The following is a 284,222-nucleotide window of genomic DNA, read 5'->3' on the forward strand; positions in this document are numbered from 1 at the left end:
TCTAACATAATAGTGTGATAGTCCAGTCCGTAGTGGATCTAACATAATAGTGTGAGAGTCCAGTCCATAGTGGATCTAACATAATAGTGAGAGAGTCCAGTCCATAGTGGATCTAACAGAATAGTGTGAGAGTCCAGTCCATAGTGGATCTAACATAATAGTGAGAGTCCAGTCCATAGTGGATCTAACATAATAGTGAGAGTCCAATCCATAGTGGATCTAACATAATAGTGAGAGTCTAGTCCATAGGTGATCTAACATAATAGTGTGAGAGTCCAGTCCAGAGTGGATCTAACATAATAGTGTGAATTGAATTGTGTTGCTCCTCTCCTCTAAATGCAAGTGCTTCTACAGCAGGAATATAAATTCTGTACTCCTACAATATACAATCTCTGGCAAGACACCTTTTTTTTTTATTGTCAATCAAATCCTGTGTTCTTTGTCGTCATCCTGCAGCTCCACGTCATTCCCTGGTTTCGAGTTGTGTGTCTCGTCTCCCCGGATTCCCTCTGGACTTCCCGCTGCCTCCCTGGATCTCCACCTCTCGCCTGTCCCCGGACTACGACGCCTCGGTCCAGCCCCAGACCACTTGCCTGTCCCCGGATCTCCGAGCCTGCCTTGCCCTTTCTGGACTTCCGCATCTTCCTCAATCACTTCACATAGTCACACCACATGTACTTGGATTAATTACACGCATCATTCTATTGTATAATAAGTACGCCACAAGCTAGGCGGTCTCTGTGCCGTCTCCTTCTCCACTGTACCGTTACACGGTGCGCCTTTTGTATGAAAATAGACCTGACATATCGGCAGTGCGCCTTATAATCTGGTGCGCCATATGGTCCGGAAAGTACAGTAATTGACTTGAACCTGAATTTAAATAATTGCATATTTTGGAGTAATGCAATTGCATGGGAAACACATAATTCAATAATGTAAAGTTAAAGTTAAGTTAAAGTACCAATGATTGTCACACACACACTAATTGTGGTGAAATGTGTCCTCTGCATTTGACCCATCCCCTTGTTCACGCCCTATGAGGTGAGGGGAGCAGTGAGCAGCAGCAGTGGCTGCGCTCAGGAATAATTTTTGGGGATTTAACCCCCTATTCCAACCTTTGATGCGGAGTACCAAGCAGGGAGGTAATGGCTCCCATTTTTATAGTCTTTGGTATGACTCGGTAGGTTAAAGGCCCAAGCTGTTTGTTTACAAGCTTTTTTTTATTTCTCTTTGCTATTTGGGCTTATTGGACCCTAATTAGAATAAAAACTAAGAACCATCTTTTGATATGATGTACTTAGTCCATAAGTAACAAATGTGTACTTCATGTTTAGTAACATGCTAAATTCTTATTTTTACACTTTTTTTTTTCCAAATTCCATTGTATGTTATGCTCTTCTGACACCACCAGATGGCAGTATAAGTGTCCACATAAGCGGCCATAAGACCCCAATTCAGTAGTGTACACCATTTTGGAAATAAGAGCTAAAAGGTGCTGTCCACGCATGTGGCCACTAAGCCTTAATGCAAAATAACAAATGAAATAATGAAATAAATATATTTCCTCTATATAAATCTTTCCTGCTAAACTTTGCCGAATAAAAAAAATATATATCTTAAGCACACTTCTGTCCAACCCAGGCCTGGGGCCAAATTTAGAGAAAAAAATGTGTCTGGGGTTTGGTATATCTATTTTTAGGAACACTAATACAAAACCTCACAATAAAGTCTGATTGAATGCTAAAAACGTTATGATAGACCGCCTTAAAAAACGTAATGGAATTTTACATTTTTCTATGAACGATAAAACACTGAATATTGACAAAATATGAACGTCACCGATTCTGTTCATAACTTTTATGGACCGAATTTCTAGGCGCAGTCAAGGCGTTGAGGGGGTCCGGTTTGGTGGCTGCAGGATTAGGTCTCTGCTTTTTGCAGATGATGTGGTCCTGATGGCTTCATCTGGCCAGGATCTTCAGCTCTCGCTGGATCGGTTCGCAGCCGAGTGTGAAGCGACTGGGATGAGAATCAGCACCTCCAAGTCCGAGTCCATGGTTCTTGCCCGGAAAAGGGTGGAGTGCCATCTCCGGGTTGGGGAGGAGACCCTGCCCCAAGTGGAGGAGTTCAAGTACCTCGGAGTCTTGTTCACAAGTGAGAGAAAAGTGGATGGTGAGATCGACAGGCGGATCGGTGCGGCGTCTTCAGTAATGCGGACGCTGTATCGATCCGTTGTGGTGAAGAAGGAGCTGAGCCGGAAGGCAAAGCTCTCAATTTACCGGTCGATCTACGTTCCCATCCTCACCTATGGTCATGAGCTTTGGGTTATGACTGAAAGGACAAGATCACGGGTACAAGCGGCCCAAATGAGTTTCCTCCGCCGGGTGGCGGGTCTCTCCCTTAGAGATAGGGTGATAAGCTCTGCCATCCGGGAGGAACTCAAAGTAAAGCCGCTGCTCCTCCACACCGAGAAGAGCCAGATGAGGTGGTTCGGGCATCTGGTCAGGATGCCACCCGAACGCCTCCCTAGGGAGGTGTTTAGGGCACGTCCAACCGGTAGGAGGCCACGGGGAAGACCCAGGACACGTTGGGAAGACTATGTCTCCCGGCTGGCCTGGGAACGCCTCGGGATCCCCCGGGAGGAGCTGGACGAAGTGGCTGGGGAGAGGAAAATCTGGGCTTCCCTGCTTAGGCTGCTACCCCCGCGACCCGACCTCGGATAAGCGGAAGATGTTGTAAATGTTGTAAAAAAAAAAATAATAATACAATATTTTACAGTAAAATTTTGTAAATGTAAAGTTTTTACAGTAAAATCGACAGATGACTTAAAACAATTTATATAATTAATATTGAAATCCAGAGGCAAATTCATACATTATTCACTGTTACATGCGGCTGGACAGGACAGTTGAAAAATAAAATTGAAAAAAAAACAAACATTTTTTTTGGCGTTAAAATTCTGTTGACTGAGCTTCCATATTTTTACTGTAAAATGTTGTTTTCAACGGTGTATTACTGTAAATGGAAAAACAATGCATTTGTTTTTTTTACGGTAGAAAAACTGGCAGCTAAGTTGCCAGAATAAAAAAAGAACTTGCACTGTTTTTCCATTTAAAAATTTTTACACTAAAATTCTGGCAACTACTCAATTTTTTTCCATAAAAACCTCCCAAAAAATAGTTGTACTGTTTTTACATTTACCGTAAAATGTTGTAAAAAAAAACCCAAAAAACACTATATTTTACAGTAAAATGTTGTAAATGTAAAGTTTTTACAGTAAAATCGACAGACGACTTAAAACAATTTATATAATTAATAATGAAATCCAGAGGCAAATTCATGCATTATTCACTGTTACATGCGGCTGGACAGGACAGTTGAAAAATAAAATTAAAAAAATATATATATATTTTTTTTTGGCGTTAAATTTCTGTTGACTGAGCTTCCATATTTTTACTGTAAAATGTTGTTTTCAACGGTGTATTACTGTAAATGGAAAAACAATGCATTTGTTTTTTTTACGGTAGAAAAACTGGCAGCTAAGTTGCCACAATAAAAAAAGAACTTGCACTGTTTTTCCATTTAAAAATTTTTACACTAAAATTCTGGCAACTACTCAATTTTTTTCCATAAAAACCTCCCAAAAAATAGCTGTACTGTTTTTACATTTACCGTAAAATGTTGTAAAAAAAACCCAAAAAACACTATATTTTACAGTAAAATGTTGTAAATGTAAAGTTTTTACAGTAAAATCGACAGACGACTTAAAACAATTTATATAATTAATAATGAAATCCAGAGGCAAATTCATGCATTATTCACTGTTACATGCGGCTGGACAGGACAGTTGAAAAATAAAATTAAAAAAATATATATATATTTTTTTTTGGCGTTAAATTTCTGTTGACTGAGCTTCCATATTTTTACTGTAAAATGTTGTTTTCAACGGTGTATTACTGTAAATGGAAAAACAATGCATTTGTTTTTTAAGGTAGAAAAACTGGCAGCTAAGTTGCCAGAATAAAAAAAGAACTTGCACTGTTTTTCCATTCAAACATTTTTACACTAAAATTCTGGCAACTACTCAATTTTTTTCCATAAAACCCTCCCAAAAAACAGTTGTACTGTTTTTACATTTACTGTAAAATGTTGTAAAAAAAAACAACCAAAAAACACTATATTTTACAGTAAAATTTTGTAAATGTAAAGTTTTTACAGTAAAATTGACAGACGACTTAAAACAATTTATATAATTAATAATGAAATCCAGAGGCAAATTCATGCATTATTCACTGTTCCATGCGGCTGGACAGGACAGTTGAAAAATAAAATTGAAAAAAAAACAACAATTTTTTTTGGCGTTAAAATTCTGTTGACTGAGCTTCCATATTTTTACTGTAAAATGTTGTTTTCAACGGTGTATTACTGTAAATGGAAAAACAATGCATTTGTTTTTTTTTACGGTAGAAAAACTGGCAGCTAAGTTGCCAGAATAAAAAAAGAACTTGCACTGTTTTTCCATTCAAAAATGTTTACACTAAAATTCTGGCAACTACTCAATTTTTTTCCATAAAACCCTCCCAAAAAATAGTTGTACTGTTTTTACATTTACCGTAAAATGTTGTAAAAAAAAAACAACCCAAAAACACTATATTTTACAGTAAAATGTTGTAAATGTAAAGTTTTTACAGTAAAATCGACAGACGACTTAAAACAATTTATATTATTAATAATGAAATCCAGAGGCAAATTCATGCATTATTCACTGTTACATGCGGCTGGACAGGACAGTTGAAAAATAAAATTGAAATAAAAACAAACATTTTTTTGGCGTTAAAATTCTGTTGACTGAACTTCCATATTTTTACTGTAAAATGTTGTTTTCAACGGTGTATTACTGTAAATGGAAAAACAATGCATTTGGTTTTTTTTTAAGGTAGAAAAACTGGCAGCTAAGTTGCCAGAATAAAAAAAGAACTTGCACTGTTTTTCCATTCAAAAAATTTTACACTAAAATTCTGGCAACTACTCAATTGTTTTCCATAAAACCCTCCCAAAAAACAGTTGTACTGTTTTTACATTTACCGTAAAATTTTGTAAAAAAAACCCCAAAAAACACTATATTTTACAGTAAAATGTTGTAAATGTAAAGTTTTTACAGTAAAATCGACAGACGACTTAAAACAATTAATATAATTAATAATGAAATCCAGAGGCAAATTCATGCATTATTCACTGTTACATGCGGCTGGACAGGACAGTTGAAAAATAAAATTGAAAAAAAAACAACAATTTTTTTTGGCGTTAAAATTCTGTTGACTGAGCTTCCATATTTTTACTGTAAAATTTTGTTTTCAACGGTGTATTACTGTAAATGGAAAAACAATGCATTTGTTTTTTTTTTAAGGTAGAAAAACTGGCAGCTAAGTTGCCAGAATAAAAAAAGAACTTGCACTGTTTTTCCATTCAAAAATTTTTACACTAAAATTCTGGCAACTACTCAATTTGTTTCCATAAAACCCTCCCAAAAAACAGTTGTACTGTTTTTACATTTACCGTAAAATGTTGTAAAAAAAAACCCCCAAAAAACACTATATTTTACAGTAAAATGTTGTAAATGTAAAGTTTTTACAGTAAAATCGACAGAAGACTTAAAACAATTTGCATTATTCACTGTTACATGCGGCTGGACAGGACAGTTGAAAAATAAAATTGAAAAAAAAAAAAAAAAAAATGTTTGGCGTTAAAATTCTGTTGACTGAACTTCCATATTTTTACTGTAAAATGTTGTTTTCAACGGTGTATTACTGTAAATGGAAAAACAATGCATTTGTTTTTTACGGTAGAAAAACTGGCAGCTAAGTTGCCAGAATAAAAAAAGAACTTGCACTGTTTTTCCATTCAAAAATTTTTACACTAAAATTCTGGCAACTACTCAGTTTTTTTCCATAAAACCCTCCCAAAAAAAAGTTGTACTGTTTTTACATTTACCGTAAAATGTTGTAAAAAAACCCCCCAAAAAACACTATATTTTACAGTAAAATGTTGTAAATGTAAAGTTTTTACAGTAAAATCGACAGACGACTTAAAACAATTTATATAATTAATAATGAAATCCAGAGGCAAATTCATGCATTATTCACTGTTACATGCGGCTGGACAGGACAGTTGAAAAATAAAATTGAAAAAAAAACAACAAATTTTTTTGGCGTTAAAATTCTGTTGACTGAGCTTCCATATTTTTACTGTAAAATTTTGTTTTCAACGGTGTATTACTGTAAATGGAAAAACAATGCATTTGTTTTTTTTTAAGGTAGAAAAACTGGCAGCTAAGTTGCCAGAATAAAAAAAGAACTTGCACTGTTTTTCCATTCAAAAATTTTTACACTAAAATTCTGGCAACTACTCAATTTTTTTCCATAAAACCCTCCCAAAAAACAGTTGTACTGTTTTTACATTTACCGTAAAATGTTGTAAAAAAAACCCCCAAAAAACACTATATTTTACAGTAAAATTTTGTAAATGTAAAGTTTTTACAGTAAAATCGACAGACGACTTAAAACAATTTATATAATTAATAATGAAATCCAGAGGCAAATTCATGCATTATTCACTGTTACATGCAGCTGGACAGGACAGTTGAAAAATAAAATTGAAAAAAAAAAAAAAAAATTGTTTGGCGTTAAAATTCTGTTGACTGAACTTCCATATTTTTACTGTAAAATGTTGTTTTCAACGGTGTATTACTGTAAATGGAAAAACAATGCATTGTTTTTTACGGTAGAAAAACTGGCAGCTAAGTTGCCAGAATAAAAAAAGAACTTGCACTGTTTTTCCATTCAAAAATTTTTACACTAAAATTCTGGCAACTACTCAATTTTTTTCCATAAAACCCTCCCAAAAAAAAGTTGTACTGTTTTTACATTTACTGTAAAATGTTGTAAAAAAAAAAATACCAAAAACACTATATTTTACAGTAAAATGTTGTAAATGTAAAGTTTTTACAGTAAAATCGACAGACGACTTAAAACAATTTATATAATTAATAATGAAATCCAGAGGCAAATTCATGCATTATTCACTGTTACATGCGGCTGGACAGGACAGTTGAAAAATAAAATTGAAAAAAAAACAACAATTTTTTTTGGCGTTAAAATTCTGTTGACTGAGCTTCCATATTTTTACTGTAAAATGTTGTTTTCAACGGTGTATTACTGTAAATGGAAAAACAATGCATTTGTTTTTTTTTAAGGTAGAAAAACTGGCAGCTAAGTTGCCAGAATAAAAAAAGAACTTGCACTGTTTTTCCATTCAAAAAATTTTACACTAAAATTCTGGCAACTACTCAATTGTTTTCCATAAAACCCTCCCAAAAAACAGTTGTACTGTTTTTACATTTACCGTAAAATTTTGTAAAAAAACCCCCAAAAAACACTATATTTTACAGTAAAATGATGTAAATGTAAAGTTTTTACAGTAAAATCGACAGACGACTTAAAACAATTAATATAATTAATAATGAAATCCAGAGGCAAATTCATGCATTATTCACTGTTACATGCGGCTGGACAGGACAGTTGAAAAATTAAATTGAAAAAAAAAAAATGCATTTTTTTGGCGTTAAAATTCTGTTGACTGAACTTCCATATTTTTACTGTAAAATGTTGTTTTCAACGGTGTATTACTGTAAATGGAAAAACAATGCATTTGTTTTTTACGGTAGAAAAACTGGCAGCTAAGTTGCCAGAATAAAAAAAGAACTTGCACTGTTTTTCCATTCAAAAATTTTTACACTAAAATTCTGGCAGCTACTCAATTTGTTTCCATAAAATCCTCCCAAAAAACAGTTGTACTGTTTTTACATTTACCGTAAAATGTTGTAAAAAAAAAAACCCAAAAAACACTATATTTTACAGTAAAATGTTGTAAATGTAAAGTTTTTACAGTAAAATCGACAGACGACTTAAAACAATTTGCATTATTCACTGTTACATGCGGCTGGACAGGACAGTTGAAAAATAAAATTGAAAAAAAAAAAAAAATAAATGTTTGGCGTTAAAATTCTGTTGACTGAACTTCCATATTTTTACTGTAAAATGTTGTTTTCAACGGTGTATTACTGTAAATGGAAAAACAATGCATTTGTTTTTTACGGTAGAAAAACTGGCAGCTAAGTTGCCAGAATAAAAAAAGAACTTGCACTGTTTTTCCATTCACAAATTTTTACACTAAAATTCTGGCAACTACTCAGTTTTTTTTCCATAAAACCCTCCCAAAAAACAGTTGTACTGTTTTTACATTTACCGTAAAATGTTGTAAAAAAAAAAACCCAAAAAACACTATATTTTACAGTAAAATTTTGTAAATGTAAAGTTTTTACAGTAAAATCGACAGACGACTTAAAACAATTTATATAATTAATAATGAAATCCAGAGGCAAATTCATGCATTATTCACTGTTACATGCGGCTGGACAGGACAGTTGAAAAATAAAATTGAAAAAAAAACAACAATTTTTTTTGGCGTTAAAATTCTGTTGACTGAGCTTCCATATTTTTACTGTAAAATGTTGTTTTCAACGGTGTATTACTGTAAATGGAAAAACAATGCATTTGTTTTTTTTTAAGGTAGAAAAACTGGCAGCTAAGTTGCCAGAATAAAAAAAGAACTTGCACTGTTTTTCCATTCAAAAATTTTTACACTAAAATTCTGGCAACTACTCAATTTTTTTCCATAAAACCCTCCCAAAAAACAGTTGTACTGTTTTTACATTTACCGTAAAATGTTGTAAAAAAACCCCCCAAAAAACACTATATTTCACAGTAAAATTTTGTAAATGCAAAGTTTTTACAGTAAAATCGACAGACGACTTAAAACAATTTATATAATTAATAATGAAATCCAGAGGCAAATTCATGCATTATTCACTGTTACATGCGGCTGGACAGGACAGTTGAAAAATAAAATTGAAAAAAAAAAAAAAAAAATTTTTGGCGTTAAAATTCTGTTGACTGAGCTTCCATATTTTTACTGTAAAATGTTGTTTTCAACGGTGTATTACTGTAAATGGAAAAACAATGCATTTGTTTTTTACGGTAGAAAAACTGGCAGCTAAGTTGCCAGAATAAAAAAAGAACTTGCACTGTTTTTCCATTCAAAAATTTTTACACTAAAATTCTGGCAACTACTCAATTTTTTTCCATAAAACCCTCCCAAAAAACAGTTGTACTGTTTTTACATTTACCGTAAAATGTTGTAAAACCCCCCCCCCCCAAAAAAACACTCTATTTTACAGTAAAATTTTGTAAATGTAAAGTTTTTACAGTAAAATCGACAGACAACTTAAAACAATTTATATAATTAATAATGAAATCCAGAGGCAAATTCATGCATTATTCACTGTTACATGCGGCTGGACAGGACAGTTGAAAAATAAAATTGAAAAAAAAAAAAAAAAAAATTTTTTGGCGTTAAAATTCTGTTGACTGAACTTCCATATTTTTACTGTAAAATTTTGTTTTCAACGGTGTATTACTGTAAATGGAAAAACAATGCATTTGTTTTTTACGGTAGAAAAACTGGCAGCTAAGTTGCCAGAATAAAAAAAGAACTTGCACTGTTTTTCCATTCAAAAATTTTTACACTAAAATTCTGGCAACTACTCAATTTTTTTCCATAAAACCCTCCCAAAAAACAGTTGTACTGTTTTTACATTTACCGTAAAATGTTGTAAAAACCCCCCCCCCCAAAAAACACTCTATTTTACAGTAAAATTTTGTAAATGTAAAGTTTTTACAGTAAAATCGACAGACAACTTAAAACAATTTATATAATTAATAATGAAATCCAGAGGCAAATTCATGCATTATTCACTGTTACATGCGGCTGGACAGGACAGTTGAAAAATAAAATTTAAAAAAAAAAAAAAAAAAAATTTTGGCGTTAAAATTCTGTTGACTGAACTTCCATATTTTTACTGTAAAATTTTGTTTTCAACGGTGTATTACTGTAAATGGAAAAACAATGCATTTGTTTTTTACGGTAGGAAAACTGGCAGCTAAGTTGCCAGAATAAAAAAAGAACTTGCACTGTTTTTCCATTCAAAAATTTTTACACTAAAATTCTGGCAACTACTCAATTTTTTTCCATAAAACCCTCCCAAAAAACAGTTGTATTGTTTTTACATTTACCGTAAAATGTTGTAAAAAAAAACAACCAAAAAACACTATATTTTACAGTAAAATTTTGTAAATGTAAAGTTTTTACAGTAAAATCGACAGACGACTTAAAACAATTGATATAATTAATAATGAAATCCAGAGGCAAATCCATGCATTATTCACTGTTACATGCGGCTGAAAAATAAAATTGAAAAAAAAAAAAAAAAAATTTTTTGGCGTTAAAATTCTGTTGACTGAACTTCCATATTTTTACTGTAAAATTTTGTTTTCAACGGTGTATTACTGTAAATGGAAAAACAATGCATTTGTTTTTTACGGTAGAAAAACTGGCAGCTAAGTTGCCAGAATAAAAAAAGAACTTGCACTGTTTTTCCATTCAAAAATTTTTACACTAAAATTCTGGCAACTACTCAATTTTTTTCCATAAAACCCTCCCAAAAAACAGTTGTATTGTTTTTACATTTACCGTAAAATGTTGTAAAAAAAAACAACCAAAAAACACTATATTTTACAGTAAAATTTTGTAAATGTAAAGTTTTTACAGTAAAATCGACAGACGACTTAAAACAATTGATATAATTAATAATGAAATCCAGAGGCAAATCCATGCATTATTCACTGTTACATGCGGCTGAAAAATAAAATTGAAAAAAAAAAAAAAAAAAATTTTTTGGCGTTAAAATTCTGTTGACTGAGCTTCCATATTTTTACTGTAAAATGTTGTTTTCAACGGTGTATTACTGTAAATGGAAAAACAATGCATTTGTTTTTTACGGTAGAAAAACTGGCAGCTAAGTTGCCAGAATAAAAAAAGAACTTGCACTGTTTTTCCATTCAAAAATTTTTACACTAAAATTCTGGCAACTACTCAATTTTTTTCCATAAAACCCTCCCAAAAAACAGTTGTATTGTTTTTACATTTACCGTAAAATGTTGTAAAAAAAAAAACCCAAAAAACACTATATTTTACAGTAAAATTTTGTAAATGTAAAGTTTTTACAGTAAAATCGACAGACGACTTAAAACAATTAATATAATTAATAATGAAATCCAGAGGCAAATTCATGCATTATTCACTGTTACATGCGGCTGGACAGGACAGTTGAAAAATAAAATTGAAAAAAAAACAACAATTTTTTTTGGCGTTAAAATTCTGTTGACTGAGCTTCCATATTTTTACTGTAAAATGTTGTTTTCAACGGTGTATTACTGTAAATGGAAAAACAATGCATTTGTTTTTTTTTAAGGTAGAAAAACTGGCAGCTAAGTTGCCAGAATAAAAAAAGAACTTGCACTGTTTTTCCATTCAAAAATTTTTACACTAAAATTCTGGCAACTACTCAATTTTTTTCCATAAAACCCTCCCAAAAAACAGTTGTACTGTTTTTACATTTACCGTAAAATGTTGTAAAAAAAAACCCCAAAAAACACTATATTTCACAGTAAAATTTTGTAAATGCAAAGTTTTTACAGTAAAATCGACAGACGACTTAAAACAATTTATATAATTAATAATGAAATCCAGAGGCAAATTCATGCATTATTCACTGTTACATGCGGCTGGACAGGACAGTTGAAAAATAAAATTGAAAAAAAAAAAAAAAAATTTTTGGCGTTAAAATTCTGTTGACTGAGCTTCCATATTTTTACTGTAAAATGTTGTTTTCAACGGTGTATTACTGTAAATGGAAAAACAATGCATTTGTTTTTTACGGTAGAAAAACTGGCAGCTAAGTTGCCAGAATAAAAAAAGAACTTGCACTGTTTTTCCATTCAAAAATTTTTACACTAAAATTCTGGCAACTACTCAATTTTTTTCCATAAAACCCTCCCAAAAAACAGTTGTACTGTTTTTACATTTACCGTAAAATGTTGTAAAAACCCCCCCCCCCAAAAAAACACTCTATTTTACAGTAAAATTTTGTAAATGTAAAGTTTTTACAGTAAAATCGACAGACAACTTAAAACAATTTTTATAATTAATAATGAAATCCAGAGGCAAATTCATGCATTATTCACTGTTACATGCGGCTGGACAGGACAGTTGAAAAATAAAATTGAAAAAAAAAAAAAAAAAAATTTTTTGGCGTTAAAATTCTGTTGACTGAGCTTCCATATTTTTACTGTAAAATTTTGTTTTCAACGGTGTATTACTGTAAATTGAAAAACAATGCATTTGTTTTTTACGGTAGAAAAACTGGCAGCTAAGTTGCCAGAATAAAAAAAGAACTTGCACTGTTTTTCCATTCAAAAATTTTTACACTAAAATTCTGGCAACTACTCAATTTTTTTCCATAAAACCCTCCCAAAAAACAGTTGTACTGTTTTTACATTTACCGTAAAATGTTGTAAAAACCCCCCCCCCCAAAAAACACTCTATTTTACAGTAAAATTTTGTAAATGTAAAGTTTTTACAGTAAAATCGACAGACAACTTAAAACAATTTATATAATTAATAATGAAATCCAGAGGCAAATTCATGCATTATTCACTGTTACATGCGGCTGGACAGGACAGTTGAAAAATAAAATTTAAAAAAAAAAAATAAATAAATTTTTGGCGTTAAAATTCTGTTGACTGAACTTCCATATTTTTACTGTAAAATTTTGTTTTCAACGGTGTATTACTGTAAATGGAAAAACAATGCATTTGTTTTTTACGGTAGAAAAACTGGCAGCTAAGTTGCCAGAATAAAAAAAGAACTTGCACTGTTTTTCCATTCAAAAATTTTTACACTAAAATTCTGGCAACTACTCAATTTTTTTCCATAAAACCCTCCCAAAAAACAGTTGTATTGTTTTTACATTTACCGTAAAATGTTGTAAAAAAAAACAACCAAAAAACACTATATTTTACAGTAAAATTTTGTAAATGTAAAGTTTTTACAGTAAAATCGACAGACGACTTAAAACAATTGATATAATTAATAATGAAATCCAGAGGCAAATCCATGCATTATTCACTGTTACATGCGGCTGAAAAATAAAATTGAAAAAAAAAAAAAAAAAAATTTTTTGGCGTTAAAATTCTGTTGACTGAACTTCCATATTTTTACTGTAAAATTTTGTTTTCAACGGTGTATTACTGTAAATGGAAAAACAATGCATTTGTTTTTTACGGTAGAAAAACTGGCAGCTAAGTTGCCAGAATAAAAAAAGAACTTGCACTGTTTTTCCATTCAAAAATTTTTACACTAAAATTCTGGCAACTACTCAATTTTTTTCCATAAAACCCTCCCAAAAAACAGTTGTATTGTTTTTACATTTACCGTAAAATGTTGTAAAAAACAACAACCAAAAAACACTATATTTTACAGTAAAATTTTGTAAATGTAAAGTTTTTACAGTAAAATCGACAGACGACTTAAAACAATTGATATAATTAATAATGAAATCCAGAGGCAAATCCATGCATTATTCACTGTTACATGCGGCTGAAAAATAAAATTGAAAAAAAAAAAAAAAAAAATTTTTTGGCGTTAAAATTCTGTTGACTGAGCTTCCATATTTTTACTGTAAAATGTTGTTTTCAACGGTGTATTACTGTAAATGGAAAAACAATGCATTTGTTTTTTACGGTAGAAAAACTGGCAGCTAAGTTGCCAGAATAAAAAAAGAACTTGCACTGTTTTTCCATTCAAAAATTTTTACACTAAAATTCTGGCAACTACTCAATTTTTTTCCATAAAACCCTCCCAAAAAACAGTTGTATTGTTTTTACATTTACCGTAAAATGTTGTAAAAAAAAAAACCCAAAAAACACTATATTTTACAGTAAAATTTTGTAAATGTAAAGTTTTTACAGTAAAATCGACAGACGACTTAAAACAATTTATATAATTAATAATGAAATCCAGAGGCAAATTCATGCATTATTCACTGTTACATGCGGCTGGACAGGACAGTTGAAAAATAAAATTGAAAAAAAAACAACAATTTTTTTTGGCGTTAAAATTCTGTTGACTGAGCTTCCATATTTTTACTGTAAAATGTTGTTTTCAACGGTGTATTACTGTAAATGGAAAAACAATGCATTTGTTTTTTTTTAAGGTAGAAAAACTGGCAGCTAAGTTGCCAGAATAAAAAAAGAACTTGCACTGTTTTTCCATTCAAAAATTTTTACACTAAAATTCTGGCAACTACTCAATTTTTTTCCATAAAACCCTCCCAAAAAACAGTTGTACTGTTTTTACATTTACCGTAAAATGTTGTAAAAAAACCCCCCAAAAAACACTATATTTCACAGTAAAATTTTGTAAATGCAAAGTTTTTACAGTAAAATCGACAGACGACTTAAAACAATTTATATAATTAATAATGAAATCCAGAGGCAAATTCATGCATTATTCACTGTTACATGCGGCTGGACAGGACAGTTGAAAAATAAAATTGAAAAAAAAAAAAAAAAAATTTTGGCGTTAAAATTCTGTTGACTGAGCTTCCATATTTTTACTGTAAAATGTTGTTTTCAACGGTGTATTACTGTAAATGGAAAAACAATGCATTTGTTTTTTACGGTAGAAAAACTGGCAGCTAAGTTGCCAGAATAAAAAAAGAACTTGCACTGTTTTTCCATTCAAAAATTTTTACACTAAAATTCTGGCAACTACTCAATTTTTTTCCATAAAACCCTCCCAAAAAACAGTTGTACTGTTTTTACATTTACCGTAAAATGTTGTAAAAACCCCCCCCCCCAAAAAAACACTCTATTTTACAGTAAAATTTTGTAAATGTAAAGTTTTTACAGTAAAATCGACAGACGACTTAAAACAATTTATATAATTAATAATGAAATCCAGAGGCAAATTCATGCATTATTCACTGTTACATGCGGCTGGACAGGACAGTTGAAAAATAAAATTGAAAAAAAAACAACAATTTTTTTTGGCGTTAAAATTCTGTTGACTGAGCTTCCATATTTTTACTGTAAAATGTTGTTTTCAACGGTGTATTACTGTAAATGGAAAAACAATGCATTTGTTTTTTTTTAAGGTAGAAAAACTGGCAGCTAAGTTGCCAGAATAAAAAAAGAACTTGCACTGTTTTTCCATTCAAAAATTTTTACACTAAAATTCTGGCAACTACTCAATTTTTTTCCATAAAACCCTCCCAAAAAACAGTTGTACTGTTTTTACATTTACCGTAAAATGTTGTAAAAAAACCCCCCAAAAAACACTATATTTCACAGTAAAATTTTGTAAATGCAAAGTTTTTACAGTAAAATCGACAGACGACTTAAAACAATTTATATAATTAATAATGAAATCCAGAGGCAAATTCATGCATTATTCACTGTTACATGCGGCTGGACAGGACAGTTGAAAAATAAAATTGAAAAAAAAAAAAAAAAAATTTTGGCGTTAAAATTCTGTTGACTGAGCTTCCATATTTTTACTGTAAAATGTTGTTTTCAACGGTGTATTACTGTAAATGGAAAAACAATGCATTTGTTTTTTACGGTAGAAAAACTGGCAGCTAAGTTGCCAGAATAAAAAAAGAACTTGCACTGTTTTTCCATTCAAAAATTTTTACACTAAAATTCTGGCAACTACTCAATTTTTTTCCATAAAACCCTCCCAAAAAACAGTTGTACTGTTTTTACATTTACCGTAAAATGTTGTAAAACCCCCCCCCCCAAAAAAACACTCTATTTTACAGTAAAATTTTGTAAATGTAAAGTTTTTACAGTAAAATCGACAGACAACTTAAAACAATTTATATAATTAATAATGAAATCCAGAGGCAAATTCATGCATTATTCACTGTTACATGCGGCTGGACAGGACAGTTGAAAAATAAAATTGAAAAAAAAAAAAATAAAAATTTTTTGGCGTTAAAATTCTGTTGACTGAACTTCCATATTTTTACTGTAAAATTTTGTTTTCAACGGTGTATTACTGTAAATGGAAAAACAATGCATTTGTTTTTTACGGTAGAAAAACTGGCAGCTAAGTTGCCAGAATAAAAAAAGAACTTGCACTGTTTTTCCATTCAAAAATTTTTACACTAAAATTCTGGCAACTACTCAATTTTTTTCCATAAAACCCTCCCAAAAAACAGTTGTATTGTTTTTACATTTACCGTAAAATGTTGTAAAAAAAAACAACCAAAAAACACTATATTTTACAGTAAAATTTTGTAAATGTAAAGTTTTTACAGTAAAATCGACAGACGACTTAAAACAATTGATATAATTAATAATGAAATCCAGAGGCAAATCCATGCATTATTCACTGTTACATGCGGCTGAAAAATAAAATTGAAAAAAAAAAAAAAAAAAATTTTTTGGCGTTAAAATTCTGTTGACTGAACTTCCATATTTTTACTGTAAAATTTTGTTTTCAACGGTGTATTACTGTAAATGGAAAAACAATGCATTTGTTTTTTACGGTAGAAAAACTGGCAGCTAAGTTGCCAGAATAAAAAAAGAACTTGCACTGTTTTTCCATTCAAAAATTTTTACACTAAAATTCTGGCAACTACTCAATTTTTTTCCATAAAACCCTCCCAAAAAACAGTTGTATTGTTTTTACATTTACCGTAAAATGTTGTAAAAAAAAAAAACCAAAAAACACTATATTTTACAGTAAAATTTTGTAAATGTAAAGTTTTTACAGTAAAATCGACAGACGACTTAAAACAATTGATATAATTAATAATGAAATCCAGAGGCAAATCCATGCATTATTCACTGTTACATGCGGCTGAAAAATAAAATTGAAAAAAAAAAAAAAAAAAAATTTTTGGCGTTAAAATTCTGTTGACTGAGCTTCCATATTTTTACTGTAAAATGTTGTTTTCAACGGTGTATTACTGTAAATGGAAAAACAATGCATTTGTTTTTTACGGTAGAAAAACTGGCAGCTAAGTTGCCAGAATAAAAAAAGAACATGAACTGTTTTTCCATTCACAATATAAGGTTGTAAAAAAAAATTTTACACAAAAATTCTGGCAACTAAACGTTCAGCTTTTTTCTGTAAAACTCACCCAAATAACAGTGGTACTGTTTTTCCATTTACCGTAAAATGTTGTAAAAAAAACCCCCAAAGTGGATTTGGCTTGAAGAGGACACAAGTGGCGCGGCTTTGAAGGCAGAGCGGCCATCTCGTAAAAGGCCGACTGAGTTGAAGTGTCCTCGAGCAAGACATGTCACCCTAATTACGGCGGAGGAGCAGGTTGCCTGCAGTAGCACCGCGTGTGAGAGAGTCACACAACACTGCCCACAGCTGAGAGTCCTTAGAGCAGAAAGAGGTTGAAGAAGTGCGGTCCTCCAACCAGCACAGCTGTGGAGACTCCTAGTTGGACGGCAAAATGCTTTTCTAAATGGAAGCTGAGAGACTTTGGTCACGAAATGGTTTGTTAGCGCGGTGATTCTGTGGCACGTGCAGCACTAGTGGCATCACTTGATTCCAGTACAGTGTTTCTACAAACATGTGTGAAAGAATGGGCCGCTCTCAGTGATTTCCAGCGTGGAACTGTCATACGTACTTGCCAACCTTGAGACCTCCGATACCGGGAGGTGGGGGGTGGGGGTGGGGCGGGGGCGTGGTTAAGAGGGGAATATAATTAAGCTAGAATTCACCAACTCAAGTATTTCATATATATATGTATATATATATATATATATATATATATATATATATATATATATATATATATATATATATAAGAACAAGAATAGACTGTGGAGTTTCAGATGAAAGTTCTCTTTGAGCGTTTAATTGAGCCCACAAATGTGATGCTCCAGAAACTCAATCTGCTCAAAGGAAGGTCAGTTTTGTAGCTTCTGTAACGAGCTAAAGTGTTTTCAGATGTGTGAACATGATTGCACAAGGGTTTTCTAACCATCAATTAGCCTTCTGAGCCAATGAGCAAACACATTGTACCATTAGAACACTGGAGTGATAGTTGCTGGAAATGGGCCTCTATACACCTATGTAGATATTGCACCAAAAAGCAGACATTTGCAGCTAGAATAGTCATTTACCACATTAGCAATGTATAGAGTGTATTTCTTTCAAGTTAAGACTAGTTTAAAGTTATCTTCATTGAAAAATACAGTGCTTTTCCTTCAAAAATAAGGACATTTACATGTGACCCCAAACTTTTGAACGGTAGTGTATATATATATATATATATATATATATATATATATATATATATATATATATAATGTATGAAATACTTGACTTTCAGTGAATTCTAGCTATATATATATATATATATATATATATATATATATATATATATATATATATATATATATATATATATATATATATATATATATATATATATATAATGTATGAAATACTTGACTTTCAGTGAATTCTAGCTATATATGTATATATATATATATATATATATATATATATATATATATATATATATATATATATATATATATATATATATATATATATATATATATATATATATATATATATATATATATATTTTATTATACATATAAATAAAATAAATACTTGAATTTCAGTGTTCTGGAGGCTATCCAGTAGATGGCAGTATTGTCCTGTTTAAGAGTGTCACAACATTGTTATTTACGGCCGACATAAATAAATAAATGATAAATGGGTTATACTTGTATAGCGCTTTTCTACCTTCAAGGTACTCAAAGCTCTTTGACGGTATTTCCACATTCACCCATTCACACACACATTCACACACTGATGGCGGGAGCTGCCATGCAAGGCGCTAACCAGCAGCCATCAGGAGCAAGGGTGAAGTGTCTTGCCCAAGGACACAACGGACGTGACTAGGAAGTTAGAAGGTGGGGATTGAACCCCAGTAACCAGCAACAATCCGATTGCTGGCACAGCCACTCTACCAAGTTCGCCACGCCGTCCCAGACGAACTGCGTTACGGTAGACTAAACGTGACTGCTGTTGTTGTGTGTTGTTACCGCGCTGGGAGGACGTTAATGAAACTGCCTAACAATAAACCCACATAAGAAACCAAGAACTCGCCCTCGATCATTCTACGGTTATGACGTCATTGGGCAGGCAAGCTGTTTATATTGTGGGAAAGCGGACGTGAGAACAGGCTGTCCCCACTCAGGTCCGCATGGAGCTGGAGGGGGCGTGGCCTCCAGCTCCGGCTGAATACCGGGAGTTTGTCGGGAGAACATTTCTGCCGGGAGGTTATCGGGAGAGGCGCTGAATACCGGAAGTCTCCCGGTAAAAACGGGAGGGTTGGCAAGTATGCTGTCATAGGATGTCACCTGTGCAACAAATCCAGTCGTGAAATTTCCTCACTCCTATATATTCCAAAGTCAACTGTTGGCTTTATTATAAGAAAATGGAAGAGTTTGAGAACAACAGCAACTCAGCCACCAAGTGGTAGGCCACGTAAACTGACAGCGGACGCTGAAGCGCATAGTGCAAAGTTGCTACAGAGCTCCAAACTTCATGTGACCTTCCAATTAGCCCACGTACAGTACGCAGAGAGCTTCATGGAATGGGTTTCCATGGCCGAGCAGCTGCATCTAAGCCATACATCACCAAGTCCAATGCAAAGCGTGGGATGCAGTTGTGTAAAGGACATCGCCACTGGACTCTAGAGCAGTGGAGACGCCTTCTCTGGACTGATGAATCGCACTTTTCCATCTGGCAATCTGATGGACCAGTCTGGGTTTGGAGGTTGCCGGGAGAACGCTACGTTTCGGAGTGTGAAATTTGGTGGAGGAGGAATTATGGTGTGGGGTTGTTTTTCAAGAGTTGGCTTGGCTCCTTAGTTCCAGTGAAAGGAACTTTGAATTTGTCCAAGAGTCTTATGGCCTGGGGGAAGAAGCTGTTAGAGAACCTGCAGGTTGTGCTCCCGAGGCTGCGGAACCAGAAGTCCAGCAGTGAGAACAGTCCTTGGAGGGGGTGGGAGGAGTCTCTGCAGATTTTCTGAGCCCTGGTCAGGCAGCGGCTTTTTGCCATCTCCCAGATAGGAGGAAGAGGAGTCCTGATGGTCCTCACCACTCTCTACAGAGACTCCAGTCTGAGGCACTGCAGGTCCAGTCCAGACAGAGATGCAGGTGGTCTCTGTAGTGCAGGGGTCACCAACGCGGTGCCCACGGGCACCAGGTAGCCCGTAAGGACCAGATGAGTAGCCCGCTGGCCTGTTCTAAAAATAGCTCAAATAGCAGCACTTACCAGTGAGCTGCCTCTATTTTTTAAATTTGATTTATTTACTAGCAAGCTGGTCTCGACATTTTTAATTCTAAGAGAGACAAAACTCAAATATAATTTGAAAATCCAAGAAAATATTTTAAAGACTTGGTCTTCACTTGTTTAAATAAATTCATAATTTTTTTTACTTTGCTTCTTGTAACTTTCAGAAAGACAATTTTAGAGAAAAAATACAACCTTAAAAATGATTTTAGGATTTTTAAACACATATACCTTTTTACCTTTTAAATTCCTTCCTCTTCTTTCCTGAAAATTTAAATCAATGTTCAAGTAATTTTTTAAATTTTATTGTAAAGAATAATAAATACATTTTAATTTAATTCTTCATTTTAGCTTCTGTTTTTTCGACGAAGAATATTTGTGAAATATTTCTTCAAACTTATTATGATTAAAATTCAAAAAAATTATTCTGGAAAATCTAGAAAATCTGTTGAATCAAATTTAAATCTTATTTCAAAGTATTTTGAATTTCTTTTAAAAATTTTGTTCTGGAAAATCTAGAAGAAATAATGATTTGTCTTTGTTAGAAATATAGCTTGGTCCAATTTGTTATATATTCTAACAAAGTGTAGATTGGATTTTAACCTATTTAAAATATGTCATCAAAATTCTAAAATTAATCTTAATCAGGAAAAATTACTAATGATGTTCCATAAATTCTTTTTTTAAGTTTTTCTCTTCTTTTTTTCGGTTGAATTTTGAATTTTAAAGAGTCGAAATTGAAGATAAACTATGTTTCAAAATTGAATTGTCATTTTTTTCGTGTTTTCTCCTCTTTTAAACCGTTCAATTAAGTGTAAATATAATTAATTATTAATAATAACATAGAGTTAAAGGTAAATTGAGCAAATTGGCTATTTCTGGCAATTTATCTAAGTGTGTATCAAAGTGGTAGCCCTTCGCATTAATCACTACCCAAGAAGTAGCTCTTGCTTTCAAAAAGGTTGGTGACCCCTGGTGTAGAGTGTGGTTAAGTTGTTGTTCAAATATCAAATCAAAAGTTGTTCCCAAAACTCCTGGGGTCACTTTCATATTTATTTGACCGTCACCCAGATATAAGATATTCTGTGACGCAGAGGGACGTCTCACTCCTTCCAATGCTCGCCATCTTTGCAAGGCGGCATGAAGAAGTCACACGGCCAGTAATGGGCTCCTTGTGGTAATCATAGGATGGACCTTTAAATAAGCTTATAAATCCTCTATATTTAGAGAGAGCATGCAAGCAATCAAATCTCCTTCCCACTCTATAATACCTGTGCAAATTGGCTTTTTCATTTGGCGTTTATGCGACGCCGAGCTTTACTGGAGGAGACGTCTGATTTGTGAAACAACTCATTTGACTTTAAAGTGTTTGCATACAAAAGCGGGCTTTTTTGTTCAAGTTGACACTTAATAGCTTTGACAACAGCGTGGGAGCGTTCAAACGCATTCGCAGCCTTTTAGAAATCAGAATCTGAATAGTTTTTATTGCCATTGTTTGAGAACGGCTTCACAAACTAGGAATTTTTTCTTGGTGCAATGGTGCAACGTAAAACACATATAACACAGAATAGGTCATTAAATGAGCTGTACTTTCACAATAAGAGACCAGAGTTTGGTTGCTATCATTTGCTGCGTCTAATGATGCTGAGGTGAAAGGATGAGGAGCCAGAAGTGTGGCGGCATTCATGCTTCTATCTGCCAGGTATGGAAGGACGGAGCATCCATCCATTTTCTACTGCTTGTCCCTTGCAGAAAGTATTCACAGAGCTTCACTTATTCCACATTTTGTAATCTTACAGCCTTATTCTAAAATTAAATACATTCATATTTGTCCTCAAAATTCAACAGACAATTGACAATGTAAAATATATATTATATATATATATATATATATATATATATATATATATATATATATATATATATATATATATATATATATATATATATATATATATATATATGTGTGTGTGTGTGTGGAAAAAAATCACAAGACTATTTCATCTCTACAGGCCTGTTTCATGAGGGTTTCCTCAATCATCAGGAGATCTCCTAATGATTTGGAGTGTGAAATTTGGTGGAGGAGGAATAACCCTAACCCTAACCCTAACCCTAACCCTAACCCTAACCCTAACCCTAACCCAATCATCAGGAGATCTCCTGATGATTGAGGAAACCCTCATGAAACAGGCCTGTAGAGATGAAATAGTCTTGTGATTTTTTCCCACACATACATATTACGCTCTACCACGGTATCGAGCAATATAATATAAAAAATAAAAAATAAAAAAATAAAAAATAAATAAAATATATATATATATATATATTTTGCTAATTTATAAAAATTAAAAAGTAAAGAAATAACATGTTAAAGTGCCAATGATTGTCACGCACACACTAGGTGTGGCGAAACTATTCTCTGCATTTGTCCCATCACCCTTGTTCACCCCCTGGGAGGTGAGGGGAGCAGTGAGCAGCAGCGGTGGCCGCGCCCGGGAATCATTTTGGTGATTTAACCCCCAATTCCAATGATGCTGAGTGCCAAGCAGGGCGGTAATGGCTCCCATGTTTATAGTCTTTGGTATGACTCGGCCGGGGGTTTGAACTCACAACCTACCGATTCTCAGGGCGGACACTCTAACCCAGTGGTGTCCAAAGTGCGGCCCGGGGGCCATTTGCGGCCCGCAGGTCATTTTTTAACGGCCCCATGGCACATTTTAAAAATAGAATTGAAAAAGTTTTAAAATGTAAAAAGTGGTATAAAAGAGCAAACAGGTGAAATGTAACAAGAAAATGTTGCAATGTTTACTCTAATAACACAAAGCTGCCATGCAGGCTGTTTCTTTCTTTAAAAAATAATAATGAATCAAAATCAATGTCATTATGAATTATTGACCTATTCAAAAGGCTCCAATTACGTCACGTTAAATATTCCACTTTGAGATATTTTTTGGGGAAAATGTTGCATATTTTGTGTTTGCCATAAAAAAAACTGAGCTGTTTTTTTTTAAAAGAAAGGCCTAAAACGAACAAACAAAAAAACATAAACAACAATAAAACTTATAATTGACGGATAGATCTGAAGTTGATCTTGAGATTATTGTGTTAAAAGTAAACAGTAAAAAAAATGTATAATTTATTTTTTAACACTTTAATGAGTAAGGACCCTTTTGGATCCCCAATAATTTTAGTGTGATTTGTTTTTAAGTGTCATTGCTCAAAAAATAATAATGAATTAAAATCAATGGTGTTATGAGTTATTGACCTTTTTAAGGCTCCAATTATTATATAATCTCAAATATTCCATTTAAAAAAATTATTGGGTGAAAATATTGCATATTTTGTGTTTTTTCCATAAAAAAACAGGGTTTTCTTTGACAAAAAGAGCATAAAACTTAAATCTTTAAAACCTTATTTTGACAGATAGACCTAATGTTAAAAAATAAATATACTGAATAATGACACATTTTTAATATTTTTTGGACCAAAACCCTTTGGGGTCCTCTGGGATCAAGCCTGAGTGGAGGCCTAAATGTATATTTGTTATACATATATTGTATTGGTTTTTAAAATAAAAAATATCAAAATGGCCCCCGCTTGCTTTGATTTGTCAGTGTGTGACCCTCAGTGGAAAAAGTTTGGACACCCCAGCTCTAACCCATGGGTGTCAAACTCATTTTCATTGAGGGCCACATCACAGTAATGGCTGCTTTCAGAGGGCCGGTTTTTAAAAATGAATATACATTATGCATGCGGGTAATAACCTGGGATTAATCATGATTAATCGAAATGCATATGCATTTGATTATTAGATTTGTGTGATCCACTATGGACTGGACTCTCACACTATTATGTTAGATCCACTATGGACTGGACTCTCACACTATTATGTTAGATCCACTATGGACTGGACTCTCACACTATTATGTTAGATCCACTATGGACTGGACTCTCACACTATTATGTTAGATCCACTATGGACTGGACTCTCACACTATTATGTTAGATCCACTATGGACTGGACTCTCACACTATTATGTTAGATCCACTATGGACTGGACTCTCACACTATTATGTTAGATCCACTATGGACTGGACTCTCACACTATTATGTTAGATCCACAATGGACTGGACTTTCACACTATTATGTTAGATCCACTATGGACTGGACTCTCACACTATTATGTTAGATCCACTATGGACTGGACTCTCACACTATTATGTTAGATCCACTATGGACTGGACTCTCACACTTTTATGTTAGATCCACTATGGACTGGACTCTCACACTATTATGTTAGATCCACTATGGACTGGACTCTCACACTATTATGTTAGATCAACTATGGACTGGACTCTCACACTATTATGTTAGATCCACTATGGACTGGACTCTCACACTATTATGTTAGATCCACTATGGACTGGACTCTCACACTATTATGTTAGATCTACTATGGACTGGACTCTCACTATTATGTTAGATCAACTATGGACTGGACTCTCACACTATTATGTTAGATCCACTATGGACTGGACCCTCACACTATTATGTTAGATCCACTATGGACTGGACTTTCACACTATTATGTTAGATCCACTATGGACTGGACTCTCACACTATTATGTTAGATCCACTATGGACTGGACTCTCACACTATTATGTTAGATCCACTATGGACTGGACTCTCACACTATTATGTTAGATCCACTATGGACTGGACTCTCACACTATTATGTTAGATCCACAATGGACTGGACTTTCACACTATTATGTTAGATCCACTATGGACTGGACTCTCACACTATTATGTTAGATCCACTATGGACTGGACTCTCACACTATTATGTTAGATCCACTATGGACTGGACTCTCACACTTTTATGTTAGATCCACTATGGACTGGACTCTCACACTATTATGTTAGATCCACTATGGACTGGACTCTCACACTATTATGTTAGATCAACTATGGACTGGACTCTCACACTATTATGTTAGATCCACTATGGACTGGACTCTCACACTATTATGTTAGATCCACTATGGACTGGACTCTCACACTATTATGTTAGATCTACTATGGACTGGACTCTCACTATTATGTTAGATCAACTATGGACTGGACTCTCACACTATTATGTTAGATCCACTATGGACTGGACCCTCACACTATTATGTTAGATCCACTATGGACTGGACTTTCACACTATTATGTTAGATCCACTATGGACTGGACTCTCACACTATTATGTTAGATCCACTATGGACTGGACTCTCACACTATTATGTTAGATCCACTATGGACTGGACTCTCACACTATTATGTTAGATCCACTATGGACTGGACTCTCACACTTTTATGTTAGATCCACTATGGACTGGACTCTCACACTATTATGTTAGATCCACTATGGACTGGACTCTCACACTATTATGTTAGATCAACTATGGACTGGACTCTCACACTATTATGTTAGATCCACTATGGACTGGACTCTCACACTATTATGTTAGATCCACTATGGACTGGACTCTCACACTATTATGTTAGATCCACTATGGACTGGACTCTCACACTATTATGTTAGATCTACTATGGACTGGACTCTCACTATTATGTTAGATCAACTGTGGACTGGACTCTCACACTATTATGTTAGATCCACTATGGACTGGACCCTCACACTATTATGTTAGATCCACTATGGACTGGACTTTCACACTATTATGTTAGATCCACTATGGACTGGACTCTCACACTATTATGTTAGATCCACTATGGACTGGACTCTCACACTATTATGTTAGATCCACTATGGACTGGACTCTCACACTATTATGTTAGATCCACTATGGACTGGACTCTCACTATTATGTTAGATCCACTATGGACTGGACTCTCACACTATTATGTTAGATCCACTATGGACTGGACTCTCACACTATTATGTTAGATCCACTATGGACTGGACTCTCACACTATTATGTTAGATCCACAATGGACTGGACTTTCACACTATTATGTTAGATCCACTATGGACTGGACTCTCACACTATTATGTTAGATCCACTATGGACTGGACTCTCACACTTTTATGTTAGATCCACTATGGACTGGACTCTCACACTATTATGTTAGATCCACTATGGACTGGACTCTCACACTATTATGTTAGATCAACTATGGACTGGACTCTCACACTATTATGTTAGATCCACTATGGACTGGACTCTCACACTATTATGTTAGATCCACTATGGACTGGACTCTCACACTATTATGTTAGATCTACTATGGACTGGACTCTCACTATTATGTTAGATCAACTATGGACTGGACTCTCACACTATTATGTTAGATCCACTATGGACTGGACCCTCACACTATTATGTTAGATCCACTATGGACTGGACTTTCACACTATTATGTTAGATCCACTATGGACTGGACTCTCACACTATTATGTTAGATCCACTATGGACTGGACTCTCACACTATTATGTTAGATCCACTATGGACTGGACTCTCACACTATTATGTTAGATCCACTATGGACTGGACTCTCACACTATTATGTTAGATCCACAATGGACTGGACTTTCACACTATTATGTTAGATCCACTATGGACTGGACTCTCACACTATTATGTTAAATCCACTATGGACTGGACTCTCACACTATTATGTTAGATCCACTATGGACTGGACTCTCACACTTTTATGTTAGATCCACTATGGACTGGACTCTCACACTATTATGTTAGATCCACTATGGACTGGACTCTCACACTATTATGTTAGATCAACTATGGACTGGACTCTCACACTATTATGTTAGATCCACTATGGACTGGACTCTCACACTATTATGTTAGATCCACTATGGACTGGACTCTCACACTATTATGTTAGATCTACTATGGACTGGACTCTCACTATTATGTTAGATCAACTATGGACTGGACTCTCACACTATTATGTTAGATCCACTATGGACTGGACCCTCACACTATTATGTTAGATCCACTATGGACTGGACTTTCACACTATTATGTTAGATCCACTATGGACTGGACTCTCACACTATTATGTTAGATCCACTATGGACTGGACTCTCACACTATTATGTTAGATCCACTATGGACTGGACTCTCACACTATTATGTTAGATCCACTATGGACTGGACTCTCACACTTTTATGTTAGATCCACTATGGACTGGACTCTCACACTATTATGTTAGATCCACTATGGACTGGACTCTCACACTATTATGTTAGATCAACTATGGACTGGACTCTCACACTATTATGTTAGATCCACTATGGACTGGACTCTCACACTATTATGTTAGATCCACTATGGACTGGACTCTCACACTATTATGTTAGATCTACTATGGACTGGACTCTCACTATTATGTTAGATCAACTGTGGACTGGACTCTCACACTATTATGTTAGATCCACTATGGACTGGACCCTCACACTATTATGTTAGATCCACTATGGACTGGACTTTCACACTATTATGTTAGATCCACTATGGACTGGACTCTCACACTATTATGTTAGATCCACTATGGACTGGACTCTCACACTATTATGTTAGATCCACTATGGACTGGACTCTCACACTATTATGTTAGATCCACTATGGACTGGACTCTCACACTATTATGTTAGATCCACTATGGACTGGACTCTCACACTATTATGTTAGATCTACTATGGACTGGACTCTCACTATTATGTTAGATCAACTGTGGACTGGACTCTCACACTATTATGTTAGATCCACTATGGACTGGACCCTCACACTATTATGTTAGATCCACTATGGACTGGACTTTCACAATATTATGTTAGATCCACTATGGACTGGACTCTCACACTATTATGTTAGATCCACTATGGACTGGACTCTCACTATTATGTTAGATCCACTATGGACTGGACTCTCACACTATTATGTTAGATCCACTATGGACTGGACTCTCACACTATTATGTTAGATCCACTATGGACTGGACTCTCACACTATTATGTTAGATCCACTATGGACTGGACTCTCACACTATTATGTTAGATCCACTATGGACTGGACTCTCACACTATTATGTTAGATCCACTATGGACTGGACTCTCACACTATTATGTTAGATCCACTATGGACTGGACTCTCACTATTATGTTAGATCCACTATGGACTGGACTCTCACACTATTATGTTAGATCCACTATGGACTGGACTTTCACACTATTATGTTAGATCCACTATGGACTGGACTCTCACACTATTATGTTAGATCCACTATGGACTGGACTCTCACTATTATGTTAGATCCACTATGGACTGGACTCTCACACTATTATGTTAGATCCACTATGGACTGGACTCTCACACTATTATGTTAGATCCACTATGGACTGGACTCTCACACTATTATGTTAGATCCACTATGGACTGGACTCTCACACTATTATGTTAGATCCACTATGGACTGGACTCTCACAATACATCAACATCTGCGGTCCCCTCCAAGGTTTCTCATTGTTATCCCATTGGGTTGAGTTTTTCCTTGCCCTGATGTGGGATCTGAGCCGAGGATGTGCTTGTGGCTTGTGCAGCCCTTTGAGATACTGGTGATTTAGAGCTTTATAAGTCAACTTTGATTGATTGATTGACGTATTTCTGAGGTTGTCCTTTCTGAATAAAGTTTGAGAAGCACAGATTCCGAGGCAGGTAAGTGGAAATATAGTATGAGTGATGTATTATTGACATTCTTTCTTTTGTTCATCAACAAAGTTTTGATTTTAAGTTGGAATTGGTGTGCCTGCATGGCCCAGTGGCAATAAACTCTATTTGCTGAGCTATCCGTCAGTTGAAGTCATCGATAATGAGACGCCATTCATATTTTCATGGCTAATTAATAAAGCAATTAGCCATCTGTTGATGGCAGGCCTGGCCCTAACCAATCTGGCGCCCTAGGCAAGATTTGAGGTGGCGCCCCCCCCACATCGGCAGTGAAGTGTATATACTCACAAAAAAACGAATAGCTTTGTCTTTGACCTTTTTCTTTACTTAAAGAAAGCAAATTAACAATCAGAATAGTCAACAAGATAAAAAAAAATATGGATAAATAAATGAATACAAAAAATGAATATATGAAATACAATGTTTTTTACATACATAAACACAAAATAAAACGTGTCAACAAGTTGCATAAAATAAATAAAAAATATGATATAAATAAGGCACTGCACAAAACAAGATATCAAACCAGTATGACTTTAACAACTATATTACAAAAAAAGGGGATCCTACAGAGTTCTCTATTTGTGCTTTTTAATATTGCATTAACTAGAATGACTTACAAATGACTGTACACCAGGAAGTACTGTAATTACCTAACGTTACATTATTATTTTCCATAACAATTTAGCCCCCTCCACAATATTAACCCGGCGTTAAAACAGAACTAGCTATTTATTGATTAGCAATTGCCGAATCATGTAACATTAGCTTAATGCTAAAAAGCCAGGTTACTATCACATTCTGTAACAGACAAATAATTTCATGTAGGCAAACGTTACCTACCTGCTACCTCTGTCTTTTTCTCGTTTCTCCTCTTCTTTTCTCTTTTTTCTTCCCTGGGCACCTGACAGTTTTGGCCGTTTTGACATCTTGTGTTGATTTTTTGATGTGGTGACGTCCAAAAAGAGTCATGATACGGGAAGGGAGGGGGCGTAATGTTTTAACAAATAATATTTCTATTAAATAGGCTTTACTTTGCATTTTAATTAACGTGGGATTATTTTATGTATTTAGAAATAATACTACCAACTTTTTAATTTTTAATTTTTTTTCCTCCAACATTTGTGGCACTGGCATGGCGCCCCCTGATGGACGGCGCCCTTAGCATTTGCCTATACGGCCTATGCCACGGGCCGGCCCTGGTTGATGGAACACACCTTGGAACACACGCTGACTTGGGTAGACATCAGATGCACACGACAGAGCAGCGCTGTCACCTCTTGTATGTATTCTGTTTGCTATCATGAGTGTACGTTTACAGCTTGCAATGAGGTTGCCAAACCCCGTCGGTGGCGGTGATGTTCGTGCGTCAGGTGACTCCGTCGGGCTGGGGTTTTATCCCACGATGCTCTTGAAGTCACCTGTGACTGAGCCATCTGACGTCCATATTTAACACTGACAACAGAATATGTCCTGCCTGTCCCTTCGCCAACATGATTTTATTAAGGCGCTTTATACGACGCTCCCCCTGCTGTTTCACGCGTCTCCCGGGGAGCGTAAGTGGCAGATGAGCAGTTATGGGATGCAAAACCTCATCAAGGCTCGCTGGTCAGTGGCAGCTTTTCCTCTTTAACAACATTAAGATTATTGTCCTCCTAGTGAGCACAGAGGGAGGTCGTGTAATGAAGCTTTAATGGTCCCATTTAATAGCTGCAAGACTTACCGAGGGAAATTGCTTGGTAAATAAATCCACAAGAAACCAGCGAGGGTACTGGAACCATTTCTCAGTAATCCGTTCCAAAAGGTCAGACGGGGACCGAATTGTACAAAAAAATGAAAACATGTCTCTCATAAGAAACAACACCATTTCAATGAATCTGAAGGGCCAAATATATTCAAACAAAACAAAGAAAGACTATATAATTTGTCAGGTTCAAGCACTGATGACATCTATTAAACAAGACAAGAAGCAAGGAATCATGCAGAGACAGAGTTCAATTTGGCTCAATGAGACGTTTGGGATTGCACGCTCAGTTACAATCTCCCACCACGCTCTGAGCTAACAGCCCCCTCTATTTATTTGGGCGGTCCCTGTTTACATCACTGAGGCCGCCTCTAAAAGGAGTGGCCACACATTTCATGCAAAGCAGCTTCCAGTACGCACAATGCGTGACGGAATGTGCTGGGGCCTTGTGATTGCCTCGTCTCCGCTCCGTCTGCGTGCTGTCGTCTTATCTTCGTTGAGGTCCTTGAAGTCCTTGGCTGTTAGCGGGCTAAGACAAACAAAATATCTGCGACGAGGCCGCCCCTCATATGCCGTGACTGATAACAAGTTTTGTCCTCGCGCAGACAGAAAAAGTACAGCTTGAGCACAATAGCTAATAACTATAGCAACGGACTTTAAGCATAAGAGTTGTGTGATAACTTACACATAATTATTCTAACTGTCATTCAAATTTGAACTTTACAGTACAGATAAGAAGGGAATGTTGTTGCATTAGCTGGTTGTAGTGCAGGATAAAAGAGCAATAAGGTGCAGATATAAATAAATAGATTACTGTACAGATAAGTATATTGCACTTTTGCATATGCATCAACGTTTATGGATGTTTATAGTTTCCTACATGGGATCTATCGGCCACCGATCATCCGTATGGCACCATTTTTGTGGAAAAAGTATGCGATCGCCATTGCCTATCAATGCCTTCTAATGCACATCCTAAACGCCTGACGCTGACAAGTGGCTAGCAGCTAATTATGTGTCTCCATACGCAGTGTGGAGCCGCTCCTTTAAATTGATCATCACCTGGAATACAGCAAATAAACTGCAGTCCTTAGTATTTTAAAGTGGAACTGCACTTTATTTGGAATTGTGCCGATCATTCACAATTCTTATGAGAGACAAAAAGACAAGAGTTTGTTGGGGGTTTTTTTGCATTGTAATTTTTAATAATCGGCATGGATGAAGTGCTGGCTGTCCAGAGTCGGGACCCGTGGTGGACCGCTCGCCTGTGCATCAATTGGGGACGTCTCTGCGCTGCTGACCCGTCTCCGCTCGGGATGGTCTCCTGCTGGCCCCACTATGGACTGGACTCTCATACTATTATGTTAGATCCACTATGGACTGGACTCTCATACTATTATGTTAGATCCACTATGGACTGGACTCTCACTATTATGTTAGATCCACTATGGACTGGACTCTCACTATTATGTTAGATCCACTATGGACTGGACTCTCACTATTATGTTAGATCCACTATGGACTGGACTCTCACTATTATGTTAGATCCACTATGGACTGGACTCTCACACTATTATGTGAGATCCACTATGGACTGGACTCTAACTATTATGTTAGATCCACTATGGACTGGACTCTCACACTATTATGTTAGATCCACTATCGACTGGACTCTCACTATTATGTTAGAGCCACTATGGACTGGACTCTCACTATTATGTTAGATCCACTATGGACTGGACTCTCACACTATTATGTTAGATCCACTATGGACTGGACTCTCACACTATTATGTTAGATCCACTATGGACTGGACTCTCACACTATTATGTTAGATCCACTATGGACTGGACTCTCACTATTATGTTAGATCCACTATGGAATGGACTCTCATACTATTATGTTAGATCCACTATGGACTGGACTCTCACACTATTATGTTAGATCCACTATGGACTGGACTCTCATACTATTATGTTAGATCCACTATGGACTGGACTCTCATACTATTATGTTAGATCCACTATGGACTGGACTCTCACTATTATGTTAGATCCACTATGGACTGGACTCTCACTATTATGTTAGATCCACTATGGACTGGACTCTCACTATTATGTTAGATCCACTATGGACTGGACTCTCACTATTATGTTAGATCCACTATGGACTGGACTCTCACACTATTATGTGAGATCCACTATGGACTGGACTCTAACTATTATGTTAGATCCACTATGGACTGGACTCTCACACTATTATGTTAGATCCACTATCGACTGGACTCTCACTATTATGTTAGAGCCACTATGGACTGGACTCTCACTATTATGTTGGATCCACTATGGACTGGACTCTCACACTATTATGTTAGATCCACTATGGACTGGACTCTCACACTATTATGTTAGATCCACTATGGACTGGACTCTCACACTATTATGTTAGATCCACTATGGACTGGACTCTCACTATTATGTTAGATCCACTATGGAATGGACTCTCATACTATTATGTTAGATCCACTATGGACTGGACTCTCACACTATTATGTTAGATCCACTATGGACTGGACTCTCACACTATTATGTTAGATCCACTATGGACTGGACTCTCACTATTATGTTAGAGCCACTATGGATTGGACTCTCACACTATTATGTTAGATCCACTATGGACTGGACTCTCACTATTATGTTAGATCCACTATGGAATGGACTCTCATACTATTATGTTAGATCCACTATGGACTGGACTCTCACTATTATGTTAGATCCACTATGGAATGGACTCTCATACTATTATGTTAGATCCACTATGGACTGGACTCTCACACTATTATGTTAGATCCACTATGGACTGGACTCTCACTGTTAGATCCACTATGGACTGGACTCTCACTATTATGTTAGATCCACTATGGACTGGACTCTCACTATTATGTTTGATCTACTATGGACTGGACTTTCACACTATTATGTTAGATCCACTATGGACTGGACTCTCACACTATTATGTTAGATCCACTATGGACTGGACTCTCACACTATTATGTTAGATCCACTATGGCCTGGACTTTCACAATATTATGCTAGACCCACTCGACGTCCATTGAACCGGTCTCCCCTGGAGGGAGACCGGTTCTCTCCAAGGTCCTCTCCAAGGTTTCTCATTGTCATCCCACTGGGTTGAGTTTTTCCTTGCCCTGATGTGGGATCTGAACCGAGGATGTGGTTGTGGCTTGTGCAGCCCTTTGAGACACTTGTGATTTAGGGCTATATAAGTAAACATTGATTGATTGATTGATTGTGCTAGGTGGCTAGCAATGCAGCTAATTCTGCCGCTCAATCACTTTAAACATGCATTTAAAAACCGCCAACAGTACTTAATCTACGTTCTGTAATCTGTATAATAACAAACTGTAGCAAACTGTTTTGTATGTGTATTGTTTGCTGCCTTGACGGAACAATGATGGCAGAAAGGGAACGTGACGGTAAAAATATAAGTTCCTTGTTGTTAAAATTGGCTATTAATAGTTTGTCATTTCTACACGTGTATGATAGTTCACAAAGTGCAACTATGAACTTTTATGTGATAGCAACAGTTTGACCCTGGAAAGGAAAAGTACATTTGAATTTGAATTGTAATAATCAGTATAAATCAGTTATGTCTTACAAGTACAATTACCCAAACTGCAGCAATCATTCATCACTTATGTCTGCAATTATACATTCGGAGTGTCTCTCCCTCCGTCTACCACACTTTTACATATTCTCCATCTATTTGTATTTTTTATTTTCACTTTTTCCTCAAACTTTGTCAGCTTCCACAGCCTATATTTCATCTTTTTTTTAAGCTAATTTCTCATGAGTTCCATGTATTGACGGCACAAATGTGTTACTTCCATGTTTAACTGCTGTTGTGTGTATTTACATGCATTTCGGCATTAGCTCCTATTAGTATTTACCGTCATTTCCGGACTATAAGCCGCACCTGACTATAAGCCGCACCAGCTAAATTTAGGGGAAAATACAGATTGCTCCATATATAAGCCGCACCCTTGTATAAGCCGCAGGGTTTTGATGTGTAATTAGCGTAGTATATAGGGGTTCCTGCTACCACGGAGGGGATTGTCGGGACAGAGATGACTGTTTGGGAACGCAAAGCGTCCCATTTATTAACAATACATCTTTTAATCATTCAATCAAACTTTCACATCTTTGACATGGCGAACAGCATTCGTGCAGAGTACAAATAATACAACGGTGCAAAGTAATACAAAGTGCTCGCCTGTACGTTATCAAAATAACCAGCCTACCGGTATATGAAAAGTCAGTCTTTAATCATTGTGTCATCGTCTTTCTCCTGCGTACTAAAACCACCGAAATCCTCTTCGTCGGTGTCGGAGAAGAACAGGCCGTATATAAGCCGCACCCTTGTATAAGCCGCAGGGACCAGAACGAGGGGAAAAAGTAGCGGCTTATAGTCCGGAAATGACGGTACTTATTTCTAATGCATTTTGCTACATCAACTTGCCTATTACTGTAAGAGAATAAATAAATGATCACTGTTCAGAATAGTTGTGTATCCTGGCTTCACGTAGGTGGTGTTACCTTGCCAAGGCAGCATTTGACTGCAACATGCATTAACATGCATGAGATGAACTTGTTTATAGGAGGAAATACTTTGGCATTTGTATGCATGCAGTATTTTGTCGCCTGGCTGTGGTCCAGTGGAAGTCTGCTGATATCCCATCACTGAGCATCATTTCCCCTAACAATGTAACAGTCAACTGAATGTAATACTTTCATATTATGCTTAATGCTAGGACATTTTTGGAGAGATGATGCATAATATAAACATGTATTGTTTCTAAATATGCATTTATATCGCTCTACTGCAAACCCCCAAACCAGTGAACAGAACACAATGATTTTCAAATCTTTTTCAACCTATATTCAATTGAATAGACAAGATATTTAATGTTCAAACTGGAAAACTGTATATACTTTATATACAAATATTAGCTCATTTGGAATTTGATGCCGGCAACATGTTTCAAAAAAGCTTTGCACAAGTGGCAAAAAAGACTGATAAAGTTGAGGAATGCTCATCAAAGACTTATTTGGAACATCCCACAGGTGAACGGGCTAATTGGGAACAGGTGGGTGCTATGATTGCTCAGTCATTCACAAACAAGGACGGGGCGAGGGTCACCACCTTGTTGTGTACATACTCTTACTAACAAACTCAATTGATGTATTATCATTTTGAAATTATGGAAAAATCATTCATTTCCCAGAATCTTACACTTTATCCAAGGACTCCAAATGGTTGCCAGGCCAATTCCAGGACATTTGTTTGAAACGAAAAGCTCCCAGTTGACAAACGAGCTGGCAGTTGTCACGGCCCTGCAGCAAGTCCCTGCCTACCTGAGTAAAACATGCTTGGCACGCCACGCTCAGCCTTTGGTGTTTTGGAAGGAAAACCAGAGCAGTTTTCCAAACATACAGTAGCTGCACGTGCCTGCAAATATCTGGCTGCACTGCATCCTGTGCGCCTGTTGAGAGGACCGCGCTGAAGGAACCACATTCGTTGCAATTAAGATAAAATTGTTATGTATGCAGGTGGAGTTGACGGCACAGACACAATGGGGCGATGTTGCTCTACGATTTATTATATATATATATACACAATATAATATATATAATAATGAAACAATACTAATAAATAAACTACAGAATGGTGTGTGACAAAATCCAAGAGTGTGTATGGTGTAAGACTTAATTGCTGAGTGTTTACCAGAAGTGATGAGTGAGAGGCGGAAGATCAGGAGGCCTGTTGAGAGGACCGCGCTGAAGGAACCACATTCCCAGAAGACGATAAATGACAAGTAGACTGTTATTAAAGTGTAAATGCTGTGTCATGTGTTCATTGTCAAGTGAACATGGAGAAAATGTGTCTTTAATTTGAGTGTGTAAAGTATTTTTTGTATTTAGGCCAAAACCTTTGTTAAACCTGACAAATGTTGTCTTGGATACAAGGTTTTTTGTCAGCTATGAGAGCGCGCAATGCGTGCGCCAGACCGGCGGCAGCGAGCAGCTGTAATCAATCGCCGTTAATCTGCACACCTTTAGCTGATGATCAGACCTGCCTTCAAAAGCCTGCACAACCCGCCATCCCGTGCCGGAACGTAACCTTCTGTTGGCGTACAGTTGACGCCCCGCTTAGCCCCCGACTTCCTGCTCACCTCACGACCTCCGAGCTGTGTCTTGTCCCCCTGATCTTCCACCTCTCTCTCATCATTTCTGGTAAACAATCAGCAATTAAGTCTTACACCATACACACTTGTGGATTTTGTCACACCGTTCTCCAGTTTATTTATTGGTACTGTTTTATTATTATATATATTATAATATGTATATATATATATATATATATATATATATATCTATATATATATATATATATATATATAGATATATATATATATATATATATATATATATATATATATATATATATATAATAAATCATAGAGCAACATTGCCCCCTTGTGTCTGTGCCGTCAACTCCTCCTGAATACGTAACAATTGTGTCTTAATTACAATGAATGTATTTGCGCTTGCTGTCATTGCTAATTCAACCCCAATTCCTCAAATGAATTGAAATTCCAAATATGTAATTTTGCAGAGGCACGGATACAAGATTGTATTACAGAACAAAACCAAAAATGTAAGTCAAATATAATTGAGGCCTGATGGACATAATTAAAGTTTGCAGAGTAACGCTGTCATCTAGTGACATTGTTCGGGTATCACTGGAACTATGTGTTTCTGTCTGGCAAAAAAAAACATAGAAAAAGCAAAATATCAGTAAAACTGACAGATGCCGTGGCAAATGTAGATAATATTGATATACTTTGACGCTTTAGTATAACATTGTATTGTGTGATCATGCTACTGGTACTTTCCCACTCTGGAGATGTTGGTACTTCTGTTGCCCTATTATCTGTTGTTTGTTTCTATATTTGGTCCTGGAGGGCTCAGTGTCTGCACAAACATGACAAACCACTCCTCAAAAGGGAGTTTTCAGCCAGTTCTGTTCTGTGAGGGACACGCTCCCTCTTCTTATCAGCGGGTGCATCCCTCTCTGTAAGGGGGGCTGCCTTCTCACTATAAGAGTTAACTCCTTTTGTCTTACTTTTAGACCTCTCTTGGTTGCGTTGTAAGGGTTGGTCTCCTAAAGCTTTAGTAAAACTTGGCCAAGTACTATTCTGTCTCTGGGGTCCTTTTTATTGAACATAGATGTCATCCAAAAGAAGTTGGCATAGACCAGTGTGTTTTCTTCCCTGAGAGGAAGACTGGTCGCGCAACAATGCTGGCGGAAATGAAGTGATGATCAAGCATGAGGACTGTTTAACCTCTGAGTTTTGACACATTTTCTGTCCTGTTTGCAAGGGCGGATGTAAACTAGAAGAGCTTTGCTCCCGACACCACAGTTTTCACTAAAAAATCTGTAATTCCTGACTACTGATTGTGATCACAGCTACAGGATAGCTTGCTAACATAATTGTATCGTATGCATGTTCTAAACGAACTGAACTGAACTTCAGAGCCAAATACTTTCAAAGAGTTTTGGATTCATATTTGTTGTCCTTTTTTTGTTCAAATGTATCAAAACGTTTCAGTCGTAAACAACAATGTATCATCTTTTTTTTTCCTGTTTACCCTTTTGATCAGATAATGTCACGGGTTTAAATGATTAAAATAATTAATGTAATGCAAATGTATATTCATTGGAAATTGTGACAAAATTTCATTAAAAGGCCTTCAAAGGGTTAAGATTTTTTTTTTAAATACACATTTGGTATTTTTGTTCAGGCCTAAAGTTGATTGAGAGATTTGTGTCACGGCCAGGGCGCATTCCAATGCGCCCTCATCTTTGCGCTCTGCTTGCCGCGCCCACGGCCGCGTCATGCCCACATGTCGGCAAGGCTGTGGGCAATCAGCAATCAGCGCACCTGGACCTGATGAGAGGGAGCTGTATAAAGGACCAGTGGATCCAGGCTGGAACTTAGTTTCTCAATGGTATACCGTAAGCCTACTCTAGCTTGATGCTCTCTGTTTTCCCTCCGTGCCTGACTTTCGTGTTTGTCCTCCCTCAGTGCCCTCCCGAGTTTTGCCCTTGGTGATTCTTCCGTTTATTTCCCCTGTGGACTTTGGACTGCCTTCCTCGATCCTTGACCCTCGCCCGGACACGGACCTTGTCACTCCTCTCCTGCCCTGGACCACCTGCCTGCCCCACGGACTGCCTCCTTCCTTTGCTCTCAACACTTGGTAACACACACTTCAGCTAACTACACACATAGCCTCACACACACACACTCTTGGGTTTTGACACTCTATTTCCTTAGTTTAGTTTATTATTATATATATTGATATATATATATAATAAATTATTGAACATTACTTTATTATATATATATATCAATATAGTTTAGTTTATTAGTTAGTATTGTTTATTATTATATATATTGATATATATATATAATAAATTATTGAACATTACTTTATTATATATATATATATCAATATAGTTTAGTTTATTAGTTAGTATTGTTTATTATTATATATATTGATATATATATATATAATAAATTATTGAACATTACTCCCCGCGACCCCGAAGGGAATAAGCGGTAGAAATGGATGGATGGATGAACATTACTGCCCCCTGGTGTCTGAGCCGTCATCTCCCTCTGCAAACATAACAATTTGAGCAAAGAAAGTAAAAAAACAAACATGTTTTAATGCCCTTTGAAAAATGAAGAACTTTTATGTCCTGTTTGGTTTGACGAACTGAGGAATAACTGAGGATTTTTTTTTTTTTTACAGCCATAGGATATACACTTATCGTATGGCTGTAAAAAAAAACAACAATTGGACATTGAAATGAAATGAAAAGTTTAACATGAAAAATGTCCTCTTTGGAAAAACCTTGTATGATGGAGGAACACAACAAAAAATGGCCAAAATACAGCAAACATTTACTAAAAGGACAACAAAGTCAGCCTTTGTCCCCCGAGTGTTAAATGGTACGACTTTTATCAATCAATCAATCAATGTTTATTTACATAGCCCTAAATCACCATTGTCTCAAAGGGCTGCAAAAGCCACAACGACATCCTCGGTACAGAGCCCACATAAGGGCAAGGAAAACTCACCCCAGTGGGACGTCAATATGAATGACTATGAGAAACCTTGGAGAGGACCGCATATGTGGGTAACCCCCCCCCCCTCTAGGAGACCGAAAGCAATGGATGTTGAGTGGGTCTGACATAATATTGTGAGAGTCCAGTCCATAGTGGATCTAACATAATAGTGTGAGAGTCCAGTCCATAGTGGATCTAACATAATAGTGTGAGAGTCCAGTCCATAGTGGATCTAACATAATAGTGTGAGAGTCCAGTCCATAGTGGATCTAACATAATAGTGTGAGAGTCCAGTCCATAGTGGATCCAACACATCAGCGAAAGTCCAGTCCACAGTGGATCCAACACAACAGTGAGAGTCCAGTCCATAGTGGGGCCAGCAGGAAACCATCCCGAGCGGAGACGGGTCAGCAGCGCAGAGATGTCCCCAACCGATTCACAGGCTAGTGGTCCATCCCGGGTCCCGATTCTGGACAGCCAGCACTTCATCCATGGCCACCGGACCTGTGCAACTCCCCCTCCACAAGGGAGAGGGGGGCAGAGGAGAAAAGAAAAGAAACGGCAGATCAACTGGTCTAAAAAGGGAGTCTATTTAAAGGCTAGAGTATACAAATACTTAAATGCTTCTACTGAGGTAGCATCTCTAACTGTTACCGGGAGGGCATTCCAGAGTATTGGAGCCCCAATAGAAAACATTTTATAGCCCGCAGACTTTTTTTGGCTGTGGGAATCACTAATAAGCTGGAGTTCTCTGAACGCAGATATCTTGCTTTTTATGATGACAAGTGTCCACTGCACTAGTAGAAGTGAAGAAAGTGACTCAGCAGTTTTATCAGAACAGAACTTCATTAGTACTTCTAAACACAAGCGTAAAAATAATTTCATACGACTTACAAATAACAGTCCCACTGTTATTTCAAGGCGCACATGTTCTTTACCAAGACCGTTTCATTTTCTGATGTTCAATCCTTTTTAAAAAATTACAGCATCATCAGCGTGCCCTTTGTGTGAAAAGATTGAAGTTCAAGAGTGCACCAGAGTTAGTTTCAATTTCACATCCTTTGTAAAAAGCAGATATTCTGTGTGGCCGATGATGTCCTTTGTTTGTGCGCCATTAATTCTCTGCAGAGCAGAGGACTCCCAGCTCAGCTCACCTTTTCATTTCACAAGTGCAGCCCTGCCAAAAAAGAAGCTGGCAAGGAAGGATGTGCGAGGGAGGAATAAACGCGGGGTGTCTGCATTACTTCATTCAATGACAATAATTCAAGGTTGCTGCCTTGCTTTGCTGGTTAGAGGAGATGCAGGGAAATGGGAGCGGAGATTGTGTTCATTGAGAGCACATCTGTGTTTAATGAACAAATGGATGTTTCAAGGGGATCAGTTCTTGTATTTGCCCTTTGCCGACTAAACTCCAGGCAAGAAACACTTCACATCCTGCATGGGAAGATTGCATTGAGGATGTCAGAAAAATTGTATGTAAATTATCAAAAAACTCTCCGTTCTCTGAGTTTCCAGTGAGCAGATGAGAGCTGTCTTTGTTGCACCAAGCAGAGGCTTGGAAATTTCCGCTGTGTACGATGGGAGGAGACTGGAGGGGTTATCTATTGTCATCAAAGACCTGCCCAAGCTGAATCCAGGACCAGCCCAAGACCGAGGCATCTTTTTCTTTTGTCTTCAATGTGACCGAAAACAATGACTGTTTACATACTCCCCATTCCTTTAGAAACAGATGTTGCTATGTAAACAGGGAAAATCCAAATAAAAAGAGGTGGCGTACAATCTTTCGCCAGAGCGGGCTGGAGATTGTAGAAGGATACAATGTCCGAGCGACTCTCCTCAATATATTGAGTCCACATTGAATTATGCCTCAGTTTGATTCATTGCCTCTTGTCTTGTTTAATAGATGCTATCAGTGTTTGAACCTGACAGAGGAAATGTAGTTAGAACCTAAATTAGAGCTTGTTTGCTCATCTTTAAGGGTGGGTATTGTTTACATTTCAACAGATACTTTTAAAAAAACATAAATATCTTGTTTGTTTTTTTTAATGCAGTTTTTTACGAAATATTTTGACATGCAGGTTAAACAGAAGAGTGATTGAAATATTCAATAAGATAAATACTAAATTCAATAACGTACTAAAATGGCCATAATTGTCACATGTACATAAAACAACTTTCTTGGGATGTTGATGTTCAGAACTTCGGGGTTTGGTGAACAATGAGCAAGTGTTGTGTTGCTAAAACCAAATGTGTACGCATGTTGCACCTGAGGACGAGCGTGTTAAGGTCGTCAATAAAGTTGAAGAAAAGTCAGGATGCTACATTGCTTGGAATATCCAATTGTCACCTTCTAACACTTGTTGCTGGGTCTGAATTAATAACACATCAAAATGATGATAATAGTGATGTGAATCTTACAAATTCTCACAACTTGATTCTGATTCTTGGGGTGATGATGCCATTCAGGATAGATTCTCCATTCAACACGATTCTCGATTAAAACCGGAAAAGTATTGAAAAAGTATTTTTAAAACAAGTTACAAAAGCTCCTCCAGTCTGCGGAGGTGCGACACAGTGTGTATGCACAGTGAATGGCCTAAAAACCGTCTTTTAAAAAACTGATAAAAAAAATAAAAAATCTATTATTAGTATTTTCTTTTTTAATAGATTTGGAATCAGAATAAATAAATAGAAAATTTGACTCAGATGTGAATCGATTTTATTCTAGCACCCCGAACAGCTACTTTTTGGACACTGGTTACTACTCTTTATTTAACTGAGATTCAGTACACATCCCTACTCAGCTTATACGAACGTCATTTAAAACTGGAATGTTTGACACTGATTCCAACATCTTCATCCTTGAGCCTTATTTTGCTTTTTTCAGAAGGAGTTATTGGACTCTATTACGGTACATGAGATCTGTTTCAACCGCCACAATTCCTGAACGTCTTCCTATTCAGCACCACGGACAGCTCCATAGTGGACTACAAGCTGCCTCCACATGTTGTCCACAGACACATACACACTACCACACTTACACACATACACTACCACACCTACACACATACACTACCACACATACACTACCACACATACACACATACACTACCACACGTACACTACCACACATACACTACCACACGTACACACACACACTACCAGACATACACACATACACTACCACACGTACACTACCACACGTACACACAGACACTACCAAACATACACTACCACACGTACACACACACACTAGCACACATACACACATACACTACCACACATACACACAGACACTACCACACATACACTACCACATGTACACACACACACTACCAGACATACACACATACACTACCACACATACACTACCACACGTACACACAAACACTACCAGACATACACACATACACTACCACACATCCACACAGACACTACCATACATTGACTACCACACATACACTACCACACAAACACTACCACACATACACACATACACACAGACACTACCACATACACACAGACACTACCACACATGCACTACCACACATACACACAGACACTACCACACATACACACCACACGTACACACATACACTACCACAGGTACACATATACATTATCGCACAAACTCTCTAATAAGTAAAGTTCCTTGGGTGAATAATGTAAACTCACTACACCGGTATGTTTTAGTGCTTTCATGGTGAGTTTACTGACAGATATAAGTAAGTACTTTACACTACTTTATATTAGAAATGGCAACAGTGGAGGATGAATGTCACATAAAAAGAAGATAGAGAAAAAGAAGAAGATTATCGACTACGGTGTCAGCACAGACTACAAAGGCGGATGTGCGCAATTGTTCAGGACTTATGCAGATCCCAAATACAGATGAGCAGGTACCAGAAGGTAAGAAAAGTTGCTTTTGCATAATATTGCGAAACAAAACGCCAGATAATATGTCTTACCTTATACACACACCATAATAATACTCCTATGTTGAAGCACAGTACAATCCATCAAGAGGTGTGGCTTCATAGCTTACCAAAGTCCTACTAAAACATTTTGGTAGATTTGATTCCTGAGCGGCATGTGTAATGTTCTATATTTTCAATGGAACATATAAAGTTGGTGTTGTTTACTTGAGTCATATTGCAGTCTGCACATATCTCTTATGTGTGACTGCCATCTACTGGTCATTTCACCATGTACCAAATAAAATAGCTTCGAGGTCGGTAAACACAACCAAAATTATTCCGTACATTTGGCGCACCGGGTTATAAGGCGCACTGTCGAGTTTTGAGAGAGAAAAAACCATTTCAAGTGCGCCTTATAGTCCGTAAAATACGGTACATTATAGATGAAGACTCCAAAAATAGAATCTCAGCATTGTGTAGTTGCTGTCACAACAATCCTGTGCAGCTGTTTACAACGTGATGCATGTTCAAAGTACATTTTTAGGGTCTCATTTGCCGTAAAAACGGTTAGTGGAGGCCCATTTTGGAAAATGAACGGCCTTTATGGCGTCGCAGTCAGGAACAGCTGGAACATAAAAATAGATGGCAGCCGTATTTGTAAAGTGTTCCCTGACAAAAACTCTTTTAGAAGCCTCCCGCCTTTATGGCTGTTGACAGCTTCAATTAACTTTGGAAACTTGCTGTCAAACAGTCCATTGCGTTCATTTGAAACTAAGTAGAACAACAAAGTGCTCTAATAAAATGTTTATAGCCACACCAAGTGGCCAGAACATTAGGTACACTTAATAAAGCTTTTAAATGAAGCTGCAGACTGAAGGTCCTTTTGTGTTTGAGAGATAAAGGATAAAAGACAAAGACAAGCTTTCAATCTGTGCAGACACGATATTGAAGACAACTTTGTGTGATACACCATCACTCTGTTATTATCGATCAATCTAACAAGCTTTGAGAGCCTTTACAACCCAGCATCTGTCATTAACTGTCAGCCACGACAACGGACACACCCACACACTGTCACACTCACACAAACACACACACACACACACACACACACACACACACACACACACACACACTGTCACTCCTTTCCATGGCTCATCACACACACACACACACACACACACACACACACAATTGATGGGCTCCTCCATTTTTCCCAATCTGCATTGTTCTTGGGGCAGTTAAGCACTTCCCCACATGTCACATGACACAATAGTAATTGGCCATAGAGACTTGCAGTAATTACACACAGTCGTTAGCATTCTCTGGCAAGCTTTGTTGTTTTTGTTCTTATTGCTTCTCATTTCCTTTGTTTATTGCAGTTTGGCTTGTTTTGAAGGCACACACGGCTTGATGCTCACCTTTGGCCAGGAGTTTGTGATTTATTTGTCAAACTCTCCAAAGATGTGGCTTGAGGTTGTGTCAGGTTCAAACACTGATGACATCTATTAATCAGACAAGAAGCAAGGAATCATGCAGAGACGGAGTTCAATTTAGCTCATGAGGAGACACGTATTTCGGGTTAGGGTTAGGGAGAAAAGTGAGAAAAGTCGGCAAAAGTCAGAAAAATTGTCAAAAATCACACCCGGGTTCGAGTCCCACAAGTCCCGCTGCCGGCCGGGATGCCCAAAATGTCAAAACGCGCCCAGCCTAGTCGCACGGGAAAGGGGGAGAGAAAAGTGAGAAAAGTTGGCAAAAGTCCCAAAAATGTTCAAAAATCACACCCGGGTTCGAGTCCCACAAGTCCTGCAGCCGGCCGGGATGCCCACAATGTCCAAATCGCGGCCAGCAAAGTCCCATGGGAAGGGGGGAGAAAAGTGAGAAAAGTCGGCAAAAGTCCCAATGTTGTCCAAAATACCTACCCAGGTTCGAGTCCCACAAGTCCCACGGGAAGTGGGGGACAAAAGTGAGAAAGTCGGCAAAAGTCAGAAAAACTGTCAAAAATCACACCCGGGTTCGAGTCCCACAAGTCCCACAATGTCCAAAACGCGGCCAGCAAAGTCCCATGGGAAGGGGGGAGAAAAGTGAGAAAAGTCTGCAAAAGTCCCACTTTTGTCTGAAATACCTACCCGACTTGGAGTCTCACAAGTCCCGCCAACAGCCGTGCAAGTCCCGGGATGCTTAAAATGTCCAAAATGCGCCCAGCCAAGTCCCACGGGAAGGGGGGGGGGGGGGGGGGGGAGTGAGAAAAGTCTGTAAAAGTCCCAATTTTGTCCAAAATACCTACCCAGGTTCGAGTCCCACAAGTACCACGGGAAGTGGGGGACAAAAGTGAGAAAAGTCGGCAAAAATCAGAAAAATTGTCAAAAATCACACCCGGGTTCGAGTCCCACAAGTCCCACAATGTCCAAAACGCGGCCAGCAAAGTCTCATGGGAAGGGGCGAGAAAAGTCGGCAAAAGTCCCACTTTTGTCTGAAATACCTACCCGACTTGGAGTCCCACAAGTCCCGCCGACAGCCGTGCAAGTCCTGGGATGCCCAAAATGTCCAAAACGCGCCCAGCCAAGTCCCACGGGAAGGGGAGGGGGGGGGGAAGTGAGAAAAGTCTGCAAAAGTCCCAATTTTGTCCAAAATACCTACCCGGGTTCGAGTCCCACAAGTACCACGGGAAGTGGTGGACAGTGGACAAAAGTGAGAAAAGTCGGCAAAAGTCAGAAACATTGTCAAAAATCACACCCGGGTTCGAGTCCCACAAGTCCCACAATGTCCAAAACGCGGCCAGCAAAGTCCCATGGGAAGGGGCGAGAAAAGTGAGAAAAGTCGGCAAAAGTCCCAATTTTGTCCAAAATACCTACCCAGGTTCGAGTCCCACAAGTACCACAGGAAGTGGGGGACAAAAGTGAGAAAGTCGGCAAAAGTCAGAAAAATTGTCAAAAATCACACCCGGGTTCGAGTCCCACAAGTCCCACAATGTCCAAAACGCGGCCAGCAAAGTCCCATGGGAAGGGGGGAAAAAAGTGAGAAAAGTCTGCAAAAGTCCCAATTTTGTCCAAAATACCTACCCAGGTTCGAGTCCCACAAGTACCACGGGAAGTGGGGGACAAAAGTGAGAAAAGTCGGCAAAAGTCAGAAAAATTGTCAAAAATCACACCCGAGTTCGAGTCCCACACGTCCCACAATGTCCAAAACGCGGCCAGCAAAGTCCCATGGGAAGGGGGGAGAAAAGTGAGAAAAGTCGGCAAAAGTCCCACTTTTTTCTGAAATACCTACCCGACTTGGAGTCCCACAAGTCCCGCCGACAGCCGTGCAAGTCCGGGGATGCCCAAAATGTCCAAAACGTGGCCAGCAAAGTCCCACGGGAAGGGCGGGAAAAAAGTGAGAAAAGTCTACAAAAGTCCTAATTTTGTCCAAAATACCTACCTGGGTTCGAGTCCCACAAGTCCCACGGGAAGGGGGGAGAAAAGTGAGAAAAGTTGTCAAAAGTCCCAAAAATTCTCAAAAATCACACCCGGGTTCGAGTCCCACAAGTCCTGCAGCCGGCCGGGATGCCACCAATGTCCAAAACGCGGCCAGGAAAGTTCCATGGGAAGGGGGGAGAAAAGTGAGAAAAGTCGGCAAAAGTCCCACTTTTGTCCAAAATACCTACCCAGGTTCGAGTCCCACAAGTACCACGGGAAGTGGGGGACAAAAGTGAGAAATTCGTCAAAAGTCCCAAAAATTCTCAAAAATCACACCCGGGTTCGAGTCCCACAAGTCCCACAATGTCCAAAACGCGGCCAGCAAAGTCCCATGGGAAGGGGGGAGAAAAGTGAGAAAAGTCTGCAAAAGTCCCACTTTTGTCTGAAATACCTACCCGACTTGGAGTCTCACAAGTCCCGCCGACAGCTGTGCAAGTCCCGGGATGCCCAAAATGTCCAAAACGCGCCCAGCAAAGTCCCACGGGAAGGGGGGGGGGGGGGGGGGGGGAAGAGTGAGAAAATTCGGCAAAAGTCCCAATTTTGTCCAAAATACCGACCCAGGTTCGAGTCCCACAAGTACCACGGGAAGTGGGGGACAAAAGTGAGAAAGTCGGCAAAAGTCCGAAAAATTGTCAAAAATCACACCCGGGTTCGAGTCCCACAAGTCCCACAATGTCCAAAACGTGGCCAGCAAAGTCCCACGGGAAGGGGGGGAAAAAAGTGAGAAAAGTCTGCAAAAGTCCCACTTTTGTCCGAAATACCTACCTGGGTTCGAGTCCCACAAGTCCCACGGGAAGGGGGGAGAAAAGTGAGAAAAGTTGGAAAAAGTCCCAAAAATTCTCAAAAATCACACCCGGGTTCGAGTCCCACAAGTCCTGCAGCCGGCCGGGATGCCCGAAATGTCCAAAAAATAGCCAGCCAAGTCCCACGGGAAAGGGGGGAGAAAAGTGAGAAAATTCAGCAAAAGTCCCAAAAATTTTCAAAAATCACGCCCGGGTTCGAGTCCCACAAGTCCTGCCGCCGGCTGGGATGCCCAAAATGTCCAAAAAACGGCCAGCCAAGTCCCACGGGAAGGGGGGAGAAAAGTGTGAAAAGTCGGAAAAAGTCCCAATTTTGTCCAAAATACCTACCCGGGTTCGAGTCCCACAAGTCTTGGGATGCCCAAAATATCCGAAACGCGCCCACCAAAGTCGCACGGGAAGGGGGGGGGGGAGAAAAGTGAAAAAGTCGTCAAAAGTCCCCAAAATGTTCAAAAATGATGTCATGTACTGTACATCCAGTAGTTGTGATGACATCCACACACATGTGTGTATGAGCAAGGTAGGGCATCTAATCATTGTGGTCCGAATGTGTTGGGGTCCTTCTGTGTTGTGTAAATAAGTGTGTCGGGGCTTTTTTATTCTGGATTCAGGATGTGTTTGAGTTGGGAGCAGAAGGAGCAGCTGCTGTGGAGGTTTGCTGCTTTAAGGCTTGTCAGCTTACAGTCGAGAATGAAGTCTAGACCACAGACAGAGGATGTGATTAACGCTCTGTCACATGGAGAAATATGTGGATGTCATACATATACATGGCATCTCTTGTCATATGGTGCCAACATCCCCCCAAGAAGACACACAAGGACTAACGTACCGTGCAGCTTTCAACACAAGAGCTTTGTGGGCCAGCCCAGCAGGCACAAATACTCCGTTTAGTGCTGGCTGCTCTTCTGAGAGATGATCAATAATCATTTATACTGTAATCCCTGTGGCTTCATCAGTTGGCAAACCTCCTCCAGGCTGCCATCTGGTTACGTGGCCACCAAGACTCCACATCATTCGCTTCCAAAAAAAAAAAACCTTGCCATGATGGAGGATCAGGACCAAGCCCAAATACTTCACCCCGCTATGAATAGAACTGGAGAGGCGGAACTTCTCCTGCTCTCACGTTGCAATGTGGCGCGTGAAGCAGAACATTTAAGGTTTACTCTGAGGGGTTGAGAACATTCTAGTCAAAGTGGACACGCCCTAGTTTGAAGCATAAGAGTGTACGTCTTCTAAATGGATTTTTGCTCAGTTTCTTTCAAACAAATTCCTCAACTGGAACATTGATGAGGTGGTTGGGAATAAGTCCATGGCCAGAACCACGTAGCAATGTTGGGGAGCAAGAAAAACTTCACTTTGTGATGAAGTGAAAAGAGACAAAAGTAGGATGAAAAATATACCAGAGCAATATTTATGAAGCCATACTGTCTAATATGAGTATTACATGTGTAATAATAACTCATTGCTTAGTCTATATCTTACGTATTTATGTTTTTATTTTGTTCATCTCTAATGGAAATTATTTTCTATGTACAGTATGTATTTATTATTGGAACCATATAACTATCACCATTTACTAATCACAGATTAGTGTAAAATAGGCTTGGTTACTGTGGAGGATGCATATATGTTTAAGAGTTGTTTCAGTTTACATAGCCATGTTTAGAGTAGCTAGTACTTTTCCTTTGTATATTCTACCAGTTGCTTTAGACCAGGGGTCGGCAACCCGCGGCTCCGGAGCCGCATGCGGCTCCTTGACCACTCTGATGCGGCTCAGCTACATACATGCCGACCCCCCCGATTTTCCCAGGAGACTTATGGATGTCAGTGTCTCTCATAGACTACTCCCAGGAAAATATAATCCTATTTACACTCTAATTACTAAATAAAGGGCGTGCCCTAATTGCACTGCAGTAATTGTCCTCTATAACATTTACATACAGCATGCCAGTCCAGCCACATGTTGCATGTTGTTATTACTTGCTTACACAGGAGACAGCAAAGCATACTTACTCATCAGCCACACAGCTTACACTGACGGTAGCCGTATCAAACAACTTTAACATTGTTACGTTACAAATATGCGCCACACTGTGAACCCACACCAAAAAAGAATGAAAAACACATTTCTGCAGAACATCCCACTGTAACACAACATAAACACAACACAACCATTACCCAGAATCCCATGCAGCCCTAACTCTTCCGGTCTACATTATACACCCCCGCTACCACCAAATCCCCCCACACATCAACCCCCCCCTCTCCGTGCGTTGGTTGAGCGGAAGAGTTAGGGCTGCATGGGATTCTGGGTATTGGTACCGTCAGTGTAAGATGTGTGGCTGTTGACTTAGTAGCCTTGCTGTCTGTAACGCTATCAAGCCAAAGCTGCATTCCACTTGTGGCCGAGCAGATACACTGATTGGGCAGACTCTAGAGGGCACCAAATGCAGTGTCATCACGCTCTGATATTCGGGAGTCTCCCGGGAAAAATGAGAGGGTTGGCAAGTATGACGCAAGCGACATTCATTCAAAACTCGCGGGCTGCACTAACATCAAATTTCCACATTAAAGTACGTGCCGGTGCGTGTGTCTGAGACCCCTGGTTAACATAGCACAAAGCGTTTAAGCTTTGTATGCGGTGTTTTTCATTTTAAATTTTAAAAACATATTTTGTGGCTCCCATTACTTTCTTTAATGTGTGAAACTTGCCAAAATGGCTCTTTGAGTGGTAAAGGTTGCCGACCCCTGCTTTAGACATTTCAGATGCCTGGTTAGTGTCTTCACCGTCTCTCTCCTTATCAGTGTTGAGAGGGGGGAGATGGGGGCTTTCTTTGTGTGCAAGAAGTTGGCTTTTCCGTTTGAATGTCAGATCAACTAGAGTAGCCGATATGAAGGTATTGGTTAAACTGATCTCCTAAAGCTTTAGTAAAACTTGAAAATATTCCAATTCTGTCTTGATGGTCCTTCTTACTCAGCATATATGTCATTAAAAGAACTTGGGATTGACCAGCAACTTAGATTCCCTGGGAGGAAGAACTGGTCTGATGCAACATTACTCACACACACATCTATATAAGTTAGTTAGGTTTTTTTTTCAATTATTTTCTCCACTATTGAAGATAGATTTTTTTTGTTCTTTGATAACTGTTTGTTAAAGCAATAACAGATGCAATACCTACAAATCAAAAAACAAATGTTTAAATCAGATTGATGTAAAAAAAAAAAAAAGTAAGAGAAAAGTACACACATCATATAAAAATGTGTATTAGAGCAACGATAAAAAAACTAAGAATGAAGTCATAAAATTACACGTTTCAATCACTTTATCAAACAAACAAACACAAAGATATTGTTTTAAGTGTTCCAGAATAAATTTGTATCAAAACTAATATACTTTTTTTTAAAGTATAAAGTCATAATATGGGTTAATGGTATCCATTTTCTGTAAATACGTAATCGTAACAGTAGAGGGAACAATATATATTTCACAATAATCCATCCATCTTCTTACGCTCATTCGAGGTTGGGTCGCGGGGGCAGCAGCCTAAGCAGAAAAGAACAGACTTCCCTCTCCCCGGCCACTTCATCCAGCTCCTCATGGGGGATACACTACTTTATATTAGAAATGGCAAGTAATAAGTAAAGTTCCTTGGGTGAATAATGTCAACTCACTACACCGGTATGTTTTAGTGCTTTCATGGTGAGTTTACTGACAGATATAAGTGAGAACTTTACACTACTTTATATTTGAAATGGCAACAGTGGAGGATGAATGTCACATAACAAGAAGATAGAGAAAAAGAAGAAGCTTATCGACTACGGTGTCGGCACGGACATTTTCAGGACTTATGCAGATCCCAAATACTGTACACATCAGCAGGTACCAGAAGGTAAGAAAGTTGGTTTTGCATAATATTGCGAAACAAAACACCAGATAATATGTCTTACCTTATACACACAGCATAATAATACTCCTATGTTGAAGCACAGTACAATCCATCAAGTGGTGTGGCTTCATAGCTTACCAAAGTCGCACTAAAACATTTTGATCGATTTTTGAGCGCCGTGTGTAATGTTCTATATTCTCAATGGAACGTATAAAATGTTGGTGTTGTTTACTTGAGTCATATTGCAGTCTACACGTATCTCTTATGTGTGACTGCCATCTACTGGTCACACTTATCACTTCACCATGTACCAAATAAAATAGCTTTGAGGTCGGTAAGCACAACCAAAATGATTCCGTACATTAGGCGCGCCGGGTTATAAGGCGCACTGTCGACTTTTGAGAAAATTAAAGGATTTGAAGTGCGCCTTATAGTCTGGAAAATAGGGTAAGTCATCCTAGTTTGTCTGTGTATGTTACGGCTCAGACTCCTGCCGCCGCCTCTCATCCATCTGTGCGCTCCAGTGAGAGCCCTGCGGGCCACGCCCACAGGCGTGCCCTCTCCGCTGCGGGCGCGCCTCCGCACGGCTGCAGGAGATCTGCAATCCGCGCACCTGCCTGTGATGAGCGAGCTGCCTTCTTAAGCCTGCACAACCTGCCATCCCTCGCCGGAACATAATCTTCCGTTGATGTCCCGTAAGCGATCGTCCTGCTCTATGCAAACCTTGCTTCGCTCTCTGTGTTTTCCACCGTCGTGTTTGTACGGTCTCACGTTTTCCCCTGTCGTCCTTCCTGCAGTCTGCCTTTGTTCCACGTGTCAAGCTGACATTCCTCGTTTCTCCCCCTGCTTCCCGGACTGCCTCTTGGATCTCGACCTCCCGCTTGGACACGGACCATCTCTGCCTAGCCCTTTGGATTTGTCTGCTTCCTCACTCATCATTACGGTACCACACAGCAATTCATTTCTACACATAGTTTTACACCATACACACTCTTGGATTTTGTCACACACCATTTCCTTAGTTTAAGTATATTTAATATTGTGTTTTATTATATACATTGTGTATATATATATATGTATAATAAAAATCATAGAGCAATATTGCCCCCTAGTGGTATTGTGCTGTCACAACTCCCTCCTCCAACCATAACAGTGGAGCCAATACAGAGAAACTCCAGATAAAGGTGGTTCATATTAATATCTCACCCTGTGACATGAAGAGCCAGACTGCTGTTGTTCCGGAGGATTCTTCAGCTCACCTTCTGTTAGGTCATCCTGTGGCATTCCTGGCCCCCTGCTGCCTTCCTGTCTGGCAGACCTCTGGTTGCCAGGTTGGGTCCGGCTGGTTCTGAACCCGAGCACAGCTGCTGTCAGACCAGGTGGCCGCTAACTGGCGGTCTGTCAGATGAGTCCTCGGCTCGCTGGCTTGGTGCCTTCTTGCCGCATGGAAAGGAAAGCATAACTTCTAACCTTGAGAGAAATGAACACGACATTGATTGCTCTCTTGAGTGGGACTTCATGATTTTGGCCAAACATTAACTCAAAACACTCGTATCACATATTGGAATGTATTGAAATCAATTAAATGTGTTCTTGGCCCTCTCAAAACAGCACCATTTTAACATGTAACATGCCTTATTATTATTACAGTGCAATGCATGGTGGTGTTAATAAAGTATTATTACAGTGCAATGCATGGTGGTGTTAATAAAGTATTATTACAGTGCAATGCATGGTGGTGTTAATAAAGTATTATTACAGTGCAATGCATGGTGGTGTTAAGTATTATTACACTACAATGCATGGTGGTGTTCAGTATTATTACAGTGCAATGCATGATGGTGTTCAGTATTATTACAGTGCAATGCATGGTGGTGTTAATAAAGTATTATTACAGTGCAATGCATGATGGTGTTAATAAAGTATTATTACAGTGCAATGCATGGTGGTGTTAATAAAGTATTATTACAGTGCAATGCATGGTGGTGTTAATAAAGTATTATTACAGTGCAATGCATGGTGGTGTTAATAAAGTATTAATACAGTGCAATGCATGGTGGTGTTAATAAAGTATTATTAGAGTGCAATGCATGGTGGTGTTAATAAAGTATTATTACAGTGCAATGCATGGTGGTGTTAATAAAGTATTATTACAGTGCAATGCATGGTGGTGTTAAGTATTATTACAGTGCAATGCATGGTGGTGTTCGGTATTATTACATGGTGTTAATAAAGTATTATTACAGTGCAATGCATGGTGGTGTTAATAAAGTATTATTACAGTGCAATGCATGGTGGTGTTAATAAAGTATTATTACAGTGCAATACACGGTGGTGTTAATAAAGTATTATTACAGTGCAATGCATGGTGGTGTTCAGTATTATTACATGGTGTTAATGGTGTTAATAAAGTATTATTACAGTGCAATGCATGGTGGTGTTAATAAAGTATTATTACAGTGCAATGCATGGTGGTGTTAATAAAGTATTATTACAGTGCAATGCATGGTGGTGTTAATAAAGTATTATTACAGTGCAATGCATGGTGGTGTTCAGTATTATTACAGTGCAATGCATGGTGGTGTTAATAAAGTATTATTACAATGCAATGCATGGTGGTGTTAATAAAGTATTATTACAGTGCAATGCATGGTGGTGTTCAGTATTATTACATGGTGTTAATGGTGTTAATAAAGTATTATTACAGTGCAATGCATGGTGGTGTTATAAAAGTATCATTACGGTGCAAACACGGAGGCTAAAAGGCATTTTAAACACTGTCCATTTCAAGACCACCATGACAAATGTAACATGTTTTTATTTTTAGGGCGGTCGCCTGTCTTTCTCAGGGTGGATGGCGGATGAGTGAACAGGGCCGTAACTAGGATCTGACGAGTACCGAGGTCAAAAAGTGGTGGTCAAAGAGAAACTTTGGAAGGCTGAAATCTTCCCAGTGGACTATTACAAAATCATCCTGATTGTCAAAGACGTTAGATAATATAACGTGATAGTTCTACCTCGATGAATGATTTTATTATTCATATATAATAATATATATTACACAATTTTAAAACATAAATTCAAAGACCGTACCAACATTTTTACCGCGGCCAGGTTTCGAATCCAAGACTTTGTGCTTTGTAAAGCAAGTACCGAAGAGTATTCATATTCTAATCAGTAACTCAGCATGAGGAATAACTGTGGCTTTGTTGAACACTCTGGAAGTTTCAGAGTGATAAGCGGGAAGTGGCTTCATGTAGTCACCGCTAGCGTTAGCACTAAGTAGCAGTGTGAGCCCATCCTTCATCGGCTTGTGTCCCGGTAGTGCCTTCTCCTTCGCTGTAATAAAGATCCGCTGTGGGATATTTTTGGGTCTCATCACAATTAAAGGCTTGCTACGGCACAAGGGCCCCTTGGCTGATTAAATCCTTGGACTAGAACGCTGGCTCAAAGTGGTAGTCAAACAACCCCAAGCTATAGAGCAAGACTGGGAGAGTTTGGACACATTTAAAGCATTTCTGATCACACAAAGTGATCTCTAAGACAAGCTGACACAGCTCTGACCGGCGAAAGGTAGGACAGTTGTGGAAATAAACACGCCAGAATCTGAATGAAGTGTTCGTACACAGAGGCTTATTTAACGCCATTTAGAGGTGCGTAAACCGACAATTTTGCAAAGAGAGGCATTTGTGAATCGGGGTTCCACTGCATGTTGTTACACGTTGCTGTTCCTGCGTCGTCTACACAGAAAAAAGATAAACAGATCAATTAGGTTAGCAAAAATGACGCTAATTGGCCAAAATGAGCGGGGAAGTTGCAGGATTTGGACAAAGTGGCAAGGCGGCGCATAATTCGCAGTAATTGGTTTGTCACGTTTGGGTCGCATCTTTAAGCGGGGTCGTTCTCCCAGGAATGCAGACGGACCACTCCGGACAAAGCGTTCAGGTAAAAACATGATTTATTCACAAAAAATAACGCAAAATACACTACCGTTCAAAAGTTTGGGGTCACCCAAACAATTTAGTGGAATAGCCTTCATTTCTAAGAACAAGAATAGACTGTCGAGTTTCAGATGAAAGTTCTCTTTTTCTGGCCATTTTGAGCGTTTAATTGACCCCACAAGTGTGATGCTCCAGAAACTCAATCTGCTCAAAGGAAGGTCAGTTTCGTAGCTTCTGTAACGAGCTACAGTGTTTTCAGATGTGTGAACATGATTGCACAAGGGTTTTCTAATCATCAATTAGCCTTCTGAGCCAATGAGCAAACACATTGTACCATTAGAACACTGGAGTGATAGTTGCTGGAAATGGGCCTCTATACACCTATGTAGATATTGCACCAAAAAGCAGACATTTGCAGCTAGAATAGTCATTTACCACATTAGCAATGTATAGAGTGTGTTTCTTTAAAGTTAAGACTAGTTTGAAGTTATCTTCATTGAAAATAAGGACATTTCAATGTGACCCCAAACTTTTGAACGGTAGTGTACCAAAAAACAGAAAACAAGCAAAAGGAAAAAAGTGCCGATCGCGCTGGATGCTTAACTAACACTTTGCATAAACTATGGACGAGAAAAACTTACTAACTTTGGCATGAACAAACAAGACTTATGTAGCAAGGCATGAAGCAAACAACTAGAGACAAGGCAAAACTCACGTAACAGGTGCTTGTAGCAAATAATGACGCCAGGCTGACTGACCGGCAAAGGCAGGTTTAAAGGCCTACTGAAATGAATTTTTTTTATTCAAACGGGGATAGCAGATCCATTCTATGTGTCATACTTGATCATTTCGCGATATTGCCATATTTTTGCTGAAAGGATTTAGTAGAGAACAACAACAATAAAGTTCGCAACTTTTGGTCGCTGATAAAAAAAGCCTTGCCTGTACCGGAAGTAGCGTGACGTCACAGGAGCTAGTATTCCTCACAATTCCCCGTTGTTTACAATTCAGCGAGAGAGATTCGGACCGAGAAAGCGACGATTACCCCATTAATTTGAGCGAGGATGAAAGATTTGTGGATGAGGAAAGTGAGAGTGAAGGACTAGAGTGCAGTGCAGGACGTATCTTTTTTCGCTCTGACCGTAACTTAGGTACAAGCTGGCTCATTGGATTCCACACTTTCTCCTTTTTCTATTGTGGATCATGGATTTGTATTTCAAACCACCTGGGATACTATATCCTCTTGAAAATGAGAGTCGAGAACGCGAAATGGACATTCACAGTGACTTTTATCTCCACCACAATACATCGGTGAAGCACTTTAGCTTCGGAGCTAACGTGATAGCATCGTGCTTAACTGCGGATAGAAACAGAAGAAACATGCCCCTGACTGGAAGGATAGACAGAAGATCAACAATACTACTATTACTTCTACTATCAGGAGATACCGAACCAAACCCTGGACAGTTAATGCTGTCCAGCCTGGCGAAGCCTAGCAATGCTGTTGCTAACGACGCCATTGAAGCTAACTTAGCTACGGGACCTCACAGAGCTATGCTAAAAACATTAGCTCTCCACCTACGCCAGCCAGCCCTCATCTGCTCATCAACACCCGTGCTCACCTGCGTTCCAGCAATCGACGGCGCGACGAAGGACTTCACCCGATCATCGGTGCGGTCGGCGGCTAGCGTCGGATAGCGTGTCTGCTATCCAACTCAAAGTCCTCCTGGTTGTGTTGCTGCAGCCTGCCGCTAATACACCGATCCCAGCTACAACTTTCTTCTTTGCAGTCTTCATTGATCATTAAACAAATTGCAAAAGATTCACCAACACAGATGTCCAGAATACTGTGGAATTTTTCGATGAAAACAGAGCTTTTTGTATTGGATACAATGTGTCCGAATACTTCCGTTCAATCCGTGACGTCACGCGCATACGTCATCATACCGAGACGTTTTCAGCCGGATATTTCCCGGGAAATTTAAAATGTCACTTTATAAGTTAACTCGTCCGTATTGGCATGTGTTGCAATGTTAAGATTTCATCATTGATATATAAACTATCAGACTGCGTGGTCGCTAGTAGTGACTTTCAGTAGGTCTTTAAATAATGCCTCTGATTAGTGCTCGGGTAACAGGTGAGCGGCCGAACACTAATCAGAGGCAGGTGAACATAATGAGCAACCATGGCAACCAAAACAAACCCAGGAGGTGCACAAACAGGAACTAAAGGAGTCCAAAACTAACAGAAAACACAAAAACATGATCCGGACCAAGGATCATGTCATGGTTGAATTTGCATGAATTGGCATGTTTGCGACGTAGAAAATTCCAGCAGGGACTGGATGAAGAAGGCTAACATTAAGCTTCTGGAACGACCTTCCCAAAGCCCCGACCTGCCAAAAACTGATTTAAATCCTCCTTTGCCACAAGCTAGAAATAAACCTTTAGTTGAGGTGAAACTTGCTAAGGAACATAGAGAGGAAATGACGTGGTTTTGAATCACACTGTATGAAATATGAAATGCACACTAAGATAGAACGTGTTACCTACTCAAACTGGTGGGGTTCTATGTTCCCTGCCCCCACTGCACTGTGCCAAGTACTCGCAAGAACAAGCTCCACGCAGGCACCGCCATCGGTTTTCAATAAATCTGAGCCGTACACAAAACCGCGACATCCCTCGCTTGTGGGTAGTAAAAAGGTCAAAGCCTTTTGCTTAACACGCCCACGGAGAGCCAAACTAAATTTACATTTGGGAATTAAAAGAGTAATCAGTTTTTCCTTGTGAAATTGTGTTTCATCCGGTCCCTGGCTAGAGTAGCTATGATAAATCAGGTTCTACGAGTCAATAAAAGGCAAAAGGCAGCCGGGAGATAACATCCACTCACAGCGGGGGGGCGCAGGTTAACAAGTGTTTGCTCAACGGCTCTTCAGCAAACAGGATTAAAGAGCGTTTGTTGTTGGATGTTTTGCAACGCCCCAGAGACTCGGAGGAAGATTCTAAAAGGCATTCCATCTTTCTCTATCTTGATCTGACCATAGTCAGATTTATCTCTGCTACTTGTGTTAAAAACAAGTAAATGTCACGTGTTGTTTTGTAAAAATGTCCAACATATTTCTTACTAGAAACCATTTCTCTGTCTCAGTAAGCATTTGATGTCCTTGTATTCTGTTTATCATGTGAACATGAATAAGTATTATGATTTCAAGACCTCTGTATGTTTCTTTATAAAGATAACAAAGAACATTTGAAAATAAAACGCTTCCATACATAAAAATACAGAGCTTCTTTAGCCAGAAAGGGAACAAGAACTATTAATATAGATTGGAGGGGAAATGTACTTTTTGTTGTAGAACATAGATGAGATGGACAAGCCAAGTCTGCAAATGTAAAGAGTTGAAGTTGAAATCAATAATACTGGAACTAACAATAATTAGATGGTATATACTATGGATTCCCAATACAACTTTTTTTACTTCCGATACGATACAGATATTGCAGCTTTTAGTATTGGCCGATACCAATGTCAATCTGTTGGCTTATTTCCAATTATTAGTGCAGTCAAAACCGCCCACGTAGCATAAACTAATGCAAGTGAATTGAACACATTTTGTAACAAATGTGTGTTTTATCTTTAACAATGTGTGTTTCACCTGCTACCTGTCTTACCTGTGGAGTTATGATTCCAAGACCTCTGTTTCCATCCATCCATTTTCTACCGCTTGTCCCTTTTGTTTTTTTATAAAGATAACAAAGAACATTTGAAGAAAACGCTTCCATACATAAAAATACAGAGCTTCTTTAGCCTTTAGGACAGAAAGAGAAGAAAGGGAACAAGAACTATTATTGTAGATTGGAGGGGAAATGTACTTTTTGTTGTAGAACATAGATGAGATAGACTAAGCCAAGTCTGCAAATGTAAATAGTTCAAGATGAAATCAATAACACTGAAACTAACAAAAATTAGATGGTAAATATTAGAGTTTCCGAAGACAACTTTTTTACTTCTGATACGGTACCGATATTGCAGCTTTTAGTATTGGCTGATACCAATATTGATCCGTTGGCTTATTTCCAATTATTAGCGCAGTCAAAACCGCCCACGTAGCATAAACTAATGCAAGTGAATTGAACACATTTAGTAACAAATGTGTGTTTTATCTTTAACAATGTGTGTTTTACCTGCTACCTGTCTTACCTGTGGAGTTCCAAGACCTCTGTTTCCATCCATCCATTTTCTACCTCTTGTACCTTTTGTTTTTTATAAAGATAACAAAGAACATTTGAAGAAAACGCTTCCATACATAAAAATACAGAGCTTCTTTAGCCTTTAGGACAGAAAGAGAAGAAAGGGAACAAGAACTATTATTGTAGATTGGAGGGGAAATGTACTTTTAGCCAAGTCTGCAAATGTAAAGAGTTCAAGATTAAATCAATAACACTGAAACTAACAATAATTAGATGGTAAATATTAGTGTTTCCCAATAGAACTTGTTTTACTTCCGATACGGTACCAATATTGCAGCTTTTAGTATTGGCTGATACTAATATCAATCTGTTGGCTTATTTCCAATTACTAGTGCAGTCAAAACCGCCCACGTAGCATCAACTAATGCAAGTAAGTTGAACACATTTTGTAACAAATGTGTGTTTTATCTTTAACAATGTGTGTTTTACCTGATACCTGTCTTATCTGTGGAGTTATGATTCCAAGACCTCTGTTTCCATCCATCCATTTTCTACCGCTTGTCCCTTTTGTTTTTTATAAAGATAACAAAGAACATTTGAAGAAAACGCTTCCATACATAAAAATACAGAGCTTCTTTAGCCTTCAGGACAGAAAGAGAAGAAAGGGAACAAGAACTATTATTGTAGATTGGAGGGGAAATGTACTTTTAGCCAAGTCTGCAAATGTAAAGAGTTCAAGATGAAATCAATAACACTGAAACTAACAATAATTAGATGGTAAATATTAGGGTTTCCCATTAGAACTTGTTTTACTTCCGATACAGTACCGATATTGCAGCTTTTAGTATTGGCTGATACTAATATCAATCTGTTGGCTTATTTCCAATTATTAGCGCAGTCAAAACCGCCCACGTAGCATAAAGTAATGCAAGTAAGTTGAACACATTTTGTAACAAATGTGTGTTTTATCTTTAACAATGTGTGTTTTACCTGATACCTGTCTTACCTGTGGAGTTATGATTTCAAGACCTCTGTATGGTTTTTATAAAGATAACAAAGAACATTTGAAAAGAAAACGCTTCCATACATAAAAATACAGAGCTTCTTTAGCCTTTAGGACAGAAAGAGAAGAAAGGGAACAAGAACTATTATTGTAGATTGGAGGGGAAATGTACTTTTTGTTGTAGAACATAGATGAGATAGACTAAGCCAAGTCTGCAAATGTAAATAGTTCAAGATTAAATCAATAATACTGAAACTAACAATAATTAGATGGTAAATATTAGGGTTTCCCAATATAACTTGTTTTACTTCCGATACGGTACCAATATTGCAGCTTTTAGTATTGGCTGATACTAATATCAATCTGTTGGCTTATTTCCAATTATTAGTGCAGTCAAAACCGCCCACGTAGCATAAACTAATGCAAGTGAATTGAACACATTTTGTAACAAATGTGTGTTTTATCTTTAACAATGTGTGTTTTACCTGATACCTGTCTTATCTGTGGAGTTATGATTTCAAGACCTCTGTATGGTTTTTATAAAGATAACAAAGAACATTTGAAAAGATAACGCTTCCATACATAAAAATACAGAGCTTCTTTAGCCTTCAGGACAGAAAAAGAAGAAAGGGAACAAGAACTATTATTGTAGATTGGAGGGGAAATGTACTTTTTGTTGTAGAACATAGATGAGATAGACTAAGCCAAGTCTGCAAATGTAAAGAGTTCAACATGAAATCAATAATACTGGAACTAACAATAATTAGATGGTATATACTATGGATTCCCAATACAACTTTTTTTTACTTCCGATACGATACCGATATTGCAGCTTTTAGTATTGGCTGATACCAATATCAATTTGTTGGCTTATTTCCAATTATTAGCGCAGTCAAAACCGCCCACGTAGCATAAACTAATGCAAGTGAATTGAACATATTTTGTAACAAATGTGTGTTTTATCTTTAACAATGTGTGTTTTACCTGCTACCTGTCTTATCTGTGGAGTTTTATTATTTACTGATTGTTGTATTTGACTAAATAAAGCGTTATTATATTTCAACCTAATCCTATATGTAGGGCAGGTTAGATGTAATATATAGAATTGTAAATTGTTCTTTGAGTGCAACAATAAACTTATATTCAGTGTATTTTCTGTTCAAATGAAGCCAATAATGACATTTTTTGTGGTCCACTTTGTTTTGAGAAGTATCGCGATACAATTTGGTACCGGTACCAAAATATTGGTATCGGGACGACCCTGATGTCAGCACAAATCAAACATACTTGTATTACTTATTTGGAAGTCAGGGTCTCTGCAGGTTTCAACAAGTCAAATTAAAGACTAATTAGGACAAGAATGAATACAATGTAAGACCTACAGTAGTTTCTGGACCATAGGGTGCACCGGATTATAAGGCGCATTAAAGGAGTCATATTATTATGATTTTTTTCTAAATGTAAAAGACTTGCTTGTGGTCTACATAACATGTAATGGTGGTTCTTTGCTCAAAATGTTGCATAGATGATGTTTTACACATCATCTTCAAGTCGCTTTCTGACAGTCGCTTCAGGATGCGCCGTTTTGTGGGCGGTCTTATTTATTATTTACGTGCCTCACCTTCGACAGCGTCTTCTCCCTGTCATCTTTGTTGTAGCGGTGTAGCGTGCAAGGACGGGAGTGGAAGAAGTGTCAAAAGATGGCGCTAACTGTTTTAATGACATTCACACTTTACTTCAATCAATAACGGAGCAGCATCTCCGCATCCGTGGCTCACTAGTGCAACAACAACGCCCGAAATGTGTCCCGTGAAAAAACTCTCTAATAACTAAAGTTCCTTGGGTGAATAATGTAAACTCACTACACCGGTATGTTTTAGCGCTTTCATGGCGAGTTTACTGACAGATATAAGTAAGAACTTTACACTACTTTATATTATTATATTATGAATGTCACATAACAAGACTATAGAGAAAAAGAAGAAGCTTATCGACAACAAAATCAGCATGGACTACAAAGGCGGATATGTGCAAATTTTCCGGACTTATGCAGATCCCAAATACAGATCAGCAGGTACCAGAAGGTAAGAAAAGTTGCTTTTGCATAATATTGCGAAACAAAACGCCAGATAATATGTCTTCTAATGGGTGCCAATTTGCGGTCCTTATACACACACCATAATAATACTTGTATCTCTGACTACGGTAGCTGTAATGCGCCGACAATCCATCAAGCGGTGCGGCTTCAAAGTCCTACTAAAACATTTTGACAGATTTTTGAGCGCCGTGTGTAATGTTTTATATTTTCAATGTAACATTTAAAGTCTTGGTGTTGTTTACTGGCGTCATCTTGCAGTCTACACGTATCTCTTATGTGTGACTGCCATCTACTGGTCACACTTATCATTACACCATGTGCCAAATTAAATTGCTTCGAGGTCGGTAAGCGCAACCAGAATTATTCCGTACATTAGGCGCACCAAGTTATAAGGCACACTGTCGATTTTTGAGAAAATGAAAGGATCTTAAGTGCGCATTATAGTCTGAAAAATACCGGTATTTCACATTCATACTGGCAACATAGTACAAAAGCATGAAAAAAACGGTAAAAAATTGTACATAACTGAGAGGTGAGCTTTGATGACGTCTGTGCTGAGTGAAAAGTTCATCAATATCACAAGTATCGATATATAGTATCTCCCTTGTACGAGATAAAGTGCTGGATATTAAAATTGGTTGCTAAAATGTGATGAGTCTAATTATTCAACTTTATGACAAATCTGTGCTTCCTTTAATATCTTGTGCAATCAATTTAGGGATATTTCCCTTCATTTTCTCTTCTTCCAGCTCCACTTGTTGTTTATTATACATCCTTCTAGAAAAATAGGCACCACACACATTATTACCGGGGGAACGTGTATATGATTTAATTAAAATAATGATGCATGACCGTTCATCTGTTGCTACTTTGCATGATCCATATGTCATTTTCAAACTGTAATATGAAGTTTTGCTTGGAGTAATTTGAGTGATTTCCCCGTGGAAACGTTCAGTATTAAAACAATCAGTGTGTATTCATATTCATTATTTTGGCTTGACACAGCTCCAGGACCCCACTGTGAATGTGTTGGTTTTTTTTAAGCTTTATTGGCAGTCTGCATGTTGGCTGGAATTAAAGAGAAGCTTCCGTGGAGAGTGGCGCCATGTCTGGCATTAAAACGACACCTTCATGCAGATGGTGCACATGCATGGCAGGGATCTGCTCTCATTGATTGGCCCAGGTATTGTGTGACAGGTTTTTAGTCACATTGGTGATTAGCTTTGATGTTTTGCTCATGAGAGCCTCAATCAGCGTCAAATAAAACTGTTTACATCAGGGGTGGGCAATTAATTTTTACCGGGGGCTGCATGAGCAACCCGAGCACTGCTGGAGGGCCACATCGACAATATTTCATTGAAATTTTGCTCAATATTATTTTTGATATACCGTAGGATAAATAATAATAATAATAATAATAATTAATAATAATAATTTCATTTAACCTAACTTAACTTTATACAAAAGCAGATTGCTTTTGATGGTTTTATTTTTAACACTGTCTTACACAACACTTCCTGATGTATAATACAATGCAAAAATGTCCATTTCTGCACCGGGTTAATTTCTGTCACTTTATTCTGCATCCTCTTTAAAAGTCCAACATTTTTCCCCGTCAGATTTGGCCAACCATCTGTTGTCACACGTGCCAGCTTGTCCCATTTCAGTCCTTACATGTCCAAACACGCATTTACCTATGTGAACGAGTCATTACCTGTGGTTGTCTCTTTAATTGACTGCATGGCTGCCAGCTCCTCCGTGATTTGAAAGTCTGCAGTTATCCCACGTAAGAAGATGAGCAGCTGGGGCGGTGCCACGTACATCGCAGCTCTCATCCAAAGCCAGCGAAAAACAGTCAAAGTCGGTCGTTCTGTTCTTCAGCTGAAGCTCCAAGTTTCCAGCGATGGTCTCAACCCGCCTCGTTACAGTGCGTCGGGAGAGTGACACGTTCTCAAATGCGCCCCTCTTCTCCGGGCATGTCAGCGCAACAGAGTCTAATAAGCACTCCTTAATAAACTCTCCGTCGGAAAACGCCTTACTTTTTCTGGCGATTTTGTGAGAAACGACGAAACTTGACCTGACGGCTGCATCTCTGGGGGTGTGAAATATGGCAAAAAGTCCTTGTTGGGTTTGCAGTTTTACCATCGACGCATCAGCCTCCCTTGCATGCGCTTCATCAGACAGATTCCGATATTTTTCCTCATGCTTCGTCGTGTAGTGGCGATTCAAATGAGATTCTTTAAACACAGCAACCTGTGTACCACAAATTAAGCACACGGCTTTACCTTTAATTTCTGTAAAGAAATACTTGGCAGTCCATGTCTTGTTGGAAACACGCCATTCCTCATCCACTTTTCTTTTTTTTAGCGTGAGCTGACATCATCTGTGGTAACCGGACATCACTTGTCGCTGTGCACCTTCACTCACAGGTTACGCCCGGACATACGCCCATAAATAACACTTTTCAAAATAAAAGCAGCCCCGTTGTATTGCACGCACGACATAGATACTTTTTTAAATGTATTTTGTAATTTATGATTGGCCTCACGCGGGCCGGACAGGGCCGCACAAAGGGCCGGATGTGGCCCGCGGGCCGTAGAACGCCCAGGTCTGCTTCATACCAACAACTGTTATAACAAGCCATGTAAACCAACTGCAATTGGTTTTTTTTATAGCCTTAGTTTGCATTCATCTCCACATGGACTTCAGGATAACTGCATACATATTTTCCACAGCTAAAACATGTTCTGATCATAAACAACAGTCCAGTAAATATATTTTAATGTTGCACTCACAAAATGTGCGTGTCCTCTGAGGCGAGAGCCGAGAAGGAAGTCAAACGGAATTGGCGACAGAGCGTGATCACATGCTACTTGAATGAGTCGGCCGTAAGAAAGTAACACATTTACGCCGTACTAATCTGGCAGATTAAGGCACGTTTGGCATGGCTCGCTGTTTTGGGAGAACAATCCTCGGCTGTGTGAGGAGAGAGCCAAGGAGGCGAGGATTCAACACAGCAGACAAACTAAAGACTTTCACACTGTTATGTATCTTCTACACACAAACAAGGAGTCTCAAAGGAGTGATGGGATGGATGTGGAGAGGATCCACCACCAGCCTGAAGGGCTAAATAAATATTGACTCGAATGAATGAGGTCTGACGCAGTACATAAAAGACACCATGCAACACACACAACACACCACTACCTAAGACAGTGTTTTTCAACCACTGGGAGATGATCTCATTTCACCTATTTGGGTTAAAAATATTTCAAAAGCAGTAATTATAGTCTGCAAATGATGTGTTGTTGTTGTTGAGTGTCGGTGCTGTCTAGAGCTGGGCAGAGTAACCCTGTAATACTCTTCCATATCAGTAGGTGGCAGCAGCTAGCTAATTGCTTTGTAGATGTAAGGAACAGCGGAAGGCAGGGTGAAGGTAAAAAGGTGTCTAATGCTTAAACCAAAAATAAACAAAAGGTGAGTGCCCCTAAGAAAAGGCATTGAAGCTTAGGGAAGGCTATGCAGAACAAAAATAAAACTGAACTGGCTACCAAGTAAACAAAAACAGAATGCTGGACGACAGCAAAGACTTACTGTAGAGCAAAGACGGTGTCAATCAACAATGTCCCCACAAAGAAGGATAAAAACAACTGAAATATTCTTGATTGCTAAAACAAAGTAGATGCGGGGAATATCGCTCAAAGGAAGACATGAAACTGCTACAGGAAAATACTAAAAAAAGAGAATAAGCCACCAAAATAGGAGCGCAAGACAAGAAGTAAAACACTACACACAGGAAAACAGCAAAAAAAAGTCCAAATAAGTCAGGGGGTGATGTGACAGGTGGTGACGGTACACCTACTTTGAGACAAGAGCTATAGTGATGCATGCTTGGTTATGCTTTAAAGTCATACCCAACAATTGCGACGACGACTTTTTACTGAAATAGAATAGTGCTGCTGGGATCCTGATGAGAGTGCGGAAATACGACCACATCACACCAGTTCTCAAATCCATCCCCCGGCTTCCTGTTCCACTCAGGATTGAATACAAAGTCTCCCTACTAACCCACCAGTGCCTCCGTGGAAATGCCCCCCCCCTCTACCTCAAAGAACTACTCACCCCCAAATCCTCCGCTCCGGACAGGCTAACCTCCTCCAACCTCCGAGGACAAAGCTCCGAACTATGGGAGACCGGGCTTTCTGCTCCGCCGCTCCCAGTCTGTGGAACGCTCTCCCTGACCACCTGAGGGCACCACAGACTGTGGATGCTTTTAAAAAAGGCTTAAAAACTCATCTTTTTAAAAAAGCCTTTTTTTTTTTTAGATATATGCGTTGTAGTTCTAGTTTTTATTTTTATTTATTATTTTTTTAATACACTGTAGCACTTTGAGGTTGTTTGCTCAGTGTTAAGTGCTTTTTACAAATAAAATCTATTATTATTATTACTGTCAACTGAGTTTTGTTTTTTAATGATTTCTGCTGGTGGTGTGCCTCCGCATTTTTTCAAGGCAAAAAATGTGCCTTGGCTCAAAAAAGGTTGAAAAACACTGCCCTAAAAGACACTTCATCTATGAATTAAAATCTGCACCTTTTTACTTTTCCAACTGTCTACTCAAACCTCAACCTGGCATCACCATCAATATTTATAGGCAACGTGAGGTTGCAATAATAATGTGCAACCTGCACACGCTTACACACTGAAATAGTTCTAGAACTAAAGCTGTTGAATGATGTAAAGAACATGAAAGCTGATTTGATGGCAATCAAGGAATGATGTAAGCTGCGGTGTAACATTGAAACACAACACAAACATCAATATCTGTTGGACGTGTTTGAGAGGTTGTTGATGTCAAGGTGTGAGGGTGGAAGGTTCAGGTGAGACTCTGACGGTGAAAGCAAACAGATTACTGTTTTAATTACGTTCACGCAGAAAGCTGGGTAAGCCGGAGCGGATCCAATGCATCCTTTTAATCAGTGTTTATTTATCTTGAGGAAAGCTGGGTTAAAATGACGCAACTTTAAGAAAGAAGTCAGCTTCTCTTTGCTTCCGTACCACGTGCCAAAGAAATGAGGGCTTTTTCAAGAACTGACCCATCGTGTCAGGATTTAGGAGCTTTGCTTGTACTGCACAAAAGTTTTAGGACGCTGCTCATTTTTAAGCACTAATTAACTAATTGTGAAAACAAAACAATGCATTCAGAAAGCAGTTTTGTAAAACAAAATCTATGGAACATTTTGACCATAGAACTACTGTAATGTGACTATGAATGTTGTCATTGATCAGATCAATAAAAAGGAAGTCTAAGTCTATCTTCTAAGTCATTGTAGTCTCAGGACGTTCAATTGATCACAACTGGACTGTTTGGTTTGTTTAGAAGACATTTCACCTCTCATCCTCTGGTCACATCTAGTCTTAGACATAGACTGGTCACATCTAGTCTTAGACATAGACTGGTCACATCTAGTCTTAGACGTAGATTGGTCACATCTAGTCTTAGACATAGACTGGTCACATCTAGTCTTAGTCATAGACTGGTCACATCTAGTCTTAGACTTAGATTGGTCACATCTAGTCTTAGACATAGACTTGTCACATCTAGTCTTAGACATAGATTGGTCACATCTAGTCTTAGACTTAGATTGGTCACATCTAGTCTTAGACTTAAATTGGTCACATCTAGTCTTAGACTTAGATTGGTCACATCTAGTCTTAGACTTAGATTGGTCACATCTAGTCTAAGACTTAGATTGGTCACATCTAGTCTTAGACTTAAATTGGTCACATCTAGTCTTAGACTTAGATTGGTCACATCTAGTCTTAGACACACTCCACAAGTCCGTGCATTAAGTAATATTGAAGTCATCATTTTTGGTCAATAAAGTACACCTACAGTAAGACATTTGCACAGTACTGTATATGTGAATGTACCATTATTGGTTTGCAACATTAAGAAAAAGCAAATTCATCAAAAAATATTTGACTTTTTTATAAATTAGGAAGAAAAACAAGTGCAAAAAAATATTTAATGAGTAGGTGAAGAATACTTTTATAAAATCCGGACTGCAGATCCAGCTAACTTTTGATTTCCTTAGAATTTTAACGGTGTGGCTTATTTCATGCATGCACACAAGTGAGAATCATTCATGTAATACACATTTTATGTCCCTTCAAAGTAAATGGCCCATTCGTGCACCACATGTGGCAGAAAAATGGTCCATAATCTTGCAAACAGATGGCTAGATGGAGAAGAACCTTGGTATGGTACATAAAATCACTTGTATATGACACTGCAATAAACGCAACACTTTTATTTTTGTTCCCATTTTTCATTACCTGAACTCAAAGATATAAAACTATTTGTTTGTACACAAAAGGCTTATTTTTCTAATACTGTTGACAAATATGTCTAAATCTGTGTGAGTGAGGACCTCTTGTTTGGTCCATACAATCAAAGGTGTGACATATCAAGATGCTGATTTGTCGTCCTAATGGACTTCGGTGGGCAAATGCTAACATTTGATAGCTTCTTGCACGTTGCAGAGGGTTCTTTTCACGGATAAATCCCCATTTTCACTGTTCAGGGCAGATGGCAGAGCGTGTGTTTGGCTGTTATTGATCGTATTTTGAATGCATTGAGATACCGTGACGAGATCCTGAGGCCTATTGTTGTGCCATTTATCAACCGTCACCTAGTGTTGCGGCTTGATAATGCAAAGCCCCACGTTGCAAGGAGTTGTACACACGTCCTGGAAGCTGAAAAAGTACCAGATCTAACCGGTGATGTGTCAACCATTGTAAAGAGTGGACCAATATTCCAACATTTCTGACCCTCAGGCCCTCAAAACTGCAAAACTGCACTCTTTTAGTGTGACCTTTTAATTGAAGGAATACTAATACCGTATTTTTCGGATTATAAATCGCAGTTTTTTTCATAGTTTAGGAGCGATTTATGTGTGAAATGATTAACACATTAGCGTAAAATATCAAATAATATTATTTAGCTCATTCACGTAAGAGACTAGACCAGGGGTCACCAACGCAGTGCCCGCGGGCACCAGGTAGCCCGTAAGGACCAGATGAGTAGCCCGCTGGCCTGTTCTAAAAATAGCTCAAATAGCAGCACTTACCAGTGAGCTGCCTCGATTTTTTAAATTTTATTTATTTACTAGCAAGCTGGTCTCGCTTTGCCTGACATTTTTAATTCTAAGAGAGACAAAACTCAAATAGAATTTGAAAATCCAAGAAAATATTTTAAAGACTTGGTCTTCATTTGTTTAAATAAATTCATAATTTTTTTACTTTGCTTCTTATAACTTTCAGAAAGACAATTTTAGAGAAAAAATACAACCTTAAAAATGATTTTAGGATTTTTAAACACATATACCTTTTTACCTTTTAAATTCCTTCCTCTTCTTTCCTGACAATTTAAATCAATGTTCAAGTGCATTTATTTTTTTTATTGTAAAGAATAATAAATACATTTTAATTTAATTCTTCATTTTAGCTTCTGTTTTTTCGACGAAGAATATCTGTGAAATATTTCTTCAAACTTATTATGATTAAAAATCAAAAAAATTATTCTGGCAAATCTAGAAAATCTGTTGAATCAAATTTAAATCTTATTTCAAAGTCTTTTGAATTTCTTTTAAAAATTTTGTTCTGGAAAATCTAGAAGAAATAATGATTTGTCTTTGTTAGAAATATAGCTTGGTCCAATTTCTTATATATTCTAACAAAGTGCAGATTGGATTTTAACTTATTTAAAACATGTCATCAAAATTCTAAAATGAATCTTAATCAGGAAAAATTACTAATGATGTTTCATAAATTCTTTTTTAAAGTTTTTCTCTTCTTTTTTTCGGTTGAATTTTAAAGAGTCGAAATTGGAGATAAACTATGTTTCAAAATTTAATTGTCATTTTTTTAGTGTTTTCTCCTCTTTTAAACCATTCAATTAAGTGTAAATATCATTAATTATTAATAATAACATAGAGTTAAAGGTAAATTGAGCAAATTGGCTATTTCTAGCAATTTATTTAAGTGTGTATCAAAGTGGTAGCCCTTCGCATTAATCACTACCCAAGAAGTAGCTCTTGGTTTCAAAAAGGTTGGTGACCCCTGGACTAGACGTATAAGATTTCACGGGATTTAGCGATTAGGAGTGACAGATTGTTGCGACTTATACTCAGGAGCGACTTACGGTATTTTTCGGACTATAAGTCGCAGATTTTTCATAGTTTGGCCGGGCTCAGGAGCGATTTATGTGTGAAATGATGAACACATTAGCGTAAAATATCCAATAATATTATTGATGTCATTCACGTAAGAGACTAGACGTATAAGAGTTCACGGGATTTAGCGATTAGGAGTGACAGATTGTTTGGTAAACGTATAGCATGTTCTATATGTTATAGTTATTTGAATGACTCTTACCATAATATGTTACGTTAACATACCAGTTGGTTATTTATGCCTCATATAACGTACACTTATTCAGCCTGTTGTTTACTATTCTTTAGACATTTTAAATTGCCTTTCAAATGTCTATTCTTGCTGTTGGCTTTTATCAAATACATTTCCCCAAAAAATGCGACTTATACTCCAGTGCGACTTATATATGTTTTTTTCCTTCTTTATTGCGCATTTTCGGCCGGTGCGACTTATACTCCAGAGCGACTTATACCCCGAAAAATACGATAATCATGCTGTGTAATCAGTATTTACCTGTAAGCGGAATGGATTATCAGATTAGACAATTTGTCAACAATACTTGATAGGAATAGACTTTTTATGTAGCTTGAATAAAAAAGTTTTCAGTTCATTTAAAAAAAATTTTAAAAAAATGGAACAAATTTAAAACAAAAAGTATTTACAGTATTTTTTGCTCAGTGTAAGTTTGGTTTTATGTGAGGCATACATATATGCTAGATAATGTTCTCATAGTATAAACGACAGAAAACTATGTTAAAAATAATAAATATGATGATTAAATATTATTAAAACTTGCTTCAAGTTATGCACTTTAGTACACTATTGTTATAAAATATAAATGTGACAACTAATTGTCCATCGTGTTGCAGAAATCTGCATTTTTTTTCTTTATTTACAGTAAAAATGTGTATATTTAGAATCACTTTTCGAGATAATTGCATGCACAGGTCGAAAATAAAATAGGTAATATACTTTTACATAAATTAACCCATTCAAAGAAGATGATTTGTGCAAAAAAATGGCTGCCACAGTGTGTTAAGTCTGTATAGAATACAACAATTAAAACACTCCTTACTTATCTGACCAATTTCTATAACATATGGATATTTTTGTTCATATATTGTTTTAATATGATCCTAAATATTAATGTGTGCTTGCTTTGTCTTATCCATTGATGTATTATTTGGGCTTGTAGGATGCTCTCTTTTTCTTCCTTCTCTCTGCCACTCCTCCTTGTCTTAATGTTGTTTCTGATCAGAAAAGTTACAATTTTAAATGTCTTCACAGAAATATGCTCATTTATGAGCCTACTTTTTGAGCAACGCTGCCCTCTGCTGCTGTTAAGATGTGAGTGCATTTACTTTTTAGGCGCTGATTGACAGTTGGAGGACAATCATAGAATCAAATTATATGTAAATAAACAACATTAAATGTACATGTTTATCACCTTCAACTGAAAATAGGTTTTGCATTGTCATGTGTTGATTGTAATTCTGATCCAACAAAACCAATTATAAATGCAATAGCATATTTTGCGTCTATATCATCATCATCCAACTAATTCAATACTGAATGTTTATAAAGAGCTGGTCTGTTTTCCAACCAAACACTATTTATGTTGCTCAAAAAGGGAATTACGTCCAATAAGACAGCTTGAGTGTCCTATTAAGCCAAACAAAGGGAGGATAGAGTGAGACAATATGTGCTGTCCCCCATCATTCACAATGAAATTCAGCATCGGAGATTATTCAGCATGTATTTATATCATTTGTATATTTTAACTCCACAGGAAAAGCTGAGATTCTGTTCTAAATGCATTTCATTTCCATAACAAAAACCAAATCTAAACTTCCCTCCACATCTTAATCGAACAAACAAATAACTACTTCTTTTGGTCGTACATCGTCACATTATTTCAGGAATCTGGGGCCGTACTTATCAAGCTTCTTAGAGTGCCATTTTACACTTAAGTCCTGAGAATTTGCGAAATTTAGTCCTACTCTCAAACTTAAGAATAAAAGCTTTTTATCCACGTTCTTAAGTCTAAGAATCACTCCTACTCTCCACGATATTTAAGAGACCTTCAGAGGTGTCTTAAGTGGTTAGGAGTTGCCAGCAGGGGATGGCACTGAGGCGAGAGAGACGTGCGCGAACATTCAGGGAACGGAACAATGTTTTTTGTTTTTTTTTGATGACGAGCAGCTGATCAAACGGTATCGTTTAGACAGAGCGGATATTATTTTTGTCACAGATTTAATACTTTTTGATTCCTTGTTGATTTCTGCATGTGGCTGCAGTGGGCTAGTATATATAGAGCCACCCACACCAGTTTCAAATTAGTTGCCTAATTAATGAATTGGAAAGAAAATGTTATGACTAGCGTATGTGTGTGGCCGTGAGGTGAGTGACGTCAGTGAGTGTGTGGGCGAGAGAAGAGAGGGAGCGGTAGCGTGAGTGCCGGCGGGGACTAGTTTGTTTTGTATTATTTTGTAGTTTATTGTGAAAATATACACTCCCATTGTCCACTTAAATATTTCCAAGATATTTCTTTATTCTTAGACAACGGATTCCCTTCCGTGATTGGTCATTTCTATGGACACAGAAATGACGTCACCTAAAATTGCGTTTACGGCACATAGTAATGTCGTAATTCAGCTCTGAGTGTGACACTTAAGATTCAGTCCTACACTTCGCTGAAAGTGTGAGTAAGACGCTTGATAACTAACTTTGAAGTGCAGCTTTCAGCGAATAATTTATTTACTCTTAAGTCAACTCTTAGCAGACTTCTTAGGAGTAATTCTGAGAAGCTTGATAAGTACGGCCCCAGGGCAAAAATAAGTGTTGGATATATTAAGTTGAATATTACACTTCTTGTAATTGCTCAGAGTTTGGAAGCACTCCAATCATGTTTATTTCAATTTCAGTTAGAGAGAAGAAAAAGGAGGTCGTTTCAAAAACATCAAATTGTCACATTCAGTTTAAATTATGGCAAAATTACTGGTGCAACTTTTTGACAGAAACAAATAAAAATAGAAATAAATGTGACAGTCATGATTCAGACTGTGATAGTGCTGTGTACAAGTGTCTGTTGATTGGATTTAGATTATAGACAATTCATAAAAACAATATAAAACATATACAAACAATTACCATTATGACAACGTGCCAGTTAGTCATCTTTCGCCACATCCTGCTGAACATTTAGCAATTTCACTTCATCACATTTCCCCCCCCCCTTTTTTATTTTAAGCCAATTTGACACATTTTTGGCCTAAATTAAATGACATTCATGCCTTATATGTACTACAATCATCGTTAGAAATATTACTTTTAAAAAGTTATATATTATAGTCATTTGTAACTTTGGCAAAAGGTAATCTAATTACTAATTGAAATACTGGTCCTCTTTAATAAATATAATTCATTACTAAGAGAAGTATTATTGCGTATATATAAAAAAAAAAGAAAAAACTTCAAATATCTGGCATAAGCAGTTGAAATGTTTCATGAGACCAGAGTGTGTGTGTGTGTGTGTGTGTGTGTGTCTGTTGCGACCGTAAATGATGTGTGCCCAGACATAGCAGCATTAGCTCAGTTCTGTTTGTTTGCTCAGAGTCGCAGTTAGCGGGAAGTGATATTATTAAACACAATAATACATTGACAAGTTTAAAGTGAGTACATGTGATTGATATCACTGGTATCGGCCAATCTCACTCGGGGATGATTGGTATCGGAATCTGACCGAAACATCACTAACATTTTCGGACTAAATAAATGAAATTAAATTCTGTATGGAAAATATTTTGTGTCTAAACTAGATTTTCTCTTTCTTTTTCCCACCAGAAATGTTCCTTTATGTACCTTCCCTTTGTTCTTGTCTGTCTTGATGGTGCTCATCTGGCACATCCCGGAGCTTCTCTGCTGCCTAAAAAAGCCAAGCAAGAGAGTATGAAAGACACAAAAAAATTAAGAAAACCTTCTGTATTTTCCTGTAACGAACACTTCTTTGCTTCTATGTCAAAACACGAATATAATACCGACTTGTTCTATATTTAAAGGGGAATTACACTTTTTTTCAGAATTTTGCCTATCGTTCACAATCATATTGAACGACATTACGATGGATGGATTTTTTTTTAAGGCAAGGCAACTTTATTTATATAGCACGTTTACAACAATTTTTAAATTGGACCAAAGTGCTTTACAGGTTGAAAAGCATAGAGCAAAAAACAAAACAAAACAAAAAAATAAATAAATAAAAACTAAAAACAAAGAACATAAACAATGCATAAGCTAAACAAGATAGTGCAAAAGAAATAAGGTGAAAGGGTTCGGATAAAAAGTAAAATTGCAAGATAAAAATAATGAAATAATTAAAGTGCGACAAATTTAAAAAATATTAAAATAAAATAAATGAATTTTTAAAAAAAATAATAATAAATAAATAAATAAATACAATAAATAAAAAACATTTAAAACATTCTAACTCATAAATAAAAGTCTGCCTACAGCGTTGCCAAAAAAACTCAACCCAATTAAAAAAAACACTCAAAAAGTGCCAACAATACATATATACTTACATCATGTATATATTACATGTTATTATGAATGTTACTAGATACTACATATATACTTACATCATGTATATATTACATGTTATTATGAATGTTACTACATGACATATATACTTACATCATGTATATATTACATGTTATTATGAATGTTACTACATGACATATATACTTACATCATGTATATATTACATGTTATTATGAATGTTACTACATGACATATATACTTACATCATGTATGTATTACATGTTATTATGAATGTTACTACATGACATATATACTTACATCATGTGTATATTACATGTTATTATGAATGTTACTACATGACATATATACTTACATCATGTATATATTACATGTTATTATGAATGTTACTAGATACTACATATATACTTACATCATGTATATATTACATGTTATTATGAATGTTACTAGATACTACATATATCCTTACATCATGTATATATTACATGTTATTATGAATGTTACTACATGACATATATACTTACATCATGTATATATTACATGTTATTATGAATGTTACTACATGACATATATACTTACATCATGTATATATTACATGTTATTATGAATGTTACTACATGACATATATACTTACATCATGTATATATTACATGTTATTATGAATGTTACTACATGACATATATACTTACATCATGTATATATTACATGTTATTATGAATGTTACTACATGACATATATACTTACATCATGTGTATATTACATGTTATTATGAATGTTACTACATGACATATAGACTTACATCATGTATATATTACATGTTATTATGAATGTTACTAGATACTACATATATACTTACATCATGTATATATTACATGATATTATGAATGTTACTACATGACATATATACTTACATCATGTATATATTACATGTTATTATGAATGTTACTACATGACATAAATACTTACATCATGTATATATTACATGTTATTATGAATGTTACTACATGACATGTATACTTACATCACGTATATATGACATGTTATTATGAATGTTACTACATGACATATATACTTACATCATGTATATATTACATGTTATTATGAATGTTACTACATGACATATATACTTACATCATGTATATATTACATGTTATTATGAATGTTACTACATGACGTATATACTTACATCATGTACATATTACATGTTATTATGAATGTTACTACATGACGTATATACTTACATCATGTATATATTACATGTTATTATGAATGTTACTACATGACATATATACTTACATCATGCATATATTACATGTTATTATGAATGTTACTACATGACATATATACTTACATCATGTATATATTACATGTTATTATGAATGTTACTACATGACATATATACTTACATCATGTATATATTACATGTTATTATGAATGTTACTACATGACATATATACTTACATCATGTATATATTACATGTTATTATAAATGTTACTACATGACATATATACTTACATCATGTATATATTGCATGTTATTATTAATGTTACTACATGACATATATACTTACATCATGTATATATTACATGTTATTATGAATGTTACTACATGACATATATACTTACATCATGTATATATTACATGTTATTATGAATGTTACTACATGACATATATACTTACATCATGTATATATTACATGTTATTATGAATGTTACTACATGACATATATACTTACATCATGTATATATTACATGTTATTATGAATGTTACTACATGACATATATACTTACATCATGTATATATTACATGTTATTATGAATGTTACTACATGACATATATACTTACATCATGTATATATTACATGTTATTATGAATGTTACTACATGACATATATACTTACATCATGTATATATTGCATGTTATTATGAATGTTACTACATGACATATATACTTACATCATGTATATATTACATGTTATTATGAATGTTACTACATGACATATATACTTACATCATGTATATATTACATGTTATTATGAATGTTACTACATGACATATATACTTACATCATGTATATACTACATGTTATTATGAATGTTACTACATGACATATATACTTACATCATGTATATATTACATGTTATTATGAATGTTACTACATGACATATATACTTACATCATGTATATATTACATGTTATTATGAATGTTACTACATGACGTATATACTTACATCATGTATATATTACATGTTATTATGAATGTTACTACATGACGTATATAATTACATCATGTATATATTACATGTTATTATGAATGTTACTACATGACATATATACTTACATCATGTATATATTACATGTTATTATGAATGTTACTACATGACATATATACTTACATCATGTATATATTACATGTTATTATAAATGTTACTACATGACATATATACTTACATCATGTATATATTATATGTTATTATGAATGTTACTACATGACATATATACTTACATCATGTATATATTACATGTTATTATGAATGTTACTACATGACATATATACTTACATCATGTATATATTCCATGTTATTATGAATGTTACTACATGACATATATACTTACATCATGTATATATTACATGTTATTATGAATGTTACTACATGACATATATACTTACATCATGTATATATTACATGTTATTATGAATGTTACTACATGACATATACTTACAACATGTATATAAAATGTTTTTGAATGTTTTTTTAAGGGCTTTACAGGCAGAATAGAGCGACTCCAATAGGCTGCATTGTAAGTGGACTTTTGATCACATTTATTTAATATTTAGAATGCATTAAAACAATCGTCATGTCTTTCATAATGATTGTAAACGATAGGCAACATTTCAATAAAAAGTGCAGTTCCCCTTTAAACACAAGTATTATAGCATGTCAGTTCAATTGCCTTGTAAATGAAGTTGTGCAAGCATGTGTGTGTGTGTGTGTGTGTTATTAGAATCCACCTGTTCAGGAGTGAGGTCTCTCTGCTCCTGGGCGAGCATCTCATAGCCCACCATGAACTTCTTGACGGTGGCGGAGCGCAGCAGAGGAGGGTAGTAGTGAGCGTGCAGCTGCCAGTGGGAGTTGTCTTCTTCTAAGTGTGGGCCAGTCGGAGCTCCTGGGGAGAAAACAATAAGAAATGGATTGATGAACGTGGACGGCACCTCGCTCTAATCGCTTTTGTCCCCGAAAAAACATGTTGTGTTATTTTCTCTTCATGTCCGCTCTGCACTTCCACGGAGCAACGAGACGCTGGCTAAGTAATAAAGAGTATGTAAGTAATGAAGAGTATGTAAGTAATGAAGAGTATGTAAGTAATGAAGAGTCTGCATCACCAGGAGAAAACAAGCTTTGCTCATTCAGTCTTTAGGACTGAAGGCCAGAAATCCACCACCTCCTCATCAGATCTGAAGAAGACATTGTTGATAATTAGGCAAATGTGCTTTAAGCTTTTTACTGATTGCCAATGGTTGGTTGAAAATAGTCTGTAGTTTTTTATGTTGAAGACTGTAAATTACCTTTAAATTACCCTGTGAATTAACATGAAGGCCAAACACAACCCATTCCAGGACACTGGAGGAGCTCCAGTTTGTCCCGCAAACTACAGTGGTGGTCAAAAGTGTACATAAAAACATTCATGAAGTTTGCTTCTTTTATGAATTTATTATGGCTCTACTGAAAATGTGAGGGTCAAAAGTATACATACAGCAATGTTAATATTTGCTTACATGTCCCTTGGCAAGTTTACCTGCAATAAGGCGCTTTTGGTAGCCATCCACAAGCTTCTGCTTGAATTTTTGACCACAAAATTGCTGCAGTTCAGCTAAATGTGTTGCTTTTCTGACATGGACTTGTTTCTTCAGCATTGTCCCCACCTTTAAGTCAGGACTTTGGGAAGGCCATTCTAAAACCTTCATTCTAGCCTGATTTAGCCATTCCTTTACCACTTTTGACGTCATTGTCCTGTTGGAACACCCAACTGAACTAAACAAAGTATTTCAGTGGTTGGAATCTGCGCTTTTGAATGATATACTAGTTACTATGGTCATCTAATGAGTTACTATGGTCATCTAATGAGTTACTATGGTCATCTAATGAGTTACTATGGTCATCTAATGAGTTACTATGGTCATGTAAGTCACAGGAGCTCAGACGAGGCACCAAGCAGTGTGGGTGGGGAGCGTTTCCACAGAGTGGGTGTCAGGGACAGACGCGGAAAGAGATTTTTATAACAAAGTTCTAAAGCTTAGTGATATATCAGATATATCAGATTGTAAGTGAGGTTTTTTTACCCTTTACTTTCATATTTCGCTGTGTTTGTTACATTTTTGTTGCGTTTTGCTTAATTGTAAAATATATCGATCCAGAGGGGGTGTGACGTTCATAAGTTGTCAATATTCAGTGTTTTATCCTTCATAGTTAATATTGTAAATCCCACATTCTTTATTTTCATGTACATTCTGGGTGTCTCGTTCAGTAAAAAAACGTAAAATTCCATTCTGTTTTTTAAGACGGTCTCTCAAAACTTTTTTTAGCATTCAATCAGACATTATTGTGAGGTTTTGTATTAGTGTTCCTAAAAATCAGATATCCCGGCCCCCAGACACATTTTTTTTTCTCAAAATGTGGCCCCCCGAGTTAAAATATTTGCCCAGGCCTGCTCTAGAGCGAGGGTGTCAAACTCTTCATCGAGGGCCACACCAAAGTGAATTTTAAGTATTAAGTATAAATGTTTATTTTAACAAAAAAATATATTTGAAATATGGTAATATAACATTTGTTGCCATATCAGATAATATTAAAAGGCAGATTTAATGCAACTTCATGCAGTGCATGCATTATTTTCTGTCAAAGTAGAAGGAACATCTACATTTAGTAATACAATATATAGTACTTTATTGAAACATGGTATTTCCAGGCTTTAGTGGGCCACATTAAATGAGTCTTTTACCCAGGCCTTGAGTTGGACACCTGTGCTCGAGAGAATTCTCTACATTTCAATATTTTTTTACTTGATCTCTGATAAAGATCACATTTGAAAAAACTTTTTAAAAAAAATATCTGTACATAATTTAGTAAACTTGTGATAATGATGTGACTTTCTGTAAGACCTTTGACTTCATCACCTGCTCTACCTGACCTGAAGTGCACTCTGTACTAGGAGGAAGGTAATGGGGTGATTAGGGACGGCACATAAACAACAAGAATCAATCTCTAGAGACAATTGGGTCTGACCTGAAACAACTAAAGACGACTTGAGGGCGACGTTAAAGAAACTAATGGCCGGAAAAAGAAAGCGAAAGCAAAAAGGAAGGAGCGATAAGGACTGGAAAGAGTGTTTCTATTAGTACACGCTGGCTGTCATTTTTATGGATACGACGAGAAAGACAAAAGGTGAGCAAAAAAACATGAAAGGCAAAATAAGTATGTGGTGTAAACGTTCTTCTGTCTCTTCGTGATGTGTCACTAGCAAGACAGAGCGGCAGGCGGGACCCGCTGCTCCTTGAGGAGAGCGATATCACCTTGCAGTCTCCAAAAGTGTTTCATAACACTAGAAAAAGTTGCGAGATTTTTTTTGGTCGCTAGTCGCTTTTTTGAAAGAGACAACCTAGATGTGTCTGAATAACCAGTGAGAAAGTTGCTGAATGGGCAACACTGACCACTGCTACCTCTTCTTATTCTCTGGTAGAGCAGGTGCATACTGCATATCAGTGTTTTTCAACCTTTTTTTGAGCCGAAGAACATTTTTTTCATTGAAAAAATGCGGAGGCACACCACCAGCAGAAATCATTAAAAAATGAAACTCAGTTGACAGTAAAAAGTCGTTGTCGCAATTGTTGGATATGACTTTAAAGGCCTACTGAAAGCCACTACTAGCGACCACGCAGTCTGATAGTTTATATATCAATGATGACATCTTAACATTGCAACACATGCCAATACGGCCGGGTTAACTTATAAAGTGACATTTTAAATTTCCCGCCACACTTCCGGTTGAAAACGTCTATGTATGATGACGTATGCGCGTGACGTCGATGGTTGAAGCAGAAGTATTCGGACACATTGAATCCAATACAAATAGCTCTGTTTTCATCACAAAATTCCACAGTATTCTGGACATCTGTGTTGGTGAATCTTTTGCAATTTGTTTAATGAACAATAGAGACAGCAAAGAAGAAAGCTGTAGGTGGGATCGGTGTATTAGCGGCTGGCTGTAGCAACACAACCAGGACGACCTTGACTTGGATAGCAGACGCGCTATCCGACGCTAGCCGCCGACCGCATCGATGATCGGGTGAAGTCCTTCGTCGCGCCGTCGATCGCTGGAACGCAGGTGAGCACGGGTGTTGATGAGCAGATGAGGGCTGGCGTAGGTGGAGCGCTAATGTTTTTATCATAGCTCTGACGAGGTCCCGTAGCTAAGTTAGCTTCAATGGCGTCGTTAGCAACAGCATTGCTAGGCTTCGACAGGCGGCACAGCATTAACCGTGTAGTTACAGGTCCAGTGTTTGGTTCAGTGTCTCCTTATAGTAGTATTGTTGATCTTCTGTCTATCTTTCCAGTCAGGGGCTTATTTATTTTGTTTCTATCTGCATTTAAGCCAATGCTATCACGTTAGCTCCGTAGCTAAAGTGCTTCACCGATGTATTGTCGTGGAGATAAAAGTCACTGTGAATGTCCATTTCGCGTACTCGACTCTCATTTTCAAGAGGATATAGTATCCGAGGTGGTTTAAAATACAAATCCGTTATCCACAATAGAAAAAGGAGAAAGTGTGGAATCCAATGAGCCAGCTTGTACCTAAGTTACGGTCAGAGCAAAAAAATATACGTCCTGCACTGCACTCTAGTCCTTCACTCTCACGTTCCTCATCCACAAATCTTTCATGCTGGCTCAAATTAATGGGGTAATCGTCGCTTTCTCGGTCCGAATCGCTCTCGCTGCTGGTGTAAACAATGGGGAAATGTGAGGAGCCTTTCAACCTGCGACGTCACGCTACTTCCGGTACAGGCAAGGCTTTTTTTTATCAGCGACCAAAAGTTGCGAACTTTATCGTCGATGTTCTCTACTAAATCCTTTCAGCAAAAATATGGCAATATCGCAAAATGATCAAGTATGACACATAGAATGGATCTGCTATCCCCGTTTAAATAAAACAAAATTCATTTCAGTAGGCCTTTAAAGCATAACCAAGCATGCATCAGTATAGCTCTTGTCTCGAAGTAGGTGTACTGTCACCACCTGTCACATCACACCCTGACTTATTTGGACTTTTGTGCTGTTTTCCTGTGTGTAGTGTTTTATTTCTTCTCTTGCGCTCATATTTTGGTGGCTTTTTCTCTTTTTTTGGTATCATCCTGTAGCAGTTTCATGTCTTCCTTTGAGCGATATTTCCCGGATCTACTTTGTTTTAGCAATCAAGAATATTTCAGTTGTTTTTTATCCTTCTTTGTGGGGACATTGTTGATTGTCATGTCATGTTCGGATGTACATTGTCTTTGCTCCACAGTAAGTCTTTGCTGTCGTCCAGCATTCTGTTTTTGTTTACTTTGTAGCCAGTTCAGTTTTAGTTTAGTTCTGCATAGCCTTCCCTAAGCTTCAATGCCTTTTCTTAGAGGCACTCACCTTTTGTTTATTTTTGGTTTAAGCATTAGACACCTTTTTACCTGCACACTGCCTCCTGCTGTTCATGGCATCTACAAAGCAATTAGCTACCGGCTGCCACCTACTGATATGGAAGAGTATAACGTGGTAAGTCTGCCAATCTCCAGACAATACAGACACTCAACAACGGCACATTATTTGCGGATTATAAATACTGGTTTGCAAAAAATATTTTTAACCCAAATAGGTGAAATGAGATAATCTCCCACGGCACACCAGACTGTATCTCACGGCACACTAATGTGCCGCGGCACAGTGGTTGAAAAACACTGCTGTCTATGAGGTGTGTTAAGGCCATCGGCTTTCTGCTCCGCCGCTCCCAGTCTGTGGAACGCTCTCCCTGACCACCTGAGGGCACCACAGACTGTGGATGCTTTTAAAAAAGGCTTAAAAACCCTTCTTTTTAAAAAAGCCTTTTTTTAGATATACGAGTGCTAGTTCTAGTTTTTATTTTTATTTATTTGTATTATCTTTTTATTTATTATTTTAATACACTGTAGCACTGTGAGGTTGTTTGCTCAATGGAAAGTGCTTTTTACAAATAAAATCTACTATTATTATTATTTACCGCCCCTAAAAATAAAGCTTTTTTTTTTACCTTCTTTGTTTTCGCTTTAATAGTCAATCGTACCACTTGCAGTTGAGTGTTTGGCCTAATGGTGCCGTGTTCTTTCTCACTGCAATCATATGATTACATTATGATGCCCACTTGGAATAAATAGTCCATTTGGAGCATGTAGGAGTCATGGAGAATGACGCGGGGAGTGAGCGGTGAAGTGCTCGTCTAACTTAGCAGGGTGTAGCCATTTGGCTGGCAACATTTAACACTGGACTTACCGAGCCGTGATGGCACTTGCTCTCTTCTCTGTCACACATCAGTCAGCGCATGGCTGCACGCCGCTCACCTTTGTTCCGCTGAGGGACCTCTGAAGGTGTTCCTCTGACAAGCCCTCACACTGCCTATTTCCCTCGCTGCCAGATAAATATCAAGTACAGCCTGAGCTCAGATTCACAGGAGCAACAAGCTGCTGGGGTGGTGAACACCATCCTGGCACTGGTTCCAGGCTTTAGTGGGAGCTGTTTACTTCTCAGCAGTCCAACTCATTGCTTTGATTGGATGTGCTGCCTGACTTGGGGAGTTCCAATTAATTGTGATACATAGGAATGTGGAGCCTGAGAGCTATGCAAATGGATTATTAAAGGCTTTCTGCTCCGCCGCTCCCAGTCTGTGGAACGCTCTCCCTGACCACCTGAGGGCACCACAGACTGTGGATGCTTTTAAAAAAGGCTTAAAAACCCTTTTTTTTTTTTTTTAAAACATTTTTTTAGATATATGCATACTAGTTTTAGCTATTTGGCTGTTCTAGTTTTTATCTTTATTTATTTTTTATTATCTTTTTATTTTTGTATTTTATTTTTTATACACTGTAGCACTTTGAGGTTGTTTACTCAATGTAAAGTGCTTTTTACAAATAAAATTTATTATTATTATTATTATTAAATTTGCAAGTTTCAAATATAGTATAGTGTCGATTTGATGACAATACAATAATTCACACGCTTTAATTTGTGCTCAAGATACCCTATATTGCCAAAAATATTTGGCCAGCCATCCAAACGATGAGAATCAGGTTTCCTAATCACTAATCACAAGTGTATAAAATCAAGCACTTAGGCATGGAGACTGTTTCTACAAACATTTGTGAACGAATGGGCCGCTCTCAGTGATTTCCAGCGTGGAACTGTCACAGGATGCCACCTGTGCATCAAATACAGTCGTGAAATGTCCTCGCTCCTAAATATTCCAAAGTCGACTTTATTATAAGAAAAGTGAAAAGTTTGGGAACAACAGCAACTCAGCCACCAAGTGGTAGGCCAGGTAAACTGACAGAGAGGTCAGCATAGTGCAAAGACTTTCTGCACAGTCCCTTGCTACAGAGCTCCAAACTTCATGTCACCTTCCAATTAGCCCACGTACAGTACGCAGAGAGCTTCATGGAATGGGTTTCCATGGCCGAGCAGCTGCATCTAAGCCCTACATCAGCAAGTCCAATGCAAAGCGTGGGATGCAGTGGTGTAAAGGACATCACCACTGGACTCTAGAGCAGTGGAGACGCCTTTTCTGGACTGATGAATCACACTTTTCCATTTGATGGACCAGTCTGGGTTTGGAGGTTGCCAGGAGAACGCTACATTGCGTACTGCATTTAGCGGCTGTGTGTTCTTCAGATAGGCACGTGTTCGTATGGAATTGGTGTCAGTGGCATATTAGCAGCGACATTTTAAAAAAGCTAAGAAAAAAAGGGTACCTGGTGTGGCCCAGTAACTGTAGGGCTGCAACAACTAATCGATTAAATCGATTAAAATCGATTACCAAAATAGTTGGCGATTAATTTAGTCATCGATTCGTTGGAACTATGCTATGCACATGCGCGGAGGTTTTATTTTTTTATTTTTTTTGGGGTTATTTTTTTGTTGTTTTTTTTGTTTTATAAACTTTTATTTATAAACTGCAACATTTACAAACAGCTGAGAAACAATAATCAAAATAAGTACAAAAACAGTACAAAACAGCGCCAGGGCGGCGGTGAGGCTACGTCTCATGAGGTGGTGTAAGCTAGCCAATGATGTGTCATGTGCAGCTCACGTGACGACGGCGTCTCCTTTTCCTGGAAAAATTCGAAATATGGCGCAGGAAAACACGACCGATAGTTTAGCGGAGAAACATCTTGAGGTTATTGCTTCAATGGAGAAAAGTGTACGACCTAAGTCGTCAAAAGTGTGGGAACACTTCACTTTAAAGACTTCAAAGAAGAGCGTTTCCTGCAAAATGGCACGGAAGTACAACATTGCTTCAGGAGCACCTGAAGAAGAAACATGTTGCAGCCATGGATGAAGGGAAGAACTCACAGTACGTAACTTTTGAAGTCCATAGTGGCAACAGGCATTCATGAGTTCAGCTTTTTTGTGAGTAACGTTAAAGTTATGCCTTTGTTGCAACGCGGGGCTGATAATGTGTCTCCGGCACATTTGACTCCGTTTTGAGAGAGAAAACGCACGCTTACCAATTTCAAAATATTCAAAATAAACGTAACGGACAGAAATATCTCAGGTTGGTTTCATAATGGATCAATGTAGCCAGGCCGATAAAGCTATATAAATCTATTTAGATTTGAGTGACGCTTTAGTATAACTAAACGTTATGAAGGTGCTGGAATATTTCATGCTATTATTCAGAGGCAGCCTAAAATGAATCCTTTATTATTCACAACAGAAACGTGTACAATATCTGATTCAGTTCTGATGAGTTACATTTCTGTGTTATTGTTGGTGTATGCTGCACCCCCAATGTCCACAACATGGTGCCAGTATGCTGTTTTTTTTTCAATAAAATACTGGAAAGGATAGAAATGTAGTTTGTCTCTTTTATCCGATTATTAATCGAAGTAATAATCGACAGATTAATCGATTATCAAATTAATCGTTAGTTGCAGCCCTAAGTAACTGCTGAGTATAATTCGATCATGTTCAACTGTGCTTGATTGACACTTGTATTAGTAGATTGCACAGTACAGTACATATTCCATACAATTGACCACTAAATGGTAACACCCCAATAAGTTTGTCAACTTGTTTAAGTCGGGGTCCACGTTAATCAATTCATGGTGTGGAACCAAGTTATGTTGACAAATGAGCAAACTCATGTTAAAGTGTCAGTGAAGCTAATGCCATCATCCTGGTGTCATCCTGCTCACAGGAATAGAACAGCGTTTGAATTGTCTCCAGCTTCCTATTTCTTAATGAAGCTTTGTAGCCTTGATCCTTTGTTCCTCCTCTGAATGGTCTACTCATACGCTCGTGGAGCTGCTCTAAAACCCAGTGTTGTGCTTACGATGGTGATCGGCCAGCTTTAACGCGCTGAGCTGATCTCCACTATTAACAATGGGAATTTTCTGTGTCGGCATTTGGCAATAAAAATAGCTGCGGAAAGGCTGGGCAGAGCATGCAGAAAATATAATCGAAGATCGTTCATGCGCCAACAAAACTGAATCTCTATTGTATTTTTTTCTCTGTCAGCACTATAAATCCTTATGTGTGGCGATGTTATACCAAAAATACACCAATCATACACACGGCTGAGGATTTGTGGTGGGTACACTACCGTTCAAAAGTTTGGGGTCACCCAAACAATTTAGTGGAATAGCCTTCATTTCTAAGAACAAGAATAGACTGTGGAGTTTCAGATGAAAGTTCTCTTTTTCTGGCCATTTGGAGCGTTTAATTGACCCCACAAATGTGATGCTCCAGAAACTCAATCTGCTCAAAGGAAGGTCAGTTTTGTAGCTTCTGTAATGAGCTAAAGTGTTTTCAGATGTGTGAACATGATTGCACAAGGGTTTTCTAATCATCAATTAGCCTTCTGAGCCAATGAGCAAACACATTGTACCATTAGAACACTGGAGTGATAGTTGCTGGAAATGGGCCTCTATACACCTATGTAGATATTGCACCAAAAAGCAGACATTTGCAGCTAGAATAGTCATTTACCACATTAGCAATGTATAGAGTGTATTTCTTTAAAGTTAAAGTTATCTTCATTGAAAAGTACAGTGCTTTTCCTTCAAAAATAAGGACATTTCAATGTGACCCCAAACTTTTGAACGGTAGTGTATGTTTATGTGTTTTTACCATTTGGGTAAAATATGTTGAGCACAATTGAAGGTAAAACAAATTAGCCCTTTACATTACGTTGTTACCAATATCCTGAACTCTACACACCTAACCTTTCAATATGCTAATGTTTGTGACATTGATGTATGGTGCACTTTAAAGGACTTCAAATCAATGTTTGACATTAGACAACCTGTTTAGTATTCACACGCAAATCAAGCAGTAATTAATAGAGCAAATGGTCAGTTGATACTAATTGTTTGGTATTATTAACGTACCGGTATAGCATCTACAGTCCTGGTCAAAAGTGTACATACACTTGTAAAGAACATCATGTCATGGCTGTCTTGAGTTTCCAATCATTTCTACAACTCTTATTTTTTTGTGATGTAGTGATTGGAGCACATACTTGTTGGTCACAAAAAACATTCATGAAGTTTGCTTCTTTTATGAATTTATTATGGATCAACTGAAAACTGCTGGGTCAAAAGTATACATACAGCAATGTTAATATTTGCTTACATGTCCCTTGGCAAGTTTACCTGCAATAAGGCGCTTTTGGTAGCCATCCACAAGCTTCTGCTTGACCACTTGACCACAAAATTGCTGCAGTTCAGCTAAATTTGTTGGTTTTCTGACATGGACTTGTTTCTTCAGCATTGTCCACACCTTTAAGTCAGGACTTTGGGAAGGCCATTCTAAAACCTTCATTCTAGCCTGATTTAGCCATTCCTTTACCACTTGTGACGTGTGTTTGGGGGTCATTGTCCTGTTGGAACACCCAACTGAACCCGAGACCCAACCTCCGGGCTGATGAGTTGGGTGTTCCAACAGGACAATGACCCCAAACACATGTTAAAAGTAGTAAAGGAATGGCTAAATCAGGCTACAATGAAGGTTTTAGAATGGCCTTCCCAAAGTCCTGACTTAAAGGTGTGGACAATGCTGAAGAAACAAGTCCATGTCAGAAAACCAACACATTTAGCTGAACTGCACCAATTTTGTCAAGAGGAGTGGTCAAGTGGTCAAGCAGAAGCTTGTGGATGGCTACCAAAAGCGCCTTATTGCAGGTAAACTTGCCAAGGGACATGTAGCAAATATTAACATTGCTGTATGTATACTTTTGACTAGTAGACCAATAATAAATTTGTAAAAGAAGCAAACTTCATGAATGTTTTTGTGACCAACAAGTATGTGCTCCAATCACTACATCACAAAAAAATAAGAGTTGTAGAAATGATTGTAAACTCAAGACAGCCATGACATGATGTTCTTTACAAGTGTATGCAAACTTCTTATCGCGACTGTAAGAGTAGTCTCAACCATTTCCGATTCAGCCAGCTTCATACTTGTTACGTTCCAACAAGTGCATATACCATGTTTTACAACAATCTATTTTTTTTTAAGTTGAAACTTTACTGACTACACTTTAAAGCTAACAAATTGTTTTGTATGTGTAAACTATTATTCTTACCATGCCAGCCCATGGAGTAGGGAAAGGTCACTTCAAAGAGATTGTCGTACTTGGTCAGCAGCTGCTTCATGATGTCAGCCAGACCTGACGAACACACCGCACGATGAAAAAAGCCAGCAAAAGAAGAACTGTTTGTACTGAGCGAAGGAAGCAAATCGTAGCAGCCTAAAAATGGACAATGAACAACAGTTTTAGAAATAATGTACTGCACGACTTACTACCCCTCTCCTCTGTGGTGAGTTCATTTATTCTGAGGACATGTCGTCGAGGTAAGAGCAGCAACTGGTAGGGCCACGTCGCCCAATAAGGCACCACAGCCAGCCAGTCAGCATTCATCACCACCAACCGCTCCTGACAGGAGACAATCAGAATGTCGTATAGAAAAGCAAGTGAATGGAATGTTCCACCAATCTTACTTACTACCAATGTATGCTCCTCACAACAATCATATGGTTTTTTAACTAAACATATTAACTATCCATGCCGCCATCTCCCCGTTTCACTGATGTTTGTATTCTTCAGCTCCCTCTCGAAAAATGACGGGTGTGTCAGGCTTGTCGCTGACAGTTTGGTTATGTTGTAGTTTTTCCAACTGTTTGTGTTTTATTTCCTGTCAGAGCTCTTATTTTGGTTCAGTTTCCTGCTTGTCTCCATGAGCGCTGTTTTCCCGCACCTGTACCTGATTGGCAGTCTGGCACACCTGGTGGCAATTGCCAATCCGGCCACTATTTATACCTGCCTCGCCCTCCAGTCAGGGCTGGAGTATTACTAGCTGTAGGCTGTGGACTGTTTGCTTTATCCTGTATGTACGTAGTGTCTTCTAGTTCCTCGTTTCCTGCTTCCAGTTTGCCTGTTCCTGGTTCCTGGTTTGTGCTTTTCCTGCATTTTGGACATTAAAAGTAATGTTCCTGAGCCCATGTGGTGATATCCTTTACACACTGATGTCGCTTTTTGATGCAGTACCGCCTGAGGGATCCAAGGTCACGGGCATTCAATTTTACGTGCAGTGATTTCTCCAGATTCTCTGAACCTTTTGATGATTTTACGGAGCGTAGATGGTGAAAATCCCTAAATTCCTTGCAATAGCTCATTGAGGATTGTTGTTCTTAAACTGTTGGACAATTTGCTCACGCGTTTGTTGACAAAGTGGTGACCCTCGCCCCGTCCTTGTTTGTGAATGACTGAGCATTTCATGGAAGCTGCTTTTATACCCAATCATGGCACCCACCTGTTCCCAATTAGCCTGTTCACCTGTGGGATGTTCCAAATAAGTCTTTGATGAGCGTCTTATTTGCCGCTTATGCCAGCTTTTTTGAAACATGTTGCTGGCATCAAATTCCAAATGAGCTAATATTTGCAAAAAAATAACAAAGTTTTCCAGTTGGAACGTTAAATATCTTGTCTTTGTAGTCTATAAGTTGAAAAGGATTTGCAAATCATTGTATTCTGTTTTTATTTACCATTTACACAATGGGCCAACTTCACTGGTTTTGGGGTTTGTATATGTATATTGTATATGCATATCTTATATTTAATATCCATAATTTGTGCTGAGCTTGCATAGGGTCAGGATATTTGTGTTAGATGGGAGCTGTCTGCAGAACAGATTGGACAACCTCGAATCTAGTCTCAAACATAAAGAGAGCAAGTGTCTCAAAACCATTTTGTGGCGAGCTTGGGTCACACAGAAAATAGTTATAGAAGCTAACTTCTAGTTAATTTTAGAAAATGTTAATAGCATCTTAACAAAAACCAGCACAGCACAAAATAAAAGGGTAATGGACTTTAAATCTAGAACCTCTGTGAAGTAGTTGTGGTTTAGTCATTTGTACAAGTATTTTTCCCTAACTTTGAATCTCAAGTTTAAGTTTTTGTCTTTAACCTTCTGCCTTCCTAACACTTCTTTCCAATATCTGTTCTCCTGTGACTTTAAGTGGACTATAAAGCAGCAAAAGGATAGAATACAAATGAAGGACAGAGAAGAAAGGCTATTCAAGGCATGCGAGTGGACCGTGTCCTGCGACAGACATATCGGACGTTACAAATACCCCCAAAACTTGCATTCAATTAGTTCAGAAAGTTTTGCTTTCAAAGTCAAGGCTATCACGGGGGAGCCAAACCGAAATTCCAACTCCTTCAAGTACTGCAGCGTGCCAATTTGCGGTCCTAACCTGGGGTCAGACAGACAGAAGCAAATAGGGCGAGGGACACTGCAGACACAAACACACATTCACACAGACAAGTCGTATAGGGCAGGCTGGCAAATACTCCTAGACCCAGCTTCCACTCTAATTTTATAAAGGTCAGCCCCCATGAGTGGCTGTCTAAGAGATTCAAGTGTCTGCTCTACTACGACTCCAACCGTTATAGCTACACACACACACACACATGCACACAGTTTGAATACATCACAGCATTATTCCTTAATCTCAGATGAATTAGCTATCCGTGACTGTCTTGTAGTGTCAGGTTTCCTTATTTTGACTCTTTGCATGCTAATGAAAAGCACAGTGTGGACTCCTGCGTCACCACCTTGAGTAAAATCTACAGTTGGACTGATCTATTGAAATGAGGGCGGTACAAAGTGCCTTGACGCTGCTCCTAACAAGCTTAATTGTGACCTTTTTAACTTAACCTAGGTCATAAATTAAAGGCCTACTGAAAGCCACTACTAGCGACCACGCAGTCTGATAGTTTATATATCAATGATGAAATCTTAACATTGCAACACATGCCAATACTTATAAAGTGCAATTTTAAATTTCCAGCAAAATATTCTGCTGAAAACGTCTCGGTATGATGACGTCTGCGCGTGACGTCACGGATTGTAGCGGACATATTGGGACACCATTGTGGCCAGCTATTAAGTCGTCTGTTTTCATCGCAAAATTCCACAGTATTCTGGACATAAGTGTTGGTGAATCTTTTGCAATTTGTTTAATGGACAATGAAGACAACAAAGAAGAAAGTTGTAGGTGGGATCGGTACAGCAACACAACCAGGAGGACTTTCAATCAACCAATCAATGTTTATTTATATAGCCCTAAAATTTGAGTTGGATAGCAGATGCGCTACCGTGAGTACACAGCTTTGACCTCCAAACATTTGATCGCTTGCCCGTCCGTGCGTGCCGCTATGTGCATGTCACGTACGTAACTTTGGGGAAATATATGTGCTGTATGAACTTTACGGAGGTGAACGGTACTTTGGGCTGTGGGATTGAGTGTGTTGTGCGGGTGTTTGAGTTGTTTTGGTGGGTTATATGGACGGGAGGAGGGAGGTGTTTGTTATGCGGATTAATTTGTGGCATATTAAATATAAGCCTGGTTGTGTTGTGGCTAATAGAGTATATATATATGTCTTGTGTTTATTTACTGTTTTAGTCATTCGCAGCTGAATATCAGGTCCCACCCGCCTCTCACAGCATCTTCCCTATCTGAATCGCTTCCACTGCCCTCTTATCCTTCACTCTCACTTTCCTCATCCACGAATCTTTCATCCTCGCTCAAATTAATGGGGAAATCGTCGCTTTCTCGGTCCGAATCGCTCTCGCTGCTGGTGGCCATGATTGTGAACAATGTGCAGATGTGAGGAGCTCTTCAACCGGTGACGTCACGCTACTTCCGGTACAGGCAAGGCTTTTTTATCAGCGACCAAAAGTTGCCAACTTTATCGTCGATGTTCTCTACTAAATCCTTTCAGCAAAAATATGGCAATATCGCGAAATGATCAAGTATGACACATAGAATGGACCTGCTATCCCCGTTTAAATAAGAACATTTCATTTCAGTAGGCCTTTAAGTGACAAAAAAACGTAGTGTGATTTCTGAATGTTGTTGCAACTCTCGCACATAATGTGACTTCAGGAAACAACCGAAAACTATAACCATTACATAAATGCACTTTCATAAAATGTTACTGATTACACCAATTAAAACAGCTTACAGGTGTCTTTAACATCCATCCATCCATCCATCTTCTTCCGCTTATCCGAGATCGGGTCGCAGGGGCAGCAGCCTAAGCAGGGAAGCCCAGACTTCCCTCTCCCCAGCCACTTGGTCCAGCTCCTCCCGGGGGATCCAGAAGTGTTCCCAGGCCAGCCGGGAGACATAGTCTTCCCAACGTGACCTGGGTCTTCCCCGTGGCCTCCTACCAGTCGGACGTGCCCTAAACACCTCCCTAGGGAGGCGTTCGGGTGGCATCCTGAGCAGATGCCCGAACCACCTCATCTGGCTCCTCTCCATGTGGAGGAGCAGCAGCTTTACTTTGAGTTCCTCCCGGATGACAGAGCTTCTCACCCTATCTCTAAGGGAGAGACCCGCCACCCGGCGGAGGAAACTCATTTGGGCCGCTTGTACCCGTGATCTTGTCCTTTCGGTCATAACCCAAAGCTCATGACCATAGGTGAGGATGGGAACGTAGATCAACCGGTAAATTGAGAGTTTTGCCTTCCGGCTCAGCTCCTTCTTCACCACAACGGATCGATACAGCGTCCGCATTACTGAAGACGACGCCTGTCGATCTCACCAGCCACTCTTCCCTCACTCGTGAACAAGACTCCGAAGTACTTGAACTCCTCCACTCCATCCTTTTTGGGGCGAGAACCATGGACTCGGACTTGGAGGTGCTGATTCTCATCCCAGTCGCTTCACACTCGGCTGCGAAGCGATCCAGTGAGAGCTGAAAATCCTGGCCAGATGAAGCCATCAGGACCACATCATCTGCAGAAAGCAGAGACCTAATCCTGCAGCCACCAAACCAGATCCCCTCCAACGCCTTGACTGCACCTAGAAATTCTGTCCATGAAAGTTATGAACAGAATGGGTGACAAAGGGCAGCCTTGGCGGAGTCCAACCCTCACTGGAAACGTGTCCGACTTACTGCCGGCAATGCGGACCAAGGTCTAACGTGTCCGACTAACGTGTCCGACTTACTGCCGGCAATGCGGACCAAGGTCTAACGTGTCCGACTAACGTGTCCGACTTACTGCCGGCAATGCGGACCAAGGTCTAACACTGATCATACAGGGAGCGGACCGCCACAATCAGATGTCTTTAACATATGGACTAAATTTGGAAAAAAGATCCCTGATTCTGGACTGGAATGAAATCATTGATTTAGGAACAAATGCAATCTTATAACATCAACTTGATTGTACTGAAATGTATATACAAATTGGAGGTCTCCAAACCCTTGCACTCAAAAATCGCCAACCATAAAAGTGTCTTTTTGCTAAAGGGCAAAAAGTTGAACATCCACACAAACTTCAATATCCAAACCAATCATTGAACGCAACACCTTCGCATCTTCAAGCAGGGAAACTTGATTCATACATGTAGATTTTTATTAGAATGGTCCTGATCCCATATTTATATCAGTCTGATAACAACAAAAAACAAACACGTATCGTATTATATCATTTAACATCTCTGATATACTGTAGCACTACTCAGTGGCCTAGTGGTTAGAGTGTCCGCCCTGAGATGGGTAGGTCGTGAGTTCAAAACCCGGCCGAGTCATACCAAAGACTATAAAAATGGGAGCCATTACCTCCCTGCTTGGCACTCAGCATCAAGACTTGGAATTGGGGGTTAAATCTGCTGCTCACTGCTCCCCTCACCTCCCAGGGGGTGATCAAGGGTGCTGGGTCAAATGCCACACCTAGTGTGTGTGTGACAATCATTGCTACTTTAACTTGAACTCCTGCAGGGGGTTTACTTGGGCAGAGCCAGTTAACGTAGAAATGTCCTCCAATTAGCGCACACATTTGGTCTTTTCTTGTATTTAAGTCAAGTCAAAAGGTAAACATGGTTTATAGCTAGCAGCTACGCAACAGCTAAGCACACGATAGCACACAAGCTAGACATACGTAACAAGTGTCTTTAACGGAACAATATAAGGGTCTAAAATATGTAAACAAGCATGAAATAATTATAGTTGCATATTACTTACACATACAAAGTCTCCAAGGCAGAAGCGTTTTAGAAGGTATCCAGAAATAAACGTGTCCGCATCATCCAATTTACTGTCATGAGCTTAATTTAATCAACTATTGTGACCACTAGGTGTCGCTAAAACATTTACAAGTACCCTTAAATTTAAAGACAGTTTAGGTCCATTCCAGACTAGGTTAGTGTTTTTCATTCCTACCATTTTTCTCTGTTCTTTGTGTGTTCACTTAATCCAGTCTCACACATCAAAATAGCAAAAGTATGCATAACTTATGATGATATCTTATCACATCAATTTTGCTTATCAAATGTATTCATGTGCGCATACAGTGTACATTTTTAAATATATAACATATACAGTAAAAATATGCAACTTTAAATAGTGAGAAAATAGTAGGAGATTTAATTTGTATTGTGTGACTTTTATAATATTTTACATTTTCAGCTCTCAGGCAAAGACTTTAGTCTTGATGTGGACTATTTAAAATGAAATACTAGAAGCACAAGTGTACAGTATTATACCTACACATCTTCATCTTCCATTCATGGCACATTTCTCTTTATTTCACTACCTCCATTGTGCATTGTGATGTATTATCTTTTTTTAAATGTTATTTTTCAATTCCATCTGCCCAACAATCTTCAAAAGAGATGAGTCACTTTGGGAAAAACGCTAATAAAGACAATTCTGGAGACAGAACTCAAGTAGATTTCTGCTCCCTAGGTAAAGTGGCCAATCACCCTAATGGTGCCTTTGCTTTCTTTCTGAAATGTGAACCAATCATACAAATGTCATCATTTAAAAAGTGATGTAGTGGAAAGAAAGTTCTTGTTTGTTGAAACTTCTTCACCTTTCATACAAATTATAAAAAGCACAGAGGGAACGAATGTTATGATGTAAAAATTACAAAAAATTGTACTTCAAACTGAGAAAATATGCTTATTCCATCTGCATTAAGGGGAAATGCACAAACTATTGTGTTGCAGCGCCCCAAACTTCCTCAAGGTTGCTTGTGCTCTTCACACATGAGCGGTGAATTGGCAAAAGGTACACGACCTTACACACAAAGTATGACTTCCTAATCTTTGCACATGTCGAAGATGGATGCCACAGCGTGATGCCAATGAGCATTTCTGCTGCCCCATCATATGCTTCACTGGCTGAAAAACAGGCAGAGTGCAGCAGAGGAAAACGGGAAGCACAGGTGTGACAGAATAACACCGCGAGCAGATGGATGAGGGGCAAATAGAATAACGTGTACTACAGCAAGGTTGTATTCGGAAAGCAAAAGGTCGCGAGAAAGTGGAATTAGTGTTATTTTTTATTGCAAACCAATTTAGCATGGATCATCACATAAACATGTGCATTTATATACAATAGATTCAAACTAAGCTGGGTGTTAGAATGATTGTTTCTAAACTATCACAAAAACGTTGTATTACATTGTGTTCCTGACAAGAAGACAAAAGGCTGTCTTTTGAAACCTACCAAGAGTACGGCTCGTAAAACTCCACTGTGTAGGGGGGAAGCAAGATGGTGTTCCTGTGTTCTTTCATGTATGGTAATCAACAGAAGGATGTTGTTCTGGCCCAAGGACTTCAAAGCGGAGAGAACCAAGGATCTGCCCAATTTCCAGACGAACTCTTTTTTAAGTATTTTATGGAACTCTTTTTGAACTATTTTACGACCTCTTCTTTTGAACTGTTCGGTCACCAAAGGCAACGCTGTTTACGACCCACTTCCCTCTGGAAGCAGCTGTGGTCAGGTGGGGGGAGAAAGTCAAATAAAGAAGTGCTGAGACATTGTAAGAGGTTACAGGTCGACGGTGACTCTCCTCAATATATTGAGTCCAAATTGAATTCTGTCTCTGTTTAATTCTTTGCCTCTTGTCTTGTTTAATAGATGTCATCAGTGTTTGAACCTGACACTGGGTCACTATTGTGGCAAAAAATGTAGGACAGTAACAATTATCACCATTACATAAATCCTAGTAATATGAAATAATCTGAATAAAGTGCTTTGGTAAAATGAGTTAGTATTCAACATAATCTAAATGTAAGAATGATACATTTACAAGCCTCGCTCCTTGCTACTTTGGCCGCAACTTTCTGAAAAAGCTGCCACAAATTCCAGCGTTATAGGCCGCTACAATCAAGGAGTGTCTTTTAAAGGGGCCCCGTTATGCAAATCCAACTTTTCTTACCTGTTTTTAAGTGTATTGGGGATCCCCAAAAGTTACACAAATTGTAAATCAAACCGTGGAGGCTTGGCGGAGATATTTATAAAACAATCTTGCCTTCTTCCAAACTTGCTCCAAACGAGCTGTTTGGAATTTGAGACTTTAGTGACGTATTTTGCCTTACTTATGTCAGCGAATATCTCCATAAATGGTGGATGTTTATCCGAAAGGTTTTGCGCAAATCCGACATGTTTATCTAATTGTAGTCTAGAGTGGTACAGTAGTCAATAAGTTACTTATTTTTCTTCATCCACTTGTTGTGGGGCAGACTGGCTCGTACATGCACATGCATCCTAAAATCCTACGCTGTAGCTTATATTTCTATCTTATATCAATCAGTAGACTCAATATGGAGGTAGGGTTGTCCCCATACCAATATTTTGGTGCCGATATGTCATTTATTGGCTTTATTTTAACAGAAAATCGCATGATACATTAAACATAAGTCTCTAATTGCAATCAAAGAACAAATTTGGCATTAAATAACATTGTGAACATAGTAGATAACTTAGGCTTCTAATTTGGCTGCTGAAGTATGCAGTAACATATTGTGTCAATTCGGATTGTATTAATTTGTCAAAATTGTGAGGGACAAGCTGTAGAAAATGGATGGATGGATTATTAATCTACTTGTTCATTTACTGTTAATGTCTGGTCACTTTCTGTTTTAACATGTTCCAGCTACACTTCTGTTAAAATGTAGTGAGCGCTTACTATTCTGTTGTTTGGACACTTTACATTAGTTTTGGATGATACCACACATTTGAGTATCGATCTAATATCAAGTAGTTACAGGATCATACATTGGTCATATTTAAGGTTGTGTCCACGGACACATTTCCTGAGTATTTAAACAATAATAAAAACTATAAAAAATATATTTTGTTATAATAAAAAATGCCAATGTAATTATTGTAGTATCGACTATATACTGCTCTTGTACTTGGTATCACTACTGTCAATGTCTTTGTATATCCACCCATTTGTTTACATTTAGGAGCGCTTGCTGGCTTTAAGCGGTTATCTATTGTATCCTCCTACCGTGTGTAGTGAAGCATGTTTAGCTATTCTTCGTCCTCCAGTGATAATGTTACTTGTAAGAAACTTACTTTATTTGTCACAATGGAGGTGGGGATTAGTGATTCATAAGTAGGTAAAACACTGTGGATAAACCTTAGCTGCTTGCTAGCTATGTTTTAAAGCACCTCATTCAGCACCTCTTAGACTTAGACAAACTTTAATGATCCACAAGGGAAATTGTTCCACACAGTAGCTTAGTTACAAAGGATGGAAAGGATAAGGATGGGAAGGATAATGCACACAAGGGCACAAAAAGATATACCGTACTACTCTATGTGGAAGCACTAAAAACTACAACATGGCTCGAATTTCTATGGATTCATTCTTTAAAAACCTGACAACCAGACATGTGGCACGGCGTCTAAATATACCATCACTTTTAAAATGAGGACTTTGTGGATTTTGTTTTGCGTCAAATAGACGTTTTTGTGCTCTTTAACAAGACTCCCGGGATGTCGGCTTCTGTACTCTGGGAGGCGTTGAAGGCATACATTGGGGGGAGATGATATCCTATACAAGTTATGTGGAAAAACTCAGGAAGAATAAATTGACGCATATCTCTGTCAGATAACTTGTACTCCACCTCTCAAAACCCAGACACTAATAAGGAAAGGCTCTCTCTCCAGACAGAACTCCATGTCCTGGCTGTTGCTCCTGAACAAACACTTTGTTCAACATCTCATTTGTATGAACACTGTGATAAAGCTGGTAAGCTATCAGCTCATCAACAACGCTAGATATCAGCATCCCAAGTAACTGTAGTTACTTACTCTTCAAAGGTCATTTTCCGAACACTGATGATACCACGGATGATGAGAAAGAAGCAAAGTGGAGAACAATGGCTAAAGCCGTCGCTCTGTTCATCCACTTGACTTACTTAAACTATTGTCTTCTCAATGTTTTACTTGATTATTTATTTGCATACAATTTAAAATACTACAATTTATTTCTCGAAGTATGTTATTCAAGACAGAAGTTTAAAGTTTTCACTTCATTAACGTCAATTTTGGAGATGATTATTTATTTGCACGCAATGCGCAATGTTACATTTTTGTTAACAGACCGCACACTTTCTTACCCCTGCCAAAGAGATTTTGTTTTCAACAGGATTGATTGTTTGAAACTTTTATTAGTAGATTGTACAGTACAGTACATATTCCCTCCAACTGACCACTAAATGGTAACACCCCAATAAGTTTTTCAACTTGTTTAAATCGGGGTCCACGTTAATCAATTCATGGTATTCAGGGTTTGTTTGTATGTTTGTTAGCATCATAACTCAAACAAAGTTTGATTACATTTTGGAAATGTCCAAGAAAACAATCCCCCTTAACTACTACGAACATTCACTTCCTGCTTACTGCGGACGACCCCCCACAACCCCCCTTTGCTACTCCCTCTCTGCTGCACAAAGGATTCTGGGAGATGTAGTTTACTTTCAGACTCAGCCAATGCTAAAAGCACCAGGAAAAACTACACCCACCAAGTTTTCGTTTGACACCATCACGGCATTATAGTGAAGACTTTGAAGCCAAAATACCCATTACAGCCCTACTATATTGTGACTACACGGAACAGAGTGGAAAACGCAATTTCAATGCTCTGTGTGTCTTGGACACATGGCGAATTGGAAAGACTCAATCAATCAATCAATGTTTACTTATATAGCTAATTTATTATTTGTGTAAGACCACAGCTATCAATTATAGTCTGGAGCGCCACGCATGGAGGGTCTGATGGGGTATTCATATGGATATTAAAGTCCTTCATTATAATTGTATTGTCGGCGTGCGTCACTAGATCAGCGACGAACTCTGAGAATTCACTGATAAAGTCCAAATAGGGCCCAGGGGGGCAGTGGATAACAGCCAGGTAGAGAGGCAGCAGTGCGACAGACCTCATAGTAAGCACCTCAAATGATTTATATTTATCACTTAGGTTAGGGGTAAGGTTAAGGTTTTCATTGAATATTAGTGTGACCCTGTCACCCCTTTTAAGGGGACGAGCAATATGCGCATTCGTATAGTTAGGAGGAGATGCCGGAATCTTTAATCTAATGCAAGCGCAAACATAAGTTAAACATTGTCAGTATCAAGAAGTTCAAACAAGACTTTGGTTGAATTCTAAATGTATATTATGAGGTTCCACTGTTCTGTGTTTAGTGTACACTACCTTTTTCTCAGCTTCTTGCTTGGCGTATTGCAGCAGCAGCGGCTCTTTGTGTTTTTCATAAAACGCTCTCTGACAGCGATCTGACAAAGCTGGCTCATTTGGTAGGAAGTTGCTGGCCCACACCTATGATATCACAAGGAGTAAAAAAAAAAGATGGTGTAAGACATTGATAACATACGAGAGAATCCTGGTATATCATGAACATTATTTTGAATAACGTTGAGAGCCGTTATTGCCAATATTTATGGTTTCTACCCAGTGGACCTGCAGGCTGCCTTGGGTCAGCGGCAAATGCCCCATGACAGCAAGCTCAGCTTCCCCTAAAATGCCAAATAAAGTGATCAAATATGTATTTTTGTGTTTACATATCATTGACTAAATATGTGCTGGAATGCGTTCAACTTTAATAAGTTCAGAATAATCTACTTTGTTGACAGCTGACGCGATTTTCTCCTCATTTATTGTGGTATCGTCACAGTGCATTAAACCATTATACGTTTCCTCCAACATTATGTTTGCATCTTTTGAAATTGTGCACCCAGCTGAGGCGGACATTCGCCTCGGTTGGATCTGCAAGTTATCACATTTTGACAGTTAGTTTTTTAGTATAGATTCTGAATCCAAGTTTTTGTTTGATTGTTTTTACAGTATTTTTTTATTAACAAACTGCACTATGTAACGATGTGGATTCCCAGATTATTGAGATCTGGGATGAAATGTTTCTTTTATTTTCGCAGTGTATACAATAATTCAAATATGACAATGTAAGGTTGTTCTGAATATGGTTGGACCCGAGGGTTTGCACCATCTAAACCATGACCCTAAAGAGGAGAAGTGGTACAGAAAATGGGTGGATGGATGAATTGTTTGGTATGCACAAGCCACCTCTACCACTGTGACTTACGATATTTTAATAAGGTTATTCATCAATACTACTTCATTAATGAGCTTTGAGCAGATTCATTTTCATCCCTCCAAACTTGCTAATTGGATTGACTTTGCTTGAGAGATGAGCATCTGTTTACTTCAGAGTAGTGAACATCAAGCTAACGACATAACTGATCAAGAGTCTTGACCACAGGTATCGTTATTAACTGACTTTTATTACTTTGTAGTTAAAAAGAAAAGCTGCTTAAAGTCCAAAACGTTACAATCCTTGTGAACAACACATACCTTGTGAAGCATATACAGATGGGATGTTCACAAACGAATCAAGACTTTTAAACGATTCTTTAAAGTGAACGATGAGAACCGATTCGCAGTGGCTTTATGTATTTTTATATCACTTTTCAGGTTCATTGTTCTGATGAGGATATGCACAGTAGTTTAAGCGTAAACACACACCAGGATGGTAAGTCACACTTTTATGAAGTCCTAATTTGTATTTTTGTTTTATTTACACTTTTTATATACATACAGTCGTGGTAAAAAGTTTACATACACTTGTAAAGGACATCATGTCATGGCTGTCTTGAGTTTCCAATCTTTTCTACAACTCTTGTTTTTTTGTGATGTAGTGATTGGAGCACATACTTGTTGGTCACAAAAAAACATTCATGAAGTTTGCTTCTTTTATGAATTTATTATGGGTCTACTGAAAATGTGCTGGGTCAAAAGTATACATACAGCAATGTTAATATTTGCTTACATGTCCCTTGGCGAGTTTACCTGCAATAAGGCGTTTTTGGTAGCCATCCACAAGCTTCTGCTTGAATTTTTGACCACTCCTCTTGACAAAATTGGTGCAGTTCAGCGAAATTTGTTGGTTTTCTGACATGGACTTGTTTCTTCATCATTGTCCACACGTTTAAGTCAGGACTTTGGGAAGGCCATTCTAAAACCTTAGTTCGAGCCTGATTTAGCCATTCCTCTACCACTTTTGAGGTGTGTTTGGGGTCATTGTCCTGTTGGAACACCCAACTGCGCCCAAGACCCAACCTCCGGGATGATGATTTTAGCTTGTCCTGAACAATTTGGAGGTAATCCCCCGTAAAAGAAGCAAACTTCATGAATGTTTTTTGTGACCAACAAGTATGTGCTCCAATCACTACATCACAAAAAAATAAGAGTTGTAAAAATGATTGGAAACTCAAGACAGCCATGACATGATGCTCTTTACAAGTGTATGTACACTTTTGACCACGACTGTGTATACAGTTTATTCTTACCTATTATCTGTGTATTTTTTTCAGTATTGTTCAAATATTCTTGCGGTACAAAGTTTTTTTTTAGGTGAGAAAAAAATTAAAAATAATGATGTCACTGTCAAAGCATGGGGATAAGGCACCACTTTATGGAATGTTTACAAGAAAAACAAAAATAAAATGACATTCAATATTTCACAATAATTCTCACCAATTAGGAATTTTGGTGAACATTTAAACTATTGTGATCAACATCTTACCTTATAACTGCTACCAGTAATTTCCTTGATAAATAAAACAATAACAACGAGCCAGTCGTTTAAACGGCTCCATTGGAAGAGCCCTAAATCCCATCCCTACAAGCAATGGGAAGGGATCGGCTTAATAATAGCTCCTTGTTTAATGTGTGTGACATGGGAATTAAAATGAAATGAAATATTCTATGTGGAGTAATAACCAGAGGCCTTTCGATGCTGTCTTTGCATGCCATGCGGCACTGCCTCGGACAGAATGGCTAATTGTTTTCAGATTAAACACCTCTTCACTTATTCACCCAGAATGGAGTGCATATTTAAAGGTTACACACACAATGTGATTATGTTATTATTATTTCATTGGTCTGTCATTTCATTCGTACACATGCATATATTTGTAAATACTAAATAATACTGCCTACCTGTGGGTGTGTGTGAGACAGTGTGTGTGGGTGTGTGTGTTGTGGGTGTGTGTGAGACAGTGTGTGTGGGTGTGTGTGTTGTGGGTGTGTGTGAGACAGTGTGTGTGGGTGTGGGTGTGTGTGAGACAGTGTGTGTGGGTTCTATTATATCCGGGCTCTTTCCAACATCTGTAGCTGCGGGTGTGTTTGTGCAGCTGTGCTTCTGTGGACATTAGATGTATTTCCTGTCTGGTAGCACAGACTGTTGACTCAAGGAGAAATGGAGAAATGATACACAAGAGACAAACAAAGATGAGCATCTATTCCCATGAGACAAGCTGTGTATTAAAAGTTAGCGTTGCTCTATCTTCAGCTAGCTTCTTTAGGAGTTAAGTATCTATCTGTCTCCAATTCCGCAATAGTTTGTTCCCGAAAAAAGGTATTATATCTTAGTGTTTAAAGGCCTACTGAAAGCCACTACTAGCGACCACGCAGTCTGATAGTTTATATATTAATGATGAAATCTTAACATTGCAACACATGCCAATACGGCCGGGTTAACTTATAAAGTGACATTTTAAATTTCCGCTAAACTTCCGGTTGAAAACGTCTATGTATGATGACGTATGCGCGTGACGTCACGACGGCAACGGAAGTATTGGGACACCATTGTATCCAATACAAAAAGCTCGGTTTTCATCGCAAAATTCCACAGTATTCTGGACATCAGTGTTGGTGAATCTTTTGCAATTTGTTTAATGAACAATGGAGACTGCAAAGAAGAAAGTTGTAGGTGGGATCGGTGTATTAGCGGCTGGCTGCAGCAACACAACCAGGAGGACTTTGACTTGGATAGCAGACGCGCTATCCGACGCTAGCAGACGCTAGCCGCCGACCGCACGGATGATCGGGTGAAGTCCTTCGTCGCTCCGTCGATCGCTGAAACGCAGGTGAGCACGGGTGTTGTTGAGCAGATGAGGGCTGGCTGGCGTAGGTGGATAGCTAATGTTTTTAGCATAGCTCTGTGAGGTCCTGTTGCTAAGTTAGCTTCAATGGCGTCGTTAGCAACAGCATTGTTAAGCTTCGCCAGGCTGGAAAGCATTAACCGTGTATTTACATGTCCATGGTTTAATAGTATTGTTGATTTTCTGTCTATCCTTCCAGTCAGGGGTTTATTTCTTTTGTTTCTATCTGCAGTTAAGCCCGATGCTATCACGTTAGCTCCGTAGCTAAAGTGCTTCGCCGATGTATTGTCGTGGAGATAAAAGTCACTGTGAATGTCCATTTCGCGTTCTCGACTCTCATTTTCAAGAGGATATAGTATCCTAGGTGGTTTAAAATACAAATCCGTGATCCACAATAGAAAAAGGAGAGAGTGTGGAATCCAATGAGCCAGCTTGTACCTAAGTTACGGTCAGAGCAAAAAAAGATGCGTCCTGCACTGCACTCTAGTCCTTCACTCTCACGTTCCTCATCCACGAATCTTTCATCCTGGCTCAAATTAATGGGGTAATCGTCGCTTTTTCGGTCCGAATCGCTCTAGCTGCTGGTGTAAACAATGGGGAAATGTGAGGAGCCTTTCAACCTGTGACATCACGCTACTTCCGGTACAGGCAAGGCTTTTTTTATCAGCGACCAAAAGTTGCGAACTTTATCATCGATGTTCTCTACTAAATCCTTTCAGCAAAAATATGGCAATATCGCGAAATGATCAAGTATGACACATAGAATGGATCTGCTATCCCCGTTTAAATAAAAACATTTCATTTCAGTAGGCCTTTAATATGATCTGACATAGGCATTACAATCATATATATTAGAGAAACAAATACATATATTAGGTTAGAAATACCTTCAGTTAATTACTATTAACTACAAAAACAAAAAGTAAAATTATAATTAACATACAATAATAAAACATAATAAGTATGAATTGTTGCAAACTAATGTAAAGTTATTAATGCAACTGCAAATGTACACAAATATTAATAAAGTGATAAAGTGTTATTGATTATTTTCGTGTTGCCTGAATGAATATGATTTTTCCCAAACAACTAAATTGGCCCTAGTGTGTGAATGTGAGTGTGAACGCCATGAGGTGGACACTTGTCCGGGGTGTACACCACCTTCCGCCCGAACGGAGTTGAGATAGGCTCCAACACCCCCGCGACCCCGAAAGGGACAAGCGGTAGAAAATGGATGGATGGATGTAGACACTAGACAAACCATTTCAGTCTAAAGGAACCAAATATTCCTACTTTTTAGACCATGGATAATCTGTGCTTGTAATGGTCTATAAATCTTTATCACTTAGCAAGTCCCATGAAGTGTAATTTCTCATGTATGTACATAAATAGTTCTGAGGTACAACAGAGAGGAACGTCTATGATGTGACAAAAACTGAAGTCTCATACTGCCCTCTGTTGACAAGGTCCAGATATTGACCTGAGAAAAGGACGGCTGCTGATTTTGTGTAAAATGTCAGATTTGAAATGTACAAGCAGTTGTTAAACTGTACTTTCTATTTCAGAGAGGTACCTAGGTGTCACCACATTGAAGTTGCAATCATACATTTTAAATGAATTACCTTTGGCTTCATTATCAGCATTGTTGTCAAGCCCAACTAACACCACGTTTGCCGTGTTTGAGCTCTTTTCCAATGTAAACACAGCCATTTACACACAATACAGAGCCAAATGTGTGTCTTTGTCTACCTGACAATGAGGGTGTGGATTGGAACAACCCATCATGGCTCCTTTATTTTCAAATATCTGAAGGACAAACAAAAAACATGAGGAAAGTTAGATTTGTGTTTTTACAAATTGATATTTCCTTCTGAGAATCTGCAGTAGACATTTGTTTGTAGTGTATTTCTTCTGTCAGTTACATAACTTAGGGGGGAAGCTGAACTCTGTAGAACTTGCACCTGGCTCGCTGACAACAAGCTATCCATACACTTGGGTAAAACGGACTCCATCCTGTTTGGGTCCCACATCAACCTTAAAAAAGTCAGTGACTTCACTATAAAAGTGGGTGACATTGTTATCACCAGGAAAGATGAGGTCACCTACCTAGGTTCCATTCTAGAGGCTAATCTTTCCTGTGATAAAATGGCAACCAAGGTAATCAAAAAGGTCAACCAACGAACGAGATTTCTCTATAGAATCTCCTCTGTGGTCAACAAAAGCACCATGAGGATTCTAGCGGGAACTCTCGTTCAACCCTTTTTCGATTACGCATGCACCTCCTGGTACCCTAGCACCTCCAAAACCCTCAAATCTAAACTCCAAACATCCCCGAACAAGCTAGTCAGATTACTTCTAGACCTCCACCCCAGATCACACTTCACTCCTACCCACTTCTCCAAAGTGGGCTGGCTCAGGGTGGAGGACAGAGTAAAACAACTTGCACTGAGCCTAGTCTATAAAATCCGCTACACCTCCCTGATACCGAAGTACATGTCAAACTACTTCCTTAACGTAAATGACCGCCATAACCACAACACCAGGGGGAGCTCCACTAACCATGTTAAACCCAGATTCCGAACTAACAAAGGTCTTAACTCATTATTTTTCTATGCCACATCAATGGGGAATGCGCTCCAACAGGTATAAAAGAAAGGGCATCTCTATCCTCCTTCAAAACTGCAATAAAAGTACACCTCCAGGCAACTTCAACCCTAAATTAACACCCTCCCGGATTGTAGATGATCAAATGTAGATACTTTTTCTTATGCTTTCTGATCTCTCTCTATGTCCACTACTTGCTGTACATATCCTACCAAGTCAGAGCTACACTGTTTCAATGTCCATTTCTCTGTTCTCAATTGTTGATGACTGAAGTGATGATAACAACCAAACCTAACCCCGCCCTCCCCTCCACATCCCACCCCGTATTGTAAATAATGTAAATAATTCAATGTATATACTCTGATGATTATCTTGTGTGATGACTGTATTATGATGTTAGTATATATTTGATAGTATATACCTCTATCATGAATGAATTTAAGTGGACCCCGACTTAACTTATTCGGGTGTTACCATTTAGTGGTCAATTGTACGGAATATGTACTTCACTGTGCAACCTACTAATAAAAGTTTCAATCAATCAATCAATCAGCTTTGTTAAACTTAACACAAATGTCCACTGCAGCAGACACTGGTTCTCGGAAGGATATGATGATCTGACACTAAAATTGTAGTGTATGTTGGGATGGGTACCAAATTCGGTACTTTTATCGGGTACCGAGTCATGCAAAATCAAACTGCCATATCTCTATAACCTTTTTGCAGGAGACGTCACACGCGGTGGCAGTCAAGCACTCGAGTGGACTCAGGCCAACAAACGAAGAAGGCGCTGAAAAGTTCAGTAAGGCTTCACTTTTCGGTGCTATTGACATGAGATTGGCCATAGTCATGCTGCATTACCGATTTTACATTGCCAATTTGACACCTCCCAATTTGGTAATGACGAGTACATGTAGGTTGCATGATACTATCAAACAGTAGAAGTCGTCTACACACAACAGTCCTCTAACAATTGCAACTGCATGCCAGGTCTACTATACAATAGTACTAAATAGTGTAACAAAACAAGATAACTTCACAGCACAGCTCAGTGTTGAATGAAAAAAAATGAATTAAAAAAACAAACATTTATAAGCACATTTGAACGCACTAAAGTACCCCAAAAAAATTGGTACCATTGAGTACCAGTATTGATTCGAATTTGTGCTGTATCGATTCAAATGTGAAAGGTAGCCATCTATTGTGTTAATAGTTTTACGTTCATTCAATGAAGAAAAACAATACAACAACCATTGTATCATCATCAATTAATCATTTATTTAAGTGAAGTTGTAATCATAAAAACAATATTGTACATTCATGTGTAGGGTTGGGTATCGTTTGAATTCGAACGATTCCAATTCCGATTCCGATTCTTTGTTTCGATTCCGATTCCTTGCTATTCTCGATTCCGATTATTTTAAAAGGCAGGGTCAAAAAAAAGTTTAGGATATTTTAAATGAGCTAGCTAACCTACAGTCTTTCTGAATGAAATAGTCTGACATGCTCCATCAAATTTTTATTCTATTAACTTTTTATGAACTTTACTGTAAATTCCTCACAGAGCTGTTTTCAACTAGAATATAAATATCAAATATATGAACTTGAATATAAATATTATAAATTATGAATACATTTCCCAAGGGTACACTTTCCTCAAGAGAGCTTTATTTTTGAAAATCTCATGAAAACACATTTACACACACAAGTGTATGATGCTGCAGGAAACCTCATGAAAACACATTTACACACATAAGTGTATGATGCTGCAGGAAACCTCATGAAAACACATTTACACATAAGTGTATGATGCTGCAGGAAACCTCATGAAAACACATTTACACATAAGTGTATGATGCTGCAGGAACCCTCATGAAAACACATTTACACACACAAGTGTATGATGCTGCAGGAAACCTCGTGAAAACACATTTACACACACAAGTGTATGATGCTGCAAGAAACCTCATGAAAACACATTTACACACACAAGTGTATGATGCTGCAGGAAACCTCATGAAAACACATTTACACACACAAGTGTATGATGCTGCAGGTACTTAAACATGTTACCGTGCTCCCACTGATGGGCTAACCTGGTGCAGAAAAGCAAATAAACAATAAGAAACAACTTGCAAAACCCAGTCCAGATTAGCAGCAGGTACAGTATAAAATCAGAGACAGTTTTTGTTTAGGAAAATGACCATATCCGCCTTCTCAGGCAGGATGCGTGAGCGTTCTGGACAGATAGTGTCTCCTGCTGTGGAAAATACACGTTCGCTGGGTGTGGAAGAAGCTTGAACGCATAAATAGGAGAAAGCGAGATCTGACAGCAAAGCATAAGTCTTTTGTTGGTTCCACCGGACCACCACCATGCAGCAGGGTCGTCAGACATAAGTATCGGTGGAACGTCCTGGTACATCTGCAGCTCTCTCTCCACTCCTTTCTTGATGGACATGGAGCTCTGTTATTTCGCGGTTATTTCATTTTTTTTTGTAAAGTAAAGCCACACTTTCGACCGCCGACGCCCGCTATCCATGCTTGAGCTTGACTGACTCGCTCGGCTATGCTAACATTTCCGGCGGTGGGCGCTTCTTCGTTGGTGTTCAGCGGCTTCTTCTTCCGGTTCGGCGGACATATTTTTTTCCGGTCGGCGGACTGGTATCGAAAATGGGAATCGAAATTTAAACTTTTGAACGATTCCGGGAGAATCGGAAAGTTAGTCCCGGTTCCAATCGATACTCGATACCCAACCCTATTCATGTGTTGTTATTACAGTAAGTGGAGACTTTAGTGTATCCTGTACCTGAACCCAGGGGTAGGTGGCACCTAGTTCTTCCACAAGCTCTGCCCACTTGTCAATCACCTTGACAACCTCTTCTTTGTTCATGAGAGGGAGTGTGACATCAGACCAGGGATGGAAACACATGACCTTACTAAAAAAGACAGGGAATGTGAGGAGATACAGCATGTCAGATAGGATAAAAAGGCACAAACTATTTACTAATTACAGATTGCTGTTGCTGCCGGTGTGATGAATACATCATATGTGTGGAGCTGGCTCCTTTCTGAGCTGCTACCTTATCGCGGTAGAGGACTTTATGTTGCCTGAAGCTTATGTTGCCCCCTGGTAGGGTCTCCCATGACAAACAGGTCCTAGGTAAGGTAAGAGACCAGACAAAGAGCAGCTCAGAGACTTCTATGAGAAGACAAGAACAGGAACACAGTTTTCCCCTGGGCTAGACGCGGGTCCCCTCTGGAACCAAGCCTGGAGGTGGGCCTCCAAGGCGAGCGCCTGGTGGCCTGGCCATGCCCCATGGGGCAACGTGGGTCCCCCCTTAAATGGGCTCACCCCCCCTTAGGAGGGGAAATAGAAGTGGGGTGCTTTGTGAGCTGGGCGGCATGTTGTATCTGTCCTTAAAGGCCTACTGAAAGCCACTACTACCGACCATGCAGTCTGATAGTTTATATATCAATGATGAAATCTTAACATTGCAACACATGCCAATACGGCCGGGTTAACTTATAAAGTGACATTTTAAATTTCCTGCGAAACTTCCGGTTGAAAACGTCTATGTATGATGACGTATGCGCGTGACGTCAATCGTTGAAACGGAAGTATTCGGAGCCCATCGAATCCAATACAAAAAGCTCGGTTTTCATCTCAAAATTCCACAGTATTCTGGACATCTGTGTTGGTGAATCTTTTGCAATTTGTTTAATGAACAATGGAGACTGCAAAGAAGAAAGTTGTAGGTGGGATCGGTGTATTAGCAGCGGACTACAGCAACACAACCAGGAAGACTTTGAGATGGATAGCAGACGCGCTAGCCGCCGACCTCACCTTGACTTCCTCCGTCTACGGGCCGTCGACCGCATCGGTGATCCGGTGAAGTCCTTCGTCGTACCGTCGATCGCTGGAACGCAGGTGAGCACGGGTCCTGATGAGCAGATGAGGGCTGGCGTAGGTGCAGAGCTAATGTTTTAGGCATAGCTCTGTCGAGGTTCCGTAGCTAAGTTAGCTTCAATGGCGTCGTTAGCAACAGCATTGCTAAGCTTCGCCAAGCTGGAAAGCATTAACCGTGTAGTTACATGTCCAGTGTTTGGTAGTATTGTTGATCTTCTATCTATCCTTTCCAGTCAGGGGCTTATTTGTTTTGTTTCTATATGCAGTTAAGCCCGATGCTATCACGTTAGCTCAGTAGCTAGTAGTGCTTCACCGATGTATTGTCGTGGAGATAAAAGTCACTGTGAATGTCCATTTCGCGTTCTCGACTCTCATTTTCAAGAGAATATAGTATCCCAGGTGGTTTAAAATACAAATCCGGAATCCACAATAGAAAAAGGAGAAAGTGTGGAATCCAATGAGACCTTGTACCTAAGTTACGGTCAGAGCGAAAAAAGATGTGTCCTGCACTGCACTGTAATCCTTCACTCTAACGTTCCTCATTCACAAATCTTTCATCCTCGCTCAAATGAATGGGGTAATCGTCGCTTTCTCGGTCCGAATCTCTCTCGCTGCATTGTAAACAATGGGGAAATGTGAGCAGCCCTTCCTCCTGTGACGTCACGCTACTTCCGGTACAGACAAGCCTTTTTTTTTATCAGCGACCAAAAGTTGCGAACTTTATCGTCGATGTTCTATACTAAATACTTTCAGCAAAAATATGGCAATATCGCGAAATGATCAAGTATGACACATAGAATGGATCTGCTATCCCCGTTTGAATAAAAAAAAATCATTTCAGTAGGCCTTTAACTTAGAATAACTCTTTCAACTAGCACCCAACATTCATGTTGCAGCTGTCCTTAACTTAGATTAAGTCTTTCCATTTGCATCCAACATTAATGTTGGAGCTGTCCTTAACTTAGATTAACTATTTCAATTAGCTGTGTGGCACTACAGCCACAAGTCAACTACATCTGAGTACCAGTGCAGCCCTAGGAACACAGCTGAGAAACAGGTATTGTCTTGCGTGCCTCTAGGGGGCGCTGTGCTCTATATTAAGAAACCCTGCCTTAGAGAATGTCACCCTGGAGCCACCACTACACAAAGTACTGCAGTCTGATGCATAAACTTGCTGTCTTATTATCCAACCATTTTGGTTGTCTTTGATTACTGTGGTTAATGTGGATTAAATGCATCAATTAAAAAGTCCCCCTATAAAGTGAGCCTAATTACGGTCCCTTGAATTGTCTCCAGATTGAAGGTCTTAATTAGTCATTAGAAATGGTAAATCTCTAATGCTGATTTCTTTTTTGCTCTCGGTGACATTTATCCCCAAAAAATAATCACATCGCATTCGGAGGCGGTTTCACTAATTGGATGTCTGAATGTTGCTGCACAGCCACCACTTTTTGTTGTGAGTTCCTTCTTTTCTCGACGCCGGTAGCCGACTACAAAAACACCAGGTGATTGCAAACATGCACACGCCATATTGCATGGCGAAAATAAATAAAGAACCACTTTACGGCGTGGAAAACTTAACATCAATACAAAAATCACTGCAACGTTCCAGGGTCCCCGCCTCATTATCTGGTGTGCTTGTGTGTAATATGAACACTTCATTGGGGGGTTTAAGATGCACTAGCTGGGATTTTAATCTATGACTGAGTCTCTACCTAACTATGCTGCCAGATGCAATCATTAAAATTGTTACTAGAACTGCATAGATAGTCAGAAACATGTTTAAATGTGTGTTTGCTACTAGTGCACCATTTAGGTTTGAGGGTAAGGAAACTTTCTGTGCAACTCAGCATGCTGTGGCTGTGGACTTCATTTATTTGGGCTTGTGAGCTGGATGTGAGCAACAGGAAGGGAGTGGCTGTCCTGTTAAGCATGTTTGAAATGTAAAACGTGAACCTCTGCAGTCATTCCTTGCACACAATGTTTGCTGAAAGCCTGAATAAAATATGCCAGTGGTTTGTTTCATAAGCATGATCAGTGTAAATATTGCTGGTTTTTTATTTGTATTTATTCATAGAGGTGATGTAACACTGCAGGAGGACTAGAGGGAAAAACAAACTAATGTGTGAGGGGTGTGACTGGGTGATAGTTCAAATAGTTGAAGAGAGCTACTAGATTAGGTGGAGAGCAGTGCATTGATATCAAATCCATATGATTTCAGCGAAATCTATTGTCAATTAGTCCAATAGAGGAATTATTCCACTATCAAAAAATAACAGCAAGCATTTTTGCACAATGTAAAGAGAGTTTGTATCAAAAAGATAATTATGCTCAGTTTTGATGTGTGTACACCAGGGGTCACCAACGCGGTGCCCGTAAGGACCAGATGAGTAGCCCGCCGGCCTGTTCTAAAAATACCTCAAATAGCAGCACTTACCAGTGAGCTGCCTCTATTTTTTAAATTGTATTTATTTACTAGCAAGCTGGTCTCGCTTTGCCCGAATTTTTTAATTCTAAGAGAGACAAAACTCAAATAGAATTTGAAAATCCAAGAAAATATTTTAAAGACGTGGTCTTCACTTGTTTAAATAAATTCATTCTTTGTTTTACTTTGCTTCTTATAACTTTCAGAAAGACAATTTTAGAGAAAAAACACAACCTTAAAAATTATTTTAGGATTTTTAAACACATGTACCTTTTTACCTTTTAAATTCCTTCCTCTTGTTTCCTGACAATTTAAATCAATGTTCAAGTAAATTTATTTTTTTATTGTAAAGAATAATAAATACATTTTAATTTAATTCTTAATTTTAGCTTCTGTTTTTTCGACGAAGAATATTTGTAAAATATTTCTTCAAAAAAATTATTCTGGCAAATCTAGAAAATCTGTAGAATCAAATTTAAATCTTATTTCAAAGTCTTTTGAATTTCTTTTAAAATTTTTGTTCTGGAAAATCTCGAAGAAATAATGATTTGTCTTTGCTAGAAATATAGCTTGGTCCAATTTGTTATATATTCTAACAAAGTGTAGATTGGATTTTAACCTATTTAAAACATGTCATCAAAATTCTAAAATTAATCTTAATGAGGAAAAATTACTAATGATGTTCCATAAATTCTTTTTTTAAGTTTTTCTCTTCTTTTTTTCGGTTGAATTTTGAATTTTAAAGAGTCGAAATTGAAGATAAACTGTTTCAAAATTTAATTGTCATTTTTTTTCGTGTTTTCTCCTCTTTTAAACCGTTCAATTAAGTGTAAATATCATTAATCATTAATAATAACATAGAGTTAAAGGTAAATTGAGCAAATTGGCTATTTCTGGCAATTTATTGAAGTGTGTATCAAACTGGTAGCCCTTCGCATTAATCAGTACCCAAGAAGTAGCTCTTGGTTTCAAAAAGGTTGGTGACCCCTGGTGTACACCATGACTGTGTAGTGTGCAGTAAGGTGTGGAACTGGACTGAAGAGGCATTTGTAATATTTTGGGCAGCCTATTAACTATCATTTCAGAATACAGTGGTACCTGGGCTTTTTAGTATACACCATTTTTCATATATCGTTTTACTTCTCATACACCCTTTTGGTTATCATTAGGCCAAACATGACAAGTAACACATCAATCCTCTTGTCTGTGTTATCATTAATGACTCAGCTGATGTGCTTTTTTTTTTCTTTTTTTTTTATAACTGCATAATAAGCCACCATGGGACCAAAGAAAGTTGCGAGTGCCAGCACTTTGATAAAAAGGGTGTGTAACACTATTGAATTCTAGAAAGAACTTGTACCAAAGTAAGAAGGTGGTGTCCATATGGCTCTTACCTCTTTCCCTTCGATAAACCGTTCTTTTCAAAGAGTCATTCAAAATACTTTTTTTTTTGGTAGTTACTCATTTATACCAAGGAAACAATCACTGGTAGCAGTTGTCAGATACTATTTGGATTCGAGTAATTTAAATTTATAACAATGTATACGCTATTTGTGGGAAATATTTTAAGATATAGAATATATCAATTTAATGTGGCCTGTGTTTATATTGTAAACATTCCTTAAGGAGGTACCGTATTTTTCGGACTATAAATCGCAGTTTTTTTCATAGTTTGGCCGGGGGTGCGACTTATACTCAGGAGCGACTTATGTGTGAAATGATTAACACATAAAATATCAAATAATATTATTGATCTCATTCACGTAAGAGACTAGACGTATACGATTTCATGGGATTTAGCGATTAGGAGTGACAGATTGTTTGGTAAACGTATAGCATGTTCTATATGTTATAGTTATTTGAATGACTCTTACCATAATATGTTACGTTAACATACCAGTTGGTTATTTATGCCTCATATAACGTACACTTATTCAGCCTGTTGTTCACTATTCTTTAGACATTTTAAATTGCCTTTCAAATGTCTATTCTTGCTGTTGGCTTTTATCAAATAAATTTCCCCCAAAAATGCGACTTATACTCCAGTGCGACTTATATATGTTTTTTTCCTTCTTTATTATGCATTTTCAGCCGGTGCGACTTATACTCCGGAGCGACTTATACTCCGAAAAATACGGTACATTATCTTAATGTTTTGCCATTTTACAGTACAGATACAATGGAGCCTACAAGTAATGCATGAATAGAATGTCTATAAAAACTGTAATTAAAAATTAGGGCACAATGTAAATGTGAATTAAAAATTGCACTAACCCTACTGTCAAGTGTAAATGTAAATTGGAAATGTATGTACCGTAATGTAAAACGTTTCCTTTGAATTTGTCTCAATGTGTGTGTTTTTTTTTTTCTTTTACCATTGGGGCTCTAGTCCAGTTAGGTCGCACAAATATGAAGGCAGAGTAGGCCAATTGCATATAAAATGGCATGCAACTGCAAATCGGGTCTTTTTGTTCACTGAAAAGAGCCGTTCAAAAGACTCAACTCGTTCACAAACGTCACATTTCCATAGTAAAGGTAAAAGTGACATTAAATGTTCATGTTTATATGTATTTCACCTTGTTTTCTGCATGTATCGTTATTAGGGATGTCCGATAATGGCTTTTTGCCGATATCCGATATGCCGATATTGTCCAACTCTTTAATTACCGATACCGATATCAACCGATACCGATATCAACCGATATATACAGTCGTGGAATTAACACATTATTATGCCTAATTTGGACAACCAGGTATGGTGAAGATAAGGTACTTTTTTAAAAAATTAATCAAATAAAATAAGATAAATAAATTAAAAACATTTTCTTGAATAAAAAAGAAGGTAAAACAATATAAAAACAGTTACATAGAAACTAGTAATTAATGAACATTTGTAAAATTAACTGTTAAAGGTTAGTATTATTAGTGGAGCAGCAGCACGCACAATCATGTGTGCTTACGGACTGTATCCCTTGCAGACTGTATTGATATATATTGATATATAATGTAGGAAGCAGAATATTAATAACAGAAAGAAACAACCCTTTTGTGTGAATGAGTGTAAATGGGGGAGGGAGGTTTTTGGGTTGGTGCACTAATTGTAAGTGTATCTTGTGTTTTTTATGTATATTTGATAAAAAAAAAAAAAAAAAAAACAACAAAAAAAACGATACTGATAATAAAAAAAACGATACCGATAATTTCCAATATTACATTTTAACGCATTTATCGGCCGATAATATCGGCAGACCGATATTATCGGACATCTCTAATCGTTATGATTATTCTCTAAAAAAATGTGGTTTGAGCTCATATTTAGGGCAGTCTGGAACAGATCAATTTAATTTATATTATCTTTTTATGGTAGTCCAGCCACCCTCGTGACCCTGAGAGGTACAAGCGGTAGAAAATAAATGGATGGATGGATAGTAAATGTTATTTCATCGATTCGGTTTTCGTACAATTTTTGTCTGCTTGTTGGAACAAATTTCAAAAACCGATGTATCAGTGTAAATAAATTGGCATGTTTCTTACCACACCCCTCTGGCAGCTTTAGACTGGAACAATGGATGTTGGTCTGAACCTAAAGTGCACAACAATTTCATTGTAAGCCCCTCGATCAACATGGAAGTTATCACTAAGTACAGTGCAGCTGAAATACACAACAGCACATTTAACTGAGTGATCATGCTGTTTGACCAAAAGCCATGTGATAACAGGATGAATACCTTGTTTATTTACACACAACCTTAGCAACCGTTTTATTTGAACTTGAAAAAAAACAACACTCACCACCAGGATCTGGAGCATCTGGCTGGAGGGCGGGGAAGTCATTTTCAAATACAAAAGTGCTTTTATAGTCTGGATTCACCTATTAAGACACAAACACAGCACATATGCACCTCAGAACAGGATCAAAAGCACCAATGACTCGCGTACAACCAAATCTTGTCTGTTTAAACATTAACCAAAATTGCTAGTTGACATACACTTGTAAAGAACATCATGTCATGGCTGTCTTGACTTTACAATCTTTTCTACAACTCTTATTTTTTTGTGATAGAGTGATTGAAGCACATACTTGTTGGTCACAAAAAAACATTCATGAAGTTTGCTTCTTTTATGAATTTATTATGGGTCTACTGAAAATGTGAGCAAATGTGCTGGGTCAAAAGTATACATACAGCAAAGTTAATATTTGGTTACAAGTTTCACTGCAATAAGGCGCTTTTGGTAGCCATCCACAAGCTTCTGCTGGAATTTTTGACCACTCCTTTTGACAAAATTGGTGCAGTTCAGCTAAATGTGTTGCTTTTCTGACATGGACTTGTTTCTTCAGCATTGTCCACACCTTTAAGTCAGGACTTTGGGAAGGACATTCTAAAACCTTCATTCTAGCCTGATTTAGCCAATCCTTTACCACTTTTAATAATAATAATAATACCTGGGATTTATATAGCGCTTTTCTAAGTACCCAAAGTCGCTTTACATGTTAAAAACCCATCATTCATTCACACCTGGTGGTGGTAAGCTACTTTCGTAGCCACAGCTGCCCTGGGGTAGACTGACGGAAGCGTGGCTGCCAATTTGCGCCTACGGCCCCTCCGACCACCACCTATCATTCATTCAACATTCATTCACCGGTGTGAGCGGCACCGGGGGCAAGGGTGAAGTGTCCTGCCCAAGGACACAACGGCATGGTAAGAGGCGGGGAGCGAACCTGCAACCCTCAGGTTTCTGACACGGGCGCTCTACCCACTACGCCATGCCGCCACTTTTGAGGTGTGTTTGGGGTCTTTGTCCTGTTGGAACACCCAACTGCGCCCAAGACCCAACCTCCGGGCTGATGATTTTAGGTTGTCCTGGAAAATTTGGAGGTAATTCTCCTTTTTCATTGTCCCATTTACTCTCTGTAAAGCACCAGTTCCATTGGCAGGCCCAGAGCATAATACTACCACCACCATGCTCTGCGGTAGGCATGGTGTTTCTGGGATTAAAGGCCTCAAATTTTCTCCTCCAAACATATTGCTGGGTATTGTGGCCAAACAGCTCCATTTTTGTTTCATCTGACATCACGTGGACACAGATAAGACCTTCTGGAGGAAAGTTCTGTGGTCAGATGAAACAAAAATTGAGCTTGCCAGAAGCTTGTGGATGGCTACCAGAAGCGCCTTATTGCAGTGAAACTTGCCATTTATTAACATTGCTGTATGTATACTTTTGACCCAGTAGATTTGCTCACATTTTCAGTAGACCCATAATAAATTCATAAAAGAAGCAAACTTCATGAATGTCTTTTGTGACCAACAAGTATGTGCTCCAATCACTACATCACAAAAAAATAAATGATTGAAACTCAAGACAGCCATGACATGATGTTCTTTACAAGTGTATGTACACTTTTGACCAGGACTGTATATGACACATGCATATGCACACACATGTTGATTACTACCTCCCCATTAGCACGTGTGTTTCCAGGACAGAGTGGATTGCGGGGATCATATCTGGGTACGTGTTCTTCAGGAGGTTTTTCCAGCTGACCAGCCCAGGGTCTCCTCATGCGGTGGGCTGAGACCAGAACCCAGCAGTCCTTCAGAGGGTTGTAACGCAGGTGCTGGTGCTCTGAGTGTGCGTTTGGACAAAAGAAGGATTATTTAACACACTTTAACAGGCTGAGACACATTCTCACAAAGATGGTAGTTCTCAAAAGAGCCAAACAGTATGATTAACACCAAAGCACACACTTAAAAAGCAGTCAATTCTCCAACAAAGAACTTGATTAACCACTCTTGAGATGTTAATCAAGTGGTCAAAAAGGTACATGGTGTTATCTCACAATACACTCATTACCTTGGTCATTTAATAGCACACTAAAACTTTTAAATATACTGTACGTAACGGATGTCTGCTCGTATAGCTGTGAGATAGTATGTTGTGTATCTCTCCCCGATGCTTTAAGAGCTGTGCTGGACAACGAGTAGACAGCCCAACTCGAAACATTATTCACATTGAGTGCATTACAATAAATTAGAACCATTTTTAAAAGTTAAACTTATACATTCTACAAATTCTCAAAACACAAGGGACACATTTCAATGGTGCACTTGTTACTTTCCTCAAACAATGAATGGTATAGTATTGTTTACAGGCCATAAGAAAAATGTAATATAGCATAAATTCTGAAAAATTGTCATACAAGTTCAGTATTGTAAACTACTGACTCGCTGAACTAAATGAACTGCTAAAAACTCCACAAGCCTTCAATTGTTCACTTTGTCTCGTTTGATTGACTGAAATTAAATATGTTTTGCACAATATTATATTTTGAGTTACAAAACAACAATGTTGTTTCCCTGCTTACCCGCCATGCAACTATTTGCCAATCCAGTAAAACTTGTAGCAAAATTGACAGGAAGGAACATGTCATGATTAATATGTTCCGTCATCTCAGAGAATAACCAAATAATTTGGTGTACAACAACATTAGATTTTAACATCTAAACAACGCACAAAGCTACGCCATGATCCAATGAATAATACATAGTTGATCATCTTGGTCGAAAACATTGATAGTTCTAAGGAGAGAACACACAGGAGATAATACAAATAATAACAGAAGAAATGAACATATTAAAAAGATGGTTTGACAAAAACAGACTATCTTTGAATCTCAGTAAAACTAAAATAATGCTATTCGGTAACAGTAGACGAGAAAGTTAAACACAAATACAAATAGACGGAATAGAAATTGAAAGAGTAAATGAAACCAAATGTCTAGGTATAATGATTGATGATAAATTGAACTGGAAATCTCATGTAAAAAATATACAACATAAAGTAGCAAGAAACACGTCAATAATGAACCAAAAATGACTTCATATTCTCTACTGCTCACTAGTGTTACATATCTTAGTTATTGTGCAGAAATATGGGGAAATAACTACAAAAGTACACTTCATTCATTAATAATTACAAAAAAGATCAGTTAGAATAATACATAATGTTGGATATAGAGAACATACAAACACTTTATTTATCAAATAAAAAATACTGAAATTCCACGACATAGTGAATTTGCAAACAGCTAAAATGATACACAAAGCAAACTATAATCTGCTACCCAAGAATGTACAACAATTCTTCTCAACAAGAGGAGAAATATAACCTTAGAGAAAAATGTAATTTAAAACATTTGTACGCACGTACAACACTTAAGACCTTCAGTATATCAGTTTGTGGAATTAAATGATGGAATGGATTAAGCAAAGCAATCAAACAATGTACTAATATGATCCACTTCAAGAAACTCTTCAAACTTAAAGTGTTTACAAAGTACAAAGAAGAAGAACTATGATAAACATTCTGAATTTATTTCATCCATCCATTCATTTTCTAGATCATCTTATTTATCTCAACATATGAAATATAACTTACTTCACCAATTATTTATTTATCTATTTTTATTCTTATTACTTATGGAGTATAATGTGAATAAATTGAGAACAGGAAGTGAACACAATTTTTTAACAACTGCTATGTTAAGGAAAAGGGGTAGGATTAAAAAGTCTGCTTCTTCCTACTCCTTTTCGAACATGTTGAATAGAGAAACTGGAAATTGTGATGTATCATGTTGTATGCATGCATGCGTGATGCATCATGTTGTATGCATGCATGTGTGATGTATCATGTTGTATGCATGCATGTGTGATGTATTATGTTGTATGCATGTGTGATGTATCATGTTGTATGCATGCATGTGTGATGTATCATGTTGTATGCATGCATGTGTGATGTATCATGTTGTGTGCATGCATGTGTGATGTATTATGTTGTATGCATGTGTGATGTATCATGTTGTATGCATGCATGTGTGATGCATCATGTTGTATGCATGCATGCGTGATGCATCATGTTGTATGCATGCATGTGTGATGTATCATGTTGTATGCATGCATGTGTGATGTATTATGTTGTATGCATGTGTGATGTATCATGTTGTATGCATGCATGTGTGATGCATCATGTTGTATGCATGCATGTGTGATGTATCATGTTGTATGCATGCATGTGTGATGTATTATGTTGTATGCATGTGTGATGCATCATGTTGTATGCATGCATGTGTGATGTATCATGTTGTATGCATACATGTGTGATGTATTATGTTGGATGCATGCATGTGTGATGTATCATGTTCTATTCATGCATGTGTGATGTATTATGTTGGATGCATGCATGTGTGATGTATCATGTTGTATGCATGCATGTGTGATGTATCATGTTGTATGCATGCATGTGTGATGTATCATGTTGTATGCATGCATGTGTGATGCATCATGTTGTATGCATGCATGCGTGATGTATCATGTTGTATGCATGCATGTGTGATGTATCATGTTGTATACTTCCATGTGTGATGTATCATGTTGTATACATGCATGTGTGAGGTATCATGTTGTATGCATGCATGCGTGATGTATCATGTTGTATGCATGCATGTGTGACGTTTCATGTTGTATGCATGCATGTGTGATGCATCATGTTGTATGCATGCATGTGTAATGCATCATGGTGTATGCATGCATGTGTGATGTATCATGTTGTATGCATGCATGTGTGATGCATCATGTTGTATGCATGCATGTGTGATGTATCATGTTGTATGCATGCATGCGTGATGTATCATGTTGTATGCATGCATGTGTGATGCATCGTGTTGTATGCATGAATGTGTGATGCATCATGTTGTATGCATGCATGCGTGATGTATCATGTTGTATGCATGCATGTGTGACGTGTCATGTTGTATGCATGCAAATAAACTCCACTCAAGAAATAGTACAGTGTAACCCCGCCTCTCGCCACAAGTCAGCTGGGATAGGCTCCAGTTTACACGTGACCATTATGAGGATACGAAACGACATATAATAAAGAAACTGAATGAACGAATAAACAGTAGATCACGTTCAATGATACTTAAATGTCAGTTTGTTTGGCTACAACACACACTTTAGATGCGGCCTTGTAACCAAGTCGTATGTTACTTTTCGCTACAGTATATCAACACATGATTCATACCTTTGGAATCAAAATGGATTTCGGGGCCACTCATGTTGACAAGGTTGCAAGAACTTAACTAGTAGTTAGAAGTCACAAGAACTTAAATAGTAGTGAACATGTAAACACTTCACGCCCTCGCCTACTTCCTGACAAACTGGAACGTACCATTGACTGTCGACGCTCACTTGAAAACATAACGGTTACAGGTTCAACAAAGGGGGATGTGGCTCATAAATTATTAAAAAATAAGACATATAAAAAGCCAAATATTATAATTTTTAGTGAATTCAAATTGAAAAGAAAGCGGTAAAGGAGTCGATGTTCCTTTTTCACACCCCTCAAATGCCACAAAATGGTGCTGGTGCTGAGTGTTGATTGGTTAAACTGATAAATCCCGCCTGCGTCAACACGGAAGTAGCTGTCAATCTTTTTGCATCAAAATCGCGCCATGTTGTTCTCCCTTTAGCAGCCCAGCCTGTTGCTGTGTGGTCGTGCTGCTGTGTGCTGTGTGCTGGCAGTGATGGCGTGTCTCAGAACGTGCTGTAAACTACTGCTGTTTGTTGGCATCGCGGGCCTGGCGGTGCTGCTGGTGAACCATTGGCTGGCCACCAAGCAGTATCTTTTCAACAAAGACGACATCGCCAAATTGGCCAAACAACACGCGGGTGAGTTCATTACATTTCTGATAAAAACATGTCTTATAAAAACATGTCTTATAAATGGCGCTGGTGCACCTGGACGGCAACATGCATTCATTCTTGTTCTGGACTCTTTAGGGCAAGACCATGAGCAGGCCTTCTCCAAACTGGTGGTGGAGCTCAGGAAGAGGTATGACCAACAACACCATTTTATAACATATATTTATATTTTATACCGGATGCTGCAAAAAATGCAGAATGGTTGATAGTTTAAAAAACGAGTGCCACACCGAGACCTTTTTAACCACATTTTTTAAAAAGCCAATTAATTACCATGCATACTTGCCAACCTTGAGACCTCCAATATCGGGAGGTGGGGGGGGGGGCGTGGTCGGGATGGGGGCGTGGTTAAGAGGAGAGTATATTTACAGCTAGAATTCACCAACTCAAGTATTTATATATATATATATATATATATATATATAAATACTTGACTTTCAGTGAATTCTAGCTATATATATATATATATATATATATATATATATATTAGGGATGGGCGATACCACACTTTTAGGATTCGATACGATACTGATACTTTTTCTTGCATTTTCATCGATACCGATACCGATACCAATAATTTCTTATTGGCAATTTTTTGTCAGTCAAAAATATGACTATTGTTATTATTTAAGACAAATCACAAGACAAATACAGACCATTTATACCACATTTATTATGGTCAATATATAATAAAAGTGAAATTAAAATAAATAACATAAATATGAAAAATAAATTAAATATTTTATATAATAATAACTATATATTATATATAATAATAATTAAATATTAGAGCTTTCCAATTAACAGTCAAATCCGAATTGCAAGAAGCTGCAGTTATTTTTTAAAGTTTGTGATATAATTAGCAATTAATGAAATATGAAATAGGCTAATGTTTTCGAAATGTAAGAAATCATGTTACAGATTAAAACCAAAATCACATTCAATCATATATTCAAGATTTTCTTGGAAAAAAATAAAACTGTAATGCAAAGATGAAGAATCTCCAAATTGTATCTCTTATCTTGTTTTAAATACTCAAGCAATTTTCAACTAACAGTAAATTCCCCTGTGTGGAAATTATTTGAATTTAGGATAATCATTTAAACAAAAATATTCAGTAAACATTACTAAAAAAAAAAAAAAAACAATGCCTGTTTTAAGTCAACAATTGGACAACACTGGATATGCCTGGCTGCATCGCTGTCGGCTGGCTGTGCGGGTGTTGCACGTTGACGACGCTCATTCGCTGTCTCCTGTCACGTGACTGGGCCAGCTCTATAATCTGCCAGGTATACAGGGGTGTCCCAGCACATAGTAAGTTAAGTAAGTCATCAAAAACATCTGAAAGTGATGCTTGCACCCCCCACACGCCGTTTTTTGGTTTATATCGATACTTTTTTCAGAAAAGTGATGCCAAATGAATAGCGTGTGAGTATCGATATATCGATACCACAGGATCGATACGCACATCCCTAATATATATATATATATATATATATATATATATATATATATATATATATATATATATATATATATATATATATATATATATATATATATATATATATATATATATATAGCTAGAATTCACTGAAAGTCAAGTATTTATATATATATATATATAAATAAATACTTGAATTTTAGTGTTCATTTATTTACACATATACACACACACAACACTCATCTACTCATTGTTGTACTTGAAAGTACAATGCTTTGTTAAGGGTTGAATTGTCCATCCGCTTTCTATTCTCTGTCACTATTTTTCTAACCATGCTGAACACCCTCTCTGATGATGCATTGCTGTGTGGCACGCACAAAAGTGCTTTCATCAAATGCACGAGAGTGTGGAATCTTCCATCTCTCCCAAGCATAGCCCAAAACCGGTCAATCCTTGCTTCCTGGGGAAGATCTTCCCCGGCAAGCAATTGGTACTCCAGTACTTGTACCCGGAGGCTGGTCAGGTCCAGTCGCAGCTGCGGCAGACTTTGGGGGGGGGGCGTGGCCTCCAGCTCCGGCTGAATACCGGGAGTTTGTCGGGAGAAAATCTCTGTCGGGAGGTTGTCGGGAGAGGCGCTGAATATCGGGATTCTCCCGCTAAAAACGGGAGGGTTGGCAAGTATGTTACCATGCATCATACTTGCCAACCTTGAGACCTCCAATATCGGGAGGGGGGGGGCTTGGTCGGGGGTGGGGGGGTGGTGGTTGGGGGCGGGGGGCGTGGTTATTTACAGCTAGAATTCACCAACTCAAGTATTTTATATATATATATATATGAAATACTTGCCTTTCAGTGAATTCTGGCTATATATATATATATATATTTTATTTACATAGAAAGAAAAAAAAATACTTGAATTTCAGTGTTCCGGTGGCTATCCATTAGATGGCAGTATTGTCCTGTTTAACTTCTCCGTTCATGATGAGTATATCATTTCGGCCGCCATGTCTGTAATTTCCTCGTTCTTCTGCTTCGTCTCCTTGTTATCCAGGGTAAATCCCACCTAATTTTATCCGTGTCCACCCAGTTTAAGACCCCCTCCCCACCTCCGTCCGTCAGCGCACTGTGACCTAATGCGCATGCACGGAAAATGCGCGCGTCATAGTCACCTCCAGTGTTGCTTTGTGTGCAAGTTATTCAATGTAACTTATCTGAACAATATCCAGTGTTGTGGTATTTCCATGAACTGCAATCCTGTTAAGGGGGTAGGGGGGGTTTGGTGGTAGTGGGGGGTGTATATTGTAGCGTCCCGAAAGAGTTAGTGCTGCAAGGGGTTCTGGGTATTTGTTCTGTTGTGTTACGGTGCGGATGTTCTCCTGAAATGTGTTTGTCGTTCTTGTTTGGTGTGGGTTCACAGTGTGGCGCATATTTGTAACAGTGTTAAAGTTGTTTATACGGCTACCCTCAGTGTGACCTGTATGGCTGTTGATCAAGTATGCTTGGCATTTACTTAAGTGTGTGTAAAAGCCGCATATATCACGTGACTGGGCCGGCACGCTATTTGTATGGAGGAAAAGCGGACGTGACGACAAGTTGTAGAGGACGCTAAAGGGAGTGCCTTTAAGGCCCGCCCCCAATATTGTTGTCTGGGTGGAAATCGGGAGAAATTCAGAAGAATGGTTGCCCCGGGATATTTTCAGGAGGGGCACTGAAATTCGAAAGAAATCGGGACGGTTGGCAAGTATGATTAATGTGTGATTTCCACAAGCGTCTGTACATGTAGAAGAAGGAGAAACACGGGCATGTCTGAATGACTCGCCTCCATATTTCCAGTGATTAGCTCCGAGCTATGAAACCATTTTATTATGAAGCTGGCTGTGACGCGTTCTTTCTGACGTCACTTCCGGTGTGGGTAGTGGTCTTTCTGGAGTCACATCCTCTCCGAACTCAGTTTGTAAACGATCAATGAGTCCATACAAAGCTAAGAGCCGGAGATTCAAGAAATACACGGTGCACTTACCCGTGTAAAAAAATGTCCGAGGAGGGGGACCTTAAACGCTGGTTTAGTGTGGCTGACACGGGGCTTAGGCTAAATAATTATTCGTTTAAGGGGTTATCCAACTTATTGTAGACATAGCCTCATTCTCACTCATTCACACTAAATGGTTATTTTCATTCTGTTATTAATATTCTGGTTCCTACAATATATATCAATGCAGTCTGCAAGGGATACTGTTAATAATATTAACAATATAACAATACATATCAATGCAGTCTGCAAGGGATACTGTTATTAATATTAACAATATAACAATACATATCAATGCAGTCTGCAAGGGATACTGTTATTAATATTAACAATATAACAATACATATCAATGCAGTCTGCAAGGGATACTGTTATTAATATTAACAATATAACAATACATATCAATGCAGTCTGCAAGGGATACTGTTATTAATATTAACAATATAACAATAAATATCAATGCAGTCTGCAAGGGAAACTGTTATTAATATTAACAATATAACAATAAATATCAATGCAGTCTGCAAGGGATACTGTTATTAATATTAACAATATAACAATAAATATCAATGCAGTCTGCAAGGGATACAGTCTGTAAAGCACACAGTGTTGTTTGGGTTGCTGGTCCACTCATTTTACTAACATTTAACAGTTAATTTTACTCATTTTCAAGAATTACAAGTTTCTATGTAACTGATTTTATTTTAGTTTATTTTTTATTCAAGATTACTTTTTTAAATTTTTTTAAATAAAGGACATTTTCTTCACCAGACCCGGTTGTCAATGAAATTAGATTGTTTAAAGGGTTCTTAAAACCCAGTCCAGTCCAGGTCGGGCTCAGCAACCCACACCTTCATTAATGTACACTCAAAATGAGGGAACACAAAAACAGATTGCATATAATCTATAAACAAAATTACATTTTCAAAATAAGCATTTTTATGTTTTTTGGCATCATTCTCGGTCTCAACCATATAACTTTCTAAAGTTAAAAAATGCTGAATAAATGTTTTTAAAGAAAGCAACACTAAGTGAATATCTATTTTTGGCCTTAAAAATAAAAATGTTACTGAGTACTATAATTAAATTGACTGTCAATGAAACAGAAACCACATCAAGCTTCATAAACAAACCAATCCTTAAACGCATTTTTTCAACTTCATATTACTGCATATTATTGTTTGTAGTCGCACTGGTGTAAAAACTTCCGTATAAGGGGAGTCTTTTCTAATATTCCGGTAACCTTAAGTAGCCACTCCAAGAAGGGTGATATATAAATAACTGTCTGATGCAATGCACTTGAACGCCACTGCAAGGTAAACTCAAATTACAACCTCTCTGACAGTGCCAGATCAAATCTGTGGTAAAGGTTGAGATTACAATCCAGGAATATTTTGTGTTGAATTGGATAGTGGACTAGTTTAACAACCACTTGACACACCCATTTCTGCTATTTTAACACAATAATTACAGATGCATCATTCTGAAGTACTTCACAGGCAGCTATGTCTTAAAAAATTCAAAAACATCTAATGGAAATGTAATTTGACTGATAAGGTTAAGGTTTTCATTGTATATTAGTGTGACCCCTCCACCTCTTCAAAGGGGACGGGCAACCTGTGCACTCGTATAGTTAGGAGATGCCTCGTTGAGCGGGAAAAATTAATCTGGTTTGAGCCAGGTTTCGCTGAGACCAATGACATTAAGATTGTTGTCTCTAATGACCTCATTAACTAATAACGTTTTGGGAGACAATGATCTGATGTTTAAAAAAGCCCATATTATAGGTCGTGGGCTGTTTTAAAGAATTTTTGTTGATGGTATCCATAGAAGTGATATTATTAACATTACATTTATTTTGTGTAGTGCGCCTTAAATCATTTTGATCACATCTAGGCATTGATATGATGCAGATCTTGAGATTATTGCTTGTTGCATTAAAGGTCTCAGACATTGGAAAAATTCAAAAACATCTAATGGAAATGTAATTTGACTTAGGTATCCTGGCCACATCCTGCCTGATGAAGACCTAGAGTGGGTGTTCCTGAACGTTGGAGGCTGGATGGGCGGCATGTGTGTCCTCCACGCCTCACTTACGGAATACGTGATCCTGTTTGGTACTGGGATCGACACATCGGGACACTCGGGTGAGGACAGTAGCGTGTGACTTTATTACAGCGTGACCAGAGAAAAGTTTAGTTTGGATATTGTGAGTTTATTTTTGAGATGAAAGCACAATGTTTGAGCTGTCTCTCACCCCTTCTGATAGGTCGCTACTGGGCAGAGATTTCAGACACAATCATCTCTGGCACCTTCAGAAAGTGGACAGAGGGAACCACAAAGAGTGAACTTTTCTATCCTGGTATGCATTAACTCATTTATTGATGTCGTTGTTCAATTTCCAGGTTTTTATTATAAGGTGTTTCCCATACAATATGGCATCGGACACTGTTTGTTGCAAATGGGTGTTTTTTGTTAGATAGGATGCATATCTGAGTACAATTGTATATTTATATTATTTGATAGAGCCTCAGCTATCGATTATTTTAGTAATTAAGTAATCTGTCGATTAATTTATTCAATTTATCAAACAAAACACACTTTATAGCCTCAATGCGTCTTTTAGGAGAAATAGTTTAAATAAAGAAGGGATTTTCTGATGACCAATATTGTCTCTTATAAATGCACACAACAATCAAACTTCACTTTTGCCATGGTAGCATCATTATACAGTCATTTTAAAAAAAGAACCGACATTTCTGGTTAACTCGGGGGTTGGCAAACGCGGCTCTTGACCCGCATGCGGCTCTTTAGCGCTGCCCTTGTGGCTCCTTGGAGCTTTTTCAAAATGGAAAAAGTGGGGGGGAAATATATTTTTAGTTTTAATATGGTTTCTGTAGGAGGACAAACATGACACAAAGCTTCCTAAATGTTAGAAATCCCAATGTTTATTTTAAACATGCTTCACTGATGAGAGTATTTGGCGTGCTCCGTTTTGTCCTACTAATTTCGGCGGTCCTTGAACTCACCATAGTTTGTTTACATGTACAGACGTGGTTTATGTCACTCCTTTCTTTAAATCTAAATTTGTCCACCAAAGTTTTACGCTGTGCGTGAATGCACAAGGGTGAGTTTTGTTGATGTTATTGACTCGCTGGATTGCTAATCAGGCATATTTGGTCAGTGCCCGACTTCAGGCTAATTGACGCTAACATGCTATTTAGGCTAGCTGTATGTACATATTGTGTCATTATGCTTCATTTGTATGTATATTTGAGCTCATTTAATTTATTTTACTTGTGACCTCTGTTTATTTAATTTATATTTGCATGTCTCATGACACATTATCTGTATGTAATATTGGATTAGATCTATCGTATAACCGTTGCGTTGCGTGGATTCATTTATTTGTGTAAGACCACAGCTATCAGTTGTAGTCTGGAGAGCCACGCACGGAGGGTCTGATGGGGTATTTATATGGATTTTTAAATCCCCCATTATAATTATATTATCAGCGTGCGTCACAAGATCAGCGACAAACTCTCTCAAAGTCTGAATATGGCCCAGGTAGACAGGTAACGGTGTGAAAGACATCATAGTAAGCACCTTAAATGATTTATATTTATTACTTAGGTTAGGGATAAGGTTAAGGTTTTCATTGTATATTAGTGCGACCCCTCCACCCCTTTAAAGGGGACGGGCAACATGTGTATAGTTAGGAGATGCCTCGTTGAGCGGGAAAAATTAATCTGGTTTGAGCCAGGTTTCGCTGAGACCAATGACATTAAGATTGTTGTCTCTAATGACCTCATTAACTAATAACGTTTTGGGAGACAATGATCTGATGTTTAAAAAAGCCCATATTATAGGTCGTGGGCTGTTTTGAGGAATTTTTGTTGATGGTATCCATAGAAGTGATATTATTAACATTACATTTATTTTGTGTAGTGCGCCTTAAATCATTTTGATCACATCTAGGTTATTGCTTGGTTCATTAAAGGTCTCTAGACATTTGAAAAATTCTCAACAAAGTACATTGTACAATAAGCAGCAATAATAGAAAATGGTATTTCTATAATTGGGTCAGAAGGTACAAATGGGAGAGTTCAAGCGTGTGCTGATTTGCTTATGTCTACTCTGTGTGCCTGCAATGTTGTAATAATGATCGTTACACCAGCGGTGTTTATCAAAGTAAAGACCACTTTATGGAAACATACTTTTGCATATGATAACTCACCTTTTCCTCCTCTGCCCTGCAGGTGACACCGTGATGCACGGTATGGGCGAGGCTGCGGCCGTCCAGTGGACCGCTGGGACGTGGATGGTGGAATACGGTCGAGGTTTCATCCCGTCCACTCTGGGTCCGGCTCTGGCAGACACCATGTTCAGCACCCAGGACTTTGTCACCTTGTACCAAACCTTCAAAGTCTACTGCAAGTCCATGGTGCTGGAGATGGGAACCATGCTCGCCGAGGCCGGCGTGTTCTAGAGGCAAGTGGTGGTGGGACAACAATGTTTGGACACCTGCACTGGAACAGTGACGTCGCAAGTTGTCGACGTGTTGTTTTGTCTTCGACGTCTGGCAACGGAGTAAATTCTTACCGTATGATCACTTTCACTGTAGAATGAACGATAATTTATATGTTGACTTCACCAACTGACGGCAAACTATATCAATGCAAAAAAATATATTTTTCTTTTCGAACCACTCCCTCCTACATGAATGTCTAACAGCTACTGTTTCTTCCACTACAAGAGCATTCCTTCCTAAGCTCCCTCCCCACTTGCATAAGCAGACAATAAGGCCTTCAGGTGCTAACAAAACAGACTTGTCTTAGAAACTGGTTTTAAGAAATGAAGCACAAAAATCCCTCCAACAATTGCTCAGTGTGACCTTTTTATGATTGAGGTGCATTTTTTTCTGTGATTGAAGAAACATGCTGTTGCTGATCTCCATGCTTTGATTAGTTGGACTGTTTAACAATGTTACTTTTTCTAGAGATGTGGTCTGTGCACCTCGCTGAATCAGATTTGGAAAACCTTTGCTACACTTCTCAACCCAGCATCTCATCTGTGTTCAATGAATTTCGTATTACATCCGATTGTCCTCATATCAACATTTTTTATCTGAATGTATTCACAAATTCTATAACAACTTTTCCGACTGACCATGTCAGATTCTGTATGGTTTGTGCGTGTCTGGAAGGAATAATGAACGTGGACTTTGAATGGTCTCGAGCACATATGCAAATTATGGGAATAAACATTTTTGAAAAGTATTCCAACTTTGTTGCCTCTTACTATGTCAAATAAAGCTTAGTCTTCATAGGTCCTACCCCAAATGTATTTGCATACGCTGGCATACCCTAACTCAGGCATATTCAACTGGCGGCTCACCAAACATCACCCAAAGAAACATTCAACCCTAAAAAAGAAAAATCTAAATAAATTGTGAAAATTGGACTTTTAACAACGACTGGAGAAGTAGGAATGTTCTTCGCCTAGCAAGTGCTCAAGTCACTGTTTCCTGTCGGACCTTTTAAGCGACGGACACAGTGTTCTAGACAAGAAGCAACAGTAAACATCACCAAACTTATGGAAGTAGATATTGTGCATAAAGATATTTACAGTACTTATTTTATTTTATTGAAATTGCTGACTTTGATTTTCTATTTGTGGTCATGTTTTTTTTTTTTAGAGCAACTCTGGGCACTGTGAGCTCTTTTAATACATGCAGTGCTAAATGTGACCAGTAAGGGGTGATAACACCACACCTTAGGTTTAATTGTGATGAGTCACTTATTGTGTGCAATGTTCAATGTCCTGTAGATGTTGAATTTCTATATGCGTAAACATGTATTGACACTAAATCTTCTATTTTATTCATGTAAAATACACAAAGGACATTATGTAAAATACGCAATGGACGCTATGCTTTGGAAATGTTTATTTTATGTTTATATTTTCAGTCTTACAATCCGAAATGAATTCAATCAATTTATTGCAAGTGTGTGTACTTTGTAATTAAGTAAACAAGGTCTTAAAGGAATATAACCTGCCCGGGCACTTCCTGCCGAAACGTCCGCATTTTGATGTCCAGCCTTCGGACTGTTGAAGCTGCGTTTTCTTTATTATGTAATAGAATAGCTCTGTCCTAACTGTACATGCATTGTACAGTATTAAGAGATCAAATGCAAAAGTAGCACTAAAACAAACACGTACTATTGTGGCTCCACAGACCACTTCATAATACTAAGAGACCCCGTTAGGGACAAGCAGTAGGAAATGGATGGAGTCTCTAGCACAGATAGAGAGACAACCTTTCATCTAAAGAGTAAAATAACTCGAAACACCAGTCGTCACTTGCTTTGAAATCTAACAGTAATTGTGTGAATGCTCCAAAACATTCACACATATGCTTTTCTACACCGATATTCATCTATTTATTATTATTATTATTATTATTCTCCAGATTTTGGCGCGTTCTACCTTCCACATTTTTCACCCGATTCAAAGCGTTCCAACTTGAAACTGTTCAGCCTATTCGGGAATCGCGCGCTTTCCCTTGACAAATTCCCAGATTTCACAGAATTCCATGTTTTCTGGGACGTTTTTTCCCATTCAAAATGAATTGGCCATTTTTCAAACGTCCACCATTTCCAAATTTTTCAACCTATTCAAACCATTCCACCTTCAACGCATTCCACCGTTCTGGATATTCAAACTTCCCTTTTTCAAGTTCAAAAAAATTTCAGGATTTTCCAGAATTCCTGGTGTTCCAAAGCCCTATTTCCACCCTTTTTTCTGGCGACTACTCCTCCCACATTTTTCAAACCACTTCAACCGTTCCACCGTCCAAACATTCCTCTTAATCAGGACAAAAAAACAAGTTGTTTTTTTAACACAAAAAATTCCAGGAATTCTTAAATACCATTTCTCCATTCAACATGATACTACTCCAACATTTCTCGACCGATTTAAAAAAAATTCCAACACATACCATTTTAACTCATTCAGACCATTCAAGTTTTTTACCATTCTCAAAAAAATTCCCGCTTTTCCCGAAATTCCCAAATTGTTTGGAAATTCCCAATGAAATCAATGGGACATTCTTTAAAGTTCCACAACTCCCACATTTTTCTTCTGATTCAAACTGTTCCAACTTCAAAATACTCATCCTGTTTGGGAGTTGTGTGCTCTACTCCAACAATTCTAAAAACAAATTCCAGGATTTCAGTTCAACTTCAGGAATTGCCTCATCGAGTTGATTTGTGTTGATGTAACCTAACTGTCATTAGGTATAAAGAGGATTTTCCGGGCACAGTTCATAGACAATATATCCTGAAGGAGTTTACAAAAGTTGAGCTAAAGAAAATAAGGACGAGATATATTAAATACCCAATTCTTCCCAAAATTGAAGAAATACAATTTTAAATTATTAATGGAATATATACCCTTCAAATGATTTTTTGAAACTTAAATTTAACATGGAGGTTGATGGCTGTTATATGTGTGGAGCTGTAGAGGATGTCAATCATGTGTGTGTGGAATGTGATACTGTACATGTTTGTGGGATACTGTACATGTGTGTGTGATACTGTACATATGTGTGTGATACTGTACATGTGTGTGTGATACTGTACATGTGTTTGTGTGATACTGTACATGTGTTTGTGTGATACTGTACATGTGTTTGTGATATTGTACATGTGTTTGTGTGATACTGTACATGTGTGTGTGATACGGTATGTGTGTGTGAGAGTGTACATGTGTGTGTGGAATGTGAGAGTGTACATGTGTGTGTGTGATACTGTACGTGTGTGTGTGTGATACTGTACATGTATGTGTGGAATGTGAGAGTACATGTGTGTGTGTGATACTGTACATGTGTTTGTGTGATACTGTACATGTGTGTGTGTGAGAGTGTACATGTGTTTGTGTGATACTGTACATGTGTGTGTGTGAGAGTGTACATGTGTTTGTGTGATACTGTACATGTGTGTGTGTGAGAGTGTACATGTGTTTGTGTGATACTGTACATGTGTGAGAGTGTACATGTGTTTTGGGAAGAGACGAGAGATTGGCTGAGAGACAAGGGTGTGCAGATGTCGCCATTCTATATAGAAGAGATCAAATTTGGTATTTTTATAAATGACTGTAACATAGAAATGTGTGTCAACATTATGATGCTCCAGGCCAAAATGTTTCTACATAAATGTCGACTTATGAAAGTAAGGCCTACATTTTCTAATTGGCTTAATGAGTTACAATTATCAATCAAATCTTGGAGCATGATTAAAAGTACAAAAGCCCTTAAATTGAAATAATTGTTAAAAGCATTTAAAGTGATTTAGGTAGCGCTTTTTGTCTTTTTATTTTTTCATATATTTTAGTATTATTACTCTATTTGTATTTGCTTTTGTTTTCTTTCCTTGACGTTGAAAGTGACTTGACTTTTGTGTGAATTATAAATGTATGTTTGTTGTTCAATAATAATAATAATAATAATAATGTTTTAAAGCATAAACAGGAAGTCGCACTACGGCAAGTCCTGATGGACAAATCACAACTCAGGCACGCGAAGGGAGAGAACAACCGTCGAAAAGACGCCACCTTACATATTTGTATATATATCTTAAAAACAAACACATATTGAGACAAAATGGAACTATCTTACACAGCTATAAAAACGGCACATCAAGCCCGGGAGGCGGTGAGTGAATTACATCACACTTACGAAGCAGTTTTAATGTTGTCTTTATGCTAACATCGTTCAGCTAATGACCACACGACGGTGAATGCTGTAATTATTGGAATATATTATGTATATACGTTAATATGAATAAACGTAAGTACGCACCGCCTCATGTATTTCGTATTTTTCACGTAAAACAGTTAAGTGAGTTGAGGAAAATACTATAGTAATGGCGTCTACTCGTTGCTATGGTTACCCGGCTCTGTGCGCGCCATTTATGGTAGTTTGTCTCTCTCTAGCGGCGGTAAGTGTCACATGCAGGAAGGACTGTTCTCACTATAGTTACTTTTAAATATATACACTATATTGCCAAAAGTATTCGGCCACCTGCCTTGACTCACATGTGAACTTGAAGTGCCATCCCATTCCTAACCCATAGGGTTCAATATGACCCTTTGCTGCTATTACAGCTTCAACTCTTCTGGGAAGGCTGTCCACAAGGTTGCTGAGTGTGTTTATAGCAATTTTCCAGCATTCTTCCAAAAGCGCATTGGTGAGGTCACACACTGATGTTGGTGGAGAAGGCCTGGCTCTCAGTCTCCGTTCTAATTCATCCCAAAGGTGTTCTATCGGGTTCAGGTCAGGACTCTGTGCAGGCCAGTCAAGTTCATCCACACCAGACTCTGTCATCCATGTCTTTATGGATCTTGCTTTGTGCACTGGTGCACAGTCATGTTGGAAGAGGAAGGGGCCCGCTCCAAACTGTTCCCACCAGGTTGGGAGCATGGAATTGTCCAAAAATGTTTTGGTATCCTGGAGAATTCAAAGTTCCTTTCACTGGAATTAAGGGGCAAAACCCAACTCCTGAAAAACAACCCCACACCATAATTCCTCCCCCACCAAATGTCACACTCGGCACAATGCAGTCCGAAATGTAGCGTTCTCCTGGTGACCTCCAAACCCAGACTGGTCCATCAGATTGCCAGATGTAAAAGTGTGATCATCAGTCCAGAGAAGGCGTCTCCACTGCTCTAGAGTCCAGTGGCGATGTCCTTTACACCACTGCATCCCACGCTTTGCATTGGACTTGGTGATGTAGGGCTTAGATACGGCTGCTCGGCCATGGAAACCCATTCCATCAAGCTCTCTGCGTACTGTACGTGGGCTAATTGGAAGGTCACATGAAGTTTGGAGCTCTGTAGCAAGGGACTGTGCAGAAAGTCTTTGCACTATGCTGACCTCTCTGTCAGTTTACGTGGCCTACCACTTGGTGGCTGAGTTGCTGTTGTTCCATTTTCTTATAATAAAGTTGACAGTTGACTTTGGAATATTTAGGAGCGAGGAAATTTCCCGACTGTGTTTGTTGCACAGGTGGCATCCTGTGACAGTTCCACGCTGGAAATCACTGAGAGCGGCCCATTCTTTCACAAATGTTTATAGAAACAGTCTCCATGCAAAAGTGCTTGATTTGATACACCTGTGATTAGTGATTCTCATCATTTGGATGGGTGGCCAAATACTTTTGGCATTATAGTGTATATATATGATTTTAATTCTGGCTTTGTGTTTTACAATAGGATGAGATGAGGATTGAGATGAGGAAGAAGAGCCTCCTCGTCCTCATCTACCAACACCTGATGGGGCAAGGGTCAGTATGAAAGGCCATTAAACATTTAAACTGACACAAGTCTAGCATGTCACGTGTTGCCGCGCATCCATCCACATCCAGCTACGTGGCCGCAGCCCTGGCCTTGGACCAGGAGATGAACGGCGGCTTGAAAAAGTTTGAAGTTTGCGACAACATCGATTTGGAGATGGTGCTGATGGAGTACGAGAGCTACCATTTTGTGAAGTTCCAGAAGTATCCCAAACTCATCAAGAGAGTGTCAGAAGCAGGTGACGTCCCAACAGCCGCCGTGACGTCACGTCATAACTAACATGTCTCTTCCTGTCCAGGTGAAAGAAATACAAGAATTGTTGGTAAAAAGAGGTGAGTTTATTTTGTTTGTATGCAGAATGTTCTGTGCTATGACATCAAAACTTCTTCTGTCATGTATGTGTCGCGCTCCAGGGCACCTTGTTCAGCCGTGAGGCCTCTCCCCAAAATCCAGGCGACAACCTCTGGAGGAACGAGAGGGAATGTGGCCAATGTACAGTCCAATGTATGGAAAGAAATGAATATAACATGCATATTACTTAAAATCTTGTGTTTTTTGAATCATAGGGGGAAGCACCACCTTGTCCTCTGGAGTCCACAGAATTTGGTCTGAGTGTTTGCCCCATCGCTCACAGTGGGACGGCCATAACCAGGAAGGTTAGACTTAGACTTCCTTTTATTGTCATTCAAACGTGAACTTTACAGTACAGATAAGAACAACATTTTGTTGCATTAGCTGGTTGTAGTGCAGGATAAAAGAGCTATAATGTGCAGATATAAATAAATAGATTACTGTACAGATAAATATAATCCAGGTTTATGGATGTATGTTATATTGTCTTTATATTCCAGCCAGTTAATCCATTTTTGGGGGGAATTGAGGGGATTATTATGATGCGTTCAAGAGTCTTACAGCCTGAGGGAAGAAACTGTTACAGAACTTGGAGGTTCTGCTACGGAGGCTGCCGAACCTCTATCTACAGCAGGCCTGGGCAATTATTTTGACTCGGGGGGCCACATTTAGAGGAAAAAAATGTGTCTGGGGGCCGGTATATCTATTTTTTAGGAAAACTAATACAAAACCTCACAATAAAGTCTGATTGAATGCTAAAAATGTTATGACAGACCGCCTTAAAAAACGTAATGTAATTTTACATTTTTCTACGAACGATAAAACACTGAATATTGACAAAATATGAACGTCACACCCCCTTTCGATCGACATATTTTACAATCAAGTGAAACGCAACAAAAATGCAACGAACAGTGAAATATGAACACGAAGGATACAAAATAAACCCACCTCAGGGTTTCCCACACATTCATTTATTTGTGGCGGCCCGCCACGAAAGAATTACGTCCGCCACAAATAAAAAATAAAAAAAATTTAAAAAATGTTTAATTTAATTTTATTTATTTTTTAATTTTTTTTTATCCTGTCCAGCTTCTCAGGCAAATCATATAGTAGATGTAGATGCCCATATCGGCTGTTCACATTTACTTTACAAAAGAGAAGTGTAGGATACTTCTCTTGTTGCCTTATTTGTATTTGACCACTACTGTTTTCTGTTTATTTGTTACTGACTGTGGCAGGACACCTCTGCCTCTGTTTCACTTTATGTTGCTGGTAAATAATATGCTTGTAGTAGTAGGCTAAAGTTAAATTATTTAGTATGCACTAATTAAAGGGGCAGAGCTTTAAGAGACATTTTAGCTTTTATATTTTATAAAATATTTTTTTTGTAAGAACCACAATTAATAAATATATTTCAGTGAATAAATTATTGTTCAAATCTGTATATAAATATGTACATAAAGTGTTGTAATTATATTGTAAAATGGATGGATGGATGGACGTTTAAAACAAAACTGTTATTATTAATTAGTAAGTATACATTTTTTGAGCCTTTTTAGAGAAAATCATATATTGTAGTAAATTATGCAAATTACTCGATGATGTCATGGTGACCACGCCCATAGCCAGGCCCCCACCGCCACAGGTATCATGGCAGTTTATGGGAAACACTGCACCTACAATCTGATATATCTGATACATCACTAAGCTTTAGAACTTTGTTGTGAAAATCTCCTTCCACGTCTGTGGAAACGCTTCCCGCCCACACTGCTTGGTGCCTCGTCTGAGCTGCTGTGACGTAGATTACCATAGTAACTAATTAGATGACCATAGTAACTAATTAGATTACCATTGTAACTAATTAGATGACCATAGTAACTAATTACATAACCATAGTAACTAATTAATTACCATAGTAACTAATTATATTACCATAGTAACTAGTATATCATCCATAAGCGCATATTCCAACCATTGAAATACTTTGTATAGTTGAAGACTTACGGTCGTTAGAAAACCTCACTGCACATCATAATGGCAGCTACACTTTACATCTTAAAGATCTAAAAAAAATATTGAAAGATTGAAAAGCTTAACGAGCCGCATGTGGCCCCCGGGCCTTAATTTGCCCAGGTCTGTTCTAAAGTGTAAATATAAGGTTTTATATTTACAGCCTGAAAGGAATTTGGTTGGAAAGTGGCATTTAAAAACATACTTATTGGCCAAGTATGTTTAACACACAAGGAGTTTGACTTGGTCGACTGTGCTCTCTTTCTTCCATGCAAGAAACCAAGACCTTTATTTGCACATGCAGTTAATAATTATGATATAAAATACTCAAATATTTTACTATTATTTATTATAGTATTTTTTCTTTAACACTATTTTTCAATTAGGAAGTACCACTAACTTCGTATTGGGCGTATTATGTGTAATAGTTTTATAAATAATTAGACTTAGAGACTTACACTTCCTTTTATTGTCATTCAAATGTGAACTTTACAGTACAGATAAGAACAACATTTTGTTGCATTAGCTCATGGTAGTGCAGGATAAAAGAGCAATAAGGTGCAGATATAAATAAATAGATTACTGTACAGATAAATATATTGCACTTTTGCATATGCATCCAGGTTTATGGATGTATGTTATATTGTCTTTATATTCCAGCCACTTAATCCATTTTTGGGGGGAATTGAGGGGATTATTATGATGCGTTCAAGAGTCTGACGGCCTGAGGGAAGAAGCTGTTACAGAACCTGGAGGTTCTGCTACGGAACCTCTTTCTAATCTAGAGTGTAAATATAATATTTTATATTTACAGCCTGAAAGGAATTTGGTTGGAAAGTGGCATTTGAAAACATATTTATTGTCCAAGTATGTTTAACAATTTGGGGTGGCCTTTATTTGCACATGCAGTTAATAATTATGGTATAAAATACTCAAATATTTTACTATTATTTATTGTAGTATTTTTTCTTTAACACTATTCTTCAATTAGGAAGTGCCACTAACTTCGTATTGGGCGTATTATGTGTAATAGTTTTATAAATGATAAAATATAATCGTATATTTTGTATATAACAAGAGAATGTATTTATTGTTTTTTTGCTATAAAATATTTGTATTTATAATAAAGATGTATAATATAATAACATCTGTATCATTATGACATCACACACTATAGAGTAAAAAGTTAGTCACTTATGTTTGTCTTTAATCATTTACTTTCTGCCAAATCATTTTAGTTTTTTTGTTTGTTTAATCCCTAATTGTTCAAACTTTACTTCTTTCTACTTTTTATGGAACATGTCAAGTAAAATGAGAAATGTTTGATTATCTGATGTATCATATTGTGTTTGTATACATGTTAGAAATCAACTTAAACCATAACCTAATTGTTTTCAAGCCATTGTCAGAATAGCTAAACATCATCTATCCATCCATTTTTCTACCGCTTGTCCCTCTCGGGATCACGGGTGCTGGAGCCTATCCCACCCTGGACAAGTCACCACCTTTTTATAGAATCAACACAGACACCATTTACACACAAGGGACCATTTAGTGTTGACAATCAGCCTATCCCCAGGTGCTTGTCTTTGGAGGTGGGAGGGGCCTATCCCCAGGTGCATGTCTTTGGAGGTGGGAGGGGCCTATCCCCAGGTGCATGTCTTTGGAGGTGGGAGGGGCCTATCCCCAGGTGCAAGTCTTTGGAGGTGGGAGGAAGCCCACGCAGTCACGGGGAGAACATGCAAACTCCACACAGAAAGACCCCGAGCTCGGGGATCGAACCTAGAACCTTCTTATTGTGAGGCACACTCACTATCCACTGTGCTGCCGTTAAACATATTTTGCTCCGTAAATCTCCTAAAACTCTGCGGTAATCTTGAGCTTTTACTAATGTTCTGCTCTGGAGGCGTGGTCTATTACAGCGTTTGTCTATTGTACAGTATAGTCAAAATAAAACAACACATTAAGCAGTAGATGGATTGATTATTGAGATATATTCATATATATTACACTAATTTACTGTCACCACAAAGCTTTGTTCATATGTTGACCGACATCAGATTGGTGTTAGTATCTTTCATGTTACATATTTCTTCAAAGCTCCTCTAAATGATCTAATTAAATACTTCCTATATTATTTTGTGTTGTAGGGTCAGATGATTGACAGCACAGGAGCTGAAGGGGACTTGGAGCACGTGGTAATGACACTCGAGTCACTCATTCAAGCAAATCTAACCTCTAGTAATAATTCTAGTAAAATGCTGATCACAGCATATCATAGCAAACCTTTTGCCATTAGTAATAATTGTGATGAAGTGTTTTCATCCCATGCAGGAGCGTCTGATGAAGCCCCTCAGTGGCTTTCCAGGAATGAGCGGCGAGATGAAAGAACTCGCCACAATCATCAGTAAGGTACAAAATACAAACGCGCAGAAGTATAAATATTATTTGATGAAAATGTCCTTCATCTCAGGTACGAGTTGATGAGGGTTTTAGTGTTTGTGAGTGATTTAAAGTAGTGTAGCAATATCCACGATACAGGCTACTGTCAAGTGACATGTTATAAAATGTATAAAGTGACTAGAAACTATTAGTAAGCTTTTCAAAAAAATCATCCTTTTATTTTATTTGTATTATTATTTTTATATATATTGTTTGTTTTATATAAAGATATTTACATTGAGTTAAAATATTATATGTAAATAATAGAATGCAATTATGTAGATTATTGCAGCTCAATATGTAAAATAAAATAAATAATATACCGTATGTGAGTAATATATTATTTCAACTTTATCTACATCCATCCATCCCATCCATTTTCTACCGCTTGTCCCTTTCGGTGTCGCGGGGGGTGCTGGAGCCTACCTCAGCTGCATTCAGGCTTTATCTATATAATATCTTTATATTTATAATAATGACATACCTGTGTAACATTTACAACACACATATTGTTCTATTAAAGTATATTTGTCTTAACTATTATCATTATATCTTTTGCTGATTGGCTAGGAGAAATCACATGGTTTTACTGCTTTATAGTGAAGGCTGACACATATTTTACTGTAATGTAATACCAAATAGTGTTTCTTGGTCAATATAAGTGAATGCGAAAATATAATAGCCTCCATATATAATATATTTGTAATAATAATATGTAATCATGTAGTTGCATAAGGTAAAAGTAATATTCTCTACATAATATATATTTTAGATGTAATCATGTAGTTGCATAAAGTAAAAAAATAATAGCCTCTATATAATATTTATCTTTAGATGTAATCATGTAGTTGCATAAGGTAAAAATAATATTCTCTACATAATATATATTTTTAGATGTAATCATGTAGTTGCTTAAGGAAAAAATAATATTCTCTACATAATATATATTTTTAGATGTAATCATGTAGTTGCATAAGGTAAAAATAATATTCTCTACATAATATATATTTTAGATGTAATCATGTAGTTGCATAAGGTAAAAATAATATTCTCTATATATAATATATATTTTAGATGTAATCATGTAGTTGCACAAAGCAAAAAATAATAGCCTCTATATAATATATATATTTAGATGTAATCATGTAGTTGCATAAGGTAAAAATAATATTCCCTATATATAATATATATATTTAGATGTAATCATGTAGTTGCATAAATTAAAAAATAATATTCTCTATATAATATATTTAGATGTAATCATGTAGTTGCATAAGGTAAAAATAATATTATCTATATATAATATAGATATTTAGATGTAATCATGTAGTTGCATAAGGTAACAATAATATTCTCTATATATAATATAAATTATAGATGTAATCATTTAGTTGCATAAAGTAAAAAATAATAGCCTCTATATAATATATATATTTAGATGTAATCATGTAGTTGCATAAGGTAAAAAATAATATTCTCTACATAATATATATTTTAGATGTAATCATGTAGTTGTATAAGGTAAAAATAATATTCTCTATATATAATATAAATTATAGATGTAAACATGTAGTTGCATAAAGTAAAAAATAATAGCCTCTATATAATATATATATTTAGATGTAATCATGTAGTTGCATAAGGAAAAAATAATATTCTCTATATAATATATATATTTAGATGTAATCATGTAGTTGCATAAGGTAAAAATATTATAAATTATAGATGTAATCATGTAGTTGTATAAAGTAAAAAAATAATAGCCTCTATATATAATATATATATTTAGATGTAATCATTTAGTTGCATAAGGTAAAAAATAATATTCTCTATATAATATATTTAGATGTAATCATGTAGTTGCATAAGGAAAAAATAATATTCTCTATATAATATATATATTTAGATGTAATCATGTAGTTGCATAAGGTAAAAATATTATAAATTATAGATGTAATCATGTAGTTGTATAAAGTAAAAAAATAATAGCCTCTATATATAATATATATATTTAGATGTAATCATTTAGTTGCATAAGGTAAAAAATAATATTCTCTATATAATATATTTAGATGTAATCATGTAGTTGCATAAGGTAAAAATAATATTATCTATATATAATATATATATTTTGATGTAATCATGTAGTTGCATAAGGTAAAAATAATATTCTCTATATATAATATAAATTATAGATGTAATCATGTAGTTGCATAAAGTAAAAAATAATAGCCTCTATATAATATATATATTTAGATGTAATCATGTAGTTGCATAAGGTAAAAATAATATTCTCTACATAATATATATTTTAGATGTAATCATGTAGTTGCATAAAGTAAAAAATAATATTCTCTATATATAATATATATATTTGGATGTAATCATGTAGTTGCATAAAGTAAAAAATAATATTCTCTATATATAATATATATATTTGGATGTAATCATGTAGTTGCATAAGGTAAAAATAATATTCTCTATATATAATATATATATTTGGATGTAATCATGTAGTTGCATAAAGTAAAAAATAATATTCTCTATATAATATATTTAGATGTAATCATGTAGTTGCATAAGGTAAAAATAATATTATCTATATATAATATAGATATTTAGATGTAATCATGTAGTTGCATAAGGTAACAATAATATTCTCTATATATAATATAAATTATAGATGTAATCATTTAGTTGCATTAAGTAAAAAATAATAGCCTCTATATAATATATATATTTAGATGTAATCATGTAGTTGCATAAGGTAAAAAATAATATTCTCTACATAATATATATTTTAGATGTAATCATGTAGTTGCATAAGGTAAAAATAATATTCTCTATATATAATATATATTTTAGATGTAATCATGTAGTTGCATAAAGTAAAAAAAATAATAGCCTCTATATAATATATATATTTAGATGTAATCATGTAGTTGCATAAGGTAAAAATAATATTCTCTATATATAATATATATATTTAGATGTAATCATGTAGTTGCATAAGGTAAAAAATAATATTCTCTACATAATATATATTTTAGATGTAATCATGTAGTTGCATAAGGTAAAAAATAATATTCTCCATATATAATATATATTTTAGATGTAATCATGTAGTTGCACAAAGCAAAAAATAATAGCCTCTATATAATATATATATTTAGATGTAATCATGTAGTTGCATAAAGTAAAAAAATAATAGCCTCTGTATAATATATATATTTAGATGTAATCATGTAGTTGTATAAGGTAAAAATAATATTCTCTATATATAATATATATATTTAGATGTAATCATGTAGTTGCATAAGGTAAAAAATAATATTCTCTACATAATATATATTTTAGATGTAATCATGTAGTTGCATAAGGTAAAAATAATATTCTCTATATATAATATATATTTTAGATGTAATCATGTAGTTGCATAAAGTAAAAAAAATAATAGCCTCTATATAATATACATATTTAGATGTAATCATGTAGTTGCATAAGGTAAAAAATAATATTCTCTACGTAATATATATTTCAGATGTAATCATGTAGTTGCATTAGGTAAAAATAATATTCTCTATATATAATATATATTTTAGATGTAATCATGTAGTTGCATAAGGTAAAAAAAATAATAGCCTCTATATAATATATATATTTAGATGTAATCACGTAGTTGCATAAGGTAAAAAATAATATTCTCTATATATAATATATATTTTAGATGTAATCATGTAGTTGCACAAAGCAAAAAATAATAGCCTCTATATAATATATATATTTAGATGTAATCATGTAGTTGCATAAAGTAAAAAAATAATAGCCTCTATATAATATATATATTTAGATGTAATCATGTAGTTGCATAAGGTAAAAATAATATAAATTATAGATGTAATCATGTAGTTGTATAAAGTAAAAAAAATAATAGCCTCTATATATAATATATATATTTAGATGTAATCATGTAGTTGCATAAGGTAAAAATAATATTCTCTATATATAATATAAATTATAGATGTAAACATGTAGTTGCATAAAGTAAAAAATAATAGCCTCTATATAATATATATATTTAGATGTAATCATGTAGTTGCATAAGGAAAAAATAATATTCTCTATATAATATATATATTTAGATGTAATCATGTAGTTGCATAAGGTAAAAATATTATAAATTATAGATGTAATCATGTAGTTGTATAAAGTAAAAAAAATAATAGCCTCTATATATAATATATATATTTAGATGTAATCATGTAGTTGCATAAGGTAAAAAATAATATTCTCTATATAATATATTTAGATGTAATCATGTAGTTGCATAAGGTAAAAATAATATTATCTATATATAATATATATATTTTGATGTAATCATGTAGTTGCATAAGGTAAAAATAATATTCTCTATATATAATATAAATTATAGATGTAATCATGTAGTTGCATAAAGTAAAAAATAATAGCCTCTATATAATATATATAGTTAGATGTAATCATGTAGTTGCATAAGGTAAAAATAATATTCTCTACATAATATATATTTTTAGATGTAATCATGTAGTTGCATAAGGTAAAAATAATATTCTCTACATAATATATATTTTAGATGTAATCATGTAGTTGCATAAAGTAAAAAATAATATTCTCTATATATAATATATATATTTGGATGTAATCATGTAGTTGCATAAGGTAAAAATAATATTCTCTATATATAATATATATATTTGGATGTAATCATGTAGTTGCATAAAGTAAAAAATAATATTCTCTATATATAATATATATATTTGGATGTAATCATGTAGTTGCATAAGGTAAAAAAAATATTCTCTATATATAATATATATTTTAGATGTAATCATGTAGTTGCATAAGGTAAAAATAATATTCTCTATATATAATATATATATTTAGATGTAATCATGTAGTTGTATAAGGTAAAAAATAATATTGTCTATATATAATATGTTTTTTAGATGTAATCATGTAGTTGCATAAAGTAAAAAATAATATGCTCTACATAATATATATGTTAGATGTAATCATGTCGTTGCGAAAGAGCTGAAAAATCTTGAAAATGTATTGATAAGGGGAAATAATAAACCCTGGCTAAAGCACCTTAGACTGTCATACCACATATTGTCCACTAGAGCGCAGCAAAGTGCTTTGTCGTGAGTGAATTTATGTTTTTGTATGAATGAAGACTTTATTTGTTTCCCTTATTGGATACTTGACACTAAAGGACACCTGTGTGTGTGTGTGTGTGTGTGTTGCCCACAAAGGACATCTATTTGCACAACCCCAACGTGCGCTGGGAGGACATCATCGGCCTGGAGGACGCAAAGCGATTAGTCAAGGAGGCGGTGGTCTATCCCATTAAGGTGTGCCCACTGCTATTTCAGCACCGCTCGCCCTTCTTCGATTCTGAATACATCTCCTTTAAAGAGTCGGGGGGTCAGGTCGGGCTGACATGAAATCTATAAGTGGGATAATATGGCAACACGGCGCGCGCTTCATGTGGACTTTTACATCCAGATGTCATGTCGTACCAGCTCCTGATGGATGTGATGACATCCAATCAGGCGGTCTGCATGCCGGTGACATTTACACACCCAGATGAGGACGGATGCCTCCATCTGCCTCCCTGCACCTCTCTTTTTATTCAATAACATCCTGTCTCCATTATTATTCATTCTCTGGGGTATAAGGTCACTTGCTGATCCCAACCAGCCCGTGTTCATCACCTAAGATTCTTACTAATGTGTGTGCCAGCCATAACCTCCACCAAGTCATACATCAGGCTAGACCATGTTCATCACCTAAGATTCTTACTAATGTGTGTGCCAGCCATAACCTCCACCAAGTCATACATCAGGCTAGACCATGTTCATCACCTAAGATTCTTACTAATGTGTGTGCCAGCCATAACCTCCACCAAGTCATACATCAGGCTAGACCATGTTCATCACCTAAGATTCTTACTAATGTGTGTGCCAGCCATAACCTCCACCAAGTCATACATCAGGCTAGACCGTGTTCATCACCTAAGATTCTTACTAATGTATGTGCCAGCCATAACCTCCACCAAGTCATACATCAGGCTAGACCATGTTCATCACCTAAGATTCTTACTAATGTGTGTGCCAGCCATAACCTCCACCAAGTCATGCATCAGGCTAGACCAGGGGTCACCAACCTTTTTGAAACCAAGAGCTACTTCTTGGGTAGTGATTAATGCGAAGGGCTATCAGTTTGATACACACTTAAATAAATTGCCAGAAATAGCTAATTTGCTCAATTTACCTTTAACTCTATGTTATTGTTAATAATTAATTATATTTACACTTAATTGAACGGTTTAAAAGAGGAAAAAACAAGAATAAAATGACAGTTAAATTTTGAAACATAGTTTATCTTCAATTTCGACTCTTTAAAATTCAAAATTCAACCGAAAAAAAGAAGAGAAAAACTAGCTAATTCGAATCTTTTTGAAAAAATTAAAAAAATAATGTATGGAACATCATTAGTAATTTTTCCTGATTAAGATTAATTTTAGAATTTGGATGACATGTTTTAAATAGGTTAAAATCCAATCTGCACTTTGTTAGAATATATAACAAATTGGACCAAGCTATATTTCTAACAAAGACAAATCGTTATTTCTTCTAGATTTTCCAGAACAAAAATGTTAAAAGAAATTCAAAAGACTTTGAAATAAGGTTTAAATTTGATTCTACAGATTTTCTAGATTTGCCAGAATATTTTTTTTGAATTTTAATCATGATAAGTTTGAAGAAATATTTCACAAATATTCTTCGTCGACAAAACAGAAGCTAAAATGAAGAATTAAATTAAAATGTATATATTTTTCTTTACAATAAAAAAAATAAAAATTACTTGAACATTGATTTAAATTGTCAGGAAATAAGAGGAATGAATTTAAAAGGTAAAAAGGTATATGTGTTTAAAAATCCTAAAATTATTTTTAAGGTTGTATTTTTTTCTCTAAAATTGTCTTTCTGAAAGTTATAAGAAGCAAAGTTAAAAAAAAAAAGAATTGATTTAAACAAGTGAAGACCAAGTCTTTAAAATATTTCCTTGGATTTTCACATTCTATTTGAGTTTTGTCTCTCTTAGAATTAAAAATGTCGAGCAAGGCGAGACCAGCTTGCTAATAAATAAATAGAATTTAAAAAATAGAGGCAGCTCACTGGTAAGTGCTGCTATTTGAGCTATTTTTAGAACAGGCCAGCGGGCTACTCATCTGGTCCTTACGGGCTACCTGGTGCCCGCGGGCACCGCGTTGGTGACCCATGGGCTAGACCATGTTCATCACCTAAGATTCTTACTAATGTGTGTGCCAGCCATAACCTCCACCAAGTCATACATCAGGCTTAGCTCTGCTTTTTTGTGTTTGATTGCCAAGCAGATGGAAAGTTATGCCAACTGTTGTTGTTTTTTAATGCCACAGTACCCACAGCTCTTCACGGGCATCCTCTCTCCCTGGAAGGGCCTGCTACTTTACGGCCCCCCGGGTAACCACACCATTTCCCTGCCGGTTACCCCAACTGCGTGTTGACCTTTGACCTCCCGCTCACAGGTACGGGCAAGACCCTGCTGGCCAAAGCCGTGGCCACCGAGTGCAAGACGACCTTCTTCAACATCTCGGCCTCGAGCATAGTGAGCAAGTGGCGAGGGGACTCGGAAAAACTGGTCAGGGTAAGTCTGCTCTCCAGTGGACACGACATTAGGTACACCAGTACAATAGGTGTGCTGACCAAGTTAACAATGTTGTTATTAGTACATACATTATGATGTATACAAGTACACACATTACGATGTATACAAGTACACACATTACGATGTATACAAGTACACACATTATGATGTATACAAGTACACACATTATGATGTATACAAGTACACACATTATGATGTATACAAGTACACACATTATGATGTATACAAGTACATAGGGCTGGGCGATATGGCCTTTTATTAATATGTGGATATTTTTAGGCCATGTCATGATACACCATATATATGTGGATATTTTTAGGCCATGTCATGATACACCATATATATGTGGATATTTTTAGGCCATGTCATGATACACCATATATATGTGGATATGTTTAGGCCATGTCACGATACACCATATATATGTGGATAGGTTTAGTCCATGTCATGATACACCATATATATGTGGATATGTTTAGTCCATGTCACGATACACCATATATATGTGGATATTTTTAGGCCATGTCATGATACACCATATATATGTGGATATGTTTAGGCCATGTCACGATACATCATATATATGTGGATATTTTTAGGTCATGTCATGATACACCATATATATGTGGATATTTTTAGGCCATGTCATGATACACCATATATATGTGGATATGTTTAGTCCATGTCACGATACACCATATATATGTGGATATGTTTAGTCCATGTCACGATACACCATATATATGTGGATATGTTTAGTACATGTCACGATACACCATATATATGTGGATATGTTTAGTCCATGTCACGATACACCATATATATGTGGATATGTTTAGTCCATGTCACGATACACCATATATATGTGGATATGTTTAGGCCATGTCACGATACACCATATATATGTGGATATGTTTAGTCCATGTCACCATACACCATATATATGTGGATATGTTTAGTCCATGTCACGATACACCATATATATGTGGATATGTTTAGTCCATGTCACGATACACCATATATATGTGGATATGTTTAGTCCATGTCATGATACACCATATATATGTGGATATGTTTAGTCCATGTCACCATACACCATATATATGTGGATATGTTTAGTCCATGTCACGATACACCATATATATGTGGATATGTTTAGTCCATGTCACCATACACCATATATATGTGGATATGTTTAGTCCATGTCATGATACACCATATATATGTGGATATGTTTAGTCCATGTCACGATACACCATATATATGTGGATATGTTTAGTCCATGTCACCATACACCATATATATGTGGATATGTTTAGTCCATGTCATGATACACCATATATATGTGGATATGTTTAGTCCATGTCACCATACACCATATATATGTGGATATGTTTAGTCCATGTCACGATACACCATATATATGTGGATATGTTTAGTCCATGTCACGATACACCATATATATGTGGATATGTTTAGTCCATGTCATGATACACCATATATATGTGGATATGTTTAGTCCATGTCACGATACACCATATATATGTGGATATGTTTAGTCCATGTCATGATACACCATATATATGTGGATATGTTTAGTCCATGTCACCATACACCATATATATGTGGATATGTTTAGTCCATGTCACGATACACCATATATGTGTGGATATGTTTAGTCCATGTCACGATACACCATATATATGTGGATATGTTTAGTCCATGTCACGATACACCATATATATGTGGATATGTTTAGTCCATGTCATGATACACCATATATATGTGGATATGTTTAGTCCATGTCACGATACACCATATATATGTGGATATGTTTAGTCCATGTCACCATACACCATATATATGTGGATATGTTTAGTCCATGTCATGATACACCATATATATGTGGATATGTTTAGTCCATGTCACCATACACCATATATATGTGGATATGTTTAGTCCATGTCACGATACACCATATATATGTGGATATGTTTAGTCCATGTCACGATACACCATATATATGTGGATATGTTTAGTCCATGTCACGATACACCATATATATGTGGATATGTTTAGTCCATGTCATGATACACCATATATATGTGGATATGTTTAGTCCATGTCACGATACACCATATATATGTGGATATGTTTAGTCCATGTCATGATACACCATATATATGTGGATATGTTTAGTCCATGTCACCATACACCATATATATGTGGATATGTTTAGTCCATGTCACGATACACCATATATGTGTGGATATGTTTAGTCCATGTCACGATACACCATATATATGTGGATATGTTTAGTCCATGTCACCATACACCATATATATGTGGATATGTTTAGTCCATGTCACGATACACCATATATATGTGGATATGTTTAGTCCATGTCACGATACACCATATATATGTGGATATGTTTAGTCCATGTCACGATACACCATATATATGTGGATATGTTTAGTCCATGTCACGATACACCATATATATGTGGATATGTTTAGTCCATGTCACGATACACCATATATATGTGGATATGTTTAGTCCATGTCACGATACACCATATATATGTGGATATGTTTAGTCCATGTCACGATACACCATATATATGTGGATATGTTTAGTCCATGTCACGATACACCATATATATGTGGATATGTTTAGTCCATGTCATGATACACCATATATAATGTGGATATTTTGCCTTGATGCATTTTTACACTTGATGCATATAATCACAGCAGTATGATGATTCTATGTGTCTACATTAAAACATTCTTCTTCATACTGCATTAATATATGCTACTTTTAAACTTTCATGCAGAGAGGGAAATCACAACTAAAAGTGTATTTATGAAACAGTTATTAAGCAGTGGCACAAACATTCATGTCATTTCCAAAACAGAAAGTGCAAGATTGTCAGAGACATTTTAAAACAAGCTATTAGTGCACTTTTGTGCATGATGTCACTAAGATGACACATCAAAACAACATTCAATTAAAGTGCACTTTTTGTACAGAACGCCACTACAATAGTTTAAAACAAATAAAGTGCACTTTTGTGCATGATAAGTGTCAAATAAAAATGAGCTGCATAATAGGAAATCAAATAATGTACGTCCTTCACTATGTGGTAGGTTCCTGCGGACGTTATCTCCTTCTGTTGTTGACTATTTGTTTCATATTGATGTGGAAATGGTTGCTTCGGCATATTGTGGGTGTGGCACCGGCCGGAGATGTTGACATGTTGAGTTTCAAGCACTCTTCATTCTCTAGCGGGTGACTTTTCAAATGATGCTACAAATTAGCAGTGCTGCTACTTTTTGTAGCAACGCTTTTGCCACATACTTGACACATTACGGTTGTCTGTTCGACATCTTTCCGCGTGAAGCCAAACCACCGCCAGACGATGGACCCCCTGCTGTTTTTCTTGGGAATTAATTATTCTTCTTTCATTTGTTACCAGATTTGCACCTTCTTTCTCTCGTATTACCACTCGCACCACTCCGCTAGCATCACAGCTAATGTTACCCATTCCGCTACCTCTCAGCTGGGCGAGGGCGTATGACGTTGCACGCGCGACAGTATGTGACATATGTAAGAAGGTGCGCTTGTTTTATGTCTCTGTGAGAAGGAGAGACAATATAGTCATTTTCTATATCGTACAGATACAAACCCGCGATATATCGAGTATATTCCATATATCGCCCAGCCCTACAAGTACACACAACAATTGTGACATAAATACTTTGTGTACTTAATGCATTGGCCCATGTGCTTTTTCTCCTTGCAGGTTCTATTCGAGCTGGCCCGATACCACGCTCCCTCCACCATTTTCCTGGATGAGCTGGAGTCAGTGATGGGCCAGAGAGGAAGCAACATGATGTGGGTTCCATGAAACAGTTTAAAAAGTTAATGCAGGTGAACGTCAAAACATTAAAAATATCTTGCTGAAGTCCATTCATGTCAGCAATTTAACTTCCAATATGAAACTAATATTAATATTAATACTCACTACATGCAAAGTGAGCCATGTCAACAATTATCATGATTGACAGTTTTTGAAAACCCAACATTTTCTGAGATTTTCAATTATAGGTTTTTATAAGATGTACACCATAACCATCACATTTGATCAAAAGAAGGATTTAAATATCTTGAGTTGCACGTTATGTCATATATTAGTTTCACCTTGTCAATATAATTGCTGGAATAAACAAAACTTTGCACGATATTCTAATTTTTGGAGTTTCACCTTTATATCTCATTATGCATGTCCAATATTTATTTTAATATAATTTATATATTTGTATTAGTCCTGTCAAATGAGTATTTTTATTCACATTAATCACACTTTCGAATTTGTATTAATTGTAAGTTATTACTCAGTTGCATAATTGAAACGTTGTTGCCTTCACTCATATTTGCAATTGATTCATCTTCCTGTGTCAATTATTCATGTGATCATTGTTTGTAATTATTCACATAATTAATCTAACTAAATAAAACTGAACTGGCTACAAAGGGAAAAAAAAGAATGCTGGACGACAGCAAAGACTTACTATATAACCAAACTTGTTATATTTGACAGCCCTAATTAATGTATCACTTTTATATGAATATAATTTATGCATTTGTATTAGATCTGTCAAATGCAATGCATTAACTCATGCAATTAATCATTTAATTGACGAATTATCGCATTAATCACGCATCACTGCAGATTAATCACAATTTATTTAGACGCTCTTGTACTTTAACTGCAGATGGTGACATGAAAAGGTCGTTAATACAGTCGGTGATCAGGTGGATGCATTCATTAGTGCAAAGTTCTCAAAATAAAGCCTGTCTGCATTTTAGACAAAAGTTTTGAGCAAATAAATGACATTCAAGCAGAACATTTAAAAATGTTGCTGTGTGACATTCTGATTTGTGTCAAAATATCAGGGTCTTTCTTTAAAGTTAATTACAAAAGCGAGTAATAACCTGGAATTAATTGTGATTATTCCAAAATCAAAAGTGAGATTAAAGTGTTAACAAATATTATTCAACAGAACAAATGTTTATAAAGTCTATGACCTCATTTTTCCGGCTGATCTTTTTGTAAAGTGCCGTCAAATGCAGAGTCGTATTTATCGCAGGGTGTATCGCTTATGATCTGACACAGTCATGGAAAATATCCAAATGTAACTCATGACAAACATCTGACGTTAGCATGTAGCCACTTAGCATGGTGAAGCGTGTCAAGGTTGCATTCAACATGGTTGCACTGCTCTTGTGTTTCCAGAGGCGAGCATGAGGGCAGTCGAAGGATGAAGACAGAGCTCCTGGTCCAGATGGATGGACTGGCCAGGTCTGAGGACCTGGTTTTTGTACTGGCAGCATCCAATCTGCCTTGGTAACACAAACAAACCTCACATCCCACTATTTGTAGCCTTTGCCAGCATATTACAGTAACAAAACAAATATGATTGTATTATTTTGAAGTGAAGTGATTGAGGAGAAAGTGTTCCTCCCTCAGGGAACTGGACCACGGGATGCTGAGGAGACTGGAAAAGAGGATTCTTGTCGGTCTTCCTCCTGCACTCGCCCGCCAAGCTATGATCTCTCATTGGCTGCCCGCTGTCAACAGCACAGGGGAGGTGCACCTCCACGCGGACCTGGACTACCAGCGACTTGGGAAGGTTTGCTTACTCATCTTCACTTAGTGCATTGTTTTCAACCACTGTGCTGCGGCACACCGTGAGATACAGTCTGGTGTGCCGTGGGAGATTATCTAATGTCACCTATTTGGGTTAAAAATATTATTTGCAAAGCAGTAATTATAGTCTGCAAATGATGTGTTGTTGTTGAGTGTCGGTGCTGTCTAGAGAGTAACCGTGTAATACTCTTCCATATCAGTAGGTGGCAGCAGGTAGATAATTGCTTTGTAGATGTGGGAAACAGCGGGAGGCAGTGTGCAGGTTAAAAAGGTGTCTAACGCTTGAACCAAAAATAAGCAAAAGGTGAGTGCCCCTAAGAAAAGGCATTGAAGGTTAGGGAAGGCTATGCAGAACCAAACTAAAACTAAACTGGCTACAAAGTAAACAAAATCAGAATGCTGGACGACAGCAAAGACTTACTGTGGAGCAAAGATGGCGTCCACAAAGTACATCCGAACATGACATGACAATCAACAATGTCCCCACAAAGAAGGATAAAAACAACTGAAATATTCTTGATATGCTAAAACAAAGTAGGTGCGGGAAATATCGCTCAAAGGAAGACATGAAACTGCTACAGGAAAATACCAAAAAAAGAGAAAAAGCCACCAAAATAGGAGCGCAAGACAAGAAGTAAAACACTACACACAGGAAAACAGCAAAAAAGTCCAAATAAGTCAGGGTGTGATGTGACAGGTGGTGACAGTACACCTGCTTTGAGACAAGAGCTATAGTGATGCATGCTTGGTTATGCTTTAAAGTCATACCCAACAATTGCCACAACGACTTTTTACTGTCAACTGAGTTTCGTTTTTTAATGTTTTTTGCTGGTGGTGTGCCTCCGCGTTTTTTCAATGACAAAAAATGTCCCTTGTCTCAAAAAAGGGTTGACAAACACTGGCCTAGCGTACTGAAACATGATCATCATCATCAAGTGGCGTTTGTCTAGCGTACTGAAACATGATCATCATCAAGTGGCGTTTGTCTAGCCTACTGAAACATGATCATCATCATCAAGTGGTGTTTGTCTAGCTTACTGAAACATTATCATCATCATCAAGTGGCGTTTGTCTAGCGTACTGAAACATTATCATCATCATCAAGTGGCGTTTGTCTAGCGTACTGAAACATGATCATCATCATCAAGTGGCGTTTGTCTAGCGTACTGAAACATGATCATCATCATCAAGTGGCGTTTGTCTAGCGTACTGAAACATGATCATCATCATCAAGTGGCGTTTGTCTAGCGTACTGAAACATGATCATCATCATCAAGTGGCGTTTGTCTAGCGTACTGAAACATGATCATCATCATCAAGTGGCGTTTGTCTAGCGTACTGAAACATGATCATCATCAAGTGGCGTTTGTCTAGCGTACTGAAACATGATCATCATCATCAAGTGGCGTTTGTCTAGCGTACTGAAACATGATCATCATCATCAAGTGGCGTTTGTCTAGCGTACTGAAACATGATCATCATCAAGTGGCGTTTGTCTAGCGTACTGAAACATGATCATCATCATCAAGTGGCGTTTGTCTAGCGTACTGAAACATGATCATCATCAAGTGGCGTTTGTCTAGCGTACTGAAACATGATCATCATCATCAAGTGGCGTTTGTCTGGCGTACTGAAACATGATCATCATCAAGTGGCGTTTGTCTAGCGTACTGAAACATGATCATCATCATCAAGTGGCGTTTGTCTAGCGTACTGAAACATGATCATCATCATCAAGTGGCGTTTGTCTAGCGTACTGAAACATGATCATCATCAAGTGGCGTTTGTCTAGCGTACTGAAACATTATCATCATCATCAAGTGGCGTTTGTCTAGCGTACTGAAACATGATCATCATCATCAAGTGGCGTTTGTCTAGCATACTGAAACATTATCATCATCAAGTGGCGTTTGTCTAGCGTACTGAAAGATGATCATCATCAAGTGGCGTTTGTCTAGCGTACTGAAACATGATCATCATCATCAAGTGGCGTTTGTCTGGCGTACTGAAACATGATCATCATCAAGTGGCGTTTGTCTAGCGTACTGAAACATGATCATCATCATCAAGTGGCGTTTGTCTAGCGTACTGAAACATGATCATCATCATCAAGTGGCGTTTGTCTAGCGTACTGAAACATGATCATCATCAAGTGGCGTTTGTCTAGCGTACTGAAACATGATCATCATCAAGTGGCGTTTGTCTAGCGTACTGAAACATGATCATCATCATCAAGTGGCGTTTGTCTAGCGTACTGAAACATGATCATCATCATCAAGTGGCGTTTGTCTAGCGTACTGAAACATGATCATCATCATCAAGTGGCGTTTGTCTAGCGTACTGAAACATGATCATCATCAAGTGGCGTTTGTCTAGCGTACTGAAACATGATCATCATCAAGTGGCGTTTGTCTAGCGTACTGAAACATGATCATCATCATCAAGTGGCGTTTGTCTAGCGTACTGAAACATGATCATCATCAAGTGGCGTTTGTCTAGCGTACTGAAACATGATCATCATCATCAAGTGGCGTTTGTCTAGCGTACTGAAACATGATCATCATCAAGTGGCGTTTGTCTAGCGTACTGAAACATGATCATCATCATCAAGTGGCGTTTGTCTAGCGTACTGAAACATGATCATCATCAAGTGGCGTTTGTCTAGCGTACTGAAACATGATCATCATCATCAAGTGGCGTTTGTCTAGCGTACTGAAACATGATCATCATCAAGTGGCGTTTGTCTAGCGTACTGAAACATGATCATCATCATCAAGTGGCGTTTGTCTAGCGTACTGAAACATGATCATCATCATCAAGTGGCGTTTGTCTAGCGTACTGAAACATGATCATCATCAAGTGGCGTTTGTCTAGCGTACTGAAACATGATCATCATCATCAAGTGGCGTTTGTCTAGCGTACTGAAACATGATCATCATCAAGTGGCGTTTGTCTAGCGTACTGAAACATGATCATCATCATCAAGTGGCGTTTGTCTAGCGTACTGAAACATGATCATCATCATCAAGTGGCGTTTGTCTAGCGTACTGAAACATGATCATCATCAAGTGGCGTTTGTCTAGCGTACTGAAACATGATCATCATCATCAAGTGGCGTTTGTCTAGCGTACTGAAACATGATCATCATCAAGTGGCGTTTGTCTAGCGTACTGAAACATGATCATCATCATCAAGTGGCGTTTGTCTAGCGTACTGAAACATGATCATCATCAAGTGGCGTTTGTCTAGCGTACTGAAACATGATCATCATCATCAAGTGGCGTTTGTCTAGCGTACTGAAACATGATCATCATCAAGTGGCGTTTGTCTAGCGTACTGAAACATGATCATCATCATCAAGTGGCGTTTGTCTAGCGTACTGAAACATGATCATCATCAAGTGGCGTTTGTCTAGCATACTGAAACATGATCATCATCATCAAGTGGCGTTTGTCTAGCGTACTGAAACATGATCATCATCATCAAGTGGCGTTTGTCTAGCGTACTGAAACATGATCATCATCATCAAGTGGCGTTTGTCTAGCGTACTGAAACATGATCATCATCATCAAGTGGCGTTTGTCTAGCGTACTGAAACATGATCATCATCATCAAGTGGCGTTTGTCTAGCGTACTGAAACATGATCATCATCATCAAGTGGCGTTTGTCTAGCGTACTGAAACATGATCATCATCATCAAGTGGCGTTTGTCTAGCGTACTGAAACATGATCATCATCAAGTGGCGTTTGTCTAGCGTACTGAAACATGATCATCATCATCAAGTGGCGTTTGTCTAGCGTACTGAAACATGATCATCATCATCAAGTGGCGTTTGTCTAGCGTACTGAAACATGATCATCATCAAGTGGCGTTTGTCTAGCATACTGAAACATGATCATCATCAAGTGGCGTTTGTCTAGCGTACTGAAACATGATCATCATCAAGTGGCGTTTGTCTAGCGTACTGAAACATGATCATCATCAAGTGGCGTTTGTCTAGCGTACTGAAACATGATCATCATCAAGTGGCGTTTGTCTAGCGTACTGAAACATGATCATCATCAAGTGGCGTTTGTCTAGCTTACTGAAACATGATCATCATCAAGTGGCGTTTGTCTAGCGTACTGAAACATGATCATCATCAAGTGGCGTTTGTCTAGCGTACTGAAACATGATCATCATCAAGTGGCGTTTGTCTAGCGTACTGAAACATGATCATCATCATCAAGTGGCGTTTGTCTAGCGTACTGAAACATGATCATCATCATCAAGTGGCGTTTGTCTAGCGTACTGAAACATGATCATCATCATCAAGTGGCGTTTGTCTAGCGTACTGAAACATGATCATCATCATCAAGTGGCGTTTGTCTAGCGTACTGAAACATGATCATCATCATCAAGTGGCGTTTGTCTAGCGTACTGAAACATGATCATCATCATCAAGTGGCGTTTGTCTAGCGTACTGAAACATGATCATCATCATCAAGTGGCGTTTGTCTAGCGTACTGAAACATGATCATCATCATCAAGTGGCGTTTGTCTAGCGTACTGAAACATGATCATCATCAAGTGGCGTTTGTCTAGCGTACTGAAACATGATCATCATCAAGTGGCGTTTGTCTAGCGTACTGAAACATGATCATCATCAAGTGGCGTTTGTCTAGCGTACTGAAACATGATCATCATCATCAAGTGGCGTTTGTCTAGCGTACTGAAACATGATCATCATCAAGTGGCGTTTGTCTAGCGTACTGAAACATGATCATCATCAAGTGGCGTTTGTCTAGCGTACTGAAACATGATCATCATCAAGTGGCGTTTGTCTAGCGTACTGAAACATGATCATCATCAAGTGGCGTTTGTCTAGCGTACTGAAACATGATCATCATCAAGTGGCGTTTGTCTAGCGTACTGAAACATGATCATCATCAAGTGGCGTTTGTCTAGCGTACTGAAACATGATCATCATCAAGTGGCGTTTGTCTAGCGTACTGAAACATGATCATCATCAAGTGGCGTTTGTCTAGCGTACTGAAACATGATCATCATCAAGTGGCGTTTGTCTAGCATACTGAAACATGATCATCATCAAGTGGCGTTTGTCTAGCGTACTGAAACATGATCATCATCAAGTGGCGTTTGTCTAGCATACTGAAACATGATCATCATCAAGTGGCGTTTGTCTAGCGTACTGAAACATGATCATCATCATCAAGTGGCGTTTGTCTAGCGTACTGAAACATGATCATCATCATCAAGTGGCGTTTGTCTAGCGTACTGAAACATGATCATCATCATCAAGTGGCGTTTGTCTAGCGTACTGAAACATGATCATCATCATCAAGTGGCGTTTGTCTAGCGTACTGAAACATGATCATCATCATCAAGTGGCGTTTGTCTAGCGTACTGAAACATGATCATCATCATCAAGTGGCGTTTGTCTAGCGTACTGAAACATGATCATCATCATCAAGTGGCGTTTGTCTAGCGTACTGAAACATGATCATCATCATCAAGTGGCGTTTGTCTAGCGTACTGAAACATGATCATCATCAAGTGGCGTTTGTCTAGCGTACTGAAACATGATCATCATCAAGTGGCGTTTGTCTAGCGTACTGAAACATGATCATCATCAAGTGGCGTTTGTCTAGCGTACTGAAACATGATCATCATCATCAAGTGGCGTTTGTCTAGCGTACTGAAACATGATCATCATCAAGTGGCGTTTGTCTAGCGTACTGAAACATGATCATCATCAAGTGGCGTTTGTCTAGCGTACTGAAACATGATCATCATCAAGTGGCGTTTGTCTAGCGTACTGAAACATGATCATCATCAAGTGGCGTTTGTCTAGCATACTGAAACATGATCATCATCAAGTGGCGTTTGTCTAGCGTACTGAAACATGATCATCATCAAGTGGCGTTTGTCTAGCATACTGAAACATGATCATCATCATCAAGTGGCGTTTGTCTAGCGTACTGAAACATGATCATCATCATCAAGTGGCGTTTGTCTAGCGTACTGAAACATGATCATCATCATCAAGTGGCGTTTGTCTAGCGTACTGAAACATGATCATCATCATCAAGTGGCGTTTGTCTAGCGTACTGAAACATGATCATCATCATCAAGTGGCGTTTGTCTAGCGTACTGAAACATGATCATCATCATCAAGTGGCGTTTGTCTAGCGTACTGAAACATGATCATCATCATCAAGTGGCGTTTGTCTAGCGTACTGAAACATGATCATCATCATCAAGTGGCGTTTGTCTAGCGTACTGAAACATGATCATCATCATCAAGTGGCGTTTGTCTAGCGTACTGAAACATGATCATCATCATCAAGTGGCGTTTGTCTAGCGTACTGAAACATGATCATCATCATCAAGTGGCGTTTGTCTAGCGTACTGAAACATGATCATCATCATCAAGTGGCGTTTGTCTAGCGTACTGAAACATGATCATCATCATCAAGTGGCGTTTGTCTAGCGTACTGAAACATGATCATCATCATCAAGTGGCGTTTGTCTAGCGTACTGAAACATGATCATCATCAAGTGGCGTTTGTCTAGCGTACTGAAACATGATCATCATCATCAAGTGGCGTTTGTCTAGCGTACTGAAACATGATCATCATCATCAAGTGGCGTTTGTCTAGCGTACTGAAACATGATCATCATCATCAAGTGGCGTTTGTCTAGCGTACTGAAACATGATCATCATCATCAAGTGGCGTTTGTCTAGCATACTGAAACATGATCATCATCATCAAGTGGCGTTTGTCTAGCGTACTGAAACATGATCATCATCATCAAGTGGCGTTTGTCTAGCGTACTGAAACATGATCATCATCAAGTGGCGTTTGTCTAGCGTACTGAAACATGATCATCATCAAGTGGCGTTTGTCTAGCGTACTGAAACATGATCATCATCATCAAGTGGCGTTTGCTAGCGTACTGAAACATGATCATCATTCATCAAGTTGCGTTTTGTCTAGCGTACTGAAACATGATCATCATCAAGTGGCGTTTGTCTAGCGTACTGAAACATGATCATCATCATCAAGTGGCGTTTGTCTAGCGTACTGAAACATGATCATCATCATCAAGTGGCGTTTGTCTAGCGTACTGAAACATGATCATCATCATCAAGTGCGTTTGTCTAGCGTACTGAAACATGATCATCATCATCAAGTGGCGTTTGTCTAGCGTACTGAAACATGATCATCATCATCAAGTGGCGTTTGTCTAGCGTACTGAAACATGATCATCATCATCAAGTGGCGTTTGTCTAGCGTACTGAAACATGATCATCATCATCAAGTGGCGTTTGTCTAGCGTACTGAAACATGATCATCATCATCAAGTGGCGTTTGTCTAGCGTACTGAAACATGATCATCATCATCAAGTGGCGTTTGTCTAGCGTACTGAAACATGATCATCATCAAGTGGCGTTTGTCTAGCGTACTGAAACATGATCATCGTCAAGTGGCGTTTGTCTAGCGTACTGAAACATGATCATCATCATCAAGTGGCGTTTGTCTAGCGTACTGAAACATGATCATCATCATCAAGTGGCGTTTGTCTAGCGTACTGAAACATGATCATCATCATCAAGTGGCGTTTGTCTAGCGTACTGAAACATGATCATCATCATCAAGTGGCGTTTGTCTAGCGTACTGAAACATGATCATCATCAAGTGGCGTTTGTCTAGCGTACTGAAACATGATCATCATCATCAAGTGGCGTTTGTCTAGCGTACTGAAACATGATCATCATCATCAAGTGGCGTTTGTCTAGCGTACTGAAACATGATCATCATCATCAAGTGGCGTTTGTCTAGCGTACTGAAACATGATCATCATCATCAAGTGGCGTTTGTCTAGCGTACTGAAACATGATCATCATCATCAAGTGGCGTTTGTCTAGCGTACTGAAACATGATCATCATCATCAAGTGGCGTTTGTCTAGCGTACTGAAACATGATCATCATCATCAAGTGGCGTTTGTCTAGCGTACTGAAACATGATCATCATCATCAAGTGGCGTTTGTCTAGCGTACTGAAACATGATCATCATCATCAAGTGGCGTTTGTCTAGCGTACTGAAACATGATCATCATCATCAAGTGGCGTTTGTCTAGCGTACTGAAACATGATCATCATCATCAAGTGGCGTTTGTCTAGCGTACTGAAACATGATCATCATCATCAAGTGGCGTTTGTCTAGCGTACTGAAACATGATCATCATCATCAAGTGGCGTTTGTCTAGCGTACTGAAACATGATCATCATCATCAAGTGGCGTTTGTCTAGCGTACTGAAACATGATCATCATCATCAAGTGGCGTTTGTCTAGCGTACTGAAACATGATCATCATCATCAAGTGGCGTTTGTCTAGCGTACTGAAACATGATCATCATCATCAAGTGGCGTTTGTCTAGCGTACTGAAACATGATCATCATCATCAAGTGGCGTTTGTCTAGCGTACTGAAACATGATCATCATCATCAAGTGGCGTTTGTCTAGCGTACTGAAACATGATCATCATCATCAAGTGGCGTTTGTCTAGCGTACTGAAACATGATCATCATCATCAAGTGGCGTTTGTCTAGCGTACTGAAACATGATCATCATCATCAAGTGGCGTTTGTCTAGCGTACTGAAACATGATCATCATCATCAAGTGGCGTTTGTCTAGCGTACTGAAACATGATCATCATCATCAAGTGGCGTTTGTCTAGCGTACTGAAACATGATCATCATCATCAAGTGGCGTTTGTCTAGCGTACTGAAACATGATCATCATCATCAAGTGGCGTTTGTCTAGCGTACTGAAACATGATCATCATCATCAAGTGGCGTTTGTCTAGCGTACTGAAACATGATCATCATCATCAAGTGGCGTTTGTCTAGCGTACTGAAACATGATCATCATCATCAAGTGGCGTTTGTCTAGCGTACTGAAACATGATCATCATCATCAAGTGGCGTTTGTCTAGCGTACTGAAACATGATCATCATCATCAAGTGGCGTTTGTCTAGCGTACTGAAACATGATCATCATCATCAAGTGGCGTTTGTCTAGCGTACTGAAACATGATCATCATCATCAAGTGGCGTTTGTCTAGCGTACTGAAACATGATCATCATCATCAAGTGGCGTTTGTCTAGCGTACTGAAACATGATCATCATCATCAAGTGGCGTTTGTCTAGCGTACTGAAACATGATCATCATCATCAAGTGGCGTTTGTCTAGCGTACTGAAACATGATCATCATCATCAAGTGGCGTTTGTCTAGCGTACTGAAACATGATCATCATCAAGTGGCGTTTGTCTAGCGTACTGAAACATGATCATCATCAAGTGGCGTTTGTCTAGCGTACTGAAACATGATCATCATCATCAAGTGGCGTTTGTCTAGCGTACTGAAACATGATCATCATCATCAAGTGGCGTTTGTCTAGCGTACTGAAACATGATCATCATCATCAAGTGGCGTTTGTCTAGCGTACTGAAACATGATCATCATCATCAAGTGGCGTTTGTCTAGCGTACTGAAACATGATCATCATCATCAAGTGGCGTTTGTCTAGCGTACTGAAACATGATCATCATCATCAAGTGGCGTTTGTCTAGCGTACTGAAACATGATCATCATCATCAAGTGGCGTTTGTCTAGCGTACTGAAACATGATCATCATCATCAAGTGGCGTTTGTCTAGCGTACTGAAACATGATCATCATCATCAAGTGGCGTTTGTCTAGCGTACTGAAACATGATCATCATCATCAAGTGGCGTTTGTCTAGCGTACTGAAACATGATCATCATCAAGTGGCGTTTGTCTAGCGTACTGAAACATGATCATCATCATCAAGTGGCGTTTGTCTAGCGTACTGAAACATGATCATCATCATCAAGTGGCGTTTGTCTAGCGTACTGAAACATGATCATCATCATCAAGTGGCGTTTGTCTAGCGTACTGAAACATGATCATCATCATCAAGTGGCGTTTGTCTAGCGTACTGAAACATGATCATCATCAAGTGGCGTTTGTCTAGCGTACTGAAACATGATCATCATCATCAAGTGGCGTTTGTCTAGCGTACTGAAACATGATCATCATCAAGTGGCGTTTGTCTAGCGTACTGAAACATGATCATCATCATCAAGTGGCGTTTGTCTAGCGTACTGAAACATGATCATCATCATCAAGTGGCGTTTGTCTAGCGTACTGAAACATGATCATCATCATCAAGTGGCGTTTGTCTAGCGTACTGAAACATGATCATCATCATCAAGTGGCGTTTGTCTAGCGTACTGAAACATGATCATCATCATCAAGTGGCGTTTGTCTAGCGTACTGAAACATGATCATCATCATCAAGTGGCGTTTGTCTAGCGTACTGAAACATGATCATCATCATCAAGTGGCGTTTGTCTAGCGTACTGAAACATGATCATCATCAAGTGGCGTTTGTCTAGCGTACTGAAACATGATCATCATCATCAAGTGGCGTTTGTCTAGCGTACTGAAACATGATCATCATCATCAAGTGGCGTTTGTCTAGCGTACTGAAACATGATCATCATCATCAAGTGGCGTTTGTCTAGCGTACTGAAACATGATCATCATCATCAAGTGGCGTTTGTCTAGCGTACTGAAACATGATCATCATCATCAAGTGGCGTTTGTCTAGCGTACTGAAACATGATCATCATCATCAAGTGGCGTTTGTCTAGCGTACTGAAACATGATCATCATCATCAAGTGGCGTTTGTCTAGCGTACTGAAACATGATCATCATCATCAAGTGGCGTTTGTCTAGCGTACTGAAACATGATCATCATCATCAAGTGGCGTTTGTCTAGCGTACTGAAACATGATCATCATCAAGTGGCGTTTGTCTAGCGTACTGAAACATGATCATCATCATCAAGTGGCGTTTGTCTAGCGTACTGAAACATGATCATCATCATCAAGTGGCGTTTGTCTAGCGTACTGAAACATGATCATCATCATCAAGTGGCGTTTGTCTAGCGTACTGAAACATGATCATCATCATCAAGTGGCGTTTGTCTAGCGTACTGAAACATGATCATCATCATCAAGTGGCGTTTGTCTAGCGTACTGAAACATGATCATCATCATCAAGTGGCGTTTGTCTAGCGTACTGAAACATGATCATCATCATCAAGTGGCGTTTGTCTAGCGTACTGAAACATGATCATCATCATCAAGTGGCGTTTGTCTAGCGTACTGAAACATGATCATCATCATCAAGTGGCGTTTGTCTAGCGTACTGAAACATGATCATCATCATCAAGTGGCGTTTGTCTAGCGTACTGAAACATGATCATCATCATCAAGTGGCGTTTGTCTAGCGTACTGAAACATGATCATCATCATCAAGTGGCGTTTGTCTAGCGTACTGAAACATGATCATCATCATCAAGTGGCGTTTGTCTAGCGTACTGAAACATGATCATCATCATCAAGTGGCGTTTGTCTAGCGTACTGAAACATGATCATCATCATCAAGTGGCGTTTGTCTAGCGTACTGAAACATGATCATCATCATCAAGTGGCGTTTGTCTAGCGTACTGAAACATGATCATCATCATCAAGTGGCGTTTGTCTAGCGTACTGAAACATGATCATCATCATCAAGTGGCGTTTGTCTAGCGTACTGAAACATGATCATCATCATCAAGTGGCGTTTGTCTAGCGTACTGAAACATGATCATCATCATCAAGTGGCGTTTGTCTAGCGTACTGAAACATGATCATCATCATCAAGTGGCGTTTGTCTAGCGTACTGAAACATGATCATCATCATCAAGTGGCGTTTGTCTAGCGTACTGAAACATGATCATCATCATCAAGTGGCGTTTGTCTAGCGTACTGAAACATGATCATCATCATCAAGTGGCGTTTGTCTAGCGTACTGAAACATGATCATCATCATCAAGTGGCGTTTGTCTAGCGTACTGAAACATGATCATCATCATCAAGTGGCGTTTGTCTAGCGTACTGAAACATGATCATCATCATCAAGTGGCGTTTGTCTAGCGTACTGAAACATGATCATCATCATCAAGTGGCGTTTGTCTAGCGTACTGAAACATGATCATCATCATCAAGTGGCGTTTGTCTAGCGTACTGAAACATGATCATCATCATCAAGTGGCGTTTGTCTAGCGTACTGAAACATGATCATCATCATCAAGTGGCGTTTGTCTAGCGTACTGAAACATGATCATCATCATCAAGTGGCGTTTGTCTAGCGTACTGAAACATGATCATCATCATCAAGTGGCGTTTGTCTAGCGTACTGAAACATGATCATCATCATCAAGTGGCGTTTGTCTAGCGTACTGAAACATGATCATCATCATCAAGTGGCGTTTGTCTAGCGTACTGAAACATGATCATCATCATCAAGTGGCGTTTGTCTAGCGTACTGAAACATGATCATCATCATCAAGTGGCGTTTGTCTAGCGTACTGAAACATGATCATCATCATCAAGTGGCGTTTGTCTAGCGTACTGAAACATGATCATCATCATCAAGTGGCGTTTGTCTAGCGTACTGAAACATGATCATCATCATCAAGTGGCGTTTGTCTAGCGTACTGAAACATGATCATCATCATCAAGTGGCGTTTGTCTAGCGTACTGAAACATGATCATCATCATCAAGTGGCGTTTGTCTAGCGTACTGAAACATGATCATCATCATCAAGTGGCGTTTGTCTAGCGTACTGAAACATGATCATCATCATCAAGTGGCGTTTGTCTAGCGTACTGAAACATGATCATCATCATCAAGTGGCGTTTGTCTAGCGTACTGAAACATGATCATCATCATCAAGTGGCGTTTGTCTAGCGTACTGAAACATGATCATCATCATCAAGTGGCGTTTGTCTAGCGTACTGAAACATGATCATCATCATCAAGTGGCGTTTGTCTAGCGTACTGAAACATGATCATCATCATCAAGTGGCGTTTGTCTAGCGTACTGAAACATGATCATCATCATCAAGTGGCGTTTGTCTAGCGTACTGAAACATGATCATCATCATCAAGTGGCGTTTGTCTAGCGTACTGAAACATGATCATCATCATCAAGTGGCGTTTGTCTAGCGTACTGAAACATGATCATCATCATCAAGTGGCGTTTGTCTAGCGTACTGAAACATGATCATCATCATCAAGTGGCGTTTGTCTAGCGTACTGAAACATGATCATCATCATCAAGTGGCGTTTGTCTAGCGTACTGAAACATGATCATCATCATCAAGTGGCGTTTGTCTAGCGTACTGAAACATGATCATCATCATCAAGTGGCGTTTGTCTAGCGTACTGAAACATGATCATCATCATCAAGTGGCGTTTGTCTAGCGTACTGAAACATGATCATCATCATCAAGTGGCGTTTGTCTAGCGTACTGAAACATGATCATCATCATCAAGTGGCGTTTGTCTAGCGTACTGAAACATGATCATCATCATCAAGTGGCGTTTGTCTAGCGTACTGAAACATGATCATCATCATCAAGTGGCGTTTGTCTAGCGTACTGAAACATGATCATCATCATCAAGTGGCGTTTGTCTAGCGTACTGAAACATGATCATCATCATCAAGTGGCGTTTGTCTAGCGTACTGAAACATGATCATCATCATCAAGTGGCGTTTGTCTAGCGTACTGAAACATGATCATCATCATCAAGTGGCGTTTGTCTAGCGTACTGAAACATGATCATCATCAAGTGGCGTTTGTCTAGCGTACTGAAACATGATCATCATCAAGTGGCGTTTGTCTAGCGTACTGAAACATGATCATCATCATCAAGTGGCGTTTGTCTAGCGTACTGAAACATGATCATCATCATCAAGTGGCGTTTGTCTAGCGTACTGAAACATGATCATCATCATCAAGTGGCGTTTGTCTAGCGTACTGAAACATGATCATCATCATCAAGTGGCGTTTGTCTAGCGTACTGAAACATGATCATCATCATCAAGTGGCGTTTGTCTAGCGTACTGAAACATGATCATCATCATCAAGTGGCGTTTGTCTAGCGTACTGAAACATGATCATCATCAAGTGGCGTTTGTCTAGCGTACTGAAACATGATCATCATCATCAAGTGGCGTTTGTCTAGCGTACTGAAACATGATCATCATCATCAAGTGGCGTTTGTCTAGCGTACTGAAACATGATCATCATCATCAAGTGGCGTTTGTCTAGCGTACTGAAACATGATCATCATCATCAAGTGGCGTTTGTCTAGCGTACTGAAACATGATCATCATCATCAAGTGGCGTTTGTCTAGCGTACTGAAACATGATCATCATCATCAAGTGGCGTTTGTCTAGCGTACTGAAACATGATCATCATCATCAGTGGCGTTTGTCTAGCGTACTGAAACATGATCATCATCAAGTGGCGTTTGTCTAGCGTACTGAAACATGATCATCATCATCAAGTGGCGTTTGTCTAGCGTACTGAAACATGATCATCATCATCAAGTGGCGTTTGTCTAGCGTACTGAAACATGATCATCATCATCAAGTGGCGTTTGTCTAGCGTACTGAAACATGATCATCATCATCAAGTGGCGTTTGTCTAGCGTACTGAAACATGATCATCATCATCAAGTGGCGTTTGTCTAGCGTACTGAAACATGATCATCATCATCAGTGGCGTTTGTCTAGCGTACTGAAACATGATCATCATCATCAAGTGGCGTTTGTCTAGCGTACTGAAACATGATCATCATCATCAAGTGGCGTTTGTCTAGCGTACTGAAACATGATCATCATCATCAAGTGGCGTTTGTCTAGCGTACTGAAACATGATCATCATCAAGTGGCGTTTGTCTAGCGTACAGAAACATGATCATCATCATCAAGTGGCGTTTGTCTAGCGTACTGAAACATGATCATCATCATCAAGTGGCGTTTGTCTAGCGTACTGAAACATGATCATCATCATCAAGTGGCGTTTGTCTAGCGTACTGAAACATGATCATCATCATCAAGTGGCGTTTGTCTAGCGTACTGAAACATGATCATCATCAAGTGGCGTTTGTCTAGCGTACTGAAACATGATCATCATCATCAAGTGGCGTTTGTCTAGCGTACTGAAACATGATCATCATCAAGTGGCGTTTGTCTAGCGTACTGAAACATGATCATCGTCAAGTGGCGTTTGTCTAGCGTACTGAAACATGATCATCATCATCAAGTGGCGTTTGTCTAGCGTACTGAAACATGATCATCATCATCAAGTGGCGTTTGTCTAGCGTACTGAAACATGATCATCATCATCAAGTGGCGTTTGTCTAGCGTACTGAAACATGATCATCATCATCAAGTGGCGTTTGTCTAGCGTACTGAAACATGATCATCATCAAGTGGCGTTTGTCTAGCGTACAGAAACATGATCATCATCATCAAGTGGCGTTTGTCTAGCGTACTGAAACATGATCATCATCATCAAGTGGCGTTTGTCTAGCGTACTGAAACATGATCATCATCATCAAGTGGCGTTTGTCTAGCGTACTGAAACATGATCATCATCATCAAGTGGCGTTTGTCTAGCGTACTGAAACATGATCATCATCATCAAGTGGCGTTTGTCTAGCGTACTGAAACATGATCATCATCATCAAGTGGCGTTTGTCTAGCGTACTGAAACATGATCATCATCATCAAGTGGCGTTTGTCTAGCGTACTGAAACATGATCATCATCATCAAGTGGCGTTTGTCTAGCGTACTGAAACATGATCATCATCATCAAGTGGCGTTTGTCTAGCGTACTGAAACATGATCATCATCATCAAGTGGCGTTTGTCTAGCGTACTGAAACATGATCATCATCAAGTGGCGTTTGTCTAGCGTACTGAAACATGATCATCGTCAAGTGGCGTTTGTCTAGCGTACTGAAACATGATCATCATCATCAAGTGGCGTTTGTCTAGCGTACTGAAACATGATCATCATCATCAAGTGGCGTTTGTCTAGCGTACTGAAACATGATCATCATCATCAAGTGGCGTTTGTCTAGCGTACTGAAACATGATCATCATCATCAAGTGGCGTTTGTCTAGCGTACTGAAACATGATCATCATCATCAAGTGGCGTTTGTCTAGCGTACTGAAACATGATCATCATCATCAAGTGGCGTTTGTCTAGCGTACTGAAACATGATCATCATCATCAAGTGGCGTTTGTCTAGCGTACTGAAACATGATCATCATCAAGTGGCGTTTGTCTAGCGTACTGAAACATGATCATCATCATCAAGTGGCGTTTGTCTAGCGTACTGAAACATGATCATCATCATCAAGTGGCGTTTGTCTAGCGTACTGAAACATGATCATCATCATCAAGTGGCGTTTGTCTAGCGTACTGAAACATGATCATCATCATCAAGTGGCGTTTGTCTAGCGTACTGAAACATGATCATCATCATCAAGTGGCGTTTGTCTAGCGTACTGAAACATGATCATCATCATCAAGTGGCGTTTGTCTAGCGTACTGAAACATGATCATCATCATCAAGTGGCGTTTGTCTAGCGTACTGAAACATGATCATCATCATCAAGTGGCGTTTGTCTAGCGTACTGAAACATGATCATCATCATCAAGTGGCGTTTGTCTAGCGTACTGAAACATGATCATCATCAAGTGGCGTTTGTCTAGCGTACAGAAACATGATCATCATCATCAAGTGGCGTTTGTCTAGCGTACTGAAACATGATCATCATCATCAAGTGGCGTTTGTCTAGCGTACTGAAACATGATCATCATCATCAAGTGGCGTTTGTCTAGCGTACTGAAACATGATCATCATCATCAAGTGGCGTTTGTCTAGCGTACTGAAACATGATCATCATCATCAAGTGCGTTTGTCTAGCGTACTGAAACATGATCATCATCAAGTGGCGTTTGTCTAGCGTACTGAAACATGATCATCATCATCAAGTGGCGTTTGTCTAGCGTACTGAAACATGATCATCATCAAGTGGCGTTTGTCTAGCGTACTGAAACATGATCATCGTCAAGTGGCGTTTGTCTAGCGTACTGAAACATGATCATCATCATCAAGTGGCGTTTGTCTAGCGTACTGAAACATGATCATCATCATCAAGTGGCGTTTGTCTAGCGTACTGAAACATGATCATCATCATCAAGTGGCGTTTGTCTAGCGTACTGAAACATGATCATCATCATCAAGTGGCGTTTGTCTAGCGTACTGAAACATGATCATCATCAAGTGGCGTTTGTCTAGCGTACAGAAACATGATCATCATCATCAAGTGGCGTTTGTCTAGCGTACTGAAACATGATCATCATCATCAAGTGGCGTTTGTCTAGCGTACTGAAACATGATCATCATCATCAAGTGGCGTTTGTCTAGCGTACTGAAACATGATCATCATCATCAAGTGGCGTTTGTCTAGCGTACTGAAACATGATCATCATCATCAAGTGGCGTTTGTCTAGCGTACTGAAACATGATCATCATCATCAAGTGGCGTTTGTCTAGCGTACTGAAACATGATCATCATCATCAAGTGGCGTTTGTCTAGCGTACTGAAACATGATCATCATCATCAAGTGGCGTTTGTCTAGCGTACTGAAACATGATCATCATCATCAAGTGGCGTTTGTCTAGCGTACTGAAACATGATCATCATCATCAAGTGGCGTTTGTCTAGCGTACTGAAACATGATCATCATCAAGTGGCGTTTGTCTAGCGTACTGAAACATGATCATCGTCAAGTGGCGTTTGTCTAGCGTACTGAAACATGATCATCGTCAAGTGGCGTTTGTCTAGCGTACTGAAACATGATCATCATCATCAAGTGGCGTTTGTCTAGCGTACTGAAACATGATCATCATCATCAAGTGGCGTTTGTCTAGCGTACTGAAACATGATCATCATCATCAAGTGGCGTTTGTCTAGCGTACTGAAACATGATCATCATCATCAAGTGGCGTTTGTCTAGCGTACTGAAACATGATCATCATCATCAAGTGGCGTTTGTCTAGCGTACTGAAACATGATCATCATCATCAAGTGGCGTTTGTCTAGCGTACTGAAACATGATCATCATCATCAAGTGGCGTTTGTCTAGCGTACTGAAACATGATCATCATCATCAAGTGGCGTTTGTCTAGCGTACTGAAACATGATCATCATCATCAAGTGGCGTTTGTCTAGCGTACTGAAACATGATCATCATCATCAAGTGGCGTTTGTCTAGCGTACTGAAACATGATCATCATCATCAAGTGGCGTTTGTCTAGCGTACTGAAACATGATCATCATCATCAAGTGGCGTTTGTCTAGCGTACTGAAACATGATCATCATCATCAAGTGGTGTTTGTCTAGCGTACTGAAACATGATCATCATCATCAAGTGGCGTTTGTCTAGCGTACTGAAACATGATCATCATCATCAAGTGGCGTTTGTCTAGCGTACTGAAACATGATCATCATCATCAAGTGGCGTTTGTCTAGCGTACTGAAACATGATCATCATCAAGTGGCGTTTGTCTAGCGTACAGAAACATGATCATCATCATCAAGTGGCGTTTGTCTAGCGTACTGAAACATGATCATCATCATCAAGTGGCGTTTGTCTAGCGTACTGAAACATGATCATCATCATCAAGTGGCGTTTGTCTAGCGTACTGAAACATGATCATCATCATCAAGTGGCGTTTGTCTAGCGTACTGAAACATGATCATCATCAAGTGGCGTTTGTCTAGCGTACTGAAACATGATCATCATCATCAAGTGGCGTTTGTCTAGCGTACTGAAACATGATCATCATCAAGTGGCGTTTGTCTAGCGTACTGAAACATGATCATCGTCAAGTGGCGTTTGTCTAGCGTACTGAAACATGATCATCATCATCAAGTGGCGTTTGTCTAGCGTACTGAAACATGATCATCATCATCAAGTGGCGTTTGTCTAGCGTACTGAAACATGATCATCATCATCAAGTGGCGTTTGTCTAGCGTACTGAAACATGATCATCATCATCAAGTGGCGTTTGTCTAGCGTACTGAAACATGATCATCATCAAGTGGCGTTTGTCTAGCGTACAGAAACATGATCATCATCATCAAGTGGCGTTTGTCTAGCGTACTGAAACATGATCATCATCATCAAGTGGCGTTTGTCTAGCGTACTGAAACATGATCATCATCATCAAGTGGCGTTTGTCTAGCGTACTGAAACATGATCATCATCATCAAGTGGCGTTTGTCTAGCGTACTGAAACATGATCATCATCATCAAGTGGCGTTTGTCTAGCGTACTGAAACATGATCATCATCATCAAGTGGCGTTTGTCTAGCGTACTGAAACATGATCATCATCATCAAGTGGCGTTTGTCTAGCGTACTGAAACATGATCATCATCATCAAGTGGCGTTTGTCTAGCGTACTGAAACATGATCATCATCATCAAGTGGCGTTTGTCTAGCGTACTGAAACATGATCATCATCATCAAGTGGCGTTTGTCTAGCGTACTGAAACATGATCATCATCAAGTGGCGTTTGTCTAGCGTACTGAAACATGATCATCGTCAAGTGGCGTTTGTCTAGCGTACTGAAACATGATCATCGTCAAGTGGCGTTTGTCTAGCGTACTGAAACATGATCATCATCATCAAGTGGCGTTTGTCTAGCGTACTGAAACATGATCATCATCATCAAGTGGCGTTTGTCTAGCGTACTGAAACATGATCATCATCATCAAGTGGCGTTTGTCTAGCGTACTGAAACATGATCATCATCATCAAGTGGCGTTTGTCTAGCGTACTGAAACATGATCATCATCATCAAGTGGCGTTTGTCTAGCGTACTGAAACATGATCATCATCATCAAGTGGCGTTTGTCTAGCGTACTGAAACATGATCATCATCATCAAGTGGCGTTTGTCTAGCGTACTGAAACATGATCATCATCATCAAGTGGCGTTTGTCTAGCGTACTGAAACATGATCATCATCATCAAGTGGCGTTTGTCTAGCGTACTGAAACATGATCATCATCAAGTGGCGTTTGTCTAGCGTACTGAAACATGATCATCATCAAGTGGCGTTTGTCTAGCGTACTGAAACATGATCATCATCAAGTGGCGTTTGTCTAGCGTACTGAAACATGATCATCATCATCAAGTGGCGTTTGTCTAGCGTACTGAAACATGATCATCATCAAGTGGCGTTTGTCTAGCGTACTGAAACATGATCATCATCATCAAGTGGCGTTTGTCTAGCGTACTGAAACATGATCATCATCAAGTGGCGTTTGTCTAGCGTACTGAAACATGATCATCATCATCAAGTGGCGTTTGTCTAGCGTACTGAAACATGATCATCATCAAGTGGCGTTTGTCTAGCATACTGAAACATGATCATCATCATCAAGTGGCGTTTGTCTAGCGTACTGAAACATGATCATCATCATCAAGTGGCGTTTGTCTAGCGTACTGAAACATGATCATCATCATCAAGTGGCGTTTGTCTAGCGTACTGAAACATGATCATCATCATCAAGTGGCGTTTGTCTAGCGTACTGAAACATGATCATCATCATCAAGTGGCGTTTGTCTAGCGTACTGAAACATGATCATCATCATCAAGTGGCGTTTGTCTAGCGTACTGAAACATGATCATCATCATCAAGTGGCGTTTGTCTAGCGTACTGAAACATGATCATCATCATCAAGTGGTGTTTGTCCCGCAGGAGATGGACGGCTACTCCGGATCTGACATCAGATTGGTGTGTAAGGAGGCCGCCATGAGACAAGTGCGCAAAATCTTCGCGGCTCTGGAATCGTATCAGGACGGTAGGACCCGACACTAGTAGGATGCATTCAAAGACATCCGTATATATCTACGCTGTGCTGCATGTTGGCGCCACACTGCATTGGAGAGTAGCCTCATTCCACAATGGAATACATTCATTTTTCTCCTAAAGACAAAACCTTATCATGAAAATGTGAGACGTTTTCTTTTTTTTTACATTTTCATGCTGATGACCACCAACAATAGAGAGGTGCTGCATCAAAGTAATGGTAAAGTGCCCACAGATAGGTGTGGCATCATATTCAAAAAGACTCGAGGCTCTTATTGCTGCTAATTCATCAACAAAGTATTGATCAAAAGCTGTGAATATTTATGTAGATGTGATTTTTTTTAAATACTTTTAATACATTTACTAAATAAAAAAACCCTCACATTATCAATATAGTGTATTGTCTGTAGAATTATGAGGACAAAAATGCATTTTTTCAATTTGTGAATAATGCTGTAACGTAAAAAATGAGGAAAAAGTGACTACTTTCCAGGTGCACTGTATGTACATTCAAGTCATTCTTGACTTGAAGTGGTAGACACTTTCTGTAACGCACTGACTGGAAGTGGACGTCCTCCACAGGAGACACAGGCATGCCCGCCATCAGGCTGGAAACCGTGGTCACGCAGGACTTCCTGGAAGTCCTCGCCCACACCAAACCGTCGGCCCGCGGCCTGATGGAGAGACACTTGGCCTGGGAGAAAGAGTTTGAATCCGTCTGACCCAACAGGCCTGACAATAATAAAATAATGCAACTACTAACTTAGTTTCACTTCATTTAAATGTTGTTATTTCTATCCAGCTTCCTGGGAACAATGTTTTAACCAGTCAAGAAATATTAGACAATGAAATAACGAAGTGCAGGAGTAAAGTGGACTGTTAGAGCAGTGTTTTTCAACCACTGTGCCGCGGCACACTAGTGTGCCATGAGATACAGTCTGGTGTGCCGTGGGAGATTACCAAAATTCACCTATTTGGGTTAAAAATATTATTTGCAAAGCAGTAATTATAGTCTGCAAATGATGTGTTGTTGTTGAGTGTCGGTGCTGTCTGGAGCTCGGCAGAGTAACCGTGTAATACTCTTCCATATCAGTAGGTGGCAGCAGGTAGCTAATTGCTTTGTAGATGTCAGGAACAGCGGGAGGCAGTGTGCAGGTAAAATTGTGTGTATTGCTTAAAAATAAACAAAAGGTGAGTGCCCCTAAGAGAAAGCATTGAAGCTTAGGGAAGGCTATGCAGAACCAAACTCAAACTGAACTGGCTTACAAAGTAAACAAAAACAAAATGCTGGACGACAGCAAAGACTTACTGTGGAGCAAAGACGGCGTCCACAAAGTACATCCCAACATGACATGACAATCAACAATGTCCCCACAAAGAAGGATAAAAACTAGACATGTCCAATAATGGCTTTTTTGTCGATATCCGATATTCCGATATTGTCCAACTCTTAACCAACCAATATCAAGCGATACCGATATATACAGTGGTGGAATGAACACATTATTATGCTTAATTTTGCATTAAACAATGTAACAAGGTTTTGCAAAATAAATCAACTCAAGTTATGCAAAAAAAAATGCCAACATGGCACTGCCATATTTATTATTGAAGTCACAAAGTGCATTATTTTTTTTAACATGCCTCAAAACAGCAGCTTGGAATTTGGGACACGCTCTCTCTGAGAGATGCATGAGGAGGTTGAGGTGGGGAGGGGGTAGCGGTGGGTGTATATTGTAGCGTCCCGGAAGAGTTAGTGCTGCAAGGGGTTCTGGGTATTTGTTGTGTTGTGTTTATGTTGTGTTACGGTGCGGGTGTTCTCCCGAGATGTGTTTGTCATTCTTGTTTGGTGTGGGTTCACAGTGTGGCGCATATTTGTAACAGTGTTAAACTTGTTTATACGGCAACCCTCAGTGTGACCTGTATGGCTGTTGACCAAGTATGCCTTACATTCACTTGTGTGTGTGAAAAGCCGTAGATATTATGTGACTGGGCCGGCACGCAAAGGCAGTGCCTTTAAGGTTTATTGGCGCTCCGTACTTCTCCCTACGGCCGTGTACACCGCGGCCTTTTCAAAAAACATACATTTTACTTTTTGAAACAGATACTGATAATTTTGAAACCGATACCAATAATTTCCGATATTACATTTTAAAGCATTTATCGGCCATCCCTAATAAAAACAAGTGAAATATTCTTGATTGCTAAAACAAAGTAGATGTGGGAAATATCGCTCAAAGGAAGACATGAAACTGCAACAGGAAAATACCAAAATAAGAGAAAAAGCCACCAAAATAGGAGCGCAAGACAAGAACTAAAACACTACACACAGGAAAACAGCAAAAAAGTCCAAATAAGTCAGGGTGTGATGTGACAGGTGGTGACAGTACACCTACTTTGAGACAAGAGCTATAGTGATGCATGCTTTAAAGTCATACCCAACAACGACTTTTTACTGTCAACTGAGTTTGGTATTTGAATGTTTTCTGCCGGTGGTGTGCTTCCGCATTTTTTCAAGGCAAAAAATGTGCCTTGGCTCAAAAAAGGTTGAAAAACACTATTAGAGTAAGTTGTGAAGGATATGATCAACAGCGTCTGGGAACGTGTCACACGTGAGGTGAGGTGCAGGGTTGACTTTATTCTCGTCTCCTGGTCGGTATTTACCTGCAAGATGACATCATGCATCAAGTCCACGCTCCATTGAAGAGGAAAGAGGATCATCTCACCAGTTCGGACCAAAATCCCCAACATTCCTGTGCTCTGAGCTCCTCCCACATCATCCCTGGCGTCCTGCAGGACAACACAAATATCAAACTGGAACTTTTGTTTTTTATGTTGGAGCCTACCTTTAAACCAATCACGTAATTTGGGATTGTTCACAATTCTGCAAATTGATGATTTGTGTCAAAGTATTAGAGGACACTACTTGGTGCAACCAGCAGGGGCGCTGGTTTCTACTTTTGTGTGGTCACGTAAATCTGCTATAGCACATGTACTTAGTACACTGCCATGGAAATGGGAGTTCAGAACATTCAGGAATATATTCTACCATTTTTAATGGCCTACTCAGTGGCCTAGTGGTTAGAGTGTCCCGCCCTGAGATGGGTAGGTTGTGAGTTCAAACCCCGGCCAAGTCATACCAAAGACTATACAAATGGGAGCCATTACCTCCCTGCTTGGCACTCAGCATCAAGGGTTGGAATTGGGGGTTAAATCACCAAAAATGATTCCCGGGCGCGGCACCGCTGCTGCCCACTGCTCCCCTCCCCTCCCAGGGGGTGATCAAGGGGATGGGTCAAATGCAGAGGACAAATTTCACCACACCTAGTGTGTGTGTGACAATCATTGCTACTTTAACTTTTAATCTACATTTATAACACTTCCTGGTGGTCTACATCATTGTTTTTCAACCACTGTGCCGCGGCACACTAGTGTGCTGTGAGATACAGTCTGGTGTGCCGTGGGAGATGATCTAGTTTCACCTATTTGGGTTAAAAAATATTATTTGCAAAGCAGTAATTCTAGTCTGCAAATGATGTGTTGTTGTTGAGTGTCGGTGCTGTCTGGAGCTCGGCAGAGTAACCGTGTAATACTCTTCCATATCAGTAGGTGGCAGCCGGTAGCTAATTGCTTTGTAGATGTGGGAAACAGCGGGAGGCAGTGTGCAGGTAAAAAGGTGTCTAATGCTTAAACCGAAAATAAACTGTGGAGGATGCATATATGTTTAAGAGTTATTCATTTTTACATAGCCATGTTTAGAGTAGCTAGTACTTTTCCTTTGTATATTCTACCAGTCTGTCTTTGTCTTCAGATTGCCCGTTTAGTGTCTTAAACCATCAGGAATGTGAAACCAAACCCCCAAATCTTCCTTATCAGTGTTGCGAGAGGGAGAGGGGGGAGATGGGGGCTTTCTTTGTGTGCAAGAAGTTGGCTTTTCCGTTTGAATGTCAGATCAACTAGAGTAGCCGATATGAATGTATTGGTTAAGCCGATCTCCTAAAGCTTTAGCAAAACTTGAACATATTCCAATTCTGTCTTGATGGTCCTTCTTACTCAGCATATATGTCATCGAAAGAACTTGGGATTGACCAGCAACTTAGATTCCCTGGGAGGAAGAACTGGTCGACGCAACAAAACAAAAGGTGAGTGCCCCTAAGAAAAGGCATTGAAGTTTAGGGAAGGCTATGCAGAACCAAACTAAAACTGAACTGGCTACAAAGTAAACAAAAACAGAATGCTGGACGACAGCAAAGACTTACTGTGGAGCAAAGACAATGTACATCCGAACATGACATGACAATCAATGTCTACACAAAGAAGGATAAAAACAACTGAAATATTCTTCATTGCTAAAACGAAGTAGATGCGGGAAGGAAGACATGAAACGGCTACAGGAAAATACCAAAAAAACTGGAAAAGCCACCAAAATAGGAGCGCAAGACAAGAAGTAAAACACTACACACAGGAAAACAGCAAAAAAGTCCAAATATGTCAGGGTGTGATGTGACAGGTGGTGACAGTACACCTACTTTGAGACAAGAGCTATAGTGATGCATGCTTGGTTATGCTTTAAAGTCCTATCCAACAATTGCAACGACTTTTTACTGTCAACTGAGTTTCATTTTTTAATGTTTTCTGCTGGTGGTGTGCCTCCGTGTTTTTTCAATGCAAAAAATGTGTCTTGTCTCAAAAAAGGTTGAAAAACACTGTACTACATAACATGTAAAGGTGGTGCTTGTTGCTGTACAAACTTATTTCCATGCCACTTCTGGACTGCTTGTCGTTTTCAGAGGCTGAGTTATCAGATGCAAATGAACCCCTCCACACCACACACCCTCCACACCACACACCCTCCACACCACACACCCTCAACCTGACAAGGAGCTTTTCCCATTTGTGTAGTATTGGAGACAAGCTTACTGCTAATTACTGAAAAATATCATCCATTGGAATTCTACTCTACTTCTGGACAACATAAATAACAACAGGGACCAAAGTTGTGTTTGTCTATCATGACTAGGGATGATACTCCAAACCCGTTTTCCCGGTTGTTTGATAAGAAAAGAACCGAGTCCTCGGACTCAAATCCCTTTTTGAGAACCGGTACCCGTTATCGAGACCACTATAGTAAAGGAAAAGAGTTGATTCTTTATTCGAATCCCGTCCCGACCAGAAATGCTCCGTGGGACATCACAAGAAATGACGTCACGTAGCTCAGTCATTAGGCGCAGATAGCGAAAGCAGGAAAACAATGGACGGGAAAAAGCGCTCCAAGGTGTAATAAAGTTCAAAACAAAAGCTATAATCCAATAAATAACTTTACTGAGAAATTTGAGCAGGGTAAAACACATGACCAACACTTTTACCACCAACCTGAAACATAGCAACCAGGCTAGCAACGCACCTCCTTTACGGCAGCTGTCGCAACCTTCTTAAAACAACCGCAGCACATACATATATATACAACACTGCAGCACATACATATATATACAACACTGCAGCACATACATATATATATACAACACTGCAGCACATACATATATATACAACACTGCAGCACATACATATATATACAACACTGCAGCACATACATATATATACAACACTGCAGCACATACATATATATACAACACTGCAGCACATACATATATATATAACACTGCAGCACATACATATATATACAACACTGCAGCACATACATATATATACAACACTGCAGCACATACATATATATACAACACTGCAGCACATACATATATATACAACACCGCAGCACATACATATATATACAACACATCTCCCTTTTTTAACTTTTGTTTTTCTTTCCTTGTAAACGTTACAAAATCACACTGTAGATGTGTTGTCTGTCTAATTATAAATAATGCAGACGAGGCGTGTTGGCTGACTTCTTGACGTTTACTTTCACAGCGTGGCAACATGCAACACTTTTCGGGGCTACCGCGCATGCTCGTCACTCCCGTTGCATGCTGGGTAGTGTAGTTGTTATATTCTCTCGCTCATAACATTTTTCCCCCATAAAGAAATAATGTTAACTCAATAAAGTGTATTTCTTTTTTTAGCTTTAACTTATCATTTTTTAGCATTGTAACCACATTTGCAAACAACTTTTCTCTTCATAGAATTTTCTTTCAATAAAGAAATAAAGTGCAAAAATGTTAATCATCATAACAAACAGTTATGTTCCAATAGCAGCAGAAGTGCACTTTTTGGAGAGCTGTATTATTTCCAGTTTTGTGCCCAAGGGACTGATTTTATTTAACACTATATTATTATTTATACACCTATAGTGATCACAGAGACAGCTTGTTCTTGTGTTACTGTATATATTTGTTTCTCTGAAAAATCCCACTTAATATACTTTGGGTAACAACAGTCAATATTTATTTATTGTATTTAATTTTTTTAGGTGGGTAACAGTCAATATTTATTTATTTATTAGATTTATTTTTTTATTATATAATAAAAGTGAGCTTTTGTTAAACCAAATATTGTGTGTTTTTTTCCATATACAACAACCTATCTGGACTCCATAAGAGAATCGATAAGGAATCGGTTCGATAAGAGGATTCCATAATAGGCTCGAACTCGATAATTCCTTATCAAACATCATCCCTAATTATGACCCTCTAAGTAGTGTTTCCATGTCAGAATACTCACATCTCCTATCATGACGGCTTCATCGGGGCTACATCCCAAATCAGCAAGAGCCTAAACGAAGGAAACAAGCAATTAGCTTCAAACTCACTACTAAGATATTATCACCGGCCACAACTTTAGGTACACCATCTAATATTAGAGATGCACACTGCAAAAAGTGAAATCTAAGTAAGATGAAATATGTCAAATAAGGCTGATATTTGCTTATTTCCTGTCTGATACGATCATTCTTCTCACTAAGCAGATTTTATGTTTTTGTTTTGCTCCTAAATGATGTCAGTAAGATATTACAGCTTGTTGCTGAGATTTGATGAGCTATATTGAGTAAAACATGCTTGAAACTAGAATATCAAGTGTTGCAAAGCTGTGTCATCAACACTCACAAGTAGAAAACTACTTTTTTAAAGTCATCATTTCTTACTTCAAGCATGAAATAAAAAATTACTTTGACACAATTGTGTCTCATAATTAAAACAGATGACAGCCAAATGGACTTTGCTGTTTTATTTCCAATGAAACAATAGAAAACACGTACTCGTATAGTAGTACAGTTGGCACAGTACAGTAAACTGACAGTTAATATTTCAACATTTAACATTTCTAACTATTTTGAACAAAAATAGTTCATGCACATTCAGATAAATTCTTCAAAATTACAATTAAAACATGTTTGTCCGGGGGCCGGGCTGTATATATGCACACTAATTGACTGAAAGAGCACACACTTGGCGCGATGATGTCATGTTATCCATGGAAAAATGCATTTTTAGACAATATGATTAGCCTGAGCGGCTAGGAGACCCCGAGAGTAACAAGCGCTTGCCTTGTTGCCTTTCCATTAAGAACAATAAACTAGTTTTTAGTATACGTTTGCTGGTTTCAAGAAATGTAATGCCGAGTGCATATCATTATGTCAAGATAATGGCACTAGCATTTACTGCATTTAAGAACATTTTTCAACATACACTACCGTTCAAAAGTTTGGGGTCACATGTAAATGTCCTTATTTTTGAAGGAAAAGCACTGTACTTTTCAATGAAGATAACTTTAAACTAGTCTTAACTTTACAGAAATAGACTCTATACATTGCTAATGTGGTAAATGACTATTCTAGCTGCAAATGTCTGCTTTTTGGTGCAATATCTACATAGGTGTATAGAGGCCCATTTCCAGCAACTATCACTCCAGTGTTCTAATGGTACAATGTGTTTGCTCATTGGCTCAGAAGGCTAATTGATGATTAGAAAACCCTTGTGCAATCATGTTCACACATCTGAAAACACTTTAGCTCGTTACAGAAGCTACAAAACTGACCTTCAGAGCAGGGGGCCAACAGGCTGTTCAACGCAATGGAAGGATTGGGTCGTGCTGTGGGATCACAGACTGGAGCGATTGCTGATTTGAATCGCAAGGTAGATTCGATCTTGATGATGTTACAGAAAGAATAAATTGGAATTGTCAGAGCCAGCATATAGAGCAGGAATGTCATTGTTTTGACTGCTCGAAGAAAAAAACAACATCTTAATCTACGATTTGACTCCCTCGAATGGCCTTGAGGAACAGGCTGTTTGAAAACACTCCCCCGAGGACTCCTCAAAGATGGACGCTTTTGACCTTTCCCTTTTCTTCAAAAGCACCTGGGTCGGACTCTTGAACTCTTGAACTCTTGGGGCCGGCCTCGGCCCATAAAGACAATCCAACATCTCACCCAAGTTAATTGGGCATACATGCACGCACATACCCTTCCCCAATCAACGCCTTCACCACTGCTTTATTCCTCCGGGGTTGTGGGGGCTGAGCAGCGCTCAACAGCAGCTGCTGGCCTCCAAGGTCCTGTTGGATGACTTTGTTGCGAGTTTGTTGTGATTAAATGTACCTTGTTTATGTGTGCCATGCTATGTGAGGTTTTTTTCCTCGGACTCAGTCTGGACCATTCCTGAGGGTCCAGCCTCAGACTGATATTTTTTTTTACTTCCACCCTCCCCCCAATGTCACCTTTTTCCCACCTTTTTGAGGAGCGCCTAAGTGAGGCTGATCCGTTGGCGGTCCCGTCTTGTCTCCCTGTAACGTATGTCTGCTCTTAGCAGGATTGTGCCGAAAATGTAATTTCAGTTCTTATGTGTCTTGTACATGTAAGAATGGACAATAAAGCTGATTGATTGATTGATTGGAGATTGAGTTTCTGGAGCATCACATGTGTGGGCTCAATTAAACGCTCCAAATGGCCAGAAAAAGAGAACTTTCATCTGAAACTCCACAGTCTATTCTTGTTCTTAGAAATGAAGGCTATTCCACTAAATTGTTTGGGTGACCCCAAACTATTGAACAAAAAGGTCTCATATTTGTTTTTTCTACCAAGAAAAGTGCACTTGTTATTAGTGAGAATATACTTATTTTAAAGGCCTACTGAAAGCCACTACTAGCGACCACGCAGTCTGATAGTTTATATATTAATGATGAAATCTTAACATTGCAACACATGCCAATACGGCCGGGTTAACTTATAAAGTGACTTTTTAAAATTCCCGGGAAATATCCGGCTGAAACATCGCGGTATGATGACGTATGCGCGTGACGAAGTCCGAGTAACGGAAGTTATGGTACCCCGTAGAATCCTATACAAAAAGCTCTGTTTTCATTTCATAATTCCACAGTATTCTGGACATCTTTTGCAATTTTTTTAATGAACAATGAAGGCTGCAAAGAAGACAGTTGTAGGTGGGATCAGTGTATTAGCAGCGGACTACAGCAACACAACCAGGAGGACTTTGTTGGAGCGCTAGCCGCGCTAGCCGCCGACTTCACCTTGACTTCCTACGTCTCCGGGCCGCCAAACGCATCGGGTGAAGTCCTTCGTCCTTCTGCCGATTGCTGGAACGCAGGTGAGCACGGGTGTTGATGAGCAAATGAGGGCTGGCTGGCGTAGGTGGAGAGCTAATGTTTTTAGCATAGCTCTGTGCAGTCCGGTTGCTAAGTTAGCTTCAATGGCGTCGTTAGCACAGCATTGTTAACCTTCGCCAGCCTGGAAAGCATTAACCGTGTATTTACATGTCCACGGTTTAATAGTATTGTTGATTTTCTATCTATCCTTCCAGTCAGGGGTTTATTTCTTTTGTTTCTATATGCAGTTAAAGCAAGATGCTATCACGTTAGCTTGTAGCTAAAGCATTTCGCCGATGTATTGTCGTGGAGATAAAAGGCACTGAATGTCCATTTTGCGTTCTCGACTCTCATTTTCAAGAGGATATAGTATCCCAGGTGGTTTAACATACAAATCTGTGATCCACAATAGAAAAAGGAGAGTGTGGAATCCAATGAGCCAGCTTGTACCTAAGTTACGGTCAGAGCGAAAAAAGATACGTCCATCACTGCCTCTCAAGTCCTTCACTGTAACGTTCCTCATCTATGAATCTTTCATCCTCGCTCGAATTAATGGGGTAATCATCACTTTCTCGGTCCGAATCTCTCTCGCTCCATTGTAAACAACGGGGAATTGTGAGGAATACTAGCTCCTGTGACGTCACGCTACTTCCGCTACAGGCAAGGCTTTTTTTTATCAGCGAGCAAAAGTTGCGAACTTTATCGTCGATTTTCTCTACTAAATCCTTTCAGCAAAAATATGGCAATATCGCAAAATGATCAAGTATGACACATAGAATGGATCTGCTATTCCCGTTTAAATTAAAAAAATCATTTCAGTAGGCCTTTAAGTTTCATTGAAGTTAGCTAATTTGACTTGTTTTGGAAAGTCTTGACAAGCCACATTTTCTTGTTCTATTGGCAGATAATTTTGCTTAGTTCAAATAAAATACCCCTCATTTTTGTATATTTTTTTCTTGTTTTTGAACACTGACTTTTTGCAGTGTAGTATATGAGCTGTACCTAATGTTGTGGCCATGCGGTTAGTGGAAAATATCTCCAAGAAGAAAGTGGAAAAAGCTCACCTGTGTGAAGAAAGTCTTCTCAGGCTTGCCCACTACGGTGGCCTGACAGTCCGTGGCGTACTCCAGTCCGGTGACGAAGGGTCCGGGGCCCAGGGCCAAACCATCTTTCCTTTTGTAGTAACGAGCCTTATGGATGGCGATGAGAGGAGCGCCACCCAGAACTAGTCTGGGGAGAACATCATAAACACAACCTTGTGTCTATCTACTACTGTGTATGTGTGTATTTCATCACCTGAAGGCCGTGTTCATAGTCTGGTAGTTGAAGTGCTCAGGAGCCAGTCCGACCACAACAGCGTTTGGTTCCGAGGTGTCGATACCTGCCAGGTGAGACGACTTTCTGTGACCAGTTGTCGCCTTGTAGACAATTCTCGGAGGTTCTTGCAGCAAACACGTCCCTCGCATGCTTGAGGCGTGTACCTGCAAAGTCCTCCAGGGCGCCGTCCTCCACCAGCAGCAAGGGTCTGAGCCTGGTCTTCTCCAGGAGACTCCTGGCAGCACTCAGAGACGTGAAGATCTCATTTTCCTGCCAAGTGGACGTTCAACCACTCAATGAATGAATGTTATCTCATTGGCGCACCAACGACCTGCAACAACTACTTCTCCTGAGGGAATCAATAAAGTATTATCCATCTGTCAGGTTCAAACACCGATGACATCTATTAAACAGACAAGAAGCAAGGAATTAAACAGAGACAGGATTCAATTTAGCTGAATGAGGAGAGCGCGTACACCTGTACTCTTGTACAGTGTCTCACCACGCTCTGACGAAAGGATTGCACGCCTCCTCTTTTACTTGGACTTTCCCTGATTACAGGGCAACGGGTGTTTCTAAGGGGAGGTGGTCATAAAGAGCCGTTGCCCTCGGTCACAAAACAATTCAAAGAAAAGCTGCCTGGAGCTTGCGTCAGGTCCTGCTTCCTCTCCCCTTTGTAGATCTCGGGTCAAGACAAGATCTTCCTGTGGATCACAATAGATCAAAGAAACCGACACCTTCATGTCGCTTCCCGTCGTACACGGTGGAGTTTTACAAGCCTTTTGCTTGGTAAGATCAAAGACAGCTCTTGTCCTCTCGCCGGGAAAGTTTTGTGATAACTTACATACAATTATTCTGACACTATCTATCTCGAGATAGGACTGCGTTGTAGCTGTGGCTGTACATTTTCCAACTTGCATAATTGGCCATGACACTTTAAAACGAAAGTGAGCAAAAAAACACAAAAGAAAAACAAAACCTCCAAATGAAGCCGGACCTGAAAAGATGGACTATTTGCGCCTGAGCTCTAGAGAGACTCTTATTTTGTTAGCGCAGGCAGGATGAAGCAGCGCTTTCATTGTGAAGACAGGAACCGTGCGGTCGGTCTTTAGAGTTTTACGGCAGGTACGGCGCGAGAGTCTGTTGAAATAAAAAAGTGTTTCTCGCCTTCATGTCGGTCGTTTTTTCTTATTAATGATCTGGCAGCAGCCGGCGTCATCTCACAAGACCCTCGGGTGCCGTGAATGTTTAATACAACAGTTTTGTAATATATAATTAAGTCCGTCATTATTAACATACTGAGATGAAGAATATCTTATTTTTAATAAGGTTGTAAGTATTTATGAATGTAAACTAAATCAACTAAAATGTACAGAAAGTGCAAAAACTAAACGCAAAGAGAATGCTGTAAATGTGATTTGTCCGTAACTTTCCGATAAATCTATTTTTTTTCAAAAGTAAAACAAATACATAGAGAAGAAAATATATAATAATTATGTTGCAAACAAGGGCAGCACGGTGGCACAGGGGTTAGTGCACGTGCCTCACAACACGAAAGTCCTGAGTTCAATCCCGTCCAATCTTTCTGTGTGGAGTTTGCGTGTTCTCACCCGTGACTGTGTGGGTTCTACTCCGGCTTCCTCCCACCTCTAAACACATGCACCTGGGGATAGGCCCCTCCCACCTCTAAAGACATGCACCTGGGGATAGGCCCCTCCCACTTCCAAATACATGCACCTGAAGATAGGCCCCTCCCACCTCTAAAGACATGCACCTGGGGATAGGCCCCTCCCACTTCCAAATACATGCACCTGAAGATAGGCCCCTCCCACCTCTAAAGACATGCACCTGGAGATAGGCCCCTCCCATCTCCAAAGACATGCACCTGGGGATAGGCCCCTCCCACCTCCAAAGACATGCACCTGGGGATAGGCCCCTCCCACCTCTAAAGACATGCACCTGGGCATAGGCCCCTCCCACCTCCAAAGACATGCACCTGGGCATAGGCCCCTCCCACCTCCAAAGACATGCACCTGGGGATAGGCCCCTCCCACCTCCAAAGACATGCACCTGGGGACAGGCCCCTCCCACCTCCAAAGACATGCACCTGGGGATAGGCCCCTCCCACCTCCAAAGACATGCACCTGGGGATAGGCCCCTCCCACCTCCAAAGACATGCACCTGGGGACAGGCCCCTCCCCCTTCTAAAGACATGCACCTGGGGATAGGCCCCTCCCACCTCCAAAGACATGCACCTGGGGATAGGCCCCTCCCACCTCTAAAGACATGCACCTGGGCATAGGCCCCTCCCACCTCCAAAGACATGCACCTGGGGATAGGCCCCTCCCACCTCCAAAGACATGCACCTGGGGATAGGCCCCTCCCACTTCTAAAGACATGCACCTGGGGATAGGCCCCTCCCACCTCCAAAGACATGCACCTGGGGATAGGCCCCTCCCACTTCTAAAGACATGCACCTGGGGATAGGCCCCTCCCACCTCCAAAGACATGCACCTGGGGATAGGCCCCTCCCACCTCCAAAGACATGCACCTGGGGATAGGCCCCTCCCACCTCTAAAGACATGCACCTGGGGATAGGCCCCTCCCACCTCTAAAGACATGCACCTGGGGATAGGCTGACTGGCAACACTAAATGGTCCCTAGTGTGTAAATGTTGTCTGTCTGTGTTGGCCCTGTGATGAGGTGGTGACTTGTCCGGGGTGTACCCCGCCTTCCGCACTTCATATTGATTAAACGGACAAGAACCCAAGGAGTCGTCTGCTTCACCTGGAGGTCAAAGTTGAGTCCTCGCAGTCTTCCCAGCAGGTTCCTCTTGCTCTCTTTCGTGGTGTTGGTCACAAACTTCACGGCGAGCGACGCCCGCCGTAACCTGACAGCACCCGCACATGAAGAACACGTGTCACCTTTGGAGATAGAAAAGGAGTTGCCGTGACGACATGACTCCTCCCACCTGTGGAGGGCGTCCTGCGCCCCGGGGACCGCCGTGTCGTCCACGTGCAGAGTTCCACTCAGGTCCACCAGGACGGCCTTCAGCGCACGTCTGCTCGCCATTTTCACACCTGGGAGAGGAAACATGGTGGACATGACACAGGGAGGCGGCGTGCAGGCTTAAAGCCACCGATTAGTCGTGTCCAGAAGCAGAAAAGGTGAGGCCTTTAATCCCAGGAACACCATACCTACCGTCAAGCATGGTGGTGGTAGTATTATGCTCTGGGCCTGTTTTGCTGCCAATGGAACTGCTGCTTTACAGAAAGTAAATGGGACAATAAACCAGCGAGTCAGGACACAGGAAGACCATGTCACTACTACAGGAAGTTAGGACTTCAAAATAAAATGACGAACGCTCTCAAAACAAACTATTTGCTGGAAGTATTACAAAACAAAAGTGGCAATAAATAATAAGAGAGCAATACAATAAAACGTGAGGGAATTGTGGTGGATTGCCTACACCAGTGTTTGTCAACCACTGTGCCGCGGCACGGGATATAGTCTGGTGTGCCGTGGGAGATGATCTAATGTCACCTATTTGGGTTAAAAATATTTTTTGCAAAGCAGTAATTCTAGTCTGCAAATGATGTGTTGTTGTTGAGTGTTGGTGCTGTCTAGAGCTCGGCAGAGTAACCGTGTAATACTCTTCCATATCAGTAGGTGGCAGCAGGTAGCTAATTGCTTTGTAGATGTGGGAAACAGCGGGAGGCAGTGTGCAGGTAAAAAAGTGTCTAATGCTTAAACCAAAAATAAACAAAAGGTGAGTGCCCCTAAGAAAAGGCATTGAAGTTTAGGGAAGGCTATGCAGAACAAACTGAACTGGCTACAAAGTAAACAAAAACAGAATGCTGGACGACAGCAAAGACTTACTGTGGAGCAAAGACAATGTGCATCCGAACATGACATGACAATCAACAATGTCCCCACAAAGAAGGATAAAAACAACTGAAACATTCCTGATTGCTAAAACAAAGTAGATGCGGGAAATATCGCTCAAAGGAAGACATGAAACTGCTACAGGAAAATACCAAAAAAAGAGAAAAAGTCACCAAAATAGAAACGCAAGACAAGAAGTAAAACACCAGAGCTATAGTGATGCATGCTTGGTTATGCTTTCAAGTCATACCCAACAATTGCCACAACGACTTTTTACTGTTAACTGAGTTTGGTTTTTGAATGATTTCGCATTTTTTCAACGCAAAAAATGTGCCTTGGCTCAAAAAAGGTTGAAAAACACTGCTCTACAGTATATCATATACACTTATTGTCAAGACTTGATTCTTGGGTTGTGTTCCTCCGGAAGGCAAAGGAAAATTGGCGCGTGCAAGACGTGAATTTAAATACATGATTTAATTTTAACAAATAAAAAAAAGGAATAAACAAAAGGCGCTCACAGTGGAGGTAAAAAACTTGACTAGGAAAACAAAAGGCGTGCACAAAGGCGGAAATACAAAACTTGGTAATAAACACAAAACTTGCATAAATGCAGAAACTATGAACAATTAAACAAAAACACTCATTGTGGCATAAATGAACAAAACTTACTTGGCAAAGAACTGTGACATGACATGAAGCAGAGTGCTGAAATAGTGTGAGGACGCCAGGACCAACAACAGAAACAGACAGATTTAAATAGTGACGTGATCAGTGAAAACAGGTGCGTGACAAGACAGGTGAACCAGGTGAAACTAATGGTTGCTATGGTGACAAATAAAAGTGCACAAAAAGTCCAAAACCAAATCCCAACATGACTAAAACAAAACATAATCACAGACATGACACTTATACTTAACACATCCTAATTTCAATCCCGTAAAAGTACACTTTTACTTTGGTATTTGTGTGCAAAGCTTTTTTTTTTTGTAATTAAGTTACTTATTTTGGATTTTCCAAATAAAACCACGACAGCTAAACATTGTTTTGGACAGCAACACATTAGATGCCGATACAGGCTTTCCCAAAAATAGCTGTTGCGGTGGGGGCGTGGTCACCATGACGTCATCGTACAACTTGCTATGACATCATTTTCTTTAAAAAGGCTCACAAAAATGTACACATAAATTTAAAAACAAATATGTTACTATTAATTAGCATTGACATATTGTGAATGTTGTCTATCTGCAATGAAGTGGTGACTTGTCCAGGGTGTACCCCGCCTTCCGCCCGAATGCAGCTGAGATAGGCTCCAGCGCCCCCCGCCACCTCAAAAGGGACAAGCGGTAGAAAATGGATGGATGTTATTATTAATTACTATTAACATATTGTGAATGTTGTCTATACGCAATGAAGTGGTGACGTGTCCAGGGTGTACCCCGCCTGAACAGGAAGTAATTGGGCCCGTTGTTAGCATAAGATTTGTAATAAAAGTTAAAAATAGTGTCAGACTTTTGACTTCTTCTGGAGATTACAATACATTATTTTACTTTAATTTGCTTATTTTTAAGGTGTGGCGGCTTCAATTTTGCCACGGCGGGGAACCCTGCTGATAGTGCATCTTAGACTTAGACAAACTTTAATGATCCACAAGGGAAATTGTTCCACACAGTAGCTCAGTAACAAAGGATGGAAAGTGTAAGGATGGAAAGGATAATGCAGGTATAAAGTAGACTAAAAATGTACCGTAGTAGCAATATAAAATATAACATACACTACCGTTGAAAAGTTTGGGGTCACATGGAAATGTCCTTATTTTTGAAGGAAAAGCACTGTACTTTTCAATGAAGATAACTTTAAACTAGTCTTAACTTTACAGAAATACACTCTATACATTGCTAATGTGGTAAATGACTATTCTAGCTGCAAATGTCTGCTTTTTGGTGCAATATCTACATAGGTGTATAGAGGCCCATTTCCAGCAACTATCACTCCAGTGTTCTAGTGGTACAATGTGTTTGCTCATTGGCTCAGAAGGCTAATTGATGATTAGAAAACCCTTGTGCAATCATGTTCACACATCTGAAAACACTTTAGCTCGTTACAGAAGCTACAAAACTCACCTTCCTTTGAGCAGATTGAGTTTCTGGAGCATCACATTTGTGGGCTCAATTAAACGCTCAAAATGGCCAGAAAAAGAGAACTTTCATCTGAAACTCGACAGTCTATTCTTGTTCTTAGAAATGGAGGCTATTCCACTAAATTGTTTGGGTGACCCCAAACTTTTGAACGGTAGTGTATATGTAATATTTACATATTATATTTACAGTATATGATATATTATATGTTTATATAATATATACAATTTATTACAATTACCATGTACAATATTACAGTATATGTAACAGCTGCAGCATAAAATAGAGAGTAAATCTAAACAATCCGAAAGTAAATATTCTACAGACTGACCGACTATTTTTTAAACATGAAAAATGTTATGAATCCAGCAACTGGACATGTGATGTACGTGTAGTATCGTTCATGTGTAGCGGGCTCATCTCTATCCTGTGATAAAAGCTACTTTTCCTTAAGTCTCAGAATGATTTGTTAACCTGATAAAATGATCACAGTAAATGGAGGTTTAGACAGTTTTAAAAAAAGCTTTTTTTTTTATAACATGATAATTCACATGAGAATTGGCACCATGTATCAGATTACTGAGTTGTTCAAACCTGGATCAGGACACATTGAGAGGATTATCGAGTGGTTTGTATTCAAATTGTACGCTTTGCTGCCTAGAATGCAGATTTGTGGCGTGGATGTCATTTAGAAGCAGTTTCAGCCCCTTTTATTATTTAGACATGCTTGGATTTTTGTCATGTAGTTATCAGTTTGAGGGACTTGCTTACATGGTCCTGTATCAGCTTACAACTAACTACTGTACAGACAAATGCCACTTCAATGATACATTATGTTACATATTATTATATAGAGTGTAATAATATGTGTGATGGCGAGAATTATCCGGAAGCAAAAATTTACTTTTTCCTATCATTGTTGACTTATTGATCAGTTTCTGTTCTTGAAAGAAGAACAGACATAGTTTGAGTTAAATATTTTTAAAAAAATGTACATTATTGTTGACTCTTTGTTTAGGTTAACTTCTCAAAAGAATAGAAGTCTTATTTTTAACCAGAGTTTTAGTTGTTGAAGATTAGTGAATGGTAGTTATTACTCACGCTGGCCTAAACATTAGGTACACCAACACAATACAATCTCTGTATCACAGTAATTCAACAATGTCCATACAGTATTAGGTACAGTAACAATGTCCATACACTATTAGGTACATTAACAATGTCCATACAGCATTAGGTACATAAACAATGTCCATACAGTATTAGGTACAGTAACAATGTCAATACAGTATTAGGTACAGTAACAATGTCCATACAGCATTAGGTACAGTAACAATGTCCATACAGTATTAGGTACATTAACAATGTCCATACAGCATTAGGTACAGTAACAATGTCAATACAGTATTAGGTACATTAACAATGTCCATACAGTATTAGGTACATTAACAATGTCAATACAGTATTAGGTACAGTAACAATGTCAATACAGTATTAGGTACATTAACAATGTCCATAAAGTATTAGGTACAGTAACAATGTCCATAAAGTATTAGGTACAGTAACAACGTCCATACAGTATTAGGTACATTAACAATGTCCATACAGCATTAGGTACAGTAACAATGTCCATACAGTATTAGGTACATTAACAATGTCCATACAGCATTAGGTACAGTAACAATGTCCATACAGTATTAGGTACAGTAACAATGTCAATACAGTATTAGGTACATTAACAATGTCCATAAAGTATTAGGTACAGTAACAATGTCCATACAGTATTAGGTACATTAACAATGTCCATACAGCATTAGGTACAGTAACAATGTCCATACAGTATTAGGTACATTAACAATGTCTATACGGTATTAGGTACAGTAACAATGTCCATATAGTATTAGGTACATTAACAATGTCCATACAGCATTAGGTACAGTAACAATGTCCATACAGTATTAGGTACAGTAACAATGTCAATACAGTATTAGGTACAGTAACAATGTCCATACAGTATTAGGTACATTAACAATGTTCATACAGTATTAGGTACATTAACAATGTCCATACAGCATTAGGTACAGTAACAATGTCCATACAGTAGTAGGTACATTAACACTGTCCATACAGCATTAGGTACAGTAACAATGTCCATACAGTATTAGGTACAGTAACAATGTCCATACAGTATTAGGTACATTAACAATGTTCATACAGTATTAGGTACAGTAACAATGTCCATACAGCATTAGGTACAGTAACAATGTCCATACAGTATTAGGTACATTAACAATGTCCATACAGCATTAGGTACAGTAACAATGTCCAAACAGTATTAGGTACAGTAACAATGTCAATACAGTATTAGGTACATTAACAATGTTCATACAGTATTGGGTACATTAACAATGTTCATACAGTATTAGGTACAGTAACAATGTCCATATAGTATTAGGTACATTAACAATGTCCATACAGCATTAGGTACAGTAACAATTATTACTGTAACGTGTCCATTGTTTACTTCATCTCTGTTTACGGATGCCTCACAAAATGATTTAATTGCAATATGATTTTCAAATATCAATCAATCAATCAATGTTTACTTATATAGTCCTAAATCACGAGTGTCTCAAAAGGGCCGCACAAGCCACAACAAAATCTTAAGAAAAACAGTTTGAGAGAGTGCAGCACAGCATTTACTTATATGATGCAATCCAAACAAGCAAAAAAAGGAACACAAAAAGTAAACACACACATGGTCACACACAACACAACCTGCTCACTGAACTTTGTGGATATTATTAAAAAAAGCAACATAAAAATGTCAAATGTACACCCACTTAAATTCATCACAATGCATGATGGGTAAAATGCAAAACACTCCACAGTTGTACATGTTTGGCACATCTCAGCAGTTATTATTTCTGATTGATTACAAAACTTTGAGGAAGTCAAAGTATGAGTCAAACCCTCAGATACTATTATTATCAAATATTAATTATAGCAATATCCATCCATTTTCTAATGCTTGTCTCCTACAGGGTCACGGCGTGTAACCGGAGCCCATCCCAGCTGCACACGTCATTCTATGTCGATAGTTTTAATGGTTTGACATGCCTGATTGGAAACATTGTACATGAATATTAAATAATATGCATAAAGTTTACCTGGCTAACCTTCTTATGAAGCCTGGTCCCGCTTCCGGTTTACGTCTTCTTCGTCTTCAATATAATATGGCGCGTGTTTTTGTCCTACTTCCGGTTTAAGTCTTAGTCTTGAATATATGGCGCGTGTTTTTGTCCTGCTTCCGGTTTGTCTTCTTCGTCTTCAATATAATATGGCTTAGTGACTTTGTGTCCTGCTTCCGGTTTAAGTCTTCTTCGTCTCAGTATATTACGCGTTGTTGTGTTTTCTTGCTCCTTAGCGCCCCCCGCAGTTAGAAATGGTCATTTTAAGTCATACCCGAGCTACAGTATACTTATTTGCAAGAAATCACTTTGCATTTCATATAGAAGAGATCAAATTTGATATTTTTTTTAACAAACGACTGTAACATAGCAATGTTTGTCAACATTATTATGCTCCAGGCAAAATGTTTTCCACATAAATGTCGATTTATAAAAGTAAAGCCTACATTTTCTAATTGGCTTAATGTTTTGTTTTTTTAAGCCTTTTTTTTTTTAGATATATACATACTAGTTTTAGCTATTTGGCTGTTCTAGTTTTTATTTTTATTATCTTTTTATTTTTTATATTATTTATTTTTAATACATTGTAGCACTTTGAGATTGTTTACACAATGTAAAGTGCTTTTTACAAATAAAATATATTATTATTATTATTATTGTTTACAATTATCAATCAAATCTTGGAGAATGATTAAGAGTACAAAAGCCCTTAAATTTATATTTTTGTTAAAAACATTTAAAATTATTTAGGTAGCCTTTTTTGTCTTTTTATTATTAATATTTAATACTCTATCTGTACCTGTTGAGTGAATTATAAATATAAGTTTGTTGTTCAATAAATAAACAAATACAATAAAAAAAAACTTTGCGTTTCCGCGTATTGTACTACAAATAGTAACATAATAACAATAAAGAATACAAAGTATTAAAAGGAAAGAAAAAAGTAGACAAATAAAGACAACAAAACAACCTCCTATGCACAATATTTGTGCAATCAAGGCATTTAATTTGTATTTTTTCTACTCAATCAATTTAATACCTTGTAATCATTTAAGAGTGTTATCCTTAACCACTAAATCACTCATTAGTGATAAGAGGAAAAAAACATATGTGTCCCATTCCACTAACAACTAACAGACATATCGCATTAGTGCAGGATAGATTTATTATGATGCCTGGTATTATAGCAAAATATTAAAGCCCTTCTCTCGACAGGATGCCAGAAAGCGCTTGCCATAAATCCTCTTCTCATGTTACCTCTACATGGTGAATATACATCTTTGTCTCTTTTTCTTTGCTCCTGCATTGCATGTTAGAATTGTGCAAAACATATATTAAAGTTATTTGTATCCTTAAGCCATTCATTTAATTTAATAAGGTATTATGCATCATATAGTCTGTTTGTTCATCCCTGATACAATATCTTCTATCTAATAATTCTACTTTTACACACAATTCCATCCAAATATATAAGAACATGATTAAAACAGGAACTGAACACAATATCAGCGGTGGAATTAAACACATTGCTTTTTCCTGCTCCTTTCCGGACATGTAAACACGCTAAAAAATGAACCTATCATGTAATTGTTTAAGATATGAAGCAAAAATGGCAAATGTGCACAAATAAATGGCTCACAGCCAAAAGTCCATTCAGCCTAATCACAGATTAAAGTGACTTTCACTGGGAATATCTCTAGGATGAAAACATATGCTTGCAACTCCAGCACAGCCACATATTTGGAGTAAGTGCTAGTACAAATATGTGTTGCAATCAGCGAGGCAGGAATTGCTGTTATGATTCCTGGCATGAGGGATTATTCCTATGGGGGAGCAGCAGGGGGTCAGCGCAGAGATCAAATATTTACAACAGGGGAGAAAACATTTTTTTTGGGGGGGGACTTTTCTGCTGGACACACAAAGGATTATGATATTAAAAAGTTTGAAATGCCATTTATTGGGAGATAAACAACTCGGAGATAATATAAACATGTTTTCCTCAAGTTTGGCACAATTCTTTGAGAAGCTGCCTCGATAATGACTGAACATTTCAATACTGCTGTTAAACATTTTAAATACATTATTTTTATTTTTTTAAATACTGACAGTACAATTTACGACATACAGTACATACAAATTAGAGCAGGGGTCACCAACGCGGTGCCCGCGGGCACCAGGTAGCCCGTAAGGACCAGGGGCCGTACTTATCAAGCTTCTTAGAGTGCCATTTTACACTTAAGTCCTGAGAATTTGCGAAATGTAGTCCTACTCTCCAACTTAAGAATAAAAGCTTTTTATCAACGTTCTTAAGTCTAAGAATCACTCCTACTCTCCACGATATTTAAGAGACCTTCAGAGGTGTCTTAAGTGGTTAGGAGTTGCCAGCAGGGGATGGCACTGAGGCGAGAGAGACGTGCGCGAACATTCAGGGAGCGGAACGATGTTCTGGATTTGTTTGATGACGAGCAGCTGATCAAACGGTATTGTTTAGACAGAGCGGGTATTATTTTTGTCACAGATTTAATACTTTTCGATTCCATGTTGATTTCTGCATGTGGCTGCAGTGGGCTAGTATATATAGAGCCACCCACACCAGTTTCAAATTAGTTGCCAAATTAATGAATTGGAAAGAAAATGTTATGACTGTAGCGTATGTGTGTGGCCGTGAGGTGAGTGACGCCAGTGAGTGTGTGGGCGAGAGAAGAGAGGGAGCGGTAGCGTGAGTGCCGGCGGGGACTAGTTTGTTTTGTATTATTTTGCAGTTTATTGTCAAAATATACACTCCCATTGTCCACTTAAATATTTCCAAGATATTTCTTTATTCTTAGACAACGGATTCCCTTCCGTGATTGGTCATTTCTATGGACACAGAAATGACGTCACCTAAAATTCCATTTACGGCACATAGTAATGTCGTAATTCAGCTCTGAGTGTGACACTTAAGATTCAGTCCTACACTTGGCTGAAAGTGTGAGTAAGACGCTTGATAACTAACTTTTAAGTGCAGCTTTCAGCGAAGAATTTATTTACTCTTAAGTAAACTCTTAGCAGACTTCTTAGGAGTAATTCTAAGAAGCTTGATAAGTACGGCCCCAGGTGTGTTAAGAAGAAGAGTTACAACGCCATCTACTGTGTGGAGATGTAACGACAAGCTACGTACACAGGCAGTCCAAATGTATTTGTGGAGGTACAAATGTACTTGTGGGAGACCGGGCTTTCTGCTCCGCCGCTCCAAGTCTGTGGAACGCTCTCCCTGACCACCTGAGGGCACCACAGACTGTGGATGCTTTTAAAAATGGCTTAAAAACCCGTCTTTTTAAAAAAGCCTTTTTTTTTAGATATATGCATACTTGTTCGAGCTATTTGGCTGTTCTATTTTTTTAAAAATTATATTTATTTTTTAATACACTGTTGCACTTTGAGGTTGTTTACTCAATGTAAAGTGCTTTTTTTTTTACAAATAAAATCTATTATTTATTATTGTGCCATAACAAGAAACATTGTAATAGCAAAAAAAAGATTCTGCTCAAACTGGAAGGATTTTGAAAATGTGAGACAACACTTTGACCTTACAAAGTCAGTGTGTGTGTGTGTGTGTGTGTAAGGGAGATGTTTCCTTGGCTCCACAGTTTGTCTTTGATGCTTGCTCGTCACCCAAAAAGTAAGAGCAGGACGATGGAGGCTGAGTTGACGATGATAAGAGGCACTAGAAACACAAAGAAAGCAAAATGAGGTGATAGTTAACGTGCTTATCCTCCTTAGAGTCATGTTTTTCACAGCCTTTCCACAAACACTTTTCAATAATGTTTTGTCCAATCAAACACAAGAACATAAAATGCAAATATATATATATTTTTTATTATATCTTGAGGTGGTTTGGAAAACTCAAATTTAATATACAGATTAAAAAACTACAAATGTTCAATGTCCTCTGTGGTGGACATTAGACTTACTACAAAATAAACGTTTAACTTTTTATCTTTCTTTTGAACAAAACAGTAGAAAAGATGATGGCTGACATCATTATTCAGTTCTTTTGTCCCACAGGAAAAAGTCGTTTATATTTTTTTCCACCCAAGACAATTATTGAATAATATTTCTGGGTGTCAAGAGGATATAAAGTGACTAAAAAAAAAAAAAAAACAAGTTGTATGGAACTCAACCTCGCATGACAGTTCTGATGGAGCGGATGAGATTGAGGACTTGGACTTTGACTCCTGGGTCATCTCCAAAACCCGACACTCCGTGGTCCACACCTGATGCGACTGCAGACAAACAAAGAACATTAAGTCCGCTTCAGAGGTGGATGATACTACACATGTTGGTATCGATGCGATACCAAGTACAGTAAATTTACTTGGATCTTTGCGATTTTACACTCTTAAGATCAGAATCCCTTTATTGTCATTGTGTGGAAACAACAAAATTGGACAGCAATCCAGCTCAGTGCTTTTAAAACAAACCTACATAAAATAGTCTTAAGACAACAACAATAATAAAACAATTTAAAATGTAAAAACATAATAAAATGTAAAAAAAAACATATTGCACAGTAGATCTTTATCAGAGGTAAGCAAGTAATAAAGTGGTGAGTGTTCAGGTAAGTGCAGAGTTTAGGGCAATGGGCAATATAGCATGATGATAATCAGAATAAATCACAGGACAAATACTTTAAGCAAACCATTTTTTTTGTGTATTAAAGGCCTACTGAAAGCCACTACTAGCGACCACGCAGTCTGATAGTTTATATATCAATGATGAAATCTTAACATTATAACACATGTCAATACGGCCGGGTTAACTTATAAAATGACATTTTAAATTTGCCGCTAAACTTCCGGTTCGAAACGCCTCTGAGGATGACGTATGCGCGTGACGTAGACCGGGGAACACGGGTATGCCTTCCACATTGAAGCCAATACGAAAAAGCTCTGTTTTCATTTCATAATTCCACAGTATTCTGGACATCTGTGTTCGTGAATCTGTTGCAATCATGTTCATTGCATTATGGAGAAGGAAGCTGAGCAAGCAAAGAAGAAAGTTGTCGGTGCGAAATGGACGTATTTTTCGAACGTAGTCAGCAACAACAGTACACAGCTGGCGCTTCTTTGTTTAGATTCCCGAAAGATGCAGTCAAGATGGAAGAACTCGGATAACAGAGACTTTTGACTTCGATACACAGACGCCTGTAGAGAACTGGGACAACACAGACTCTTACCAGGATTACTTTGATTTGGATGACAAAGACGCAGACGTGCTACTGTGAGTATGCAGCTTTGGCTTCTAAAAATTTGATCGCTTGACCGTATGTGCGCAACTTTTTTTTGCGTATGTACGTAACTTTTTTAAAATATATAAGCTTTATGAACCTTGGGTTAGGTGAACGGTCTTTTGGGCTGAGTGATTGTGTGTGTTGATCAGGTGTTTGAATTGTATTGGCGTGTTCTATGGAGCTAGGAGCTAGCATAGGAGCTAGGAGTTAGCATAACAAAGACGTAGGTGTTTTTATGCAGGATTAATTTGTGGCATATTAAATATAAGCCTGGTTGTGTTGTGGCTAATAGAGTAAATATATGTCTTGTGTTTATTTACTGTTTTAGTCATTCCCAGCTGAATACCAGGTACCGTGAGTATGCAGCCTTGGCTGCTAAACATTTGATAGCTTGACCGTATGTGCGCGTCACGTTTTGATTGATTGATTGAGACTTTTATTAGTAGGTTGCACAGTGAAGTACATATTCCGTACAATTGACCACTAAATGGTAACACCCGAATAAGTTTTTCAACTTGTTTAAGTCGGGGTCCACTTAAATTGATTCATGATACAGATATATACTATCATATATACTATCATCATAATACAGTCATCACACAAGATAATCACATTGAATTATTTACATTATTTACAATCAGGAGTGTGGAGGGGGGGTGGGGATATGGACATCAAGTAGTGGACATAGAGAGAGAGAGAGAGAGAGAGAGAGAGAGAGAGAGAGAGAGAGAGATCAGAAGGCATAAGAAAAAGAATCTGCATTTGATTGTTTACATTTGATTATTAGCAATCCGGGGAGGGTGTTAGTTTAGGTTTGTAGCTGCCTGGAGGTGAACTTTTATAGCGGTTTTGAAGGAGGATAGAGATGCCCTTTCTTTTATACCTGTTGGGAGCGCATTCCACATTGATGTGGCATAGAAAGAGAATGACTTAAGACCTTTGTTAGTTCGGAATCTGGGTTTAACGTGGTTAGTGGAGCACCCCCTGGTGTTGTGGTTATGGCGGTCATTTACGTTAAGGAAGTAGTTTGACATGTACTTCGGTATCAGGGAGGTGTAGCGGATTTTATAGACTAGGCTCAGTGCAAGTTGTTTAACTCTGTCCTCCACCTTGAGCCAGCCCACTTTAGAGAAGTGGGTAGGAGTGAGGTGTGATCTGGGGTGGAGGTCTAGAAGTAACCTGACTAGCTTGTTCTGAGATGTTTGGAGTTTAGATTTGAGGGTTTTGGAGGTGCTAGGGTACCAGGAGGTACATGCGTAATCGAAAAAGGGTTGAACGAGAGTTCCCGCCAGAATCCTCAAGGTGCTTTTGTTGACCAGAGAGGAAATTCTGTAGAGAAATCTCGTTCGTTGGTTAACCTTTTTGATTACCTTGGTTGCCATTTTATCACAGGAAAGGTTAGCCTCTAGAATGGAACCTAGGTAGGTGACCTCATCTTTCCTGGTGATGACACTGTCACCTACTTTTATGGTGAAGTGATTGACTCTCTTAAGTTTGATGTGGGACCCAAACAGGATGGATTCTGTTTTACCCAAGTGGATGGATAGCTTGTTGTCAGCGAGCCAGGTGCAGGTTCTACAGAGCTCAGCACTGAGGATTTTCTCCACCAGTGACTTGTCCCTGCCGGATACCAGCAGGGCAGAGTCATCCGCAAACAAAAACAATTCACAGTCACATGCCGATGACATGTCGTTTATGTATATTAGGAACAGTAAAGGTCCCAATATACTGCCTTGGGGGACTCCACAGTTCACCGAGAGGGGGGGGGACACGGTGCCGTTCACCTCTACCACCTGCTCCCTCCCCTCCAAGTAAGACTGCATCCAGCTCCAAGAGGTTTTGTTAAAACCGATTGCTCTGAGCTTATCCAACAGTATAGCGTGGTTAACGGTGTCAAAGGCCTTCTGAAGGTCCAGCATGACCATGCCGCAGTATTTGCCCGCGTCCACCTCATGTTTGATGTGGTCGGTCAGATAGAGAAGGCATGTGTCAGTGGAGTGGTTAGTTCTGAAGCCGGATTGGAATTTGTACATGAGTTTATTAGTGGCAAGGTAACTATCGACCTGTTCATAAACTATTTTCTCCATTACTTTCGAAATGGAGCTGAGAATAGAAACAGGTCGGTAGTTGCCAGGTTCCAATTTGCTTCCTTTTTTAAAGAGGGGAGTTACTCTTGCTATCTTAAAATCTTTTGGTACTTGGCCTTGTGTAATTGATAGGTTTATTATGTGCGTGATGATCGGGGCAATGATGGAGGCAGAGTCCCTGAGGAATCTGGAGGGAATATTATCAAGGCCGGTGGCCTTGTTACGTACGTAACTTTTTTTAAAATATATAAGCTTTATGAACCTTGGGTTAGGTGAACGGTCTTTTGGGCTGAGTGATTGTGTGTGTTGATCAGGTGTTTGAATTGTATTGGCGTGTTCTATGGAGCTAGGAGCTAGCAGAGGAGCTAGGAGCTAGCATAACAAACACGCAGGTGTTTTTATGCAGGATTAATTTGTGGCATATTAAATATAAGCCTGGTTGTGTTGTGGCTAATAGAGTATATATATGTCTTGTGTTTATTTACTGTTGTAGTCATTCCCAGCTGAATATCAGGTCACCCCCGGCTCTCACAGCATCTTCCCTATCTGAATCGCTTCAACTCCCCACTAGTCCTTCACTTGCACTTTCCTCATCCACAAATCTTTCATCCTCGCTCAAATTAATGGGGAAATTGTCGCTTTCTCGGTCCGAATCTCTCTCACTTCATGCGGCCATCATTGTAAACAATAGGGAACTTTGCGTATATGTTCAACTGACTACGTCACGCTACTTCCGGTAGGGGCAAGCCTTTTTTTTATCAGATACCAAAAGTTGCAATCTTTATCGTCGTTGTTCTATACTAAATCCTTTCAGCAAAAATATGGCAATATCGCAAAATGATCAAGTAGGACACATAGAATAGATCTGCTATCCCCGTTTAAATAAAAAAAATTCATTTCAGTAGGCCTTTAATACTCAAACTGTCAAACGAATATTTAGTCGCAGTATGTCCATAGTTAACTCAAAATTAATCGTAGATAAATATAATTTTTCATCATTAGTAGGTGTAACCTAGACATAATCATTTTCAAGTTTTGGTTACTATGACTAGACAATTAGTTTGGAACACCCGAGAGGCCACCACAGTGTATATGCTTTTTTTGTTTTACTTTTGTAGCTGTATGTATTGCATCATCTATTAATGTCTTTAATGTCCTTTGATGTTTCCCTCTTACACACATGCTTATGTGTGCCTTTTAAGCTACCTCCAAGTCAGTACCGATATCCCATTTAAATGTACATTCCGTGTTATTTAAATAGCAAATGCTACTTACTTTTGCTGAGAAACCTTTCTTCGTGCAACACGGCGACGGCGTTAAAGCAGAGAATAGCAGTTTGAATGAGAGAATAAAGAGTAAACGCCATGCTGGCAACTTCTTCTTCGTCTTTGTACCCCGGATGCCGTGGCCGTAAATGAGCAGAAGATGTCGCGCCACAGACATGTTCTGAGGGTACGTACGCAGCATGGAGCGCTACTGCCTACTGGCGCTGACGAGACGCGGGGCCGCCATCTTGGAGTGGTGATCCGCTCCACTCAGTGCAATTCATTTGGCAGGAGCAATGAACTCTAATTCATGTTACCTCACTGAATACCACTGATTTTCACGCGCTTTTTTGTCATACGTGTAGCTATGATAAAGGACACATGTTTTATTATTCATAGTTTGCTTAACAGTAATATAAGAATATTTTCTTATATGCTATAAGTGACCAGATCAAAACTGGGAATATAATCCCAGAGAAGGGGGGAAAAAACCGGTCAGCTATTTTTAATTTGAAGAAACAATATGATGAGGTTATATATACATGCTACATAAACAATGTATGAATACATTAGATATCTATTTTCTTATAGACTGTATCTCTGTTGAGAGTTTATTCTGTCTTAACACTTTGTATTGATATTTTCTATTACATTCTTCCCTTTAATGATCATGTTTACACTGATTGTTTGATATTTATTTTTGATGTATGTCGCTTTGGATAAAAGTGTCTGCCAAATACTTCAACATAAATATATATAAACACCTGAAAGTCTTTATATCAGCTAAAACCACCAATCTGTTTCACTGGATTCAGAATAAAAGCAAATTCTGTCTTACCCAACAATGTTAGTATTTGAATATTGTTACTTGAAGACTTATTCCTGGTTACAATTATACTGTTAAGAAAGTATTGTCTTATACTTTGCCTAAAATGAGAATCATAATCAGTGGCAGCTGGGGAATTTTGTTTTAGTTGTCACAATCATTTATTTCAACTTTATGTTTTTCACGTATGACATTTTCAAATGTAATTTAATTTCATTGACAAGCAATTCTATTATGGTCATACTCTTGTTTGCTAGCAGCTACGATTTCAGTATTATTGAAGATATTTGCTCCTTCTCAACTCTGTGCTAATATTCTTTAGCATCTTTGTTTTCTACCTGTCAACTGTCAGTTTAGCATCTTTGTTTTCTACCTGTCAACTGTCAGTTTAGCATCTTTGTTTTCTACCTGTCAACTGTCAGTTTAGCATCTTTGTTTTCTACCTGTCAACTGTCAAATTAGCATCTTTGTTTTCTACCTGTCAACTGTCAGTTTAGCATCTTTGTTTCCTACCTGTCAACTGTCAGTTTAGCATCTTTGTTTTCTACCTGTCAATTGTCAGTTTAGCATCTTTGTTTTCTACCTGTCAACTGTCAGTTTAGCATCTTTGCTTTCTACCTGTCAACTGTCAGTTTAGCATCTTTGCTTTCTACCTGTCAACTGTCAGTTTAGCATCTTTGCTTTCTACCTGTCAACTGTCAGTTTAGCATCTTTGTTTTCTACCTGTCAACTGTCAGTTTAGCATCTTTGCTTTCTACCTGTCAACTGTCACTTTAGCATCTTTGTTTTCTACCTGTCAACTGTCAGTTTAGCATCTTTGTTTTCTACCTGTCAACTGTCAGTTTAGCATCTTTGTTTTCTACCTGTCAACTGTCAGTTTAGCATCTTTGTTTTCTACCCGTCAACTGTCAGTTTAGCATCTTTGTTTTCTACCTGTCAACTGTCAGTTTAGGCTGCTCACCGGCTCCTCGTCACCACTTCAAGATGGCGGCCCAATTTCTCGTGTCACACCAATGCTGCTGCGTCAACATGTCTATGTGTCGCGCAACCCAGGAGCGCCGTAAATCCCCCACACTTAACGTAAAACATCTTATTTCACGTAATAAATGACCAAAACAAATACTTTTACCTGACGACATTTTACTGTTACGTTTATAGTATTTATTAAACATTTGCTCAATCAGAAGACCATCCCAGCGTCATGAATAGGCTTTTAATTTACACACACAGTGAATTGTAGCTAACAAGAACATATGCTTTTTAAATACATCTGCAATTTATAATAACTTATTTTCTCAGTAAATGACAACTTTATCCATTATAAACAAGATGAGGCAATATTTTTCATTTTCTTTATCAGTTTGACAGCATTTATAATAAGAATAATAAATAATAATTCATGGTCAGACCAACAAAACACATTTAGACAGGATTATTTCTCGCTCGAGACAATATGTACACTTTTGTGGATATATTTTACAGTTTCTATAATATATACAACTGTGATAAACCTCAAAGATCATCACCTTTAAATGAAAGTGAGTCTTTGAAGATATGTTTTTACAAACTGAAAATGCAGCAAATAAGAAGAGATGGTGGATGACAAATAATAGAGGTAACATTCCTTCTGTGTTGAGGGTGAACATATTCACAGTAAATAAAGGTTGATATGTTTTCTCTTATTATCACAGCTACAAAAACAGCAAGAACAGCAACTATAATATAGCATCGTGTTGTATTTACAGCACAGCAGGCCCCATGATGGAAAAAGTCAAGACTTTCCATCTGTTTACAAAACGAGCGGTCGAGGTCCACGGGGAGGACCCAGGACATGTTGGGGAGACTTTGTCTCCCAGCTGGCCTGGGGAGGTCTCGGGAGGAGCTGGACCAAGTGGCTGGGGAGAGGGAAGTCTGCAGGGCTTCTCTGCTTAGGCTGCTGCACCCGCGACCAGCAGAAGAAGATGGATGGAGAACTTCTCAGGTAGTTCAACTTCAGTGGACAGTTCATGGAGGGCTGTGGATTTTTGGGATTGTGGTCCAGCAAAGTCTTACTGGTGATTTCCACCTGATGTCTTTTTTTTGGTAAAGTAACCAGACTGTGCAGGAACTCCTGAGACATGTCTGCATTCTTCTCATTTATTGTGGGGCATCTTTTTTATGGGTATTATTGTGGGATCTTCTTTGATGAAATAGCCTGTGAAGACAAAAAAAAATGTACATCAATAAAATGTCTCATCTTTCTCACTCTTTTGAGAAAATGGTCATGCAATTGTCTTTTCAATTGTTATATTACCTGTATATTATATTATCATACATCCAAAGAATGTTGGTTAAAATAAAAATAAATACCTAATTGTATGTTAGGCAAGTTAGCCATCAACTTGTACGTGAAAAGTATAATAATCAAATGCATAGGCAATTGTGTAATAATATCACTAATATTTATCATATATATTTATTTACTGTTACAAGCAGCTGTGATGTGGCCCTCAATGAAAACCTGTTTGACACCCCTGCTTTAACTCATTATATTGTCTTTATTTGAATAAAAAAAATCAAGGCCAAAATAATAACAAAAAAATGTTTTAATAATAATATGAAATTCTTTGTGAAGTAAAAAATATTATAAACCAAAAATAATTAAAAACATATGACACCCCTCCTTTAACTCATTACATTTTATTTATGCAAATAATTTTAAAAAAAAGAGCAAAAAAAAAGAAAAAATTATTTATTTGGGAAGTTAAACTTTTAAGAAAAATATAGACACAAATATAATGAATGAAATCAGTGTATAAATGAAATAAGTTTATTTGAATGAAATACGTTTATTTCGGTCATATAATCAACCATTTTGTGTGATCAGTTTAACAGTACAGATTATACATATTTAACAATAATAAAAAAATATATGACACCCTTTAACTCATTAAATTAAATTTATGTGAATTAAGAAGTAATGGCAAATTAAATAAAGGCAATTTGGAAATATATTACCATCTTTGGGAAAATAAACTTCTCATGATTTGCAAAAAAAATAAATATTTATATATATATAATGCCTGTAATACACCTTTTTTATTTTAGTAATATTTTCACAATTTTTAATCATTGTATATATATATATATATATATATATATATATATATATATATATATATATATATATATATATATATATTATACATACAATGATAAAAAATTGTGAAAATATTACTAAAGTAAAAAAAAGGCGTAATACATATATAATACACCTTTTTTATTTTAGTAATATTTTCAAAATTTTGAATCATTGTATGTATATATATATATATATATATATATATATATATATATATATATATATATATATATATACAATGATTACAAATTGTGAAAATATTACTAAAGTTAAAAAAAGGTGTATTACATATATAATACACCTTTTTTTATTTTAGTAATATTTTTCAAAATTTGTAATCATTGTATGTATATATATATATATATTATACATACAATGATTACAAATTGTGAAAATATTACTAAAGTAAAAAAAAAGATGTATTACATATATAATACACCTTTTTTTATTTTAGTAATATTTTTCAAAATTTTTAATCATTGTATGTGTATATATATATATATATATATATATATATATATATATATATATATATATATATATATATATACATACAATGATTACAAATTGTGAAAATATTACTAAAGTTAAAAAAAGGTGTATTACATATATAATACACCTTTTTTTATTTTAGTAATATTTTTCAAAATTTTTAATCATTGTATATATATATATATATATATATATATATATATATATATATATATATATACATACATACATGCAATGATTACAAATTGTGAAAATATTACTAAAGTTAAAAAAAGGTGTATTAAATATATAATACACCTTTTTTTATTTTAGTAATATTTTTCAAAATGTTTAATCATTGTATGTATATATATATATATATATATATATATATATATATATATATATATATATATATATATATATATATATACATACATACAATGATTAAAAATTTTGAAAAATATTACTAAAATAAAAAAAAGGTGTATTATATATAAATGATAAATGATAAATGGGTTGTACTTGTATAGCGCTTTTCTACCTTCAAGGTACTCAAAGCGCTTTGACAATATTTCCACATTTACCCATTCACACACACATTCACACACTGATGGCGGGAGCTGCCATGCAAGGCGCTAACCAGCAGCCATCAGAGGCAAAGGGTGAAGTGTCTTGCCCAAGGACACAACGGACGTGACTAGGAAGGTAGAAGGTGGGAATTGAACCCCAGTAACCAGCAACACTCCGATTGCTGGCACAGCCACTCTACCAACTTCGCCACGCCGTCCCTATATATAATACACCTTTTTTTATTTTAGTAATATTTTTCAAAATTTGTAATCATTGTATGTATATATATATATATTATACATACAATGATTACAAATTGTGAAAATATTACTAAAGTAAAAAAAAAAGATGTATTACATATATAATACACCTTTTTTTATTTTAGTAATATTTTTCAAAATTTTTAATCATTGTATGTGTATATATATATATATATATATATATATATATATATATATATATATATATATATATATATATATATATATATATATATATATATACATACAATGATTACAAATTGTGAAAATATTACTAAAGTTAAAAAAGGTGTATTACATATATAATACACCTTTTTTGATTTTAGTAATATTTTTCAAAATTTTTAATCATTGTATGTGTATATATATATATATATATATATATATATATATATATATATATATATATATATATATATATATATATATATATATATATACATACAATGATTACAAATTGTGAAAATATTACTAAAGTTAAAAAAAGGTGTATTACATATATAATACACCTTTTTTTATTTTAGTAATATTTTTCAAAATTTTTAATCATTGTATGTGTATATATATATATATATATATATATATATATTATATATATATACATACATACATGCAATGATTACAAATTGTGAAAATATTACTAAAGTTAAAAAAAAGGTGTATTAAATATATAATACACCTTTTTTTATTTTAGTAATATTTTTCAAAATGTTTAATCATTGTATATATATATATATATATATATATATATATATATATATATATATATATATATATATATATATATATATATATATATATATATATACATACAAATATCAATTATACATGCAATGATTACAAATTGTGAAAATATTACTAAAGTAAAAAAAAGGTGTATTACGATCATTGTATGGATTAAAATGTAGGATAATAATTACTTAAAGTATGACATTCATAAAAAAAAGCACTCACCTTTTGGGCTACTTATTAAGATGCGAGCTGATCTTGTCTTTTCTAATGATGTTTGCATATGGAATCTGAAGAAGACAACAACAGAAGTTATTAATAATAATAGACAGTACATGATGGTGTGCACACGAGGGTGTGCAGCAAGTGACAGGACAAATGGTGTGTGTCAGTCAGCTGCTGTGATGATGGATTCAGACGCTGCACAGGAACTTGTCACCCGTGAAAGACAAACTAGCAGCAATTGTGTGTTTCATGTGGACGCACAAATAAGCAACAACAGAATTGTGTGTTTCATGTGGACGCACAAATAACAGTCCAGTCTTTATTACTGACCCACAATGGCAGCATTGCTTCATTTCAAAGTCATCTTATTCTTCTCTTACCATCTGCAACTGCTGCACCATCTCTTCCCTGTAGGCCAGCTCTCTCTTCATCTGGTCTTGGAAAGTATCTACAAGGATCAGACAAAAAGACAAATGTGAAAAGTGTAACAAATAAATCAATAATGTGAAGAAAGAAAAGAACTCACGGAAGACAGGAAATGGGGAAGTGCCCTTCAGAGCATGAAACTCTTGCTCCAGTCTCCTCCGGAAGTCAATTTGCTCCAACAAAACCTTCTGGAGCTCCTCTGGAGGAAGCAAAGACAAAAAGCAAAATGATCACTAAAATGCTAGATATTGTAAATCGAGGGTCTCAAACGCCCATATTTTGTGGCCCGTGCAGCTAAGAGTGAAATAAATGGCAGCAGTCTAGAAAGTACACAAACTACAACACAAGTGCAGACACAACAATGACAAACACACATTGGGCAACACAAAGAGCAACTTCCTGTAAGCAAGCGCAAACTCAACATTGTCAAAATTCAACATTTTTAGATTAAATTGGACATTTATAACGACTTGCTTCTAGCTTTGATTGATTGAAACTTTTACAAGTAGATTGCATAGTACAGTACATATTCCGTACAATTGACCACTACACTGCAAAAAGTCAGTGTTCAAAAACAAGGGAAAAAAAATACAAAAATGAAGGGTATTTTATTTGAACTAAGCAAAATTATCTGCCAATAGAACAAGACTTTCCAAAACAAGTAAAATGAGCTAACCTCAATGAACCCAAAAATAGCTTAAAATAAGTATATTCTCACTAATAACAAGTGCACTTTTCTTGGTAGAAAAAACAAGTATGAGACCTTTTTGCTCAATATGTTGAAAAATATTCTTAAATGAAGTAAAGGCTAGTGCCATTATCTCGACATATATATATATATATATATATATATATATATATATATATATATATATATATATATATATATATATATATATATATATATATATATATATATATATATATATATATATATATATATATATATATATATATATATATAATACATACAATGATTACAAATTGCATTACATTTCTTGAAACCAGCAAACTTATACTAAAAACTAATTTATTGTTCATAATTGAAAGGCAACAAGGCAACTGCTTATTACTCTCGGGGTCTACGAGCTGCTCATATACATATACACACGTATACTGTGTATATATATATATATATATATATATATATATATACACACACATATATATATATATATATATATATATATATATATATATATATATATATATATATATATATATATATATATATATATATATATACACACATATATATACACACACATATATATATATATATATACACACATATATATACACACACATATATATATATATACATATATACATACACATATACATATATACATATATATATACACATATACGTACACACATATATATATATATATATATATATATATATATATATATATATATATATATATATATATATATATATATATATATATATATATATATATATATTTAATGTCACATGTTAAATGTTTAAATATTAACTGTCATTTTACTGTACTGTGCCAACTGTACTACTATATGAGTATGTATGTTCTATTGTTTCATTGGAAATAAAACAGCAAAGTCCATTTGGCTGTCATCTGTTTTAATTATGAGACACAATTGTGTCAAAGTCAGGATTTTTTATTTACATGCTCGAAATAAGAAATGATGACTTTAAAAAAGTAGTTTTCTACTTGTGAGTGTTGATGACACAGCTTTGCAACACTTGATATTCTAGTTTCAAGCATGTTTTACTCAATATACAGTGTTTCCCACACATTCATTTATTTGTGGCGACCCGCCATGAAAGAATTACGTCCGCCACAAATAGATTTTTTAGTTTTTTTAAAAAAAAATTTATTTTTATTTTTTGTCCTGTCCAGCTTCTCAGGCAAATCATATAGTTGATGTAGATGCCCATATAGGCTGTTCACATTTACTTTACAAAAGAGAAGTGTAGGATACTTCTCTTGTTGCCTTATTTCTATTTGACCACTACTGTTTTCTGTTTATTTGTTACTGACTGTGGCAGGACACCTCTGCCTCTGTTTCACTTTATGTTGCTGGTAAATAATATGCTTGTAGTAGTAGGCTAAAGTTAAATTATTTAGTATGCACTAATTAAAGGGGCAGAGCTTTAAGAGACATTTTAGCTTTTATATTTTATAAGATATATTTTTTGTAAGAACCACAATTAATAAATATATTTCAGTGAATAACTTATTGTTCAAATCTGTATATAAATATGTACATAAAGTGTTGTAATTATATTGTAAAATGGATGGACGTTTAAAACAAAACTGTTATTATTAATTAGTAAGTATACATTTTTTGAGCCTTTTTTGGGGAAATTATATCATTGTAGTAAATTATGCAAATTACTTGATGATATCATGGTGACCACGCCCATAGCCACGCCCCCACCGCCACAGGTATCTTGGCAGTTTATGGGAAACACTGATATAGCTCATCAAATCTCAGCAACAAGCTGTAATATCTCACTGAGATCATTTAGGAGCAAAACACTTCAAACAAGTCAAACACTCTAACGTAAAATCTGCTTAGTGAGAAGAATGATCTTATCAGACAGAAAATAAGCAAATATCACCCTTATGAGATATTTCATCTTACTTAGATTTCAATTTTTGCAGTGTAGATATTGTAAATCGAGGGTCTCAAACGCCCATATTTTGTGGCCCGTGCAGCTAAGAGTGAAATAAATGACAACAGTCTAGAAAGTACACAAACTACAACACAAGTGCAGACACAACAATGACAAACACACATTGGGCAACACAAAGAGCAACTCCCTGTAAGCAAACGCAAACTCAACATTGTCAAAATATAACATTTTTACATTCAATTTGACATTTATAACAACTTGCTTCTAGCTTTGATTGATTGAAACTTGTATTAGTAAATTGCACAGTACAGTACATATTCCGTACAATTGACCACTAAATGGTAACACCCCAATAAGTTGTTCAACTTGTTTAAGTCGGGGTCCACGTTAATCAATTCATGGTAAATGAAGCTCAGGTAAATGAAGTTGTTGTTTACCTTTCTCCATGTTCTCCACGTCCTTCTTTAGCGTGACCGGAGAAGCAGCTCCTTGACTTTGATCTCCTGAAGACACAAAGACAGTTTCACATGAATAAATATCCAATGGATGAGTTTTTCAGGAGCTGGAGGTTGACATGTCAGTGTGGAGTTGGAGGGTGTCGTCATCACATCCTGACATTTAAGGTGACCACTCATATGGACCCCTCAAAGTCAGCCGGAATAGAACCCAGGACCCCAATGAGGCTAAGTGATACAGGACATTAAAAAGCCCCAATTGATCAGCGTCTTCTTGAGTGCTGAGCAGTAGTTCAAGATGTGGCCTGTAGGTGTCAGTGCATCCTCAGGAACACAAACAACTTTTCAACGTTGTGGTCATGAAAAAAGAACATTAGGAGGCTTTGATGAAATAAGGAGAGCAAAAGTTGCAGTGGGGAAGCTAAGTTTGAAAATATTTAGGCAATTGTACTTTTGCTCTTCTTTTGAATGACTGGAAATGGTCAGACTTTTTTTTTAAACTGAAAATGAGGCCAGACCACGCAGTATTAGGACCATACAATAATGATATTGTGCAATATATAAGAAGGGGCGTCACAGACAATACACATTTTGTCTGTATTTCTTTGTGGTCTCCAGCCCTTTGTTCTTCAACTGTGGTTGTTTTTAAAGTGTCATGACGGGAGGGGGGGGGGGTTTCGCAGCTGGCTGCAAAGTTTGTTCTCCCGAGATGCAAAGTGACTTTTCCGGACAAGGGTAACAGGTAGGAACATATTTTAAAATCAATTAATCCTACACAGCAGAAATGACAGGAACCAAAACAAAAGGAAAGCGTGCCGTTCACACGAGGCAAAACAACTCAAGACATGAAACACGAAACTATTGACATGAAAACCTCACTAAACTATGGACATGAAAACCTCACTAAACTATGGACATGAAAACCTCACTAAATTATGGCATGAAAACCTCACTAAACTATGGCATGAAAACCTCACTAAACTATGGACATGAAAACCTCACTAAACTATGGACATGAAAACCTCACTAAATTATGGCATGAAAACCTCACTAAACTATGGCATGAAAACCTCACTAAACTATGGCATGAAAACCTCACGAAACTATGGACATGAAAACCTCACTAAACTATGGACATGAAAACCTCACTAAATTATGGCATGAAAACCTCACTAAACTATGGCATGAAAACCTCACTAAACTATGGCATGAAAACCTCACTAAACTATGGACATGAAAACCTCACTAAACTATGGACATGAAAACCTCACTAAATTATGGCATGAAAACCTCACTAAACTATGGCATGAAAACCTCACTAAACTATGGCATGAAAACCTCACTAAACTATGGACATGAAAACCTCACTAAACTATGGCATGAAAACCTCACTAAATTATGGACATGAAAACCTCACTAAACTATGGCATGAAAACCTCACTAAACTATGGCATGAAAACCTCACTAAACTATGGACATGAAAACCTCACTAAACTATGGACATGAAAACCTCACTAAATTATGGCATGAAAACCTCACTAAACTATGGCATGAAAACCTCACTAAACTATGGACATGAAAACCTCACTAAACTATGGACATGAAAACCTCACTAAATTATGGCATGAAAACCTCACTAAACTATGGCATGAAAACCTCACTAAACTATGGCATGAAAACCTCACTAAATTATGGCATGAAAACCTCACTAAACTATGGCATGAAAACCTCACTAAACTATGGACATGAAAACCTCACTAAACTATGGACATGAAAACCTCACTAAATTATGGCATGAAAACCTCACTAAACTATGGCATGAAAACCTCACTAAACTATGGCATGAAAACCTCACTAAACTATGGACATGAAAACCTCACTAAACTATGGACATGAAAACCTCACTAAATTATGGCATGAAAACCTCACTAAACTATGGCATGAAAACCTCACTAAACTATGGCATGAAAACCTCACTAAACTATGGACATGAAAACCTCACTAAACTATGGCATGAAAACCTCACTAAATTATGGACATGAAAACCTCACTAAACTATGGCATGAAAACCTCACTAAACTATGGCATGAAAACCTCACTAAACTATGGACATGAAAACCTCACTAAACTATGGACATGAAAACCTCACTAAACTATGGCATGAAAACCTCACTAAACTATGGCATGAAAACCTCACTAAACTATGGACATGAAAGCCTCACTAAACTATGGACATGAAAACCTCACTAAACTATGGCATGAAAACCTCACTAAACTATGGCATGAAAACCTCACTGAACTATGGCATGAAAACCTCACTAAATTATGGACATGAAAACCTCACTAAACTATGGCATGAAACAAATAGCATTAACTATGGAGTCGCATGAAATAAGCAAGACTTACTGTGGCAAGAAAAGAGCAGCAAGAACTATGGTAACGCATGAAAACAAGCGATGGCGCCAGGACGACTAACTGGCAAAAACAGGCTTAAATAATAGTCTCTAATTAGAGCAGGTGCATGAGGCAGGTGAAACTAATCAGTCGTCATGGAAACTAAACAAGGATGCACAAAAACAGGAACTAAAATAACAAAAACATGATCCAGACCACAGATCATGACATAAAGGCTTTTATAAATAATGTTGGTATGGTATATTGCAAAATGAAGAAAGACTACACCTACACCTCCGTATCAAACATGCAACTTGGTTACTTCCACCAGCATGGAACACAAACGTCGTGACATCATCTAAACTCCCATTTAAACGTTCACACACCGCACCGACATGTTCTACCAGGGATGAGGTGACAGAACAAAGGTAAATATGTGATGAATCGATCTGTGGCAGCGCAGGAGAAAGTTAAGTTGAAGTTTTGCTTCTCATTGCACATAACCGTGGTGCGTTCAAAGACCCCTGATTAAAGTTGGAAACAGAGGCCCAGGAGATGCACATTCAGTGTTTCCCACACATTAATTTATTTGTGGCGGCCCGCCACGAAAGAATTACGTCCGCCACAAATTTAAAAAAAAAAAAATATATATATATATATATATATATTTTTTTTTTGTCCTGTCCAGCTTCTCAGGCAAATCCTATAGTAGATGTAGATGCCCATATAGGCTGTTCACATTTACTTTACAAAAGAGAAGTGTAGGATACTTCTCTTGTTGCCTTATTTCTATTTGACCACTACTGTTTTCTGTTTATTTGTTACTGACTGTGGCAGGACACCTCTGCCTCTGTTTCACTTTATGTTGCTGGTAAATAATATGCTTGTAGTAGTAGGCTAAAGTTAAATGATTTAGTATGCACTAATTAAAGGGGCAGAGCTTTAAGAGACATTTTAGCTTTTATATTTTATAAGATATATTTTTTGTAAGAACCACAATTAATAAATATATTTCAGTGAATAACTTATTGTTCAAATCTGTATATAAATATGTACATAAAGTGTTGTAATTATATTGTAAAATGGATGGATGGATGGACGTTTAAAACAAAACTGTTATTATTAATTAGTAAGTATACATTTTTTGAGCCTTTTTAGAGAAAATCATATCATTGTAGTCAATTATGCAAATTGCTCGATGATGTCATGGTGACCACGCCCATGGCCACGCCCCCACCGCCACAGGTATCTTGGCAGTTTATGAGAAACACTGACTTTAGTGATAATATGATCGTACTAATAATGATGACTTCTGCACTTGAAATACGCTGCTAAAATACTGTAACTCAAGGTAATTCAGAATATAAACATTGTTGACTTCTTTTTACACTTTAACAGCAATTAACAAGTTAAAAATAGTGTTTTTAGGTCAGAATATAAACACATTTTGACATTTTGACTCACATGCCCTCTGTGTATTTTACATTTATTATCACTATGTCATTTTAATATTGTTGTGTATTTTCAATCCTTCCAATTGTGGATGTTAAAAGTTAAGTCAAAGTACCAACAAAAGGACTACAGATGGAAACGAGCACAGTGCTAAATGTGGTGCAGCCATCTTCTTAATGTAACCGCACATTGTCCTTCAAATAAACAAACACAAATGTGTTATTATGATTTGTATTATCGTATCTGATCATCTCGACTTTATAAGTGAAGGGAAATATTGTATATGTTATCTTTATAATCATATTCATGGTTGTTTATTTACATTCATTTTCTGGCCACTTTATATTGAATTTGTAAGCACTTTCTGTAAAAATCTTAAATATATATATATATATATATATATATATATATATATATTTATATGTATATTGGAGTGTGTGTTGTTAAAAATAGTGTTTCTAAGTCAGAATATAAACATTATTTACTTATTTTTACACTTTAACAGCAATTAAGTTTAAAAAAAAGTGTTTTTAAGTCAGAATATGAACATTGTTGATATCTATTTACGCTTTAAAAGTTGAAAATAGTGTTTTTAATTCAAAATATAAACATTGTTGACATTTTTTTACACTTTAACAGCAATTACATTAAAAATAGTGTTTTTGATTCAGAATATAAACATTGTTGCCTTTTTTTTACACTTTAACAGCAATTAACAAGTTAAAAATAGTGTTTTTAGTCAGAATATAAACAAATTTTGACATTTTTTTATACTTTAACAGCAAGTAAGTCAAAAATTGTGTTTTTAAGTCAGAATATAAACATTATTGACTTATTTTTACACTTTAACAGCAATTAAGTTAAAAAAAAAAGTGTTTTTAAGTCAGAATATGAACATTGTTGACTTCTATTTACACTTTAAAAGTTGAAAATAGTGTTTTTAATTCAGAATATAAACATTGTTGACTTCTTTTTACAATTAAACAGCAATTAACAAGTTAAAAAATAGTGTTTTTGGGTCAGAATATAAACACATTTTGACAATTTTTACACTTTAACAGCAATTAAGTTAAAAATTGTGTTTTTAAGTCAGAATATGATCATTGTTGACTTCTTTTTACGCTTTAAAAGCAATTACCAAGTTGAAAATAGTGTTTTTAATTCAGAATATGAATGAATGATAAATGGGTTATACTTGTATAGCGCTTTTTTACCTTCAAGGTACTCAAAGCGCTTTGACACTATTTCCACATTCACACACTGATGGCGGGAGCTGCCATGCAAGGCGCTAACCACCACCCATCAGGAGCAAGGGTGAAGCGTCTTGCTCAAGGACACAACGGACGTGACGAGGTTGGTAGAAGGTGGGGATCGAACCAGGAACTCTCAGGTTGCTGGCACGGCCACGCTCCCAACTGCGCCACGCCATCCCCAAACATAAACATAAACATTGTTGCCTTCTTATTACACTTTAACAGCAATTAACAAGTTAAAAATAGTGTTTCTAAGTCAGAATATAAACATTATTGACCTATTTTTACACTTTAACAGCAATTAAGTTAAAAAAAGTGTTTTTAAGTCAGAATATGAACATTGTTGACTTCTATTTACACTTTAAAAGTTGAACATAGTGTTTTTGATTCAGAATATAAACATTGTTGCCTTCTTTTTACACTTTAAAAGCAATTAACAAGTTAAAAATAGTGTTTTTAAGTCAGAATATAAACACATTTTGACATTTTTTTATACTTTAACAGCAATTAAGTCAAAAATAGTGTTTTTAAGTCAGAATATAAACATTATTGACTTATTTTTACACTTTAACAGCAATTAAGTTAAAAATTGTGTTTTTAAGTCAGAATATAAACATTATTGACTTATTTTTACACTTTACCAGCAATTAAGTTAAAAAAAAGTGTTTTTAAGTCAGAATATGAACATTGTTGACTTCTATTTACACTTTAAAAGTTGAAAATAGTGTTTTTAATTCAGAATATAAACATTGTTGACTTCTTTTTACACTTTAACAGCAATTAACAAGTTAAAAATAGTGTTTTTAGGTCAGAATATAAACACATTTTGACATTTTTTTACACTTTAACAGCAATTAAGTTAAAAATATTGTTTTTAATTCAGAATATAAACATTGTTGACTTCTTTTTTACAATTGAACAGCAATTAACAAGTTAAAAATAGTGTTTTTGGGTCAGAATATAAACAAATTTTGACATTGTTTTACACTTTAACAGCAATTAAGTTAAAAATTGTGTTTTTAAGTGAGAATATAAACATTATTGACTTATTTTTACACTTTAACAGCAATTAAGGTAAACATTGTGTTTTTAAGTCAGAATATGATCATTGTTGACTTCTTTCTACGCTTTAAAAGCAATTACCAAGTTGAAAATAGTGTTTTTAATTCAGAATATAAACATTGTTGACTTCTTATTACACTTTAACAGCAATTAACACGTTAAAAATAGTGTTTTCAAGTCAGAATATAAACATTGTTGACTTCTTTTTACGCTTTAAAAGCAATTACCAAGTTGAAAATAGTGTTTTTAATTCAGAATATAAACATGGTTGACTTCTTATTACATTTTAACAGCAATTAACACATTAAAAATAGTGTTTTTAAGTCATTTCATTTTTTTCCCCCATTTATTTATTTATTTCAGGCAATGACATAAAAAAAGTACAAAGTTGACAACACATAATGATATAAATTAATGTAGTGCAAAAGGTAATGTGTAGTATGTAATGCATGCAAGTCAGAATATAAACATTGTTGACTTCTTTTTACACTTTAACAGCAATTAACACGTTAAAAATAGTGTTTTTAAGTCAGAATATAAACATTTTTGACTTCTTTTTACACTTTAACAGCAATTAACACGTTAAAAATAGTGTTTTCAAGTCAGAATATAAACATTGTTGACTTCTTATTACACTTTAACAGCAATTAACACATTAAAAATAGTGTTTTTAAGTCATCTAATTTTTTTCCCCATTTATTTATTTATTTCAGGCAATGACATAAAAAAGTACAAAGTTGACAACACATAATGATATAAATTAATATAGTGCAAAAGGTAATGCATGCAAGTCAGAATATAAATCTTGTTGACTTCTTTTTACACTTTAACAGCAATTAACACATTAAAAATAGTGTTTTTAAGTCAGAATATAAACATTGTTGACTTCTTTTTACACTTTAACAGCAATTAACACGTTAAAAGTAGTGTTTTAAGTCAGAATATAAACGTTGTTGACTTCTATAGCTCTGTCATTTGAATTAAATGGTTTCTCTAAAAAGTAGGGGGATAAAAAAATCACATTTTAGGCCAGGCTCACTATAATATACCACTATATATATATCACTATAATAATTCCTTTTATGCATATTATGTGTGTGTGTGTGTGGGGGGGGAAACATTGGGTGTGGGCCCCCAGAATGTGGTGCTACGCCCCTGCTTGAACAAGGCAGACATTAGATGTTTGTTCCACACGACATCGTCAGACGCCAACTGAGAAAAAAGTGCACGTCACGCATGTGTTTGTGATAATGAAGCGCTCTCCTAAACCCGCCTATGCTCCTTTCTCTCATCTGGAGCAGAGACTTTCTCCTTCTCTCTCCTCTCTCTGTCTCATTTGACAAGCACATTTGCAGACAGTGCCCGAGGATAACAACCTCGTTTGACAGTCAATTAACCGTGAATAGTCAAAGCCAAAGCGGTTTGCATTACATAAATGGAAAATTAGATTATTTTTTTTCTCTCCTCTCTCTCTCTCTGGAAACAGAGAGAGTTTAAAGACAGTGGAGGTATGGGGTGGGGGAGGGGGGTGTGGGGGGGTCCTCAGAGGAGTCAGGCCTTCTAATCACGTCGAGCTTCGCCAGCGCCCAGGGAGACGTTTGGCAATCAGGGGGGAAAGGTGGTCTCATTTAATTTGTTTCGTGTAATTTTTGGAAATACATTCCACATTATGTGCGGGGATCATTACGGCGTGTGTGCGTGCGAGATATAAACGTTGGCACAGATGTCATAAAGCACTTTTAATGTCTTCCTGACAGATATAAAAAGGCAATAAGCCGTGATCTTTTTCAAACAGCAAGGCTTTTTTTTCTTCTCTTCCCCTCTCCTAAGCACCGAGAAAGGAGGGGGAAAAAAAAAAAGGCAATTATGTCTGCGGCGATATTGGTGCTGCTGATGTTTCCTTCTTGAACTATAACGGCCCCCTGGAGAGCCCAGGACTCGGCGACAACTCGGCTGCTAGGCCCCGTTTACACTAAGCCGGCTAAGGTTAGCCAATTAAACAATTGTGTTATTTCTATACAGCGAAGACAGACAGTATGTGTACACTGCACAAAGTCAGTGTTCAAAAACAAGAAAAAACAGGCAAAAATGAGGGGTATTTTATGTGAACTAAGCTAAATTATCTGCCAATAGAACAAGAAAATGTGGCTTGTCAAGACTTTGCAAAACAAGTAAAATTAGCTAACTTCAATGAACCCCAAAATAGCTTAAAATAAGTATATTCTCACTAATAACAAGTGCACTTTTCTTGGTAGAAAAAAAGAAGAGACCTTTTTGCTCAATATGTTGAAAAATATTCTTAAATGAAGTAAATGCTAGTGCCATTATCTTGACATAATGATATGCACTCGGCATTACATTTCTTCAAACCAGCAAACTTATACTAAAAACTAGTTTATTGTTCTTAATGGAAAGGCAACAAGGCAAGCGCTTGTTACTCTCGGGGTCTCCTAGCCGCTCAGGCTAATCATATTGTCTAAAAATGCATTTTTCCATGGATAACATGACATCATCGCGCCAAGTGCGTGCTCTTTCAGTCAATTAGTGCGCATATATACAGCCCGGCCCCCGGACAAAAATGTTTTTAATTGTAATTTTGAAGAATTTATCTGAATGTGCATGAACTATTTCTGTTCAAAATAGTTAGGAATGTCAAATGTTTAAATATTAACTGTCAGTTTACTGTACTGTGCCAACTGTACTACTATATGAGTACGTGTTTTCTATTGTTTCATTGAAAATAAAACAGCAAAGTCCATTTGGCTGTCATCTGTTTTAATTATGAGACACAATTGTGTCAAAGTCATGATTTTTTTATTTCATGCTTGAAGTAAGAAATGATGACTTTAAAAAAGTAGTTTTCTACTTGTGAGTGTTGATGACACAGCTTTGCAACACTTGATATTCTAGTTTCAAGCATGTTTTACTCAATATAGCTCATCAAATCTCAGCAACAAGCTGTAATATCTTACTGACATCATTTAGGAGCAAAACACTTAAAACAAGTAAAACACTCTAACATCAAATCTGCTTAGTGAGAAGAATGATCTTATCAGACAGAAAATAAGCAAATATCACCCTTATTTGACATATTTCATCTTACTGCAAAATCATATATATATATATATATATATATATATATATATATATATATATATATATATATATATATATATATATATATATATATATATATATATATATATATATATATATATATATATATATATATATATATATATATATATATATATATATATATATATATATATATATATATATATATATATATATATATATATATATATATATATATATATATATATATATATATATATTATTTTGTCCGATAATATCGGTCTGCCGATATTATCGGCCGATAAATGCGTTAAAATGTAATATTGGAAATTATCGGTATCGTTTTTTTTTATTATCAGTATCGGTGTTTTTTTTAAATTTTTTAAATTTATTTATTAAATCCACATAAAAAACACAAGATACACTTACAATTAGTGCACCAAGCCAAAAAACCTCCCTCCCCCATTTACACTCATTCACACAAAAGTGTTGTTTCTTTCGGTTATTAATATTCTGCTTCCTACATTATATATCAATATATATATCAATACAGTCTGCAAGGGATACAGTCCGTAAGCACACATGATTGTGCGTGCTGCTGCTCCACTAATAGTACTAACCTTTAACACTTCATTTTACAAATTTTCATTAATTACTAGTTTCTATGTAATTGTTTTTATATTGTTGTACTTTCTTTTGTATTCAAGAAAATGTTTTTAATTTATTTATCTTATTTTATTTGATTCATTTTTTTAAAAAGTACCTTATCTTCACCATACCTGGTTGTCCAAATTAGGCATAATAATGTGTTAATTCCACGACTGTATATATCAGTTGATATCTGTATCGGTTGATATCGGTATCGGTAATTAAAGAGTTGGACAATATCGGCATATCGGATATCGTCAAAAAGCCATTATCGGACATCCCTAATATATATATATATATTAGGGCTGCAACAACTAATCAATTAAATCGATTAAAATCGATTATAAAAATAGTTGCCAATTAATTTAGTCATCGATTCGTTGGATCTATGCTATGCGCATGCGCAGAGGTTTTTATTTTATTTTCTATTTTTTGTTTTTTTTACTAAACCTTTATTTATAAACTGCAACATTTACAAACAGCTGAGAAACAATAATCAAAATAAGTATTGTGCCAGTATGCTGTTTTTTTCCAATAAAATACTGGATAGGATAGAAATGTAGTTTGTCTCTTTTATCCGATTATTAATCGAAGTAATAATCGACAGATTAATTGATTATCAAATTAACCGTTAGTTGCAGCCCTAATATATATATATATATATATATATATATATATATATATATATATATATATATATATATATATATATATATATATATATATATATATATATATATATATATATATATATATATATATATATATATATATATATATATATACACTACCGTTCAAAAGTTTGGGGTCACCCAAACAATTTAGTGGAATAGCCTTCATTTGTAAGAACAAGAATAGACTGTGGAGTTTCAGATGAAAGTTCTCTTTTTCTGGCCATTTTGAGCGTTTAATTGAGCCCACAAATGTGATGCTCCAGAAACTCAATCTGCTCAAAGGAAGGTCAGTTTTGTAGCTTCTGTAAGGAGCTAAAGTGTTTTCAGATGTGTGAACATGATTGCACAAGGGTTTTCTAATCATCAATTAGCCTTCTGAGCCAATGAGCAAACACATTGTACCATTAGAACACTGGAGTGATAGTTGCTGGAAATGGGCCTCTATACACCTATGTAGATATTGCACCAAAAAGCAGACATTTGCAGCTAGAATAGTCATTTACCACATTAGCAATGTATAGAGTGTATTTCTGTAAAGTTAAGACTAGTTTAAAGTTATCTTCATTGAAAAGTACAGTGCTTTTCCTTCAAAAATAAGGACATTTACATGTGACCCCAAACTTTTGAACGGTAGTGTATATATATATATATATATATATATTAGGGCTGCAACAACTAATCGATTAAATCGATTAAAATCGATTATTAAAATAGTTGCCGATTAATTTAGTCATCGATTTGTTGGATCTATGCTATGCGCATGTGCAGAGGTTTTTATTTTTTTTACTAAACCTTTATTTATAAACTGCAACATTTACAAACAGCTGAGAAACAATAATCAAAATAAGTATGGTGCCAGTATGCTGTTTTTTTCCAATAAAATACTGGATAGGATAGAAATGTAGTTTGTCTCTTTTATCAGATTATTAATCGAAGTAATAATCGACAGATTAATCGATTATCAAATTAATCGTTAGTTGCAGCCCTAATATATATACAGTATATATAGATTCCTTGCGCACTAATTGACTGAAAGAGCACGCACTTGGCGCGATGATGTCATGTTATCCATGGAAAAATGCATTTTTAGACAATATGATTAGCCTGAGCGGCTATGAGACCCCGAGAGTAACAAGCGCTTGCCTTGTTGCCTTTCCATTAACAACAATAAACTAGTTTTTACTATAAGTTTGCTGCTTTCAAGAAATGTAATGCCGAGCGCATATCATTATGTCAAGATAATGGCACTAGCATTTACTTCATTTAAGAATATTTTTCAACATATTGAGCAAAAAGGTCTCTTTTTTTTCTATCAAGAAAAGTGCACTTGTTATTAGTGAGAATATACTTATTTTAAGCTATTTTGGGGTTCATTGAGGTTAGCTCATTTGACTTGTTTTGGAAAGTCTTGACAAGCCACATTTTCTTCTTCTATTGGCAGATAATTTTGCTTAGTTGAAGTAAAATACCCCTCATTTTTGTATTTTTTCCCCTTGTTTTTGAACACTGACTTTTTGCTGTGCACCTAACCTTATCCTTGTCCACACACACAAAATGCGCACGTCATAATCACCTCCAGTGTTGCTTTGTGTGCAAGTTCTTAAATGGAACTTATCTGAACAATATCCCGCTAATAAGCAGCTTAACGAGGGGAGAAGCGTCCACGTGCACACCTGTCCGCCTGGGGGTGGAAGTGGGGGGACCTTCTCCTCCAAATGAGGGATATTCTCCACTGAGATGACATTTTCAATGGAAAACATGCCGACTCCACGACTTTTATCCCCATTAAAATTGTAAATAGTGTACGGGAAACAAGCAAAATGGGAGGGCGCCGCGGGAAAGACGGGCAAAAAAATAGAGGATATTTCCCAGTCGAAACTTGCACAATCTAATAGGAGTACAGGCAGGTCGATACAGAGAGCCATCATCGACAAGGTAGTATCGGATCGATAATTCCTGTTAAATTTCACAAATATGTATTTTTTTATTGTGCCATATAGTGAAACCACACTAAACTACACTGTCATAAACATGTGCCATATAGTGAAACCACACTAAATAACACTGTCATGAACATGTGCCATATAGTGAAACCACACTAAACAACACTGTCATAAACATGTGCCATATAGTGAAACCACACTAAACTACACTGTCATAAACATGTGCCATATAGTGAAACCACACTAAACAACACTGTCATAAACATGTGCCATATAGTGAAACCACACTAAACTACACTGTCATAAACATGTGCCATATAGTGAAACCACACTAAACAACACTGTCATAAACATGTGCCATATAGTGAAACCACACTAAACAACACTGTCATAAACATGTGCCATATAGTGAAACCACACTAAACTACACTGTCATAAACATGTGCCATATAGTGAAACCACACTAAACAACACTGTCATAAACATGTGCCATATAGTGAAACCACACTAAACAACACTGTCATAAACATGTGCCATATAGTGAAACCACACTAAACTACACTGTCATAAACATGTGCCATATAGTGAAACCACACTAAACAACACTGTCATAAACATGTGCCATATAGCTAGCGAAACCACACCAAACTACACTGTCATAAACATGTACCATATAGTGAAACCACACTAAACAACACTGTCATAAACATGTGCCATATAGTGAAACCACACTAAACAACACTGTCATAAACATGTGCCATATAGTGAAACCACACTAAACAACACTGTCATAAATATGTGCCATATAGTGAAACCACACTAAGCAACACTGTCATAAACATGTGCCATATAGTGAAACCACACTAAACAACACTGTCATAAACATGTGCCATATAGTGAAACCACACTAAACAACACTGTCATAAACATGTGCCATATACTGAAACCACACTAAACAACACTGTCATAAACATGTGCCATATAGTGAAACCACACTAAACAACACTGTCATAAACATGTGCCATATAGTGAAACCACACTAAACAACACTGTCATAAACATGTGCCATATAGTGAAACCACACTAAACAACACTGTCATAAACATGTGCCATATAGTGAAACCACACTAAACGACACTGTCATAAGCATGTGCCATATAGTGAAACCACACTAAACAACACTGTCATAAACATGTGCCCTATAGCTAGCGAAACCACACCAAACTACACTGTCATAAACATGTGCCATATAGTGAAACCACACTAAACAACACTGTCATAAACATGTGCCATATAGTGAAACCACACTAAACTACACTGTCATAAATATGTGCCATATAGTGAAACCACACTAAACAACACTGTCATAAACATGTGCCATATAGTGAAACCACACTAAACAACACTGTCATAAACATGTGCCATATAGTGAAACCACACTAAACAACACTGTCATAAACATGTGCCATATAGTGAAACCACACTAAACAACACTGTCATAAACATGTGCCATATAGTGAAACCACAATAAACTACACTGTCATAAACATGTGCCATTTAGCTAGCGAAACCACACCAAACTACACTGTCATAAACATGTGCCATATAGTGAAACCACACTAAACTACACTGTCATAAATATGTGCCATATAGTGAAACCACACTAAACAACACTGTCATAAACATGTGCCATATACTGAAACCACACTAAACAACACTGTCATAAATATGTGCCATATAGTGAAACCACACTAAACAACACTGTCATAAACATGTGCCATATAGTGAAACCACACTAAACAACACTGTCATAAATATGTGCCATATAGTGAAACCACACTAAACAACACTGTCATAAACATGTGCCATATACTGAAACCACACTAAACAACACTGTCATAAACATGTGCCATATAGTGAAACCACACTAAACAACACTGTCATAAACATGTGCCATATAGTGAAACCACACCAAACTACACTGTCATAAACATGTGCCATATAGCGAAACCACACCAAACTACACTGTCATAAACATGTGCCATATAGTGAAACCACACTAAACAACACTGTCATAAACATGTGCCATATAGTGAAACCGCTGTAAACAACACTGTCATAAACATGTGCCATATAGCGAAACCACACCAAACTACACTGTCATAAACATGTGCCATATAGTGAAACCACACTAAACAACACTGTCATAAACATGTGCCATATAGTGAAACCACACTAAACTACACTGTCATAAACATGTGTCATATAGTGAAACCACACCAAACTACACTGTCATAAGCATGTGCCATATAGCGAAACCACACCAAACTACACTGTCATAAACATGTGCCATATAGTGAAACCACACTAAACAACACTGTCATAAACATGTGCCATATAGTGAAACCGCTGTAAACAATACTGTCATAAACATGTGCCATATAGTGAAACCACACTAAACAACACTGTCATAAACATGTGCCATATAGTGAAACCACACTAAACAACACTGTCATACACATGTGCCATATAGTGAAACCACACCAAACAACACTGTCATAAACATGTGCCATATAGTGAAACCACACTAAACAACAATGACAAACACATTTTGGGAGAATGTTTGCAGCGCAACACAACATAAACACAACAGAACAAATTCCCAGAATTCCCTGCAGCACCAACTCTTCCGGGACGCTACACAATATTGAATTAGAAGAGTGTGAAGGCAAGTATATGGGTGTTGTTTCATACATAGGTGGCTCTGGTAATGTTAAAATCCTTATTTGAAAAGTTTTGTATTCATTCTCATATGAAAATATTACATTTATGATTAATAATTCCTACTTTGCATAAATTCACTTACCACAATCTGGCCCGGCATTAATTTCTGTAGTATTAAATAATATTTTTTTGTTTTGTTTTCGCAATATGTTCTTGGCTGGGGGGGAACTCAAAGGGTTTGAATGAGAGAAAACTGTAGGTTTTGCTTTTATTTACTTATTTTTGCAGTATTGATTTCGATCAATTGTGTATTATAACAGGGAAAATTAGGTACTATTTTGTTGAAATTGTTTTTAAATTGTTAAATTGTTTACAAATACTGTAGGTTTGCTGATAAATAAATACAAAAATCCAAATTTAAAAAGTGTGATTAATCAGATTTAAAAAAGTAATCAGCACTAAGAAAAAATAATTTTTATTTTTTTGCCTAACAACTCATAATCAAACAATTTAAAGCAAAAATGACAAAATCATTTAATGAGCTTGACAAATTCCAAGTGTCGGTATCAGCCTGTAGACTTTAGGCGACTTGGTATCGGATCAATGCCCACAGTTGGCCAATTAAAGATGTCGGAATTAAAAACAACAGCAAAAATGTATGAAAGAAGACTAAAAAGGCGTAAAGTAACGACACAAGACGGACATTTTAATACCATTAACTAATAACTATACACGTTTTCTTTTTACCTATAACACAAAGTTTATTTATTTATTTAATCAGTGTGTGAATGTGTGTGTGTGAATGGGTGAATGTGGAAATAGTGTCAAAGCGCTTTGAGTTCCTTAAAAAAAGGTAGAAAAGCGCTATACAAGTACAACCCATTTACCATTTACCATTGACTTTTTGACTTGGTACAAAAAGTTTGGACATACCTAAAAATTTTGATTGACATTTTCTGACAGATTTGGGGATACAATTGTGATAGTGTTTTTTCAGTTTTTTAGTTGTGAAAACTTGCATCCTAGAGCAGGCCTGGGCAATTATTTTGGCTCGGGGGCCAAATTTAGAGAAAATATTTTTGTCTGGTAGCCGGTATATCTATTTTTCAGGAAAAACTAATACAGAACCTCACAATAAAGTCTGATTGAATGCTAAAAATGTTATGACAGACCGCCTTAAAAACGGAATGGAATTTTAATTTTTTCTATGAACGATAAAACCCTGAATATTGAGAACATATGAACGTCACACCCCCTCTCAATCCACATATTTTACAATCAAGCCACACCCACACTGCTTGGTGCCTCGTCTGACCTGCTGTGACGTAGATTACCATAGTAACTAGTAGGGTTGTACGGTATACAGGTATTAGTATAGTACCGCGATACTAATGAATCATATTCGGTACCATACCGCCTCTGAAAAGTACCGGTCCACCGCACCCTAAGATTTGTTGTTAAAATATAGCCAACAATGACATTTTTTCTGGTCCCCTTTATTTAGAAAAGTACCGAAAAGTATTGAAATAATATTGGTATCAGGACAACACTAGTCACTAAAATATCATGCAAAAGCACAGATTCCAACCATTGAAATACTTTGTATAGTTCAAGACTTACGGTCCTTAGAAAACATCACTGCACATCATAATGGCAGCTACACTTTCCATCTTAAAGATATAAAAAAAATTATTTGGGAATGCCCGGCGGGCCAGATTGAAAAGCTTAACGGGCCGCATGTGGCCCCCGGGCCTTCATTTGCCCAGGTCTGTCCTAGAGGGTTGCAACAATGTAAGAAAGACCATAATAATAATAATAATAATGAGTGTATGAATGCATTCACTCACACACACTTTGGTGCACTGAAGGCCATGAAAGATTTGGTCAAATCCAAATACAGTCTTGTAAAATTGACAAATAAATGATTGAATTGCTTTAATCTCAACATTGCTTGACAACATTTAGAAAAGTGAAAAATGACAAAACCCACCTGAGCTTTCCCTCCAGTAGTCCGGCGCTGACGTCTCGGTGTCTCCTCCGAAGAAGCCGTTCTGCTCTTTGTTGTCCTCCACTGTTTGTTGAGCTGCTGTCATAAAAGCACAAAGCAGAGGACATTTTTAGAGTTATTATGAGAGCAGCACATCGTGACATTTTATTATTCTCAATGTGAAACAAAGATGACTTATAAAACTCACCTGAAATGTCTTTGGTTGCGTAGGCGGGTAGTCCTTCATTTCTGTTTTTGTCCACCTGGGGATCACATTTTTGAAGCAATTAGTGACAACATTTCTGTTTGTTTACTTTATGCAATACTTGTCAAAATAATGCATGGACACTAAGAAGTTATTAATGCAATGTCAACAGCTTAAAGATGAGACTTGTTCTAACAGGCTGAGGACAAACACCGTCACTAAAGTCTATTCTAATGGGGGTCAGAGTGTTTGGAGTCCTAGTCTTCTAGTGGGGATCAGAGTGTTTGGAGTCTTAGTATTCTAGTGGGGATCAGAGTGTTTGGAGTCCTAGTATTCTAGTGGGGATCAGAGTGTTTGGAGTCTTAGTATTCTAGTGGGGATCAGAGTGTTTGGAGTCCTAGTATTCTAGTGGGGATCAGAGTGTTTGGAGTCTTAGTATTCTAGTGGGGATCAGAGTGTTTGGAGTCCTAGTATTCAAGTGGGGATCAGACTGTTTGGAGTCCTAGTATTCTAGTGGGGATCAGAGTGTTTGGAGTCCTAGTATTCTCGTGGGGATCAGACTGTTTGGAGTCCTAGTATTCTAGTGGGGATCAGAGTGTTTGGAGTCCTAGTATTCTAGTGGGGATCAGAGTGTTTGGAGTCCTAGTATTCTAGTGGGGATCAGAGTGTTTGGAGTCCTAGTATTCTAGTGGGGATCAGAGTGTTTGGAGTCCTAGTATTCTAGTGGGGATCAGAGTGTTTGGAGTCCTAGTATTCAAGTGGGGATCAGACTGTTTGGAGTCCTAGTATTCTAGTGGGGATCAGAGTGTTTGGAGTCCTAGTATTCTCGTGGGGATCAGAGTGTTTGGAGTCCTAGTATTCTAGTGGGGATCAGAGTGTTTGGAGTCTTAGTATTCTAGTGGGGATCAGAGTGTTTGGAGTCTTAGTATTTTAGTCAGGATCAGAGTGTTTGGAGTCCTAGTGTTCAAGTGGGGATCAGAGTGTTTGGAGTCTTAGTATTTTAGTCAAGATCAGACTGTTTGGAGTCCTAGTATTCTAGTGGGGATCAGAGTGTTTGGAGTCTTAGTATTCTAGTAGGGCTCAGAGTGTTTGGAGTCCTAGTATTTTAGTGGGGATCAGAGTGTTTGGAGTCTTAGTATTCTAGTGGGGATCAGAGTGTTTGGAGTCTTAGTATTCTAGTGGGGATCAGAGTGTTTGGAGTCTTAGTATTCTAGTGGGGATCAAAGTGTTTGGAGACCTAGTATTGTAGTGGGGATCAGAGTGTTTGGAGTCTTAGTATTCTAGTGGGGATCAGAGTGTTTGGAGTCCTAGTATTCTAGTGGGGATCAGAGTGTTTGGAGTCCTAGTCTTCTAGTGGGGATCAGACTGTTTGGAGTCCTAGTATTGTAGTGGGGATCAGAGTGTTTGGAGTCTTAGTATTCTAGTCGGGATCAGAGTGTTTGGAGTCCTAGTATTCTAGTGGGGATCAGAGTGTTTGGAGTCTTAGTATTCTAGTCGGGATCAGAGTGTTTGGAGTCCTAGTATTCTAGTGGGGATCAGAGTGTTTGGAGTCCTAGTATTCTAGTGGGGATCAGAGTGTTTGGAGTCTTAGTATTCTAGTGGGGATCAGAGTGTTTGGAGTCCTAGTATTCAAGTGGGGATCAGACTGTTTGGAGTCCTAGTATTCTAGTGGGGATCAGAGTGTTTGGAGTCCTAGTATTCTCGTGGGGATCAGAGTGTTTGGAGTCCTAGTATTCTAGTGGGGATCAGAGTGTTTGGAGTCTTAGTATTCTAGTGGGGATCAGAGTGTTTGGAGTCTTAGTATTTTAGTCAGGATCAGAGTGTTTGGAGTCCTAGTGTTCAAGTGGGGATCAGAGTGTTTGGAGTCTTAGTATTTTAGTCAAGATCAGACTGTTTGGAGTCCTAGTATTCTAGTGGGGATCAGAGTGTTTGGAGTCTTAGTATTCTAGTAGGGCTCAGAGTGTTTGGAGTCCTAGTATTTTAGTGGGGATCAGAGTGTTTGGAGTCTTAGTATTCTAGTGGGGATCAGAGTGTTTGGAGTCTTAGTATTCTAGTCGGGATCAGAGTGTTTGGAGTCCTAGTATTCTAGTGGGGATCAGAGTGTTTGGAGTCCTAGTATTCTAGTGGGGATCAGAGTGTTTGGAGTCTTAGTATTCTAGTGGGGATCAGAGTGTTTGGAGTGCTAGTATTCAAGTGGGGATCAGACTGTTTGGAGTCCTAGTATTCTAGTGGGGATCAGAGTGTTTGGAGTCCTAGTATTCTCGTGGGGATCAGAGTGTTTGGAGTCCTAGTATTCTAGTGGAGATCAGAGTGTTTGGAGTCTTAGTATTCTAGTGGGGATCAGAGTGTTTGGAGTCTTAGTATTTTAGTCAGGATCAGAGTGTTTGGAGTCCTAGTATTCTAGTGGGGATCAGAGTGTTTGGAGTCCTAGTATTCTAGTGGGGATCAGAGTGTTTGGAGTCTTAGTATTCTAGTAGGGCTCAGAGTGTTTGGAGTCCTAGTATTTTAGTGGGGATCAGAGTGTTTGGAGTCTTAGTATTCTAGTCGGGATCAGAGTGTTTGGAGTCCTAGTATTCTAGTGGGGATCAGAGTGTTTGGAGTCCTAGTATTCTAGTGGGGAACAGAGTGTTTGGAGTCTTAGTATTCTAGTGGGGATCAGAGTGTTTGGAGTCTTAGTATTTTAGTCAGGATCAGAGTGTTTGGAATCCTAGTGTTCAAGTGGGGATCAGACTGTTTGGAGTCCTAGTATTCTAGTGGGGATCAGAGTGTTTGGAGTCCTAGTATTCTAGTAGGGCTCAGAGTGTTTGGAGTCCTAGTATTTTAGTGGGGATCAGAGTGTTTGGAGTCCTAGTATTCTAGTCGGGATCAGAGTGTTTGGAGTCCTAGTGTTCAAGTGGGGATCAGACTGTTTGGAGTCCTAGTATTCTAGTGGGGATCCGAGTGTTTGGAGTCCTAGTATTCTAGTAGCGCTCAGAGTGTTTGGAGTCCTAGTATTTTAGTGGGGATCAGAGTGTTTGGATTCTTAGTATTCTAGTCGGGATCAGAGTGTTTGGAGTCCTAGTATTCTAGTAGGGCTCAGAGTGTTTGGAGTCCTAGTATTCTAGTGGGGAACAGAGTGTTTGGAGTCTTAGTATTCTAGTAGGGCTCAGAGTGTTTGGAGTCCTAGTATTCTAGTGGGGAACAGAGTGTTTGGAGTCTTAGTATTCTAGTAGGGCTCAGAGTGTTTGGAGTCCTAGTATTCTAGTGGGGATCAGAGTGTTTGGAGTCTTAGTATTCTAGTAGGGCTCAGAGTGTTTGGAGTCCTAGTATTCTAGTGGGGAACAGAGTGTTTGGAGTCTTAGTATTGTGGGGATCAGAGTGTTTGGAGTCCTAGTATTGTAGTGGGGATCAGAGTGTTTGGAGTCCTGGTGCTCCTCTCAGATCTCATCACTGCCTGCTGCTGCACCATTTCAATAATAATGAGCTCATGTGGCCTGCGGGCATATTTACGTTTTTGAAAGCCAGCTCTTCTCTGTGAGGCGGCGTGGAGCTGGAGAGCGGCAGGCTGGCGGGCGAGGAGGCGGGCAGGCTGGGGGACTCCAAGCGGATGGGGTCCACAGGGGAGGGAGGGGAGGCGCTCCCCCTCGCTTTCCCCCTCTCCTCCCCGCCGCTGTTGCTCAGGAACAAGTTAGTTTGAGTCTGAGTGGGGCGGCCGGCGAAGCTCCCCTCGTCCTCTTCGTCGTCCTGCTTGGAGGACTCCACGTCCACCTCGCCGTCCTCCTCGCTGTCGCCTCCCTCGGCTTCCCCGCTCTCGCTGGCGTAGCTGCAGCTGCTCCCGGGCGAGAGCCGCGAGTGGCGGTCCGAGCCGGCCGCCATGACCCCGAGCTCTTCGTCCGCGTTGCCGTGAAGCTTCGCCATGCTCTCCGCGTCCTTGACGACGGGACGGAACGCCGAGCCGTAGCTGGGCTTCCTGGCTTGAAGACCGGGGTTGTCCAGGAGTTTAAGCCAGCTCTCGGAGGTCACGGGCCGCAGGTCAGGGGTCACCATCGTGCAGTCGGGATCGAAGAGGCCGGATCTTGAAGCGGCGCTCGCGTTGCTGGGGGTCATGTTTGTGTTGAGGGCGTTTCCGTTGCCGGGCTCGGACGAGTCGGAGAGATCCAGGAAGGCCTGCCTGAGGGAGGGGTTGTCTGCCAGGGAGGAGAGGCTGGGCTGGGGCTGCAGGTAGGTGGGCACCGGGATGCCCCCCGCTGCCCTCGGGGGCCAAAACATGCAGAAGGGAGGATAAAAAGTGTCCTTACGTCCGGGCCATAAAAGACCCGACAATCCCGTCCCTTTGTGCCCGGCCGTGACGTCGCCGTCCTCCTTCTTCTGCTGGCACAGGCCGAAGGCGGGGAAGGGGTAGGGGGAGGGGAAGAGCGACGTGGGGGGGAACTTTTGGAGCATCCCGAAGCCTTTGCTGGGCACGGGGATGACGGGGTAGCGCGGGGTCTTGCGAGGGGACAAACCGCCCCCGTCCAGCTCCTCTTCGTCGTCAAAGTGGGCCCGTTTCTGAGGACCGAGGTCGCCCGCCATCATGTGAGGGCCGGGCATCGTCTTCAAGGACGAACAATGACTCGAGGAAGGCAACGCCCTCTTCCGACTGCCGCCGTTAAACATGGCCTTCACGTCCTCCCAGGCGTAGACCAACTCGTCGGCCGGGTGTTTGTCGCTGAGTTTGAGGTGCCGCCGCCAGGAGTTGAAGTTGGCGGCGTCCGGCTGGGTGTACTTGGCGTCCGGCGTGCGGTGGGAGTGGAAGATGAACTTGTTGGGGGAGAAGTACATGTTGCAGAAGGAGCACTTGATGCACTTGGCCCGGGAGCTGTTGTAGCGGGCGGGGATGAAGTTACCGCGGCAACCCCAGGCGCACTCGTGCGTCACGTCGAAGGCGAAGTTGTCGGGCAGTTTGGGCGGCATGTTCTCGCCCAGGAAGGACTTGCACAGGCGCTCGGCCTCGCGTTTGGTGATCATGCCGCAGCGGCGCGAGGAGATGGGCATGGCGCCCGCGCGGCGGAGGATCTCCAACTGCACGGGCGTGCACTGGACGCAGGTGATGCCCAGCGCCACGCGGCGGTTGTGGATCTCGTTGTAGCTGTAGTTCTTCAGCAGCGTGTTGGAGATCTGCGCCAAGCAGAGCCTCTCGATGTTGTCGATGACCAGCGAGACGATGGGCACGCCGTACAGGATGACCTGGCCCACCTGGTTGGGTTTGAGGGGCGAGGAGGAGGGCGAGGATAAGGAAGATGAAGAGTGATGGTGGGCGGGCCTGGGCGGAGTCAGCGCTTCCTGCGGGTAGGCGCCTGCGGGGCTCGTCATGATGATGTCGCTGTTGGAAAGGTGAGACTTGTCCATGCTGGCGGAACAACCTGCAGACACAAAGGAGGGAAAAATAAAATAATGAAATATTAATGATATTGTCATGAAAAGTCTCACAATTGATGTTAACAATTACATTCTATTGAGTTTCCAATGACCAAACGATCACTATTTTTTAAGATTATCATTTTTAATTCATCCATTGTTTTAAAAAAAAAAAAAAAGTTCTATTAATTATGAAATATTTTTTAGGGAAAAGTATTGTTTAAAAAAGTTAAGAATAATTGTTAAGCATGTTTTGTATTATTATTATTAAAATCAAACACACACACACACACACACACACACACACACACACACACACACACACACACACACACACACACACACACACACACACACACACACACACACACACACACACACACACATATATATATTTACATATATATGTATTTATAGTTAAGTATTATTATTATTAATATGTATTTATAATTAAGTATTATTATTATTATATTAGTGGCACTATGCATTTTTAGGTGATAAAAGAGTGATGAATTTAGAACAAATTGCTATTCACTTCTCCATTTAAGATGTTAAGATGACAACACACTTTGCCTTTAAACATAATTATTCTACAATTTGTCTCTATATGTTTTTGCCTGCAAAACACTTCCACGCAGAATATTTAAATATCACTTCAGATATTCAATAAAACGCGCATCCCTCATTTAAAATCCGTCTGTTGAAACTACCACTAAAGTTGTACCGTATTTTCCTGCAAAGTATTTGTTTGTTAAAAGTTTATACTCAAGTTATTTCAAGCGTATTATTATTTTATAATAGGTGTAGGAAAAAAAAGAAACATGATTGGGTTATTCCGGCCTGCGAAGACGTTCTAGTTTTAAAATAGTCTTATTTCAGCAAATGGGCAGGTTTTATATTTCATGTACAAAACACTCAACTGTTAACTTTGACAGTCAAAACAAACGTAAAATTACAATTGAATAAATTATTACTTAACGACCGAATGATTGCGAACTGAAAATAGACAGCAGGGAATGTAAATATTAGACATTTCTATTTGATGATACATATTTGATGTCAGATTAATATATTTTTCTGCGTGTTTCTGTCAATATCCTTCAATATGTTGCGCAAATACAAACCAAGTGAAATAATTGTGCAATTATTGAAATGTTTTATGTGCAACAATTGTAATCATCGAAATGTTCTATTTCCCCCCGCACTGCTAAATCTCATAATTCAGAGAGGATCAAAATACAAGACAAACACTTTCTTATCAATGTAACCATTTAGAATGACATCATCATGTAATCATTTACAATGACATCATCATTAAAAAAAAAGAGAGTTACCTCAATTAGAGTCGCGTCCTCCAAGTTGTCGCAATTCTTCTTCTTTTTAATCCTTTTCACTCTCACAAATCATTTGTCCGACATAGCGGCTGATTTGGAAAAAGCGGCAAATCGAAAGTAAAAGTAGTTTTGGCGGGACCTTGTCACATGTGACTAAATTGTGGACGCGCGCGCCGCTTTTATTCGCCTTTAAAGAGGTGGCGCGCGCGCACTTAATCCCCCCCCCCCCTCTCTCCCTCTCTCCCTCTCTCTCCCCCCCACTCTCTCTCCTCCCAGTTTGATTGACGTGCGGCGCGTTCTTAAGCCGCCACCTTTAAAAACCAACACAATAAAAGGTGAACAAAAAACACGTGACAATATAATTACACGGGTCTGACCCCCAAAAGGGACAAGCGGTAGGAAATGGATGGAAGGATGGATGGTTTACAACATTTGCGGCGGAAGTAATAATCAAGTGGGTTAAAATATGGAAAAAAGGCTTCAGAATCCCCGTGGAGATTTGAGCAGAACACGTGACTCTACTAAATGTATGTTGTTTATTATAATGAAAGTGAAACCACTCCTGCGTTATAAACAGCAGGGCCTGCTTAACAAATCACGTTTAAAAACCCTAAAAGAAGCAAATATGTGTCAATGTCATCATTTCAATGAACATTTTCTAAATAATACACAAAGGCCCTAAATAAGTAAGTGGTCCCCAACCTTATTTTGCACCACGGGACCGCTTTATTGTAGGCATTATTTTTAGGGACCGACTTTCCCATACCATACCATACCATACCATACCATACCATACCATACCATACCATACCAACTTTATTTATAAAGCCCTTTAAAACAACCACATGTTTGAATAACAAAGGCTGTTCACCACAAAGAAATACAGGCAAAGGACAGACTAAAAATACCATTTAAAACAGAGGTAAAATACACAATATATACATATATATACATACATACATACATACACATACAGTATATATATATAGAAATTAAGGATGTCCGATAATGGTTTTTTTGCCGATATCCAATATTGTCCAACTCTTGATTACCGATACCGATATATACAGTCGTGGAATTACCACATTATTATGCTTAATTTGGACAACCAGGTATGGTGAACATAAGGTCCTTTTTTAAAAAAAAAATCAAAAATAAAATAAGATAAATAAATTAAAAACATTTTCTTGAATAAAAAAGAAAGTAAAACAATATAAAAACAGTTACATAGAAACTAGTAATGAATGAAAATGAGTGAAATGAAGTGTTAAAGGTTAGTACTATTAGTGGAGCAGCAGCACGCACAATCATGTGTGCTTACGGACTGTATCCCTTGCAGACTGTATTGATATATATTGATATATAATGTAGGAAGCAGAATATTAATAACAGAAAGAAACAACCCTTTTGTGTGAATGAGTGTAAATGGGGGAGGGAGGTTTTTTGGCTTGGTGCACTAATTGTAAGTGTATCTTGTGTTTTTAATGTGGATTTAATACAAAAATAAAAGAATAAAAATAAATAAAAACGATACCGATAATAAAAAAACGATACCGATAATTTCCGATATTACATTTTAAAGCATATTATCTCTAATATACACATATACATATGCACATAGAAAAAGCCAAATACAAATTATCTTAAGAGCAATTGGTTATAAGCAGTTAAAAAGTTAAAAACAGTTTAAACTCTCATTTCCACTCAAATACAGCAAAAATAAGCGCATGAAAAAACAGAAGTCACTATAACGTTGAATTAGTTTGAGCCCTGGGCTTGTTTCTTTGCAATGAAATGCAGATGGAAATCAACCTTTGGCTACAATCTTGTCGCATTCATATTTGATATGTTCCTTGATGTGCATTGTGTCATGTCACAAAGTTGTCACATATACCGTATTTTTCGGACTATAAGTCGCAGTTTTTTCCATAGTTTGGCCGGGGGTGCGACTTATACTCAGGAGCGACTTATGTGTGAAAAGATTAACACAATAACGTAAAATATGAAATAATATTATTGATGTCATTGACGTAAGAGACTAGACGTATAAGATTTCATGGGATTTAGCGATTAGGAGTGACAGATTGTTTGGTAAACGTATAGCATGTTCTATATGTTATAGTTATTTGAATGACTCTTACCATAATATGTTACGTTAACATACCAGTTGGTTATTTATGCCTCATATAACGTACACTTATTCAGCCTGTTGTTCACTATTCTTTAGACATTTTAAATTGCCTTTCAAATGTCTATTCTTGCTGTTGGCTTTTATCAAATACATTTCCCCCAAAAATGCGTCTTATACTCCAGTGCCACTTATATGTTTTTTTCCTTCTTTATTATGCATTTTCGACCGGTGCGACTATATGACTTATACTCCGGAAAATACGGCATAACAAATGGTAACTTCCTATCAGGAATATTATTGTACATCTACAGTATAAACAAGCATATTTATTGGTGTGTCCAGTGGGACAGGCCAAAGTTAAGTTGGAGAAAATGCAGTCCTTTATAAATTATTGAATGTTTTCCTGCGGCCTGGTAGCAAAATGCGTCACGGACCGGTACCGGTCCCCCGGACCGGTGGTTGGAGACCACTGCCTTAAATGATGACGATGTACATGTTTACAACTTTGTAGGCCTAGTTCAGTGGTCTGCAACCCAACATGTTGAAAGAGCCATATTGGACCAAAAATACAAAAACAAATCTGTCTGGAGCCACAAAAAATGAAAGATAGTGTGTCATGAGATATACATTGAATTAAGAGGACTTAAAGGAAACTAAATGAGCTCAAATATAGCTACAAATGAGGCATGATGATGCAATATGTACATATAGCTAGCCTAAATAGCATGTTAGCATCGATTAGCTGGCATTAATGCAGTGACAAAACATGTCTGATTAGCACTCCACACAAGTCAACAACATCAACAAAACTCACCTTTGTGCACTCACGCACAACGTTAAAAGTTTGGTGGACAAAATGAGAGAGAAAAAGAAGTGGCAAAAAGCACGTTTATAAATGTAAACAAACTAGGGTGAGTTCAAGGACCGCCAACATTAGTAGGACAAAACGGCACTCGCCAAATACTCGAACCAGTGAAGCATGTTTAATACAAACAATGTGCTTTATATCAATTAGGGAGGTTTGTGTCATGTTTCTCCTCCTATATTACAACAAAATATATTTTTTCCTCCTCATCTTTTTCCATTTTTCATACATTTATGAAAAAGCTCCAGCGAGCCACTAGGGCGGCGCTAAAGAGCTGCATGCGGCCTAGTTGATGGTCCCGTCACGTGACTAGAACATGGCTGGATGGATATTTATTATTTTATTTTGCAATGTTTCCGCTGTTGCATGATGATTGTTTGGATTGTGCTGTCAGTGTATCAAGCATGTGAGTGAAAATAAAAATGTATTATTAGTTCCAACGTCAACGTGCAGAAGGTTCCAGATGAAATAAGGTGGACGTGAGCCGCTCAGTTCTGCACTTGCTCTCCTTAAAGCTGCTCAATTACTGCAGCCACTAAAAATATGCAGCCAAATTACAGATGGGAGAGTGCGGGCAGACCTAAATATAAAAGGATGTAACCCAGATTGTGTGTGTTGTTAATTAGTAGGACATGATATCAAGTTTGAAATTGTGGAATTAAGTCAAAGTTGAGCAACATTTTCTATTATATTTAATTCTATCTAGCAGTGGTTAAAGGGCACATTCTCTTTTTTTTTTTTTTTTTTTTTTTTTTTTTAAAGCCCTGATCTTAAATGAACCCCATCTGCTCCGTTTCAAAGCAATTTACCTTGTCACAGAGCGCGCTTTTCTGTGGGGGCGGGGCCACGGCTGAGTGACGTCACAACAAAGGCAGCAATATAAATAAACAAGTATCATATATGTCGAATAGAATAGAAATTAAACGGTGTTTTGAACGTAGTTATTGTTTTTCGACACTGCATTTTTTTTTTCAGCTTAATTTTTTTATATTTCAAAATAAAATTATTCTTCTTCAAAAAGAAAAAAAAAAAGGTTTGTGGTAATTTTTCTGTTTTTGTACTTATTTTGATTATTATTATTTTCAAATGTTGCAATTTATAAATAAAGATTTACAAAATAAATAAAAAATAAATTAATTAATTGCTGTAATTAATAAATTTGCTGAACTTGTGTGAGCCTATGGCTTTGCACTTTGTTATATATATATATATATATATATATATATATATATATATATATATATATATATATATATATATATATATAGCATTTTATTTTAGTTACTTTATTGAGTTTACAACCCCCTGTCGCTGTTTTGTACTGTTTTTGTACAAATTTTGATTATTATTATTTCTCAATTGTTTGTAAACATTGCAATTTATAAATAAAGGTTTAGGGGAAAAATAAATAAATAAATAAATTAAAAAAAAAAAAAAAAAAAAAAAAAAAAAAATATATATATATATATATATATATATATATATGAAATAAAATAAAATATCATATAGGAAGTTTTTGGACTGCACAGTAATTTAAAAAAATATATATGTTATTATTATTATTATTATTATTGTTATTATTACTATTATTATTGTATAATTCAATAGTATATAAACCTTATTCACAAGTGCCAAAAAAAATTAAAAAAAATAATCAGAAGGGACGGAAATAATTAAACGCCTCATGTTCCGACATGTTATTAAAAGCAGGGCACGACTAAAGCTCATGAAAGGCTTATTAGAAAAGAATAGAGCTATTAGACCCTTTGGAATACATTTCAGCCTTTTCATAATGCATTAGTCGCTCGCCCCACTGAGAAATTAATCATGCATTTAGAGGAGAAGGGGAAAAAAAAAAAAGGTGTGACTTGTGAGGTCAAAGGCAGGGAGATGGAAACACAATAAATGAAGAGGTCCCACACTAAGTGACATTTAACAACAAATACACGCCCCAGGTGAGGGATTATCATAAATGTATGTTAGTTCGTCATACAATGACATCATTTTCTATTTCAAACATCTAAAATAGACACCAAATAATTACCTTTTTTTTTTATAATGTGTTAAAGCTCATAATACAATTATTTTTTAAAGCAGCACATTATTAAATGTCTTCAGACAACGACGCACATTTCAGTCAATTGCACGGGATTATTATTTCGTTATCGTTTGTTTGAAGTGAGGATTTACGGAGGCTCTTCAAAATAAAATGTTTTTTATTCCAAAATAAGAGTGAAGTGGGAGAGCGTAAAGTGTGTGGACTATTATGCTAAACGTGCAGCCTGTTTGGTCTCAGTGCTGCTCGGAGGGCTCGCCTGCAGGCATTTCTACCAAATAATATACAACACATGTTTCTTAGACAAGATGCACACGGCCATTATTATTGTGCACATCATCTATAATCATTTAACAATCATTATTATCATTTGTATTGATTGATTGTGGATCCAATAAATATGCTGTATTGACAATATGCACAAGGGAGTATTCAAATGCACATTTTCATAAAGATGATGATAATTACACTGATTGTTGTTATTATGACTACAAATAATATGCAATGAATACATTTTATTGACAATATTCACACTAGGGGGTTAGTAAAATGCACATTATGTATAATAAAGATGATAATAATTATTCTAGTTATTGTTACTGATGAATTATGGGCAAAACATACATTTTATTGACAATATGCACACTAGGGGGTTATTAAAATGCACATTATGTATAATAAAGATGATAATAATTATTCTAGTTATTGTTACTGATGAATTATGGGCAAAACATACATTTTATTGACAATATGCACACTAGGGGTTTATTAAAATGCACATTATGCATAATAAAGATGATAAGAATTATTCTAGTTATTGTTACTAATGAATCATGGGCAAAACATACATTTTATTGACAATATGCACACTAGGGGTTTATTAAAATGCACATTATGCATAATAAAGATGATAAGAATTATTTTAGTTATTGTTACTGATGAATAATGGGCATAACTGTAAAGTTCAAATTTGTATGACGATAAAAAGGAAGTCTAAATCATACATTTTATTGACAATATGCACACGAGGCTATTATTAAAATGTAAAATATTTATGATGATGATGATAACGATTGTAATTATTGCTGTTAACATTATAAATAATGTGCGAAACATTTGTATCATCACAACGATGATGATGATGATAATTATTGTTTTTATCATTATAAATAATGTGCATTTATAATAAACCCCTGCAAAGTAATAACATGGATTTATTGGAAACACATTCAATGTATCGTGAAAGGCCCCTGAAAAATAAATATTATTTTCAAAATGTTTATGCTTTTTTTTAAATGTGAGTGGGGCCAAAATATTTTTAGAAAAAAAAAAAAAATACTGGTAAATTAGTTAAATTAGGAGAGATAGTTAAAAATATTCATTATCATGCAGGCTGACTAATGAATATCTTTGTAAAAATAATACAATAATTGATAATAAACACAATGTATATCACAGATTGACTGGAATTTATTCATTTATTTATTACCATTGTAATAGAAGCATTTTCAATAAGAATGATCACTTGTGCAGAGTGGGAGGGCCAAAAGTCCAAATGAGAAAGTCTGCAAAAGATCATGCATATATGCAGTTATTCTCCACATTTATGTCAGCTTGTTGTGGTTTTTAGAAGTGCAGGAATCCTCTCATTGATCCCTCACATGATGAATTCAGCTGCAAGTGAAGGAAGGGAAATGGAGCGTCCAGACATGGCGGGTGAAGGTTACTTACTCAATAATCCAGAGTTCATAATTAAAGGCTTGCTTGGCTTTTAATGACCCCCGGACACAAGCAAACTTGTGCAGGTTATTCTAAGTGGAATGACTAATGAGACGTCGACAGTCAACTCGGAGCTGGAGACAATTAGCTGCAGTGCAGACAGACTGCTGGGCGCTGCGCACTACATTTGAAAGGTCAGCGCACAGGCTACAAGGTCAACATGGAGAGTGTGTGTGTGTGTGTGTGTGTGCGGGGATACAGTGTGTGTCAAGATGCTGTCAACATCAGCTACACTGGAATTTGAAGTCTGAGGGATTTCCTGCATATTAATTAAAAAATAGGATGCAGAATATTCTTTTATTCATTCTTGATATATTTATTGCTTGATAGTTCAAACAATGTGATTGTTGTACCTGTGATCACATGACAGGTGGGGGGTCTCACCTTTATTTATGCAGCGTTTGCCCCAGAACCGCAATCTATTTGTGGTGGTGGTGGTTGGGTGTGATGTACTAATTCAATCGTGGAATTTGTGTAATAGCCATGATGCATTGGCAAAAAGTGAGTGAAAAACATGAAAAGCAATATTTCAGATTAACATTCTTCTGTCACTCCTTTTCATCATTTTTAACATCCAGGGACATTTCATTTGATTTATCTTCAAAGCCAAACAGGACATAAAAGTCCTCAAGTTTTGAAAGGGTGTAAAAACTACATATATATATATATATATATATATATATATATATATATATATATATATATATATATATATATATATATATATATATATATATATATATATATATAAAAATAAATAAAATAAAAAAATCTCTCTATATATATATATATATAAATTAAAAAAATAAAATAAAAAATAAAAAATAAAATATATATATATATATATACATTTTTATATATATATATATTATATATATATATATATATATATATATATATATATATATATATATATATATATATATATATATATATATATATATATATATATATATATGTATATATATATATATATAAAAAATAAAAAATAAAAATAAAAAAAAATATATATATACATATGTATATATATATATATATATATATATATATATATATATATATATATATATATATATATATATATATATATATATATATATATATATATATATATATATATATACATTACCGTTGAAAAGTTTGGGGTCACATTGAAATGTCCTTATTTTTGAAGGAAAAGCACTGTACTTTTCAATGAAGATAACTTTAAACTAGTCTTAACTTGAAAGAAATACACTCTATACATTGCTAATGTGGTAAATGACTATTCTAGCTGCAAATGTCTGCTTTTTGGTGCAATATCTACATAGGTGTATAGAGGCCCATTTCCAGCAACTATCACTCCAGTGTTCTAATGGTACAATGTGTTTGCTCATTGGCTCAGAAGGCTAATTGATGATTAGAAAACCCTTGTGCAATCATGTTCACACATCTGAAAACACTTTAGCTCGTTACAGAAGCTACAAAACTGACCTTTCTTTGAGCAGATTGAGTTTCTGGAGCATCACATTTGTGGGGTCAATTAAACGCTCAAAATGGCCAGAAAAAGAAAACTTTCATCTGAAACTCGACAGTCTATTCTTGTTCTTAGAAATGAAGGCTATTCCACTAAATTGTTTGGGTGACCCCAAACTTTTGAACGGTAGTATATATATATATATATATATATATATATATATATATATATATATATATATATATATATATATATATACATATATATATATATATATATATATATATATATATATATATATATATATATATATATATATATATATATATATATATATATATAGGTGCAGTTGAGGGTATCTGGTTTGGTGGCTGCAGGATTAGGTCTCTGCTTTCTGCAGATGATGTGGTCCTGATGGCTTCATCTGGCCAGGATCTTCAGCTCTCACTGGACCGGTTCGCAGCCGAGTGTGAAGCGACTGGGATGGGAATCAGCACCTCCAAGTCCCAGTCCATGGTTCTCGCCCGGGAAAGGGTGGAGTGCCATCTCCGGGTTGGGGAGGAGATCTTACCCCAAGTATCTCAGCGACTGTGTCACAAACCTGGGAGTAAAGTTCGACTCAGATTTTAAATTCGAAAAACAAATCAGCAGCGTCGTACAAAAAAGCTTTTATCAATTACGCCAAATAGCGAAAGTGAAACCGCTTCTATCAGGACATGATCTCGAGAAATTAATCCACGCCTTTATCTCGACTCGTTTAGACTACTGCAATGCCCTGTATGTAGGCATTAGCCAGGCCTGCAGCTCGTGCAGAACTCTGCTGCTCGTCTGCTAACACAGACCCGCAGACGTGGGCACATCACCCCTATATTAGCGTCCCTTCACTGGCTCCCTGTGCGTTACAGAATCAATTTTAAACTCCTTTTATTTGTTTTTAAATGTTTAAACAACCTCGCGCCAACATATCTCTCCGACCTCCTTCAGCCTTACTGCCCCACCCGATCCCTAAGGTCAGCCGATCAGCTGCTACTGACGGTCCTGGACACAAGGCTGAAGCTTAGAGGTGACAGAGCTTTCGCCGCTGCTGCTCCCAAGCTCTGGAACGACCTACCTCTTAGTGTTAGACAAGCCTCCTCTCTTCCTGTTTTTGAATCTCTCTTAAAAACATACTTTTATTCCATGGCTTTTAACACTGAGTGATGCCCATCCTGCAATGGCGCCCCATAATACACCTGCTGTCAACCTGTTTTTAGGTTTTATTTATTTATTTTTTATCGTGTTTTGTTTGTGTTGTGTTGTGTTTGCTCGGTTCTCGTATTATCTTTTAACCTGCCCATTGTACAGCACTTTGGCTACCCCTGTGGTAAATTTTAAATGTGCTTTATAAATAAAGTTGATTTGATTTGATTTGATTTGAAGTGGAGGAGTTCAAGTACCTCGGAGTCTTGTTCACGAGTGAGGGAAGAGTGGATGGTGAGATCGACAGGCGGATCGGTGCGGCGTCTTCAGTAATGCGGACGCTGTATCGATCCGTTGTGGTGAAGAAGGAGCTGAGCCGGAAGGCAAAGCTCTCAATTTAGCGGTCGATCTACGTTCCCATCCTCACCTATGGTCATGAGCTTTGGGTTATGACCGAAAGGACAAGATCACGGGTACAAGCGGCCCAAATGAGTTTCCTCCGCCGGGTGGTGGGTCTCTCCCTTAGAGATAGGGTGAGAAGCTCTGTCATCCGGGAGGAACTCAAAGTAAAGCCGCTACTCCTCCACATGGAGAGGAGCCAGTTGAGGTGGTTCGGGCATCTGCTCAGGATGCCACCCGAACGCCTGTTTCGGGCACGTCCGACCGGTAGGAGGCCACGGGGAAGACCCAGGACACGTTGGGAAGACTATGTCTCCTGGCTGGCCTGGGAACGCCTCGGGATCCCCCGGGAGGAGCTGGACTAAGTGGCTGGGGAGAGGAAAGTCTGGGCTTCTTTGCTTAGGCTGCTGCCTCCGCGACCCGATGGATGGATGGATAGGCTAAAAGTTTCTATTCATCAATCGGTGTGTTTGTGTGCATATGTGTCCATCACCTCACATGTACGTCCATGTTTGTAGTGGGAGGAATCCACAATGCATCATACAAGACCACCACAGTATTAGCTTTTGTCCAGGAGATTCATTCAGTTCTCCACGGGGCGTCAGAGTGACACATCTCTGCAGGGAGAAGATAACTAACCGGATGATCTCACAGTATCACCGCTTAATTTTCTTTACTGGGGAATATTTGAAGGTAATGTAACTTAAATAGGCCATTGTGGAGCAAACGGCGCCGTTTTATGTGGGGCATAAAATCAAGGCGACTCACCAAAGAGGAAGATTGGCACTTAGACCTGCAGAAGGCGTTCAAATGAAATACCACAAATGTGATCCCATAAGGCCTTTACTGTATTTTCTTGCTGGGTGTGCGAGTGTGCAGAAGCTCGCTTTCCTGACAAATTCATTCTTAATAACCTCATGCTCATATCTGAAATGTCTCAAACGATATGAGGACACTTGAAAAGAAGTGCGGGCCTGCCTCCATAAGGCGCTTATTGTCATAAAAGTAAACAGTGCAACTCAGACAGCACAGCAGAGCCTCCAAGTTCCAACGTCTCCTGAGAAGGAGGGAGAAGGATTGTTGAAGGTGAGTCAACGCTTCTTTCAACATTCCTATTCAACTGTAAACAGCTGCTTGATGATTACCCCATTAATTTGAGCGAGGATGAAAGATTCGTAGATGAGGAACGTTACAGTGAAGGACTTGAGAGGCAGTGATGGACGTATCTTTTTTCGCTCTGACCGTAACTTAGGTACAAGCTGGCTCATTGGATTCCACACTCTCTCCTTTTTCTATTGTAGATCACAGATTTGTATTTTAAACCACCTGGGATACTATATCCTCTTGAAAATGAGAGTCGAGAACGCGAAATGGACATTCAGTGCCTTTTATCTCCACGACAATACATCGGCGAAATGCTTTAGCTACGAGCTAACGTGATAGCATCTTGCTTTAACTGCATATAGAAACAAAAAAATAAAGGATAGAAGGAAGGATAGATAGAAAATCAACAATACTATTAAACCGTGGACATGTAAATACACGGTTAATGCTTTCCAGGCTGGCGAAGGTTAACAATGCTGTGCTAACGACGCCATTAAAGCTAACTTAGCAACTTAGCAACGGGACCTCACAGAGCTATGCTAAAAACATTAGCTCTCCACCTACGCCAGCCAGCCCTCATCTACTCATCAACACCCGTGCTCACCTGCGTTCCAGCGATCGGCAGAATGACGAAGGACTTCACCCGATGCGTTTGACGGCCCGGAGACGTAGGAAGTCAAGGTGAGGTCGGCGGCTAGCGCGGCTAGCGCGGCTAGCGCGGCTAGCGCTCCAACAAAGTCCTCCTGGTTGTGTTGCTGTAGTCCGCTGCTAATACACCGATCCCACCTACAACTGTCTTCTTTGCAGCCTTCATTGTTCATTAAACAAATTGCAAAAGATGTCCAGAATACTGTGGAATTATGAAATGAAAACAGAGCTTTTTGTATAGGATTCTACGGGTACCATAACTTCCGTTACTCTGACTTCGTCACGCGCATACGTCATCATACCGCGACGTTTCAGCCGGATATTTCCCGGGAAGTTTTAAAAGTCACTTTATAAGTTAACCCGGCCGTATTGGCATTTGTTGCAATGTTAAGATTTCATCATTGATATATAAACTATCAGACTGCGTGGTCGGTAGTAGTAGGTTTCAGTAGGCCTTTAAAGGCCTACTGAAATGACATTTTCTTATTTAAACGGGGATAGCAGATCCATTCTATGTGTCCTACTTGATCATTTCGCGATATTGCCATATTTTTGCTGAAAGGATTTAGTAGAGAACATCGACGATAAAGTTCGCAACTTTTGGTCGCTGATAAAAAAAGCCTTGCCTGTACCGGAAGTAGCGTGACGTCACAGGTTGAAAGGCTCCTCACATTTCCCCATTGTTTACACCAGCAGCGAGAGAGATTCGGACCGAGAAAGCGACGATTATCCCATTAATTTGAGCCAGGATGAAAGAATCGTGGATGAGGAACGTGAGAGTGAAGGACTAGAGTGTAGTGCAGGACGTATCTTTTTTCGCTCTGACCGTAACTTAGGTACAAGCTGGCTCATTGGATTCCACACTCTCTCCTTTTTCTATTGTGGATCACGGATTTGTATTTTAAACCACCTGGGATACTATATCCTCTTGAAAATGAGAGTCGAGAACGCAAAATGGACATTCACAGTGACTTTTATCTCCACGACAATACATTAGTGAAGCACTTTAGCTACAGAGCTAACGTGATAGCATCGTGCTTAAATGCAGATTGAAACAAAAGAAATAAGCCCCTGACTGGAAGGATAGACAGAAGATCAACAATACTGCTATCAGGAGACACCGAACCAAACTCTGGACCTGTAACCACATGGTTAATGCTGTGCCGCCTGTCGAAGCCTAGCAATGCTGTTGCTAATGACACCATTGAAGCTAACTTAGCTACGGGACCTCGACAGAGCTATGATAAAAACATTAGCGCTCCACCTACGCCAGCCAGCCCTCATCTGCTCATCAACACCCGTGCTCACCTGCGTTCCAGCGATCGACGGCGCGACGAAGGACTTAACCCGATCATCGATGCGGTTGGCGGCTAGCATCGGATAGCGCGTTATGTTGCTGTAGCCAGCCGCTAATACACCGATCCCACCTACAGCTTTCTTCTTTGCTGTCTTCATTGTTCATTAAACAAATTGCAAAAGATTCACCAACACAGATGTCCAGAATACTGTGGAATTTTGCGATGAAAACAGAGCTGTTTGTATTGGGACACAATGGTGTAAAAAAAAAAAAAAAATTTTTTTTTTTTTTTTTTTACATAAATAAATACAATCATGTGTGTTTACGGACTGTATCCCTGCAGACTGTGTTGATCTATATTGATATATAATGTATATATTGTGATTTTTATGTTGATTTCATTAAAAAAAAAAAAAAATTTTTTTTTTTTTTTTTTTTTTTTTGTAATTTCTTGTGCGGTACCGGTCCGCGGACCGGTGGTTGGGGACCACTGTGCTAAAGCACATAGATGAACAAGTGTATCACACGCGGTCAATCTTACAGAAAGCATTATCTAAGGCAGGCCTGGGCAATTATTTTGACTTGGGGGCTAAATTTAGAGAAAATAAATGTGTCTGGGGGCCGGTATATCTATTTTTTAGGAAAAATGACACAAAACCTCACAATAAAGTCTGATTGAATGCTAAAAATGTTATAACAGACTGCCTTAAAAACGGAATGGAATTTTAATTTTTTTCTATGAACGATAAAACCCTGAATATTGAGAACATTTGAACGTCACACCCCCTCTCAATCCACACATTTTACAATCAAGCCACACCCACACTGCTTGGTGCCTCGTCTGACCTGCTGTGACGTAGATTACCATAGTAACTAGTGGGGTTGTACGTAGGGATGGTGTTTGATAAGGAATTATCGAGTTCGAGACTATATCGAATCCTCTTATCGAACCGATTCCTTATCGATTCTCTTATGGAGTCCAGATAGGTTGTTGTATATGGAAAAAAACACACAATATTTGGTTTAACAAAAGCTCACTTTTATTATATAATAAAAAAATAAAATCTAATAAATAAATAAATATTGACTGTTACTCACCTAAAAAAATAAAATAAAATAAATAAATATTGACTGTTGTTACCCAAAGTATATTAAGTGGGATTTTTCAGAGAAACAAATATATACAGTAACACAAAAACAAGCTGTCTCTGTGATCACTATAGGTGTATAAATAATAATATAGTGTTAAATAAAATCAGTCCCTTTGGCACAAAACTGGAAATAATACAGCTCTCCAAAAAGTGCACTTCTGCTGCTATTTGACATAACTGTTTGTTATTCTGTTATTTATCATTTATTATCATTTATTTAGTTATGATGCTTGGACATTTTTGCACTTTATTTCTTTATTGAAAGAACATTCTATGAAGAGAAAAGTTGTTTGCAAATGTGGTTACAATGCTAAAAAATGAAAAGTTAAAGCTAAAAAAAGAAATACACTTTATTGAGTTAACATTATTTCTTTATAGGGGGAAAGATGTTATGAGCTAGAGCAGGGGTGGGCAATTAATTTTTACAGGGGGCCGCATGAGCAACCCGAGCACTGCTGGAGGGCCACATCGACAATATTTCAATTAAATTTTGCTCAATATTATTTTTGATATATACCGTAAGATAAATAATAATAATAATAATAATAATAATAATAATAATAATTAATAATAATAGTAATACTTCAACATAGTGTGTGTAACAGCATTCCATGACTAATATAAATAAATTAACATTAATAATAAATGACAGTAAAATAAGCACACGTATGACTGAGGAGTCATCGTGTAACTTTGTGTGGTGTTTGAGTTGTCCGACTTTTTGTGTGGCCATAAACGCACCAGTGGTTTAGTGCTATGCGTGTTGGTGACAGATGACAAGTTGGTTTTGGCCTGGTTTGTACGGCAGAAAATGACTAGTTTTTCGAGATAGAATTGTTTTACTCATGTTTTGGTGTGGTTATGTCCAAATATAAACAGTTTTGCTCAATAAAGTGATCGATATAATTCCTGTCATCGAAGCATCTCGATAGACGTTACAATAATTGAACGGTGTTCAATTGAACGGTGTTGACGAACACCGTTAGGGCCGCTTGTTGTCACTGTCACTCAAAGTTGCATTGCAAAATTACATAGAATAAATATGTTTATTTTGTTTAGAATTCAGATGGGATTTGATTTGGTGCGCGGCATATATTTGCTGCGCGCAGCAGACGCTTGAGCAGTGCACAATTGCGCAGGCACGCACCTTCGAGGGAACGTTGCTTGGCAGTCCATGTCTTGTTGAAAACACGCCATTCTTCATCAACTTTTCTCTTTTTAGCGTCTCGGGTGTAAACCGTGCATCACTTGTCGCTGCATGTGCACCTTCACTCACAGGTTACACACGGACACACGCCCATAAATAATACTTTTCAAAATAAAAGCAGCACAGTTGTATTGCGCGCACGACATAGATGTTTTTTCAACTTTATTTTGTAATTAATGATTGCAGCTGTTCACATTCACTCACAATCACGCACACGCATACGTCCATACGGAATAAATACAAATAACGATTTTCAAAACAAAAGCAGCACCGTTGTATTGCACACTCGACATAGATACTTTTTTAAATTTATTTTGTAATTTATAATTGGCCTCACGCGGGCCGGACAGGGACGCACAAAGGGCCGGATGCGGCCCGCGGGCCGCAGAATGCCCAGGTCTGAGCTAGAGAATATAACAACTACACTACCCAGCATGCAATGGGAGTGACGAGCATGCGCGGTAGCCCCGAAAAGTGTTGCATGTTGCCACGCTGTGAAAGTAAACGTCAAGAACTCAGCCAACACGCCTCGTCTGCATTATTTATAATTAGACAGACAACACATCTACAGTGTGATTTTGTAACGTTTACAAGGAAAGAAAAACAAAAGTTCAAAAAGGGAGATGTGTTGTATATATATGTATGTGCTGCAGTGTTGTATATATATGTATGTGCTGCAGTGTTGTATATATATGTATGTGCTGCGGTGTTGTATATATATGTATGTGCTGCAGTGTTGTATATATATGTATGTGCTGCAGTGTTATATATATATGTATGTGCTGCAGTGTTGTATATATATGTATGTGCTGCGGTGTTGTATATATATGTATGTGCTGCAGTGTTGTATATATATGTATGTGCTGCAGTGTTGTATATATATATGTATGTGCTGCGGTGTTGTATATATATGTATGTGCTGCAGTGTTGTATATATATGTATGTGCTGCAGTGTTGTATATATATATGTATGTGCTGCGGTGTTGTATATATATGTATGTGCTGCAGTGTTGTATATATATGTATGTGCTGCAGTGTTGTATATATATGTATGTGCTGCAGTGTTGTATATATATGTATGTGCTGCAGTGTTGTATATATATGTATGTGCTGCGGTTGTTTTAAGAAGGTTGCGACAGCTGCCGTAAAGGAGGTGCGTTGCTAGCCTGGTTGCTATGTTTCCGGTTGGTGGTAAAAGTGTTGGTCATGTGTTTGTAGTCTGCTCAAATCTCTCAGTAAAGTTATTGGATGGATTATAGCTTTTGTTTTGAACTTTATTACACCTTGGAGCGCTTTTTCCCGTCCATTGTTTTCCTGCTTTTGCTATCTGCGCCTAATGACTGAGCTACGTGACGTCATTTATTGTGATGTCACACGGAGCATTTCTGGTCGGGACGGGATTCGAATAAAGAATCAACTCTTTTCCTTTACTATAGTGGTCTCGATAACGGGTACCGGTTCTCAAAAAGGGATTCGAGTCCGAGGACTCGGTTCTTTTCTTATCAAACAACCGGGAAAACCGGTTTCGAGTATCATCCCTAGTTGTACGGTATACAGGTATTAGTATAGTACCGCGATACTAATGAATCATATTCGGTACCATACCGCCTCTGAAAAGTACCGGTCCGTCGCACCCTAAGATTTTTTGTTAAAATAAAGCCAACAATGCAATTTTTTCTGGTCCCCTTTATTTAGAAAAGTACAGAAAAGTATCGAAATAATATTGGTATCAGGACAACACTGGTCACTAAAATATCATGCAAAAGCACAGATTCTAACCATAGAAATACTTTGTATAGTTCAAGACTTACGGCAGACCTGGGCAAATGAAGGCCCGGGGGCCACATGTGGCCCGTTGAGCTTTTCAATGTGGCCCGCCCAACATTCCCAAATCATTTTTTTAGATGTTTAAGATGTAAAGTGTAGCTGCCATTATGATGTGCACTCATGTTTTATAATGACCGGAAGTCTTCAACTATACTAAGTATTTCTATGGTTGGAATCTGCACTTATGGATGATATACTAGTTACTATGGTCATTTAATTAGTTACTATGGTAATCTAATTAGTTACTATGGTCATCTAATTAGTTACTATGGTAATCTAATTAGTTACTATGGTCATCTAATTAGTTACTATGGTCATCTAATTAATTACTATGGTCATCTAATTAGTTACTATGGTCATCTACGTCACAGCAGCTCAGACGAGGCACCAAGCAGTGTGGGTGGGAAGCGTTTCCACAGACGCGGAAGGAGATTTTCACAACAAAGTTCTAAAGCTTAGTGATATATAGAATAGAATAGAATAGAATATAATAGAATATAAAGTACTTTATTGATCCCTGGGGGGAATTCAGCAAATATCAGATATATCAGATTGTAGGTGGGTTTATTTTGTACCCTTCGCGTTCATATTTCACCGTTTGTTGCATTTTTGTTGTGTTTCCCTTGATTGTAAAATATGTCGAAATATTTTGTCAATATTCTGTGTTTTATCGTTCATAGAAAAATGTAAAATTCCATTAAGGTTTTTTAAGGCGGTCTGTCATTACGTTTTTAGCTTTCAATCAGACATTATTGTGAGGTTTTGTATTAGTGTTCCTAAAAATAGATATACCGGCCCCCAGACACATTTTTTCCTCTAAATGTGGCCCCCTGAGTCAAAATAATTGCCCAGGCCTGACTTCCGGTCATTAGAAAACATCACTGCACATCATAATGGCAGCTACACTTTACATCTTCCATCCATCCATTTTCTACCGCTTATTCCCTTTGGGGGCGCTGGAGCCTATCTCAGCTACAATCGGGCGGAAGGCGGGGTGCACCCTGGACAAGTCGCCACCTCATCGCAGGGCCACTTTCCATCTTAAAGATATACCAAAAGTATTTGGGAATGCCTAGCGGGCCAGATTGAAAAGCTTAACGGGCCGCATGTGGCCCCCGGGCCTTAATTTGCCCAGGTCTGATCTAAGGTCTGGCGGCGTGGTCGCAATGCAAGTAAGAGTCTGCAAGTTCTACGAGGGCCTGTACGCGTCCTTTACGTTCTACGAGGGCCTTTACGCGTCCTTTACGTTCTACGAGGGCCTTTACGCGTCCTCCCGTGTCCTCGTCCACCTTTCGCCGTGGTCTGTCCATCTGGCCCGGCCAACAAGAGCCGCGTTAATGTGAACGTAAAGGGGTCTATTAGCGCGCTAGACAGGAAACGGAACAAACCAAAAAGCTTTTTCTATCCGTTTATTATTAATGAGGCCTGGAGGTTAATTTACTGCTTAATCACCTAGGCAGCATGGCGGGTGATGGAATGGCTGAATAAAAGCAAAGAGCGGGAAGACTTCCACTGGGATGAAATTGAGGAATTGGAAGAGGGATAGAGTGGTTATTGACCAACACAAACATGATCATGTGGGTGGGTGTGGTAGTTACTCTTAGTTAGTGGAGTGTGGGTGTGGTAGTTACTCTTAGTTAGTGGAGTGAGCAAGACTTTTCTCACAAACATGGAGTCATGAACAAATTGTTTCATCTGACCACAGAACTTTCCTCCACAAGGTCTTATCTTTGTCCATGTGATGTCAGATGGAACAACAATGGAGCTGTTTGGCCACAATACCCAGCAATATGTTTGGAGGTGAAAAGGTGAGGCCTTTAAACTCCCAGGAACACCATTCTTTTTCAACTTTGCGCCTAGAACAATCCGGATGGTTCTTTTCCTCTTTGGTCCGGAGGACACGACGTCCACATTTTCCAAAAACAAATCTGAAATGTGGACTCGTCAGACCACAGAACACTTTTCCACTCAGTCCATCTTAGATGAACTCAGCCCAGTGAAGCCGGCGGCGTTTCTGGGTGTTGTTGATAAATGGCTTGTCCTGGGTCTTCCCCGTGGTCTCCTACCAATCGGACGCACCTTAAACACCTGACCAGCAATCTGAGCAGATGCTCGAACAACCTCATCTGGCTCCTCTCAATGTGGAGGAGCAGCGGCTTTACCCTGATCTCTTCCCAAATGACGGAGCGTTGTCCATGACGGACCGATACAGGATCTGCATCACTGCAGACGCCTGTCGATCTCAAGATCCACTTTTCCCCCCAGTCATGAGCCAGACCCTGAGGTACTTGAACTCCTCCACTTGGGGCAGGATCTCCTTCCAAACCCGGAAATGGCACTCCACCATTTTCCGGACAAGAACCATGGACTCGGACTTGGAGGTGCTGATTTTCATCCCAGTCGCTTCACACTCGGCTGGTGATCCTTCATAAAATCATACCTGCTTTCGGATCAAAGTCACCAAAAAACTATTTCACAGATTTTTCTCTAAAAGAGAAATTGGGTATTTTATTAGTTTTTGGCACAATGCCACAATTCATGTAATCCACATTTAAATCCCCATTGTGCTGACATGTCACATTTGTTCTTTAGGTGCTTGGTCCGAGATTTTTTGGATTCCATGAAATACCTGCACATGTATTTGTGGCAGCGTGTGTGTGTGTGTGTGTGTGTGTGTGTGTGTGTGTGTGTGTGTGTGTGTGTGTGAGACCACTTTGTGCTGCCCGTGTCACAACAAGCTTTAATTGTGTAATCCTGCATGTAATCCCATCAAACATACTGTATAGCAGCAGCAGCCTCCACCAGATTACACCCTGACATCTTTCTTTATTGTTTGTTTTGTTCCATACAACAGGAAAAAAGAGTGAAGATACCAGAGCAAAAAAAATATATATATATATATATATTTTTATTTTTAATTTTTAATTTTTAATTTTTATTTGTTTATTATTCATTATTTTTTATTTTATATATATATATATATATATATATATATATATATATATATATATATATATATATATATATATATATATATATATATATATATATATATATATATATATATATATATATATATATATATATATATATATATATATTTTGTATTATTTATTATTTTTTATTATGTGTATATATATATTATATTATATTATATTATATTATATATTATATTATCATATTATATTATATTATTATATTATATATATTATATTATATTATATATTATATATATTATACGTATATATATTTATATATACACATATATATACATATATATATATATATATATATATATATATATATATATATGTATATATATATACAGTATATATATATATATATACATATATATATATATATATATATATATATATATATATATATATATATATATATATATATATATATATATATATATATATATATATATATATATATATATATACATATATATATATACATATACTTATACATATGTATATATATATATGTATATATATACAGTATATATATATATATAGACATATACTTATACATATGTATATATATATATATGTATATATATATATATATATATATATATATATATATATATATATATATATATATATATATATATATATATATATATATATATATATATATATACATATATATATATAAATATAAAATCTACCATTTTTTTTTTTTACAAAATCTGTCCTGTCCAGCCGCTTTAAAAAATGTTTGGGTATAATTTTATCAAAAAAAAAAACACAATTTGAAAATACACGATTTGATTCAGAATCATGGCTGGACAGCACATATTTTGTAAAAAAAATAAAAAAATAAAAAAATACAGATTTTAGATTTTTTTTTAAATTGATTAGGGAATCGGTTACGCATAAGGATCAGGATTCATTCTAAATTTGATTGACACCCCTAATATATATACCTCAGAAAACACTTTCTAAGTACCACCATAATGACCGACATTAAAATACAATATTATTGTAGGCCTAAATATTCATTAAAAACAAGTATATTTAATATTTTTGGCCACTGTAACATTACACACAGTTTGAACAGTAACACTGTGTTTGAATATAGAATGACGTGTTTCCTCGATGGTGCCCTCGTACCACTCGTGGCACACGTACCACAGTTTGACAACCTCTGTTATAGGCCATCCCAAACCTCGACTCTCTTGACTTGACATTATTGTGAAGTGAATAAAGTGCAAGTTTAGAAAGGTATGAAACCCGACACCACACGATAAGGCACAATGTTTTCACCAGCTGCGGATAATACATTTCACTAGCAATTACTTTTATTTTCAATTATTTGATTTGTAATTATTTGATATATTGGTGTTAAACGCTTCACACAGTACGCTTTAGGGCTCTGCATTCTAAAAAAAAAAAAAAAAAAATGCGTCTGCCTTTCAAAGAAGGGCCATCGGGCAAAACAGTGAACAACACAATGAAATTCTAATAATTATTGTTCCGGAAAAATAATTATTGCTCAGCCAAATAGCCGCTCTGGTGTTTGGTATTTAAATAACAAAGGATATTAGCGGGGTGTGTGTGTGTGAGTGTGTGTGTGTGTGTGTGTGTGTGTGTGTGTGTGTGTGTGTGTGTGTGTGTGTGTGTGACTCATACACAGGACAAAAGACATAGGAATGCATTATTAATATGCACACACCAATCAACAAGTTATTTTTCTCCCTCGCAGTGCATTCAGCATGAATAATGTTGTGGTGTGTATTGTTGTTTCCAGTCTTAATGCCCCCCCCCATTAAAAAGGCTCATCAAAACAGGTCTTATCATCATCTCTGTTATGATTCTTGCTGATCTCTCCCTGATCCGCTGACTCGTAAATACCAAGCGGTGTGAAGTGAAGGATTAGCAGAAAGAGTGTGTGACGCCGCTAATGTTGACACAAATGTGAGCTCCTGTTGTTTTTAGGCGCTGGCGTCGAAAACAAGACGCATGCATGCTCACTGATACGCCACTATAACAAACAATATGCTATTATACCTTTGTAATCTATTTTACACAACAAACATGACAGCTGTTAGACGCCAGCATAATAACAGATGTTACTGATATGCAGATGCAATAATATACAATACATGTTCTAGGATAATTCATGTCTTTAAAGGCCTACTGAAAGCTACTACTACCGACCACGCAGTCTGATAGTTTATATATCAATGATGAAATCTTAACATTGCAACACATGCCAATACGGCCGTGTTAACTTATAAAGTGACTTTTAAAACTTCCCGGGAAATATCCGGCTGAAACGTCGCGGTATGATGACGTATGCGCGTGACGAAGTCCGAGTAACGGAAGTTATGGTACCCCGTAGAATCCTATACAAAAAGCTCTGTTTTCATTTCATAATTCCACAGTATTCTGGACATCTTTTGCAATTTGTTTAATGAACAATGAAGGCTGCAAAGAAGACAGTTGTAGGTGGGATCGGTGTATTAGCAGCGGACTACAGCAACACAACCAGGAGGACTTTGTTGGAGCGCTAGCCGCGCTAGCCGCCGACCTCACCTTGACTTCCTACGTCTCCGGGCCGCCAAACGCATCGGGTGAAGTCCTTCGTCCTTCTGCCGATCGCTGGAACGCAGGTGAGCACGGGTGTTGATGAGTAGATGAGGGCTGGCTGGCGTAGGTGGAGAGCTAATGTTTTTAGCATAGCTCTGTGAGGTCCCGTAGCTAAGTTGCTAAGTTAGCTTCAATGGCGTCGTTAGCACAGCATTGTTAACCTTCGCCAGCCTGGAAAGCATTAACCGTGTATTTACATGTCCACGGTTTAATAGTATTGTTGATTTTCTATCTATCCTTCCTTCTATCCTTTATTTTTTTGTTTCTATATGCAGTTAAAGCACGATGCTATCACGTTAGCTCGTAGCTAAAGCATTTCGCCGATGTATTGTCGTGGAGATAAAAGGCACTGAATGTCCATTTCGCGTTCTCGACTCTCATTTTCAAGAGGATATAGTATCCCAGGTGGTTTAACATACAAATCCGTGATCCACAATAGAAAAAGGAGAGAGTGTGGAATCCAATGAGCCAGCTTCTACCTAAGTTACGGTCAGAGCGAAAAAAGATACGTCCATCACTGCCTCTCAAGTCCTTCACTGTAACGTTCCTCATCTACGAATCTTTCATCCTCGCTCAAATTAATGGGGTAATCGTCACTTTCTCGGTCCGAATCTCTCTCGCTCCATTGTAAACAACGGGGAATTGTGAGGAATACTAGCTCCTGTGACGTCACGCTACTTCCGCTACAGGCAAGGCTTTTTTTTATCAGCGAGCAAAAGTTGCGAACTTTATCGTCGATTTTCTCTACTAAATCCTTTCAGCAAAAATATGGCAATATCGCGAAATGATCAAGTATGACACATAGAATGGATCTGCTATTCCTGTTTAAATAAAAAAAATCATTTCAGTAGGCCTTTAAGATCAGATTTCAAATGAAATCATTTTGATTAAAGGCCTACTGAAATGATTTTTTGAGCGAGGATGAAAGATTCGTAGATGAGGAACGTTACAGTGAAGGACTTGAGAGGCAGTGATGGACGTATCTTTTTTCACTCTGACCGTAACTTAGGTACAAGCTGGCTCATTGGATTCCACACTCTCCTTTTTCTATTGTGGATCACGGATTTGTATTTTAAACCACCTGGGATACTATATCCTCTTGAAAATGAGAGTCCAGAATGCGAAATGGACATTCAGTGCCTTTTATCTCCACGACAATACATCGGCGAAATGCTTTAGCTACGAGCTAACGTGATAGCATCGTGCTTTAACTGCATATAGAAACAAAAAAATAAACCCCTGACTGGAAGGATAGATAGAAAATCAACAATACTATTAAACCGTGGACATGTAAATTCACGGTTAATGCTTTCCAGGCTGGCGAAGGTTAACAATGCTGTGCTAACGACGCCATTGAAGCTAACTTAGCAACTTAGCAACGGGACCTCACAGAGCTATGCTAAAAACATTAGCTCTCCACCTACGCCAGCCAGCCCTCATCTACTCATCAACACCCGTGCTCACCTGCGTTCCAGCGATCGGCAGAAGGATGAAGGACTTCACCCGATGCGTTTGGCGGCCCGGAGACGTAGGAAGTCAAGGTGAGGTCGGCGGCTAGCGCGGCTAGCGCTCCAACAAAGTCCTCCTGGTTGTGTTGCTGTAGTCCGCTGCTAATACACTGATCCCACCTACAACTGTCTTCTTTGCAGCCTTCATTGTTCATTAAACAAATTGCAAAAGATGTCCAGAATACTGTGGAATTATGAAATGAAAACAGAGCTTTTTGTATTGGATTCTACGGGGTACCATAACTTCCGTTACTCTGACTTCGTCACGCGCATACGTCATCATACCGCGACGTTTCAACCGGATATTTCCCGGGAAGTTTTAAATGTCACTTTATAAGTTAACCCGGCCGTATTGGCATGTGTTGCAATGTTAAGATTTCATCATTGATATATAAACTATCAGACTGCGTGGTCGCTAGTAGTGGCTTTCAGTAGGCCTTTAATGTTCATGTATAAACAACCAAACCATATATAAATATACTTACTGGTGAACATAAATGTCTACTCCATCACTACAGAAGACCACATATACAAACCCCGTTTCCATATGAGTTGGGAAATGGTGTTAGATGTAAATATAAACAGAATACAATGATTTGCAAATCCTTTTCAAGCCATATTCAGTTGAATATGCTACAAAGACAACATATTTCATGTTCAAACTCATAAACATTTTTTTTTTTTTTGCAAATAATCATTAACTTTAGAATTTGATGGCAGCAACACGTGACAAAGAAGTTGGGAAAGGTGGCAATAAATACTGATAAAGTTGAGGAATGCTCATCAAACACTTATTTGGAACATCCCACAGGTGAACAGGCTAATTGGGAACAGGTGGGTGCCATGATTGGGTATAAAAGTAGATTCCATGAAATGCTCAGTCATTCACAAACAAGGATGGGGCGAGGGTCACCACTCTGTCAACAAATGCCTGAGCAAATTGTTGAACAGTTTAAGAACAACCTTTCTCAAGCAGCTATTGCAAGGAATTGAGGGATTTCACCATCTATGCTCCGTAATATCATCAAAGGGTTCAGAGAATGTGGAGAAATCACTGCAGGTAAGCAGCTAAGCCCGTGACCTTCCATCCCTCAGGCTGTACTGCATCAACAAGCCACATCAGTGTGTAAAGGATATCACCACATGGAACACTTCAGAAAGCCACTGTCAGTAACTACAGTTGGTCGCTACATCTGTAAGTGCATGTTAAAACTCTCCTATGCAAGGCAAAAACCGTTTATCAACAACACCCAGAAACGCCGTCGGCTTCGCTGGGCCTGAGCTCATCTAAGATGGACTGATACAAAGTGGAAAAGTGTTCTGTGGTCTGACGAGTCCACATTTCAAATTGTTTTTGGAAACTGTGGACGTCGTGTCCTCAGGACCAAAGAGGAAAAGAACCATCCGGATTGTTCTAGGGTGAAAGTGTAAAAGGCAGCATGTGTGATGGTATGGGGGTGTATTAGTGGCCAAGACATGGGTAACTTACACATCTGTGAAGGCACCATTAATGCTGAAAGGTGCATACAGTTTTTGGAGCAACATATGTTGCCATCCAAGCTACGTTAGGTTGAAAAGGATTTGCAAATCATTGTATTCCGTTTATATTTACCACTAACACAATTTCCCAACTCATATGGAAACGGGGTTTGTACAAGACCCCAAAGCAGTGAAGTTGTCACGTTGTGTAAATGGTAAATAAAAAGAGAATACAATGACTTTTTGCAAATAATCATTAACTTAGAATTGAATGGCAGCAACACGTTGCAAAAAAGGCATTTTTTACCAGTGCGCTACATGGCCTTTCCTTTTAACAACACTCAGTAAAGGTTTGGGAAGTGAGGAGACACATTTTTGAAGTGGAATTCTTTCCCATTCTTGCTTGATGTACAGCTTAAGTTGCTCAACAGTCTCCATTCTCATATTTTAGCCTTCACACATCTTCAATGTCTGGACTACAGGCAGGCCAGTCTAGTACCCGCACTCTTTTACTACGAAGCCACGCTGTTGTAACACCTGGCTTGGCGTCGTCTTGCTGAAATAAGCAGGGGCGTCCATGGTAACGTTGCTTGGATGGCAACATATGTTGCTCCAAAAGCTGTATGTACCTTTCAGCATTAATGGTGCCTTCACAGATGTGTAAGTTACCCATGTCTTGGGCACTAATACACCCCCATACCATCACACATGCTGCCTTTTACACTTTGCGCCTAGAACAATCCGGATGGTTCTTTTCCTCTTTGGTCCGGAGGACACGACGTCCACAGTTTCCAAAAACAATTTGAAATGTGGACTCTTGGGACCACAGAACACTTTTCCGCTTTGTATCAGTCCATCTTAGATGAGTTCGGGCCCAGTGAAGCGTTTCTGGGTGTTGTTGATAAATGGCTGTGGCTTTGCATAGTAGAGTTTTAACTTGCACTTACAGATGCAGCGACCAACTGTAGTTACTGACAGTGGGTTTCTGAAGTGTCCCTGAGCCCATGTGGTGATATCCTTTACACACTGATGTGGCTTGTTGACGCAGTACAGCCTGAGGGATGGAAGGTCACGGGCTTAGCTGCTTACGTGCAGTGATTTCTCCACATTCTCTGAACCCTTTGATGATATTACGGAGCGTAGATGGTGAAATCCCTAAATTCCTTGCAATAGCTGCTTGAGAAAGGGTTTTCTTAAACTGTTCAACAATTTGCTCAGGCATTTGTTGACAAAGTGGTGACCCTCGCCCCATCCTTGTTTGTGAATGACTGAGCATTTCATGGAATCTACTTTTATACCCAATCATGGCACCCACCTGTTCCCATGTGGTGATATCCTTTACACACTGATGTCGCTTTTTAATGCAGTACCGCCTGAGGGATCCAAGGTGCGTAATATCATGCCTTACGTGCAGTGTTTTAGTCTTAGTATTTGTTTTGTTTCAATGGCTAAACATTATTGGTTTGTACTTTAGCACTTTAAGATGTATTTAAATGGAAAGTGTGTTGCAAATAAAATCTATGATTATTAATTATTTCTGCCGGCCGTTCTCCTCTTTGGTTGTCCTACTCTTTTCATCGGTCCTTGAACGCACCGTCGCCCGTCTTGTATTACGATCATTCTGTGCGATGACAGCACATCTTGTAGGTTGATTGTGCACACCTGAATATTTTAGTTGCTCAGACAGTAATGTGATCACATCAGTTCAGATTGAGGTATGTTGTGTCTCAACGGGTAAATACGTTGATGTCTTTTGTTTTCATGATAGCATTTAAACTAATGAGCTAGCATTAGTCCGCGGAGTTGATCCCTGTGCAGTTATCAGTCACGGTTTTCCATCATTTAATTTAGAAGGTAATACTAAACTGTGGAGGTGGCTTCCCAGCGGTCCCACTGACGGACACTTTACAGGAGCCAGGCGTGCAAAGTTGAACAAAGTTTTTAATGTGCATTGATTTTTCTCCAAGTGTTTCTCCCGCAGAGCGTGACTTTTCAATCACGTCCGTATCCTCTCTCCCCTCCTGCTCCCGGCCACTTACTGTTAAAGACAACAGATGATTAGATTAACACGTACCACCTGTGAAATCTAATCAAATGCCAGCTGTGTCTCCGCGTCAGCACTGCCACGCCCACATCGGATGGTGCTCTGTCCTCAGCACCATGGACAGAGGCGACCTTTGCTCCTGCAGGCAGCGCTGGCCACATCTCCCTCCACATACACATTGAGTGCTTTGTTGTGATTATTAATAATACTGTTTATCACTACATCCCCAGTTATTCTGTTGAATTAAGCTGCTTCCTGGAAAAAGCAAGCAATAGCGTACATCGAGACTGTTGAATTCTGCTACCACGTCATGTTTGCTGTTGAATTTTATTTTGTGCACATGCTGCTTGGTAGTTGGGTATGACTCGTCATAGTTCGGCAAACACAATCTTTGTTTTTACAGAGATTAATATTCCTGTTCAAATGGAAATGTAAGCTAGCATTGTGTGCGTGAATGTGAACTTCCTCATGCTTGCTGGTCTGAAGATACAATGAAAGAAACATCATTTAAAGTCACTACTTATTTGTACACGAGGCACACGAGCTTTCAATGGGGAATTTGTTTGAGGCAAATATTTGAAATATTTTCCTTTGTGCACATGCGAGCGCATGCTGGGTAGCGGTGGGTTGCAGACTGATTGATTGAAATGTTTATTAGTAGGTTGCACAGTACAGTACATATTCCGTACAATTGACCACTAAATGCTAACACCCCAATAAGTTTTTCAACTTGTTTAAGCCACGTTAATCAATTCATGGTATCGACAGAATACCAGCTGAGTCTGCAACTGATGTGACGTCACGCACAAGCCGGGTGTTGTAACATGGCACCGTTGGACTTTTTATGTTACTCGGTGTGACTGGCGGGATTCTGTTGGTGCCAAAAAAAAGTAGGGGTGTCAAAAGAATAATCAATTGAATAAATCGCTATTCTTATTTGTAACAAAAAAAATCGATTTTGTTTTTTATGATCGATATTTTAATTTATCCTGTCCAGCCACTCATATACTTTTTTTTTAATTTTTTTTTATGTTTTATTAATCAATCCAACAAAACAATACACAGCAACACCATAACAATGCAATCCAATTCCAAAACCAAACTTGGCCAAGCAACATTCAGAATAGCAATCAACAGAGCAATTGAGAGGACACACAAACATGACACAAAACAATGCAAAAGTAGTCAAACAAAAATGAATATTATCAACAACAGTATCAATATTAGTAACAATTTCAACAAAGCACTCATATAGTTGATGTAGATCAGTGGTTCTCAAACTTTTTTTGTCATCCCCCACTTTGGACAAGGGGGAGTTTTCAAGTCCCACCTGCCCCCATCAATCAATCAATCGCCCCAACAGAACGCTAATGCCAAGCTTAAAATTTTCAAATTTATTGAACATCAAGTAACATCAAGTTGTATACATTCAAACTCAATAACATAAAATAACATCAAGTTCAATAATAAATAAAATAACTGTGCAGCTGTGGTACAATTTGCATTAAGTTCAATAATAAATAAAATAACTTGCACCAAGTTCAATAATAAATAAAACAAAAGTGGTATAACTTGCATCAAGTTCAATAATAAATCAAAAAAGTGTTATAACTCGCATCAAGTTCAATAATAAATTAAAAAAAAGTGTTATAACTTGCATCATGTTCAATAATAAATCAAAAAAAGTGTTATAACTTGCATCAAGTTCAATAATAAATCAAAAAAATGTTATAACTTCCATCAAGTTCATTAATAAATCAAAAAAAGTGTTATAACTTGCATCAAGTTCAATAATAAATCAAATAAAAGTGTTATAACTTGCATCAAGTTCAATAATAAATAAAATAACTGTGCAGCTGTGGTATAACTTGCATCAAGTTCAATAATAAATAAAATAACTTGCACCAAGTTCAATAATGAATAAAACAAAAGTGGTATAACTTGCATCAAGTTCAATAATAAATCAAAAAAAGTGTTATAACTCGCATCAAGTTCAATAATAAATCAAAAAAAGTGTTATAACTTGCATCAAGTTCAATAATAAATCAAAAAAAGTGTTATATCTTGCATCAAGTTCAATAATAAATCAAAAATTTTTTATAACTTCCATCAAGTTCATTAATAAATCAAAAAAAGTGTTATAACTTGCATCAAGTTCAATAATAAATCAAATAAAAGTGTTATAACTTGCATCAAGTTCAATAATAAATAAAATAACTGTGCAGCTGTGGTATAACTTGCATCAAGTTCAATAATAAATAAAATAACTTGCACCAAGTTCAATAATAAATAAAACAAAAGTGGTATAACTTGCATCAAGTTCAATAATAAATCAAAAAAAGTGTTATAACTCGCATCAAGTTCAATAATAAATCAAAAAAAGTGTTATAACTTGCATCAAGTTCAATAATAAATAAAAAAAAGTGTTATATCTTGCATCAAGTTCAATAATAAATCAAAAAAATGTTATAACTTCCATCAAATTAATTAATAAATCAAAAAAAGTGTTATAACTTGCATCAAGTTCAATAATAAATCAAATAAAAGTGTTATAACTTGCATCAAGTTCAATAATAAATAAAATAACTTGCTTCAAGTTCAATAATAAATAAAATAACTTGCATCAAGTTCAATAATTAATCAAATAAAAGTGTTATAACTTGCATCAAGTTCAATAATAAAAAAAAAACTTGCATCAAGTTCAATAATAAATAAAATAACTTGCATCAAGTTCAATAATAAATCAAATAAAAGTGCCACTTTGCAATCTTTGCAAAAAAAAGGAGGAGCTATGCATTTGGCAAGATAGGGAGGTGAACATGAGTTTTACAGTACTCCAGCATTAGTGACTGTAATGAGCCTGTTTTGCACTGCACAGCTTTTCAAATCGGGGTTGCAGGCTTGACACTGCCACTCTTAGCCTGCTACCCATCCGTGCGAACGTTTGTTCCGCTTAGCCCCGCCCCCATTAGTTACTGTTGCTATGTCTGTCAAACTTTCGCTCCTACCTAGAAATTTAAAGCCTAAAGGAAAAATAAGTAATTTACATTTATTTACAAAGCGGATTTCACAGACAGAATCACAAAGTGATTTACAGTGTGTATAGAAAATGAAAGCATAGTAAAAAAAAAAAATATCTAAGAATATAAAAAAACTAATTTTAAGTGAAATTTCCTCCAGTTCCTCACGCCCCACCTGTCATGTCTCTATTCCCCACCAGTGGGGCGCGCCCCACACTTTGAGAAACGCTGATGTAGATGATCTAAATCTGCTGTACAGATTGACTTTAGAAAAGAGAAGTGTTGGGTACTTTTCTTGTTGCCTTATTTGTATTGGACTTTATTAAATGTTTGGATATCATTTCATCAAACAAAACCACTTTTCTTTTAAGTGATATATACATTTGTCACAGCAGTTTATCTATTTTATGGAGGAGTGTAGTTAATCACAGAACTGGCACCCAATGTTACTATAAAAGTAGTGATTTTGAATGGAGAATCGTTCTGAATTGAGTATTGATTCTGAATGGAATCGTTACCGATCGAATCGAAGAAGAATCGAAAGATTCACAGCCCTATGAAAAAGTAGCAGATTCGGTGGTCATCCCTACTGATAGAGATAAAAGCTCTCAAATAGCAATTTTTGTCTTTTTTCTCAAACTGAACCTTTTATCAATGTGTAGGACAATTTCTCTGAAATTGCTATTTTTAACATTTGGGGGTTTAAAAGCTCACAAAGTACAAACATTACAAGTTTCTACACTCGTATCTATTTGATCTCAGAGGAGTCTAGAATAAGTTTCCGACTCCTGCAGGAAAAACAAAAACATTTTAAAAACAGGACAGAGATGAGTATTTTAATTCCACTTGCCCTGATCTGGCCTAGGTGGCCTATATTTGACTCCTAAAAGACCCTTCCTTCAACAGCTTTCACTCTAAAACATGGATTAAACAAATCATAGCTGAGAGCATAAATATGTTTGTGTCTTTTTTTATTTGGTATCAAATCCTGGCAGCACATTGACGCTGACGGTGCGCTAAGTAAGACTCAGAGAGTGAAACATTGACAGATGGCCTATTTGGGCTTCTTTGAGTGCAGGACGACAGTTTGGGTGTCCCTCCGTCACCGGCCCGACTTTGGTTAAGGATGAACGCTGCACTCAGTGGTGAGGTACTTATTTCTATCCCAGTTAGCCTTCAAACACCAGCAACATGCCCACGTCTTCATCCAAGTAATACACACACACACAAACACATGTGGTCCATTAACGAGGTTCCCCAGATGTTGCAGCACAAATCCCAGATGTTCTCCCATTCTGATTGGCCCGGAGGTCTAATCATGACAAAAACTAAGGATGGAGTACTTCCACTTTGCCACTGTTTGTCAGAAGGACATCTCACAGTCTTATGGGCATTCGTGATACAAACAATACTCTTGATTTTGTTTGTTTCTAGTAGTTATGTATATGTATGTATGTATATACAGTATATATATACATACAGTAGTTCCATTAGCAGCAAAACAGGCCCAGAGCATAATACTACCTCCACCTTGCTTGACGGTATGCATGGTGTTCCTGGGATTGAAGGCCTCACCTTTTTTCCTCCAAACATATTGCCGGGTATTGTGGCCAAACAGCTCCATTTTTGTTTCATCTGACCACAGAACTTTCCTACAGAAGGTCTTATCTTTGTCCATGTGATGTCAAAATTGAGCTGCAATATGTTTGGAGGAGGCCTTTAATCCCAGGAACACCATGCCTACTGTGGTGGTATTATGCTCTGGGCCTGTTTTGCTGCCAATGGAACTGCTGCTTTACAGAGAGTAAATGGGACAATGAAAAAGGAGGATTACCTCCAAATTCGTCAGGACAAGCTAAAATCATCAGCCCGGAGTGTTACGTTCGGGTCGCATGATGATGTGGGGTTTGTTCTCCCAGGATGCAAAAGGACGAATCCGGAAAGGACTTGATTTAATAGTAAAATAACCCAGAACAGGTACAAAACACGAAACCAACCGACTAGATAAGGTGCCGAGCCCACCGGAAGCTAAGGCTACAACTTAGCACAGACTGATCACTAGCAGGGGCTAGGAGACAAGCAAAAACGTACGTAGCAGTCGCGTGACGCAAATAAAGAAGCCAGGACGAGTGATCAACCAAGGCAGGCTTAAATAGTGTCTCTTGATTACAAACAGGTGTGTCCCGAACAACAGAGGCAGGTGAAAATCAGAAGTAACCATGGTGAACAAACAGGAACTATAGGAGTCCAAAACAAACAGAATACAAAAAACATGATCCGGACCACGGATCATGACACGGAGGTTGGGTCTTGGGCGCAGTTGGGTGTTCCAACAGGACAATGAACCCCAAACACACCTCAAAAGTGGTAAAGGAATGGCTAAATCAGGCTAGAATGAAGGTTTTAGAATGGCCTTCCCAAAGTCCTGACTTGAAGGTGTGGACAATGCTGAAGAAACAAGTCCATGTGAGAAAAGCAACACATTTAGCTGAACTGCAGCAATTTAGTGGTCAAGTGGTCAAGCAGAAGCTTGTGGATGGCTACCAAAAGCGCCTTATTGCAGGTCAACTTGCCAAGTAAGCAAATATTAACATTGCTGTATGTATACTTTTGACCCTCACATTTTCAGTAGAGCCATAATAAATTCATAAAAGAAGCAAACTTCATGAATGTTTTTTGTGAGCAACAAGTATGTGCTCCAATCACTACATCACAAGAAAATAAGAGTTGTAGAAATGATTGACAGCCATGACATGATGTTCTTTACAAGTGTATGTACACTTTTGACCACCACTGAACATCATCTACAAACCCTGTTTCCATATGAGTTGGGAAATTGTGTTAGATGTAAATATAAACGGAATACAATGATTTGCAAATCCTTTTCAACCCATATTCAATTTATATATACATATACACTAGCGTTCAAAAGTTTGGGGTCACATGGAAATGTCCTTATTTTTGAAGGAAAAGCACTGTACTTTTCAATGAAGATAACTTTAAACTAGTCTTAACTTTACAGAAATACACTCTATACATTGCTAATGTGGTAAATGACTATTCTAGCTGCAAATGTCTGCTTTTTGGTGCAATATCTACATAGGTGTATAGAGGCCCATTTCCAGCAACCATCACTCCAGTGTTCTAATGGTACAATGTGTTTGCTCATTGGCTCAGAAGGCTAATTGATGATTAGAAAACCCTTGTGCAATCATGTTCACACATCTGAAAACACTTTAGCTCGTTACAGAAGCTACAAAACTGACCTTCCTTTGAGCAGATTGAGTTTCTGGAGCATCACATTTGTGGGCTCAATTAAACGCTCAAAATGGCCAGAAAAAGAGAACTTTCATCTGAAACTCGACAGTCTATTCTTGTTCTTAGAAATGAAGGCTATTCCACTAAATTGTTTGGGTGACCCCAAACTTTTGAACGGTAGTGTATATAGCAGGGGTCACCAACCTTTTTGAAAGCAAGAGCTACTTCTTGGGTAGTGATTAATGCGAAGGGCTACCAGTTTGATACACACTTCAATAAATTGCCAGAAATAGCCAATTTGCTCAATTTACCTTTAACTCTATGTTATTATTAACAATTAATGATATTTACACTTAATTGAACGGTTTAAAAGAGGAGAAAACACGAAAAAAATGACAATTAAATTTTGAAACATAGTTTATCTTCAATTTCGACTCTTTTAAATTCAAAATTCAACCGAAAAAAAGAAGAGAAAAACTAGCCAATTCGAATCTTTTTGAAAAAATGTAAAAAATATTTTATGGAACATCATTACTAATTTTTCCTGATTAAGATTGATTTTAGAATTTTGATGACATGTTTTAAATAGGTTAAAATCCAATCTGCACTTTGTTAGAATATATAACAAATTGGACCAAGCTATATTTTAACAAAGACAAATCATTATTTCTTCTAGATTTTCCAGAACAACAATTTTAAAATAAATTCAAAAGACTTTGAAATAAGATTTAAATTTGATTCTACAGATTTTCTAGGTTTGCCAGAATAACCTTTTTGAATTTTAATCATAATAACTTTGAAGAAATATTTCACAAATATTCTTCGTCGAAAAAACAGAAGCTTAAATGAAGAATTAAATTAAATGTATTTATTATTCTTTACAATAAAAACAATTAATTTACTTGAACATTGATTTAAATTGTCAGGAAAAAAGAGGAAGGAATTTAAAAGGTAAAAAGGTATATGTGTTTAAAAATCCTAAAATAATTTTTAAGGTTGTATTTTTTCTCTAAAATTGTCTTTCTGAAAGTTATAAGAAGCAAAGTAAAAAAATTAATGAGTTTGTTTAAACAAATGAAGACCAAGTCTTTAAAATATTTTCTTGGATTTTCAAATTCTATTTGAGTTTTGTCTCTCTTAGAATTAAAAATGTCGAGCAAAGCGAGACCAGCTTGCTAGTAAATAAATACAATTTAAAAAATAGAGGCAGCTCACTGGTAAGTGCTGCTATTTGAGCTATTTTTAGAACAGGCCAGCGGGCTACTCATCTGGTCCTTACGGGCTACCTGGTGCCCGCGGGCACCGCGTTGGTGACCCCTGGTATATAGTGTGTATATACATACACACATACATATGTATTATATATTTACATATATTCTTAATTGTATAATCAACTAGTCAACTATTGCACTTCAGTGTGATAGCCGCCACTTTCTGATGCTCATCACAATTCTCTCTCTTTGGACTCGAGTTAGAGTGCCAGCTCTCTCGTTAACATTTGAATAGCAAACTTGTTTCCATCATTTTCACGGTGGCTACACGGACATGATGATACAAGTAACGTAGAAAAGTGCACAAGGGGGAGCATGTGAGGTAAAAATAAATCCATGATTTAAAATGTTCTTTTACAGATGATCCTCTGGCTGTCTGATCTCTTAATGAACGGGACTGATTTAGACTGAGCTCCTACTTCCTCTCACGGATCCTGACCTGTCTGTTCAGTTGCATTTGGAATAAGCAGTAGTCACACATATCTGCAGGGGAGTTAATGCACAAACATTCATTGACGTTAATGCACTGTGCACTTTTTGTACTTCAACAAGATCAGCATTTCACTTTCATTTGAGACGTACTGTGACTTCCTGTTTGCGCCACATTTCAAAGAACATAAATGGTCATGCATGATACACCGACGGATGGTATCGTTAGATTGAATAACTGAATGTGATGAGTGTGAGTGGCGACAATGTGTTGAATAAACCCAACTTGCCATCGCTCGTTTGTGGCTTTTAGCTCATTGGCTAGCTCTGCGGAATTGAGCTCTCAACCCGTGGGGACAGAATAGAAGTGACTCTACCTCACAAGATGTTGAATTAGAATACAGCTCAGAAAAAAAAGTCCTTTAATAGCAAAAGTTGAGACTTAAATACCAAAAAAATTCACAATAAAAAGTCAAATATAAACACATTTTCTAAATTTGTCAAACTCGGACAATAATAAACTTTCTGTGAAATAAAATATTTTTGCACCATTTTCCATTTGACTATGTACAGCGTTCTATCATTGTATACTTTTTATGAATATACCACAGTGTATAATACTAAATGATCTCTTTTATAAACCATGTTTTTATTTATAACTGTCCACCAAAAAAAATACCTACATCTAAAACTTGTCTGAATAAATGAAACTTAACATCAAATATGTGGATCAGGTTCTTAGTTGTTGATTTTTATTTCATTCATTTATTCCAAACACAGAAAAACAGAAATAATCTCTCTTTACATAAGTCAAATATGTTTAAAATATATAAAATAGCATCTACAATACAATATTGTGATCTGATAAAAACAATAGTAATATTGAAAGGAAAAGGCCAAAACAAACATGTTGTGCATGGAGGAAGAAGCAACAGCTTGTAATTTGGTGTCCCATCACTCAGATAATAACCTGATTCTGTATCAACAATACAACACATCATGACCATTTATAACAATATTTAGTATGAATTTACAAGGTGCATATCATATATAAATTACATTCTGTGAAATATTCACAATAATAAACACAGTCATCATTTAATCAAATGTTGTTTACATAAATACAACACACCTTAAAGATGTTTCATTCAAATTCAGTTGAAATAATATCATTAATTTGGAATTTGGGAGAATTTAATTGTGTATTTTGCAGGGAGGTTGTTACATACAACAATGCAGTTTAGTATTAGCTTTACATTTCCTTCAAGGGACAAAGTTCTGTCTTGACTAAGAATCGATATGGTACCAATTCCCGGTAACTGGGAGTCTGTGCCAGTACTTAACAGTACACATTTTCCATACTTTTGTGTGTGTTCATGTGTTAAAATATGTAAATTGTTTAAAAAAACCCAACATGTGTTTCAATTTAAAATGTAACACTGAGTTGTGCTGTCCAGTTAGTGTTTGTTTTCTTACCCTTCTTAGTCTCATTTGCAAGTATTATACTTGAGACTTGGCATGCAGTTGCAATTCCAAGACGTTGGATGGCAGTAGTGTATAGGCTACAGTGTGTTGCTTAGGCAGGGAGTAGTCTTTGCCATTAAGCTAAATGTAGTCTTTAAGTTTTTAAAGTAGGGGTGTTCCAACCAGGAATTTATGCTGCCAACTCCAATAGCGATCACGTGCACTAACTGTCATTTTGTAAATGTATTTATGGTGACTACTATGGGAAATATAAAAATATCAGCACTTGATGCTGAGTGCCAAGCAGGGAGGTAATGGCTCCCATTTTTATAGTCTTTGGTATGACTCGGTTTGAACTCGCAAAAAGCCACTGCCTGACCAGGGCTCAGAAAATCTGCAGAGACTCCTCCCACCCCCACCAAGGACTGTTTTCACTGCTGGACTCTAGAAAGAGGTTCCGCAGCCTCCGTAGCAGAACCTCCAGGTTCTGTAACAGCTTCTTCCCTCAGGCCGTAAGACTCTTGAACGCATCATAATAATCCCCTCAATTCCCCCCAAAAATGGATGAACTGGCTGGAATATAAAGACAATATAACATACATCCATAAACCTGGATGCATATGCAAAAGTACAATATATTTATCTGTACAGTAATCTATGTATTTATATCTGCACTTTTATCCTGCACTACAACCAGCTAATGCAATGACATTTTGTTCTTATCTGTACTGTAAAGTTCACATTTCAATGACAATAAAAGGAAGTCTAAACAGAATGAGGAGCGTACATAGTGAAACACTTTGAAGGCTGAAATTGATTTTTCAAGTAAAATGAAGTCAAACAGAAGAAAAGTAACGACTTAGAAGGTTTTGGACAGAAGCAGAAGCAGACAAAACATGTCATTTGTAATAATATGTGTGGATGTAATAATATGTGTGGATGTAATAATATGTGTGGATGTAATAATATGTGTGGATGTAATAATATATGTGGATGTAATAATATCTGTGGATGTAATAATATGTGTGGATGTAATAATATGTGTGGATGTAATAATATGTGTGGATGTAATAATATCTGTGGATGTAATAATATGTGTGGATGTAATAATATGTGTGGATGTGTGGATGTAATAATATGTGTGGATGTAATAATATCTGTGGATGTAATAATATGTGTGGATGTAATAATATCTGTGGATGTAATAATATGTGTGGATGTAATAATATGTGTGGATGTAATAATATCTGTGGATGTAATAATATCTGTGGATGTAATAATATGTGTGGATGTAATAATATGTATGGATGTAATAATATCTGTGGATGTAATAATATGTGTGGATGTAATAATATCTGTGGATGTAATAATATGTGTGGATGTAATAATATGTGTGGATGTAATAATATGTGTGGATGTAATAATATGTGTGGATGTAATAATATCTGTGGATGTAATAATATCTGTGGATGTAATAATATGTGTGGATGTAATAATATCTGTGGATGTAATAATATGTGTGGATGTAATAATATGTGTGGATGTAATGATATCTGTGGATGTAATAATATGTGTGGATGTAATAATATCTGTGGATGTAATAATATGTGTGGATGTAATAATATGTGTGGATGTAATAATATCTGTTGATGTAATAATATGTGTGGATGTAATAATATGTGTGGATGTAATAATATCTGTGGATGTAATAACATGTGTGGATGTAATAATATCTGTGGATGTAATAATATGTGTGGATGTAATAATATCTGTGGATGTAATAATATGTGTGGATGTAATAATATCTGTGGATGTAATAATATGTGTGGATGTAATAATATGTGTGGATGTAATGATATCTGTGGATGTAATAATATGTGTGAATGTAATAATATGTGTGGATGTAATAATATCTGTGGATGTAATAATATGTGTGGATGTAATAATATGTGTGTATGTAATAATATCTGTGGATGTAATAATATGTGTGGATGTAATAATATGTGTGGATGTAGGTCAGATGAGCATCACGTCACTTAACTGCTGCAGTGAGTGATTTAATAGCTATGCATTTACAAAATGACTCCATTTAAGTGTGTGCATTCAAACCTTCAAGTAAGGCTTTAACTTATAGCGTGACACGAGTCTCATGGTGAATACTTCTAATAATACTCACTTATAACAGGATCAGACTATGCTAACTTTCTATGCAGAGCTTTGCAGGGTTTTATGGCTGACTGAAACATTTAGTCATTGTACAATCTGTATTATACGTATTACTATAATGTCATACCAAAACTTTATTGGCCTCGTTTACCACATGTTACTGTTTCTGCAGCATTGTGAAAGATATGATACACATTATTAAATCTATACAAATGATCCACCTTTATAGGCAATTAGTGACCCGTTAGTGATCTTATTTAATCCTACACCTTTTCATACCATAGCAACTGTATCCCATTTCCTTGTTCTCTGTAACAGAACAGTGAATAAAGTAATAATAAATAAATAGTATACCATAGTAAGTAAACACATATTAAATACATCAATAATCTTTATCTCAAAAGAAAAAAAAGGGTTGAAGATGTTGATCATAATTCTTGTTGTGTGTACTTAGTGAACACTTGTAGTTTGAACAGTCTCTTAAAGATTTATTTGCTTAATCCAGTTCATCATTTAATTCCACATACTGATATGCTAAAAGTTTTAAGTGTTGTACGTGCATACAAATGTTTTAAATTACATTTTCTTCTAAGGTTATATTCCTCCTCTTTTGTTGAGAAGAATTGTTGTACATTCTTGGCTAGCAGGTTATAGTTTGTTTTGTACATCATTTGACATGTTTGGTCATTGAATTTCAATTAGTGAATGAAGTCTACACTTTTAGTTATTTCCCCATATTTCTACACAATAGCTCAGATATGTAACAGTAGCGAGCAGAACGAATATGAAGGGATATTCCAGGCCTACTGAAGAAACATATTACTTTTTCATCAATGGTAAACAAGAAGTGGCTTTATATAATATAGTAATATTAATATAATACTTAATATAGTACGTCTGTGTGTAACAACAGGCCAGTGCTTGTCTTTCAAGTAAGGGGAGCTCATTTTCAGCTACTCAGGAAACACAGGTACAGTCTCAAATAACAAAATATATAAAGATGCTCGATTCCACAAATAAAACATGAATCACAGGATTGTAAAATTCTCCATTGCAACTCGGAACAACAGAATGAAACTTGAAAAATGCTCTGGCAGTGGGTTATAATTCAAGATTGCTTTTTCTAAAATGTATTATTTTTGTTTGATAGCAAATCTTACTGGTAGTGTTTTGGCTCCATACCATATCCCCTTCAAGTGAGTGAGTCTACATTCCTTTGTATCGACATGAGCCAATGATAGCAACTGTATTTTTTGGACTATAAGGCGCACCTAAAATCATTTTATTTTCTCAAAACGCGACAGTGCGCCTAATGTATGGAATCATTTTGGTTGTGCTTACCGCCCTCAAAGCTTTTTTATTTGGTACATGGTGAAATGATAAGTGTGACCAGTAGATGGCAGTCACAATAATAATAATAATAATAATAGATTTTATTTGTAAAAAGCACTTTACATTGAGTAAACAACCTCAAAGTGCTACAGTTTATTTAAAAAAAAATAATACAAAAATAAAAAGATAATAAAAAAAAATTAAAATAAAAACTAGAACAGCCAAATAGCTAAAACTAGTATGCATATATCTAAAAAAAAAAAAAGCTTTTTTTTTTTAAAAAAAAAGAAGGGTTTTTAAGCCTTTTTTAAAAGCATCCTCAGTCTGTGGTGCCCTCAGGTGGTCAGGGAGAGCGTTCCACAGACTGGGAGCGGCGGTCACACATAAGAGATACGTGTAGACTGCAATATGACTCAAGTAAACAACACCAAAAATGTATCTGTTCCATTGAAAATATAGAACATTACACACGGCGCTCAAAAATCGATCAAAATGTTTTAGTAGGACTTTGGTAAGCTATGAAGCCACACCGCTTGGTGGATTGTACTGTGCTTCAACATAGGAGTATTATTATGGTGTGTATAAGGTAAGACATATTATCTGGTGTTTTGTTTCGCAATATTATGCCAAAGCAACTTTTCTTAACTTCTGGTACCTGCTGATGTGTATTTGGGATCTGCATAAGTCCTGAAAATTTGCGTGCGTCCGCCTTTGTAGTCCGTGGCGACACCGTAGTCGATAAGCTTCTTCTTTTCCTCTATCTTCTTGTCATGTGACATTCATCCTCCACTGTTGCCATTTCTAATATAAAGTAGTGTCAAGTTCTTACTTATATCTGTCAGTAAACTCACCATGAAAGCACTAAAACATACCGGTGTAGTGACTTTACATTATTCACCCAAGGAACTTTAGTTATTAGAGAGTTCCGGTCGGACGTTTTTTCCACGGGACACATTCCGGGCGTTGTTGTTGCACTAGTGAGCCACGGATGAGGAGATGCTGCTCCGTTATTGATTGAAGTAAAGTGTGAATGTCATTAAAACAGTTAGCGCCATCTTTTGGACACTTCTTCCACTCCCGTCCTTGCACGCTACACCGCTACAACAAAGATGACGCTGTCCAAGTGGAGGCACGTAAATAAGACCCGCCAAAACGGCGCATCCTGAAGCGACTTGAAGATGATGAGTAAAACATCATCTATGCAACATTTTGACCAGCATTACATGTTATGTAGACCACAAGGAAGTCTTTTACATTTAGAAAATCATAATAATAAGACTCCTTTAATGCGCCTTATAATCCGGTGCGCCCTATGGTCCGGAAAATACGGTACTCTCCTTTTCCATCTGCATACTACACTTTACATAGAGTTTGGGTACCTAGAGACTGGGGAAAAAAACGAGGTCGACGAATGAAGATCTCAGAGTGAGGAAGAATGTCATTATCATGCCCTTTGAGGGAGGACAACTCATGAACTTCAAGTCCTGGAAGGTTTGGTTCATCACCTCTTTGCTGTGATCTGTGTCACTGGGCGGTCCCTCACAAACCCTTGGGGAAGTGTGTTGCACTGCTGCCATCTTCCTCCCTCCTCCTCCTCCATCCTGCCACCCAACCATCACGTCATGGCGCCTCCTGCGGGATCCGGGAAATGATTAAGGAAGACAATTTCAAATACCTTTCAAGTCTCTCCCGGGTGACATGGCAAAGTAGGTGGGCATGGAGAAGGTGGAAGATGGTACCAGGAGGCACCTGCCAAACTGGAGGCTGGGAACCAGAAGGAGAGGCGGAGTTACCACGGAGGTCAAAGGGCATGAATCATTTGTTAGTTGGTGCAATAACTATTTATGCATAGTCAAGTTAATAACATGTATGTCAATCAATCAATGTTTACTTATCACCAGTGTCTCAAAGGGCTGCACAAGCCACAACCACATCCTCGGCTCAGATCCCACATCAGGGCAAGGAAAAACTCAACCCAATGGGATGACAATGAGAAACCTTGGAGGGGACCGCAGATGTGGGGACCCCCCCCCCCCCCCCCTGGGTGACCGGCGCAATGGACGTCGAGTGGATCTAGTTAATAGTGTGAGAGTCCAGTCCATAGTGGATCTAACATAATATTGTGAGAGTCCAGTCCATAGTGGATCTAACATAATAGTGTGAGAGTCCAGTCAGTAGGGGATCTAACATAATAGTGAGAGAGTCCAGTCCATAGTGGATCTAACATAATAGTGAGAGTCCAGTCCATTGTGGATCTAACATAATAGTGTGAGAGTCCAGTCCATAGTGGATCTAACATAATAGTGTGAGAGTCCAGTCCATAGTGGATCTAACATAATAGTGTGAGAGTCCAGTCCATAGTGGATCTAACATAATAGTGTGAGAGTCCAGTCCATAGTGGATCTAACATAATAGTGTGAGAGTCCAGTCCATAGTGGATCTAACATAATAGTGTGAGAGTCCAGTCCATAGTGGATCTAACATAATAGTGAGAGAGTCCAGTCCATAGTGGATCTAACATAATAATGTGAGAGTCCAGTCCATAGTGGATCTAACATAATAGTGTGAGAGTCCAGTCCATAGTGGATCTAACATAATAGTGTGAGAGTCCAGTCCATAGTGGATCTAACATAATAGTGTGAGAGTCCAGTCCATAGTGGATCTAACATAATAGTGTGAGAGTCCAGTCCATAGTGGATCTAACATAATAGTGTGAGAGTCCAGTCCATAGTGGATCTAACATAATAGTGTGAGAGTCCAGTCCATAGTGGATCTAACATAATAGTGTGAGAGTCCAGTCCATAGTGGATCTAACATAATAGTGTGAGAGTCCAGTCCATAGTGGATCTAACATAATAGTGAGAGTCCAGTCCATAGTGGATCTAACATAATAGTGTGAGAGTCCAGTCCATAGTGGATCTAACATAATAGTGTGAGAGTCCAGTCCATAGTGGATCTAACATAATAGTGTGAGAGTCCAGTCCATAGTGGATCTAACATAATAGTGTGAGAGTCCAGTCCATAGTGGATCTAACATAATAGTGAGAGTCCAGTCCATAATGGATCTAACATAATAGTGTGAGAGTCCAGTCCATAGTGGATCTAACATAAAAGTGTGAGAGTCCAGTCCATAGTGGATCTAACATAATAGTGAGAGTCCAGTCCATAGTGGATCTAACATAATAGTGTGAGAGTCCAGTCCATAGTGGATCTAACATAATAGTGTGAGAGTCCAGTCCATAGTGGATCTAACATAATAGTAAGAGTCCAGTCCATAGTGGATCTAACATAATAGTAAGAGTCCAGTCCATAGTGGATCTAACATAATAGTAAGAGTCCAGTCCGTAGTGGATCTAACATAATAGTGTGAGTGTCCAGTCCATAGTGGATCTAACTTCAAACATCCATTTTGAGGACGCTGGTTCTCAGCAGGAGATTTTGTAGCTTGAATAAAGTTTGATAAATTTATGCAAGGAAAATTCCTTTTGTGTTGACGGTGACACACATAGAGGCTTCCCTCAGTTTGACACAGTGCTCATTGTGGTGTGACACGGTGTGTGCATGTGTGAGTACATATCAGTAGCTGTGTGTGTGTGTGTGTGTGTGTGTGTGTGTGTGTGTGTGTGTGTGTGTGTGTGTGTGTGTGTGTGTGTGTGTGTGTGTGTGTGTGTGTGTGCAAAAGACAGATAATGAGATCTTGCTCAGTTGAGGCCTGGTCTTGATCCCCAGAAGCCCTGGACTCATTTCAGTGGAAAAGAAGGAGGATGTGGTAGATCACCTCCAGCAGAAACACTAAATACGCCAACCTCACTCGCTATTCAACACTTATTGTATTGCTATATATATATATATATATATTTTTTTTTTAACTTAAAGCAACACAATGGTTACAAGAGTTTTATTTTTGCCACTTTACCCATGCGCTTAGTTTTATTATTCTTGTTTTTGTCTTTTCTGAGCTGCCCTTTTAAATCATGGTGGAGACAAGTGGCACTTTAAAAAGTCAAGAAGGGGGATTGTGGCAGGATTTGGGACAGGCGGGAGTTGATCCTCACTCTGCTGACAAAATGCATCTTTT

The 284,222-nt window shown here is 37.7% G+C and overlaps 6 protein-coding genes across 13 annotated transcripts; 2 read left to right on the forward strand and 4 right to left on the reverse strand.

Moving 5' to 3' along the window:
• Positions 1-74,399: 74,399 nt before the first annotated feature.
• On the reverse strand, positions 74,400-132,047 carry galt (galactose-1-phosphate uridylyltransferase). 4 transcript variants are annotated; one of them, XM_062031733.1, is made up of 11 exons: positions 131,623-132,047; positions 119,607-119,776; positions 117,944-118,022; positions 117,686-117,734; positions 110,626-110,755; positions 106,965-107,021; positions 101,452-101,574; positions 90,227-90,359; positions 90,009-90,092; positions 79,162-79,316; positions 74,400-75,516 (listed from the first exon to the last, which is right to left on the reverse strand). In XM_062031733.1, exons 2-11 carry the CDS (start codon positions 119,712-119,714, stop codon positions 75,445-75,447), a joined length of 990 nt encoding a protein of 329 aa, XP_061887717.1. In that variant the 5' UTR covers positions 119,715-119,776; positions 131,623-132,047; the 3' UTR covers positions 74,400-75,444. The 4 variants fall into 4 exon arrangements, with proteins under 4 accessions (XP_061887717.1, XP_061887716.1, XP_061887715.1 ...); XM_062031732.1 differs by lacking the exon at positions 131,623-132,047 and adding an exon at positions 124,195-124,216; XM_062031731.1 differs by lacking the exon at positions 131,623-132,047 and adding an exon at positions 124,203-124,211.
• sigmar1 (sigma non-opioid intracellular receptor 1) lies at positions 123,657-132,664 on the forward strand. The gene is made up of 5 exons (XM_062031738.1): positions 123,657-123,879; positions 123,991-124,042; positions 129,384-129,532; positions 129,655-129,747; positions 131,645-132,664. The coding sequence occupies exons 1-5, from the start codon at positions 123,735-123,737 to the stop codon at positions 131,872-131,874; spliced, it is 669 nt and encodes a 222-aa protein (XP_061887722.1). The 5' UTR covers positions 123,657-123,734; the 3' UTR covers positions 131,875-132,664.
• A 3,285-nt stretch (positions 132,665-135,949) lies between these two features.
• Positions 135,950-177,669, forward strand: katnal2 (katanin p60 subunit A-like 2). The gene is made up of 16 exons (XM_062032241.1): positions 135,950-136,098; positions 137,658-137,728; positions 137,810-137,976; positions 138,037-138,070; positions 138,152-138,230; positions 138,305-138,394; positions 142,253-142,300; positions 142,437-142,514; positions 147,836-147,934; positions 150,025-150,088; positions 150,154-150,272; positions 154,102-154,193; positions 155,596-155,706; positions 155,830-155,992; positions 176,809-176,911; positions 177,502-177,669. Exons 1-16 carry the CDS (start codon positions 136,048-136,050, stop codon positions 177,639-177,641), a joined length of 1,509 nt encoding a protein of 502 aa, XP_061888225.1. The 5' UTR covers positions 135,950-136,047; the 3' UTR covers positions 177,642-177,669.
• Positions 177,670-178,520: 851 nt separating this feature from the next.
• Positions 178,521-197,214, reverse strand: hdhd2 (haloacid dehalogenase-like hydrolase domain containing 2). 3 transcript variants are annotated; one of them, XM_062031723.1, is made up of 10 exons: positions 196,985-196,997; positions 190,996-191,054; positions 190,766-190,874; positions 190,582-190,684; positions 187,959-188,064; positions 187,774-187,858; positions 187,542-187,707; positions 183,598-183,648; positions 179,646-179,709; positions 178,521-179,583 (listed from the first exon to the last, which is right to left on the reverse strand). In XM_062031723.1, the coding sequence occupies exons 2-10, from the start codon at positions 191,003-191,005 to the stop codon at positions 179,480-179,482; spliced, it is 798 nt and encodes a 265-aa protein (XP_061887707.1). In that variant the 5' UTR covers positions 191,006-191,054; positions 196,985-196,997; the 3' UTR covers positions 178,521-179,479. The 3 variants fall into 3 exon arrangements, with proteins under 3 accessions (XP_061887707.1, XP_061887708.1, XP_061887709.1); XM_062031724.1 differs by lacking the exon at positions 190,996-191,054 and having other exon boundaries at positions 196,985-197,214; XM_062031725.1 differs by lacking the exon at positions 190,996-191,054 and having other exon boundaries at positions 196,994-197,040.
• Positions 197,215-200,451: 3,237 nt separating this feature from the next.
• Positions 200,452-205,780, reverse strand: ier3ip1 (immediate early response 3 interacting protein 1). The gene is made up of 3 exons (XM_062031726.1): positions 205,640-205,780; positions 201,169-201,270; positions 200,452-200,711 (listed from the first exon to the last, which is right to left on the reverse strand). The coding sequence occupies exons 1-3, from the start codon at positions 205,728-205,730 to the stop codon at positions 200,656-200,658; spliced, it is 249 nt and encodes an 82-aa protein (XP_061887710.1). The 5' UTR covers positions 205,731-205,780; the 3' UTR covers positions 200,452-200,655.
• A 2,745-nt stretch (positions 205,781-208,525) lies between these two features.
• On the reverse strand, positions 208,526-242,470 carry skor2 (SKI family transcriptional corepressor 2). Of its 3 annotated transcripts, none has more exons than XM_062032243.1 (9): positions 242,417-242,470; positions 236,251-238,142; positions 232,765-232,819; positions 232,560-232,655; positions 215,324-215,389; positions 212,361-212,459; positions 212,215-212,282; positions 211,835-211,899; positions 208,526-208,649 (listed from the first exon to the last, which is right to left on the reverse strand). In XM_062032243.1, the coding sequence occupies exons 2-8, from the start codon at positions 238,126-238,128 to the stop codon at positions 211,843-211,845; spliced, it is 2,319 nt and encodes a 772-aa protein (XP_061888227.1). In that variant the 5' UTR covers positions 238,129-238,142; positions 242,417-242,470; the 3' UTR covers positions 208,526-208,649; positions 211,835-211,842. The 3 variants fall into 3 exon arrangements, with proteins under 3 accessions (XP_061888227.1, XP_061888228.1, XP_061888226.1); XM_062032244.1 differs by lacking the exon at positions 242,417-242,470 and adding an exon at positions 239,472-239,608 and having other exon boundaries at positions 232,560-232,652; XM_062032242.1 differs by lacking the exon at positions 242,417-242,470 and adding an exon at positions 239,472-239,608.
• Between the last annotated feature and the right edge of the window lie 41,752 nt (positions 242,471-284,222).

The sequence above is a fragment of the Entelurus aequoreus genome, linkage group LG21, assembly GCF_033978785.1.
Source record: "Entelurus aequoreus isolate RoL-2023_Sb linkage group LG21, RoL_Eaeq_v1.1, whole genome shotgun sequence".
Taxonomy (NCBI): domain Eukaryota; kingdom Metazoa; phylum Chordata; class Actinopteri; order Syngnathiformes; family Syngnathidae; genus Entelurus; species Entelurus aequoreus.

Excerpts from the sequence above, each read along its gene's own strand:
- galt (XM_062031730.1), bottom strand. The coding sequence starts at position 123,266 with ATGAGTGGCCCCGAAATCCATTTTGATTCCAAAG. Across the intron at positions 107,022-110,625 it reads CCACCTACCCCTGGGTTCAG|ATATTTGAAAATAAAGGAGC; the intron begins GTACAGGATACA and ends TTTGTCCTTCAG. Across the intron at positions 90,093-90,226 it reads CACCACAGAGGAGAGGGGTA|GTCTGGCTGACATCATGAAG; the intron begins GTAAGTCGTGCA and ends TGTGTTCGTCAG.
- sigmar1 (XM_062031738.1), top strand. The coding sequence starts at position 123,735 with ATGGCGTGTCTCAGAACGTGCTGTAAACTACTGCTGTTTGTTGGCATC. Across the intron at positions 123,880-123,990 it reads ATTGGCCAAACAACACGCGG|GGCAAGACCATGAGCAGGCC; the intron begins GTGAGTTCATTA and ends TGGACTCTTTAG. Across the intron at positions 129,748-131,644 it reads GAGTGAACTTTTCTATCCTG|GTGACACCGTGATGCACGGT; the intron begins GTATGCATTAAC and ends TCTGCCCTGCAG.
- katnal2 (XM_062032241.1), top strand. The coding sequence starts at position 136,048 with ATGGAACTATCTTACACAGCTATAAAAACGGCACATCAAGCCCGGGAG. Across the intron at positions 147,935-150,024 it reads CGGTGGTCTATCCCATTAAG|TACCCACAGCTCTTCACGGG; the intron begins GTGTGCCCACTG and ends TTAATGCCACAG. Across the intron at positions 154,194-155,595 it reads CAGAGAGGAAGCAACATGAT|AGGCGAGCATGAGGGCAGTC; the intron begins GTGGGTTCCATG and ends TTGTGTTTCCAG.
- hdhd2 (XM_062031723.1), bottom strand. Across the intron at positions 188,065-190,581 it reads GACTCAACTTTGACCTCCAG|GAAAATGAGATCTTCACGTC; the intron begins GTGAAGCAGACG and ends TCCACTTGGCAG. Across the intron at positions 179,710-183,597 it reads AAGCCGTCATGATAGGAGAT|GACGCCAGGGATGATGTGGG; the intron begins GTGAGTATTCTG and ends GTTGTCCTGCAG.
- ier3ip1 (XM_062031726.1), bottom strand. The coding sequence starts at position 205,730 with ATGGCGTTTACTCTTTATTCTCTCATTCAAACTGCTATTCTCTGCTTT. Across the intron at positions 201,271-205,639 it reads AGAAAGGTTTCTCAGCAAAA|TCGCATCAGGTGTGGACCAC; the intron begins GTAAGTAGCATT and ends GTTTGTCTGCAG. Across the intron at positions 200,712-201,168 it reads CATCAGAACTGTCATGCGAG|TGCCTCTTATCATCGTCAAC; the intron begins GTTGAGTTCCAT and ends TTGTGTTTCTAG.
- skor2 (XM_062032243.1), bottom strand. The coding sequence starts at position 238,128 with ATGGACAAGTCTCACCTTTCCAACAGCGACATCATCATGACGAGCCCC. Across the intron at positions 232,820-236,250 it reads AAGAGCTGGCTTTCAAAAAC|GTGGACAAAAACAGAAATGA; the intron begins GTAAATATGCCC and ends TGTGATCCCCAG. Across the intron at positions 232,656-232,764 it reads CGCAACCAAAGACATTTCAG|CAGCTCAACAAACAGTGGAG; the intron begins GTGAGTTTTATA and ends CTTTTATGACAG.